The sequence below is a fragment of the Lissotriton vulgaris genome, chromosome 3_1 (assembly GCF_964263255.1).
Source record: "Lissotriton vulgaris chromosome 3_1, aLisVul1.2, whole genome shotgun sequence".
Lineage (NCBI taxonomy): Eukaryota > Metazoa > Chordata > Amphibia > Caudata > Salamandridae > Lissotriton > Lissotriton vulgaris.
Window position 1 is genome coordinate 2134513544 of NC_141689.1, and position 288358 is coordinate 2134801901.

At 45.5% G+C, this 288358-nt stretch overlaps 1 protein-coding gene across 2 annotated transcripts; it reads right to left on the bottom strand.

Moving 5' to 3' along the window:
- Positions 1 to 104034: 104034 nt before the first annotated feature.
- Positions 104035 to 221969, bottom strand: TMEM33 (transmembrane protein 33). 2 transcript variants are annotated; one of them, XM_086962701.1, is made up of 8 exons: positions 221763 to 221969; positions 221460 to 221544; positions 147789 to 147883; positions 146830 to 147017; positions 144856 to 144923; positions 144386 to 144519; positions 124841 to 124924; positions 104035 to 106165 (listed from the first exon to the last, which is right to left on the bottom strand). In XM_086962701.1, the coding sequence occupies exons 2-8, from the start codon at positions 221529 to 221531 to the stop codon at positions 106036 to 106038; spliced, it is 771 nt and encodes a 256-aa protein (XP_086818827.1). In that variant the 5' UTR covers positions 221532 to 221544; positions 221763 to 221969; the 3' UTR covers positions 104035 to 106035. The 2 variants fall into 2 exon arrangements, with proteins under 2 accessions (XP_086818827.1, XP_086818828.1); XM_086962702.1 differs by having other exon boundaries at positions 221728 to 221967.
- Positions 221970 to 288358: the final 66389 nt, after the last annotated feature.

Below are 288358 nucleotides of genomic sequence, written 5' to 3' on the forward strand. Positions count from 1 at the left end.
AGGGGAATCTGCGCTTCCCGTGGAGCTCATCTAGGCTGCGGCCATCTTGCTTTGAACATTTTTAAACGTTGTTTTCCATTTTAGAAACTTGCTGATGCATGTGGATGCTCAGTAACAAAGCAATGTATGCTGTGCTAGAGAGCAATGTATGCAATATTTACCAAGTGTGATATCTAGTCTTCAGTCACAAATAGCTCAGTAGAAAACCATATATATAGTCAAACCAGTAGTTTGATAGTGACAGGAGATAACCTATGATTCAGATTTATTGTCACAACTGTTATGTATCTAACAGTAATAAAGATACTTTCATAGTCAGTCAGTGAGTAGTCATGCAATCAGCCAAACGCTAGTGAGGCAGTCATCAAATCAGTAATTCAATAGCCATGGAGTTATTCAATTACCTAGACACTACACATGTACCCTTGCAATCAGTCAGGCAGAAAGTATGTAGACATTCAATTATGGAGGCACTACTTATACATTTATCTAATCACCCAGACAGTAACCATTTACTTATGCAATTAACAAGACTATGAAGTCAATGTAACACTTGCGCAGAAGCTATGCAGTCATCTAAGCATACACTTAAAACCCATGCAGCCATTAGAATACTGAGGCACACGTATAAACTCATGCAAACACTCAGGTACTACTCATGTACTCTTCTAATTACGTAGAGAGTACTATTGTAGTAAACTTGTTATTCGTCCAGTAGCTATCTACTCATTTAATTACTGAGGGAATACTCTTGCGCTAATACAATCGCCCCAGCAGTATACTTACTTTTATCCAACCTCTCAAGGTTTCCCAGTCAATAGTACCCACTGTGAAACTTTTTTGGCAAACTTTCATGCAGATTGGTCAAACACCACCAAAGTAATAGCCAAGTCAAAAAATACTTTAACTATGGAAGCTAGTTCCTAACTATAACTACCTACTGGTGACCGCCAATAGGTAATATAATATTATATATATATATATATATATATATATGTACTCCAAAAGTGCTGCTCGAGCGATCCTCAGCCAAACAACGCTGATGTCATCGGTAGTAGCAGCCGCTACTCTTAATTTTCCACAGCTTCAGAATCCCGCTGATTAGAAGGACACAGAGATGACACACCAGGAGATCTTTGCACAAATCCTTTATTGTGCACTCGTAGAACAAGGACGACGCGTTTCGGCGTAAGCCTTTTTCAAGTAGCCACCATTTTGAAGTTTACACATATATAAGTCCTTCTTTCATGTCCCAACACATAAACATAAAGAAAATACTTCAATTTCGAGTCAACACATATTGTTACAAAATCAATCTATATATATACACATATCAACAATATAATTGTATTCTATTTGTGCAAGTGTAAACATTGGTGTTTGACTTTCGGGCGGGACACGGAGGGTGATATTGTTGTTGTAAACTGGCAGTACCCCCAGCTACGCGATCGTGAACTACACAATCGCTATGATTGTCGGGAAACAGAGTATAATGGGTGTCGCATGGTTATCTGTAATGTCCCGCGACTCCGGACTACAAAATGATAATGCCTGCCGGGAAGTGAGGTTTTAGCTCATATGCTGAGAACCGGGTTCGGGACCATTGTCAAACTGAACTTCTCCCTTTTGCATTTCACATCCATTATTCTTCACCTCAGTTCGGAGGTAAATTATAATGTAATAACATGGGAGCTCCCATTGTTATTCTGTGTTGTCTTAAATGGGTCGCGGCTCCAAACTACAAAGTCGGATAGCCCATCGGGAAATGAAGTTCAGTTACTGTAATAGGAGCGGGGTTCGAGACTCCTGTCAGATTGATATCTCCCTAAATTCAGCATATTATTATTATTATTATTATTATTGGACATTTATAAAGCGCCTGGTTACGCGCACCGGCGTGTCCCCGCGCTATGATAAGTGGAAGAAGCCTGCCCAACCCACCCTTAAAGACGTCTACCTACTATATAGATGGGTTTTGAGTTTATTTCTGAACGTGGTCTCAGGCGGTTCCAGGCGCAATTCCAAAGGCAGAGCATTCCAACACCTGGGGGCCAGGTATCTGAAAGATCTCCCTCCCATGCGAGCCTTCCTTACTCTCGGAACCTTCAGTAACCCAGTGCGGGAGGAGCGAAGATTGCGCGTGGGCTCATACCAGGTCACCAGATTCTGAAGCGGAACCGGAGCTTTGCCGCTCAAAATGCGATGACATGTGGAAAGAGCTTTAAACTCCACCCTTTTCCCTACAGGGAGCCAATGCAGTGCCTGAAGCGCTGCTTTAGAGGGAGATCTCTTAGGGAGCCTTAGAACTAAACGCGCTGCAGCGTTTTGCAGCACTTGGAGGCGGCCCACGTCCTTGCCCGTGGCCCCCAGATACAACAAATTCCCATAATCTAATCGCGATGTGACCAGGGCGTGCACCAGCGTCCTGCGAGCCGCGATAGGGAGGAGATCTAATACCTTCCTTAATGTTCTCAGAACGCTGAAGCACACCCCTGCCACCCGGCCAATCTGGGGGCCAAAAGCCAGCTCCGCATCCAGCCACACTCCAAGGTTCCTTGCCTCCTGACATGGGACTGGAACTTCTCCCAGGCAGGGGGGCCACCATGCCGACGACCAAGCAGACGGCCCTCCCCCCACCACGAGCACCTCGGTCTTGCTACCGTTCAACTTCAAACAGTTTGCGGACATCCAGGTTGCCAGTTCTTGCATACAATCCCTGAAGATGTCTGCCGCAAGATCGGGTGCACGCGAGAGGGAGATGAACACCTGCGTGTCGTCGGCATAGGACACCAAGCGCAGACCGTGTCTTCCTACAATTGTCGCTAAAGGTGAGACATAGAGATTGAAAAGGGTCGGGCTCAGGGACGAGCCCTGAGGCACGCCCTGGCCCAGCCCAATCTCTTTCGAATAGCAGTCACCCAAGCGAACCTGAAAACACCTGTCTGACAGGAAGGATCGAATCCAGCCAAGCGCTGCTCCAGATACCCCTCCTTCATTCAGACACTGTAGCAAGGTGGGATGTGCTACAGTGTCGAATGCTGCGCTTATGTCTAGTAGTATCAAGGCCATAGTTTGGTCTTCATCCACACCCTGTCGCAAGGTTTCTACCGCCATAAGAAGTGCTGACTCCGTTGAATGACGGGGGCGGAAGCCAAACAGAGTCATGGAGCAGGGAGGCCTCCTCCACAAAGTTACTAAGTTTGCTATTTTTTCCGCAACCGTAGCCATATAAGGCAGGAGAGAAATGGGACGGAGATTTTCTAGTTTTTCAAAGCGGACATTAGCTTTTTTCTGCAGAGGGAGTACAATTGCTTGTTTCCAAGCAATAGGAATAGTCTGAGTCTCAAAAGAGGTATCTAGTAGATGGCGGAAATAGGGTTCCAGTACTTGCAAACTACCCTTCAGCCGTCTGGGAGTAGTAGGGTCCCTCGGGGAGCCAGATTTTATGGACCCACAAATGAGGATGAATTCCTCCGTAGGCGGGGTAGAGAAAATGGTCAACCGCTTTTTCCCTTTTACCTTAGTGGTTTCCAAGAGCTTAGGGCTGTTACCAGCCTCCTGGGAGAAGGTGGTGTATATCTTCTCCACCTTGTTTGCAAAGAACTCTGCTATGCGATCACAGCCCTCCGCCGAGCAAAGCTCCTTGGGCACCACTGCAGGCTTCCCTACCGAGAGTGATTTGTAGATTGAAAATAGTTCTTTTGTAGAATGTTCTGCTTCTTCAATCCTATTGCCAAAGTACACCGTTTTGGCCTTCCTGATCAATCTGTGGTAGATACGCCTGTTGGCTATATACCCTGCTTTAGCATGGGCAGTGAAGGCTATCCTCCATTGCCTCTCTGCACGTTTACATGCTACTTTGGCCGCTCGCACCTCCTCATTATACCATGGTGCCGTTGAACATATTCCATCTTACACCTCTAAAAAGAAGTAAAATGTTACTTGATGATAAGGGAACTCCCTTTGTTATCATAAGTTTCCCTAAATTGGACAATCTGTCAATGGACGTACCCATCTATTCAGCTGGAATAATGCTTGGAGGGTGGTAGGTCTGATGTTCGAGTGCTATCAATTGTGGATGAGTGAGACGTGAGATATTAAAGTTTAGTGAAAATTATAAACCAATATATAATATAACAAAATTATTATCCAACATAATCAGTAACCAACATACTTTTCTCCTCAGTGAATATCGTGGAGCTCTCTCTTGTGACCATCTGGGTTGTGGGGCTACTGGCATCAGCCCGATGCTCCACCATTGTGGTTGTTCTGCCCATTCTGTTCCCTTAGTGATAGCACATTTACGGAGAGTCACACTACTAAAAATTGTGCTAGTGATTACCATATACATATAATACTCATCATACTGCGGGTTAACCTCTGCCCTGTACCATCATAGTGTTAAAAGCCTATATGAGATGATAATTCCTCTCCATAGTTCAGTTCATTTGGGGTCTTACTTTCCATATCTATGATATTTTTGGACTCTCTGACCTTAAGTTGCGCCTCACGATCTCCACCCCTGATGTTCTTAGGTATCTTGTCTATGCCATAGAACCTTAGACTCCCATTATTGCTTTTGTGGCTCTCTTCATAATGGCGAGCCATCGGGTAATTATGGTCTTTGTTAGTGATGGCACGTAGGTGCTGCAAAATCCTAACCTTGAGTGGATGCTTAGTGCTGCCTACGTACTTGAGGCCACAAGGGCATTCGAGCACGTAGACAACGAATTCAGTATTGCAGTTGATTTGGTGTTCGATTATTTTCGTTTGGCCTGTCCCTATCTTATAGTCTTTCCGTGATTTCCCATTGCGATCGCATTTACAATTACAGCAAACGGAAAATCCATTAGGGATAGGGGGCCACTTCATTTTGGATGGTTCATTGAGGTAGCTATGTACTAATCTGTCTCTAAGGGATCGCGCCCTACGGTATGTTACTTGGGGTCTTGTACTCACTAGTTCTCCAATAATGGGATCAGATACCAGTAGGCTCCAATTGGCCCTCATCACTTTTTCTAGGGCCCATGCTCCCCTACTGAAGTTCGTGATCATGCGGGGTGCATTCGGTTGATTCTTATTTGGAATCTCCTTTCTTTTTTTATCACTGGTAGATGTTCTAAACAGGACTTCCTCATGTTTGAGGCCTTGAACTTTGTTGTGGGCAATCTTTAAGGTTTCCTCATCATATCCTCTTTTGGTGAATCGTTCTATCATTGCCTTTTGTTCAGTCTCAAAATCAGTGTCAGTGCTGCAATTGCGGCGAGCCCTCAACAACTCCTCGTAAGGAATACTTCTCTTCAGGGGAATTGGATGATGACTCGCCACATGCAGCACCGCATTGCCTGCCATTGCCTTGCGAAACAGACGTGTGGTTATACCACCCTCTCTCACCTCAACTGCTACATCCAAAAATTCACAATATGTATTACTGATGGTATAGGTAAAGCGGAGATTGAGGTCATTGATTCCAAGATGATTAACGTACTGTTTAGCTAGTGTTTCCGGGCCATTCCAAATTATAAAAAGATCGTCGATGTAGCTGACCCACATCAAGATGTGGTCAGTGTACATCTCCGATTTCTCTGACCAGACGACCTGTTCCTCCCACCAGGCTAGGAAAAGATTCGCTAGGCTGGGGGCAAAACAGGTCCCCATCGCAGTCCCAGATCGTTGTCGGTATACCGCTTTTTCAAAGAGAAAAATATTCTCTTGTAAACAGTACAGCATCATTGTCTTAAGCATTACATTGTGCTCATAACAATCCACATGTCGGCTTCTCAAGTAGTGCATGCATGCTTCTACTCCCTTCACTTGATTAATGCGTGTATAAAGTGAGCATACATCCATGCTAATCATGTAATATCCATCCTCCCATTTAAGATCATGCAATCTTTTCAAAAAATCTGTGCTGTCCCTACAATAGGAATTCAGGTTCAATACATATTCATTCAGAAATAGATCCAAGAATATTGAAGTGTTCTCCAGTAACCCCCCATTTGAGGACACGATAGGAAGCCCTGGTGGTGTAGTGGGGTCCTTATGGATCTTGGGAAGGAAGTATATACATGGGATGCGTGGGTTATCTTTTTTCAGAAATTTATATTCGTCCGTGTCCAATAATCCAGTGTGATACCAGCCTCCAAGCAGTATATGATAGTCCTTTATAGTCTTTTTATATTGCTCCCAGTTGATCAATTCGTAGCAGGAGGTATCGTTTAATTGTTTCATTGCCTCCGTTTTGTAGTCCTTATAGTTCATAACTACAACGTTGCCCCCTTATCGGAGGGCTTGATCACAATTGTGGCATCTTCCTCTAACATTTTTAGGGAGGTTCTTTGATCTTTTGTTAAGTTATCCCATTTGGAGTTTTTGAAGGTTTTTTCTGGTTTTTTTCAATTCCGTTGTCACTGCTTGGCTATAGGCCTCTATGTTATCAAATGGAACATTCGGATTGAATTTGGTCTTTAATTTGAGGCCACTATGCTTTACTCGTCTATTCGTTACGCCACATGCTTGTAGAACCACATGATCGCTTCTTTCATCTTCATCCGCAATCTCCATATTGGTACATATCTCTTAAGAGTTCAATGTCCTGTACCTGTAAGTTTATGTTGGAGGATCCCATTGTGTTGGTCATTTTTGGTTTTGCACTGGATCGAATTGCATATAATTTCAGCAGTTTCAGTTTCCTAACGTATGAGAAAAGGTCCACCCTCGTGTCTATGTAATCCAAAGTGACACTAGGGCAGAAGGATAATTCCAATTGTAGCAATGATATTTCCGTCGGGTTTAATGATCTATTAGAGAGATTCACAACGGTTTTATTTTCCTCACTGGTATCAGCTGTGAATTTACACATTTTGTTGTTTTTGTGTCTCCTTTTTATTCGTCTTCTTCGTCCGCTGTTCCGCTTCCTCTTCCTCTTCTTGCGCTCTTCCCCCTGGATACCTGTCCTCTGGTTTGCACCATGTTCTGTTGACTTTGATCGCTCTTCTGTTTTAGGATTTCGAACTCGTGATGAAAGGTCAGAGGACGTATCCCTAAACAGATCCCTGTAGTGCGGTCTTCTGCAACTGTGCTTATATCGGAGCTTGACCCTGTGGATACAGCTGTCACTTTTTTATTTGTCCAGTTGGCCCTGATATTCTTTTGTGCTTTATCGTACTTTCTGGCATATGTTATCCTCAATCCCCTAGGGACTCTGCCAACCTCCACGTAGTTGGTAAGAGAAGCAACTTCCCACTATTTGTTAATTTCATGCTTGCTCAGTCTTTCCAGGAGCGCTAGCTTTTGTTTTAATGTGGAGTCACCGCTGCTTAGGGCTGCACTAGTCGTTGGGCTAACAAGCGGGGTATCTTGCTCCTCACTAAATAGGGACAGGGCTTCGGCTTGCCTCGCTGTCTCCCATTCACTCATCATTCAACAGCAGATCTCCTCGCGCCACAGTAGTTATACGTGGCAGCCGCGTTTGCCTCCATACATCGACTGATTCAGTGCGCGTAATTCCGGCGCTTGGGCAGAGGCACAATAACGTGTATATCGGGAAGTGCCGGGTCGGCAATCTCTCGTATATATCACGAAGCACGCTCCCCCCGCACTATCCTTCACACATATATTGGCTTACCCGTCTTCCAAAGTCTTTGATGGGAGGCGGTCGGAATCGCTTCAATTCTTATATACTCCAAAAGTGCTGCTCGAGCGATCCTCAGCCAAACAACGCTGATGTCATCGGTAATAGCAGCCGCTACTCCTAATTTTCCACAACTTCCGAATCCTGCTGATTAGAAGGACACAGAGATGACACACCAGGAGATCTTTACACAAATCCTTTATTGTGCACTCGTAGAACAAGGACGACGCGTTTCGGCGTAAGCCTTTTTCAAGTAGCCACCATTTTGAAGTTTACACATATATAAGTCCTTCTTTCATGTCCCAACCCATAAACATAAAGAAAATACTTCAATTTCGAGTCAACACATATTGTTACAAAATCAATCTATATATATACACATATCAACAATATAATTGTATTCTATTTGTGCAAGTGTAAACATTGGTGTTTGACTTTCAATCAATCAATCAATCAAAGACATTTATAGAGCGCACTACATACCCGTAGGGTCTCAAGGCGCTGGGGGTGGGAGGGTGCCGCTACTGCTCGAACAGCCAGGTCTTCAGCTTCTTCCTGAAGGAGAGGTGGTCTTGGGTCAGGCGCAGGTCGGTCGGGAGGGAGTTCCAGGTCTTGGCTGCCAGGTAGGAGAAGGACCTTCCTCCTGTAGTCGCTCTTCGGATGCGGGGGACGGCGGCGAGGGCGTGGTTGGCTGATCGGAGGTGGCGTTTGGGAGCGTAGAAGTTGATTCGGCTGTTGAGGTAGCTCGGGCCTTGGTCGTGTAGGGCTTTGTGTGCGTGGGTGAGGAGGCGGAAGGTGATTCTTTTGTTGACGGGGAGCCAGTGTAGGTCTCTCAGATGTCCGGAGATGTGGCTGGTTCGTGGGATGTCGAGGATGAGTCTGGCTGAGGCGTTCTGGATCCGCTGGAGTCTCTTCTGGAGCTTGGCGGTGGTACCGGGGTAGAGGGCGTTGCCGTAGTCCAGTCGGCTAGTGACGAGGGCCTGGGTGACGGTCTTCCTGGTCTCGGTGGGGATCCACCAGAAGATCTTCCGTAGCATGCGTAGGATGTTGAAGCACGCCGAGGAGACGTTGTTGACTTGCCTGGTCATGGAGAGGGAGGAGTCCAGGATGAAGCCCAGGTTGCGTGCATGGTCTGTCGGTTTGGGTGCGGTGCCCAGGGCGGGAGGCCACCAGGAGTCGTCCCAGGCGGAGGGTGAAGAGCCCATGATGAGGACCTCCGTCTTGTCTGAGTTCAGTTTCAGGCGGCTGGTCGTCATCCACTCGGCTACCTCTTTCATCCCTTCGTGCAGGTTGGCTCTGGCGGCGGCGGGGTCGTTGGTCAGGGAGAGGATCAGCTGGGTGTCGTCGGCGTAGGAGATTATGCTGAGGTTGTGTTGGCGTGCGATGGCCGCGGGGGGGCTCATGTAGACGTTGAAGAGAGTAGGGCTCAGCGAGGATCCTTGAGGGACGCCGCAGATGACTTCGGTGGCCTCTGACTTGTACGGTGGTAGGCGGACTCTCTGTGTTCTTCCGTCGAGGAAGGAGATGATCCATTCCAGCGCCTTGTCCTGGATTCCGATGTTGCTGAGGCGCTGTACTATGGTGCGGTGGCAGACAGTGTCGAATGCCGCGGAGAGGTCTAGGAGGATGAGGGCCGCTGTTTCTCCGTTGTCCATCAGGGCTCGGATGTCATCGGTGGCGGCGATGAGGGCGGTCTCGGTGCTGTGGTTGGCTCGGAAGCCAGACTGTGAGGGGTCGAGGGATCCATTCGTCTCGAGGAAGGCGGCCATCTGCTTGTTGACGGTCTTTTCGATGACTTTGGCTGGAAACGGGAGGAGCGAGATGGGGCGGTAATTCTTGAGTTCGGTGGGGTCCGCTGTGGGTTTCTTGAGTAGAGCGCTGAATTCGGCGTGCTTCCAGCTCTCAGGGAAGGTGGCGGTGTCGAAGTATGTGTTGATGATGTCTCGTAGGTGGGGTGCGATGACAGCGTCGGCTTTGTTGAAGACGTGGTGAGGGCAGGGGTCGGTCGGCGATCCGGAGTGGATGGAGTTCATTGTGCGGATGGTGTCTTCGGTGCTGATCGGGGTCCAGGCGTGGAGGGTGGTGGTGGGGGGTGGTTGTTCGGTCGTGGTGTGCGTTGGTTGGTTGTTGAAGCTGTTGTGTATGTCCGCGATCTTGTTGTGGAAGTATGAGGCGAGGGAGTTGCAGAGGTCTTGCGATGGGGTGATGTCGTTGTTTCCTGCGCTGGGGTTGGATAGCTCTTTCACGATGTTGAAGAGTTCCTTGCAGTTGTGTGCGTTGTTGTCCAGCCGGTCCTTGAATGCGGTTTTCTTGGCGGCGCGGATCAGCTGGTGGTGCTTCCGGGTGGCCAGCTTGAAGGTGGTCCTGTTGTCCGGTGTAGGTTCCCTTCTCCAGACTTTCTCGAGGGCTCTGCAGTTCTTCTTGGAGCTCTTGAGTTCGTCGGTGAACCATGGGGCTTTCTTGCTGCCGGGTCTGCTGGGCGGGGTCCTCAGCGGGGCGAGCTCGTCCGCGCAGTTGCTGATCCACTTCGTGAGGTTGTCGGCGGCCTGGTTGGGGTTCGCTGAGCTGGCAGGAGGGTGCTGGCTCAAGGAGGTGGCGAGCTGGTCTGCTGTGATCTTGGTCCAGCTTCTGCGGGCAGCCTGTTGCTGGTGGTGGTGGGTCGTCGTTCTTTTGAAGGTGAAGTGGACGCAGCTGTGGTCCGTCCATTGAAGCTCTGTGGCGTGGCTGAAGTCGATGTCTGTGCTGGATGAGAAGACTGCGTCGAGTGTGTGTCCGGCGAGGTGGGTGGGGGTGGACACCAGCTGCTTGAGTCCAAGATTGGCGAGGTTGTCGAGCAGGGTGCTGGTGTTGCGGTCGTTGTTGTTCTCCAGGTGGAAGTTGAGGTCCCCCAAGAGGATGTAGTCAGCGGAGGGGAGGGCATGCGGGCTGACGAAGTCGGCGATGTCCTCGCTGAATTGTGTGCGTGGTCCCGGGGGTCGGTAGATCAGGGTGCCTCTGAGGGTGGTGTTCGGGTCGGTGTGGATCTGGAAATGCAGGTGTTCGGCGGTGGTCAGGGTGTTGTCGGTGCTGGTCGTGAGACGGATGGTGTTCCTGTGGACGATGGCGATGCCTCCTCCCATCTGGTTGGCGGTGCGATCCCTCCGGGTGATCTTGTAGCCCTCTGGGATGGCGATGGCGATGTCGGGCGCTGAAGAGGCGTTCATCCAGGTCTCCGTGAGGAAGGCAACGTCAGGGGCTGTGGCGTCTAGGAGGTTCCAGAGTTCGATGGCGTGTCTGTGGACGGAGCGGGTGTTGAGCAGGATGCACTTGAGGTGGGTGCTGCTGGTTTTCGACTTGGCGGGTGCTGGTGCGAGGCAGGTCCGGATGCAGGTGAACTTGCAGGCGTGGCAGCTGAAGGGTCCGTGGGTGCGTCGTGGTGTGGCTTGGTGGCATCCTGGGAGTCGGCCGGTGTTGAGTGTGATGAGGGTGGCGGCGGAGTACGTCAGGCGGGTCGGTTGGGGTCCTCGAGGGCCAGGGGTCCTGGCACTGGGCGCGGTCCAGGCGCGGACGGGCGTAGACGGGCTTACCTTTGGCGCGCCTTTGGCGCGCCTTTGGCGCGCCCGCTGCGCGTGACCGCTGCGCGTTCGCACGGTCGCCATATAAGGCGAAGTGCGCGGGTGGGTGGAGCAGCTGGGAGGCGGGAGCGGGGAGGGTACAGAAGAGAAAAAGAGGCGGGGTAAGCGGCGGTGGCGGGAAGCGGGGAGGGAGAGCGGAGGGCGGCGAGGTAGGCGGGCAAACAGGAAGGAAAACGCTAACACGGGCACAGATGTACAAAAAGAAAAAAAACAGGCACAAATGGATAGAAAAACAAACTAACACCAGTTCAGGCAACCGGCAGCCGGGCACGGACCACGCCGCTCGGAGGAGGGGGCGTGGTCAGCGGCAGCGAGGCAGTCAGCGAGGCAGTAAGGCAGGGCAATGGGGCACACGCAGCAGCTGGTGGCTGTGCGGCGCGGGGGTGTCGGGCGGGACACGGAGGGTGATATTGTTGTTGTAAACTGGCAGTACCCCCAGCTACGCGATTGTGAACTACACAATCGCTATGATTGTCGGGAAACAGAGTATAATGGGTGTTGCATGGTTATCTGTAATGTCCAGCGACTCCGGACTACAAAATGATAATGCCTGCCGGGAAGTGAGCTTTTAGCTCATATGCTGAGAACGGGGTTCGGGACCTTTGTCTAACACTATGATGGTACAGGGCAGAGGTTAACCCGCAGTATGATGAGTATTATATGTATATGGTAATCACTAGCACAATTTTTAGTAGTGTGACTCTCCGTAAATGTGCTATCGCTAAGGGAATAGAATGGGCAGAACAACCACAATGGTGGAGCATCGGGCTGATGCTAGTAGCCCCACAACCCAGATGGTCACAAGAGAGAGCCCCACGATATTCACTGAGGAGAAAAGTATGTTGGTTACCGATTATGTTGGATAATAATTTTGTTATATTATATATTGGTTTATAATTTTCACTAAACTCACTGTTTAATATCTCACGTCTCACTCATCCACAATTGATAGCACTCGAACATCAGACCTGCCACCCTCCAAGCATTATTCCAGCTGAATAGATGGGTACTTCCATTGACAGATTGTCCAATTTAGGGAAACTTATGATAACAAAGGGAGCTCCCTTATCATCAAGTAACATTTTACTTCTTTTTAGAGGTGTAAGATGGAATATACTGAATTTAGGGGAGATATCAATCTGACAGGAGTCTCGAACCCCGCTCCTATTACAGTAACTGAACTTCATTTCCCGATGGGCTATGCAACTTTGTAGTTCGGAGCCGCGACCCATTTAAGACAACACAGAATAACAAAGGGAGCTCCCATGTTATTACATTATAATTTACCTCCGAACTGAGGTGAAGAATAATGGATGTGAAATGCAAAAGGGAGACAATGGTCCCGAACCCCGTTCTCAGCATATGAGCTAAAACCTCACTTCCCGGCAGGCATTATCATTTTGTAGTCCGGAGTCGCGGGACATTACAGATAACCATGCGACACCCATTATAGAGACTGTTTCCCGACAATCATAGCGATTGTGTAGTTCACGATCGCGTAGCTGGGGGTACTGCCAGTTTACAACAACAATGTCACCCTCCGTGTCCCGCCCGAAAGTCAAACACCAATGTTTACACTTGCACAAATAGAATACAATTATATTGCTGATATGTGTATATATATATAGATTGATTTTGTAACAATATGTGTTGACTCGAAATTGAAGTATTTTCTTTATGTTTATGGGTTGGGACATGAAAGAAGGACTTATATATGTGTAAACTTCAAAATGGTGGCTACTTGAAAAAGGCTTACGCCGAAACGCATCGTCCTTGTTCTACGAGTGCACAATAAAGGATTTGTGCAAAGATCTCCTGGTGTGTCATCTCTGTGTCCTTCTAATCAGCGGGATTCGGAAGTTGTGGGAATATATATATATGTATACATATACATTCGCCAAACACTTTTCCACCAGCCGTTGCTCCACGCACCGCGGGCGCATCCTCAGCGCAAGGTGGATTGGGCATATTATGCCTCCTCTGCAACAATTCAATATCAAAATTGCTAAAAAGTCGAGTGCACACTGTCCACTGAGGAGAGAAAAAGGGCTAGTGGTGCCCGAAACACGGCAGGAGGAAAAACAACAGAAAACAAAATACTTGCCTGAAGATTGTGGTTCGTGGTTCCTTTGGTGTTCGAAGTAGCGTGCACGACGCTGGGAAGCAGACTGAGGTTCCATTTGGATTTGCGTATATATATATATATATATATATATATATATATACATATATATATACATATACACATTCTCCAAACACTTTTCCACCAGCCGTCGCTCCACGCACCGCGGGTGCCTCCTCCGTGCAAGGTGGACTTGTGCATATTATGCCTCCTCAGCAACAATTCAATATCAAAATTGCCAAAAAGTCTGGGGCACACTGTCCACTGAGGAAGGCGGTAACGCCGACCCGCGTTTGTGTCTGACACCGAAATGAATCTGTAAAAGGAATTGGCTCCAGTGTGCACTCGACTTTTTGGCAATTTTGATATTAAATTGTTGCAGAGGAGGTATATATATATATATATATATATATATATATATATATATATATATATATATATATATATACACACATACATAAAACAAAGAAAGAGGCTAGTAATAGTCAATCAACCAGTAATAACATATATATTCCACTACAAGGAGAAGCGAGTAATAGTCAGAGTAATACTAAAAGTAAATAAGCTACATAAAAGCTTCCAATAAATCACGAGATTCATAAATAAATGGTAGCCGCTACAGTCTGAAGAGAGGCGAACAGCTGATCGTGGGTCACTAACTGTCAACTGTCAAAGTGATGTACTGTGTCCCCTGTCTGTGGCCAGAATCCTTTTGAGCGTATTTCTCAAGGCCCAAACAAAGATGCCAAAGCGTAACCTTAAGGGCTGTTGCCCAGGGAATTGCTCTAATCTGACCAAAGTGTCACTGACTGAAAGGACGCGTTGGTCGGATGCAGCCTACTACAAGCGCCCTGCAGGAAACAGAGTTGCGACTGCCCTGCAAGGGGAAAAAAGCCGCCCGTAAGGAGAAAAAGCTGTCCCGCTGGGAAAAAGAATCGTGCTGAGTAGATCTCCGGACATGCACGGGCTAACGGATCTTCCTGCAAATAGAGACTGGCTCAGACCGATTTGGAAAGTCGGCCCGCATTTGGAATATGAGAACTGGATAGCCCGCAATCGCGTTTTAGAAACCAGAGCGGAAAAGCTAATTTTCAAGAGGAATGTCTCATAAAGTAATGACGGCTAAGAGCAAACCAAGGTAAAGCGCTAAAGCAATTCTATGTAAATAAAGATAACAAGCTAGGGGGTGGCTTCCATAAATTGCAAGCTGTGCATCTAACTAAACGTTAGAAAACAAAAAAACAAGCATAAACAGACACAAAACAAAAATGGTTAAATATAGCAAGCAATAATTTGGTACTTTTCTGTGAGGAGCAGCATTTAAAAGAGGCAGATTACTTATTGCACAGACTTCTTATATGTATTAAATGTTCTGTTCTGGAAAGTTTCTTTATGATGTTAACTTCTTTCAAGTGCTGCGTGGAGTGGCATTAAATGACAAATGCATAATGGTAGCCGCCGGTCTTGGAATGAGATTGGTAACCAGAAAGTAATCTATCCAGTCATAAGTTTGGTGAGCAGCAGAAAAAAAGGTGTAATCTTTCGTGATAGGGTTCCGGGATCTCCAGGCATCTGTCAGGCCTGCTTTGATGCGCCATTGAAGGCCCTGTGGGCTGTATGTGCCCGTCGGGCCCGCCCGTTGGTTCTTAGGGTCCAGGAGGGTTTTGGGGGCCATATTAAAGTATCCTCCAAATAAAACATTAGCATTTGGAGAAGTGAGGACTTTCCCAATCGCTTGATGGATGAAGGTTTCCTAATGATCATTGGGAGCATATAGGCAGACCACTGTGAGGATATGATTGTGAAGGGAGAGTCTTAACGAGAGCAGTCAACCAGTACTTTCTGAGTGTACTTGAAGAACTTGCCCCTGAAAGTGAGTGGACAAAGGATCGCCCCACCCATTTTCTTTCTGGGGCCAGAGGAGAAGTACTGTCCATCAAACAATATGGATTTCATCCTGCCTCAGCCTCTCTGGAGAAGGTGAGTTTCTTTCAGGAGGTATAAATCACGGTGAGATTCTTTCTGCATGACCAGTAGTGCTAAATGTTTTACTGGTGCGTTGAGACCCAGGACATTAAGGCTCAATACCTTTACCATAGTTGTAAGGTGGGAGATAAGCTGACTGATCCTCGATATTCGTGGCAGTCTCCCAGTTGATGTCTTCAGGGGGACATCATGAAGTGAGCGAGCTGATGGAAAAATCTGTGAACATCGTAGGGATTGAGGACCAAACCAACTGGGGGAACCAACTCCTCCAACCCATGGAGACCATTATAATGTGTAGTTAGGGTCCATGTCGCCAGTGGAAGTCCGTAGTAGAAGGAAGATGACAAACGGGAGCCCGCTGCACCCAGAGGGTAAATTATCACGGGGATGCTCAGTTGCCAGCCGGCGTGGTGAATTTCTGCCGCAGAGAATTTCCGCCGCAAAGACATCCGGACATTCAGTCCAGTGAAGCACACTACCAGCGTTGCATGTGCAGAATCACGGAAATTGTAAACTGCTGCATCAGACCGTGGTGGAATCTGGGGACAGTTCCCTTCGGTTGACCTGTTGTAGCGGCTCTCAGTGGCCAAGGGTATGCCAGTCTTCTTTCATGTCAGGGGTCTAGATCTTCTCATGGTGTGGGTTGGTGGTGATGAAGTTCACTGGCGTTGTGGCAATGTGGAATCGTACATCTCCAGTTCAAGACCCAAAATCGAGGCCACGTTGCGCAAAGTGCAAACAGCATGTGTTTATCCTGCCCACGCAAATATGAGGTGGAACGGGTGTCCCCATTTGTATCTGATCCCCTTCTCTCGGAGCAGGGTGGTAGCCAATTTCAGGGTCTTGCGCTGCTGGAGTGTGATTAATGAGAGGTCTGGGTACATCCATATTTGTGCTCTCTCAACAGTGATGGGTCCATAGTCCCTTATAACAGCCATGAGCAGCTCTTTTTGTTGAAACCTGTGGAAACAGATTACGTTGTCTTGCAGAGTCTCTGGGGTGCTGGAAGGGAAGCCAGCTGTGTGTGTGTTATCCAGGATGAGTTCATTATCCTCCAGTGCCGGTACTATATGGCGGAAAAGGCTGAGTATGTACTCCTTCGGTGTGCCAGAATGCGCCCGCAGAGGGGCCCCTTTAATGTGAATGTTGGATCTTCAAGACCTGTTCTTCAAATTCTCCAGGTGATAGCTGAGATCCGCGTTCTGGTCCGGAAGTTCAAGGGTCTGGCATTGGCATGATTCCAGCTCCCCCTCACTGGCATCGCTACCCTGTTCCAGGGTTCAAACCCATTGACCCAGGTCGCCCAACTTGTGGCGAACCTCTTTAATGTCTAGCTATTTTCTGCTTCAAGGCCGGTATATCATCGCACAATGTGAGAAAGAGGATTTTCATGAATCCTCGGGTGACTGGGACCTCGTCCTCGTATAGCTCAACTGGGAGGCAGCAATGAGGGACCAAGAGGGGGACTCCGAGTCTCTAATGGGATCTGTGTATTTAGATATGGACTTGGACAATAAGTCTTCCATAGTATTGTCCCTCTTGCCGCACTGAGTCACCATAATTCTGAAGCAACGACCCACTCATTCTGTTCACCTTGAATGACTACAAAAGTGAGACCTCTTCAAATTGTCCGCTCCTAGGTTCTCCCCGGAAAAAGTGGCAGTCAAGTGGGGTTCGGTATAGGTACAACAGGGGAAGTTGGGACAATGGCATGTAGTGATGCTTAATTCAGAGACAGAGTGGTAGTTAAATGTGCCAACGATGCCAATGGGCAATAAGGAGGGCACCACCCACCCTGTGGAGGCCAGACCAGGAGGGATAGCAGATGTCTGAAGGCCCTGTACCCCATAAAGTCATGTGTAGGAGTTCCGGGGTGGAAGATGTTGGCCTTCTAGGCACGAAGACAACATTCCCAGGCAAGAAAACCTAGCCACTACGACAATGTATGTGTAGTGTCTGCAAAGGAAAACCAATTGTTTTTTTATGAAGGCCCTCACCCACCAACCTAGTTGGTGGCATGCTTCATCATCAGGCCCCACCCGAGGTACCGAGTGTACCTCAGGTGGGACCCGATGATGAAGGCCTGGTTGAAACTAGTAGACCACACAGGACGTGGGAGACCATAAATCTATCCCTACACGTCCTAAAGCCTTTGTTTTTAACCCTGCCAGGGGCCCACCAATAAAGTCAAGGGTTTGGGACCCCTTGGACAGAATTTTAAAACCTCACTCAACGCACCAGCACTCACACTCACGTAACAAAACCCGCTCCGCTGTAGTCAGGCGTCGCAGCACACCTGAGGTACACTCGGTACCTCAGGTGGGGCCCAATGATGAAGCATGCCACCAACTAGGTTGGTGGGTGAGGGCCTTCATAAAAAAACAATCGGTTTTCCTTTGCAGACACTACACGTACATTGTCGTAGTAGCTAATTTTTCTTGTTTATCTCATATTCCCCAGGGGAAACAAACTAGCTACTCTAGTTCCCCTCTCTCTCTTTGATTGCATAACATTCCCCGGCAGCCAGCATGGCGAGCTTTCCTTCGAATCCTGAAATATCAGTATCCTAGGCCCTAGACACCCCTCACCTTAAACTGTCTGCAGAGGAGTGAACGTAGGCGGAAACCGATTCACAACAGCCTCTCTTTGGATGAGATGACCAAAGGGTTTCAGCCACATGCAGAAGCTGCCAGTCCTTCATCTCTATCCTCCCCCTCAAAAACCGGCACGTGCGCAGCGAGGGGGATTCACCCAGAGCCTGGGTTCTCCTGTTCCATCAATAGGGGCTCATGGCAAGGGAGGCGGGCACCAGCTCGAAGCAGGTAACACCTCTAGCACTGCCCAGCAAGCCACAGCTTCCCACGACGTGGAGGACACTGCCTCATGGAGAGCAGCACCAAGATCCAAACCCAAGGCTGCCACTTCAGAGGGACCCCTGTGTCCAATTCCTCATTCACCATCAGGCCTGCAGCGCATCCACACCCTGCGGCTGTCTGCCTCAAGGACTCACCAGGGAAGGTCGTCACGTGCCACCCACTGCAGCTGTGTCTTTGCAGTTGACCTCTGTTGGATGCGGGCAGGTTAGAATCAGCAATGCACTGGGTCAAGTGTGGCGGCCACCATCTTGCGATCGGGTTTCGTCGGGCGCCCCACCACGTCCTTAAAACTGGATCACACCTGCTCAGATGAGAAGATGGAGTGGTCAGCACGGCCCAACAGTTTTAAGCACACTGTATGGCCGTCTCAGGCTTGCAAAGGTGTCCCTGGACCCCTCGAGGCCCATCAGGTGCAGCAGAGCTCCGTAGATCGGCTCCAATATGGGCGCTATCTTTGACATGCCCTGTCAGCGTTTTTATTAATGTTTTAAAGTCATTTTAATTGATGAAAAGTCTTTTTTTCAATCATGTTTTTTCTTTGTAAACGAAAGCAGCAAGACGTTCCTAGATGGGTTGGTCAACGTTCAGAAGATGGTGCGTCTTTTTGCTGCTTCATGCGATGTAGAGGATATATTAATAGATGTATAGGATGAGAGATAGGGTAGTGCATTGGAAAGAGTAGTAGAAAGAAGTTTGAGATGAGTCAGAAGGTTGGGCTAGAAGATATATTGAGCGAAGTATAGGCTGAGAAATAGGGTAATGCATTGGAAATGCTAAATTAGAAGAAAGTGATAAATATATAGATCCATAAGTATATTGAAAGTATATAGATACATAAAGGAGGTAAGTATATGTAGATTAAAGCTATTGATAGGAGGCACTGGATGAGAAATAGGGTAGTGCATTGGATATGCTTTTTCAGGAGAAAAGTAACAGACACACAGATCCAGGTACATGGAAGGTACATAGATGCACAATGGAAGTATGTACATGTAGACCAAAGATGATTTTTATTTATTTATTATAATTTTATTTTTCTCTCAACAACAGAATTATTTTACATGTTTATACAAAGTAATAGACAAAGATAGGGACATATCTATAGTGAAAACAAATGCTTATATACAGAGGGATATGCTGTAAATTGCTGTTTGCTTATGGTGCTTATGTGGGGAAGAGCCAAATCTGGAGTAGTTTTCTGAAGATAAGGTGGTTGTTGGTGGACCTTATGTTGGGGGGTAAAGAGTTCCATAGTTTTGCTGCTTGAACAGAGAAGGATGTGCCACCCATGGTTTTTTTCTTGTATGGTGTGATTTTGAAGCGAGATGCTCCTTTAGAGCGGAGGTTCCTTTGTTGAATGTGTTTGGTGATTTTATTCCTGATGAAGAGTTGTCCCATTCCATGTATTGCTTTATGGGTGATACAAAGCAGCTTGAACGTGGATCTTCTGGCAACCGGTAACCAATGCAGGGCTTTGAAAGCAGGAGAGATGTGGTCTCGCGGTTTGATAAGCAAGAGTAGTCTGGCAGCCGAGTTCTGAATCAGTTGCAGTCTTTTCATGGTCGTTAAAGGTGATCCGTGGTAGAGGCTATTGGCGTAATCGAGTTTGGACAGAACAAGGGAGATGGTAGCTTGGACCTTGTGTGGAAATCCCAAATGTGGGATAATTTGTTGCTCTGTTTTTATAGTGACAAATCTTGATCTTTCTAGTCTATCCACTTGGGCATTCATTGACAGCTTGGAGTCAATGGTCATTCCGAGGTTTCTTACTTCCTTCGATACTTTAGGCAGTGATCCCAGTTCATTAGGCCGTGCGGCAAGCGGGTTGTAATGTTTCCAATCGCCACACGTGAGTATTTCAGTTTTTGAAGCATTCAATTTGAGATGCCTGCAAGCCATCCCATGATCCACGGCTCTGAGACAGCTGAAAATTGGTGATTTTCCAATGTCTTTGGGGCATTCCAGTTGTAGGAGTATTTGCATGTCATCTGCATATTTATAGCATGTGAGGTGAAATGTATTGATCAGTACAGGTAATGACTTCATGTAGATGTTGAAAAGCATGGGCGAGATGATAGAACCTTGAGGGACCCCTGCTTTTGTGGAGTACGGTTTGGAGGAGAAAGGTGGGGTATGGATGACATTAGTTCTGTTTCGAAGGTAGGATGCGATCCAGTCTAGAGCAGTTCCCTCTATGCCTGCTTCATAGAGTCTTTGTTTCAGAGTGTCATGGTCAACCGTGTCAAAGTAAGCTGAGAGGTCCAAGAGGAGTAGCGCAGCAAACCTGTTGCGGTCAACTGTATTCTCCAGATGGCAAGGAGGGCAGATTCAGTGCCTCTTCCTGAACGGAATCCTGTTTGGGAGTCTGAAAGTATGCCAGTCTCTTCAATGAATTATGACATCTGGGCGAACGCTGCTCTTTCTATCAGTTTGCCAAGGAAAGGTCTATTTGTAAAGGGTCTGTAGTTGTCAGGGTACAGCGGGTACAAGTTTGTTTTCTTCAGTAAAGGGCGTATGTGTGACTTTTTGAGTTCTTCTGGAAATATTCCAGTAGTGAAGAAATCGTTGATGTTTCTTCTTACTGGAGTGGCAGCAGAGGTTGTTAAAATATTTATCTTGAAAGTTTATGGCGGACAGGGGTCAGAAGGGCTGCCCGCAGGCCTGCTTGCTTTGACCAGGTCCATAAATTCATCGTTTGAGATGTGTTTGAAGGAACAGAGAGGCTTGATTAGAGCATTCTTGGATTGTTATTTTGTACAAGGGTTCGTGCTGGTGCTTTGTTTCTGTTTTAAGTACGAGTCCAACGTGTCTGCATTGTCCGTGTAATGATTTGCCAGTTTGTCTGTGAAATCTTGAGTAACAGGATGAGTCCCTTCTAGGCAATTTGGTTTGCGAAATTCATTGAGTATTTTATAGAATTCTTTATTTGCACATTTAGCGTTTTGAATTCGGTCTGAATAGTACTTTTTCTTAGCTTTTTTGATAGCCGACTTGTAGAATCTGTAAATTTTCTGTAGGTGAAGTTTGGCGTTTGTTTTGAGCCAGGTACGTTGCAGCTTTCTAATTTGTTGTTTTATGTCTTTTATTTCTGTTTCTCCAAGGTGCTTTTTTTCTTTTGTTCTGTTGTGTGGTTTTGAGTGGTATCAGGGTTTCAAAAGCTTCCTATAGCCACTCATATAGATTCTGAACAGAATTTATGGTTTCCAGATTCGTACTGGATGTTAGTTGTATATCTAAGTGTTCCAAATTGAGTTTGTTCCACGGCCGATAGGTGGATGGATGTAAGGTAGTTTTAGGTGAGTCGCTTAGTATTGTTTTATGTTGGAAAGCAAGCAAGTGGTGGTCTGACCATGTGACTGGAGTTATAGTTTGTAAGGTAACTAGTTCTGTATTAGCAAAAATTACATCTAGGATATGTCCAGCTGTGTGTGTCAGATTGTGGACACTCTGATGCAGGTTCAATGCGTCTAGGACAGTGATTATTGTTTTTGGATGGGTCATATTGGGTTTATCAAACCAAATGTTAAGGTCACCCAGAACGCATAGGTTGGAGTGTATTGTTATCAGGTGTGAAACTGTGTCTAGAAGTGTGTCTGGGAATGTTGCCTTGGTAGGTGGAGGTCTTTAAAGGAGCAGGAAGTTACAGGAGGAAGACGGTGTAGGATTGTATCTTGTTAGAAGAGCCTCACAATTCTTTATGGAGATGTTGTCAATTTTAGTGATATGTATTGTTTGCCTGAATACACCAGCTAGACCACCTCCTTTTCTGGCTATACGACTTTGGGTGATTGTTTGATAGCCTAGAGGAATGGCTTCATGCAGGACTGGAGCCATATCCTCTCCCAACCATGATTCGGTTATGAATAGTATGTCTGGTTTTGCATCGGGGAGAAGGTCGTAAATGTGATGCTTGTTTTTAGAGAGGGATCGAGTATTTTTTAGTAGACAGTTTAGTGAGTGGCCTTTGGTGATAGTGGGACTTTTTTGTAGAAGAGTGATCAGTATTGTGTTGGTTTGTAGCAGGTAAATGTGTCCTCTACATCCACTCTCTTGTTTGTCCCGCGCCCCATACCACTACTATGATAGCCAAAATAACCCTTTCTAGAATCTCTCCTACTCTACCCCTCCATGCATCATCTGACACCTCTTTTTACTATACTGATCCCCTAAAACAAACCTTTCTAAACTCTTCTCTCTGACTCCTCCCCTCCAAAACTCCTTTTTACTCATCCAAAAGCCTCCTAATACTGCTAAGACAAAACAAAAAAAAATCCTTTCACTCTTTTATCCCTCCACTATCTTTTTCAATCAAGATTAACAGACTAACATTTTCTCTTCTCAAATTCCATATTCAACTATACTAATTCACCACTAATCCTTTATTGGGTTCCAGAGTAGTGTGCTACTCGCCAATAAGAGTCTCAACACCCCATCAGCGTTACAAGTGCTATATAAATGCAAACCTTTTTCCTTTTCTACACCTCCCCAACCCTTCTTAATCCAAATAACTGACTAACATATCCACCACTAAAATTACTCTCATGTTTCACTATACTAATTCAACACTAATCCTGATGGGTTTCAGAGTAGCGTGCTACTTGCGCTTTGAAACCCCATCAGGTACAAACCTCTTTACCTCTTCTATCCTGCCACCTACCCTTCTCTACCCAAATAACTGAATAACATATCCACTTCTCAAATTACTTCATATTTTACTATACTAATTTTCAACACTAATCCTTTATGGGTTCCAGAGTGGCGTGCGACTCGCCAGGAAAGCGCTTCAACACCCATCAGGGGTAACAAGTCCTATATGAATGCAAACCTTTCTAGCCCTTTTATCCGTCCGCTATCCTTCTCACTCCAAATAATCTGACTAAATATCCTCCACTGAAATTACTTCATATTTCACCATATTAATTCACCACTAATCCTTTGTAGGCTTCCTGAATAGCGGGCGCCAACAAGCGCTATATAAATACAAACCTTTGTACTCCTCTATCCTTCTGCTATTATTCCAAATCCAAATAACTGACTAACCTATCCACCACTTAAAATGTACTTGCATGTTTCACTCTACTAATTCAACACTAATCCTCTATGAGTCCCGTAGTAGCGTGCTACTCGCCGAAAAAGCACTTCGACGCCTTGTCAGGGGTAGTAAGCGCTATATAAATGCAATCACAATACAATACACAATATATTTTTATGGTTTCTGTATTGCACTGGTTTTCATTAACTGTGCAAATAAGATACTTACTTATTTACTGTACGGCCAAACTGACAAAAGATACGCTTTGAAAGTTTAAGTCCATTAACGCCAGACATCAGTTCTAATAGTAAGTGCTTTTTTGTTCCACTACATCCGTAAACCTGCTTAGAGTATCAAAATGATTAGATCAGGCCTGTTGCTGTTGACAACGCCAGTATGAGCTTGGATGTGACAATTCGAAAGGGAAAAAAAAGGACAATTTAATTTGCGCCCAAGAAAATATTTGTCATACAAAGCACATACCGCGAAGAGGGTCACGCCAAATTACAAGTGGAGACATTACTATGCTCAATCATTGAAGAAAGCCCTTGATATTTCCAATTTCGCGGCATAAGATTCATCATTCCTGCTGATTTAAGCAGAACAAAAAACAAATATGGATCCCAGGGCTTCCTTCCACAGGTACTGGCATGGATAATTTACTTCAGTGATCCAATTTCAAAATCAGTGGGGACGAGTAAGGCGCTGCATAAAAGAAAGAGCGAATGAGTCCTTTTTTTCTTTAGTGTCAGCAGGCTGTGATTATTATGTTTATTAGATTTTATTGAAAGGGCTTCACATTTTCTCAAATATGCAGGAGAACTATATTTCCCCTCTGAGCCCTGCATTAGCATTCGCGTGCCTCGGTCCTTGAATGTAAGATGGTGATGAATCTTTCAATTTACTTTACTCGTTATGGGGTGCTACTGTGGTATTCCCTGGCCTCTGTCAGAGCCGATATTGCAGATAAAAGTACAGTTTTTGCAGGAAAGCCATTGCTTATCAAAAACATTAAATGCGAGTAAGTTTCAGCCTCATGGATCCCTTCTAGATCATGTATTGAGTATGTGAATAAATAGCTAATGTGTTTGGAAATTAATTCAGTGACCCTGCACATTTCCTTATTTTTTTGCCAACCTAATAAATGAAAAGACGTGGTGCATCAGAGGCGGTTTCTGAGATGAAAAAAGTACAAGTCAGGAAAGAAAATGTTAGCATTTAGACAATGCAGAAGCATTAGGGAATACCTTAAAATAGCACAACTAATACTTTCTTAACATGAAAAAAGCTTGGGATGCATGTTGCATGGAATACAAATGACGTGCTAATGGCAAATAATTAAATGGTTGGGAGCAGATGGCTCAACAAACAAACTGGAGCAGTGTCTGTATATGCTTTTTCATTACTCTTAGTGAGTGAAGTTTATAAAAGACGATCTCTCTGGCCATGTGACAATATTCCAAGCTTGAATTGCTGCAAGAAACCGGGAACGAAATGGGAGAACAGAGGGAGCGAAAACCCGGGGTGTAGCCATCATAGGTGCATCACAAGGCGTGGCGCCATGACTAGGGATCCAAGGGCCAACTGTACACCAATTATGGCTGTGGTTTGCTCCCTAGGCAAGAGGCTAGGGGATCTATTTTTCCTTGATTGCACTAAGGCCTATGGTGTCATCCCTACATCACCTTACCCAGTAGCGGCCAGTCTCAAACCAAAGTAGTGGGGTAGGGGGAGGGGGAGCGGAATGACACACAACACAAAAACAAATAACTTACCTGCCACATCTCCGCTCTTCTGACCCTCTCTGGCCCCAGTGCAGGCACAGGCTCCCAGACTCCCCTGCAGCCAATCCAGACGCTGCTCTCATGATGCTGAGGGCAGCATGAGGATTGGCCCGAGCACCCTCGATTTGCGCTCCCAGAGAGACTGGGAGTCTGTGCCTGCTATCTCCAACCCGCAACGTAGCTAGGGGTAGGAGACAGCTCAGCGCCCATGTCGATTTGGCTGTATTAAGACAGCCAGCCCAACCGACTTGCGCACTGATAGCAGTGCCCATCCATCCACCTCCTTGACAGCAGTTCCGATGGCCTTGGCCCAAGACTTTATTTTTCACATTTTGAGGCTACTGCCAGGGGGGCTACGCTCTGCTGCCATAGTGGAGGAGCCGACTCTGCCCTTACACAGATGGGATTTCAACAGCAGCTTAGTTCAGTTTGTTTATTTGAAGAGTTCATGAATCGACAAGCGAAAGCATGGTATAACAGATGCTGCTTGTATATCAGAAAGCTTGGAAAGCAGATGTTGCCACAGGAAGGTTAAAAGAACGTTAGTACAAACACACGCTACCCCACAAGCAAAACAGTGCACTGAAGCAATATATTAACCAATGATGCCTCCCAACATAACAGCCTTCTCAGGCAATGGACAGCCATGCACTCAAGTCTGTCCTCTGGCACGAATCCGCACACACAATGAACTACACAGATCCCAGATTTGTCACACTTATTGAGATCAACGTTCCACAGACCAGCTTGGTTCATGTCAGCTGGAATCCCAGAACCTTGCAGAGGTCCACTGCTTAAAAAATGCTACGTGGCCATACAAATGTTACACGTGTGCCAAACAAATCCTGGCAACACAAGAAAACAAGACTACAGTAATTAAATCTGCATAGATACGAATGGAAAGGGGCAACCATTCGGTCCCCCCGAACGTATGGTGGAGTACCACGATCCCCCCGGGAAGCCATCTTGGGCGGGAGGCGTGTCTCGGCTGGTATGCCCGAAGCGGCGTAGCCGGGGCGCGCCTTTTTCCCGCCCTAGAATGGGCTGGCCTAGATACCGACGCGGCCGGCCACGCCCTCGGAGGCAGGCGGGGGCGGGTTTACGCCCACCCTGAAGACGGATAAAAGGAGCGGAAGCCAAGAAAGCATCCTCTTGTTCCTGTGCTCTGAAGCTGCACCTCCCCGCTGCACGTGAGCTCGAGACGGAACGAAGAGCCAATTTTGAGCGTTGTAATCTTTCTTTTTGTCTTACAGATATCCCGTCTGAGAATGCCTAGGAAAGTCGGAAAGCGGGTCGGTACCGAGCAGATGCTTCACAGGCTCATGAAGGAGATAGCCGATCTGAAGAAAAAGGTGGAGGCTAAAGACGGGCCGGGAGGAACGAAACGGCCTTTGCAGAGAGCGGTTCCCGGTGAAAAAGCCAAGAGGCCCAGAAGGGGAGCACTTGGGGGAGACACCCCGGTTCCCGATACCCCACGTGAGGAGCCAATCCCGGTGCCGAGAGAAGGGAATCCAATTCCTGTGGTGGTCACCCCCGTGAACAGGGAGGATATGCCCCCCGAGTTAGCGGCACAATTGGCAGCGTGGTTGGGAAAAGATAGCGAGGGCGCCACGGCTGACGACGCCCGGGCAGTAATGAGGCAACTGCGGGAATCGAGGGAGGCTGCGAAGACAACATCTTCTGTTCCCTTACAGGTCCCGGCGGCTGGAAGTACAGCGGGCCCCAGTTCGGCGACAAGCTCGGGGTCCACTTCAGGTAAGCGGCCATTGCCGATTGCGGGGGAGGGGTCTGTGCCTTCGCGAAAGGAAAAGATTGCACAGCATGTCCCGCTAGAAATTAAGGAGTTGATTTGGGCGGATAAGTATATAAACATGTTTTCATTGCTTACCGACCATTACGAGATAGAGCATGTAAAGAGTCAAAAGGAGCTCATGCATCCGAGTGTTTGGCGCGCAAAAATGGCCGCCTTTAAGGTCGACGAGACCATTGGTACTTGGGGCAGAGCGTGGGGCATTTTTACATCCATCATGGGTGAGCGCAGGCCCGAGTTACTGACCGAGTTACCCATTTATCAGTCGCGTATTATGGAGTATTCTGTGGCATATGGGGGCAATCAGTGGTTCTGCTATGACAATCTGTTTAGGAAAGCTAAAGAACACAACCCATTGTTGTCTTGGGATTGTTACGACTCCGTGTCATGGCAAAAAATGGAGAGTACAGGGATGTTGAAAGTACCATTGGTAGGGAGTAATGGGGGGGAATCTTCCCGCCAAAACTCTGCGACACCCTTTCGGACGAGTGCAGGTAACGAGTACCACTCGAAGCCGAGTGGCAACACAGGGAAAAGGGGGATCTGTTGGAACTTTAACAGAGGGAAATGTACGAGGCCTCAGGGGTCATGCAAATTCAGACATGAGTGTGGGGGGTGTGGGCAGTCATCCCATCCTGAGTCCATGTGCAGAGCCAAAACGGGTGATAACGGTGGTAAGGGAGGCGCCAAACAGGTCTAATACAGTCCGAGGGGCGCCTTTACCTACCACGATTGATACCATGGCAATGATTCCTTGGCTCAGCGAATACCCGGATCATGCTTCCGCTGGGGTGTTGCGAAACGGGTTTTCATATGGTTTCCGCATCCCAGTGGGGGATTTTCGGGGTGTACCAAACTGTAAGAACCAACTGTCGGTCTTGCAGCACACGGCGGTGGTGCAGGTAAAGATTGGGAAAGAGGTGACTAGAGGTCGTGTCGCCGGTCCCTTCGAGTTGCCACCAGTTGCTAACTTTGTTTGTTCCCCTCTAGGGGTGGTCCCCAAGAAGGACCCGGGTGAGTTTCGGCTGATACATAACTTATCAGCCCCACGTGGTCTTTCTGTGAATGACGCGATAGACCCGGAAGTGTGTTCGGTGCGGTACGCATCTTTCGATGAGGCCGTTGCCATGTTGAATCGCCTGGGGCCCGGGACGCTGATGGCAAAATCGGACATCGAGTCAGCGTTCCGGTTGCTCCCGGTACACCCAGACGATCAGCGTCTCCTTGGTTTTCAGTTTCAGGGTCGCTATTACATGGATAGATGTATGCCAATGGGATGCTCGATTTCATGTGCCTATTTTGAGAAATTCAGTTGTTTCCTGCAGTGGGTATTCACAAGGAAGACAGGTTTTCAACATGTTATGCACTATCTCGATGACTTTCTGTTTTTGGGGGCAGCCGGGGATCCTGAGTGTGGACAGGCTTTACATGAATTTTGTGTCCTAATGAATCAATTTGGTGTGCCATTGGCGCCAGGTAAGACTGTGGGTCCCTCGACCTTGATCGAGTTTCTGGGGATCGAGCTCGACTCGAGGGAAGGTTGTTTTCGATTACCCAGGGAAAAAGTGTTAAAATCCAGGTTATCCCTGGAGACATGTATTCGTGCAACGAAAGTAAACCTGCATCAATTACAACAGGTGGTGGGTCAGTTGAATTTTGCCCTAAGAGTGATACCAATGGCGCGCCCCTTTTCCCGCTCGATTGCACAATCCATGGTCGGCTTGAAGGAAGGACATCACCGCACGAGACTCTCGGCAGAGGTTCGCCGGGACATGCGCATTTGGATCGCATTTCTGGCGGATTTCAATGGTCGAATTGTCTGGAACAAACCAGCGGTGTCTTCCGAGGAGTTGGGGCTTTGGACAGATTCGGCGGGGAGTATAGGTTTTGGCGCCATATTGGGTACACAATGGTCGGCACAAAAATGGCCGTCATGGTGGCATGAATACGGGTTGACGAGTAACATTGCTTTTCTCGAATTGTTCCCTATTCTGGTGGCTTTGAAAACATGGCCTGAAGGGTTTAGGGATCACTCTGTGGTGTTCTGGTCTGATAACATGACCGTGGTTGAGTGTATCAATAGTCAGGCAGCACGATGCAAATTGATTCTGAGACTGCTCAAGGAAATTGTGTTGTTATGCATGCAACTGAATGTACTGTTTAGGGCGCGACACGTGCCGGGGGTGATGAACCAAGCGGCTGATGCGCTTTCTCGTTTCCGTATGCAGGCTTTCTGGGGTTTTCTGCCCACAGCGGACCCGGTGGCGGCACCCTTTCCCGAAGCTCTCTGGTCTCTCGGTGCCCCGAACTACAAAACCTCGTGGGAGAGAGTTTAGCACCCAGGACGAGGAAGGCATATGAAGGGGCGTTCCGTTCCTATTGGGCCTTTTTGGGTGCTGCCGGGGGGGAGCTTTGGGGTCAGGAAGAGTTTGTGGTGAATTTCCTGCTCTCTTTACATCAGGCAGGTAAATCAGTAGCTACGGCCCAGAGGCATCGGGCCGCCATTTCCTTTATGGCAAAGGCTCATGGGATCCAGGACCCGACAGCGTCTTTCGTTGTACAGAAAGCGCTACGTGGGTGGCAACGCCTTAAGGGTCGCAGAGTAAACGATAGGCACCCGATAGGTCTGGATAGGTTGACCCTGTTGTTGTCCGAACTTCCGGCAACGTGTTCATCCCAGTACGAAGCAGTGTTGTTCCGAGCCGCATTTGCAATAGCATTCCATGGGGCTATGCGGGTGAGCGAATTAGTGGCAAAGAAAAAGCGGGATACGATGGGGGGACTGTGCCGAGAACACATTCAGGTCAGGGGGGAGACCATGACGGTCTCGTTTGTTAGGTCCAAATCCGATCAGGATGCAATCGGGGACTGTGTAATCATTCAGAGGGTCCCCGGGTCTTCCATGTGCCCGGTGGTGTGCGTAGAGGAATATTTAGCACAGAGGGTAGCAGCATGGGGGGGGACCTTGTTGAGACACGCTGACACCACCCCACTGACGAGGTTTCAGTTCCGGAGGGTGCTTGCAATGTCTACTTCTGCCACGGGCTTGAACCCCGGCGAGTTCGGGACCCATTCCTTTCGGATAGGGGCTGCTACTGAGGCTACAGCCAGGGGTCTGAGTGTGGAACAAGTGAAGCGTGTGGGGCGTTGGTCCTCTAACTGTTACAAAAGGTATGTGTGGTTGCACATGTTGTGACACTGTAATGTATACTCACGCTTCTTGTCTCTGTTTGATTTTCAGTTACGCAAGCTTACGAAGCGGGGCGGACTGTGCGGTCGACCCGACTCCTGGGGGACAGCGGTCAGAAATCACCGTCTGCGAATAAGGAGGTGTGGGTCGTGGGCCACTCATACGTGAGGCGTGCCGCAGACGTATTCAAAGCAGGTGATATGAGTCACGTGGCTGGGGAATACGGGTACAGGGTGTCCTTCTACGGAAAGGGCGGGCTCTGTATTGACCAGTTTCAATTCTTTTTTGAGGGTTTGTTAGAGCGGACGAGGTCACCGCCGTCTATAATCATAGTCCATCTTGGGGGTAACGATCTCGTGGCCACTGGTAGACGACTTCTTCTTGAGGCGATGCTTTCCACGGTAAGTTGGTTGGCAAGAAGAGTTCCAGGGTGCACAATTGCATGGTCCCATATGATTCCACGGAAAGTGTGGCGGGGGGCTATTTCAGTTACTGCTTTGAATCATTCAGTAAGGAAGATAAATAACAAAGTGAGTAGATTGTTTCGTTCAAATACACTGCATTCTGTTTCGCATGGTTGTATCAAAGGGGACAGTATGTATTTGGGGGACGGTGTTCATTTGTCCCGGGTGGGGAACGAGTTACTCATAGGAGACTTCTTAGCCTGGTTAAAGGGTTTGCAGCATGACCTTTAGGTAGGAGTGTTTTGTGGGGGGTCCGGATAGCCGGTCAACTATCCGGCCTGTGGCGGTAAGGTCATGATCGGTGAGCAGTAATTCGAAGATCCCTATGAGGGGGCGTCACCCATTACGGATGGGAGCGCGCGGGGGAGGTGGCCAATTGGCCCCTCAACGGGGAGGCGGTCCTGTCTAAGGAGAGGCCGCCGGAAGGAAAGGAAAGGTGGTCAAGGCCCCTTCCTGGATAGGAGGGGCTACGGCCCCTCCAGGGGAATTTCCCGGGGCCAGGACATCTGCGACGGCAGATGGGTAAGTTGTGTGGGGTGCGGGAGGGGGTTTACGCTACCTTTTAGACACCTCACACGAGTCCTCGAACGACCGTTAAATGGCGTCGAGTTTATTGGGGCCCCCGTCAAGTACAAAGGGAAATTGGTAGATGCATTTGAGGTACGCCTCTGTGCGGTCGCTCCTCTCACAAGTGAGGGGGGTATGTCTGGTTTAGGGATCTGACACCGGTTACGACCTTGCCGTTGGCCCTTAACGTTAGGATGTACAATTTCAAGTCAAATGTTTTGTAGGATGTTAGTTCGGCTAGGAGAACCTCTGTATTAGAGATCTGTTAAGGTTAGCCAAACATCGTAATGTGGAAATGAAATTGTACATAATAATATGAAACTTATTTTAATGTTTTATTTTTGTTTCATATTTTAATAAATACGGCCGGGAAGGGTGACTCCCTTCCCGCCTTCCAAAAGTTCAAGAACTGTTTCCGGTTTCCCAATTCTTGGGGATTGTGTTGAGAGGGGGTGGCGGGTATCTCAGCCATATGGAAAGGGGCGACCATTCGGTCCCCCCGAACGTATGGTGGAGTACCACGATCCCCCCGGGAAGCCATCTTGGGCGGGAGGCGTGTCTCGGCTGGTATGCCCGAAGCGGCGTAGCCGGGGCGCGCCTTTTTCCCGCCCTAGAATGGGCTGGCCTAGACACCGACGCGGCCGGCCACGCCCTCGGAGGCAGGCGGGGGCGGGTTTACGCCCACCCTGAAGACGGATAAAAGGAGCGGAAGCCAAGAAAGCATCCTCTTGTTCCTGTGCTCTGAAGCTGCACCTCCCCGCTGCACGTGAGCTCGAGACGGAACGAAGAGCCAATTTTGACCCACCCACCAGCCCCTGAGGACAGCTAGTTGTTTTTGAATAAAGTTTTGATCTGGTAACTCTGTTTCTTGCAGGTTGTGATGATCGTCGTGAAATTTTTGAATATGCAATAAAGAATGGTTATTTTCAGTATGTTTTGCAAGTAATGTTGCACTAATGTTGATCAGTATTCATGCTTGTAATAAGTCATGTTCGTTTTTATTCTTAGTAAGTTAGGTAGAATTGTCGTATTTATTTTGGTCGGGCGGTAAGGTCATGATCGGGTATCTCAGCCATACATCAATGGTGGACCTCCTTCTCTTTACAGGCATCAAAACTATGGAGTTTCCTCATAGCAAACACAAGAAACCTGCAAGGCAACGTGGAAATAAGGAAATTAGTAAAAATTGTCTCTTCCCCAGATGAGAAAATATTCACTATTCACAAGTAGGGCATGAACTCAACAGATTTTGAACTGCAACCAAACCATTAATTATATGTATGTGGTATTTTTAAAGTGCAAATCTAGCATAAAGGCAGAAGAGTATTGTACAGAGGAAAAGTCAAGGATACAGTTAAAAAGTGACTAGAGGAGAGGATGGGTTCACAGAACAGAGATAGACTTACTTCGGATGATGAACATGAACAACAATGCAGATATCGCTCACTCTCCTTCAATCCAATCTACGCTATTGCTTAGCTATATGTTCAGAGTAGCACAACATGAGCAACCTCTGTAAAACACAGACAAGACCAAAACGCTTCCTATTTATGGCACACTGCTTTTAAGAGCCTTTTTTCCCCCTACAAATGTATTCCATATAATACAATAGGTGTTGCACCTCTCCTGCTGCCAACTTCCAACAGCGGGCATAACAGGTGCTCCTGTGACAACCAGAGGTATTGGCAGGCTGCCGCAAGCCCTAAACACACTTACCTCAAGGCGGCCAGCCCGCCGGTGCTCTCTTGGACAGAGGCCCTCTCCTTGGGGACATGTTGGGAAATCAATCAATCAATTAGTAGATTTGTAGAGTGCTACTTGTCACCTGTGAGAATATCCAGGCGCTGGCAGGGTCCAGTTGATTAGCCAAAGAGTCAGGACTTCAGGGACTTTTGGAGCTCTAGAATAGATGGGGAGGTCCATAGATAAAAGTGTTCCATGTCTTCGATGCTCGGTAGGAGAAGGAGCGACCTCTGCATCTGCTACATCGGATGCAGGGGGTGAAAATTAGAGAAATGGATGCTGAGGTGTCTGTGGGCTGATGGAAGTTCAGGCTGTGGTTCAAGTAGCCGGGTCCACAGTTGTGCAGGGCCTTGTATGCATGGGTCAGGAGCTTGAACTTGCATCTTTTCTGTACAGGGAACCATTGGAGTTCTCTGAAGGAGAGTGCCTTGGTGTCTCCATGTTTCTTCTCCCTCTAGCTAGAATTCTCCAGAGAGGATATCTGGGACAGCAAATACCGCCTGTTCCAGGATGGTGTCTTGTCCATTCCTCTGAATAGAAGTATGAGAATATCTCAAGTACCTTTTATTAGAGTATCAAGTGAAACTCATGTTCCACTTTTTCTGTTTTGGGATGTACCGGATGGCAAGAGCGAAATAATCCAGGCATTACTGGACTATGATGCAAGTGGCCTTTCTCTAAATGGGGGCTGGGCCTGAACAAGAATGTTCCTAGAATTGCTAAAGAGTCCTCTGAACAGGCCCAGACCATCAACAGCGCTTCCTAAAGTTCTGGGCCAGTCAAGGAGATAATCATACCAGTAAGGATGACCGTTGGAAGACATCAGGAAACTGCCTCTTTTGACCTAATTTTATCTCCAAATCACACTGTAATTCTGGGTGTTCCTCGGTTGACTCGCCATAATCATATATCAATGGGTAAACCAAAACTATATCCTTATCTTCACATTTGTGTCATTTCAATTGCAATTCATCAGATGACTACTGGACCCCTAAGGAAATGTTTTCATCACAAGACTTCGGAATGATAAACCATCCCAAAGGAGTTCCCACTCAATACCGCTTTTTTTCTGACCTCTATGAGAAACCGAAAGAAATGTCCCTGGCTCCTCATCAAGAGTTTGATTGTGCTATTCCTATTGAACCCGGAGCAACTGTACATTTTGGAAAGGTGTATTCTCTAGCTGAATCCAAAAGAGAAACCTTCAGGCAATTTCTGCAAGAAAACCTGCAAAATAGCAATATAACCCAGTCAACTTCTCATGCTGGGGCATCACTCTTCTTCTTTCCTGATAAATCTAAAGAGTTGACACCATTCCTAGGCTTCAGAGGCTTGAACAAGGTCACCATAACAGACAGATATCCCCTTTTTTCATTCAAGGATATTTTAGAATTAATAAGGAAAGCTAAAACATTCACCAAACTAGATCTTCGATTTGCTTACTATCTTCCCCGCACAAAGGAAGGAGACAAATGGAATTCCGCCTTTCGGACTCCCTTAGGTCACTTTGAAAATCGGGTTATGCCCTTCGGCTTAAGCAATGCGCCATCCATATTTCAGCGTTTTATGAAACACATTCTCAGACATGCTCAATCAATTAGTTGTGGTGTATCTTGACGATATACTTATCTTTTCAAAAGATCCTCAGTTGCATCATCAGACAAAATGTTGTTGAGATGGCGCCAAAATCAACTCTATTGCAAGCTTGAAAAATGTGAATTCGACCAGTCTGAAGTTGGTTACTTAGATTTTCCAATAAATAGTAGTACAATCTCACCATGGAGAATCCTTATGGCTCTGGATATATCTTAGGACGAAACTACTCTTTAGAATCCAATTTGAAAGCAAAATCTAATTATTATGACGATTATCATCATAAGGGAGGGAGTTGAGAGAAATAGTGCAAAAATGTATAAACAACTTGTCAACTGTGTTAGAATTGCATTTTAGAATGCATTTAAATGCTGCAGAAACGTTTATGCTAAGAAATTCGCAGGTAATGCTTACCTTTTGAAACATTAAGATATATATATATATATATATATATATATATGTATATATATATATATATAATGCATTTAAATGCTGCAGAAACGTTTATGCTAAGAAACTCGCAGGTAATGCTTACCTTTTGAAACATTAAGATATATATGGTATTCTCAGTCTGAACTATAAATCAAACCCTTGTGGGTGCTGTCGCTGGCAAATAGTACATTGATAAAATCCCAAGTGGGTCAATGTCAGTACAAAGTACAGTGCCCGCTGCTATATACAAAACACTCGCTATCGAGCGCTAGTCATCCATACAGCGTGCCCGGTCCTCCCAACATCGCAGGTTAGCACACTTGCGGCGGGGCAACCTTGCGACTTGGGCCAAGCCGCCAAAATCCAACAATCCAAAGATGCCCTCTGTGAGAATGACCTCACGGTAATGTTCCCCATACAGCCAGGTCTGCAGTGGGCTCTTGCTCATCATGCACGCATTGTTAATAGGCGGACGCGTTTCGGACATTAATCCTCCATCCACAGCCCTTCACAAATTCACCAACTACAACGTGGTTCAGAACACCTGCTTTTATTCCAACCTTCGAAAAGCATATATTGGCTTTATCAGTAAATATTGTGGGTAGAAGGGATAGTGGAGTAATATAGCCACACCGAGCGGAATATACATTTACTGAATTTCAAGACTGAATGCAGATTAATCATACGCCATGTTATCATCAGCAGACGCGCTTAAAGACCGCGAAGCAGCAGCAGACGCCCTATTTTTGAATATTCCTGAAGTAGAGGCAACACATACTGACCAGACCAACAACTCGAATGTTAATAATGATGTGAAAGCCTTATTGAAACAAGCATTTACAATGCAACGGTCTCGCCTTTGCAAAAGTTAGAGATATTGGCATTGTAAATGACAACAATTTTATTTATGTGTTGGTTTTGAAAACAGATAAATAAATGGCACTGTCATTTACAATACCAATAGCTTAATCTCTTGCAAATGCGTGACCTATTGCATTTGCAATGCAATAGGTTGCGTATTTACGCGAGTTGGAGCCATTGACATTGCAAATAACATGTTTTATTTAGGTTTCAAAAACACACACACACAGAGCCACACACACAGAGCAACACACACACACACACACACACACACCACCAATCCACCACCTTTCTTTCACGGTGACTGTTGCACTCTAATTTTCTAGTGAAGGGCTCTCTCAAACAGTGATCTAGCCACGTTTAACTTTTTTTTCCAGAAATGAGTAAAGTTTAAGCAATTCTGTTTGTAATTAGGTTGCTTTTTAGTTTTGCTTTTATTAGTGTTTGCTAAATGTTTTTGGTGCTCTTCTTTTAGGCTTTTTTCAGTTGTGTCAGGTTGCTTTGGAAGAGGTTTTGCCAACAAATGTCTGCTGAAGTGAGCATGTGCTCCTCAGTGTTCACGGCCCCAGACCACCATGCTGTGGATGTCTGTTGTGTTGTGGGGCTCGCTTATTCTGTGTGATAAGAGGTAGTAGTACATTTGTGCGCTCTACTTCCTCTATTAGGGCAAGCTACGATTGTGCAATGCAACAAGACTTGTCAGGTCCATCTTTTTTAATGTATCCAACACAGATTGTCATCCCTCTCGGTTGGCAGGGTTATTTCAATTTCTTGTGCAAGTCGCTAAAGGTGACCAAGAGAGATATCAGATTTTTTGTTTGAAGTCCACGTCAGCTTCTTGAAATATTTTATTAGGTAATTTTGCTCAAAGTACGTGAATGTAGTTAAGTGGGAAGCCTGAAGTCTGGGCCACTGCGTGAGCGGTGGTCGTGAAATTCCTTGGCTGATAACGGAGATGTCCTATCCATTATAGAAACGCAATATTTAAAGTTTGGGTACACCAGGTCTCAAAAATGCTGCTTTCTTCATCCATCTCATCGTGTTGATGATCCACCCACATCATGAGATGGACGAAAGTCCTCAAACATCCTCTGGAGAACGTAAACAGCTGTTTCCTCCTGGGGTTATTTGGAGGCACAGATATTCTATGCTCCGTGGTAAAATCTCATAACACATCCTTGGAAGGGCCGGGGCATCACCGGTGGGCAGGGGGCGCAGAGATGACCGTGGGGTTGAAATCACATCCCACGCACGGATGCTGCTGAAATGAGCTTTTTAGATGTCCACAAAATATACTATTTTCGGAGGCTTGTTAATGCAATGGGCAGAAGGAGCAGGAGGCAAATCAAATCCGTGAAGATCAAATTAACATATTGTGTTACAGAGTAGTAAATAACTTTCGAGGTTTCCCCACCAACATCTCATCGCAGGCTCACCCACGATGCAATGAGTACAGCAGTCATCTACGTACGACAAATGGGTCTCGTGCTTTTTGGCGGTGATCGCATGATGTCTCTGCGCCCTTTCTATTTAGTGTCAGCGCTGCTCCGACAAAACGAGTATTAAATTCCCAGATTCAACACAAGACAGTACTGTGTGATCTTGTGCAAATCACTTTTCTCTTTGTCCCATAGGCCTTTATCCGCTATAAACTGAAGGCGTTCTTAAGGACCTGACCGTTCTGAAGTGCTATTAAGAACATCGCCACTTGCGAATGAAACTGTATAATACAGCTGGCTCCGGTCAAGCTCTATGCGCGACTCGGGTCTCTGCAGCAGCCGCTGCTCTGCATGCAATGGCCGCTAGCTGGCGGCAGCCGCACACAGCCGCAGCCGGGGTCAAGCACTTAAGCTGCCGGGCAGACACCGCCAGCAGACTCTAGATTCTCGGGGACACGCTTCACGGCTACAAGGTTCACGGAGTGTTGTGGATCAAACTGAGAAAAGTTGCAGTTACCGCTTTAGAGTATTTTATTACGTTCAGTTTTGTGGTGAAATGGGATCTCTTAAAACGCACTGATATTCAACAATGCGCACTAAATAAAACAAGCATAGGCCATGTTAATTTTCGTATAAAAAGTGGAAAAGAAAGTAAACACATGGTGCACAACAACAGAAGCGAAACCAGTCACCATGACTCACTCAGTGGTGGGGTGAGGCCGACCCGTGTGAGTATAGTGGGGCGTGGCAATGCGCAATCTGGAATCTGCGCAAGCTGCCTGCTCTCGCACAGCCCAAATCCCGCAGAAGCATAATCCAGTCCAAATCGTGTTCCGACCCGCCCACCGGGCGCCATCACTGAACTGAGGGGCCGTGGAGAACATTTCATCACAGATCATTGATGCAGTACTGGACGAGCACAGCAGACAGCAATTACTTGCAGACTAGTTCTATAACACAACAGTGGCACACTGCGCTTCACAATAGAAACAGAAATGATACATGAGAAGATTACGAGTAAACAAATTACAAAAGCAGACGTTAAGTTACATGAGGCAAAAGTGACAATTGTGAGCAAACAAAATACACGAGGTAGCAAAAGGTACATTACAGGAGGAATATACAAACTCGAAAGTTTCAAACCGGCATCCCGGCGCGGCCACGTCCTCTGGTTCAAGACGGCGCTGCGGAGCTTGGGAAGTAAGCTAGTGCCCGGGCGCCATCTTCGGAGAAATGACAAAAACAAACCTTGGAAAAAAAAATAATAAACGCCCACCGCTGCATGACTGAGAAAAGGGGCAGAGCTTAAAAAAAACACAGAAACGCCCACGAATCTGCTCCCACAATGATGGACACATCTCTCTTCCAATGGCTAGCCTCCATTTATGGAGCTAGCCAATGGAAGAGAGAGGCGGGTTAAACCCACAGTACTGGAAAAAAAAATGTCGCCTGCGCGACACTGCTGCGCAGTGAACGCCAGGTGAAACCTAAAAACTAGAGAAACTCCACCGAACAGAAATGACTAAGTGGTGGGAAAAGAAGTCTTTAGAAAAGTACAAAGAAGTAGGAAGAGTTCCACGAGGTCTAAGGGTGATGATTGCGCTTTCCTTCGAAAACCTAAAAACAATGATGTTGAAGGAGTGGGCGACTAATAATTAAATAGGCTGAGATAGACCGAGTCGGAATTCTTAAAAAAATAGACGATATTAATGCAATGCTGGAAAATACTGATCAGAAAGTACAAATTAAAAAAAGGTCAGGAAGAGATAACAACAAGGCTGAAAAAAGACGAGGAAACCATAAAAGAAAGGAAAATCTACAAATTTACAAGAGATAAACGTGACTATGAGGCCGGACGTGTTTTTTACATTTTCAAGGAAGTTTAATAACTTAATGCCCCGTGCATTAACTAATGAAGGAAGTAAATGCAACGCAACTACATCGGGCACATAGGAGACAGGTACACATAGCATATCTCCAGGAGACGCACTTAAACGACTCGGAGGGTGCTAAAATGCTATGAAAATGGAAGGGCCAGCTCTACGCCACAAAGTTCTCTGCGTTCTCCCGGGTGGCGGCCATTTGGATTAGAAACACGTTTCCGTTTAAGCTGATTGAATCTAGGGTAGACAAGGAGGGCCGATATGCGCTTGCTAAAGGGCTGTTGAACGGTGTGTGTGTAGTACTTGGATGTTTGTATGCTCCGAATGTGGACCAGTCGCAGTTTTTTGTGGAGCTTGGTAGGGTGTTAGCGGATTGGGTGGAGTATAACTGGATTATAGGTGGGGACTGTAACGCTGTGTTAGACCTCGCGCTGGACAGATCACATCCACCTCTACATGCAACTGAAAGTAGGAAGCAGGCAGAAGCGCTGGCACAGTGGGCAGAGGGGTGGGAACTAGTTGACGCCTGGCGGGCACTTAATGCATCAAATAGGGAATACACATTCTACTCCCCACCGCACAAATTACACACTAGGATAGACCGTATCTTTTGCTCCAAGACACTCACGTTGTCAATCGTGAAGGTACAACACATGGGGAAGACGTTGTCTGATCACAACCCGGTGGAATTATCACTACAATGTGGAAGATTACCCACTCCTATACCGACATGGCGACTGTCCCAGAGTCTTCTAGAAGACTCGGTCTTTAAGTCCACCCTACTAAACGCCGCCATGCATTACTTTAATGAGAATACGGGCACGGCAAGTTCCAGACAGGTCAAATGGGACGCCTTTAAGGCTACCATACGCGGAGCGGCCATGGGTACCAAAGTGGGCGTCAAGCACCTGGTAATGGGAAAGTTGCGGGCAGTGGAGGACAGTCTGGCGGTGCTGGACAACGAGGCCGCAGGCACAGACGGCGCCCTCACGCAACTGCAGGAGGCTAACATACAACATGTGGAACTCTTGGAGGAACTAAGAGTGCTAGACCATAGGGAGTACACAGCACGACAGCACACATATGCGGATAGAGCGGGTGCGCTTTTGGCACGTCTGACAAGGGACGCCCCAGCAGTCACCCCTATTATGGAGGTACAGGATAACTCCGGGGAGCTGATTCAGGATCAGCAGGAGATTAATACGGTACTCTGGCATTATTATGCTACTTTATATGGCCCACACGCTCCACTCTCGGAACTGGCGTTTGAGTAATTTTTCTACGATATCTGTGTTCCTCAGTTGAGTGCAGCGCACAGTGCAGAATTAGCGAAGCCCATTACAACAGCAGAAATTAGAATGGCCATTCGGGCTTTGCCGAGAAACAAGGCACCCGGGACAGACGGGCTCCCGGCGGAATTTTACCTGACATATATAGACTTGCTGGCCCCCCGCCTTCATGCGTTATACGGTGAAGCACTGGAGAGGGGTGAACTGCCTGACACGACACTGCAGGCCCTATTTGTCTCCCTTCTGAAACCAGGGAGGGACGCCCTACAACTAGGCAACTACAGACCACTGTCACTTCTGAACACTGACTCCAAAATCCTCAGTAAGATACTAGCGATGCGCCTATCACAGCACGTCCCGGAAATGGTACAACCCGATCAGTGTGGGTTTGTGCCGGGTAGGAGTACGGCTCTGAACCTACGGAGACTCAGCCAACTAATGTCTCCGGACGCAGAGGGTGGTGACACCGAGGGTTGTGTCTCACTGGACCTCAGACAGGCCTTTGATTCACTCAGGTGGGACTACATGTTTGCGGTCATGACCAGATTTGGGTTCCCTGCTGAATTCATAGCCTGGGTGTTCCTGCTGTACCGGAAACCCACGGCACGGGTTCGAACCAACAAATGCATCTCAGATCGGATTGAGATAGCGAGGGGTACGAGGCAGGGATGCCCGCTCTCGCCCTTGCTGTTCATAATCGCTCTAGAGCCCTTACTACTGAAAGTGCGATCGGTGGTGACCACGGTGGGGATAACTAGGCTTCACACTCATGTCATATCGGCGTATGCCGACAACATACTACTGTTCCTCAAGGATATAAATAGCCCGGTGACACCACTGCCGCGGATCTTTGCGGATTTCCGCGAGTTGTCGGGCCTCGCCATCAACGAGACGAAGTCGTACAGGTTTGGCTTTCGGGGCCAGGTGGCAGGAACACACATCCAGTTCCCACCGCACTGCTTTCAGGTAGCACCTGTGACCTTTAAGTACCTGGGCATCCAGATATACCGACAGTCACAAGATCTGATGGACGGTAACCTGGGAAGAGCCCTGACTAACCAAAACAAACAGGTGCAATTCTGGAATACCCTGCCATTGTCGGTGGCAGGCAGAGTGGCTATCTCAAAGATGGTGGTGCTGCCACGACTGTTGTATTTCTTTGCGAATTTGCCAATCTTAGTCCCTATGCTCTGCTAGTTGAGCTGGTGTGGGGGAAGGGCAGAAGACGCATAAGCATGGCCAAACTACAGCTTCGCACGGATAAGGGCGGCTTGGGAGTGCCTGACTTGTTCGCCTACGGCTGTGCGTGCCAACTACAGTGGCTAGCATATTGGCTAGCAGGCCGCAACTTACAGGAACTGAGCATGACGGAGGCGGATAGAAGCCGGGGAGTGATACATCAATTATTGCTACCAGGGAGCAGGGCGCCAGCTACGACTCCACCCCTACTTAAACTGGCTCTCGTGTACTGGAAGAGAGCGGTCAGGGACACCAATAGACGTTAGAGTTATGCACCCTCGATACCACTGCTGGGCATCCCACTGGGGACAGGCACATTAATGGAGCTGAGACTGCGGGCATGGCAAGATGCGGGAGTGGTGCAAATCGGAGATTTTTTCTCGGAAAACAGGCTATTGCCGTACGCGGAGTTTGCCAGGCTCCATCAAACGCCGAGAGCACTATTTCTGCAACATGCACAACTGACTCATTACATAGGCACTCACTGGCTGGAGGATGGAGCGGAGCCCGTCACCAACACGCTGATTACTATGCAGTACCTTATGGGAACAGGTAGTCATTTGACAAAATGGCTGACTGCTGGAATACGAGAGGGCAGGGCTGACCCCCTACAGCCTCTGAGGTTACGCTGGGAGGTAGATATGGGAAGAGTGTTGAGTGACAAGGAATGGGGGCTGGTACTGAGACTGCCAAGGAAAGTGTCCCAAAACCATAAGTTTAAATTCATACAATTAATGATCGTACATAGGGCATACCTGACTCCACACAAGATACACGTAATGTTCCCGGAAGCAGCTGACAACTGCCCCAGATGCCAACAGGGAGATGCAGGCATAATGCACATGTTCTGGGATTGCCCTAAGCTGGGACACTACTGCGGTACGATACACCACATTTTGAATGACATAGCGCCAGGTAGACCTTACATATCCGCTTCTTATTGTTTGCTGGGGCTAGGCTACAAAGAGAAAAAGAGAAGTGTGGATACCAGATTCGTGGACCTGGTACTGTTATTAGCTAAGAGTAAGGTGGCGATGAGTTGGAAGTCGGCTAGGCCCCCGGAAGTAGAGACCTGGAGTGGGGAGGCGATCAGGTGGGGCAAAGCTGAGGGACAGGAACTACATAGGAACTACGTAATTGTATGTTGTATACATGGGGACCGATATTCCAGTCAGATGCCAACTGAAACATAGAGATTGAAACAAAACCACCATAGAACTGATTTGAGGATTGAGTAAGTGCTGGGGAGGGGAGGGATAGGGGGAGGGTGTATGGGAGTTGAGAGTTATTACTATTAGCAGAAAATGGAAAAAGATAATCCTGGTTTACATTTTGAGTTGTACGTCACAATGCTGAGACACACTAAACGGAAGATTGTACTGTATTAAGTGACCTTTTTTTGACAATAAAGAAATTTTCAAAAATAAAAACTACATCGGGCACACATGCGAATGGTAAACAATGTTCCTCTGCAGAAATAAGTAGTGCGGACAGCAGCATTGAATCTGATGATGGTGTAGGACAAAAGGCACTGTCAAAACCGACTAATTTCGCACCCGGGGAGGAGTTTTTTTTTAGTAGAGGACCACCGGCAAACTCTGAGACCGCACAATCAAGAGCAAAAACACGGACCGGGCGGAACGAACGGAGGAAACAGAGGCCGAAACTCAAACTTTAGAGGAAGAGGCAAGAAGAATTTCAACAGCAAGAAATAAACAAGGTATCAAATGAGACTGTTGATAATACGAGATTAACTTATCAGATATTACTTTGTCATTGGCAGAAGAACAATTGTTGGCTCTGGGGTTGTCATTTTGTCCCACAAATTGTTTTAAGTATACACAAACAATAGTTGATGTTTTTAAATGTATTCGTAAATTGAAATCAAGAAAGCATTTCCAACTAAACAATGCAGTGAATATTGCATCACAAAGTAGATCTAAACTGGGAATGAGTTCTAACCTTCAAGCTGCGGATGTTGATTCTGTTTTAGTAGCACAGTCCTTGGCTAATTTAAATGAAACACCGGGAAACTCAACACAGGAAACTCTGTCTGAAGCTGGCATTAGTTGTAATACACCGGCTGCCAGTCCATTCAGACCTCCATCAACTTTCGTCTCAATGATGCCAAGGGATGCAATCCATGTATTTAGCGAATGTATGGTTGAGGATCTGAAGAAATTGAACTGTGCGGTCATGCAGCAAAAGAGACAGCGCAAACATTCTGAAATCCAATACACAAAGCTCATTCGCAAACTACAAGAGCATACTGAAATAATTATAAATACAGCAGACAAAGGTGGGAACATTGTTTTATGGCCCAGAGCCATGTATATGGAAGAAGCGAGGATTCACCTTAACAATACTGATTGTTATAGGAAAGCTAACTACCAGGAATTAAGGCAAAACAAAGAGTATGTCTTCAGTGAATTGGCACAGTGGAAGCGAGTTGGGTTGCTATCTAAAAATGAACATAGCTTCTTGAAAAATAATCATCTGGCCACTCCCTTTTTGTACTTCATCCCAAAAGTGCACGAAAATATGGTCTCAGTCCCAGGTAGGCCGATCCTTTCGGCACAGAAAGTTTTGGGGAGGCTATTTCAAAATATGTTGACCATTTTTTGCATGAATTTGTAGAGAACTTGCCATCATTTATCAGGGACACTGGACATTTTCTGACTTAACTTAAAACAGTTACATGGGACGAAGACTATATTTTAATAGTGATGGACATTAGCTCGTTACACACCAGTATCCATCATAGAGATGACATTAATGCAATTCGCTATTACTTGGAGAAAAGAAGCATCCATATGTATGAACACAATAAGATGTTGGTTAAAATGATAGAGATTTGTTTGACCTATAATTACTTGTTATTTAACAAAGAAATATACCAACAGCTACGTGGGGTGGCCATGGGGGCATGCTTCTCCCCCAGCTAAGCGTGTTTACACGTGGGCTAGTGGGAGGAGCATGTCCTGCTGAACACTCACAAAGATATTTTTGACCAACATGTTCTCCACTGGTGGAGATGCATTGACGACGTTTGTCTGATCTGGAAGGGTTCCCCTGAAACAGCGAAGAGTTTTGTAGATATGTTGAATGTTAATGCACTGAATCTCAAGTTTACATCAGACATGAGCAAGGATAAGGTACAATTCTTGGATGTGGAAATTTATATAAGAGAAAATAAAATCCATACAAGGTTGCATAGGAAGTCAACGGCTGAAAACTCCGTGCTCCATGCTAAAATTTCACATCCGCAACACCTTATACGAAGTATTCCATATGGGGAATTTCTAAGAATTAAATGTATTTGCAGTCATGATGAAGACCTTGAGAAATGCCAGACTGAAGCTTTTGAAAGGTTTTTAAAGAGCGGTTACCAAGCCAATGATTTGAAAAAAGCATGTGACGAGGCCTATAGTGCTATTGATGAGAGCCAACTGACTATTATATCAGAGCTTACAACATCAACTAGGCAAACTATAGATGATACTGATACCACTGTTGTAGAATCAGTTAACATCATAAGACTAATAACTACTTTCTGTAGGCAGGAGAGACAAGTTCGCAAGATTCTATGTAAAAAGTGGCTGATTATTAGGTCAGATATAACAATGTCACAAATCTTGCCTAAACTTCCCAGCTTAACATTCAGAAGGGCGTCCTCAATGAGGGGCGCACTTGTAAGAAATAGCCCTGAAGTTATTGTGTCTAATACCTGGCTATCAGCAAGATCTGGGTTTTTCAAATGCAGTTCATGCCGTGCATGTAAATTTGGTAAAAATGTTTTCAGAATATGTCACTGCTTTCAGTCCAGAACCTGTTAAAATACAAGGTCAATATACTTGCAGAACGGATTATTTTAGAGTGTACTTGCCACCTACTGTATGTGGGTAGTACCAAACTGCAAGTTTTTAATAGGATTCTGCATCACCTTAGAGCAGTTGTCAACTCTGATCCCAATAACCCTGTGGCACGCGATCTCAAACTGGCACACAAGAATAACCTTAATGATCTGAGATATCATGTAATTAGTTCAGTGCCCGAGTACATCAGAGGGGGCAATAGAGAAGAAAGACTGAGACAGGTAGAATCTGAGTTCATTTTGTTACTCGATACCAAAATGCCGAATGGACTCAATAGTGTGGATTTGCACAATTTTTTATAGGCTACAGTATTTTATGATGGATCTTAGAGTACTTTTAGACTGGTCTTAATTTTGCGCTTTGACTGGGTTTTAGTCTGGTTTTCCATGATTTTAACTAGTCATGGGGGAGGATACCACAGTTTTTTAAGTCCTGGGATTTTATCTTGTATATTTATATCAGTATTATGTATTTTAGATCAATGGCTGTAATATTTATGTTTTTTATATATTTTTGGTATACCCTATGCTAACGGGTGGGTAGATGGTTTTAACCGGTGGAGTTCCGTTTTATACTTAATTTTACCAGAGGTGTCCTTGGTTTTATGGGACTTTTGCCGGTTGTCTCCATTTGCTACACTAAGTTGACATGAGTAAGTAAGTCGGGATATTTCCCCACTTTATGGGCAGTTAAAAACAAACATATGACATACATAAGGTTATTTCTGCTATTTATTAAAGAGGAGGGTGGCCTTGATTTATGAATTGTGTGTATTTTGTCTTTTTTCTCATCAGATACATCTAACAGCTTATATTCAGAGATTGGGACAAAATGACTTGCAACTATGATTAAAACAAAGATGAAATAAGGGACGTTTGCCGATACAGCTGCTTTATATTTGTATATATTTTAAGAATGTAATGATGCACTTTCACGGTAGCACTTTATTGTGCCTTTATATCACTTAGTGATTAAAAAGATTTATTGTGTTTATGTTAGCATATTAAGAGGCCAGGTAGTGGTATCTATATTGTTCATGGAGGAGACAAACCAACTGAAGTCAAATAACAGCACTATGCTATAAGTTTGTCGTATTAGGTTTATGGATTAATGATAATCCGCATGTTAAGAATCCTCTAATGTGACACCTAGAAAATATAAGCACTATGCTATTATCTATGTACTACAAATGTAATCACTTTTGAACTTTAATAAGTGTAAAAATGCCCCAAATCGTCATATCAATGATCGAGCAGAGAGGCCTCTTTTCATGTTTACACTGTGTCTTTAAACTAATTGGATATATGTTATGTGCTTTTCTAACTTTCACTATATATACACTTGGATTGGTTAGGCGTTTCATGTGCCGTTTGGCAGTCGAAACACATCCGGCTGGGAACTTGCTTTTGGAATGACTTCGCACTAGCACTTTAATCTGCATTAAATAAAGAAGATTCTGTTCTCCGCATTTGTGGTCCGTACCAGTTTGAGATCGAGTTCAGGAGTTTGAGATATATATACATCAAATGCAAACTGCAACTCCGGCATCCCAGAAACCGAAAGCAGCACGAATCCCAATATAAAAGCAAGTTGTTATTTTATTTGGTAAATAGCAGCAAACGAAACTGACGCGTTTCGGGCAGTTGGCCTTGTTCACAGTCAAACATTACCCATAATGCCTGTTTTTTTAAAATGCCAGTGCACACCACGTGACTTCAATAAGCATAGAGAAAATACTACCACAGTATTTTTGTGCGTCTCTGAGAGCATGGGTTACAAATACATACTCCTCATTTTTCATTCACATATAAATGTAAACGTTAATATAGCTGAATAAATTCATTGGTTTATCGCAAAAAAGGTCAAAACAGTATAATATCATTAGTGCAAAGTTGATGTGCAAAATAACGCAAAATGTAAACATTTCACTCTGTGCAAAACAGGCAATTCAGGTATAAAAGTATAAATAATTAAAAACTTCTCAATACAAAATTAATTGTTATTTGTAAAAAACTGCCTTATGCGAATGTTTAAAATATGCAAAACTGTAAACTTCTACACACTGTGCAAATCGCGCAATATAGATACTTCTACTGTTAAGACCAAATAAATACTATTTACAACCCTGCAGGGACATCTGTAAATGATGGCAACCCTGTGAATCCAAACCAAGTATTTAGGGACATCTACTAATGATGGCAACCCAGTAATTCTCATTAGTTCACAACCCGTCTGGTAGATCTTCTATGTTTTAACTTAAATGTGCTGATAACACCATAATATATATATATATATCCGCTCCACTCGCACCAGCCTGTCGCACTCAGAGGCGGGTGCCTGCCAGTCGGGGGTGCACCCGACGTCAATGTCTGCTCCAACAATCCCTCCCCGCAATCCTCGGGAAACAGGAGGCAGCACTCCAAAGATAGGTTACACAAAGTTCTTTAATCTCTCACAAAGCGCTTTCGGCACTCGGCCTTCGTCAGTAATGAGACGCTGACAACAAACATCAAGTTGCATTTAAACACCCGCGTTGCACGGGTAGTAAACATAAAGATAGGACTACCATCAAAAATCAAAATTGAAAAAGTGGCGGTCGCCATCTTGGAATGGTTATAGTCGCAATGTGTTAGTCGCTTATGCTACCAATAATACACAAGTGTATATCCAATTATTGAAAACGCACACTAAGGCCATTATCACCACACAATGCGACTGTACAACTAAGGTCATAGAATCACGCCCTGGATGGGCAAATTTCAGACGGCGTCTGCCAATTCAGAGTGGGTGCAATATGCAATTAAATCATACAAATGTAACAGTGTTAAAGTAATATGGAGATCGAAATTGATCCCAACCGCCATATGGCCACAATATTAACACAAAACTCATGGTCCCCCTTTCCTCTTCATGTTATAAGGCCCTGGATGGGCATAAATCAATTGTAATGTCTGCAACGTATCACAACCCTCATGGAAAAAATTCATTAGAAGTTCATTCATCCTTCTAGTTGAAAACAATTAGAGAACATGAAACAATGTTACAGTCAATTCAAATCAAATCATCCCAGGTGTACAGCTAGGTCCTCATGCATGTTCAGTCCAGCTGGCATTTTACTTAACAAGTCGATGATATATCGTGATTCCAATCGCCTTAACTTTAAGAGTCTGTCACCACCCCTAACACTCACAGGGACTGAGTCCAAGCAGAAGAAAGTAAGCAATTCTCTGTTGCGTGCATGCTCCTTATCAAAATGTCTCGCAACAGGATAAGTGACATCTGCATTCTGGATCGCTCTCTGGTGTTCCAATATCCTTAGTTTCACTGGATTGGTTGTACTGCCCACATACCTTCTGCCACAAGGACATGTTAGACAGTACACCACGTAAGGCGTGGTACATGTGAGGAATTTTAGACTTCTCTTAGGCTCCTTAACACCTGGAATGCTGTACTGAGTTACACGTTTGCTTCCCTTGCACGCCTTGCATCGTCCGCAGGGAAAGAAACCTTTCATAGGTTCAATTTTAGGTTTGGGTTTCAGTTCATCATGGTGACTATGGACCAAATAGTCCTTCAGTGCTCTTGCTTTTCTGAATGTGATCAAAGGATAGGAGGGCAGATCTTGCTTTATAACATTATCCGTCATCAGGATATTCCAATGTTTGCGCAAAATGCGTTTGATGTCTCCAGAATTCCTCGAATACGTGGTTATTAATCGGAATTGCCCAACAGTATACCCTATGGTGAGCTTTTAAGGATAAGGAGGAACAATACTAAGGACAATGAGTTCAAAAAAGCAGCCGGCAATTGCATACAAAGGTTCAAAGCAAGGGGATACAATGCCAGAACATTGAAACAAGCACTGAGTAAAGTTGAGAACCTTGAAAGGAGCAAGTTGTTGGAAGATAAAACTCATGACAAGGACAAAAACTCCGAGAATGGGCAATTCCGATGAACTGAAACCCAAACCTAAAATTGAACCTATGAAAGGTTTCTTTCCCTGCGGATGATGCAAGGCGTGCAAGGGAAGCAAACGTGTAACTCAGTACAGCATTCCAGGTGTTAAGGAGCCTAAGAGAATTCTAAAATTCCTCACATGTACCACGCCTTACGTGGTGTACTGTCTAACATGTCCTTGTGGCAGAAGGTATGTGGGCAGTACAACCAATCCAGTGAAACTAAGGATATTGGAACACCAGAGAGCGATCCAGAATGCAGATGTCACTTATCCTGTTGCGAGACATTTTGATAAGGAGCATGCACGCAACAGAGAATTGCTTACTTTCTTCTGCTTGGACTCAGTCCCTGTGAGTGTTAGGGGTGGTGACAGATTCTTAAAGTTAAGGCGATTGGAATCACGATATATCATCGACTTGTTAAGTAAAATGCCAGCTGGACTGAACATGCATGAGGACCTAGCTGTACACCTGGGATGATTTGATTTGAATTGACTAACATTGTTTCATGTTCTCTAATTGTTTTCAACTAGAAGGATGAATGAACTTCTAATGAATTTTTTCCATGAGGGTTGTGATACGTTGCAGACATTACAATTGATTTATGCCCATCCAGGGCCTTATAACATGAAGAGGAAAGGGGGACCATGAGTTTTGTGTTAATATTGTGGCCATATGGCGGTTGGGATCAATTTCGATCTCCATATTACTTTAACACTGTTACATTTGTATGATTTAATTGCATATTGCACCCACTCTGAATTGGCAGACGCCGTCTGAAATTTGCCCATCCAGGGCGTGATTCTATGACCTTAGTTGTACAGTGGCATTGTGTGGTGATAATGGCCTTAGTGTGCGTTTTCAATAATTGGATATACACTTGTGTATTATTGGTAGCATAAGCGACTAACACATTGCGACTATAACCATTCCAAGATGGCGACCGCCACTTTTTCAATTTTGATTTTTGATGGTAGTCCTATCTTTATGTTTACTACCCGTGCAACGCGGGTGTTTAAATGCAACTTGATGTTTGTTGTCAGCGTCTCATTACTGACGAAGGCCGAGTGCCGAAAGCGCTTTGTGAGAGATTAAAGAACTTTGTGTAACCTATCTTTGGAGTGCTGCCTCCTGTTTCCCGAGGATTGCGGGGAGGGATTGTTGGAGCAGACATATATATATATATATATATATATATATATATATATATATATAGCAAAACCAAAGTTTTCCCTGCGCACAAACAGCTCATCACAGCTCGCACAAGGAACACAATGCACGGACCAGATTCTGCGGTGCTCAAAATTTATTTAATCGCATGCCGGCTTCCTCATAACGTTTCGGCACTCAGGTGCCTTGCTCACATGACAGCGAACTATAGTGGGAGTGATTAATTTAAAGTGCAAGTGCTAGGATCTGATTGGGCTCCAACATATAGAGCTAAAGAACAGACTCAGTAAGTGTCATCGTCTAATACAGAGCGATCAGAAATCTTTCAGGTAAAATACACATTAATAATCTGTAAAATACATTAATGATGCTAAAAGATATATCGCATATCACATATGATAAAAGTTTCAAAATTAGCAATTATCATATCAAAAAGTTACTGAATAGATGTCAAATACATTAGTTCTTAAAAACAATTAACCGCAATTAAGTTCATTTTTCTATGTCTGTTCAAACATGTTTATCCAAATATTCCACTAATGTGGAGCCCACATCACATAGTGTTTAAAAGAAAAGTGCTATTTAGTGTTTCAACAAAAAGTGCGTTGTGCCAAAAATTCATGAAGTGAACACATATACCCTCAATCTACCCAAAGCACCCCACCGACTGAGCCCAGTCAGTGAGGTGGACTGGATGACCATCACACATTATTTAATAAATATCACAGAATTAATATGCAAAAAATTCACGGATTTTAAATTGATATAGATCACATAAACTGGAGAAATATCAGCAGTTAAATACAGTTCAATTCTTTGGATATATATCTATATCCAAACAAACACCCCTCCGATACTGAAAGGTAAGAGACCACTCAGGGAATTCAAATTGGAAGCCTTTTATTGGGACTGATAGGCATAATGCATTTCGGCGTTCTCCGCCTTCATCAGATGACTCTGCTTACAAGGCGCTGCTCCACGCACACCTTTGCCTGTGTTGCCAGGCTCCCATTAATTTAGACAGCTGCGCCCCATGGTCACCTGTTAGCACGCCCTCTGTGGTTTATGATATGGACCACACGTCCCAGAGTTCACCTTTTCGGGATAGGCTTTGCTTGGGGAAGTGTATGTGTGTGTGTGTAAATATATATATATATATATATATATATATATATATATATATATATATATATATATATACACATATACATATACATGCACACATATATATATATATATAAAAAACTCAATGTCCCTGAAAAGATAAAAGCAGCATCAGCGGTCGTAAGGCTGTACCTACACATCGTGGCCGAGGTATGGAAATTTCCGTGTTAATGCTTGATAGCACTGGGCTCACGCTGTGATAAGTAGGGCTTTGCCATCATCGACACTGAAATCCAGTTAATATGGATAGAGGACAGAGAAAGAGCACTCTGGGAACTGAAGTCCCTTTACATTTAAAGGACATACCTCGAGACATTAATGCAAAGGAAACACTGAAATCGTATAATTTGTGGGTTACTAATAACAATGAAAACACTTACTGGTACTCATCCTTGCATTTGGAACTGTAATGAAATGTTTGAAACATCTAAGAGTGGCGATTGAACTGTCCCTTTAATCTGGAGTAATTTTGGACTTGGTCCCTCTTCAGTGTTTAAAATGCTACGTTTTTTAAAATCTCTAACGAACCCTCTGATGCTGAAGCAATTGGCATTTGACAAAGAGTCATGGGACTCGAAACGCTTTATGCCTGGAATCTTTTTAAATAAAAGCATCTTGAAGAGAATTGCTGGTGTGGCTTGGTTTGTGTCGCAGAAGCAGCTCGTGAGTATATATATATATATATATATATATATATATATATATATTCAAAGTTTCCCCGAGCCTTAAAGACGCAACTCCATGAGTGAATGTTCACAGAACCTTTATTAAAAGGAAGCGGTTTTGTGGACCCCAATTAACTCAAGTCCTTACGCGTTTCAGTGCACACCTGCGCCTTCATCATGGGGTAAGGCAATTTGGAACACCAGAGATGGACTAATACGTTTTCCCTGTGCGAGCATGTGATCTCCAGTGAACAGCATGCTGGGTATGACAGTCCCGATTTTTCTCCACGGTGGAGTCCGATGTTCAAAATCCATTTTCTCTGTCAATATTACTTAAAATAATAGCTCTCCAGTGGGCTCCAGTCCACACCACCGCTGCCTGAATGTAATTCACTCACGCTGGAACAGGCTGCGCCGCTGAGCAGCCACTCAGACTTTCCTGCGCTCTTTGCCCATGAATTCAGACCACTCGCTTTGTTATAGCAGAAAAGGCCACTTTATTCAGGATATAAATAATCATAAAATTTCCCAACAGATCATCAATCATGTAACTTTGGCATTTGAACGCAAACCATTTATTTATTTATTTATTTATCTCATTTCATTCAAAATTTGGACTTTATACCGAAACCATCAACTAATCATCAATAACTTCCCCAACATTTTCCTTCCATTTTTCCCCTCCATTGTTGTGTCTAATTCCCCCTATCTAACTAATAACTAGAGGAGCCCGCTCTAGGCTTCTCTTCCCTGGGGATTTTATGCCGCAGCCATCTGTTTGGGAAACGCATCCTGAAGTGGCAACTAAGATTAGAAATCTTAACTCATGAATGTACCAGCCTTCCAACAAGTACATCATGCGTTTTTTTTTTTTTTTTTTTAAAAGGGTTGGGTGGGTGGGATTCTGATTTTACTGACAAACGCCCTCTCTATCTACCTGCGCCTGCTCTCCTCACTAAAAAACGCCGTCTAATCTGCCCTAAACGCTCTCCCTGCCTCGCGCTCCTGGACCCTACCATCTGTGCAAAAATCCGCAGGGGGAGACGTCTCGCGCCGCTCCCCCTGCGGAGCCATTGCCCATGAATTCAGACCACTCGCTTTGTTATAGCAGAAAAGGCCACTTTATTCAGGATATAAATAATCATAAAATTTCCCAACAGATCATCAATCATGTAACTTTGGCATTTGAACGCAAACCATTTATTTATTTATTTATCTCATTTCATTCAAAATGTGGACTTTATACCGAAACCATCAACTAATCATCAATAACTTCCCCAACATTTTCCTTCCATTTTTCCCCTCCATTGTTGTGTCTACTTCCCCCTATCTAACTAATAACTAGAGGAGCCCGCTCTAGGCTTCTCTTCCCTGGGGATTTTATGCCACCCAGGAAAACCAACGAGTTTTCCTGTCCCCACCTAAAATAGCACAAACATCTTGTTCATAACTTGGAATGGCACCAAACGTTGACCTGTAGTTCTTGTGCAAGCATGTCTCTTATTTCCCTAAATAGTATGCCATGCCTATCTGGGACAGATGGACCCCGTCATCCCGGAAAAGGTGGCTCTCGCTACCTGAGATGCTCTCATGTCGCAAAACCCCAATCTTCATAACCTTACAAAAAACTTTCATGGCTTTATTTAGTTTCCTCCTGGCCTTTTCGACTGCTCCATGGGACCTGGCCTGCCGCCACGATTGTCTGTAAACGAACTCAGTCCAAAACACACGAGTGGTCGGCCAATTTATCCTTAAAACTGTCAAGTCAAGTTGCATTTGCTTGATGAGTGTGAGTCCTGACATTTTAACCAAGTCATTCTCACCCAGATGTATTACCAGTTGATCCGGGCATCCTCGTACGTGGAACATTTGCGATAGAGTAGGAAACAAATCAACCCACTTCATTCCTCCTTTACCCTTCCATACTACCTCGAGCGTCGCGCTAGGGATACCCAATGACCTTCCGTAAATCTGCTTCTCCGCAAACAGGGCTGCCCACTTTATAAACGAATGTCCCACCATCCAGGTCTGTTTCTTAAACTTCGAATTTGCCCCCCGCACTGTACCTGGAATGAAATGAAAATTAGACCCACACAACCTATCAGTTTTATAAAACAACAGCAAAATCATTTTCTAACATAACGTTTGTAGCTGCTAGATTTCCATCTGCCTATGCGTTTTAGCACATCCACACCTAAACCCAACCTGCCAGCCTCTGTAGCCGCCCCTATCCGAAAAGAGTGTGTGGCAAAAAACTGCGGGTTTTCCCCCATAAAGGTCAGCGCTTTTCTTAACACTGCTAAGAATTGAGAACTTGTAATCTTCCTCCCAGATTCATGTATGAAAATCGGTCCCTTCTGAAACTTGTCCCCAGAAGCAAAATGAACCCACTCTTGCACCGGGCAACAATCTGCTACCCCACTCTTGTTCAGAAAGACCCACGTCCCTCGGCCTAGCTGATCTGTTTTCGACCTCCTCACCCAAATTCCTAATCTGTGTTCTCTTACCGAAATCTCAGCACTGGATAAACCTGTGTCCTCTCCCACCCCCAAAACTTCCGACACCCTGAAAGCCCCAAAGAAAATCCAAATCATAGCTAACCTAAAACGCCCCACCTCCCAAAGATCATAACAAATTAAACCCAACTGATCTAACAACTTCTGCAATAAGTCAAAAGTGATGGGAGCTCGCGGCTGCTGAACAACACTTGACCCCCTCTGTACACCTTTCAACATTCTTCTAACTAATTGATCCTCAACCGGGTCAAAACCCCAGAACAACTGACCGTAAAATGATAAACCTGACAGTTTTCCTGCTATGGTTGTATGTGACAAACCTTTATCTATGAGAGTCAAAACAAAATCACAGATACTACCTTTGACCTTCCCCACTGACTCAGATCTGCCCAAACTCTGTGAGTACTGTACAAACTCTTGCCACGCCTGCACATAGCTTCTTCTAGTCGAAGGGGCAATGGACTGTTCGACTATCTGACGTATCCTCACTCCCCTAGGGCCCATATGTTGTGCAGCACTGTCGTTTTGTGGAAATCTGCCCCAGGCGCCAGCTCGCGGAACTTCTGCCACTGAAATCGGGAAAGAGCATCAGCGATGGAGTTATTAACCCCTGGGACGTGTTTAGCCTTAAACATCATATTGAAACTCAGACTTAAAAGCATAAACATCCTCAGTAGTTGCAACACTCTAACATCCTTAGCCTTTTGGTTATTTATCAAGTTCACCACTGCCATGTTGTCAACATGAAATAACACTGACCTGTTCTGAAATTCTTTGCCCCACACTAGCAATGCTACAATCAGTGGAAAAAGCTCCAAAAAGGCTATGCTCCTGCCTTGACTCTTCCAATGTACTGGCCAACCCTCTGCACACCACCTGCCTTCCCAGAAGATACCGAAACCAATGGATCCCGCTGCATCTGAGTATATTTGAACTTGCCAAATGAAGTTGTCATCCACAAACTGTAAAGGTACACCATTAAAATTGTCCAGGAAGCACAGCCACACTCGCAAATCTTCCTTGATGTGTTTCGTCACTTGCACTCTGTGGTGTGGGAGATACGCTCCCGATAAAGCCATGCCTAGACGTCGACAAAACGTCCTCCCTGCCCTCACCACCCGGCAAGCAAAGTTCAGATAACCCAACAAACGCTGCACCTGCCTCACTTCAATCTTAGTGGTATCCATAATCGTGAGGAGAAAAGCCTTAATTTCACAGATTTTACTCCGTGGGAGGTGCGCATACATCTGTTTGGTATCCAACTCTATGCCCAAAAAGGTTATGACTGTATCCGGTCCCTCGGTCTTGTCTGGTGCTAACGGGACCCCCAAAACTTCAGCCCATCTCTGAAAATGCATCAATGCCTGTTTACATTGCCCAGTGTTTGCTTTTCCTATGAACAGAAAGTCATCTAAGTAGTGACAACTGACACTTTCAGGACACGTCTGGGAAAAAATCCATTGTATGAATGTGCTGAACATTTCAAAAATCGCACAAGAGGCCGCACAGCCCATTGGCAATACCTTGTCGACAAAATAATGTCCTTCAAAGAACATTCCTAATAGTTCAAAGTCAGTAGGGTGAATTGGCATTAAACGAAAAGCAGATTGAACATCACATTTGGCCATTTCAGCTCCCTTGCCCATTTTCGTCACAAGCTCCATTGCCTGATCGACTGTTGTGTAGGATACTGATGTGTCGACTTCTGATATAAAATCATTGACAGATCCCCCCTCTGGCCAGGATAAATACTGTATCATCCTATATTCTCCAGCAGCTTTCTTGGGAATAACTCCAAGAGGGGAGACCATCAGATTCGGCAAAGGGCAATGCCGGAAAGGGCCCGCTATTCTACCAACTTCGATTTCAGTTGCAAGCTTCTTACGGACCACCTCCGGCAGTTCCTTCGCCGAACGTAAATTGTCCGCCCACCTCTGGTGCCTGGGTCCCTGGTATCCTAGTTTAAAACCTTCTTGAAACCCCCAGAACAATCGAGCTGCTGAATCAGTATCAGGATATCTATTCAACCAGGGCACTAAGTTGTTCAATTTAATTGGAGTAGGCGCCTTTTGGGAAAGTATGGAAAGGGGCACCTCTACCTCTTGTTGCCCAGCCCCCCTGCTCTGGGAACCGCTGCTGGTCACCGCCTCTGTACCCACCGAAATTCCCTGCCGGTGCATTACATTGCGTAAGCGGATGCCGTCCCCCACAATGGGAACAGTCGTGTTTGAAACGGCATAATGGCCTGTTGCACATGCCCCTGTTGTAATTCCAGCAGGCTCCTGTACCTGAAGAGAAACCTCTTCCCCCTGTACCCGCTCCAAATTGAGCGGGACGCCATAGAAAGGGCCGGTATGGGACTGGCAAGCCACTCGCTGTATGCGTCGTAGCTGACGGATGAGACGTGGACATCCATTGAAGCCACAACTCTGAATCCACATCACCCCAAGGCTTTTCTACACAGATGCTAATACGAGCTCTAAATTCCTCGTCGTAATTCAGCCAAGAGTATCCACCAAAATGTGAATGTGCCTTCCTGACTATGTCCATATATTTGTACAAGGCCACAGATCTGTCAGGATACCTTTCACAGTAGATGCTCGCATAAATCAAGAAAGCTGAGGTCCAGTTCTCAATCGTGCGAGGCACCCTGGGACGTCGCGCCAACTCCCATTCTTCCTCTTTTGACCCCTCTTTAGCCTGTAGATCTCGGTGAAGCAACTTGAATATATCTACAAACTCGTGATTCCAAATTCGCTGTTTAGTTTTTTCTGATAAGTGGGAACCCAAAGGCATCGCCAGACCCATATAGGGAAGCTTCTGCCTAACATTAACAGTTACTCTTTGATCGGACGCCGCCTCCTGTGTATTCCCTCCCACCACGACCGGTAACTCCTGGGGTAAATCTAACGTGCCTGTTGCTGTACTGGACTGCAGCTTACCTGGAACTGCCACGGCACGTGGTACCACAATCTTTCTGCCCTCACCTCCCCCCACAAACTCCACCACAGGTAGTTGCCTGACATTCACTCTGTCGCTCCTTCCCTCATCCCACACTGCCCACCATTTATGCTTACCGCATGGTAGCTGTCCTGCCCGCCGCTGTAATTCAGTCGGAGCCATCCGCTCTCGATAGTCCCGTGGTGTCACATTTTGAACCGAAGAGTCCGCACTTGACCTCTGGAACAACAAAGAAGAATTCGTTGCCCCCCCCCCAATCCTGACCTCTTTCCCCACATTACCCCCAACACTTTGTTTTGAATTTACACTCTTTTTGCCTTTCTTGAAATTCCCAGCCTGACTCCTGGATGCCTGACTAAACTCACCACTCCCTTGAAAACCAGCACTAGTCCCTGGGCAAGCTCCGTCTCCCACCCCCCCATCAAACTGTGACCAAATCAGACTTGAACTCCGCTCTTGAGGCCTATCTGATCGCACAAAATCCGCTCTGGATTCGCTAGAGTAAACTTGATCAAGCTCCCCAGTATACCTTGACACTATAGGGGCAGCCGCATTAACAAATGGCCCATTCAAAGAATTCACCATTTGCGCTTCAACCATGTCGCGCTGTGCTCTCGAGTTAGCCACCTCTCTGGAAACATGGCGCACATTTTGTTTGTCAGTGAACATTGGGCGCTCCACCCAAAGTAACTGACCGTCTCCGCTCTCGCCCTGCGCGCTCTTTCTGTGTGGAATATCATATGGTGAAGGGCGTGCACATGGAAAAACATATTGAGTGTCCCATTGCCCGGCGTCTTGATCCCTAGGCAAAAGTCCATGTCCTTGGTCCTGCTCGCACTCTACTTCTGAGTCAGTCTCTTCATAATATTCTTCTTCTACCTCAGAATCACTCGCATCCTGAGTCCCCTGACCTGAGCCCTCTCGCTGACCTGTCTGATGCCCCACCGCCGAAACCAATGGGGGCTTCCTCGCTCCAGTCTCCACCACTCTTGTCAGCCTGGCACTATTCTGAGGTATAGGGATAGGAATCAGCTGAATGAGGGGGGCACTGGTGGGTTGCGTGTCAAACTATTTCTTCTTCGCTGTCGCTTGAATATGCCACTAAAGAACCCGACCCCCCTCTCATGATGAAGTTCTGACTGGCAGAACTCTGCATATAGTCCTTGCCCGTCGCATCCCGCACGGGAAGACAGCTAAAGGTGTGGGAAGGTAATGCCAACCCCTGTTCACCTATTCTGTCTTGCGTAAGGGCCACCTTCTTAATCGCTTTTTCTTTCCCTTTTCTCTTCAGGGCTACCTGTGTACCCTTCTTAGCCGCTCCTGAAGGTACCCCCGCCACCTGCACATTTACCTCAGCTCCAAAGTCACTTGCTGCCTTCTGCCGTGTGAGGGAAGACGCTCTACGCTCCTCTGTACCCCTTTCCATCTCCACAGGTCTTAAGGCTGCTTCCGCACCTGCGCTCAAGGAACGAGCTCTCACCTTCTTCTTGACAGAAGCCGGTTGACAGGCTTCAATGGCAATTTGAACCCCTTTTGCCGCTTGTCTCCGTGGTGGGCGCTTCGGGGGGAGCATTTCCTCAAGTGCTGCTTGTGTCAGCATGTCCTCCCTACCTTCCTGCTGTATTACCCTTAAGGCAGCTATTAAATTTTCACTCATATCCATTTCTCCCCTTCAACAAAACCCTCCTTTTCTCTCACTAAATACACTATTTTCTACAGTAATATCAATATAAACACTATCTACGCTCACTATTCTGATTTTACTGACAAACGCCCTCTCTATCTACCTGCGCCTGCTCTCCTCACTAAAAAACGCCGTCTAATCTGCCCTAAACGCTCTCCCTGCCTCGCGCTTCTGGACCCTACCATCTGTGCAAAAATCCGCAGGGGGAGACGTCTCGCGCCGCTCCCCCTGCGGAGCCATTATCAGCGGTGCAATCTTCCACAGCCGGAGCTGCCGTGTTCAAACATATTAAAAGTTTCCCTGAGCTTTAAAGACGCCCTTTCTTTCAACGTTGTTCTAGTGCTCAATCCCCTACTCGATTCTCTATTAATATGAAGAAAGTGAAGCTGTCACCGCAAGTGTTTCGGCTGCTTGTGATTAATCATAATTAACTTCAGCTACCATCCGGGGAAACTGGACACACCCCTACCAGGTGTAAACATAGAAAGAGGACATAAGACAAGTTCGAACAATAGAAGGTAAAACAACATGTCTGCCATTGTACACAAATCCAATAGGAGGATGTTTGAACAGTTTTAAATAAATGCAAACTGGTATGTAATATTATCCTATATTAATAAACACAATACTAAATGCAATAGAATGGATGTTACAAGCATATTTGCTTTTGGTTGTTACCCAGAGCAGCCTACTCCTATTGTAACAAATATCCCACATTAGAGAGGCTGATTACATAAATAATGATCACATAAATACTTCTGGCCTGTATAACATGGTGATTCATACAAGAACTATTAGCATACTCATCACATAACATTGGACACCCCACTGGTACCATTCCTACGTTAGTTACAGTATAATATCCATCGGCTGAACTCACTCATAAACAGCTGTATTTCTAATCTTGCAGAATGTCTAGCGGGTGGATCTGACCTCACAAAATCTAACCATGCTATAATACACCCTGAGCCGCAATGTGCGAAATCATAATTGCCTTGACCAATGACCAGAGATTAAGAGAAGATGCATAAAGAAAAAAGTTAACCTGAGAATAAAATTAATAATCCCCCATGTATGCCTATTTTCTTGAAGTAGAGTGGCTGTGAACTGAAATTAGAATGCCTGATCTTACAGGAAATACAATATTTCAAGCTTATCATTGAGACCCTTAGGCATGAGGATGTCCAGAAAACGAATCCAAAAACTCTCATTGTGTCAAAAATTTGGAGGTATCCCCGTCATTTCTAATCGTAACCACTTCCAGAATTGTAAAACTAAGTTGAGCAATGGTGTGGTGGTTTTCATTCCGGTGGCTTTCAAGAGGTGAACTGATTGTTCTAATCCTACTCTTGTGCTCAGTAATGCGTGCGCGTAGAGACCTCTCAGTCTTGCCCACATAGCATAATCCACATGGACACCTGATTGCATATATCACATTTTGTTTGTTGCAGTTTGCCGTAAAATGAAGATTGATATCTTTCCCAGACCAAGGATGTGAGATGCTGGAACCAGCCAGTATATTGTGGCAATGAGAATAATTATAACCCTTTATGTTCCACTGTCATTTCTGTGTTGGCTTTCATGAGAATCTCTCTGAGATTGCGTGATCTCTTGTATGCAAAAATAGGAGGGTCCCTGTAAATATCACAAAAATCAGGCTGAGATTGCAATAAATCCCAACGATTCTAGATCACCTGTTTAATTGCTGATGGCTGAGTTGAATAGGTTGAAACAAAAACCTCTCTTAGCAGCCGTCTTGACACACTTTTTCAATAAGGCTGCTCTTGGTTACTCATGTGTCCAACGTTCTGCACTCTCCACCACCTCTATGGGATACCAACAGTCAAGAAAGCCCTTCTTGAATTCCTCGAGAGCCTTAGTGTATTCTGTGCTATCCAAAGTGATCCTTTTCACTCTGTGAAACTGGGAGAAAGGAAGATGTTTCTTCAAGGATGTAGGATGAAAACTGCTATATAGCAGCTCGTTATTTCGATCAGTATATTTCCTAAACACTGTGATTTTTACTCTGGTGCCCTCAAGTTCTATTTTGAAGTCCAAATAAGAGATGCTGCATTGGTCCATCGTGTGTGTAAAGTGGATCCTCGGGGTCCTGTTGTTCAGCTGTTTCAATTTATCCTCCAAGTGCTGACATGTGCCATGCCAAATGATACGTATATCATAGATACAGCTTTGGTAAAGAATAAGGTGCTCTGTCCAGGTCTTGTCCGTTAAAATAAAGGCTGATTCAAAGTTCGTCATAATGATGTTAATGTAGCTGGGAGCCCCAGAAAAACCGATGGAGGTACTATTGGTTTGAAGAAAATATTTTTTGCGTCCAATTGAAATAACTGTGAAACAGACAGTACTGTAACAATTCCAATAAAAAAACTTTACTGGCCTGCAACTCCCCCTGTTGGAGGAGTGCCCATTCAACGTATTCATTCTCCTCCGAATGTGGGATAGAGGTGTAGAGGGCTACTATGTCAACCGTACATAACCAGATCACTACCTTTTATGGCACTACAATATCATCCAATAGTTTTAAGAGATGAGTGGTGTCTTGTACATATGATGCTCCTGTATGAACAATGTTCTGAAAAATAGAATCCAAATAATATACTAAAGGCTCATGAATCGATCCACATAGTGAAACGATAGGTCGGAAGGGCAGATTTTTCAAGTCTTTGTGTATTTAGGAAGCATATAGATTAGCGATCTGCATGGAAGTTTTATGTATAAGAACTCTGAGGTCTTTTCAGAAATCCATTCCATGTCTTTAGTGGGTGCCACTATCTCCTTAAGAGTGTCTTGAAACTCACTTGTTGGATCTTGTGTCAAGGGCAGATAGGTGGATTCATCTGACAACATAATTTCTACTTTCCCTTCATAAAACACGAGATCCATCACCACCAATGACCCACCTTTATCTGCTGGAAAGAAAACCAAAGACTTGTTCTTTCTCAATGTCTTAAGTGCCACTTTATCAATTCTTGTCAAGTTTTGGCGTTTCATGGATGGGACTGGTATCTTCGATAAGTCTTTCTTAACTAGAGTCTCAGAAGTGTCAATCACCTTGGGTGTTATCGGAGATATAAAAGTACTCTTGGGTTTAAATTCCTGATATTCCAAAGGCTCACGTTCTGCTTGTGTGCTCCAATGTTGCAAAAAAATATCGGAGCTGTAACTTCCTCATAAATTTCAGTGTCAGAAAGGCTTAGTATGGAAAGTAGGTGTAAACGAAATTCCCTTATCCAACACCGCTACCTGTGATTTAGTCAATTGAGTTGAGGATATGTTGACCACTAATGTTTCTTCTGTCTCCGACCTGCATTGCTGGGTTTTGCCATATCTGTGGCCTCTACAGGTTTTACTACGTTTGTCCGCACCAACATTAGTACTGTTGGTGGATTGTTGGCAGCTGTACATATTCCTAAATAGAAACCTTAGGTGCTGTGGCAGTGTCTGTTAACTCGCTCTCTGTGGTTCCAGATGTAGAGGGAACAGGTGCTCTTGTCAACCGTGTGTCACTAAAAGATACTAAACTCTCCTCTGAAGATATTGTTCCTGGCTTTTTGAAATTACGCTTCTGGACATAAGCCTCCGCCCAGGAGTACACTTCATCCAACTTGTAGTTAATGTTATCTTTCCGAAACTTGCAAACCTTACGTTTGTGTATCTCCTTGGATTATGAGTCTAGTTTGGCATCTCCTCCACAGTAGATTTCCAGTTTTCAGTTTCCATACGTTGGTTAAGGGATTCATGTAATTTTCGTATTTCCTGTTCCAAACCGACCAAGACTGCTGATAATTCTTCTACAATAGGTAGTATCATATCTAAGGAAGACTTGTTGAGTATGGAGTACCACTTATCCATGAATTTCTTATTAGTTTTGAACATCATCGGTTTAATGGCAAGCCTTAAACCCCTTGGTATCCTACTAGCCTTGTGATACTGTATTAAGGTAGTAGCATGCAATCTCTGGTTAATCTCTCTCTGCATCTATTATTCAAGTTGTTTCAATTGTTGGGTTACCAGCCCATGGGCTGTGTCAAATGCCCGACCCTCACGGAGCAGGCCATAATTGTCTTGTGCCTCAGATGCACTGTACACTTTAGTTTTGGCCTAATTGTCTGTCAAATGTAAAATGTCCTCAAATTACACTGTGTGGTGAAACTAGTGGCTATATTGGGCAGAAAGGATCCAAAATTGAGAAAAAAGAAAAACAGCTGTGTTTCACTCAATTGCACAAGAAAGTAAAACACTGTTTCAGCAGAAACAAATATCCAAATTGCAGTGTGCACCCTCCGAGGTGGTTCTACCCAACCACCTGATGAAGAGAAAAACTAAGACCTAAGACTTAGACAGAAGGTGCACTACTATTATACACTCTAAGAGTATGTACCACATAATACATGTATAATAAACTCGTTCAAATCAATAAATGGACATAACAGAATCACAAGCAACAGTCCAAATAATAACAATATTTCAATGAGTTGTTATTGACACAGTTATTTTATTGCTCCTTCTATATTTATTATTCAGACACAGGTGTTTCATGGGAAAACAATTCATCATCTTTTAGTTGTTATTCATATAGTTCCTGCGTGGATTATACAAGTCCCAATGCATTTTGGGTATCAAAAAACCCTTCTTCGGGGAAATCTACAAATTATAGTAACAATGAGCGTACAACATAGGAAGCTAATCGAAACATTCAGTAACAACAAATAGCCCCTTTGTCCTATGAGGTGGACTTTAACCCCTTCACTGCGGCAGCTATTCCGCCGCAGTGCTAAGGGGGCGGGGCGGCCGCGCGGCGGCCGCATGCTGGTGACGGAACCGCTCCGTCACCAGCGTCGGTTGACCTGTGCTTGTGACTGAGCGGTTCCGTCATGACCCGCCCCGCTCAAAAGAACGTCAGCGCAGGCGCGAAATTCGCGGCGCGCAGGTGCGCCGAGCGGGCCATGAAGGAACCGCTCCGTCATCAGCACAGCTCACCCGTAGCTGATGACGGAGCGGTTCCGTCATCAGCACTTAAGGGGTTAACTACAAAATGTGCAGAACTCCTATAATGAAAACCAAATTAACAGCCCTACTTCAACTGATGCAAGAATCATATGAGAAAGTAGAAAAAGTAAAGGAGGAAAACGTGAAGGAAAAATAGGAAGAAGCCAAACGGTGACAAATATGTACTAAAACCCTCATCTAACGTGCTCATCTCTGAGCAGCACAGTCTACCCAACAAGCTTGATGCAGTCACTGGTCCTTGGCAGCTAGGTATAATCACATGCATATACATGAACCGGCATGCAAACCCATGCTTCGATGTAAGCCACTCCTCTATCCTCTATAAATATATCCAGGTCCATGCAGGTCCCCCAGCATATAGGGACGACTCCAACTATAAAACAAAACAAATTGTTTGGTCCCTAAACACATATCCCAAATAACCACAGTGGCTGTGTAAAAAGTCTAGCCAACTCACCGAACTCCTGTGTAAGATGATGGGTACTCCCCAGTCAACTGAGTCTTCAACTGACTCCACAATGATTTGTGAGAGACCCCAACCAGTATTTGCTGGACTCTCCAATGCGTACAAAGATGCAGTCGAAAGTAGAGTACCCCGTGCTCCCGCTGAAAATTAAACCGAATAATCTAATATTTCTCATTCAGGTTTAAAATTACAGACGTGAATCCTAGTGCTAGTGGCCCTAGTGCTAGTGGCCCACTGAAAAAACCCAATCTACTCATCAAACCTTTGTGTCCAGGGACATGCATGCCCTTTCTTTCAACATTGTTCTAGTGCTCAATCCCCTACTCGACTCTCTATTAATATGAAGAAAGTTGGAATATCAAGAGCACACTCAAGCAGAACACTAAACTTTGGAATATCAGGAATTTAAACCCGTGCCAGTTTTTCAAGTTTCTTCGTTTGTGTTGTTGTATCAAAATCCTTTAAAGTGGCATCCAGAGTACTCAGTGTGTCCTTCGCATTTGTAAGGGTACTGTCCCTACTGATCTCCACTCTTAGTAAAGCGATCTCCCTGGTGAGAGTCTGCACCTGTTCTGCCGGAAAGAAAATTACTAGATGGGTTCTGAATTAATTGATTTATATAATCCGCGGTATAAGAGAGTAGTTCATTCTCTACCATGGTTTGTAGTTTGATTTAATCAAACCGAAGAAACCTCGCACCTACCTTTCCCACTCCTGGGGCACTATTACAATTGTAGGATTGCAAATGATATGACATATTTAGTTGAAAAGCACATTGTGATTAAATAACAGTGTGATAATTTTGTTTCTCATACGTATTCTTATCCTTTTTAAATAATGTGTGTCTTATGAAGATATTGATGTGTACAGGGACCCCTCTTTCTCTATGTACTAACTAGCATCCAGGTCCCTGTGACTTAATTGGGTAAACCCCCCACCCTTTTTGTAACATTTTCTGAGCAGGTGCATACCTGCGAGGTTTCTTCGGTTTGATTAAATCAAACTACAAACCATGGGGAGAATGAACTACTCTCTTATACGGAGGATTATATAAATCAACTGATTCAGAAACCATCTAGTAATTTTCTTTCCGCCACAGTGCCTACCATAGACTTTACATTGAATCACAAGATTTCTCGACTGGAACGTCTTGAGAAAAAATTAATGCGCACTCTCCTCCATGGCCATCTTCTGACTGGATATTTACAAGAAAATATCATACCGGTGGGCCTACAAATAAAGATCGAACCGGCTATCTTTATAGATGTCCCAAAGATCAAGGAGGGCTTTAGTTTTGTGACTAATAACTGCTCTCTGCACTGGATGGTGCTGGGAGTGGAGACTGCGGCAAAACAGGTGCAAACTCTCACCAGGGAGATCGCTTTACTAAGAGCGGAGATAAGTGGGAACAGTACCCTTACAAATGCGAAGGACGCACTGAGTATTCTGTGTGCCACTTTAAAGGATTTTGATACAACAACACAAACGAAGAAACTTGAAAAACTGGCACGGGACTTGCGTCTTTGACAAGAAGAGCGTTTACCCTTATCTCCATCCTGACTATTATAAACAAGATAATCAAGGACGCTTTACAAATCGTGGAAGAGGATACAGAGGGAGGCGGAACTTTACCACTTCCTCTGAATCATCATACAGCTCTGGGAGCGAATCGGACCAACCTGGTCCGAGTTTAACCTATAACTACCAATATCAGGATTTTGGATACCAACCACAGCCTGTTTTAGGCCAGGGACAGGGACAATGGAGACCCCCACGGGGGCGCTGCAACAATTGGTCCCGTGGACATCAACGAGGCCAACAACAGTGCCACCAACTGGGATGGAGGAAGATGCAGGACCCAGAAGCAAGTTACTCTCCGACCGGAGAATCATGGAGAAATAGCCACCAGGAGGAAAGTTTACGGGTGGTGCGCAACAATTATTCCCACAGCCAATCAGAACTGTCTGGCAAGAATCAGTGGAACCACAACTGTCCCTACTAACCTGGTGGTCAACATTTCAAAATACAAATTAAAAGACAATTAGATCAAGGTTCTGAGCAGAGGCCTATCCTATGTCCCGACAGCGCCACCAAACAAGTTCGCGTTGAAGACAGAACTATACATTTTCTTTAGAAAAATCACACTGCGATACTATTTTAGGAATTCTACCACACAACAGAGAACATCGGTGACAGGACTGAGGGAACCCTACTCCTTCTTCCCTCCTACATATGCAATGAATTATAAAATCTTAGCCTTTGAAAATGTGGTCACACGAGACGTGGACAAACTCGTGAATCAACCCAAAAACATCAGATTCAATCTCAGTAGAGAAGAAAAGACGGCTCTCACTGCCCTTCAAAACAACAAGGAGGTGGTCATAAAGCCCGCCGACAAAGGGGGCGCAATTGTCGTACAGGACTTGGAGAAGTACAAGCGAGAAATGTATAGACAGCTGACGGACGGGGTAAGTTACCAGAAACTCCAAAGCGATCCATCAAAAGCGCTAGCGCTAGAAATTCTACAAATCACCCAGAGAGGACATGATGAAGGCTTCATCTCTGATCAAGAGTTTAAATTCCTTAATCAAAGTCATCCATGCCTCCCCACGATATACACTCTCCCTAAGGTTCATAAAGATATGACGAGTCCACCTGGACGACCTATTGTATCAGGGTGTGGATCGATGCTCGAACCCCTGTGTAAATACATAGACTTTTTTCTAAAGCCAATTGCTGAAAACACCAGGGCATATCTACGGGATACGACCCAAACAATAAATCTGGTTGATGAAAGACCATTTGATTCCACACAACAACTATTGGTTACATGTGACATTGTGTCATTTTATACGAGCATTCCGCAACTGGATGCACTTGAAGTCATTGAGAGAGTTTTAGACCAGAGAATTGCGCCAGTACCAGTACTGACCAATTTTAGCATAGAACTTCTAAGGATCGCTATGATGAAAAATGTCTATGTTCCACGAGGAATTTTTTCTCCAAACAAAAAGAGTAGCGATGATGGCAACCTTTGCCCCAGATTTGGCGATAATTTGTATGGACGATTTTGAGAACAGTTTCATTTTCAATGATTGTAACCCCTTCAGTGCTAACCTTGATTTATGGGTCTGATACATAGACAATGTGTTTTGCATTTGGAATGGTAACATCACTGATCTCACAGCTTTTCATGTCTACCTCAACCAAAGGAATCCGGACATTCAATTTACCCTTCAATCAAGTAAGGAACAGATTGCTTTTCTGGATATCACGATCTATGCAGATAACACACTGCCGACCACCCTATACAGGAAACTAGCCGAGCGGAACTCCCTTCTACAATATGATAGCCACCATCCAAGGGGATTAAGAGACAATCTACCGGTGGGGCAGTTTTTCGCATTCGCAGGAACTGCTCGAAAAAACAAGATTATCTGACCGAGTCCCAAGATCTAACCAATTGCCTTCTGGAACGTGGGTATCCAGACAGGTTAGTCAAACAAGCCCGTAAAAGAGCCTGGTATAACCAGCGTGAGAGTCTGCTACAACCAGGAGAAAAGAACTGTAAAAACATCGAACGCATGATCTGCGTAACCACCTTCTCTACAAGGAGCAATGACATAAAAAAGATCAATAATAAACATTGGCCCCTAGTAGCAGATGATATCAATCAGAATACCCTTCCATTACACTCATTCAGTAGAGCGAAGAACATCAGAGACATGGTTGTACACTCTTTCCTCGACTCGGTTAAACCACCAATGATTCAATCCATTTGGAACCTTCCCCCCATTCTGGGGCACCATAGGTGTGGGTCCTGCGCCGCATGCTCCACTACCATACAATCAAAGGTACTCATTCATAATGAGCGAACTTTTACTTTGAAATCGTACACAAATTGTAATACGACCAATGTAATCTACTTGATACGTTGTCCTTGTGATCAGGTGTACATTGGACAGACAACAGAAAGTAAAAGCGAGGATTCTGCAACATGGAAGCAGGATCCGTTGTGAGGTACCCGGTGCACCTTTGATAGACCATTGCAAAAGGTTGGGCCACACTCCAGATGTTCTCAAGTGGATCGTTCTTGAAAAGGCTGTACTTGGCCCGAGGGACGGCAATATATCCCAAATTCTCAATACAAGTGAGTCCAAATGGATGTCCATTCTGAACTCGATAAACACTGGCCTCAATGTATTAGACAGCAGTCATGCACAAATGGCGACACTGGGACGCTAATTTAATCGACGGGTTGTATAAACATTTGTAATTAACCTATACTTATGAGCATATCACTATCATTAACTTAGCTGTTAGGATGGTCCTTTGAACTGAGGACTGGTCGCCTTCACCCTCGTGTCTGAGAGGTGCGCAATTCATTGCCTTATACCATCTTTTGAATTTATGAAATAGGTTGTGGAAAAACAAAAAACTCAAAAGTTATTAGATCATGTGTCTCTCTAGAAGTAAAACAGCATACATCTTTTTGTGCCATCTACGAAATTGCCTCAATATTGCGTTTTATGCGTTCCACCAATTCGCTTTTATGATGATTTGGGTATTGTGTTCGGGTACACTATCTCGCATACACCTTCCTGTGTTGAAAGGTGCGCGATGTATGTACTCCATCAACACTTAATTTACTAATTCTTTTGTGCACATATCGATTCTTCCAAATGTGGGAATATGTTCCTTTTTAAAAGTTATTTAACATTAAAAAACTGACAATTTAGCCTTTTTCGGAGAGTAAGTCTTTCCAGCACGCATAGTCTGCCCTCTATGGCTTCACGCATTTTGCGTCAGGACACGCCGAAGCGCCGGTGTTCATCTAAGGCACAGCTTTCCAAACTTTTCATGTTGGTGACACACCTTTTTGTGAAAAAAAATTCAGGGACACAGTAACGTGAGGAAGCGCAGCGAGTGAGCCTGAACCACCTATGGTGGGTTCAGGCCCCACACACACATACTCCACCCCACACAACCCCACACACACCACCCCACAGACACACCACCCCGCACAACCCCCCACACACACAACCCCACCCCCCCCCCACACACAACCCCCCCACACACACCCCACACAACCCCCACCCACCCCCGCGCACCCCCCCCCACATACCACCCCACAGACACCCCCCCCCCCCCCAACACACCAATATCCTTGTTATGGATGGTTAAACATTACTGGCTATTAAAACATACAAGTGAGTTTTATTTGCACAGGTCATCTTAAACTGAATTTGACACATGAAGTTAATTGATTTGACTTATATTCACACAATTTAGTCATGCAGGAAATCTGGGATTTGAACCCAGGCTTTCCAGTAACACTTAGTGCACTAAAGCCATTGAGTAGGTTGTTAATTTCTTATTCTCAGTCCCCTTTAAAACCAGAATACAGTTTTTGTACAGTTCTGTAGGATGAATAGTACACTGTAAAATAAATGCCGATCACAGGTTAATCTAACAATATTTAAAAATAAATAAATGTACATAATGAAGGTGGGGGAAAGCAGGACACTATATACTAATATCACTGGCTTTTTCAGATGTTAGCTAGCTATTCTATTCAGCGATTTAAGTGCTTTACAAATCGTATGGATACTGCAGCAGGGACAGGGCTAGGGAGCGCAGAGGCGGAATTCAAAGGCAAGGCTAAAAAGAACAAATTCTGGAACCATTGTGTTGATTTTTCACAATCAAGTAACTACATATAAAATAACACAGAGCTTAAATGGAAAATTAATGAAAGTTAAAATAATCAGTGGGAAATGCTCTATTTTATCTTATGAAACCGCTATTTGTTAATGCAATCACTACAGATGTCTATGTATACAATCACAGGCCCATAGCATTCAACCCTGGTGCAGCTGGTAAAGTGATGTCTATTTTTAGTGCTACGAAGTCCCTGAAAGCACTGTGAATGTGTAAATCAATACTTTAAAAGCGCGTTACACATAGTATAATATAGACTGTCACAAAATGTGCATATACATTTAGGTTGAAGATAAAAAGTGCATCTAAAGTACAGATTTTACTAATAAGGGGATTATACCTGGTACAACATTTTTATACCTGTCCATTTAAAGCACACACTCCCCAGCTCGGCTTGGAACACTTTTACAATACCTCTAATAAAGAAAATATCTCTGCCATTAGGAAGCTTCAAGTAACCAACAATTAATGCCTATATCGGCTCCTAAGCAACCTTTACATTCGCACATTTAAAACTTGTGCACATTTGCATTTCTTTCAGGAAGCATGCACAAGAAACCTTGTTTTATTATCTGTATGCCTCTCCTTCGGTATTACAGCCCAGGCGACTCCCTCCCTTCCACTCTAGCTGGGGAATTTGAATTGCTGGAATTAACGTTTGTCCATTAGCTGAAACGTTAAAATTACTGCCAAATGAGTGCCCGGAGGGTTGCCTTATACTAGAGATGAGGTGGGCATCAGAGGGCTTCAGCCCTCACTCATCCCGTCGTGTGTGGCGGCCCGGGACCGCTCACAGCCGCACCCGAGCATTTCACAGCTCTTTAAAGACCATGTGCATGTTAATAGGTCCTATTAACATGCACAAGGTCTTTAAAAACCTGTGAAGTGCTCGGCAGAGTCGAGCTGCAGGGGCTCTTAGAAGGGGTCAAACAACAACAAAGCCCTATAATAGGTCTTTGTTGTTGTTTGACCCCTTCTAAGAGCCCCTGCAGCTCGACTCTGTCGATTCCCGGCAGAAGTCATTAATCGCGCAGCACACCTACGGTTAGGGCGCGACTGCCAAGCGCGAGCTGAGCATCGGCGAGCGCGCACTTAGGGCCCGGCCCCCCGGCCCCCGCCCCCCCCCCCTACATAATCCAGATAGGGGCGGCCGGTCTGCCCCAATGGGCGACCGGCCGCGTATCACTTCCTGGGGCTGGAGGACGCACTTCCGGTGCGACAGTGGGCGGAGCATGGCGACCTATTTAGGTGCTTGGGGCAGGGACCCCGGCCTCTCCTTCCTCTGTCGCACCGGATCGTGGCAGTCTCCCCGAGGCGTCCTCCATCATTTAGCCCTTAGTATAAAACATTTTAAACTCCCAAATTCCCGAATTTCCTCGTCGGAGTTGGAGGCGGATGTTCAGCACAGCTGATGGGAGGCAACGAGGAGGAGAAGAGCGCCGGGTGCAGCCGTACATCTCCCCAGGTAAGGGGTCGGGGGTGCCGGGGGGCCTGGGGGCAGCCGTGGATTGCGGGGGTGTACACGGGACCGGCGATAGCATTAAGTCTGCTTCGGTGGTCTGCGGCTGCCGGCAGGGCCCCTGGGCTCACGGGCTCCTTCCTGGATGACGTGGGCGGACTGTAGGGGTCGGGGTGCGGGGAATACACTCCAGCATATCCCCAGGACGGTCTCTTGGCCTTTCCTGGCCAGATGGGCAGCCAGGACAGGAATCCGTCATGCGTGGTAGCACACTCGTCAAAATGAATAGTTATTCTGTAGTGTGGGCTGGCATCAACATACAAATGGTAAATGTTATGGAAACGGGCGTTTCGGAATGTATGCGGTATTTGGGCCTACATACCTCCTTTTAAGGCCTTTTTTCAAATAATTTTAAGGGCGGAAACTACTTCGAGTTTCCTCGTTGATGTTCGTTTTTGTGATATTGCCCCTGGCACTAAGTGTCCGTTGAGGACTACAGGAAATATACGACTGCATTGTCTGGTTTGCGCGGGCTGCCGGTGCCGTGCTGGGATGTCGGAGTGGGCCCTCCCTGCTCGGAGCCGGCTACCGCGTTTCCCGCTGGAAACGAGGCCTTTTTGTTAAGTGCAGGCATTCGGGGGCCTTAGTTACAGCGAAGGGGAGACCAGGGTGCGAGAATCGTGCTGTAAGTGAATATTGGTGTGTGCGGGAGTGGCAGAGATTCGGTGGGGCCTACTCAGCCTTTCATCATTAAGAGTGCTTCAGTGAGCGCGGAGTCGAAAACGTGCGGGTTGTCGAAGGGTCTACTTGCTGTGTCAAAGGGTATATTCGACGGGTTTTTGCAGACGAGAGATCAAAGGGGCGGGCTCTGTTTAAAAGATGTTGAAATATCCGCATAATCCATGTTTGCTATGGGTTGAAGCCTGTCGGTGCTCACACGGTTGTGGTCAGTGTTTATAAGAATGACGATTCAGTGTGTGCGTTGTACTTTATATCTGTACCCGTGGATCGATTCCCCTTATGTTTACACATCGGTGTAAGTTACTTGGGTGCTGGCGGGCTGCTCCCTCTGACCTAAGGGGGGGCTGGTGAGCTCAGCTGGTTAGAGTGTGGGGTTAATATCGCCATGATTGCAGGTTCGATGCCCGTACGGGCCAAAGGGTAATTTTTCAAGGTAAATAAAAAGTAAAGATAATTTAGCCCCGAAATTAATGTGTTCACATCCGAAGGGTTTGTTGGTTTTAATCTTCAGTTCCCATTGCTCCTTGGCTTCTGAAGAGAGAACGTTTATTAGATCTCCATGCACCATTTACTAAGCAGTTCGCGAAATCGTACCCAATTAATTCAGATGATTGCATTTAATACATTGTGATTTAGTTTGAGAATATAGGCATATGTTACGTCACTCGAATAAGAACACGCGGAGACATAGTAGTAAGTTTGGTCGTCACGTGCCAAGCAGCGGGCCGATGCCTCTGCCAATTTCTCTAATTAGCAACCCCCGCATCATAACAGGCCTGTGTTCTCATGAAACATTAATGCCCGCTTGATCTTTCAAAAGACTCCTCCCTGCCTTGAACAAAATCTTCAAAAATTCAATTTGATTGCGTCCGATGACATTTTATTTCCTTTGCTGGTAGCATCAGAAGGTTGCTAGTTGGGCGATTCGGCCCTATCAAACACTCCGAACATAACGTTAGGATACAAATGTTCACACTGACAAAACTTCTTGCTCACATGAACAGGGAAAAGACTTGCCTCGACACCAACATGGCTACTAAGATTGGAATTCGAAAATGAGTTCATTGAATGGTCCTGCCAGGGTAGAGACCGTTGGTCAGTGTAAAGGCCATGTCACTGAATAGGGTGTAGAGGCGGAGGGCATAAGTTGCTCAAACGATGAGGCTGTACACATTCGCCCGGTGTCGGCTGTTTACGCTAGAAGCCACAGTTCATCAGTACATCTGCAAATTCTCCTACCACGTCTCTCATGAAGGGTAAGAAGCTTGCTGTTCCCTGATATAATTTCAACAGCTGACCTTGCACCTTCTTTCTAATTCTATTCTTGATCCTCCTTTAGTAAGGGTTTGGCCCTGTGTGGACATTTTGGCCCAATATTCCAAGTTAGGTCGCTCTCAACAACTGGTCGGGGTAATAAGCAACAATAATTTGGCGGGAGAACTCTCATATAAGTACATCTCCTTTGACAGTCAATCCTGTTAGAATAATTATCAACTTCATAATAATGGCCCTCTTTATACTTAGTCCGTTAGTCGGGCGTCTGTCGTTTCCATGTTTTGTGACCGACAGGTGTTATCAGGGTTATGTACATTAAGACAGCAATAACCTGAATGTGATAGGGACTGACACCTGCCATAGGGGAGTCATGCTTGGGTTACTTTGAGAAGCGATGGCTGCTTTGATGCTGGTGTAATTCCTTGGAGATCCAATGCAATCTACATAAGAGGAACTGCTCGAATTCCTCATGAAATAAAGGGGATATGTATATTAAGACGGCAATAACCTTAATGTGATAGGGACTGACACCTGCCATAGGGGAGTCATGCTTGGGTTACTTTGAGAAGCGATGGCTGCTTTGATGCTGGTGTAATGCCTTGGAGATAATCAACATAATTGAGTCCGTGGACAGGTGTTACTATTACTCAGTTCAGGGTTATTCAACGTGCCTACCTCAGAATGATGGGAGGCGCAGTTCTACTTGCTGGCAGGGGCTTATCACATCAGCGAGGTACATATCAATAGCACGTGAAAATAAACTGCAGAGGTGTTAATACACATCCAATCCAAGATACATAAGAGGAGCTGCTTGAATCCCTCATGAAATAATAGGGGTGGGTATGTTAAGACGGCAATAACCTTAATGGGAAAATTGAGTCCGGGGAGAAAGAGGACTTCTTTATTGCTTTTCAAGCTCCCTACGGTCCTCAGCACACACTCGAAAGCGCATTGAGCAAGCTACAGAGGGGATGACCGTAACTAATTCAGAATAATAGGTCCAGGCTCTCACAGCATAGGGCAGGGGTGCTCCCTTACCTTCAGGTAAAAAGAGGTTTATGGCTAGCACATGAGATAAGTGAGGCTAGCGCATTTGTTTACCTTGCATAGCAGTCTCAGTGGCTTATAGTGCCCTTAGCGAGTACATACAGTCATTGTATGGCTAATGATTGGGGTGGAATCCATGTGATATGCTGCATTATTGAGTCCCCGCAAAGTCCCCATCGTGGCAAGTATCAGCCTGGTAGAAGGCCAGATTTGGTAAATGAAACGTAGCGAGATTTACACCGGTCTTGTCGCCGTGTCTTCAATTGGTGCGTAGTCCCTACACTAGTCCGTTTGGGGTGGATATCTTAGACTAGCTTTTGCAGGCAGACTGTCTCCATGCGCCCCCCCGTATACATTAGACTAGCTGGACCAACGAGCGCGCAGGGTCACTGGAATCTCCGCCTAAGTCCTTAGCATTCCCGGAACAGGGCAGCCCGGATCCCACGAGATCATGAAAAATATACATTACCTTTATCCCAGTCACTCGTCTTAGTAAGGCACAGAATAAAACGGGCGTAGCGTTTCAATCAGAATGTACAGAACAGTTGCCCAGGCGCGCAGCAGGAGTGGGACAGGCCCGGGGGGGGATACATGTAGAGTGTCGACGGTTGGTGGCTGTACCAAGGGAAGCCGTTTGAGTTGGCGTTAGCGGGACTGGGAGTGAGTGCGTTGGGATAACAGGCTCTCCCTGTCAGGATAGGTTTGGCAACTCTACGGCAGGGACGGGCTTATCAGACAGCACAATGGAATGGGTTGGGCGCGGGCGTCCAACGATTACATGAGACCCATGTGGCAAGAATGGTTGTCAGAAATAATAATGATTTGCCAATGACCATACTTGACTTTTCTATTTCTCTCCTGTTCAGTACTGGGCCCACGAAGGTGGTGGTGTCACGAGGCACTCGTCCATGCGACAAGCTGCAAGGCGACCTTAGCTGGGGCGAGTGGTATGGCCAGAAGGCCTGGAAGGAACAGGTTTCCTGTGTTGGGACGGCCGGCCCTGAGAAGAAGTCAAGTGCCTAGAATGTCTCGGTGAGGCAGCTCAAGTAGGAATTGCCCAAGTAGCGCTCAGCGTAGGGCCGCTTGGGTAACATTCCACCCGGATGGTCTCCAGTCTCCGGAGAGGTGAGGTATCACAAGGTTGGATGTGACCGGGTGGGCTCAGTGAAGGGCTGCCGGTGTCACATTCCGCACCGAAAGGATTTACCGGTGAGGTGATGTATCGCATTGATGAAGTGCAGTTATCGGTACCGTAAACTGGGTTAGAGGATTAGGGTCTTTCATGCAGAGCGCAGGTGGGGAAGGTGACGGACCTGTGGGCCCTGGTCACCTTTGTGGCGGTAGAAAGACCTTGGAACAGTACAATTGCCTGACGGAATGGACGGGAGTCCGCCTTGCGTACTCCCTAGGCTAGCACTGAGGGGGGAGACGGTAAGCTCCCCGCTGTGAAATAGGGCCCCGGCTGGGGAGGCTAGGGCGACAGGTTACGAGCCTCCTGGGTCCCTGGTCAGCCTGGTGGTCGGAGGGTGGGTCCCCGGAGAAGGCGGACAAGGATCAGAGGTTGGGAGGCCCACTCCTCTTGGTTCGCAGGTGGGTTGCACCTCGCGTGAATGCACGGCATGGAAGAGGGGAGCCGGAAGCCACCCCCCCCCTTAGTGTTGGAAGATCAGAATCTTAATCTGGCGAAAGAAGATCAGCAAGTCAAGAATAAAATTGTGTTGATAACTGCATTTAATGTAATTTAATGAATTTTGAAATGCCTTGTCATGTTTATGAAATGTCAAATATTAAACATGGCCGTTTTTGACACCCACACAAATCTCTGTCGTTGATTATCATGTGGGTTGTCAGGTTATAGGGAGGGAGCGGGGAGCATGCTGGGGGATCCGGGTCCTATGCCAAGCGTGAGCTGAGCATCGGTGAGCGCGCACTTAGGGCCCGGCCCCCCGGCCCCCGCCCCCCCCCTACATAATCCAGATAGGGGCGGCCGGTCTGCCCCAATGGGCGACCGGCCGCGTATCACTTCCTGGGGCTGGAGGACGCACTTCCAGTGCGACAGTGGACGGAGCATGGCGACCTATTTAGGTGCTTGGGGCAGGGACCCCGGCCTCTCCTTCCTCTGTCGCACCGGATCGTGGCAGTCTCCCCGAGGCGTCCTCCATCATTTAGCCCTTAGTATAAAACATTTTAAACTCCCACCCACCCGTCCCTGTAGCTCAGTAGATTAGAGGGGCGTGTTGCGGTAGAAAGACCTTGGAACAGTACAATTGCCCGACGGAATGGACGGGAGTCCGCCTTGCGTACTCCCTAGGCTAGCACTGAGGGGGGAGACGGTAAGCTCCCCGCTGTGAAATAGGGCCCCGGCTGGGGAGGCTAGGGCGACAGGTTACGAGCCTCCTGGGTCCCTGGTCAGCCTGGTGGTCGGAGGGTGGGTCCCCGGAGAAGGCGGACAAGGATCAGAGGTTGGGGGGCCCACTCCTCTTGGTTCGCAGGTGGGTTGCACCTCGCGTGAATGCACGGCATGGAAGAGGGGAGCCGGAAGCCACCCCCCCCCCCTTAGTGTTGGAAGATCAGAATCTTAATCTGCGAAAGAAGATCAGCAAGTCAAGAATAAAATTGTGTTGATAACTGCATTTAATGTAATTTAATGAATTTTGAAATGCCTTGTCATGTTTATGAAATGTCAAATATTAAACATGGCCGTTTTTGACACCCACACAAATCTCTGTCGTTGATTATCATGTGGGTTGTCAGGTTATAGGGAGGGAGCGGGGAGCATGCTGGGGGATCCGGGTCCTAACAGTAATGTGTCGCGCCACACAGTTTGGAAAGCTGTGATCTAAGGCGTTCCGCAGCCGCGCGCTTTACCGCTCCAGAGGGAGGGATTAATGACCTCCCGTCGTTTTGATTTCAAGGTAGGCCCCTTGTCAATTTTTCCAGCTTGGAATGCGTGGCCACCCTAGGAACCCACGAGGGTTGAAATGTTTACTCTCACCGGTTCTCTTTCAGAATACCGAGACCGCGGACGCGGCTCTTTCCCCTCTGACGTGAGAACACGAAGACTCTTGGAGTTTTTCGGGACTGATCTAGAGGTAGGCTCTAGGCCATCTATGCACATCAGGATGTCTTTTGAGGGTAGACATATGCGCATATTAGGTTATCATTACACATGGTTTTCCCCTAATATTTTTTCAGAATAGAGACTGCGGATGCAGCTCTTTTCTCTGACGTGCAGCGACATTGTAATACGGAGACTCTTTGAAGTCTATCCTGAATTTGCCTAGAGGTAGGCTTTCGGCTATTCTTGTATTAAGTTTTATTGTGTACTAATGCATATTCCATAACGGTGGCCACATGTGCAGATACTAGTTGTCATTTCCCATTATTTCTCAGAATAGAGAGACCGCGGCTGCAGCTTTTTTCTGTGATATGCGGCAACACTGAACGGCCTGAACACGTGAGTTTTGCCATGCTTGTTAACTCCGACAGTTAGTATTTAATCAATCCCTCCCGTATTATTGACACTTCTGGCCCTCTGATTTTTCAAGGACATTGATGACCGTGAAGGCATCAATTCTCAGCCACATCTACACCTGGGAGAATACATTGAGCTCCTTGTGAAGTGAGTGATTTTTTTTTCACATTGAACCACTTATGATTCACTGTATCAGTGTGGTCGGTGAAGTTAACCACAATCTCACCCTGTTGTTGTCCATAGATCTCCCCAATTTGGAGCCTTCTGGCCCAACGCACATGGTAATTAATACTGTTCAGTTTAGCGGCTTCTAGTGCGTTTTTTTAACGTTTGTACATTATCCTATATATTTATTTCACTTCCTCTCTCGTAGAATCACTTGTCCCGCCTCACTCCCTTCGTCGTGACGAAGACCCCGTTTTAAGGTCCGATGTGTACCTAACCTGAAACTTGGGGGTCGAAACGTCGATGGATACCACCTTAAACCAGCTTGCGCTTCCAGCATTGAGTATATTAATATATGTGCTGCCAGCACGGTTGTCTGACATTTTCATGGACCATTGACTGCTTTGATTGTGCAACTGGCTCTTCGCTTTAAGCCAGACTGATTCGTTGTTGTGTATTTTACTATTCATTGATTGTTTTTTGCACAAATTACCAATTTTGCACATCCCTTTTCTCACATAACACTCCCACCTACCCTTCCCACTCCTGGGGCACTATTACAATTGTAGGATTGCAAATTATATGACATATTTAGTTGAAAAGCACATTGTGATTAAGTAACAGAGTGATAATTTTGTTTCTCATGCGTATTCTTATCCTTTTTTAAATAATGTGTGTCTTATGAAGATATTGATGTGTACAGGAACCACTCTTTCTCTATGTACTAGCAAATCCAGGCTCGACCTAAAGTAGCAGCATGGAAAATATTTAAAGCTAGAAAGTTGCAAATTGCAACTACAACTTCAAGAAGTGTGCTGGAGCAGTGCCTTAATTGTTCTCTACATTATATGATTATCGCATCAACTGAATGCATTTTAACAGAACTGAAAGTGCTTCTACTGTAATCCCATTCCTGGCAGCATTATGTTGCATGTGTCACAAGATAAAACAATCTAGAGAGTTTCCATTTGAAGACTCAGTTCACACTCAGAATATTCCACCTTGTTTTGCATCAACAGCAATAGGTGCCGCTCACCAGAATAGCTAGGAGCTCACTTTAGATAAACGAAGAGAGTGTCGGAGTGGGAAAGAAATATAGGGAAGGAAAAAAGTAGAAGAGAAAAACAGAAGATAAGAAGCGAAACATAGAAAACGAAGGACAGAGATGGAGAACAGGAAAGTTGCAAGAGAAAGGAGAAAGTAGAGGGGAGACAGATACAGATGATTAAAGAAGTTAAATGCAAACACAGCTGGAGTGAGGACTGTGTGAACTGTTTGCCTTACAGTCCACACAGGTAAAAGCCTCATGTTCTATTTCATCACAGAAGTGACTGAAGCTAAGAAGAGCAGTCTTCTGCCTCCTTCACAGGCTTAAAACTAAGGTGCCTGTGGCACACGGTCGTATGGTGCTATGGTGGGTGAACCCCTCCTTAATCGGGTTTATTTTTTTATTTTTTATACTTTATGCACCCAACGAGGCATCTTCCGTGAGTCCAATATTTCCTGATGGGCTCTAGGAGGGAAATAGTAGGTGGCTATTGCAGACAGAGCCAGGTATAACTTGGCTTCGATTTCATGTAAAAATTCTCATACTCTACCCCTGTTCAAGTCTGCTAAAATGACAAAAATACAGCCCAAAAGTTATGCTGAAAATTAGTGGAAAACACATGGGTCATGCTCCAAGAAGAAAAAAAAAAGATTGAACCAACACATGGTATTTACCAGCAGGAGGCAAGCTGCAGTGAATGCTGAGAGCTGAATTTACATAAAAATAAACAGTTACATGAAATCATGGAGGGCTACTCAATCAAAGTACTTGTAAAGTGCGCTACTTACCCGGGAGCGTCCCAATGCGCTGAGGGGAGGGGGGTGCTGCTACTGCTCGAAGAGCCAGGTCTTGAGGAGTCTTCTGAAGGCGAGTAGGTCTTGGGTCTGCCGTATGTGGGTAGGGAGGGTGTTCCAGGTCTTGGCGGTGAGGGAGAAGGATCTGCCGCCGGAGGTCGTTCGTTGGATGCGTGGGACAGTGGCGAGGCTGGCGGAGCAGAGCTGGCGGGTGGGGGTGTGGAAGCGGAGTCTGCTGTTCAGGTCGGCTGGTCCAGCGTTGTGGAGTGTTTTGTGTGTGTGGCTGAGGAGCTTGAAGGTGATCCTCTTGTCGATGGGGAGCCAGTGTAGGTGGGGGGTGATGTGGCGGCGGTGGGGGACGTTGACTATCAGTCGGGCGGAGGCGTTTTGGATGCGTTGTAGTAGTCGTAGGTGTTTGGCAGGTATTCCTGAGTAGAGTGCGTTGCCTTAGTCCAGTCTGCTGCTGACGAGGGCCTGTGTCACTGTTCTTCTTGTTTCGGTCAGGATCCACTTGTAGATCCTGCGGAGCATGCGGAGGGTGTTGTAGCAGGAGGAGGAGACAGCGGTGACCTGCTTAGACATTGAGAGGGAGGAGTCGAGGTTGAATCCTAGATTGCGTGCATGGTCGGTAGGTTTTGGTGCTGTTCCCAGTGTGGTCGGCCACCAGGAGTCGTCCCAGGCTGAGGGGGTGGGTCCGAGGATGAGGACCTCCGTCTTGTCCGATTTCAGCTTCAGACGGCTGCTCCTCATCTAATCGGCGACAGCCTTCATTCCCTCATGGAGGTTGGTTTTGGCAGTGTGTGGGCCCTTGGTGAGGGAGAGATGAGCTGGGTGTCGTCAGCGTAGGAGATGATGTTGAGGTCGTGATGGCGGGCCACTTGTGCGAGGGGGGCCATGTAGACGTTCAACAGCGTTGGGCTGAGGGATGAGCCCTGGGGACGCCGCAGATGTCGGTGGCTTCGGATCAGAAGGGTGGGAGGCGAACGCTCTGGGTTCTGCCGGAGAGGAAGGACGTGGTCCAGTCAGGAGCCTTCTCTTGGATTCCAGCTTCTAGGAGGCGTGTCTTTAGAGTGCGATGGCAGACCGTGTCGAAGGCGGCTGACAGGTCCAGGAGGATGAGGGCTGATGTTTCGCTGTTGTCTAGTTGGCACCTGATGTCTGTAGCAGCGATGAGTGCTGTCTCGGTGCTGTGGTTTCGTCTGAATCCGGACTGGGACGGGTCCAAGATGTTGTTGTCTTCGAGGTGGCGGGCCAGTTGCATGTTGACGATTTTCTCAATGACCTTTGCCGGGAACGGGAGCAGGGAGATGGGACGGAAGTTCTTGAGGTCCTTGGGGTCCGCTTTGTGCTTCTTGAGGAGGGAGTTTATTTCGGCGTGCTTTCAGCTTTCCGGGAATGTCGCTGTTTCGAAGGAGATGTTGATGACCTTCAGTAGTTGGGGTGCGATGGCTGCGTCTGCTTTGTTGAATAAGTGGTGTGGGCACGGGTCAGACGGAGATCCTGAGTGAATGGAGTTCATGACCTTGCATGTCTCGTCGTCGTTGGACCAGGAGGTCAGGTGGTTGGCACTGGAGGTGTTCACAGGGGAGGTGGAGTCTGGCTTAGTCGGGGCGGTTGTGGTGTTGAAGCTAGCGTCGATGTCAGCGATCTTGCGGTGGAAGAAGATGGCTAGTGCGTCGCACAGATCTTGTGACGGCGGGATGTCATTGGCGCTGGGGTTGGAGAGTTCCTTTACGATGCTGAAGAGCTCTTTGCTGAAGTGTGCGTTGTTATCCAAGCGGTTTTTGAAGGAGGATCTCTTGGCTAATCTGATGAAGTGGTGGTGGTGTCTGCGGATGGCGTCCTTGTGGGCTGCGTGGTTGTCCGGTGTGCGTTCGTGGAGCCATGTCTTCTCCAGTTTCCGGCATGCGCCTTTAGAGGTCATAAGTTCGCCGGTGAACCAGGTGGCTCTCTTGTTGGTGTGGCTGTTGGAAGGTTTCTTGAGCAGGGCGAGAGTGTTGGCGCAGTCGTTGATCCACTGTCTGAGGTTTCTGGCTGCGGCATCTGGGTTGGTGGGGTCGGTGGGTGGGTTCTTGGCAAGGGAGGTGATCAGCTGGTGTTCGGTGACTTTGTTCCAGCAGCGGCGAGGCAGCTGTTGGGTGCGGTGGTGCGTGGTTGGTTTCATGAAGGTGAAATGGATGCAGCGGTGGTCGGTCCAGTGGAGTTCGGTGGTGTGGTCGAAGGCGACGTGGGAGCCTGTGGAGAAGACGGGATGCAGCGTGTGGCCGGCGGCGTGGGTGGGTGCGGTGACGAGTTGTCTGAGGCCCAGGTTGGCGAGGTTGTCTATCAGGTTGGCGGAGTTGGCGTCGTTGTTGTTCTCGAGGTGGAAGTTCAGGTCCCCGAGGAGGATGTAGTCTGTGGAGGCGAGTGCGTGGGTGCTGGCGAGGGAGTCGCTGAACTGAGCCCGGGGTCCGCGGGGTCTGTAGATGAGTGTTCCTCTGAGGGTGGTGTTGGGGTCGGTGTGGATCCAGAAGTGCAGGTGTTCGGCGGTGTTGAGGTTGTCGTCCGCGTGGGTGGCGACCTTGAGGGTGGACTTGTGGACGATGGCTATTCCTCCTCCGATTCCGTTGGCACGATCCCTGCGGGTGATCTTGTAGCCGTCCGGGATGGCTATGGCGATGTCGGGCGCCGAGGAGTCGTTCCACCAGGTCTCGGTCAGGAAGGCCACGTCCGGGGGCGGAGGTGTTGAGCAGATCCCAGAGCTTGACGGCGTTTTTGCGTGCGGAGTGGGTGTTGAGGAGTATGCAGCGGAGGTGGTTGGGTCCAGTCCTTGGAGGTTTGGTGGTTCTGTCGCAGGTGAAGCTGCAGGTGTGGCAGAAGAAGGGTCCGTAGGTCCTTTCGGGGCAGCCTGGAAGCAGGTGTGGGTTCGGCCGCGTTGTGTGCTGGGGTTGTAGTGGATTCTGGTGTCATGGCGTTCGCGGGGTCCAGGGGTTCTGGCGATGGGCGCGGTCCAGGCACGGATGCTTCACGGCTTACATATGGTGGCTTGGGAGGGATAAGCAGCTGGAAGGCGGGAGCAGGGAGGTGAATGGGTGTGCAGGATGGGCGGGGCCGCAGCAGCGGGAATGGGTCGGATCAGGAGCGGCGGGGGTGCAGGGGGAACTGGCGCACAGTGCAGAGGGGAGGGAAAAACCCAGGAAACAAGGAGGCAGCAAGAAGGCAGGAACCAGGCAGTCAGGTGACGAGCAGAGGCGTGGGGCGACCTGCCTGCAAGCAGGGTCAAAGGTCACAAAAAAGCACAGAAAGGTCACAAAAAAGCGCAGAAAGGTCACAAAAAACGGGGGAAACAAGTGGCACAGAGGCACAAAGGTCACAAGAAATGGCAGAAAGGTCACAAAAAACAGGGGGAAACTAGTGGCACAGAGGCAGAAAGGTCACAAGAAGGGGCAGAAAATGTCACAAAAAACGGGGGAAACGAGTGGCATAGAGGCACAAAGGGGAGTAGAGGCAAGAAAAACGAGCACAATCAGGGGAGCAGAAGGCAAGAAATACGGGTACAATCGGGAGCAGAGGCAAGAAAAACAAGTGCAATCAGGGGAGCAGAAGCCAGGAAAAACGAGTGCAATCAGGGGAGCAGAAGGCACGAAAAACGGGTACAATCAGGGGAGCCGAAGGCAAGAAAAACTAGTGCAATCAGGGGAGCAGAAGGCACGAGAACGGGCACAGATAAGAATGCAGGTACAGGGGGTAGACAGGCAACAGCGGTCACAGACACCAGACGACAGTATGGGCAGTACAGGGAAGACAGACAGACAGTGACAGTGATACAAACCTAAGGCCTACCACTGGCCACCAGGGATTAGGCGTAGGTGGTAGCCTGCGGGTGAAGGAGGGCCTCAACTTCTACTGCAGCGGCAGCTCGGGCAGGGTCAGCACACACAGGCGGAGCTGTGTGGTGGGGGAGCGACCTACCAGCAAGGTCAAGGTTCGCTCCCCCACCTACTGACGGAGACCAGCATTGGTGAGCCAATAGGTTTTCCCAATGCAATTGGGTTGGTCAATGTTTTTACATATTGCACAGCAAGGCGGCAAGCACATTGACCCCGTCATCTTTTTTTTTTTTTTACTTTAAGCCATACAAGTAAAATTGACATAATAAGTTACACTATCACAAAATGTGCTGCATCACGCTACCCAATTTGCTTTTTCTTGCTGCATAATTTATTGAAGCGTGTCATACTTTGGTCTTCTTTCCAGTGGCCCTGGATATGATTTTTAAAAAATCTAGAAAGAAATGGACTCAACTGAAAATCTTAAACGCAACGAAAAATGCCGGCATGTGGCACTGGAAACCAGTTAGACAAAGCAGAGTGACTAAAATAATAAATACTCCACTACAGGGAAAGAGCCCAGTTTTCGGAAATTCGGCACTGCAAAGGTGCACAATTTATAAAATACATATGTCTTGTAAGATTGGACCCTCATTTCAATCTAACCAGCTGCTGAGCCACCACTTCAGTGCCAGAGCGCAATGGCTAAGATGCTACCTGCTCTCACCTAAACTCGAATCAAAACGTGTCACCTTAGAGTTATAACGAGGAAACCAGAGCTAAGACGCAAAACAGGCCGCAGACCAGGGCTGTACGGAGAAGAACCTCTGCACACAAAATGCTTGCACAAAACACAGAAGTGCAGACAAACAAAGAAAAGGTTCCCTACCAACATGAACAATACATGTAAGCAGGGCTTTAAGTGGGATGAAAAAAGGGGGAGTTTCTCCAAGGGGCGTGGACTATGTAACTAAGGGCATGGCTTAAAACACGTAAGCTAAAGATCTGTGCTTAGCGTAGTGTGCCGCCCGACTTGTATTTTGCCGTTTCTGTCATTACATCCAGATATATGATACAAGTAACATCATACCTACAACAAGCCAGGACTATTGGCTTGGTCAGTGGTTGTTAGTTGCACAAGATAAATAAGCAGCAACTATGGCTTGTATAGAATATTGAAAAAGCTTCCACTTGAAGCCCTCATGACACCACAACAATGTTTCAGCTCCTGAGTTTCAAAAAGAAAAGGGAAATCCTGAGAGAAAATGTCTCTTTAAAGGAATTCCCTTCACCTATAACGCTCACCTGGCATGATATCATGCCAGGTAACTTCTCCACTAGTGAGAAGTGAGCAGTGTGAGCATACGCACATCGATGGGTTTGCGGTCACTGCATTCTGGAGAAAAATGGACCGCCTGTGCCAGGGTACAAAACAGAGCCCGACAGAGACCCGTTTCGAGGCCCCTTTCAAAGAACTGCTGGTGCTCAGCACCGGCGAGACCCGGCCCACTTACAGCCCTGCATGTACGAAAACAGTGTTCAAGCAGCATACCTGGTTACAGTTCAAACCCTGGAAATACGAGCAAGACTTCAAACTGTAGACCTTAAAAAATTGCCAAGTACAGACAGATCTTTTGGTGGGTACTTGTGGCTCATCAGTTCTAAATGTCTGCATAGAGGATAAGCTACTTACAGCTCCCACCTTAGATCGACTTTACCGCGAAGGTGGTGGTGTTGGTACAAGAGGGAAGCTGGGGGAAACCCCAACAAAGAGAGTGAGAGGAAGAAACGGGAAGGGCGGGGGGTTAATAACAAGAAAGCAGGAGGGTGGCATGGGTTAAAAAACAAAGGAAAGCGTGAGGGTGGGTGAAGCAGAGCAGGAGGGTGGGTGAAGTAGAGCGGGAGGAGGACGGGGAGTGAGTTTTAAAAGAACGGTGAGCAGGTGGGTTATAAAATTAACTGAGATGGGGTGGTGAAGACGAGGGGTAGAAAGTTACAAAAATAAATAAACATTTTAAAAAGTACATACAAGAGCATAGCTACCAAAAGCCATTCTTGGTCCAGGATCCAAGGTAAAACAGATTCGAAGCCCAGAAGGAAGTCTGAGGCAAAGAAGAGGCTCTGGCGTATATGAAACAAGGAAAATAGTGACGTGGAAGCAAGCCAATGGCAAGTAAAGGTAAGTAATAGTTGGGCTCTAAGCCACTTTCCTTTTCTAAATACAAGAAAGTTCGCAAGCACAGTACAAGGCATGTGCAGGCGAAACCTAAAGAGAGCCAAAGAGAGGGGGATAAGTAGGGTAACAGAGGCAGAGGCCCAAAGAAAATGGATAATCCAGATAGAGTATGACACCACCAAGACTAAACGTGAGGCAAGGAGTGGAAGGAAAAAAGAACAACGAAAAGCAAAGAGAAGTAGCAAGGATGGATGGAGAGGCTAAACAAATGAAAGGCAGAGTGAGGAAACGCATAGTGGGACGGGTGGAAGAAAGTGAAAGTTAAGTGCTGGAAGATCATGGGCAAGACTCAGACAAACGGGGGAAGGTTTTAGAGGGGAAAAACAGACTGTGATGTGGGGAATAAAAAGGAAGTCAAATACACACATTGCAGGAAAGTGCCCTGTCTGCATGGTTGACCCCTAACCTTTTGCCAGACACCTGATGTCAATTGTATCTGTGTAACTGCACAGACTGGGTTATTAGTTTGTTTCACCTCAGACTAGAAAACTAAATACAAAGTAACTGGAAAGATATTTTAAGTAATTACAAGTATTCTAAAGAGCTCAAAAACATGTTATAACTGCAAAGTAACTTGTATGCTTCTACAAAACAAGTACACACGATATCTTGAAAAGTATCATTGTATTTAAAGTATCACTTACCTGTTACTGAGTAAATCTTGGTTCTAGTGATAAAGTAACTTTTTATACAACCAATTAATCTGGATTCAGCCTTTGCGTGTGTAACATGTCTTGCCTTGGTGTGCACAACAAATGGTTAACACTACCCTCTGGTAAGCCGGACTGCTCAACCACACTACCACAAAAGAGAGTAAGGTATTATCTACTTTTCTGCTATATCTCTGGGGATCCACTGGACTCTGTGCACACTATAACTTACTTTGAGATAAATATATATGAAGCTTATTTATTTAAGCATGATCGAAACCGCCACCATATATATATATATAAAAGCTCCAAAGTTCCCACCTGTTGGAGACGCACTCTGACATCCACTGCAGCAACCTTCATCAGATAAAAGCCGGATTGGCGACCGGATCCAGTTTACAGCATGCCTGTTGATTCACGCCAGACGCGTTTCGTGCTCATTGCACTCTTCAGCGGCGCAACAGTCATTTTGGCATAGAAGCCACACCTCCCACTTAAAAATATGAGCCCTCCAATGGCCGACTCGAATGAGTCCGCATTGGTTTGTGGGTCTTGTATTGTGTGCTTCAGTGTTTGGTGTGTACAACAAGTGGGTAACACTACCCTCTGGTAAGCCTGACTGCTAAACCACACTACCACAAAAGAGAGTAAGGTATCTACTTTAGCCTCTGCTATATCTCTGGGGATCCACTGGACTCTGTGCACACTATACCTTACCTTGATATATATATATATATATATATATTTTTGCATTTGTTGAACAACTTGGTCAACACCTGATCACACGACTACAATCAAAAAATTGCCTTCAGTGCAACTCAGTTTTTTGAATTGGCAATTTTTCTGAATGTTAAAAGTCTTGTTAGGTCCTTGGTTAAGTCTCTTTAGCATTTTTAAATACCAACTTCTCACTGTAGTTTGGAAAAAGTGTTAAGAAATGCATGACCTCTTTTAAAAGGATCCCCATCATGACTACAGTAACAGCTGACAGAATAATGCTGAAAGAGCTAGGCACCACCACTTACCTCCAACTGGAGAGAAGGGAACTAAGCTCTCTATGCAAAATAAAAAGAAAATACCCATGAGTCCCGTCCTTCCAAGGACAAGCTCCAGGAGCTTTTTTCAGAATACACACTTCTGAGAGGAAAGACCCCCTCAGAATCAGATAAAACCACTGATAGGGAGGAGAACACCACACCTATAAGAAGGCTAGACAACAAACTGGAGATTCTGCCTGTCCTAACAGAAATGCGCCCAGTCCTCCTCCGGTTAGTACTGGTGTGGCAAATCTCCAGATGAGATCAACAGTGTTCCCAGAGCAAATCAGGGTCCACACAGAAGCTGTTCTAGTTTCTGAAGGGGGAGGGCGGGGGCGGGGAAAGAGTGGGGCACTTTAGCTGTCTGGCACCCTAACTTGAAAAAGTGCTTGCAGTACCCCTTAGTGAATGGGACTAGGATAGAAGCCCTGAGGGATACAGGGGCAAGTGTCACTATGGTGAGAGATACAGTGTTTCCCTAGGAAAATACCTGACCTGAACTGAACCCAGCAGCCCTGCTGCAAATCCTAGAGATAGTGTGTGTGAAAACAAGAGCACAAACTTGAGCACAGGGTGAAAAAGAAATGTTGGAGCCTGAAAGGATGGCCCAACCTTCCAAGAGGAAAGGTAAGAACACTGGGGGGTGGTAGGGGGAGGGGGGAGATCAGCTCCTACACAGCAATAAGCTCAGGGCCTCTCTCCTTGGGTAGAGGACTAGTCAGGGCCAGAAGGAACTGAGCCTATGGCACTTGAATCTTACCAGGTTGAGCTCCTGGGCCCAGGGGGATGCTCAAGGGAACAGCTGTACCTTGGACACCAGGTCTGCCCCACTCTTGAAAGCCTGCGACAGCAAGCTGCTGCAAGGGAAAAGGGAGATGGAGTGGAGTGGGGGGCGGGGGGGGGGGGTAGGGGAGATGGGGGAGGGGGATATCAGCTCCTACACAGCAATAAGCTCAGGCCCTCTCTCCTTGGGGAGAGGACTAGTCAGGACCAGAAGGAACTGAGCCTATGGAACTTGAATCTTACCAGGTTGAGCTCCTGGGCCCAGGGGGATGCTCAAGGGAACAGTTGTACCTTGGACACCAGGTTTGCCCCACTCTTGAAAGCCTGCGACAGCAAGCTGCTGCAAGGGAAAAGGGAGATGTCAGTGGGTCTCACAGGATCTATTGGGAGGAGGGACTCATGTACACTGAGGCCAGGGACACCAAACCCAGTGCCACTAGGAGAGTGGTAGTGCCTCTGCTGTATATAGTTTTGTTTACTCACATTAGCCCATGACACCTCACTGCCTGGGCACCATGGCCACAATAAAACGTGGGAAAGGCGTGTCTGCTATTTCTACTGGCCCCAGAAAGTGAAGGAGTTTGTCAGCTCCTGTGTCACCTGTCAAGCCATAAGCAAAACAGGTGGACACACAAAGACCCCATTAATTCCACTACCAGTGGTTGGGGTTCCCTTTGAAAGGTTTGGTGTGGATATAGTTGGTCTATTCGAGCCACACACAGCCTCAGAATACAAATGTATACTAGAAGTAAAGGATCATGCTACCAGGCATCCTGAAGCAATTCCCCTTAGGACTACGACAGATCCTGCAGAAGCCAAGGCCCTCATATGTGTCTTCACCAGGGTAGGGTGTCCTAAGGAGGTGATGTCAGAAAGAGGTACCAACTTCATATCTGCATACCTGAAGCAGATGTGGGATGAGTGTGGAGTGAACTACAAATTCGAAACACCATACAACCAAAGTACCAATGGTCTTGTTGAGAGATTCAACAAGACTTTGAAGGACATGATCATGGAACTCCCTGAAAAACTCAAAAGAAGATGGGATGTCCTCCTACCATTCCTGCGTTTTGCTTCCAGAGAGGTGCCTCAGAAGGGAGCAGGGTTTCCCCCCTTTGAACTTCGGTTTGGCCATCCTGTGAGGGGGCCATTTGCTCTTGTAAAAGGAGGTTGGGGGGTGACCTGTCCATGAACCTAAACAAGATGTGGTGGACTATGTACTAGGCCTTTGTTCCAGTATGGCAGAGTACAGAGAGAAGGCATCCAAAAGTCTGGAGGCCAGCCAATGCCACCAGAAGCTGTGGTATGACAAAAAAGCTGCACGGATTGAGTTCCAACCAGGGCAACATGCGTGGGCGTAGGAGCCTGTGGCCCCAAGTGCCCTCCAGGACAAATGGATTGGCCTTTACCGTATCCTAGAAAGGAAAAGGAGGCCACCTACTTGGTAGAGGTGGCACTAGCAGGCATCCCAAGAGGGTGATACACGTGAACCGCCTGAAACTTTTTTGTGACAGGGCTGCTGTGTCCATTCTGTTGGTCACTGATCAGGATCAGGAGCCAGAGAGTGAACCTCTCCCTGGCCCCCAGTCTTACAGTCCACGAGATGAGTCAGTTGATGGGGTTATCTATTTAGCAACCCTCACTGCTCAACAGCAGGATGATGATTGTTGGCATGTCCTACAGCAGTATGTTGGATTCCTCTCTTTGACCTCTGGCCAGACACACTGGTGTACCCATGATGTGGACCATGGGACAGCTTGCCTATAAATCCAAGATCTATCGGCATTCTGACCAAGTCAAAGAGCATCAAAGCTGAAGTACGGAAGATGCTAGAATTAGAGGGTATTGAGCCCTCTGAAAGCCCCCAGGCCAGCCCAGTGGCCTTAGTCTCCAAACCTCATTCCTAGGGTGGAAAAATAGACGTGGTTCTGTGTGGACTATAGAGGACTCAATGCAGTCACAGACACATGCTCATCCCATACCCAGGGCTGATGAGCTGATAGATAAGCTAGGGGCAGCGAAATTTCTCAGCATCTTTGACTTAACTGCAGGGTTCTGGCAGATTGGCATTGCCCGGAAGCCAAAGCGAAAACAGTCTTCTCCACACCCGATAGGCATTATCAGTTTACGGTTATGCCCATTTGTTTAAAGACTGCCCCTTCCACAGGTTGGTGGTCAAGTCCTTGCTGGATTGGAGACTTTTAGTGCAGCCTGTCTTGATGATATTGCGGTCTTTAGCTCCAGGATCACCTGGTCCACCTAGGGAAGGTTGCAATCTGCAGGCCTAACTATCAAGGTATCCAAGTGCCAGATATGGCAGGGAACTTAAGTATATTTGGGCCACCTTGTAAGTGGAGGCCAAATGCAACATCCAGACAATTCTGGACTGGGAGGCTCCCAACAACCCAGGTCAAAGTCAGGACATTCCTTGGCTTAGCTGGGTATTACATGAGGTTTGTGAAGGGATATAGGGCCACTGTGACCCCCCTGTATCATTGTATCCACAATTAGCACAACTCAAGCCTGCCTGTAAGCCCCTTATAAGGGGTACCTATGGTACAAAGGTTGTGGTATCCAGGGAAACTCCTGAGGGCTGCACCATGTACTATGCCACCCTCAAGAGTCCTCTCACCACAAACATGTACCACTGCCATTGCAGCCTGCGTGTTGTGGTGCAGCTAAAAGTTAAGAGTCAACATGGCACACATCCCTGTGTGCCATGCCTGCCCAGAAATTCATGAGGCCTGGGTAAGTCAGCCTCAAGGCAGGGTGTCCTATAGCTCATGGGAGGACCTATCTCGATGAGCAGACAAGTCCCTATAATATCGAAGGCTATTCTCAGATATCATAAGTGCCCATTAAAGACTTCCTGAGTTTATGGTTTGGAAACTCGTCATTAAGCATTACCTAGCACCATAATGACTTTACTGAATCCTGGGATGTTTGGTATCAAACATCTCAGAATAATAAACCAGCACTGATTCCAGTGTCAGCTTTATTATTCCCTGCACTCAGGGGCCCTTTCCTCGAGGGGACCCCCTAATGCAAAGCAATGACTGGTGAGTCCCTGACTGGTGAACACCAGCCAGCCACCACAAGACAGGTTTCTGTACCCCTCGTGTGAGAAACTGCGCTCCCTGGGCCCAGAAACAGAGTTTTCTGGGCAGAGGTGTCCACACCTCCCCCAGGTCAGAAAGCCATTTGTGACAGAGGGGCTTTAAATGCCCTGTCACCTTTGCAACATGACCATAGCCTCTCCTGCTATCAGGAACCGCCCCCTCCCCTGTCTGGCCCCCTTTTCCACAGGAAGACAGGTGGGATAAATTAGGACAGCCCTCAAGGTGTGTCCACCTCTGCCAGCCCCCCACCCCTCAGACGGGGGAGGCGAGGTGAAGTACACTCATCAGTGCCCGCCATCTTGCAGATGGCAGGCATTCCCCAAACAGGATCAGTGATTGTGGCCATTCCCCCACGTGGGTGAGCACACTAAGGGTGTAATCACCCTAAGGGCACTACTACCTCGAGACCCCCTAAAACACCTCCTAAATAATGTATTTAGGGGGCAGCCAGAAACCCACAAGATAGTTCTTGACAATGTAAGAAGATTTGATCCATGCAGATATTGCAGCAGCAAAAACTTTAGGCCCAACTGACTTGGTCCAAGCCCCAACTGCCTACCTGCAACTCTAAAGAAAACAGCTCCAAAAAGGATAAGCAACCTCCAGATTTGGGGAGGATGGACTCGAGACTCCAAAGGACAGTGGCCCCGTCCACAAAAGAAATTCCAATTCCTGCAGGACCAAAATCCTGCTCCAGGACTTACCTCTGCACCAGTCGCCCACGATCCATGTCCCTAGGGGCCATCAGTCCTGCAGCGGTCCCCTCAGAGGTTCTGACCTCCAAACCATTGAGTGGGGTCACTTCTAAGGTTCCGTGTCCACATCTGCAGCCTCTTCACAACTACCCCCTCCACCGCAACGGGACGGGTAAGCTAATTCAAGACATCAAAAGGGACCTCTGCAATCTCCGACCCTGCAACCTGGTGAGCCGATTCCAAAGTGTCATGACGTCGAGGGGTATCCCTACTTAAGTACCTGCCCAGGTGTTGGTTCCTCCAGGAAGACTTCCTGTACCGAGCCTGCAGCCGAAATCCAAATACAACAGACCCCGTAGGTTTGCATTGGGCTCCTAACACTGTCTAAGCACCCTGTACCCGGACCCCCCTGTGCCACTGGTGGTGTAGTCATGGTGCTAACTTGAGACCCCTTTTGCCCTCACCTTAATCCTAGGAGCTTGTCTCCAAAAACCAAGTGGTCTGCCAGTGAGCAGCCACCAATCGAGATGCCCCTTAACCACATAGTGCCGCTGGTGGTGCACCTCGAGGGCTGAATTGAACATTAGGGAACCTTGGTTCTAACTCCCAAAACTCACTTGCCAAAACCGTTTACTTAACTGCAAACTTAAAACTTCTCTCCATAGGATTGCATGGGGAGATTTTTCTCCGAAACATTAAGCGTTGACTGTCTTGTATTGCAACAAAGAACAACACCAGCACGTCTGCGCAGCTCAGATGAGCATATATGTAAACAACAAGGACCCCCTGAAATGGATTGTACTCCTGGGTCAGGGTAAATAATGTCTGTAAAGTAACGCACCCAGGCAGACAAACAAAATATTGGCACACATTAATTGGCAAAAACAACCAGAAATAATAAAAGGTTAAACAACTGTTTTAGCATATGAAGTACATTTTAATTTGATAAGAACAAAGCATGTGATAAAATCATTAAATCAATAATAGAACTCTGTAAAAACCATTCTGCATAATTCCATATAAATTCATTGATAAAAAGGAATGCATGCTTCAACTCTGTATATCTTTTCCTTTCTTATTGGTTTCTAATCTTCTTTTTCTAACATGGCCCAAATGGAGACTTTCGGTTTCTCTGATGAGGACTTTGCCACGCTGGTGGGTATTACTGTACCATCTGGCCAAAGCCTTACATTTAAACCCCAAAATGACAGTGATCTAGGTAAGTTATCTAATCTTAGGAAGAAATTAATAAGAATTGAGGCTCATGGAGAGTTTATGCTAAATTATTTAAAAGCAGGCATAATCCCGCTAGGCTTAAGAATCAGGAACATACCCGGTCTATTTGTAGATATAAAAACATTCCTACACAAATGGAGCATGATAGCCAGCAGATGCTCCCGGGACCTTATGATCCTTATCATGGCAACATCTAAAGAGCTAGCCACAGATTTAAAAAAAAGAAATAGAAGAACTAGAGGATAAAATAAAGAAATCCTCAATAATAGAGGAAGCTGAGAAACAACTAGAAGCTCTAAAAAAAGATATTTTATCCTTTTCAGAATATCTTACAAAGAGAAAACAGGAGAAGTTCTCAAAGGATAAAAGGTTCTACACAATAGAGCGTACGTACCCTTATCTTGGGGAAAACTTTTATAAAACAGATTACCAACAAGGAGGTACGAATTATAACCAACAGAAAATTAACACCTTTTCAGATTCCTCTGATCAAGATTCTGATAATGATTCCAACTACCTAGAAGAAGGCCCTTACAATCCACACAATGGACGTAGAAATTTACGTCAGCCTTTTTTGGGGTATCGAGGTGCGAAGCGGGGGAGACAACGGGTACGCTTCCAACCTCAATCGCGAGGCCATTACCAGACACACCAGGAACCTCAGCATTATTTGGAAACTCGCAACAAACAATACCAAAGACAATGGATGTAATACCGATCTTTAACCTTTCCAATCATAATTTGAATACATCTGACATATCTTTACTAACGAAAGGCTTAACTTTTGTCCCTCATTCGAATGTTGATCTATTTGAATTACACCAAGACATACATTCCTTCTTTAGGAAAATAAGATTGCAACAATTCTTTATGAATCAAACAGATATAGATCACGATAATAGGACCAATAATATCGTAGCTTTACCATCAACATTTACTCCATCTTTGGATCAATCAGGCCCGGAAATGGCAATTTTTGAAAAAGTTGTCTTAAATAAATTGGAACAAGCTGTGCGATTTATACCCAAGCCCAGATATAACATCACAAAAGAGGAACATATATCCTTAAATAACCTGAAGGACAATAAATCTGTTGTCATCAAGAGTAGCGACAAAGGAGGTGGAATTGTCCTTATTGATTCCTCCTCCTATGAAACCAATATGCTGAATGACCCTCTATTTTACAAAAAAGTCACTAGTAACCCTACAGATAGAGTAACAAAAAAGATCCAGAAGATTACAACAAAGGCATTAAATGAGAAGATAATCAATAAGAAGGAATATGAATTTCTAAATAAATCTCAGAGAAAAATTGCGTGCATTTACGGGCTTCCGAAAATGCATAAGGACCCACTTAATCCCCCTTATCGACCAATTGTCTCGACCATAGGAACACCAACATAGGCCCTATCGAAATATCTGGATAATGTTCTCAGACCATATATCCAGTTGACACCTTCATATATCAAGGATACTGGGGCAATCATTTCGAAGGTTGAAAATCTACCTTTCAATGGGAATACTGACCTATTGGTCACTCTAGACGTAGAGTCATTATATAGTAATATTCCCCAGAAAGAAGCAATAGAGGCCACTATGTGGTTTATTGATCTGCATAAAATACCATGTAACAAACCATTCATTTTTGAGTTTCTATCAACAGTACTCAAGGAAAATGTTTTCCAGTTTGGGGATAATCTATACCAACAGATGAAAGGCGTCAGTATGGGGGCAGCGATGGCCCCATCGATAGCAAATATATATATTGCCCTGTTTGAGTTTAAGAATATACACAATGAAATGGCCCCATTCTTCGAGTCGGTTTCCCATTGGTACCGGTTTATCGATGATATTTTTTTCATCTGGACCAATGGGGAACAGACTCTGCAGGAATTTTTAGAGTGGCTTAATCTTGCAGATAAAAACCTACGCTTTACTGCTTATGTTGATACAACACAGGTAGAGTTTTTGGATATATAGATCAGAAATAATCTAAATAAATTGGAGGTGGATTTATTTACGAAGCCATCAGCAAGGAATACATTGCTCCATTTCTCAAGTTACCACCCTAGGACCCAGAAAGACGGTATTCCCTTTTCTCAATTTCTTAGAGTGAGGAGAAATTGTACAAATATCAGAGACTATGATTTACAATCTATACAGATGAAACAAAAGTTTCTTGATAGAGGATACCCACATCGCCTCGTACGTGAAGCTTATAAAAGAGCCCGATTTTATGATCGGGATGCTCTCCTTAAATCAGATAAGAGACAACAGGAATCAAAACTAGTTTGTATTACAAGGCATTCAACCCTCAATAATACAGTCAGACAGATTATCAACGCCAACTGGCATTTGCTAAACATAGATCCCACAAAAACTAAGCTAAACAAACCGATGTTTGCGCACCGTCGGAATAAGAATATAAAAGACTTAGTTGTAAGGTTGCGTTTTCCTGGAACGACTGTAAAAAAAACCCTTTGTACAAAAATCTATAGATGGAGCTGCCGCTGTGAAAGGTACATTTAGATGTGGCTCTTGTCAATCTTGTGAAGGTATTATACCAGGAGAAACATTTACCTTTAATGAGTTCAAAATACGAGCACAGGAACTATGGACATGTAATACATGCAACATAGTATATCTTATCTTATGCCCGTGCAATATGGGCTATGTAGGTGAGACCTCCCGATCTATAAAAACTCGCCTTACAGAGCACAGATCTGCCATTAGGACGGGCAAAACGTCAGCTCCTCTTGTAAGCCATTTCTCTGAATTTCAACATTCACCCTCTGATATTAGATGGCGAATTTTGGAGAAGATCCACACACCCAATAGCAATGGGGGTGATAAAATAAGAAAAAAGAAAGAAGTCTACTGGATCTTTTCTTTGGGGACTTTCACCCATGGGTTGAATAACGACCTACCATGGGAAAATGCAATACTGTAGGGGAACTTAAAAATATGAAGAAAATAAAAGGTGGTGGAATTTAGACAGTAAAATGAAGGCAGAAATGTTACTATTTCAGTTTGTCAGGAAATTATATAATGTTATCTCTGTCCACCCACTGAAACGTATAGCTGTCCAAATGGGTTAATGTTCTGTAGATGAACAAGAATAAGTGGTAATAAGGTGGGTCGTTTGTTAAAAAACGAGTGCGCTCCTATAATATCAACCATGCAGCATATTAGGTGCACATTTTAAAGTAGAAAGAAATGCTGGTTGTCCGTTTAGAAAACACTCGGTGCGCTCTCTAAATAATTATAATTTGGTATATGGCTTTAAGAAAAAGCTCTGTTAAATCCAGTGGTATATACCTTTAAGGGTTCAAAGTCTCATTCCATCCAATGACTAACAGGGTTATATATACCCATTGGAAATGATCTAGCAAAGCTTTCTGCTGCAGATCGAAACGCCAGAAGCTGTTTACCGGCACGTCGCTCGTATTTTCTCATTTCGGTAAGGATACTAGTGAGCGCTGTTAGAGCGGTTAGAGTAGCAAGATTTTAAATTTCTTAAACGAAGAACAGCAAGTAATGCGTGTTCCCTTTTTGGTCACAGATAAATGTAAAGTTCATTACCGGGATAACCGAACGCATGAAAGTGTTTCAACTAAGCAAAACACCCATATTTAACAAGTGGCGAGCCATGATTATATTTTATTCAGTGAATTATCTACTGCCGCTTGAATAAAATGCTAGTGCTTAGACAGAATTGTTTATTTACAGAAAACCCGCTTACTTTAAGAAGAAAAAAAACTGCAAAACTACAAACTAGCAGTCAAAGCTTTATCGAGTAGAACGTGCGCGAGGGTTTGAATCAGGTAACTATTGGGATCACTTGTGCTATGCAATCGTGTCCTAAAAAAACGGTCCAAATGCAAAGAACGCACTATGCAGTTTTCTTTTTTAAGGGCACCAATAAGTACTGTTTAAGACAAGGATTTAATAGCTTCGGTCAACAAAGCTCAATGTGTTCTTTTGAAACTGACATATAATTAGCAACTCTGTAACGAAAAACGATCCGCTTGTAAACAGTACACCTCTGTGTTTCTTGCGTGAAGGCTTTTTTCAAACATGGTTTAGGTCAATTCGTGTCTGCACAAAACCCTTAAATTAGAGAATGTTTAGTTCGACTAACGTTGTCCAGAATATAACTTCTTCAGATAATGTGGGCAGAATTTCTGAAAATTCCTACTATATTACAGGACACCAGCACACGAAAAGAAAAGAAGTCGGAGTTTTTCAAGTTTTATATGCTTGTGCCATTATGAAGCTTTTCTTAGATGTTCTGAACAGGTGAGCGATGTAGAAATAGCCACTAAAATTAGTTTTTATTAAAATCCTATTTTCATTAATATTAATTATAGGTTGCCTTTACGTTCTAGGTAGCCGGTAATCTGAGTAGGAACATCCATTCTTTATCACATTAAGCGACATAGAGTAGGTAAGATTCGCAGAGATTCCAAATTTTGCGTCTATTTAATAAGACTAGGGCTATTTATTTACCGTACTTACTCCTGTACTCTGCAGACGGTTACATCTGAATCGAATATAACAGAGATTGTGCAGAGACGTCGCATAAAAGACTATCCTGAAATCTTTTTAAAAAACGTAAACAGAATATATATCAGAACCTTCCCAGTCAGGTAAGCTAGGGAGATAGATATATAAATATTTTGCATTGCTGCAAGTAATCCAATCCTGCCCCTACCCTGGTTTTCTCTAAAGACTCTTTTCCCATCTCCTCTCCTAATCTTTAAAATGGTATAAGAACAAAGATTATATAGATAAATCTAGTGCTTACATTTCTACCCCACCCCCCCTCTTTTCTATATTTCTACTATCTTTGACTGCTCTTTTCAAACTGCTGATAAACATTTATTAATATATTTGAAAAGTTTTATGGAACCTAAAGTGTGAATAAGTGACATGTATATTACCCATGGTACTGGATGTTATTTTTGACTTTGATCACAACTATGCTGTTTAAAAAGGGAAAAATGTATATATGGGATACGTAATATGAAAACTGTAATGTCTTGAAGATATTATTGTCAGGTGGAACTTATATCTACGCGGTATATCAAATGTTTTATGTATTAATATTTGGCCACAAAGCTTTTTGGCAATTTGTACTCATCATTTTCAACAGTTTTAGCTTAGATATATTATTTAGTAAAATTTATCTATATTATTTTACAGCACCATGATGGTAAAGTCCTAATGAAGACACGGTCCTCGTGTCGAAACGCGTTGGCAGGAAACCATCTATGATTTATAGAAAACTTTTGCATTCCTTTTTATCAATGAATTTATATGGAATTATGCAGAATGGTTTTTACAGAGTTCTATTATTGATTTAATGATTTTATCACATGCTTTGTTCTGATCAAATTAAAATGTACTTCATATGCTAAAACAGTTGTTTAACCTTTTATTATTTCTGGTTGTTTTTGCCAATTAATGTGTGCCAATATTTCGTTTGTCTGCCTGGGTGCGTTACTTTACAGACAGCTCAGATGAGCAGTTGCTTCCAACTGATCTCTGCTATTTCTTTTGCTTGTAGGCATCGGGAGAGTTAGTCTCTCGGTGACGGTTTGTCTGGAGTTGCTTGGCTCAATCTCCTTCTGGGAGTGCCATACTAAAAGGGCTAAGCGCCCCGTTTTAATAATTATTCGTTCTTTCCTCACACTTTAATTTGTTTTTATTTATTTCACAGTACTTTCCCCACAGAGGAAGCGGGGTTGCTAGGCCCTGGATTTGACCCCCTTTCTTTTGCCCATATTTTTAGGACTGCGCTCCGGTGCAGGCGTGTAGACACGACCCTCACACTCAGGGCTATTTCGGACCAACACCAGTGTGTCCTTGAAGGCACGCCAAAGGCAAGCCCGTCTGCGCCAATCCGTGTCTTGATCCCGCCGAGCGCCGGAACCCCTGCCGGGTTCACTCCAGAAACCACAGATTTAATCACTTTTTCAGGTAAATTAGTTTTTACTACATTTATTAAAAGCTAAAAGTTATTACTTTAACATGACCTCGTTATGGCTAGGCAAGGGCGAAGGCTGTAAGTGCTGTGTTTTTCATCTCACGGGTCCTTTCGCTCAGCCTAGCTCTCATGACCAGGGCATTAGAACACACTCTAAGAATAATCCTATGGCGTTCATCTGCATTCTTGTGAATGCTCGCTTATCAGTAAAACATGCCAGAGAAATGGCAGAACTAATGGACTTCCATAAACCTGATATTACTTTCATTAGCGAAACCTGGGCTAACAACACATCAATGCCAGAACTCTTAACCACGACTCCTATAGGATATTGGTTACATAGACAAGATCGCCCATTAAAAAGGAGGAGGAGGAATAGGCATTTTATATCCAGTCTATCTCAGAGTCATATCAGAAAGAAGACTGAAACCCTATTGTTTAAGTTTGAGCCGACTAAAAAGCAATCCTTTAGAGGATCACTTATCTAACGACTCCCGGGCCCTAGAAATAGATTTTTAAATTCTATTAGCTCCCTCCTGGAGGATGATATTTGTAACACAGATTTTATTGTCCTAGGAGATTTTTACTTCCATTTGGAATCTCAGGTTGACAAAGATACCACTGCCATTCTTGGAATCATGAATGCTTCGATCTTCCCTAATTAATACGAGAACCTACCCATAGGATTGGCCATACTATGGATGCTTTGTTCTCCAATATTAAAGCCATCTCCATTCTCAAATTCTTCCTCCATCCTGGTTGGATCGTTCAGCAATTTTCTTTGAGCTCAAGGGTGCCGAAGAAACCCTAGCTCTTAACAATAGGCATAAATTATCCCAGGGCTTGGGCCAATATGGATCAAAAACATCTTCAACAAGTGCTGATGAAATCATTTCCGCCACCGGTGAATAACTTTCAATTAGCAGGTCAGGAGTATTCAGAATGGCTAAACACAGCCTTTGCTCGTCTTGGAAGGAATACATTTTCTTCCCTGTGGTTTTCTGAAGCACTTCCACTAGAAAATCAAAGTTGTAGACGTCAAGAGAGGAAATGGAGAGTCCAGTGTGACTCACGAGAAAGGAATTTATAAACTTTGTCTATCTAAATATAAAACTCTAATTAAGGAAAATATGGCATATTACACTTCGCAAATTGAATCCTCAAAAAATTCTGCAAAGACTTTTACCAGGTAATAAACAAACTTATCAGACAGTCTGATTATAAAGGAGACTGGATTAATCAGTCCTTTTGTGATACTATTGCTCAGCACTTTAGATATAAAAATCCATCACATTTTAAAGTTATTTGATCACAGCAGTAACAATAACCTGCCAGCAATCAGAACCAGGCTGGACAGCCATTCTTTTAGCAACCTCCCTCTGGCCGTCTTTGATACCTTCGCCCCAGTCACATTAATGCAAATAGAGGATCTTATATGGACCGCCAAATCCGGTCCACCAGATGATCCATGTCCACCGAATGTGCTTAAGCCCATTTCAAATACCATAGCCTTTAAACTCATTGATATTTTTAATTCTATGTTTACCTCCAGTATCTTTCCCGTTGCTTGGAAAAAGGCATCTATTCTCCCGCTCCTAAAAAAAACCTAATCTAGACCTGGAAGATCTGGCTAATTATCGGCCCATCTCCAGACTCGAAAAGATTATGTACACCCAGCTTAATCACTTCATCAAAGAAAATAACTGCCTTGATCCCACTCAATTTGGTTTCAGATCCGAACACAGCACAGAGAAAGCTCTCATTAAGGCCACTGATGAACTGAAGTTGATCTTGGATGAGGGTGGACCAGCAGCACTGATCTGGTTAGATCTATCAGCGGCCTTTGACATGGTGGACCATTACATCTTGATCCACTGTTTGGAAGTGATCGGAATAAACAAGCTAGCCTAAAGAATTACTTGCATCATTCCTTTCTGACAGGGAAAATGTAGTCACAGTAGACACCTTCTCATCTAAATCCTTTTCCTTGCACTTTGGCGTTCCACGGGGTTCATCCCTCAGTCCTACTCACTTTAATAGTTACGTAGCGGAACTGGCCCCTCTTATCCAATCTTACGGCTTCTCACTTACCTCTTATGCGGACATGCAAATTGTGCCCTCAGCCTCCAATAACTCCAATAACGGATATAGAATTGTAAGAGTCAAATCAATTCTTGGATGAGCAAGCACTGCCATAAGCTTAAATCTGAAAAGACATAGGTGATCCTACTCGGAAACAATACTAACCTCTGGTCAGCACCTGTTGGCCAGCAGAAATTAGACTTCTACCCAATAACAAAGCCAAGAGTCCTGGGGTCATCCTGGATGATAAACTAAATATGGGTAAGCAAATCAATGCAGTTATATCATCCTCATACACCTCCCTTAGAATTCTCAGGAAAATATTATATTTTCTCCCCATCAGTGCCAGGAAGACCGTTATTTCCACCTTAATACTACCAAAAATAGACTACTGTAATGGCATACATAACTGCTTGCAGGACCAATATGTTAAACTTCAAGTTATCCAGAACTCAGCCGCAAGATTACTATTAGGACTGCCCAGGCATCACTCTGTCTTTCTTGTCATAAAATAACTTCACTGGCTAAACGTAAAGAATACAATCCAATTAAAATCTTCATTTTACCTATAAGGCTCTCCATGACTCTGGACCACTCTTTTTGAAAAAAGCTTTTTCGTGGTACACCCGCACCAGAAATCTAAGATCATTAGGATATTTTGAAATAAACACTTAGATATAAAAAATCTAAATAGGGAGGAAGTAGCTTCCTGGAAGGAGCAACCAAACAATGGAATCTCCTCCCTTTGAACATCAGATCAGCCCCCTCCGTTCTATAATTTAGGAAATCCCTAAAAACCTGGCTTTTCTATCAGTAGCTTTGTCTTCTGCACTCGCTCTACACTCTGACTAGCGCCAAGACACCTTTGGGTATATGTTGCGCTTTACAAGTTCTTTTTAATATAACAAAGTACTTTAGTGTCTTCAAAACAGTTAACCTCCTTACTGATGTATTGTGATGCGTAGACTGTTATTAGTTTGTTTCATCCCTAACTAGAAAACGAACTAGAAAGTAATCTAAAGTAATTACAGGTATTCTAAAGAGCTTAAAACCCAATCTTTCCAACTGCAAACTTGCATGCTTCTACAAAACCAGTACACATGATATCTTGAAAAGTATCACTGTATTTAAAGTATCACTTACCTGCTACTGAGTAAATCTTGGTTCTAGCAATAAAAATAACAAACTAACAACTTTTTATACAAACAATTGGTCTGGATTCAGTCTTTGAGTGTGTGAAATAATTTCTTACAAGAGTGTGTACAACAAATGGTTAACACTGCCCTCTGATAAGCCTGACTGCTCAACCACACTATCACAAAAGAGTAAGGTATTATCTACGTTTGTCTCGGATATACCTAAGAGGATCCAATGGAGACTGTGCACACCACACATTACCTTGGCATAGTATATACAGAGCCAGCTTTTACACACAGAAAAAGCACAAAAAGGTGAATGCAACAATGTAAACTGAAATATGGGTTTATTAAAAAACATTAATTGCAAACCAGAGGTTAACAAATTATAGGGCAAGGTGAATAAAGTGTCTTGTTGGATTAATACATTAAGAGTTCTGCTAATCTAGGAAAGAGAAGTCAGTTAGAAGGGAAAAAGAAACCATGAAACAATTTCAGTGTTTACATTGACTTTATTTTAGTAGAAATGTTTTTGTAATAAAAACCTTACGTTGATTGCAGATATACAGATAACAAGGCTAATTGCACCAGTACAACAGTGTACCATGCAGGTCCTAAGTAGCAGGTAGGGATGCCAAAAATCGGCCTCTTCAGTCAGTTTAACTGTATAAAATTAGAGCAACTAGGTAAAAGTATCCTATATCATAATAAAATCTGTACCGTAAGCCACATGTATTAATCATATGTGGAAAGTGCCTGGAAATGTATGAATGACATAACAAGAAACTACCCCATGCACAACACACAACCAAGTCAAATTTCAAAGAAGTAGAATGCCCATGTTCAGCAGCTCCCACTGTTCTCAATTAGGTTGATCCTATATAATTTATCATGCAAACTGCAGCAACAATAAGAAACAAAGATATGCATAGCTATCAAGAAGCAGGGAACAGTATTTACCTCATTCAGTAAGCCATTATGAAATTGTTAACACCATGTGCCCTGCCACCTGGCGAATGTATACTTGATGGAATCAAGAAATGTGAAGCCAATGCAGTTTCTCTAAGAGCCCCATTTCACTTTCCATGCTATTAAGATGCTCTTCACAGTTTGTACTCTCTACTGCTAATACAATGCCTTACTCACTATGTATACCTTCAGACCCAAAACAAAAACATAAAACAGTAAGGACCAGACGTTTTCAAACTGACTAACATTCAAATACCCAAAGGTGTATATAATCGAACCAAAAAAAACTGTAGTTGGGGATACAGGTTTACAAATTCACGTTCATTTTTAATGACTGACATCCTTGGTGTGCTCTGAGAAACAAATATTGGCGGTTGTACAGCATTCTTTTGCCAACTAATCATCTGCTACCACTCTTTTGTAAACCAAAGTCAAAATACTGGGAGTGTTCGGTTAATGAATTACATGAACCAAAGACAGCCTTTCTGTATCTAAACATGCAGAGTTGGCATGGATCCAGCAATCACCAAGGTATAATTTAATTTAAATAAATTAAAAAAAGAAAATCACAAACACACATGAAGTTCCAAGTACAAGTGCCTCATATTAGAAATAATATATATGCATGTTTTACATATTGCTTGTTCTATCCTCACATTGACACACTCGCCACTCACCAGATGCAGATTCAGTCTTTGGTTTGAAGACAATCAGAAAACGTCTTAAAATAATGGTTACTCAAAAAAGAACATATTTTCTGTATGAAAAAAAGCAATACTGAAGCAAAAATGCACACTAAACCACAAAAGTATCACAATTCTCGAGTGCTGATAGAGGTATAGCTCAGTGAGTAAGTTATCTTCTGCATTTGAGAAATCAACACCACTTCTCTCTAAAATCTCACTAATTCAATGTTTTGGGCATCTGCGCCGACTGTGTTCTTTGCTTTAAACCCAACAATACATTATCTTTCTAAAAGCTTCAAGTAAAGCACCAAACAAGAACCTCTGAGAAATCTACCAGGCACAAGTAAATATAGGACTCGCACAATAAAATAGGCAGATGTACACGCCCTCTTTGTTAGTAGACGTTTCAATTTTCACGCTGGTGATAAGTATGCATACACAAGGTAAAAGCATCACCTCAAACGTGCTCCTACAGTATTTTCTTCTATTCATTCTATTATAAAGCCACACATTAATCAAACAAGATTCTTTGTAGTTGCAGATATAGTAGGTATCCTGCAGAATGTAAATGTTTCTACAGCACAAGATGCCGCTTTTCTTTAAATGTGAGCAGATACACCTTCACTGATCAGAAACAGGATGGAATCGGGAAAACTTTCAGAACTTAAGACAACACAAGATTTGTTAACAACGAAATGTACAGCAAATCTATGCCACCTGGACTGAGATCAATGTAAAAAGCCTGACTTTTTTATAACCATTAGCAGAAATACCAGCTTCTGAAAATGCTTATACATGTGTACATATATTACATATACTTAATTTATTTGGAATATAATTATGCCACAGTTGGGGCCAGCCTGCTTACAAAGGCAATGCTACTCAGACACAGTCTTCTCACAAACTCGGGGCACGCAGGTTTCATTATTGCATACTCCAAAATGATCCGCAATTCTGTGAACAAAGTTCTGAAAGAAAAAGAAAAACATACAATTTAATAACCGCGCTTTAGTTTTCTACAATACCATAGTAACAGGCACATTTCAGGGAAGTACAAACTACCAAAACAATGGCGAGTGCCACTTTTAATTCTCAGTTTTGCATGTCATTGTGGTGTCAAATGCAATTTTTTTTAACAACTTGACATTGGGCGACTTATTATTAGAGAGTGCCCTTGAGAGCATCCACTGAACAGGTAAGGTAAACACCGGCAAGTAACACCATTAGATTGCATGGCAGCTCCCACCCACCTCTGGAAGTGATAGTAAGAAAATGCATATTAATGCCACCCTAGCGTCAGTTTACTGGAGAATACGTCTGCGTCCTCATAAGCAGAGCAACTGCCAAATTGGATTGGTGAGAATCTGCAGTTAGAATATCCACCAGAAAGAGCATTATGAAGTAATCAGAAAGAAGCTGGAACTGTAAGTTCTTAAGTTACTTTAGTAGTTATAATGTTAAGTTATAAGTTATAGCGATAACCCCATCAGGAGCAGCTGTCCTGCTGCTCAGCCCTCACTCAACTGATATTCACAGCACAGCAACATTCCAATCATCCAACATTCCACATGACATGCATACCAGCTGAGCAGCAGGGAAACACAAGATATAACATATCTCCCTTCGTTATGGGTACAATTGCATAAAGCAATAAAAATAGTTGTCAATAAAATGCACTCTAGTACACATAGTCAAGGATATTAAAACAGTGCACCAAAGTACAAATGGACAACACAAACAAAATATATTAACACATCCCGCAACAAAATATACTAACACATCCCGCACCGCATTACTTCCTGAAATGAACAACTATCTTCATCCAACATCCTTATGCCACTAATTATACAAGTTGGCCAGACCAGTATAACAAGCGAGACGGATTAGTTACTTACCTGTAATCCTAGTTCTCTTCCAGGGGTATCCTCATCAAAGTCATAAGCATTAGAATATTCCCGCCCATGTGCGGGACCCCGGAAACACTATATTATATGTGCTACACATATATATATATATAAATAATATATATATAAAAAACAAGCAATAGCAGCCAAATCACATTAGAGCTGAAGGGGCGTGGCTTGGCGCCCGGCGAGGACGGCAGCTCTGATGTGAGCGCTCCGGGTCGGCAGGGGATTTCGCTGCTTTCCCTCAATTCCCGACGCCTGCAAACTTCATTTTCCCTAACCGGAACTCAGGGACAACATTGTGTTCTTAAATGTTGCAGCACCCGAGCGGCGGAATGTCCGTTTTCTTCAATTTTCTGGCGGACGCGACTCTCTGACTGCCGCGACCGCCATCTTGTTCTCTCGCAGCGCATACTACGGAGCATCCGCTCACAGACCATGCCTGTTTACCACGAAGTTCCACCTTACTCCAACTGTTCCTGGTGAGCCTCTACCTTCAGCTATGTCACACTACTGCATGTTTTTGAGGAATGCTGCTTTCCGTGAGCTCTATTCTCGTATTGAGCTAGTTTGATATCGGCGGCCATTTTGCGTCACTGAGCTCTCCTCATATACCCTACGTCTTGCGCATTTTTCTTCTCTCAAAACCTTCCTACCTCACATTAGAGCTGAAATATGCTGTGAAGAATTTCCACCATACATGAATAATAAGCATTAGAAACAGGAGAAACAACACCAAAGATTGTTTAGAAATAGTTTTAATGCTCAGAAAGCAGTAGAAATTCTCAGAACTCACTGGAAGCATAGGAAGCTCCCAGGCTGCATTGCAAACACACAGTCTAACAAGACTGAAAAGCTAACCTGTAGCTGAATAGCAAAAAACTGACACTGTGCCTTTAAGGCACTCATGACCCCCTGTATCCCATCATGCCCCAGGAGTGGCAGTTAGGTCAGTTGTTCTTTTCGGAGACTGAAAAACAAACCCAATAACACATAGGTTAACAGTCTGGAGCAATCAGGATCATCTCCATGTTCGTCCTGAGGAGCTTGGAAACCACTCTCGGAATCAGAGCCAGGGGAGGAAACGCTTATGCGAACATCCCTGCCCAATCAAAAGAAGAGCGTTCCCCTGCGTCCCTGGCCTGTGGAACCTGGACGCGAAGGCGTGGCACTTGGTGTTTTCGTCGTCTGCAAACAAGTCTATGGATGGACGTCTCCAGCAACGAAAAAGCTCTTCTACTACTTTGTCGTTTAGCACCCAATCTGGCTGATCTTCGAAGTGCCTGCTTTGACGTTCAACTCGCCCGGAAGATGCACCGCCACAACTGTGAGACCTCGAGCCAGAAGCCACTGCCATATTGCCTGAGCCTCTCGAGACAGTGGACGAGATTTTGTGCATCCTTGCTTGTTCAGATAGAACATGGGTGTCGTATTGTCCGTCTGAACCAGGACTGAGCTGGATGTGATCGCTGGCAGGAAAGCTTTGAGAGCCAGGAATACCGCTCTGAGTTCCAGCATGTTGATGTGGTATGTCTGCTCCTGCGCAGACCACCGGCCTTGAATTTGAAGCGGACCCATGTGTGCTCCCCAGCCGTGCAGGGAGGCATCTGTCACTATAGATTGGGACGGAATGGGCTGATGGAACGGCACTCCCACCATCACATTGTGTCTCCGAGTCCACCATCTGATGGACTCTTTTGTCGCCTGGGAAAGATGGATTCGGTCCTCCCAACGTCCTGTTGCCTGGTCCCACTGATCCTCCATAGCCTGTTGCAGAGGACGCATTTTCAGCCTGGCGTTTGGGATGAGAAAGATGCAGGACGCCATGGAACCCAGTAGAGACGCCACTTGTCGTGCCTTTGGGGGTCGAGACTCTAGCAGAATCCCGCATTTCAGTTTCATGGAAGAAAGTCTCTCCTCCGAAGGAAACGCTTTTCCCACGCTTGTGTCCAGAACGGAGCCTAGGTAGTGGATGGATTGCGTAGGCCGCTGGACTGACTTCTCCAGGTTCACATGGAGGCCGAGCCTGTGAAGCTGTTGCAGGCACAGATGCAGATCTTGCGCTACCCGTACCGGAGATGGACCCTTTAGGAGCCAGTCGTCTAGATATGGGTAAACGAAGAGACCCTTCTTGTGAAGAAAAGCCGCCACCACTGCCATGCATTTGGTGAAGACTCGTGGTGCGGACTTGAGACCGAAGGGTAACACCTTGTACTGGTAGTGTTTGTTTCCCACAACAAACCTCAGGTACTTGCGATGTTGCGCAATCGGGATGTGAAAGTACGCATCTTGTAGATCCACCGAACACATCCAATCTCCGGCTTGTAGATGAGGACATATTTGGTGAAGCGCCAACATGCGGAGCTTTTCCTTGACGATAACCTTGTTTAGGAGTCGTAGGTCGAGTATGGGCCTGAACTTGTCCTCCTGATCTTTTTTGGAGAGAAGGAAATATCTGGAGTAAACTCCTTTTCCTCTCAGAGCGAGAGGAACTTCCTCTATCGCTCTTTTTTGCAGTAGGATTTTTACCTCTCGTCGGAGCAAGCTTAGTTGGTGAGGGCAAGAGCTCTTCGGAGGGACGCTCTTTGGAAGAGCACGGAAACGTATCCTGTATCCATTGCGCAGTATATTCAGCACCCACTGATCTCTTGTGATGCTGACCCACTCTGCCAGGTGTTGTGAAGCACTTCTTCCCACTGGAGTGGGCAACGGCGTCAGAGGAAGCCACTGTTCAGGCCTTTCCTCCTCTCGTGGTGTTGGAGGACTGCTGGTGGCCTCCCCTGCCTCTGCTGGGCTTGCCACGAAACTGGGGTTTCCCTTGAGTTTTGTTCTGGGACCACTGAGGGGTTTGTACCCTCTGTTGGACCCCTCTCCCCCTGTTGGATTTGAAGCGGCGCTTGAATTCCTTCTTCTTCTCCAAGCCCACCGCCTTCACCGTGTCCAGCTCAGTCTTCATTCGGGTCATCTCTTCGTCAGCGTGTTCCCCGAAGAGAGCGGAACCCGAAAAGGGGAGATTTAGAATCCGATGCCGAGCATCCGGTTTTAGACCTGTAAGGCGCGACCAGGCCGATCTTCTGGCACAGACTCCATGGGAATAGGAATGAGCCGAAAGCACCGCCCCATCCGCGGCCGTGCTTATCATCTGGTTTGCCACCAGACATCCCTCCGTAACAGTTTCCTCAAAGTCTTGCTGGTCCTCTTTCGGTAGCTTGGCTTTGAATCTTTCAATCGAGTCCCATAAGGCTCTGTCATACCGACCCAGGAGCGCAGCTGCACTGGCGACCTTAAGAGTGGAAGCAGCAGAGTTGCAAACCTTCCGACCCCAGGAGTCTTGGGTCTTGCTGTCCTTATCTGGCGGGACTGAAGATGAACCAGCAACTGCATGTGTCTTCCTCGCCGCCGCCACAATGACAGCGTCTGCCAGAGGGTCAGACTTCACAAACACCGGGTCAGAAGCCGCTGGTTTATACTTCTTCTGAATGGGTGCCGGTACTGCTCTGATTGCTGCTGGGGTAAGGAAAACCTCCTTGACAGGGTCCATAATGCCCGGAACCAAAGGCAGCAGAGGTCTGGAGATGGCCTTCTTGTGTAAGGTTTCAAAAATGACTGTCGTCGTTACTTGAGGGACAGACATTTCGATGCTCCGTTTAAGCGCACCTCTCTGCAGAACATCCAGATACGTGCCAATATCATCCACTGGGGAGGACCTGGACGTTGGACTGTCCGTCAAAGTCGGTGAGTAGTCCCTCTTGGACGATCTGGTAGACGAAGTGGAGGAGGTAGACGGAGTACGTCTATGTCGATGGTGAGAACTACGTCTTCGCTCCCGCGACCTCCTTGAGCGCTCCTCTCGTCTAGGGGAGCGAGATCTGACCCGATCTCTTGTCCGATGTTCCCTTCTAGGGGATCAGGATGCCCTGGGGGATCTGGCTGGCGACCGCACGGGAGATCTGCCCTGGGGAGATCGAGACCTCTTCCGACCTTCCAGTCTAGGTTCCCTTGTAGGAGATCTAGATCTTCTCCGACCTTCCAGTCTAGGTTTCCTTGTAGGAGAACGGGACCTCCTTGGCGCTTTGGTGGGTAGCGTCACAGGGGATGTGCGCCTGGGAGGGCTACGCTTGTCCATCTCCTCCACCAGGTTTTGGAGAGGAGACCTGTGGTGTGGGCTGGCATACTCCTGCATACGCTTGGTAGGCCCCTCGTCTCTCCAATGGTCCAAGGACCTGTACCATCTAGGTGACAGCCTGATGCGCCCCGCTGAAGGATCTGGACGACGTTCAGGAGCCCTGTGTATAGGGCTTCTGGACCTTGAATGCTCAGTAGAGGAGCCCGAGGACCGATAATATGAATGGTGAGAAGCAGATTCTGTCACCATGACCGTATCCGAGTGTCTCGACGTCGAGCGTTCTTTTCTCGCAGCCGAACGCCTTCGAGGAGTCGGAGGATCAAACAATCTCGACCTCGAATGTCCATGAGAGGGTCTGTAGTCCCTCGACGTCGAGCGGCGATGAGCAGCCGTCGACGGAGTTTTCTGCCTCGACGTCGAACGGCGGTGTCCGGTCGCCAACGGGGACCTCAGCCTCGACGCCGAACGACGATGTCCTGTCGTCGACAGAGGCTTCTCTCTCGACGTCGAATGGCCTCGTCCTGTCGTCGACGGAGCTTTCTGCCTCGAAGTCGAACGGCGATGGCCAGCCGCCGACGGAGATCCATGTCTCGACGTCGAATGCATGTGCGACGACGGCGGAGGGGTTTTGGGCACCCTCGACGCCGAGCGTTGCTGCCGCACCGGAGACCGCGTCGTCGCCGATCGACGAGCCACTGTCGACGGCGGAGGGGTCACACTTCGACGCCGGTCGTCGCCTGGTTGACGACGGCGAGGCGAGTAGCCTTCCTCAACGCCGGTTGACGACGGCGGAGGGGATTTCGACGACGGAGCTGGTGCCTTCGACGTCATCGACGTACCTGGTCTTCTCGACAGCGAGCCCGCCGTCGACGGTAGTTTCGAAGAGGAAAATTCCACCTGTGGATCTTTTCTCAGCGCCGAGCTCGATGCTGAAGTTGAAGGGCGTGAAGAGGAATGAGGCTTCTTGGAGCCCTTCTTCACTGGAGATCTCCCTCTCGAAGCTCTGTGAGCCAGGCCATAAATTCGAATTCTCTCCCTGTCCTTGAGAGTCCTTCCTGACAGGTTCTCACAATGAGGACAGGTGTCTGGATCATGATCTTCAGGCAGGCAAACGATACAGACGTCGCGACTGTCTGATTTGGCCTTCTTGTTGCTACAAGAAGGACATTTATCAAAGAGTGAAGGCATTTTTAGAGGAAAATGCTCTCCAAACTGCTCAAAACAAGCAGTATCTTACTTGACTAGATGTAAGACGTCGAAGTAAGAGCAAAAGTTGCCAAAAAGAAGCAATTTTTCTGTCAAAAACCAGAAAAATAGTGCAGCTGTGTAACCAGGGTCCTTCACTGAAGGAGCCGGAAAGAACAATTGACCTAACTGCCACTCCTGGGGCATGATGGGATACAGGGGGTCATGAGTGCCTTAAAGGCACAGTGTCAGTTTTTTGCTATTCAGCTACAGGTTAGCTTTTCAGTCTTGTTAGACTGTGCGTTTGCAATGCAGCCTGGGAGCTTCCTATGCTTCCAGTGAGTTCTGAGAATTTCTACTGCTTTCTGAGCATTAAAACAATTTCTAAACAATCTTTGGTGTTGTTTCTCCTGTTTCTAATGCTTATTATTCATGTATGGTGGAAATTCTTCACAGCATATTTCAGCTCTAATGTGATTTGGCTGCTATTGCTTTATATATATATATATATATATATATATATATATATATATATATATATATATATATATATATATATATACACACATATATACATATATATACATATATATATATATATATATATTACCTACTGGCGGTCGCCAGTAGGTATATATAGTTAGGATTCTTTCTCTATGGGATTTTTGAAAATTCTATGTCTAATAACTTTAGCGTTTGTGGACAGAATTGGCTGAAATTTTCAGGAAAATGGAACATTTTGTTTCTGAGCAGCCCCTGACAATTTGGGGGGGTTTCATCAAGGGGGGGCCGAGAAAAAAGGGGGGTCCCAAAACGCTTTTTTCCCATGTTAATTTCCATAGGGCGGTTGGCCTCACTTTTAGCTCGAACGGCTGAATGGATTTGCACGAAACTTGGCAAAATTGTAGGGACTGTTAGCCCGATGTGCCTTTGCTAGGTCTCAATATATGTGCTCCAGTGGATTTTGAGTAATTTAGGTTCAAAAAAAGATATATATCTGGGCGGAGCCTAACCACACATCTGATCTGATTGGCTGTCAGCACTTCATCCAAGAAGTGTTGGCAGCCATCTTGGGACCAATATACATGATAGCACCTCATTGAAAAGCATTGTAGTTAATAGAGGGTTTTTGGACTTTAGTTACATTATAAATCATTTGTTGATGGTACCATACTCGTTTTAGGAATTGTGGTGGGTTCTAAGGTGATTTTACCATGTGAAAAAACCTTCTGCTGTGATATCATGAATATTGTTTGAAAGAAAACTAATATCTCATGATTTTCCCACAGTGGTTTGGAAGGGGATCTATAAGCTAAACTGAAAGCATATTTTCTGTAAATTCACATTATCTTTCTCAGTCATGTGAAAATGAAGCCTGACATTCTCAGTAAAACATGTACATCCAACAAGGACAGAGACTGTCAGTTGATTCCTTTGTGTTCTACTGCAGCCTCCTAGAGTGTTCTAAAGAACAACTAGAGCGCTAACAGTCCTACTTATTACAAAGGTATGGCACACCTGAAGCCATCTTGATTGGAATAAAGTGGTAACTCTTAAAACATTTAATTTAAAAAGAAACAACATGAGGGGGTATATTTTGCCATAGAAAGTATGATTAGTGCTGCAGAATGAAAAATTAGGGCACATTTTGAGTGACTTCTCAAATCCTTTTCTATTTCATTAAAACATTCTGACATGCAGTCTCCCAAAATGGCCACCAGAGACAAAAGAGCCCAAATGTAGCCCAAATATCACCCAGATGTACCCCAAGTATAGCCCAATGACAGAATGTCCCAGAGTGTTCTAAAGAACAACTAGAGCGCTAACAGTCTTACTTATGACAAAAGTATGGCACACCAGAAGCCATCTTGATTGGAATGAAGTGGTAAGTCTGAAAACACTCAATTTAAAAAGGAACAACATGAGGGGGTTAATTTTGCCATAGAAAGTATGATTAGTGCTTCAGAAAGAAAAATTAGGGATCATTTTGAGTGACTTCTCAAATCCTCTTCTATTTCATTAAAAAAATTCTGACATGCAGACTGAAACATGCACTTTGAATACCAGCAGCAGTCGTCCCTGGTGAGCAGTAGCTTTACTACAGTGATCTAATGTGCAACTAGAGTGCTAACATTCAGAATTTATGGCAAATGTGTGACACATCTGAATGCCTTCTTGATGGAACCAAAGTAAACAAGCTTTGAAAATGCAATAGATCTCGCCCTCGTTTAAGTTAAAGCCATTCTGTTTGTAATGAGGTGGCTTTTTAGCTTTGCTTTTATTAGTGTTTTTTCAACTTTCATGTAAATAACATGCATCTGTATGCATATGTATATGTATGCATGCATTTATGTTTGTATTTATATAGATATACAGATGATATATGTTTATACATGTATGTATATATCTATATTCACTGAAAAAACCATAGGCTATAGACCATATATAGTTAGGAATTAGCATTTACAAAACCTTGAAAATTCACTGAAAAAACCATAGGTTATAGACCATATATAGTTAGGAATTAGCATTTACAAAACCTTGAAAATTCACTGAAAAAACCATAGGTTATAGACCATATATAGTTAGGAATTCGCATTTACAAAACCTTATTTTACTCACACAAAACCATTGAAATTCCATATATAGTTAGTTGCACTAACTATATATCGCGCACCCGCAATCCACTGCTGATGATGTCACATATTACATCATTCATGACATGGTCAGTGACATCACTGATGACATCACTGATGACATCTCAAATGACATCACTGATGACATCACTGATGACAACATCCATGTTTCTGTAAAGTTAAAATATGTCTTACATATTGAAGAATGAGTGGATGTATAAGTGTCTGGATGAAGGATTTAGTAGGTGCATGACTGACTGTATGAGTGAGTGATTAAATGTGTCTCACTGAGTGCATGGGTTAGTGACTAAACTGTCTTAATTTGTGCATCATTATGTCTGTTGTTCTGTAAACTGTTGCATGTGTTGATAAGTAGCTATATGAGTAACTATATGGGTTATTGATTGGTTGCCCAAGTATTTGTATGGGAGACTGAGTGTGTGTGTGGGTGGCTGGGAGGTGTATGACTCTGTGCATAGATGTGTGAGCAGTTGATTCACTAGATGTATGGTTTCAAAAGTGCATGTGGAAACAGCTGTATGGGCGGTTGACTGTGTGCATGAGTGTATTGGTGAGTGAATGGATATCTCAGTGCTACATGTCAAAGTAAGTACATATGTAAAACACAGTACATGTGAGAGTTGACATATATAAATAACTGTGCATAAGAGCCAGTGAATGTGTGAGTGGCTGTATGGATCATTGTGAACTTGTATCAGGGATTGTATAAGAGAGTAAATATGTGTTAGTATATGTTTGAATAAGTAAAGTTTGTATAACTGTATAGTTGAGGAAATGGAGGTGTGATTGATTCTTTGCATGACTGACTAGGTGTGTGCGTAACTCCATGGATGAGTGACAGTCTGTGAGTGTCTGTTTACACTGATTGTATCTAAGGTTATATTAGAGTCTGAAGAGGTTCATCGTATTGTCACATGAATGATATCATCAGTGATGTGATCAGTAATGTCAAATGAGATGTCATCAGTGATGTCATCAGTGATGTGATTTGAGATGTCATCAGTGATGTCATTTGAGATGTCATCAGTGATGTCATCAGTGATGTCACTGACCATGTCATGAATGATGTAATATGTGACATCATCAGCAGTGGATTGCGGGTGCGCGATATATAGTTAGTGCAACTAACTATATATGGAATTTCAATGGTTTTGTGTGAGTAAAATAAGGTTTTGTAAATGCGAATTCCTAACTATATATGGTCTATAACCTATGGTTTTTTCAGTGAATTTTCAAGGTTTTGTAAATGCTAATTCCTAACTATATATGGTCTATAACCTATGGTTTTTTCAGTGAATATATATATATATATATATATATATATATATATATGTGGGGCACATATAATATAGTGTTTCCGGGGTCCCGCACATGGGCGGGAATATTCTAATGCTTATGACTTTGATGAGGATCCCCTGGAAGAGAGACAAAGGAACAAACTTAACACAATAAATATCAGGAAACAACGCGCACACCATAGACTAAGACAAGTACTCGTATAACTCATCCATACTACGGGAAACCACACACACACACCAAGCACACCTCTGCACTACACGTGCACACAACAAGTACTTACGTAGCCGGGAAACCACGTGCACACAACAAACCGAAACTGGACATATGCGGCAAACAACTTGTGCACAAGCTAATAAGTGGCTCAACAACCTGACGCCAACTCACACGCAACACCAATTGGGAACGAAGCTTGTTGAAATAAACATCAACACCCAAACAACGCAACCAAGGGGTGACCATATACCACATAGCCCCCCAAACATGAGCTAATGAGTCGCCTAACATCTAGACACACTCACACACAACACTAGTTGTGGAACAACTCTTGTTAAATTAGCATCAACACCTAAACAACGCAACCAAGAGGTGACCATATACCACATAGCCCCCACAAACATGAGCTAATGAGTCGCCTAACATCTAGACACACTCACACACAACACTAGTTGTGGAACAACTCTTGTTAAACTAGTACCAACACCCAAACCACACAACCAAGGGGTGACCATATACCACATAGCCCCCACAAACATGAGCTAATGAGTCGCCCAACATCTGGACACACTCACACACAACACTAGTTGTGGATCAACTCTTGTTAAATTAGTACCAACACCCAAACCACACAACCAAGGGGTGACCATACCACATAGCCCCCACAAACATGAGCTAATGAGTGGCCTAACAACCCTGACGCCAACTCACACACACCACCAGTGTAGAACAGCTCTTGGTAAATCAAAACCTACACCCAAACCAACCAAACTCATAAATAAGACTATACAGCAGTCACCCTATACACAACACAAACACATGAAAGGCTTTCTACTCATACATGACACTCTCCGTTTTATAGCCACTTCCGGTGCAATTTCTGGGACACTTTCCTTTTTATAGACACTTCTGGTGCAGTTTCCGGGACACATTCCATTTTATAGTCACTTCTGGGCTCACAGGCCAGCTACTGTACTTCTTCTTCTTCTTCTTAATTGGCACACTGGCTGCTGTTTCTGGGACTCTTGAGCAGTTTCTGTATCTTTAGCCCATTTAACTCCAAAAAACGATTTCATCGTTTAAACCTTGAATTCATTAGCACAGTTGCACAATTACGCTGTTGCTTTCCCTTTCCCTCTTCTCTTTTCTTCCACAATGAATTTCCTAAGTGCCGTCAGTCTCAACATTCCAATTCACAGCGAAGTCTCAAGAAACCATGCAGCGCTTCTAATGAAGGATAAAGGTAAACATTACCATCAAATCCCATGTTGAAGCACAAAGTCCCCCTGGACTGCCACTCCTTCCGAAAACTACTTTGGTGTTTCCTGACGAAATGGGAAAGGATAAAGATGCCTGTCTTCTCCGTGTTCTCCTCACGTCACTTAGCAACCATCATTGTTGTTACGTAGAGACAAATGGCTGCCATCACAGACGTCACCACGTGAGCACGTTACCGAATGAGTCACCCAGAGCTGCAGCTTCAGACCCAAAAAGGATGACGATGGCAGCATTCCTCCAGGCAACAGAGCCTCGTGGTAAGCGTTAATGCCCACTTTCAAACGACGCACTTAACTGACTGAATGTTTAGCTGCACAAAATAGGAAAACAACATTAAAACGCCAGACAGACGTTTACTCACACCACGATGTCGGGATTCCACTGCAGCACATTTCTGTTGGTCTCTTTTGTTTGACATTAAAGACAGGCACGAAGTTATCCAAGAGCAGTCTGTGCTCACTCGATTTTACTTGCTAAACAGAAAACGCTGTAAAAATAATGCACTTAAGTTTTTTTCCAAAAGTGAGCGCCCTTCTCTCTTCACAGAGGCTCGATTTTATGCCCCCAAATAACCTTTAAATTTTACTAGAGTCAGTAAATAAATGTCACTAAAGATTTCCTCCGTTTCTCAAACTTTGCTCTCAAACAGGACAGGGCTAAAAGGTCATGCAGAGTCAACAAACACCTTTCTCAGAGGTACGAATTACTTCCAAGAGTCTGGCAAACCAGGGTTTCAGGGCTACCGATGTCCGGGTCACTGATGGGGTTAGGTTGCCAGACAACACTCCAGACACACTTTAAATAAAAAGTCATTTACCTCGAGTATTCGTTGTTTTCCAATTTACAACACTTTACAGGATTCCTTTTCCAACCAGTTTTGACTTCCTTTTTTATAACAGTCAAGTCTCTGTTTTGACTTTAATATTCCTTGAATTTTCATGCACGGGTTCTTCAACAAATCAAGTTTTGAGTTCTATTCTTCTTTTCTTTGTTCCAGTCCAATACTCCTTTTCCTTATAATTACTACTATTTGTTTGCACGCATAGATTCTTCTTCACAGTGATCACCAAATGTCGCCAAATGAAGTAATCAGAAAGAAGCTGGAACTGTAGGTTCTTAAGTTACTTTATTAGTTATGTTAAGTTATAAGTTATAGCGATAACCCCATCAGTAGCAGCTGTCCTGCTGCTCAGCCCTCACTCAACTAACATTCACAGCACAGCAACATTCCAATCATCCAACATTCCACATGACATGCATACCAGCTGAGCAGCAGGGAAACACAAGATATAACACATTACTGAAGAAAAAACAACTTCTCTTGGTGGATTATTCCAACCACAGATTACTCCTTTTCAAAGGATTCCAAAGCAGCACCCTGTCCAAGGTGGTGGGCTGAAGTGGAGCAGGATTGAGCAGTAAAATGGCTTTTTCTGCAGACCTGAGAATCGTATTGGCCCATGTAACTGCTTGGCAGATGTCCATCACTGAACGATCCCTAGCCAAAGCTTCCATCCTGGAGCAATGAGTACAAAGACCGTCAAGGGGGAGCCGTATCAGGCAGATTGATGACAGCTTAACATGAAGATCAATTTCATTTCTTTGTGATGGAGAACTTAACCAAGTTGATCATTCAATGATGCCTAATAGCCCTGTCCATGTGGAAATTAAGAACATTGTTAGGATCCAACCGGTGAAGTTTTGCGTGCTCCTTAGTGGTATGTGATGGAGACCGACGTGAGGAAAGTGATGGACTGCACCACGAGAAAACGAGATACCACCTTCACTAGAAAGGGTGATTATGTCCAGGGCACCAACCAGTAAGGGAAAAAGGTAGTGCATGCAGCTGGACAACCAACACCAGCAATTTACTGACCTAACATGCAGAAGTTATGACTATGAAAAAACATCTTGAATGACAACAGTGTCAGGGGGCAACACTACATAGCATCAAAAAAGGTCCCACTGCGTCATAATGAAAGGAGCTAAGGAAAAATATACAACAGTACTTTTAAAAAACACATCAATATATTGGGACTTGAATACAGAGGGCAAATCAGGCAAGTGAATTAGGACCAAAATGGCTAAGTAAGCTAAGGATAGCTATGCGAGAGACAAAAACAAACAACATAATATCAGTTTGGCATAAAGATGATCACATACGTGCTCATTGCCAAGCTACCCCCACAACTGATACTGAGCTTTAGAAATACACATAACCTGTTAGTATTTGCACCAAGCGAAGAAATTAGACCAGTGGCCAGAGTGTATGAACTTCATGAGTACATGAGAAGCCATCAAAATTACATTCAAACACCTGCAAATGGAGGAGCAACTTACGGAGGTTCAGGTGCAGTAATCTGCACACCTGCTGAGACAGCAGATCCTCTCAGAGAGGCAGGTGAAGGGGATAGCAGATGCTTAAACCCATGAATTTGGGGTCACAAACCTTCTAAGCCCAATGTAGGGTTATAAACATGAGCTGATCCCAATCCTTCCTGACCTTCACGACCCATAGGAAAAGCAGTAGAGGCCAGAATGTATAATGAAGGCTGGAGTTCCACTGAAGGCGGAACAAGCCTCCTAGAAAGCCACAAAAAGAGAACTAGAGGGCTCGAAAGGCTGGACATTGGGTATCCTCAGAGGTAGTGAACAGATCTACTAAGAGAAAGTGCCACTGTGAAGATGTCCTCAGCCACCTTCAGAACCAGATGGCACTAATGATCAAAATGGTGATCACTGCTAAGAACATCCATCCTGATGTTCAGTGAACCCGCCAGGTGACTAACTATCAGGGATATGCCGAGTGAGCTTAGTATTGAACCTCACTCTGCCCTACTTGTTGCACTACCACAAATGCCTTGAGGACCGGGTGTATGGTGCGCTGCTGTATACGGTTGATTCCCCACATCACAGAGGTAACCTCCCCAACCAGAGAAGAGAAGTATGTCACTACGGTGAGCTCTAGTTCGGAAAGAAAGTATGGTCTGCTGCCTGTCATCCATCATCGACCATTTAAAGTCTTAGGCGGCCACCTCCGATATATGGATTTTGTCTGAGAGGCGTTCCCAGTTTTGAGCCCATTTAAGGCACATTTTCTACTGAGGAAACTACATGGGCCAATGTGAATGAGGCATAAGCAGATTGCACAACGTTAAGAGACCATGAACCCACAGAACCATCCATGCTGAAATTAACCAAGGCATAAGTCCTGTTGCAGGGATTCTGCACAAACACAGAACTATGCACAGGATTATGGGACCTGGATGTATAGGGACTAGGTCTTCCTACCACCTTAGTACCCATGAGCCTAAGATCGACTAGCTATAGTGTCTCACTTGCTCTCCTACTCACTCTGAGAAATAAATAATTAGACACCCCAGAACACACACTGCCTGATCTCTCAGGAATCGAGGTAACAAGACAGACCCTGTTGCTTGCACTCTTGTACTTGTCCACAATAAGACCTGAGAGAGAAAATAAATAGTTTAAAATATTTATTTTAACTAACGTGCCCTAACATACAGTATACGTGGCACAACAAGCAGTAAAATGCATAGTACAAATACAGTTAGCATAGCAGCTAGTCCATAAATCGTAAAGGGAGATGTCATCATAAAAATACAATGGAGCCAAAGCCCCTTGAGTACCCCTGAAATGTTTGGTACTGTTGGTGGGACTGTTGAGTAATCCCATGGGGTGGGCCATAGTCAGGTTATCCTTAAAGCACACCAGGGCCAAATGTGCCTTTGTTTCAAAGAGTCTGGCTTCGTCAAAGGGTATACTAATCAATGACGCCTGTATGTATCTGGAAAAACTACATCCAAGCAAGCCATCAAACATCAATGCCAATGCCCATGGTATGTCTGAAGTCATGAAGGTGATGCCATGTCCCACAGACCGTGTATGTAACAGCCACAGAGGCACACCATATTCAATATACGTAGGGCCACATTGGCAGAAAAATAAATCATTTTCCATACAGCATCAATCTTGTTTGATTTTCTCTCAGTAGGAGCGATGGAGAAATAACTAGGGTTCACAATGATTGCTGAAGTCTAAATGACAAAACTCTCCAGAGTCAGATGCCTCATTAGAAAGGATGGGACCCCAGCCCAGTCTGTAGTGCCAGGCAATTGATTGGCTCACAGGTGGTTCTGGGCATGGTTTGGACAGCATTTACAGAACTTAACCCTCATTCCATTAGATTAACCTGGAGAAGACAAAAGCACTAACAGCACGTGAGGTAAGGAGGGGCACAGCAGCAATCTCCTTGGAAAGTGATTATCCTAGACAACATTATTTAACTGAAAGCTGCATAGAACAGTTAAGGTCTACTTACAGTCGGACTCCTAATTTCATCACCTTTTGGGTAGAAATAAGGCAATACCCCTGCGCAGATGACCAGTAATCAGTTTACAAGCTCTCCCATATGTGGTTGGATATTCAAACTTCAATCTTTGTTGAATTTCATTTCAAGAATTTATGGATACTTTCTTAAAACTAACCGCTAAGCCACTAAGTAAACCTTTCATCTAGAGCAGAGTCTGGACATTCTCAACAGACACATCAAATAGGAAACCAACATTACTAATAATCAGTCATTGGCTTCATGCACATAAAGAACTACCAGAAGCATCTCAGGTTACAGGGCCCTTGTAGGCAAAGCAACGGCTGTGATAAGGAAGCCCATAGGTGCAACAATAAAATGTATAAAGGATCTTTTCCGTGGGTTAAGTACCTTCATACTCCGTAATCGTTTCGAAAGATTGTAAACAAAGTTTCAGTACTTGAACCGCAAACAAAATATCAGTTAAGTTCAGGGGTGAATAATAGGGCTGCCAATGTCTTTGAGACTTATTGATCTAAATGTGGAGTGTTGGCTGAGGGGGTACCCAATATCTGCCAATATGTGGACTTCAGTTTCAAAACCAATTCTCCTCAGCCCCATCAAACTCTTCCTCACTATACTGGCCCCTGTTCACTCTTTTCCTCCATCTGTGAGTATCGTAAAACTCCTATTATTGTTTCTCTAATGAACCAAGTTACTTTCCCAAAATTCCACACTTCTCGCCTCAGCGCCATCCTCTATCTGCTTGGCTTACTTCATCGTCCCTCCATCCCAACCCCCTTTCAATTGAGCCAGTCAGAAACACAGGTATCTCTGTACTGTGTTGATTAGGTACAAGTCCGACTCATCTTAAAATTACAGAAAACTGTAAATGGCACTCGGACCAAAAAACATTTAAATACGGACTAATCAAATCACCAGTAAGTGAGGAAATATTACCCTCAGTTTGGACAGTTAATAGAGGGTCAGGAGCCCCAAATAGCACGACAGAGGAGTTATGGGTGACTGATTCATGTAGAATAGCCACTAGTGGAAAATATAAAAAAAGTAAGATCATTACGTTCCTTTTGATTTGAAACAAATGTAATTTTGGTCAGTTGTCCTGGCATTCAGAAGTCAATTTCAAGTCTGACGTTTGTGCTTAGAACAGACCTACTCCTCATGAGGTCACTATCTAAAGTTCCAGCTGAAGTGCGGCCCTCCAAAATGTAGAGTGAAGACAGAGACTGACAGTGGGCCGCTGCTCAATTAAATGAGAGATCAGGATTATATACTGCATCCGCACCCATCTCCCTCACTTAACTTTAAAATGTCCTACATCTTTGCACTCCCAATACCTTTGAGGATTTAACAGATGAATCAATGACGGCCAAAAAGGATTTCCCACTATGGAATCTGATATAATATTTCTGTTCCAGAAGGAAGTTACAAGAGACAGAAGTAGTGCACAAGGAAAGCTGTGGTTAAAAAGTGTTTCAGTTACTTCAGAATAAGCAAGACATGTTTAATGTCTTCAAAAAGTGTTTACGGACTACTCATATGACTGAATAGAAGTAACAATGATTTAACTTGACATTCACTGACTTACACAAACACAATATTGAATTTTGATATGGAGGACAGAAGAATAAATTAATGAATGTGATCTGGATGGTGTCATTCTAAGTTGTATGTGATTTTGTAGAAAAAGATTTTATGGAATATCATTACCATTTCACCTAACATTTTTAATGGAAATTTGCAAAAAGAATGGCATTTACCATTTCATTGAAACCAATTCTTAAAATGTATTTTCCACCAAATTGGTGTTTGCATGCTTATATTTTTAAGGTATACAGGTGTAAATGCAATGTCTGCAGGTCTTACTTACAAAAATCTTTTTTGTAAGAGGAATTTTATTCGGGACTTCAAGGGACATTATTTCAGATATTTATCTTTTACATTGTCAAACAATTACATTAGATGCTTTTATTTAGCTGATCCTTCACCAACACCATCCAGGTCTGCCTCTTACCCATACCTCAACTATACCCATCCTGGACACCGGAATGCCACACATTCTTAAATCCTAAAAGCCTTTTCTACCCTTAAACTTCACCCATACCTGAACCATAAACTCTATACATTCCTGAACTCTAAAATCCCTTTCTACCATTAAACACCACCCATTCCACAACCCTAAAACCCCCATGACTCCTACACTCCACCCATCCTTTACCCCTAAAGACCCTCATCACCCCTAACCTCCACCCCTTCCTGATTCCTAAATCCCATCATCAACCTTAAACATCACCCATCCCGGAAATCAAAAAACCTTAAGTATCCCTAAACACCACATCATTTATTGGAATTTGGTATTTTTACCCAAAATCAGCTTTCATTTAAAATATTTCCTTAAATTTTCGATTTTTCTGTATTTCCTTAAATTAGTATTTTCATAAACTTGGTTTTCCATAATTTGGTTTTGTCCAAAGTAATTTCTCGGTTTCGTTTTTCCATTAATTCACATATATCAGTAATTACGTTTTTGCTATCACTATGTGGAAAGGCAATAAACAATCTAATCCCGGTTATTTAACTATGTAAAATGTAAGAGCTCAACACTAAATAATACTGATCATGCTTACCGGCAATAGGGATTTCTGCGGGAGGAGTACCGCAATGTGAGGAATCTGTAGTATATGAAAGGCTGCAGCAGACTGCCTTGGCCACTGCAATGATCAAATGAAGAATGCATTATCAGTAAAATTATACAATTTGCACATTAAAACCATGTACAAAAAGAGCTTTGCAGACATAGCGGTCTAAAATTAAGATTTGTTTTATAGTAAATACAGCTTTACATAATGGCTGCCATTTCGATAACTTGTTTTTGTAGAAAAGTTGCAGTTCTTTTTTAATTTAATTATAAGTAGTCCAGAACTTTACTTCATTCAGTGCAGACCAGGCTACCTGGTCGCATTGCATCTGCTTCTACTTCTACAGCATTGTGACAAAGTCAAGACTTGCATGCAACATGCTTAAATAAAAAAAAAGGAAGCACGTTTCTCTTCACATAACTCTTGGATCAGAATCACTGTGATTTAAGTACGAATAGCATTATTTTAATAGTTTATCTCTGGTGGATACTGTATCCTCACAAGGACTACAGGTAGAGACTGGACTGTGCAAGCTTGCAAAAGTCTGAAGTCTGCCATCTGCCTCCTATCACACACTCACATGCTGATGTCTTGCAAAGGAGAAAAGGAACAGCAAATGTGGAAATTTAAACCAAACAACCTAATCTAAGATAACCTGTCCTTGAAGAAAAAATTTATGGAAACGTTCTCACAGCTGTAGCAATGACAGGAGCAGACCCAGAGTAGAATTTAGAAGAATCGCAGTAAACAAAAAACGCTAAAGCACTATACCTAAAATCAACCTCATCGCGTAAATCACATTAGAAGCAGCAACGTTTGAGGGCGTGGCCTAGCCATCAACCATGATGGCTGCGCGGCTGTGATGCTCTGGAGGCAACGCTCCTAATCCTGCAGGTCGCGGCCTCAATCCTCGTTCTTCACGCTGACATCCGGAGGCCCAGTGTTCTAGAAAACCCTAACTGGGCTGGCTGGGGCCTTCCGATGTTCTCCTCAGACCCTTAAATCCACTAAGGGGGGAGCCCACGAAGCACCGGTGTGACAGGGGCAGCGGACGAGTGCTGGGCCTCCGTTCCCACTCTTCAGCGGCCTCTGGTGGTGCAGGGGGGGGTGGGGGGGAACAAGCCCTGGACCGGGCCTACCTCCTTACCCTGCTCTCGCTGGCCAGGTTGCGGCCCCGCGCCCCGTGGAGGATCCTAGCATTGGGGGCAATCCATATGCAGATCGGCTATACTGGAGGTGGTGCAACCGCTGCACTAGTGCCCTGGGCCAGGTGTGGTGTTGTACAGCCTATAGCCTCACTGGATAACCGAGTGAGCTATGCTGCCACTGGAGTGGGCCTGCTGCCTCCGGCCTGCTGCTGCTCTCTCTCTGCTGGCTGCCTTCGGTGAGTGCCCCATAGCCTCCTCGCCTGCAGCCCGAACCCCTTAGTCTACATGGAGGCCCGTAGTCTATTGGGTGCTTGGCCAATAGTGGCTGCTACTCTTGGACTGGGCCCTGCTTTTTCCCGCTCCTGCCTCCCAGCCTGGCCCGCAATGTGAGGACGCGCCTTCTGGACCTTGGCGGCCTCCCTGTGAACTGCCTGCGGACGGCATTAACCTCCACCATACCCAGCTGTACACATGTCCGTAGAGGATATCTTGGGACGGGGCCTGGGACCGTAGGCGTCCCTGTACATTGACGGGGCTCCCAGCAGTTATTACCTGGTGACTGCTTCCTTTGCTTGTGGAGGGAGGTGAAAGAGGGGGGTAACCGGGGAGGTGGGGGGCGGGATGCCAGCTGTGTTGATCTGCTGCGTTTTGGAATCCTCCCTGTGCTACTCCGTTATGGGTCAAAGTGACTGCAAGGAGGGCAAATTGACATTTGACCGGCCCAGGGTGACAAATCGCCAGGACCCTCCATCCGACATGGACGACAACCAGGACGAAGCAGCTCACTCAGACCCTCCCCGGAGAGGGTTGGCCTCTATTCTCGCTGAGCTGAAATGCCGGATTACATGCTATTTATGCGTGCTTCAACTTTCTCACTCCCCGCCTTGACCACATGGGCAAACGTCTTGAGAGAACGCACCTGCACTGATACTGCACAGCAGCGAATTTCCATGGTTGAAGACTCCACTGCCTCCTTAACCAAGCGACTAGAGAAGACTGAGCAGCTCTGGAAAGCAGTCGCTATTAAAAATGAGGACTTCGAGGCGTGCTCTTTGCTCAAAAATATGTGCATTATCGGCCTAGCCGAGACCACCAACATGCGCTGACCCAGCACTTCTCCCCTACATTCATCGTGGAGAGGGCACTCAAGTTCCTGGGACCTCAGACGCTGGCCGGAACGCTGCCGCAGCTGGTGATTACATGCCTCCTGAATTATAGGGACCGGGGCGCATGCTACGGCAGGCCCAGGAGCGCTCCCTTTTACTCTACCAGGGCGCTTTGCTACCCTTTCCAGTTATACAGATTTCACGTGCAGGAAGCACGTAGAAAATTCTGCGATGCTAAGATGCAGCTCCAGAGACACAGGATCAAATATGGCATGCCCGACTCTGGGTATCATGTGATAGCAAACATACCCAGCTGATGTCCTCGCATTCTGCATACAACTTGGATCGGGCTCTCCCTCGAGCTGCGCCGCACTGGATCGCCCATCTTCGGACGTCAATATTCCTGCTAACGCTGACCTCTTCCATCCTGGTTGAGGGACTGTGCGCTGACTGACCTGCAATCCTGATGTTATGTGCTCTGTTTCAGAATGGTCTCTCCTGGTTCTACACAATATCTTCCAGGACCCTTATGGAACTCTCATAAGCACTTCTGTCCAAAATGGGCACCTGGCTCCGATGAGTTGCCTGCTCCCCAGGGTGATTCCCAGTATTATGTTGTTGTGGGTTTTCTTGGGATTCACTAAGACTTCAATTCCTAGTGTGGGGGGGTTAATAAGGGATTGTTCTTTATGACCCTTTGGGCCCCTCTCTTCTTTCTTCCCTTTCCAGTGGCAAGACAGAACTACACACCCCTATCCCTGACCGTACCAGCTGAGCAGACTATCTCGATTCCACTCCTCTCTCAATGGCAGACACTATGCAAACTGTGGATGTGACTCTCCTTCCCTTCTACTTCTGAGGCTTGAATAATCCTTATAAAAGTAATCTGGTCCTATCGTATATCAATCAACATGGCACCAAGATTGCATTCTTACAGGAGACCCATTGCCGCCCCCATCCCACAAAAGACATCCCTGTTCTTTGCATCACTATGCGACCCACATCGATTTTTTGCCAACTATAGCTCCTTCTCTAGGGGTGTTCTGCATCTGCATACTTATTCATAAATCTCTTTCCTTTATACACCAACCCACCACTGCAGACGTGCATGGCCGATATATTAAAGGGACAGGGACCATGTTGGGGAGACGATTGTATTCAGGGTGTAGAGGTTTAAGAAAGCAGACGACACCCCCTTTTATCGGATAGTGGCCGCCCTGCTGGACAGTTTTGATGTTGACATCACCCTGGTGGGTGGGGACTTCAATATCCTCCTGGATCCCACCATAGACTCTCCCAGCTCAATCCTGTGCACCAAACCGGTTTCACTGCGTGCTTGTCAGGCTATGTCAGCTTCCCATGGCTATGGAACATTTGGGTACTACCACAAACACTATCTGACCATGCCCCAATCCAACTGACGCTTGCTCTTCCTTATAGCGGCAACTGAAACCACCGCTGGTCCATCCCATCGACTGCACTGTTGAACCTAGTTTTTCACATGCGGTGGGGGAATATTTTCAACTAAATGTAGGATCAGTTCTGCATTATGCCATACTTTAAGATGCATTTAAAGCCTAAATTAGAGAAGTCTGAATCTCCAAACAGGCTGGGGTGCGCTGCGATATCCGCAATAACTTGTCTGGAGTGGAAACCACACTTATACATATTGATGAGAGAAATACCCCTTCGCCTACGCATTCCATGAGCATTTGGTTCTGCTGGAGGAGTTCCATGACTTGTCAGATCGAGAGGTTAGACTACTGGGTAGACACACTGTGGCGCAGAGATATGATGAGGGTGAGCACCTTGGTCAGAGGCTGCGCCCCCCTTCGGGCCCTGGATACATTGCAGCCTTGGAGCTGGAGGCTGGCGCTCTTCCAACATCCCAGACTTCCATCCTCACCGAAGTTCCCTCTCACTATACGTCACTTTACACTTCTCGTCTCACCTCTGAACAACCCGTCGGAATTATTTGGAGATAGTCATGGTTTGGCTCTCTGATGGCTAAAAACAGGTTCCTGAATGAGCCATTCTTGGCTGAAGACAGCCCAAGAGATTGATTCTCTAGACGTCTCAAAGTCCACTGGGCTGGATGGATTGACGGGAGCCTTTAACAAAGCATATTAAACCACTCTGAACCCCCATTTGCTTGAGGTATATGCTGAGGCACTTTCCATCGGTGTCCTACCCCCTTCCATGCGAGAAGTAGTAGTCTCCCTTTTACTGAAACCTGGGAAAGACCCTAGGCGGGGTGCTTCTTAAAGACCTCTCTTTCCTCAATGTTGACAATACAATTTAGGCCAAAGCCCTGGCTAACCGCTTGTCATTATTATCGGAAACAATACTGTCACCAGTGCAGACAGAAATCATACTACACCGCTCCACCTCCTTACATTTATGAACTGTCTTTTCAGTTTTAAATCAAATACCCCAGCTATAGTCACCCTTCTCGACGCAGAAAAGGCCTTCGACTCCCTGGAGTGGCCTTTCCTCTTAGATACTTTGCGTAAACTTGGAATCCTTGACCGGTTCATGTCCTTTATTTCCTTATTATCCCCTAAACCAACAGTTTGCATGCGTATTAATTGTTGTCTCATGAACCCCTTCAGCATTTCACAGGGAACTAGGCATGGTTGCCCACTCTCGCAATTATTATTGATCAACGCTATGGACCCTCTGGTGAGACACCTCTAGGAGCGTCACATGCATTGTGGACTGCAATTTACCATAGGCCGCTCCTTAGGTCTATGTACGCCTTTGATACCCTTTTCATCGTCCAACATCCTAATTTTAACTTAACTCCCATTGTCCAAGAAGTGACCTGTTTTATTAAACTATCTGGCCTCTGCATTAACTGGGCTATATGGGAGCAGTTTCCTCTTACCGACACCACCTGCTTGTGCATATCCCTTTAAATGGTCCACCAACCCCACTAAGTATCTGGGAGTAATTTTACAGGCGAACAGAGAACACGTTATTCGGCTGAATTATGGCCCAGCGGTAGAAAAACTCACTACCCAAATTGACTACTCCCTTTATCGATGGCTGTCCGCATAGCCATTAAAAAAATGATAATCCTCCCTGGGTTTCGGTATCTCTTCGCCAATAGTCCCATACACTTGGCCAAGGCCTTTTTCTCTACACTTTGAGGCCTTCTTCTGTAACTGGTTTGGTCGACAGCCATGTGTCGCCTGGAGCACCCTAACTCTCTCCTATGACAGAGGGGGCTTAGCAGTCACTGACTTTTTTACTATATTTCCTCATAGCTCAAGCACATTTCGCTCATCACTGGTTCCACCCAGATGCTAGACTGCCCTACACCAATTCAGAACAAGACTTGGTGACTCCTACACCCCTGAATGCACTCTTACCGTTCGGCATTAGACTGGACCCAATGACATCCAGACACCTGCTAGACCTGGCGGAAACTCAGTGGTGCATTGGGCTTCAACCTCATACTCACCTAGTTTCCCCCTGGCCCTGAATCCATGGCTCTCGCTCACCACCGAAAAACTAGTACAGCGTACTCTACAAAAGTATGATCTTTACACTCAGAGATATGTACCCAGATGGCCATGTCTTGCTCCACAATCCCGATACTACACATTCCTCCACTTCCTTTATGGATAGATTAATTTTTTATAGACTCCATGGAGCTCTGCGCTCCCGAATTCCGTCCTATCCGCTCGTCCTTGACGACTTCACACCACTCACCCTTCTGATATCAGACAGACTGTTCCCATCTCATTACTAAGCTCTAGGGTGCATACATGGCTATAAAATGGATCGATATGTGGGGGTGGGGCGGGTGGAGTATGGAAACGATGGGAGAAAGACCTAGGACACTACGACAAAGACTGGACATTCTGTTGTGCTCCAACTAGGCTGATTTCCCCCAACCACAGACAAACTTCTGCATTTTCACTTCCTCCACAGAGCCGATGTTCCCCCTATGTACTGGCCCGCATTGATTCTTCCAGATCCGCTCTCTGCCCCAAGTGCCAGAGCCCGGACGCGAATTTTCCCCATCTAACCTGGACCTGCCCACTGGTAACCTCGTACTGGGTGGAAGTGTTTCATGACCGCCGCTGAGATGATCCCATTATCTATCGACCCATCCCTGTTCTTGGCCCTTCTGGGAAATGTCTCCTCTACCCTCATAGCCTCTCATAAATTTGATGCCACTGCTTTGCTCTTAGCGAAACACAAGGCTGTTCTCCATTGGGGAAGCTGCATGCGTCCCACTGCCAAAGCCTGGCTTTGAAGCATGACATTTTGTGATTTGACAAGTGAAATGTATTCCTCCCTACTACCCATCCCCAAGATATCTGGCAACCTCTCATACAGTACCTCCTCGCACAGACTCCCGACACTCCTTAACGCTCCTCTGACATCTACAGCCAGGACATGGATGCGGAATGTCCCATACCAATCATCTGGCTGCATAGAACTCCACTTTCACAGCATGCTACCATTCTCCTTCACAAATGTTTGCTGGCTAGTTATACCTTACCGTTTTATCTCACAATGTATTTTATATTTGCAGCGAATGCTACAAAATCTTGTAATACAATATGTTATCTACTGCTCGTCACTACTGTCTTCTGTTTCTACAACATGAAACTGAACCCATAAAATAAAGATATGAGGAAAAAAAAGAAGTCTGTTGTTTTGCAGCTTGAAGACCTGTTTGGATTCACTATGCTGTGCATTATTCAGCAGTCTAGTGGTTGGGTCCGGAATCGTAGTATTTTTCGGTTTTTGCTTTTTTCATTGCCCAGGGGGGCATTGACGTCCCACCATTTGGTGTCCTTCCTGTGACGTCGGCACGCTTCCTGCAGAAGCTCCCACATTTGGGCGCCATCTTCGGGTTCTTTTTTTCTTGTTTTTGTGTCATGTTTGTTCATCCTTTTCAAGTTTTTTCCTAATTTAAAAGAACTCCAGATTTGTCTCTTTAAAGAGTCCGATTGTATATTGTCTTTGTATTCTCTCCTCCTGCCTCATCTTTCTGGCGGAGGTGAGTGGGTTTGCTAGTGAATCCAGAAAGATCTTCAAGCTGCAAAACAACACCGACAGGTAAGAAACTATTCGTTTTGCAGCGTGAATCTTTCTGGATTCACTATAGCTGGGTGGAAGATGAGCGTTGGTTGTTGAATATATGTTGAAGAACTTTCTGTCCTACTTGTGCTTCTTTGTTCATTTGTATATCCAATCAGTAGTGCTTAGTAAACGTGTGCATTGAAGCCCATGTTGCCGCCAGGCATAGGTCTTGAATGGGTGTTAACCAGGAAGGCTACTGGTCTTCCCAGGAAACTGCTTGCTAAGGACACAAAGAACTGCTTTGTTTTCCTGTGCTCTTTCGTTCTGTCTATGTAATGCATTACTGCCCTTCTAGAATCCAGAATGTGCAGTGCTCTCTGCGGGCTTGTGGGTGGTTTCTGAAAAAAGCTTGGTATCTGTACTGTTTGGTTCATGTGAAACCTTGACACCACCGTTTGGCATAAAGTGTAGGTTCGTTCTCATTACCACCCTGTCATTGTGTATTTGAATGTAGGGTTCCTGTAGTGTCAGCACTCTAGCTTGCTTACCCTGCGTAGCGAGGTGATTGCTACTAGAAAGGCTGTCTTCATTGTGAGCATTTGTAGTGAGGCCTTATGGATGGGTTCAAAAGAAGCTCTGTTAAGACTAAATTAAGGTTCCATGCCGGTGGCGGCATCCTTTTTGGGGGGGCGATCCTTTTAGCCCCTTCCATGAATCTCTTTACTACTTGCGATGTAAAGAAGCTCTTTCCTGTCTCACCTCTTGTGTAGGCTACTATCGCTGCTAGGTGTACTCTCAGCGAGGTTGAGCTTAGGTTTGTTTTTAGCAAGTGTGTTAAATATTTCCGCACAGTTGATTCCTTGGTCATTTTCTTGTGTAGCCTTTCCCGTATGCACCTTTTCCATTTCGCCACATAGCACCTCCGTCTGGTAGGTCTCCTTGCCTCCCGTAGCACCCGCAGCTCTCTCTGAGAGCTCTCTCTCAGAGTTTTAGGTGTGCAAACTCTACGTCTTCAGGAGCCATGCAGCTAGGCAGAGGCTCTAAGTGAAGTACCTCCCTGTTTTGCATGGAGAGTAAGTCTTTTCTTTTTGCGAACTTGTGAGGTGGTCCCTGTGCCATTTCAAGTCAAGTCAAGTCAAAAAGATTTGTATAGCGCGCTACATACCCAGAGGGTCTCAAGGCGCTTGAAGAAGGGTGGGGAGTTACTTGTCGAATATCCACGTTTTGAGTTGCTTTCTGAATGCTAGGTGGTTCTGAGTAAGGCGAAGGTGAGTGGGAAGTGAGTTCCAAGTTTTAGCTGCTAGGTAGGAGAAGGATCTACCTCCCATGGTGGTTTTGTTGATACGAGGTACAGTGGCAAGGGCTTGGTTGGAGGATCGTAGCTGGCGGGAGGGGGTGTAGAAGGAAAGACGTGTGTTGAGGCATTCGGGTCCGATTTCGTAGAGTGCTTTGTGTGCGTGGGTTAGGAGCCGGAAAGTGATCCTCTTATTGACGGGGAGCCAGTGTAGATTTTTCAGGTGATCAGAGATGTGTTCTTTGCGCGGAATGTCTAATATGAGCCTGGCTGAGGCGTTCTGGATGCGTTGTAGTTATTTCTGGAGTTTTGCGGTGATGCCGGCGTAGAGGGTGTTTCCGTAGTCCAGTCGGCTCGTGACCAGAGCGTGGGTGACTTTTTCTAGTTTCGGTAGGGATCCAGCGAAATGTTTTTTTGAGCATGCGAAGAATGCTGAAGCAAGATGAAGAAACGGCGTTGACTGTCTGTTCATCGAGAGTGAGGAATCCAGGATGACGCCCAGGTTCCGTGCGTGGTCCGTCGGGATGGGTGCTTTTCCAAGGGCCTCTGGCCACCAAGAATCGTCCCAGGTGGAGGGGGAGGTACCTAAGATGAGGACTTCTGTTTTGTCTGAGTTCAGTTTCAGACGGCTGTGCTTCATCCATTCAGCTACTTCTTTCATTCCTTCGTGTAGGTTGGTTTTGGCCGTGTTAGGGTCTCTGGTGAGTGATAGGATCAGTTGAGTGTCGTCGGCGTAGGAGATGATGTTGAGGTTATGTTGGCGTGCGATGGCCGCGAGGGGGCTCATGTAAACGTTGAAGAGGGTGGGACTGAGTGAGGACCCTTGAGGTACGCCGCAGATGACTTCAGTAGCCTCTGACTTGAATGGTGGAAGGCGGACTCTCTGGGTTCTTCCGGAGAGGAACGAGGTGATCCAATCCAGTGCTTTTCCTTGGATTCCGATGTTTTTGAGGCGCTGTAGAAGGGTGCTATGGCAGACTGTGTCGAAGGCTGCGGAGAGGTCGAGGAGGATGAGGGCGACTGTGTCTCCATTGTCCAGTAGAGTTCGAATGTCGTCTGTTGCTGCGATAAGGGCGGTTTCGGTGCTGTGCTTGGCTCGGAAGCCGGACTGTGAGGAGTCGAGTGATTTGTTGGTTTCGAGGAATGCGGCGAGCTGGTTGTTGACAGCTTTCTCAATGACTTTGGCCGGGAATGGAAGGAGTGAGATAGGGCGATAGTTTTTGAGTTCGGTGGGGTCAGCTGTGGGTTTCTTCAGGAGGGCGCTGAGTTCGGCGTGTTTCCAGCTTTACGGGAAGATAGCGGAGTTGAGGGAGCAGTTGATGACGTCTCGGAGGTGCGGTGCAATAATGGAGTCTGCTTTGTTAAAGATGTGGTGAGGGCAAGGGTCTGTGGGGGATCCTGAGTGGATAGAGTTCATCAGACGGATGGTGTCCTCAGTGGAGATTAGCTTCCAATCATTGAGGATGTTCAGGGGGGGTGGGGGTCCTGCAGGGGATTGGGTGGGTTGGTCTCCGGGTTGGTTGTCGAAGCTGTTGTGGATGTCTGCAATTTTGTTGTGGAAGAATGAGGCTAGGGAGTCGCAGAGGGCTTGAGAGGGGGTGATGTCGTTGGAGTTGGCTGAGGGGTTGGTAAATTCCTTGACGATGTTGAATAATTCCTTGCTGTTGTGGGCGTTGTTATCTAGACGGTCCTTGAAGGCTGCTTTCTTGGCATTTCGGATTAGTTGGTGGTGTATGCGGGTGGCCTTTTTGAAGGCGTCCTTGGTGCTGGTGGTTGGGTCTTTTTTCCAGGCCTTCTCGAGGGAGCGACAGAGTTTCTTGGATTTCTTAAGGTCATCGTTGAACCAGGAGGCCTTCTTGCTGCCTAGTTTGATTTGTTGTTTTTTCAGTGGTGCTAGGATATCGGCGCTGTTGGATAACCATTGGGTGAGGTTGGTGGCTGCTTGGTCTGGGTTTGAGGAGTGGGCGGGGGGCTTTTGAAGAAGCGATGAGGAGATCTGGTCGATGGTGATTTTGTTCCAGTTTCTTTGCAGAGTGGGTTGGGGGTGGTTGTTGGATGTGGGCTTGTTGTAGGTGAAGTGAACGCAGCTGTGGTCAGTCCAAAGGAGAGCTGTGGTGTGGCTGAAGGAAACATGCTTGCTGGAGGTGAAGATAGGGTCGAGTGTGTGACCTGCGATGTGAGTGGGGGTAGTGACAAGTTGTTTAAGTCCAAGGTTGGCGAGGTTGTCCAAAAGGGTGGTGGTGTTGTGGTCGTTCTTTTCAAGGTGAAAGTTGAGGTCTCCCAAAAGGATATAGTCCTCGGAGGGGAGCGCGTGTGGAGTGATGAAGTCCGTGATGTCTTCACTAAATTGTGCGCGGGGTCCTGGTGGCCTGTAAAGGAGGGTGCCTCTGAGTGTGGTCTTGGGGTCGATGTGGATCTGGAAGTGAAGGTGTTCAGAGTTGGCGAGATTGACGTCTGAGCTAGTTGAGATGCGGATGGATTTCTTATGGACGATAGCGATGCCTCCTCCTGTGTGACCGGTACGGTCCTTGCGAATGATCTTATAGCCTTCCGGGATGGCAATGGTGATGTCTGGGGCTGAAGAGGCATTCATCCATGTTTCTGTTAGGAAGGCGACGTCCGGAGAGGTGGTGTCGAGTAGATTCCAGAGGTCAATGGCGTGTCTGTGGACCGAGCGGGTGTTGAGCAGGATGCATTGTAGGTGGTTGGGATCGGATATCTGATGTGTGTTCGTAGATGAGGAGTTGTTCTTGTGCCGTCGAACTTGCAGGAGTAGCAGGAAAAGGGACCGTGGGTGTGTCCGGGAGCGGCTTGGATGCAGATGGGGGAGCGGCCAGGGTTAAGGGCTAGGAGGGTGGTGGCATCGTAAGTAATGCGGGAAGGGTGGGCATTACGAGGACCAGGGGCTCTGGCGCTGGGCGCGGTCCAGGCGCGGACGGGCTTACCTTTGGCGCACCTTCGGCGTGGCCGTAGCGCGTGGACGCTGCGCGTGGGGACATTGGCCATAAATGGATGGTGGAGGGGGCGGAGCGTGGGAGGGTCAGCTGGGAGGCGGGATCCTGGAGGTGGGTCAGGGGATATCACAACAACAAAATGGAGGGCAGAAACGAAAGTGAAAACTGCGAGGGCACAGCACAATGCACGCCAGCAAGCAGTCTAAGGCTCCTAGGTACAGCAGACTAATTCTCCACTAAAAGCGCTATTCACCAAGCAAAGCACAAAGCGCGATGTAAATGATGGATATAAAAGTATCCAATGCAGCTACAATACCCGCTGTTGTAATCACAGCGCTACAAGCACAAAGCGCGATAAAATGAATGATACAAAAGTATCCAATGCAGCTACAATACTCGCTGTTGTAATCACAGCGCTACAAGCACAAAGCGCGATAAAATGAATGATACAAAAGTATCCAATGCAGCTACAATACTCGCTGTTGTAATCACAGCGCTACAAGCACAAAGCGCGATAAAATGAATGATACAAAAGAATCCAAAACGCTACACCAGCAATATCTTCAAAGCGCGGTTTATCTGTTTGGCGCTACAATACCAGGCGCAGTCTGTAGGTCGCGGGTGCAAGGGGCTTCAGCTGCGGTGTAGGTGCTGCAAATCAATTGAGCAAGGGAGCGTGGGGGAGCGTTTGTGAGAACCAGGACAGCCTGGTCCACTGTGGTGTCACCAGAATCAGTGTCATGTTGCTGGTTCTGTTGCTTAGTACCCTGTGTATCAGTGGAAAAGCGTAGGCAAAGGTTTTCGACCAGCTTATCCATAGGGCATTCCCCTGGGATTGTTCCCCAGGTTGCCTGGATGCGAAGTATTGGCATTTTGCATTCTGGCGTGTTGCAAATAGGTCTATTCTTGGTGTCCCCCACTTCTTGAATAGCTTTTGCTTTTCCTGTGCATTGAGCTCCCACTCGTGGGATGCTGATGTCTGTCTGCTGAGCCCGTCTGCCTCCACGTTGTCCTTTCCTGGTAGGTGTATTGCCAGGAGATCTATTTTTAGTGGGATGGCCCATCTCCACATCTCCTGCGCTAGGTTGGATAGTGCGACTGATTGTGGTACTCCCTGTTTGCTGATGTAGAACATAGTTGTTGTGTTGTCGGTTTGTATCAACACTCTCTGCTTGTACAGTTGTTTCTAGAAGGCTTTTAGGGCAAGGAACACATTCTTTAGTTCCAGGTAATTGATGTGCCTGATCGCATCTGTTGGAGTCCACAGACCCCTCACCATGAGCTGGTTCATGTGTGCTCCCCATCCCCTCTGGGATGCGTCTGTGGTGATGGTCACTGTTGGGTTTGGTGGTGTTAAAGGCTTCCCCTTTGTTATGTTCCTCTTGTTCCACCACGCTATTTCCTCTTGCACTGCATGCATTACAACCACTAGATCTTCCCACCTCCCTGTAGCTTGTGACTATTGTCATTGGAGCCATTCCTGGAATGGTCTCATGTAGTCGTATATTGGGGACTAGGTGTATACAGGACACCATCATCTTTATGATCTTGCTCACCGTCCTCACTGTCAGAGCTCGCCCCTTCTGGTATTGATGTGTCTCCTTCAGCAGGGCAAGTGTTCTCTTGTCGCTGGGGAATACCTTGCTCTGTATGGTGTTGATCTGTGCGCCTAGGAAGATCTTCACCTGTTCTGGTTGCATTTACGATATCCCCCAGTGTATTGAGAATCCCAGTTCTGTCAGCGTCTGTGTGACCCGCTGTGCATGTAGTTGGCATTGTTTGAAAGAGCTTGCCTTTATTAGCCAGTCGTCGAGGTAGGGGTATACATTAATCCCTTCCCTCAGTAGGTGCGCTGCTACCGCTGCAAGGCATTTGGTGAAGACCCTTGGCGCGGATTTTAGTCCGAAGGCCAGGGCTGTGAACTGGTAGTGCGCTTGGCCTATGGCAAATCTCAGTATATGTTTGTGTTGTCTGCTCATGGGAATGTGTAGGTCGGCATCTTTGAGGTCTGTGGTGGACATAAAGTCTCCGTCCCTTATCTGAGGAATAATCTCTTGTAGGGATATCATCTTGAACTTTTGAGTCTTTATGTATTTGTTTAGGAACCGTAGGTCCAGGATGGGTCTTAACGTGTCGTCCACCTTTGGTACGAGGAAGTAGTTTGAGTGCACTCCCTTGTTTCTTTCTTTGAACTGTACTGTTTCTATCGCCTCCATGTTAACATTACATTTCTCCATGTCCTACTTTTAAATACACTGCACAATGCCTTTTGGTCTACAAGACCTATATAGGATGGCTTAATAGGGTGGTTTTGACCAGTCAAAAAATGTTACTTTGAAAGACAGAATTGCAGGATTTACACTGCTATTGCCAGGGTAGACCTGAAACCATGTTTGCTCTACCACTGAATGGCACTACAGGTTCTGCAGCCCACTGGTGACATCTAACTTTCAGACCCTGGACACGCTTTGTACCATATACTAGGGACTCCTAGGCAAGCAAAATATGCCAAATAGGTGTATGCCAATTAAATTATGTTTTAATGGAGTGCCTGGCACTTTATCCCTGCTAACCAACTGTAGAGTTCTAAAGCCAGCAATAATATAGATTCTAGCAAAAGGCAAAGAACTTTGGGGAGGCCGTGCAGAAAAGGTGCATTTCCTACAGTCATGTCATTGGTGCAATTCTGTAGCACACGTGTTTTTCAAAATCCTGTTCACAAAACACCACTTATTATAACCAAACCGATATAAAGGATATTGTTTAGGTGTGAATAGTTAGCTTACCTATTTTTGAGAAGTCTGTACTTGTAAAACGTCTACAGCATTAACAGCTTGTGAATTTTCTACTACTGTTGCACTGGCTTACACAGGTTTTGCGCCTTTTCCGTAATAGTTATCATTAAGCATCACAGAGAATTGAGCTTTAAGATAATTAGAACATTTTGCTAACATATTATATGTGGCCCAGATTTCAGTACTGTAATTACATTAGCTCTACATTGTATCCAGTAACGCCAAATAAGTATAATATTCGCTTAGTGAGATCAGTGGCTCTTTTTATAATCAGTGTAAAAATATAAAATAGATATAAGCTATTATGAAAATAATAGTGTGGTTAACACTTGGCTGGATGGTCATAGTTTAATTGTGCTTTCTACTGTATCTACGTCAGCTGTATCCAACCAGTTGATCGCGAGCTGCCAGTAGCTTGCAGACACCTTCAGAGTAGCTCACAGTCTTGAGTTCATTTTTAAATAATCACAGGGCCATATTTTCATTTTAAAGTTAAGGGAATGCTGTGTTTATTTACATTATCATCAGACTGCAGATAGTAGGGCCTGATAATGAGCCATGCTCAGTCAGATTTATGACCCAGGCTGGGGCACAGAGGTGAAGAACTGAGGCAGTGAGGTATTCAAAGCTTAAACAAAGCTCCTTATCAGTTCAATATTCGAGCACAAGAGCAAAATTATGTTTCTGAATGCTTATAAATGGGAGAAAATTAAAATGAAGTGGTAACTTAATGATTAAGTTAACTCTTCATTTTAATTTTCTCTCATTTCAAAGTGTGGCATTTACAGTCTACCTCTTGCTCTCAGTTCCATATATACAACTGAAAAAGCAGTCACTTTCAGTAAATAGGAGAAATTTAAAGTTAAGACAAATATTGCTTTATGACGCATGTTTCTTAACTTTAAATTCCTCCCATTTAAACAAATTGCTGCATTGTTTTGTTATAAATATGGCACAGTGTCTAAAGCCACTGGGAGCAAGATGGCTGCTGTTTATAAATGTGACACTTTGAAATTGTAGAAATTAAAGAGTGCAGAAAAATGTTCCATGTAATGAACATTTTTCAGCACTTAAAATTCTTGCCATTTAAAAAAAAATGTATGTATGTTTGTGTTATTTATGTAACGGTGACACATATGGCAAAAGTTATGTCCTGTGGCACAAGTAAACGGCACGGGGTCTCTGCCACCCATACACATAACTACCATTCAAACGCCCACACATGTTCAGAGATCCCGAAAGACCACGCTCTTACGGACACATACAGCAGCCCGGTCATAGTGCCCCTATTAAAAGTATTTTGTTCAAACCATAGTATCTGGCTTTATGGACATTAGGCTTAAAGTCAATAAAGGTGGCAGTGGCAGTGTCTGGTAACAATGTGCGAGCTGCTTGCCCTTTAGTAACTCACATTGATTTTCACTAATCAGAAGTAGCTCTCACTACAAAAAAGGTTGGACACCCCTAATCTAGATTCTTCCTGAACTGACCCTGAAGTTAAACCTTGGACTGCTTGTCCACGTCTATCACAAAACTCAAGGGCGATGAAGAGATAACTTTTAATGCAGTCTTACTGCACTGAAAAGGACCAATCTCACATTTATAGAGTCCAGGGTCACTACAAATTCCCACCTCCAAGAACCAGGCCTGGCAGAGCAGAGAGGGATGCCTACATTGGATTTATAGGCCATTAGATTGAGTTACTCCTTCTTAACACCAGATGGGAATTGCCTAATTAATGTGTGTAGAGTGGTCACCCTGGCTCAAGACCACACAGCGAGAACTGCTCTTGCCTCCCAGGAAGAATCATCAACCTATATTAACATTTATTCAGGTCACTGAAAATGACAAAGAAACACTTGATGGAAGCTAGATTTACTCTCTGGTAGTGTTAGGTCTTGTGAAGTATAACTTCACCAAAATATGTTGTATGTAAATTTACTAGGAAAACCCCATTTTATTTAGCAGTTTTATACAGCACAACAGGATTTGCAAGCTTCACAGAAATACAACTGTGTACTAATGAAGTGATTAACATTCGGTAAACATCTGGAAGGGTGGTACATTTATAAGCTACTAACAGATGGTGTGGCAGGGGGACGTATAGATACGAAACAACCATTTATGATCTGAACAATAAGTCAAGAAAAATGTGAATAACTAGCTAAAATACATCCTGAATAAATTAGTCTTAAAATGACATAACACTTTAAAGAGTGCACATTTTAGAGACCCACTTTTCCCAAGATCCTTTTTGCATCATTTGAGAGGGTATCTGCTGTTACTTCGTGTTAGAAGCTCAAACCAGATATACACTACATTAATCATTAGAACATGGCAAGGTTCCTCCGAATGTTGTTTGGTTCTCCAAATGGATAAATGAACTGAAAAAAAGTTACTTTGGTTAAGTACTGCCATAACCTTGGCAACTCCGCGTGGTTTAATGGTTTACCTTGTTTGTCAACAGTTTGGAATTCACTGCTCAACAGCATTGTGAAAGTGTTTTCTTGCATGCTCAGCTAAAAATGTGCTGACCTCAGCAAAGTGTGTTCTGCAATATCTAGAGCACTCTTGATTTCCAGCACTATGGCATTTTTCCGAACTGTGTTACCGTTAAAGAAAATTAGGATTTTTCATCTTTTGAAACATATTTTACCGCTATAAGATAGCAGGGGGGAACGAACCACTCTGACACTAGATGTCATAAAACAGAATATTTTGCTAAAGACACACAATTTGTACACTTCCTCATCTGCAAGCACACAGGTAAAGTTTGAGGGTATCCTTGCTGCTGCTATAGTTATGACAACAGAGAATCCTCAAGCATACTGGCAGTCCAGATCCAGGATTCTTCACTACAGCGTGGACTAAATAAATAAAATGATACTTTGCGGTCTTCTGAAGATGAAGCTGCTCAGACTCCTAATCATTGCCCCGCTCTTTGATTCTTTCCCCGAGGACTTAAACTCCTCAGTTAATTCTGGAAGTCCTGGTGTGAAGGAAATGCAAGAGGAAACTGAACACCGATCCAGAGTATAGTTGGAGAAACTGGTGTTCAAGGCCTAGACCTGGCAGCAATGAAAACGCTGAACAAGTTTGAGGATTTGTGGGACACGAGGCAGCATGGTGGTAAACAATGGAGACAGAGGTACCTAGGCTGGGAGATATGACAGCATCATCAGGAGAGTTGATTTCGAGTTTTTATTTTGGTGGGGGGGTGTTCTTGAAATGGGTGTATCTGCCTCTTTCCTTGGTGAATGCAAAAAAAATCACTGCAAGCACAAAACCGACTCAGGCTAGTTAAATCATGTGAAGTGGTCTAGGAAGATAGACCGTTGTATGCTAAAATGTGTTAATTCCAAAGAATAATACCCAATTTGCTTGGACATCTGCTTGCTTATTCACTTAAGGCTGGATTATGGTAATAGTATGTTACTCAAGTAAAATGGGAATTCAGAGACACAGCCTTGCGAAAATAATGTACCATTTGCATAGTTCAATGTAAATAACTTTTCTGCCTACTTTATAATCTCTGGTCAGCACTAGTTTTATTCTATTTATGCCCCATTTCCTAGGGAAGATTTTCTTCATGGAGAACATCGTGGCTGGGTGAATAGAAAAGTACTAATCCGAGTCTTCTAAAGCCTTAGTCGTCAAGGTTTTCACCAAAGGGAACATCACTGACATGGTGGTCGCAAAAGAATCAGAAATTCTATTGAACAGTGTGGTTGGATTTTCTCGATTAGTCAAAATCACTCAAAAGGTCATCATTAATGACTAGTTTGTGCCCTACAAGGATGGCTGTGAAAAGAAGAAACCCAGGGAAGACGTTCCAGAAACTGCTGTTGCAAAGGATCAGATCCTGCAAAGTGAATTATCATGATTAAGGTCAATTGGGCCCTTTGAGGCCATAGTCAGTTACATTCTCAGTCTTCTACTTTGAGACATTCTGTTTGAAGAGGAGAACTTTAATACTGGTACTGTGACCCTAGACTGATACAAGAGGGTAATTTAGCCTGTTGTGCCTCCTTACATGAGACACAGCCATCTTCTTATCAAATATGCTTTTAGTCCTTGAGTGAAGGGTCATTGTGAGATAGCCTGATAGAACAGTTTAATTAAAAATCAGACTACCAAATACTTGCAGTGTTTAAACTAAGTTTGTTTCTCTAGGTTTCTTTTCAAACGAAAATGGCAGGGGTCGACAAAAGCAACGAATCCAGCTGGATTCAGTAGAAACACCCTGCTAGAGATTTTCCACCATGTGCAGACTATAGGTTCTTAAAAACATGAATGTTACATAGTCAAAACCAACAAAACGTGTGACCTAAATAGTAGAAGGCCTAGAGCTCTGAGAAAGCCTTAATTCGATGCAAGGTGAATGGATCAAATATGATTGATAGGGACAGGTACAAATGCCCGCCCACTCACGGAACAAAAAATAAAGCAACCATTAATGGGGAGGCGCTACTGATGTAATGGTATTGTAATGTTTTTAATGTCTCCACAAAATGTGAATATCACTCCGATTTCTTCATCATACCTCTAGCCTTAATGTAAGCTTTTCATTGAAGAATGTGGGCAAAGAAAGCTGGTTTCAGAACACATATGACTATCCATCTTTGTTTTCGGAAGAATGTTCATGGCTATGCAATATATAAAATGTAGGATCATTCTAAAGGCATCTTTAAATAGCTGAGCGTGAAGAGCTGCGTTTGGGACTAAATATTCTGAACCTGTGATATGGCCAATTATTAAACAGAAACAGTGCTATCCAGGAACTGCAAGGCTGGTAGTAAGCAGGAAGGTACATGAAAAATACATTCTATATATTGCATATCTTGGTATTTAAAAAAATGATTGCTGCAGAGGTCCATGATGATCCGGAATGCCCAGAGTAAATGTAATTAATGCAAACACAAATAAAGAGCCTTGACAGTTTACCTCAAGTAAAGCGATTTTAGAGCTACAGTTAAAAGTAGTTACATTCATTGGCAACATTAAACAATCTGCAATGATGCGAAGGTGTCATACAAAGGACACCCAAGCATATGGCAGATGAAATACACATGGACAATAATTTAAGTGGAGTCAATGAAATGGTCTCTAGCTGCTTGGCTATTTACTTTATTGTAACATGATTTACACTATAAAATATACTTGTAAACATCCGTCCATATGAGAACATCTTACCTGAAGATCATAAAAACTGTAGCTGGCATCAGGAATATTTCATTGCAGGCAACAAATTTCAGAATATTCATTTGATTAGCATTTAGTTTTTCCAAGATCGATCTGACAAATGGCATGCTGTTGGAACCCTTGGCCTTAAAAAAAGAAACAAACATAAGAAAACAAGCAGGAGCCGATTGTCACCAATTAAGAATGTGTTGCTTGGGGGTTGAAGTCTAATTAGAACAAATGTCTGCTAAATGTAAAAAAAGGTTCATTTGACTAAGGATGTCTGCTTAAGACGCTGCTGTACAATCCCACAAGAGCTACTCTATTACACATGGGCGTTCTCTAGTCCACGGAGCTTCTCTCGTTATTAGTCAGTAGAAGGCAGAGCAATGCATGCATGTGTTCAACCAAAACATTTAAGGCTGTATTCTAAAAGGAAAAAAATGTTGGCAAACAGGCACACTGTCCAGCTGAGTACTTACATCGAGAATCTTCTTGGTGTACGTGGCAGCATGCAGCAAGGAGAAAAGGAGCACTGGAAAAATACTCACTGTGATTATATTAAGGAAAAATAAGCAGCTTGTGTTACAATAATTTCACTGCCATTTGTGGCTTTGCAAGCCTGGCAAAAGGATATACATTTGTGAAGTTCACTGAGAAACCCATAGCATTTGTATAGTCTTGAAACAATTAGTTTCCCCTGCTGATGACGGAACCGCTCAGTCATCAGCCGCGGTGGCGCTGTGCTGATGATGGAGCGGTTCCGTCATGGCCCCGCCTGCTCAATAGAACGCCCAGCGCAGGATCCACACCGCGCAGGCGCGTCGGGTGGGCCCTGACGGAACCGCTCCATCATCAGCACAGCGCCACCGCGGCTGATGACTGAGCGGTGCCGTCATCAGCAGGGGAGGGGTAACAATTTTAGGAATTATCTGTAGGTTACAGTATACATCAAGATCGATTGCAAAGCAAGTTTGGCCATCCCTGCAGTATGTATAGCACTCAAGGTTATACTGTGGTGTCTTTTAGAAGGTCTGACGAGTTATGAAAAAAGTAACAGGACAGGGCAGCTTTAACTGAAAATACACAAGAATGTGCCAATTACACATGTGCAACATCGTGTCGATACAGGAGTTTATGGATATCAATACTTAATGTTAATTTTAGCACCTGTCAGTTTGGGCAGGCATTCTGTTACGTGAGGAATAAGAAAGGACCATCAGGCTGGGATAAATCGGACAGTGCACACAAATATGGAATCCTGAACTTGCCCAGCTTTGTTTGCAATTGTGCTGGGGCATGGTCAGGTCTACTCTAGAAGCGGGTACGTGGTTTCATAAGGGAAGAATATTAAGTAGCTAAACTTTGGAAGGCGTCCACTTTACGAAATTTCAGTATGATTGTTGCATAATTGGGATGCATTTAGCAAAGAAAGCGCACATTTGGCCCAGACCAAAAAAAATGTTTTCAATTGGTTTGAACAGTGTTTATAAAGTGGCGATGGTAAAAAAATGCTGCTGCTAGGTGACCACATAACACAGTGATTAAGAGTACTTGCCCCTCCTTGTAGTTTGTCAATATTGGGTGGGGGGGGGGGGGGGATTCATTGAGATGGGTGAGCTTAAAGAACATCACGTTTTTCTCTGTAGGGTTACTGTTCACAAATGACCACTTTTGATTACATCTTTGTATACAACATTGCAAATATTTTGAGGAGCACCTTTGAGTTAACATCTGGATGTAATAAGTGAGTTAAACTGTACTTGTACAAAGGGTGGCAGATATGTTAACTCTTTAGAGAATCGCAATAGACGGCTTTAACATATTCAAACATTTATCTTCAAGCCTGAATGCAGACATTTTATATAAACAAGATTGTTTGCAACTAGGGAAGAATGCCAGAAATCGGGGCAGCTTTTGGACTGATAAAGTGAGATCTGATGTCAGATTACCATAAATCACCACTGGCTTTAGGTGGCAGCACAAATACATACAAATAGGCTGCCCGACCTTTAAAATGTCTCAATCAATTAATCCCAGTTTGTCACCTAAACACAAGCAGTATGTACCCACCAGAAACCTTTGCAACAAAAATCAAGGTGGGAGGTGGATTACTCGTCGTCTGTCCGAGTCCCCCATTTCCGTAATAGTATCTCAACAAACCCAAGGCATACTCTCTCACTCTACTGTCTTCAGGAAAAAAGATGAAGGTCAGCTTTTTAACCTTCTAAAGACCAGTGCCAGAAGACCCTCAGGGTTAGTGAGCGCTACAGAAGCAGTCAGCCAGGTATGGGTGAAACGCTAAGTCTGGGGGTCTGCAGGGCACTGGCACTAAGCCTCGGGCTTCGTGAAAGAGGCACCATCATACAGTTAAACCTTTATCTAGCTAAGCACTTCCAAGATATTTCTATAAAGAAAAATAACGTTTATCAAAAAAACAGCACTGAAAAGGATACTCGTTACTGGGTAAGAATTGACAAATATTAGCGAGTACAAAAGGTAGTGGCAGCTGTCCTCCAACAAAGCCTGGGCCAGGAAGGCTCTGCTGATCTGGAAATGTGGCAATCGCTGGTGTAGTCGGAGAGCGCTGGTGAGAGCATTGGCAAGCAAGGCACGCTGGTAAAAGCTTGATGCTTCGTGCAACCTGTAAATAAACAAACAAACATAGCCATTTACAGTAGTACCAGCAGTCTCCTGCAGCTACAGGTTTGCATCAGACCAACAACTCAGCATCCAACAACAGAGTACCAAAGACATGCAGTATCCATGCAGGGGCGGCTCCTCTGTTATAGCAGAGGAGCGTCGCCCCACTGCTGGAACAGCAGATGAGTGTAAAATAAAATGACAATAAAGCAGTTTATAAAAGTGCTTTATTATCATTTTATTTTACTCTGGAGCTGAGCAACAGCAGAGTCACGAGGGCTGAGCCAGCAGGAGTGGTTGGTTCAGGGCACTTTGATATCTCCAGGCTGTTGCTTGGAGATATCAGCAGGGTTCAGGAGCACATGCTCCCAGTACCTGCAGGAGCGTGGAACCAGTCCACTTAACCCAATCCCTACGCTTCTCTCATGCTGGCTACTACCAGCATGAGAGTAGCGTCTGGACTGGCATAGGGGACTCTGGGAGCCGGTGTCAACCTCGTCAGAGCAGAAGAGGAGGCGGATGTCAGGCTGCAGGCAAGTTTTATTTTTCTTTATTTTTTCCCTCTTGCTACCCCATCGATTCCCCTGCTAGTGGCCACCACTGCATCTATGCCAAGTTGCACTTCGAATAACGGTGAGAACATTTAAGTCATGTTAACATGCTTTATTAATTCCTTATTTACTCTCTACATGCATGCAGGCTAGCTAAGAAAGAAAATGGGCTTACGTTGATTGCAATAAAGGCTAAACTGAAAATGTTTTGAAATACATACCCTAATAGAGGGAGGATGAATAAAGCGGAGCAGTAAACTGTGAACCACCGGGAAAGCCACATTGCTGTGTCCAATTTATTAGCCAGCATAAATTGCTAAATAAGAGTAAAAAGACATAAGGAATTAAAACATTTCCAAGTTATCATCAAATCATTAGCTAAAGACTGGCAACTAACATTGTTTTCATGATGTGGTACGCAAAAACAATACCCTTACCAATACCAATTGCACAACACATGCCTCAGTGTTGTGTTATACCACAAACAACGGCAACAGGTTTAAGCAGCACTCAATATACCAGGGGTCCCCAACTCGCTCTCAGGCTACAATCAGAGGAACGACTTGCAGAGGACGGGCATGGCCGTCGATCGTTCAACGAAACCTGCAAGGCAGGAAGCACAGGGATGCCAGCCCGCTTCGCTGCAGCTTCCAACCGGGAAGCCATGGATGAGCTGCAGGGAGTGTTTACTAGGAGCTGCTCTCACATGGGAGTCACGGCGCCAAGCAAGTCTTGCGAAATGTGCAGGCAGCAGAGGGTTGGTCTCGCGCGGATTAAAGAGCCTGAGGGGGGGGGGGGGCGCTGCGCACAAGGAATGGCACGCATGAACATTTATGAATGGCGTAAGACACTAAGCACACACTGAGCCGCGAGAACGCTGCAGTCACAGATGGTACACAACTAAGATTTCCCACCTCCCTTAAAAAACAAGCGCTGGCCAGGCAGCCGCTGCACCTGCGCTTTACTTGAAACATTAAAAGTAAAGCATGGGCGCCGCGATTATAGCCAAAGTAGCTCGCCACGAAGTGCTGTTTTCTCTTTTAGAGCCCGACTTACTGCTGGAGTAAAAGGTTTATTATCTTCTTTATGGGACCATCTGTTTCGCCCCATAAAGAAGATAAGAAACCTTTTACCACAGCAGTAAGTCAAGGAAGCCAGTCTGTGAGGGACGGGGCTAAAAGAGAAAAGAGTACGTCATTGGGACCTCTTTTCGAATGGCTGGCCACCGTTTAGCATGAACGGGGACGCCAGCCAATGGAAAAGAGGGGCGGGGCTTAACTTCACTAGTGAAACTTACTCCAAGTCATTAAATCTCACCAGAGAGACTGCGCATGTGTGCAGCCTACGCTAGCTGAGACCTAAAAAAGGCTTTGTCAATCTGAAATACTTCAACATGGGTAATACATAACGGCCAAAGCAGCAATGCCCCTGGCATCAAAGTAATATTAGTAATATGTCTCCCTAACACCACATGATTGATCACTCAATATCAGATTATAATATATTTTTAAAATTCAGCAGTTTTTCTCCAGATATCTGCTTACGAATTCTGAAAACATACAGATTTTTATCTCAAATGCACACTCTCAATTGTGTGATAATATATATATATATATATATATATATATAACCAAGAAAACACTTCTAGGCTTAGTGGGCTGAGCAGCACACAGGAGTGCTACTAACAGGTAACAAGAGAGCTACCATACCAGTAGCGCATGACCTAGTCGTTGGAGAAGTTGCAATATGCAATTTCAGCGGGGTAAAATTGAAGTAATAAACATCTATTTAAGAGAGTCAAGATACCTCTTCAGTTGAACTTGTGGTTATTACAGGGTATATCTACATAAAGTAAACAGCTGGGCACCCCAAATGTAGTCTACTTTCAAAGCTCCATCATGGGACAGGGAGTGACCACGAGACAGCCACTGCATGTAATACTGCGAGACTCTATCCTGCAAATAACTTGCGTACACCCATCGAGATCTGAAAGTGGTGTATGTGCATGACTGCTGGTGGCTGCATTCCTTTCTTTTTCTTTTCCCAAACTTTCTTTATTGATTGCTTCAACTGGTGAGATGCGGCAAAGAGGTTGCCACATGTGGACTGAGGTACAGCTGCAGTGAAAAAGAGAATTGGATGTGGTGTGGAAGTTACATAAGAAGATCTCTGCACGCTTTGATTCAGGCTTTATGATTTCACCTTCTCTGTTCCAGGATATTCTGTGCAGGCTCTGCGTGAGATGCGGCAAGGAGGTTGTCACATGTGGACTGCGGTACAGCTGCAGTGAAAAAGAGAATTGGATGTGGTGTGGAAGTTACATAAGAAGATCTCTGCACGCTTTGATTCAGGCTTTATGATTTCACCTTCTCTGTTCCAGGATATTCTGTGCAGGCTCTGGGTGAGATGCGGCAATGAGGTTGTCACATGTGGACTGCGGTACAGCTGCAGTGAAAAAGAGAATTGGATGTGGTGTGGAAGTTACATAAGAAGATCTCTGCACGCTTTGATTCAGGCTTTATGATTTCACCTTCTCTGTTCCAGGATATTCTGTGCAGGCTCTGGGTGAGATGCGGCAAGGAGGTTGTCACATGTGGACTGCGGTACAGCTGCAGTGAAAAAGAGAATTGGATGTGGTGTGGAAGTTACATAAGAAGATCTTTGCACGCTTTGATTAAGGCTTTATGATTTCACCTTCTCTGTTCCAGGATATTCTGTACAGGCTCTGGGTGTATGCACCCAACTTAATGGAGAGTGTGACCTCTCCACAACTCCATGCTGAGTCCTTCCTCTCTTGAAGCCTTCCAAAGCATTGAACATGGCGGTGTGCAATGATGGAGCGCGGAGATCTTAGGAGTACACCCTGCATGGTTGTTTGTAGTTTACCTTTTCTCACAGACACTTATTGTTTCTTGGTCTAAGGCATTCATTTTTGAGTTAATACCCTGAGTGCCTGTGCTATACGTATTGGATGGTTTTCTTAAGCTACCTGTGTAAAACAATCTTTGGCAAAATAAATAAGTGTAGCATTTGTTGTCAGCCCACAGGCTGTGAATTTTTCTTTTGAGGTGGAGTCTACCAGACAGCACAAGCTGTTTGGTTGTAAAAGATCTATTATGGGCTTACCAAGCCCTTTCAGAACTTACTGCCCGCCCATTGTTTACATTTGGGTGGCTTTATTGTCACTCATTTGCTTACTTTTTAGTTGATGGCTTATCGTGTGTTTTTCCCTCCCCTGAAGCATAGCCTAATATCTCCGAGTAGGTAGTTTTTAATTCTTTCACTGCTCACTTTCAGAAACCTACTTTGTAGGTCGAGCTTGTGCAGCGCATGCGTTGTTCTGCGAGGCATGCTGTATTCAGGTAGGGACTTGAAGCTCCACCCTCTCCCTGCCCATATTTTTCATTGGGTTGTGTCATTCTCCTTTGTAAATATTGGCATCTGATTTGTTGATAGGCTTATTAGTCCCTCCTTAGTACCTCCCTGTCTTCTGTTACCTCCCACGAGGAATGGCCCTTTTACAAGTGTCCTAACTCAGGAGCATTCATTAGCAGTTCCTAGAACTATTTACTTAAATGTACACAAATGCCCTCACCATACAACAGCTTCAGTAAAGGCCTCTGCTTCCTAACAGACTTTGTATTTGCATTTCTTGTTTTATTTGCGGCTACCGGCATGACTTTTTAAATCAATTTCTTTATTTTTAAATTTACAATGGCGGATTTAGTAACTCAGCACGGTGCCCGTTTAAAGGGAGTCATGCTATAACTTTTAAATGTGCTCTGTTCCTCCTCCCTCCCCGGATGCACAATGCACGTGAAGTGGGCGCTGTCTTAAAGAAATATTTATGGAGTCTTCCTCCTTTGTTCCCCCTCCCGCCTCCATTTATGCCCATCGTGTGGCCTGTTTTTGTTTTTTTAATCACGGTGATGGCGTTTTTATTTTTACATATTGGGGCAGAATAAGTCAGATCCCTACTACTCTCGCCGAGCATCGTAAGCTTCACCGGCCCGGCACGCTCCCACTGAGGCCACATAAGTAGCTCACTGCTGTTCGGAGACATGGCTACCCCTGCCCGTGGGCCTTTGCTGGTTGCACACCCTTCACCGATGCCCTCTGCACTGAGGGACGACCTGGGCTCAGACAGCCATTTGCTGCAGACCCTCAATGTCCGCTTCCTATCCAGGGTGCACGAGCTAGAGCGGCATAACTGGACCGTGGAAGGTAAGCTGGAACAGACACTCCTCAAGCCAACGACGCCCACTCGGTCTGACTGCTTCCGCACCTTTACCAGAGACCAGGGTGTGCAGACCAGGCCTCCCCAGTGCTCCCTACCCGGCACTATCTGGAACCACACCCAGGTGCAGGGCACACAAACCATGCAGGGATCAGGAGTAACATGGACACATCCAGATGAAATGACGGTCCAGATCGACATCATAACTCCTGAAATCTGGAACCTATACAATGTGCTGAGCAACGTGAAGAAACAGCGTTACGAGTACCGGCGGAGGAGAGTCTGATGTACCTTCCCAACACCCGCTCATGACCGTTGCAATGCCTTCCGAGCACTAGCTCATTAATGTGCTCCGGTGGCCCCCGAGCAAGTGCTTGTGTGGTACTGAACGCAAAGACCACAATATATTTAGTCAGTTATGGATTTGCACTGGTTATATTAGTAGGACATTGTGTCCTCTGCTGAAATTTGCTTTTGTTAGTAGTCTTTCAATAGCAAATTAGCAGGAGTTGTACACTCATTTCATGTACACTGTACTCTATCAGCGACTTCCACCACTACCTGATCAGATATGCAACCCCTTTCTCATCACTTATGAACACTGCTCCTCATCTCACCATAATCAGCCTTAGCATCTCTTACTGACTAGTTGGTGCACAGCACTTCAGTCATCTTAAGTGGTGTCTAGCAGTTAATTTCTCGCTGGCCGATACCAGATCGGACACCCACCTACAAGGGAACCCCTCAAAGGAGGTAAGCCCCTAAGCGGTAGGGGCAAGAACTGCGACCGAGGAGACTGAAGCACTCCCCAGGCAAATAGACAGTCTCTTTGCACTCACTCATCATAAACAGACCCGTCTGTAAGCCTTTAAATAACAAGTCTTTGATTAACCTTCATAGGAAAGCGAGCTCACAGATCTGCGGCAGATGTGGGATCATTTCATTTAGAGTTATTCACTGCTCTCTTGTGCAACATCGGACTCAATCCAAGAGTCGAGTCCGCTCTGTTGAGTTGATCAGCTAAGTGTCAGCGAGAGGCAAAGTAATGAATGAGCACTTAAGTCTGTGCTGTGCTCCTTCTTGAGCGGAGTTGATGCGTGCTAGCAGGCTGGCAGAAAAACACTGGCTCCAGTAAAGGACTTACCTTTTAGAGTTCTTTGTGATATTGAGTATCATTAACTTGGGTCAGAGGCAAAGCAGCTATTATTTATAGCGCTTAGTAACTGTAATAGTGTTGTATATAATAAGAAATTATCATTAATACTACTCCTGTCAATATTCCCTTCCGTGAACTCAAGCCACTGGTGCAGAGTAAACATTCTCGCACAGGACCAACAAGCTCCTTTTATCTTAGGTATACTAATGCTAAGCTACTGTAGATGTGGCGTTAATTTATGCATAAACAAATCAGTGCAGAGGTCTAAAGCTTTTCTACAGAGCCCACCCCGGGCGCTGCCAAGTACCAATGCAGCCAGTCTTGATTTCACTGCATGTCCTTCTCCCACAACCCTATGCTTATTTTTCCTTTGTCTCATTCTTGATCGGTTTCTGCTTCCTTTCCCTCCTGCTCTCTTCCCGACCCCTCTTGGGCACCAGTGGCACTTTGGGGCCCTGGCGCATATTTTCCACATCCTCATTTTTAGACCCTCAGCAAAAGAGAAAAAAAGCATTTTCAATGCAATAGGTCTCGTGAGAGTTTGAGCTATTGATATTGCAAATGTCAATGCCTTTTATTTAGGTTTAAAAAAAATAATTAAAAAGGCATTTTCATTTGCAATGTCAATAGCTCAAACTCGCATAAATGTGAGACCTATTGCATTGCAAATGGTTGGTTTTTTTTGTTACAAATTAAGCATAAGAAAATAAATTCCTTTAATGAAGGAAAAGGTGTAGTAGCACAGGCTGTTACTAGGAGTCCCTTGGACACCTAGTATCAGCCTGTGGTACTGCGCCCTTTCCTTCATTAAAGCAATTTCTTTTTAGGTCTCGCGACCTATCAATGCGCGCAAGCGCATTGAGTGGAGCAAGAATTCAAGTGCTCAAAATCCTCGTCAAACCAAGGGCTTCTTGCTGCGGTTTTCTTTGAGTTCACGTGAATCACGTGACCAAACAAGCACGCGCATCAGCCTCCCTCCCTCCTATTTGCATTTTTTAACTGCCGCACAGCACATCAAAGGGCTTCGCCCAGCGTGCGCTCTGCGACTTCTCCTCCCCTAAATAATCATGGCTGACCAGCCGGCCGTACTTTCAGTTTCCCAGCCGCTCTTGCGTGCGCACAACTTGCGTCTTTTTTTTTTTTATTCTTTTCGCGTCCTTGTTGCTCATACAGCATAATTGATCCAAGATGGCTGCCAATCTACACAGGCCCTCAAGGCTGTCCTGTTGTGGGCAATGTATGCAATATTACGTATGGCACCTTGAATTGGCCGTTTTAAGGTGAGGAACGTCCCACTTTCTCTTCTACATCCGCGATGCAAGCTTTCACGAAACACATGACGAACGAGCCTGACTAACATGGAGGGCGTCGGGGCTTCTTTTTTAGTCTCATTTCTACGTCAGTGACAGAAACTCCACTTGTGCACTAAAAATCCACGTATACAGGAACCTGTTTAGCGCTTCCGGAAGCCTTCCGCTTTCCGTCTCCCGTCTCATCTGCTGCTAACAGCGCCCGGGGTACCACTGCAAGGGGTGAGACAATACCATATACCACCGTCTTTTACCACATGAACCTGCCCAAACTACTTTAGTTATGCTTGCTTTTAACGCCAAATCATACATTTCTTCTCTCAGTCATCCTGCTGTTTAGTCCTCCTTCTTGTCACTGATTCTCCCCTAAAAGAGCGTCATCGACACCTCCCTTCCCCCACCCCCTACACACCCAATTTTCTTTATTGATACATTTATTGGGTCGGCTGCCTTTGTGCGCCTCTGTTTTCCTGGTCTGTGTCTTATCTTTATTGTAATGTTTTCTGGTTGTCTATTGTAGTGTTTGAATACAACAGCGCGGTTGGAAAAGCAATTTATCTTTAAAATGCACCGTGTGTTGAAGGTTATTATTGATTGTGTGTTGGAGTATACATATTCTTTTGAGACCATTGATGAAAAAAGCCGCTAGATTAAGTTGAGCTCTATTATATGTATACTATTCATATTTTTAACTAATGTCAAGTGACTTTTGATTTAGATACTCTTTACAACAGTTGGCTTTTCCTTTCTCAGCTCTTCATATCAAGGCATTAAACGTGGTAACTATGATGCTGTTGAGGATCGCGCCCATATGGCATCAGCCTCCCTCCCTCCTATTTGCATTTTTTAACTGCCGCACAGCACATCAAAGTGCTTCGCCCAGCGTGCGCTCTGTGGCTTCTCCTCCCCTAAATTTGTTTGCTCTTTTCTTCTTTTTCTGGGTTACGCTGTTGCCTCGGAGATCACGTTTGAGCTGCCTGACAACGCCAAGCAGTGCTTCTATGAAGATATCGCTCAGGGCACCAAGTGCACTCTGGAGTTTCAGGTAATTAGCTATTTTGCCCTAGAACACCAATAGCACCAAGCCCCCTGTAAACCGGAGCTTTTATGCAAGGAGTAGGGTGGTACCCTAAGTAAACCGCTTAGGCGCCTCGTCATCGGTATAACGATGCTATACCCTTTTCGTCCCAATACATTTAGGCTATCTTCTTTTACAATTACTGCATCTATTATGTTAACTGGCCAAATCCAAGGAGTGGGACTTAGGTTGTGATCACTGGTCTTTGTAACGAAACGCAAACAGTTATGCCATGCTAAATAAACATCGCACTAGAAGATCCACACTAGGGGAGGGGTGAGGGGGTAAATCCGTGGCCAAAATTGCTTGTGGTGACTCCTTTACCTTCTCTTGTACGTTTTTAAAGAAAATTGTGGCTAATCTTGCATTTTAATTTGCACAAGTGTTATGCGTTCAAAACGGATGCCACTTCACATTAGCACATTATGGCAGCACCAGTTAAAAAAAAAAAATCACCCACTCACTCACTTGTACCATGCTGTCTGACAGGGCATCCTCGTCCAACCATTATAGTGCTATAGGACCTGTGATCTCAAAGAACAGGAGTTTGGACTGCTCTTAAAGCACCATTAAGATATCTAGCTTGCTTCCAACATACATAAAAAAAGAAAATAAATATACAAAATACTGTAAAGACAGGAATTGTCGGAATTCAAAGTAATGAACCAGCGCCAGGGAAGATATTCGTGGCGTCTTGCATACTTCTGTATATGAGGTCTCAGAACTTATCTGGGCTGTTGCCTGCTGATTTGGCTTTCGGTAGCTATGAGCTTCGGGCTCATTCTATGTGAAATGAGCTGCCTGCAATTGCTGTCAGAAAAGTACCTATATTAAGCAACTAGTTGTATTCTTAGGCTTTATTGGTGAAGCCTGGTGTTGTCAGTGACCCCCTCCCCCAATGCAGCAACACTGGTGTAAACAAAGCGTCCTCCCTAAAGATCGAAGAGCCTACTTCGACGTAACCTTGATGCATGGTACCTATGCTACATTGTTGCTGGAGTTTGATAGGGAGCTGGTGATGCCAGTCAAGGCTTAGTCAAGTGTATACAAAAAGAAATGCTACCTGGCTAAATCTGTATATCTTTCCAACTCCGTTCTTGATCCCGCTAATAAACCCAGATATCAATTTCAGATTATTCCTGAAACCCTCCTAGCCCTCCTCTTCCACGTAGGCCTCAGAAGAGTTTTGCAAGCTTTAGCACTGAATGTTTTTATTTTTTTGCTACCAAAATTTAGAACATCTACTCTTACATCTCACTTCCTCAAATGTTTCCCAGCCAGGGTATTTTGATTTTTATTTTGTTATGTTCTTTGCCAAACTTTATTGCAGGGGAAGCTGCTGGAGTCTCCTCATTCTAAACAAGCACTGGCGTTGCCAATAGGTCTCGCAGTAGGAAAGTTGGAGCTATTGGTTTTGTAAATGACAAAGCCCTTTATGTTTTTAAAATGAAAACAAAAATAAAAGGCATTGTTATTTGCAATTGTAATAGCTCCAACTTTTCTACTGCGAGACCTATTGGCAACGCCAGTGCATGTTTAAGTGCCCACCTTTTAATAGCCTATGGAACTGCATCCTTTCCTTTGTGAAAGGAATTTCTTTGCTTATTATGCTACTGCTAGCTTCATTTTAAAAGAAAAAAAACAATCGCATTTGCAACAGCAATAGCTCACATTTTCACTAATGGGAGACCTATTACATTGCAAATGCTTAAGTACTCTAAGATGTGCATGTGTTTTCCAGCTATCAATGTGCTTTTCCCCTCCAAGGCCAAGTACCAGCCCCTGTGCAGATGTTTGCTGTTTCCCTCTTATTGCAAGCTCTCACTTTAATGTGCTTCTCCCTTGCAAAACTCCCTGCCTCTCCTCCTCTTTGTTGCTTTCTCGCTCGTGCTTCTCTTCCCATCCCTGTGTCTCCCCCCCTATATGCTGCTTTTCTCCTCAAGTACTACCCGTTGCTCCCACAGCGCTAAGTCTTTTTCACATTTTACCGATCCACCTCAGATTGGTGAATAAAAAAAAATATTGCGTTTGGGTCATTTTGTATCTGTGTATGCATAACAAAGCATTCACACACAGTACACAAACCTACAAAACGACGTGGCTGTGTCATGGTGCAAATTTGTTTTTTTTTAAAGAAAAGGCATTGGGAAACCCAATAGGTCCCTAAGGTGAGACCTTCTGCTCGCATTAAAGATTTTTGTAAATCTTTATGACAAAAGCATGGTAAATAAATTTGCCCACCGATGCAGGTACATGCTTGTATATGCAGAACCATACCATACAAATACTTTAGTTCGATTACAAAGATCATCAAAACACATTAAAAATAACAACAAAATACATATGTAGAACAGCCATCTTTGAATGTGTCTGTAATAAAGTTTTATAAAAAACATTCAAAGATTACCGCATCTGCATAACCAATAAATGGCAGCCCCCTTTGAACAGATTGGAAACCCAGTCTCTTTGCCAATGACTATCTATGTAATTTTTCTGTAAATCTTTACCACAAAAAACATTTCATTAAAAATGGCCACATGTGTGCGCACACAGAAGCATTTGCCCTCAAATGTTTTTGTAACAAAGGGTTACAAAAACATTCACAAAGGATTTCCATCTTTTAACAGGTTGGAAGCCCGGTCAAACAAATGGCTGCTGTAAGCAATGGGTGAGCAAGATGACGCACACTGCAAGCGGAGAAAGGGCCCAGTAGCAGTGTCTGAGAAGCTCGCAGGCGTATGCAAAATAAACTATAAATAAAATTAGTCCTCCCCCCCAACACACAATGGTTCACAAATGCCTTGCACTGAGGGGGGCTGCTTTTTCTGTGGTTGATGAGATTGCTATTTGCAGACTCTCAAAGAGAAAGGAACTAATGGCTAAAATGGACTGAGCAATTGCCCTATCATGTGGTGGGTGGAAGCAAAATGTGAATGACACTAAAGTAGCTGTATAAATGAAGAGGGCATTCTGAAAGCCGCTAAAAGTAAACACACACAAACACACACACACACACACACACACAGGTACGCCACACTCAGGAATCCTTTTTCTTAAGTGTTTATTGTTCAAACAGAGCCAGTCTGTCACCAATGCGTTTCGGCCCCAATATATCATTAAAAGGCCTTGGCTAATGCCAAACCTAAAAATTGTGTGTAGACATAAAACACTTCAATAGACTGCTGTAGTCCTGTTACACCGCATACAATGCTGACGAATCATGCTAAAGAGGGGGAAAATATGAGACAGCATCCTCCAACTCGCTGAGTGCTATCAGAGATTCATAAATGGCACATTTAACTAAGATTGAGGCATTTACCATAGAAAACTTGCCCTGTACGGATATCTGCCTGGTTGCTAAAAGACAAAAGTGATGGTAGAAACCATCAATGGCAAAGTCACCTATATGAGCATACTATCCAATTGCAAAAGACCACAAACGTTGTAGAGTAAACGTAGAGAAGAGCCTGACTGAATACTGTGTGTTTTTCGAGTTTGCCTGAGAGAGTGGAGGACCAGTTATTATATTGCTGGAAAAAATGATCACGTAGACCCTCTGCATTGTTTTTGAAGGCACAAAGTGTCGGCTCATCATCTTAGACCAGGGGTCCTCAAAGTGCCATTATTGAGTTCTGAACTTCAGAAAATCATTCTTCAGCAGTTGTGCAGTGAGTTATCAGGACAATATCAGGGCCAGAATATTTAGATTTTTCTGAATTATACTCAACCTTGCTGAAATCAAGACTTCTAGCGAACAACCTAAAACAAATGTTGTGGTTTCGAATGAAACCTAAGAGCTTACACTTCTTCAACTCTTCAGAAACTGTATGGGATTGACTGGGGTATGCAATTACCAGCTTTCAAGAACACTGGAATATGAAATGGAACGCAGTCTACTGAACCGTACGAAGACTTGACAAACTGTTAAAAAAAAACTGAAAACCACCCTGTTCCTTCCAAAGATCAACATCCACTGCATTGCATTCTGTCCTAGCGCTGTGATGTCCCCCGGGATGAGTGTTGCGGTCTATAAATACTATAAAATACAAAATACAAATACACAAAGCACAGCACTTACTCTTCACGTACGGTGCTGGTGAATGGGGACACACTAATGGATACGGACTACTGGTATGTTCTGGGCGACTAGATCAAGTTTTATGCAGTTGTTGGATTTCGAAATGGGGTACAGTATCTTGGTTCAACGGTGTGGAAGTTAATCAAATATACACTAGTCCAAGGGACAAGATGCTTTCGCATATAAAATAAAAATCTAATTGGTGCTATGGAATGAGGGGAGAAATTATACCAGTGTTTTCATTATACCAGAGCTCTCACAGGAGACTCTTCGATTATACAAGGGCTCATATTCGGTTTCGTTGAAGATCCTACTTAGGCTCGGTTTGTGCCACGTTCCTGAATATATGGGTCTATGAATACAGAAAAAGCCCTATTTAAGTCAAATATTCGAATATTCACAGGCCCTGTGTATGCTGAGGCTCGGTTTGTAAATAGACGCAGGTGTGGCTAGTTTCTGAAGGGCTCCAAATATGTCAGTACTGTCAATATGCAGGAGATCTGATTACAGCAGATTCAGGGTATATCCTTGCTTTCATTCTACCATTGCTAAATGATTTCTGAAGAGCAAACCTGGAAACTGCCCTGGCCAATTTAATTTTAAGTATTTACTCAATTTCACAAATTGCTACTGTAAAAATGTTACTAAAAATAAACTCAGATTCTACTTGTGGTTTAGTTAACCAACTGAGTATAGAATGAAAGATTCCACTTCACCACAATGTAAGTTCTTAGGCAGATGACTTCCTCTCACTGTACCACAGTATCCTGCTATACCATAATTGCGAGCCTATACCAACCCATTCAGAGAAGACTGGACATTTAGTTTTGTAACTAGATGAATTCCTGAAAATCTTGTCAGGGGTACCTACAAATGTAATTCTTTTTGGTTCTGAACTCAAAAGAATTGTTTGTTAAAATTGTGAAAGTCGATATCAATTTGAAGAACTACACATTTATGTATAGAAACAAAATTGCATCTATATTACCAAATTCACCCGTTGTGAACTCCATGTCAACCCAGACTCAGAAATACATAGTAAAGAAGGCTCTGAGACCTAGGCCTAAGGTCACTAAGTGACAGGTTACAGGTCGAGGCGGCATGTACCCGGCAGACAAACACACGCACAGGAAGTCCCACATCAATCCCACAGATTGGCACACTGATGCCGTAATGGTACAAGGAGATTGGCCCCAATAGAACACACATGGGCAGAGGGGTATGTGTGCTCCCAAAACACTATAAAGTCAGATGCCACGTAAGTTAGGAACATATAGGCAATCAGGATACAGCACACACAGTGATCAAGCGCTCCCCATGCCAGAGATATGGAGAAGTTATCCATTGGTCGCACTGTGTCCATGCAAGGTCGAGGCCCACCTATATTCCCAATCAAATAAATTAATTTACTACTCCAAAGGCAACAACTCACATTTCTTACCATACAAAGGATCGCCGGAACTGTTTATGGCACTCAATGATTTGTATATAAACACATCTCAGATAGATTGTAAAGTTGAGACAGTCCTGAGACTGCATGCCTGTAACTGTTGTTCTGGCCGCATTGTTTAATTAAAGAAAGTGTTCCTGTTTTGCCAAATGCCTCTTGTATTTTGTTTATTCAAGGTATTTAGTTTTCAAGCAACATTTTGGCGAGCCACCATCGGAGCAGATTACCACCTTGAACCTGACTGCAGCCAAAGGAAGAAGGCCGCCCTGTATCTGAAAGGAGTGAGAGGTGTTGGTAGCTTGGACCCCTGGGTGTTATACAGGGTACGATTAGGACATTTAGGGGAAAAGATTTGGACCTGCGAAACCAGTTGCAACTTGTGTGTGGCCAAGAGGGGCCCAGTGGTTCTCAAGTTATTTATTTTTTCCACAAACTATTGCTATTACCTTTGTCATGGAGACGATATTGGCAGACTATCAGGCTAACATAGTTCTGTGTACCGTGCAGAGCTTCCACTGGTCACAGGATAGCATATGCTAGTAGCAAGCCAAGACATTTTTGAGTCATCATTTATTATTAGGGCTCCAAGTTTTCCGTTTTTACGGATTTTTACATATAAATGCAGACGGAAATCTATATGTCCTTGGTCTGTATTTATATTTAGAAACAGCAAAATACTAGCAAATTTTGCCGCGCTGCCATCGTTCCGAATAAACAATGCTGCTGTCTCGTGTAAAAGGCAGCTCTTTACGTTTTTATGTTTAAGCCTCTGAGCACAGGGGGGGTTCTGTAGACACTGCCCGCAGTCTAGTAAGAAGGGGTAAGGGGGGAAAAACCACAAAGCCTCGTTATCTAGTGAATGGTCTTTTTAAAGACCTGTGAAGTACTCGTGTGCGGCTGGCGGTCAATCACACTTTGAGATGTTTATCAGCATGTGGCTAAATGTCACCATATGGCTATACAAAATTCACATGCACTTTTAAAGACAAATTCATCAATGTATTACGGCACAAATGCCCATTGTTTGAATAGCGTGAGAAGTGCAACCCAACGTGTGACATCCCTCATACAAATCCGCAGCGAGTCCATTTATTACATCCAATGAGTTTGTTTTTTTTCCATTTTTCTGCTGTGCTGAAGCAAATATGCTCAGCTTGTGCAGAAACATTCCTCCCACTAAATAACACGGCTTCCTCTGTGCCACAGACACCCTCACCGATCTGAAAAGTACCCGTGTGTCGTGTCATACACATCCTTCTTGGGGGGGGGGGGGGGGGCATGGGGGGAGGAGAGGCACGCGTGCCGGTGTGGTCATACGCCATCCTTTGGTTATTTAACAGGCGCAAGAAACTGAGCTGGCGCTTGGCATCACAAGACACATGCTTTATTACATAATAGGGCGTTATTGTATCGGCTGCTTAAGGTGGATTCCATCCTGTGAGGAGATGAACCTATGACCGAAGGTTACACTGTAGTCTCGGCAGCAGACACGTAGCATTCTGAGCTACCTCAACACAAACTGAAATGGATACTGGTAGTAAGAACAGTAAGTCCATGTTCACGTCAGTGGTTTGATGAGCTCCTAAGCCGTCCCCGGGACTGTGATGAGTCGCATCTCGGGACCATCAAGGCTCTGATAGGCAGATGCTGGCAGGGCTGGGAAACCGCTTTGCTGTCATGTATGGGGCCCTGGTGTTGTGTTCTTATGTCATCTCGTGCTTGCCTGCTTCGCGCTGGCATTCACGTGCACAGACTCGCGCCTAGCTCGTGAGCGTATTTACCTTCAAATGCATCTCGTGTCATGTATCCTTTCAAATGTGTATTCCTCGTGACATGTATTCTTTCAAATGTGTGTTTGCAAGGTACCATACTGTGTTATTCAGTTATTGTAATTCAGTTACTGCTGTTGCACGGAGCCATCGGATGTATGCCGGGGATTGCCTCCTATCTTGGAATAAACTTACTTTCTACACTATTTGTATTCCTGGATATTGATTTAACAATTTGGCGACGAGGAACGGAGCATTTACGGACCATTTGGAGGCATTTCCTGACATTTCATTCCACTTTAATAATTTTCGATGGATTTTTGAACACGTTCCTGAATATTAATACGTGTTCCATCTCTTCAACTTCAAGAAGACTTGACTACAAAAAAGTCGGACCTTCACCGATTCATTGCGGTTTGATTTTTAAATTAATTAACCTTTCCTACGCACCTTTACTTGTCTGCTATCCAGTTTCCTGCCGCGCTCTGTGTGCGTATACACTCTCCGTGTGGATGATTGTGGGCGGAAGAGGATTATGGGCGAAAAAGGATTAGCGCATTTCCGTGAGACGCTACTCTTCGTCTATTTTGGTTAAAAGTAAAGAGGTGACTTCTCGTTTCTCCGTTTTCTTCAAGTTACTTTAAAAAACGGTAAAAGTCATTTCATAGTCTACGGAGTGAGAGAAAGAAAGAAAAGGAAAGTGAATTCTTTTATTTTACTTTTTCAAATACGGAGTTTGAACAGAAAAACGCCGTTCTTCTGGAAGGAACTGATCTACTCGTTTTTTTCTCCTTCATCAACTTTTCACAAGTACTTTGATTTATCTTTATTGAACTTCACCATCTCGTTTTCATTAACATTTATTTAATTATTTTTTTTATTTTCTTAAATTGAGTGCAAAGTACTTATAATTTTTTACATTGAACATTGATTAAGCCTTTATTTTTTCTCCACTATGTGTGCACAAGGGTATACTCTTTCCCCACCACAAAGTTACTGGTCGGCAGGAAGTTCTCCTTGTATGCCATGGATAGAATGGAAGGCATACTTCTTAAATTACATAGAAACTTTAGATGCAAATGGGAAAATGAAAGCTCCTGAAAAAAAGGGTATTTTTTTGCATTCACTAGGACCAGAGGGTCTAAAAGCATTTAATCAATTGCCCATTTAACAAGCCAGTGGAGATATGAATGTCTTTGATAAGGCTATTTATGATTTTGACAAATATTGCTCTCCTAAAGTGTGTATAGGAATCTCTAGATTCAAATTTTTCCAGAGAAAACAGTTAACTGAGGAATCTGTTGACAATTTTGTATCCTCTTTAAAAACTCTTGCATTAGATTGTAAATTTGGCAACTTACAAGAAGATTTAATTAGAGATCAAGTTGTCATGCACTCAAAAAACGAAACTATACAAGAGAGATTGTGGATCAATGGTGATGAGAACCTAGATTTCATTTTGTCTATTGTTAGAAAAGCAGAACTCTCTTGTAGGAGTGCACAACAAGTCAAAGGGAAGGAAGTCTCTGTTAGTAAAGACATTGTGTCAAAGATTAATCAAAAGTATGATAACAAAAATAGAGATCCTTCTAAAAAGAGACAAACATTTCCTCCAAAAGGAAATTCTGAAGATTCCAAGAATAATTTAAGGTGTTTTAGGTGCAACAGTAAGTCACATTTAGCCAATAACAAAATTTGTCCAGGCCTAAAACAGAAATGTTCAAGCTGTGGCTTAATGGGTCATTTCACTTCTGCATGTAGAAGGGGTAAAGTTAATCAGAAGGTGAAGTGCATTGAATTAAGCGACTATAGTGATGATGAAGACTTCACTAATTATTCTAACAACTGTTCTTTTGTTCTTAATATAAAAGAATCTGTCGTCCTGAATGTAAATGATACCACTATCAAGAAAAAACCTTTATGTGATATGATTATTGGTGGTGTAAAGATCAACATGTATGCAGATTCTGGATCTCCTTATTCTATTGTGTGCGAATCTGTTTGGAATAAGATGTTTGTGCCCAGATTAGGCAGTCATCTAGAGGAAAGTGACATCAACCCAGAAGGATATTCTGGCGGTACGATAGATATCTTAGGGTTCAGGACTCTAGTCTTTAGGTTTAAAAATAGAAAATGTATTGCAAAGTTATATGTTTCAAAGAAAGGTCCTTCAGTGCTTAGTTGGTTTGATTTTGGTAAGCTTGATATCATACTTGATCCCAATAGTCCCAATCCTGTGATGTTAGTTGATGAACAGAATGGGATTTCTTCACTAATGTTAAGTAAATTTCCTAATGTCTTCTCGAAAGGTATTGGGAGATTAACCAACTTTAAACATGAAATTCGATTAAAAGAGAATTCTTGCCCTAAAGTGCACAAAGCAAGAAATATACCTTTTGCTGTCAGAGAAGAAGTAAAAAATGAGTTAGATGGTTTAGTGGAAGGGGGTATAATAGAAAGAATCGAATCATCTGAATGGGTTTCGCCCATAGTGGTTGCCAGACGGGCCAATGGTAAGGTGAGACTCTGCATTGATCTTCGCCACCTCAACAACAACATCATTGTAGATCAGTTTCCCCTTCCCCGTATTTCAGAGATGCTATCTGTGGTTGGTGGTTCTAAGTTTTTCTCAACCATAGATTTATCTGCGGCTTACCACCAGATAGAACTTAGTGAAAAAAGCAAAGATTTAACTGCATTCATTACACCTTTTGGGTGTTTCAGGTTCAATAGGATGCCTTTCGGTTTGGCATCTGCGGCGGCCATTTTTCAAAGAGTAATGCAAGATATTCTGAAAGACTGTAAAAATGCCATCTGTTTTCAGGATGATATTTTGGTGTTTAATGATGACAAAGATAAACATATCTCTGCTTTAGAAGAAGTTTTAGGTGCACTTAATGCACATGGCCTCACTATTAAGCATGAAAAGTGTAAATTTGGTGTTCACTCTGTGAATTATTTGGGACATGAACTCTGTGAAGAAGGTATCAAACCTAAACCTTCTCTTTTAGAAGCCATTAAGTCTGCACCTCATCCTCAATCTAAGGATGATGTGAGATCATTTTTAGGGCTAGTGGAATTTTACGCCAGGTATGTACCTGATTTTTCATGCAGGACATACAGCATTAGGCAGCTAATCAAGAATAGAGTTGCTTTTGAATGGACCAATGAATGTGAGAAGGAGTTTTGTGATGTGAAAGGCGCCATTTGTTCTGCCAATGCTCTTTCCTGTTTTGACCCATCTCTACAAAACATCATCACCACTGATGCTAGTTCGAAGGGGCTGGGGGCTGTGTTTACTCAAAGGACTAAGGAAGGAAAAGAGGTCATTATTGCACATGCTTCTAGGGCTCTTACTCCTGCTGAAGAAAAATACTCCACAATAGAAAGGGAGACTTTAGCGTGCATATGGGCTTTGGAACATTTTAGAGTATTTATTTGGGGTAAAGAGTGTGTACTGAGGAGTGATCATAAACCACTTGTACGTCTTCTTACCACTGAAGGGATGTTAAGAGCCTCTGCTCGTATTGCACGTATGTCCATGCGCTTGCAGGATTTCATTTATGACATACAATATGTACCCGGGAAAGAAAATGTTTCTGCGGATTTCTTGTCAAGGATGCCTTTACCTATCCAAGAAGATTTACATAATGAGTGGGATGATTTTCAAATTGCTTTGATTCATGATGAAGGCCCTATTCCTATTGATCAGACTCTGTGGAGAGAGAAATTTGAAGTTGATGAAACTTTAAAAAGTGTGACAAAATATGTTACAAGTGGCTGGCCTGATAAAAAGTATCTTGATTCTAGTTTGAAGAGCTTCTGGGAAGTGAGATCAGAACTTTCATGTTGTGAAGATATCATTAAGAGAGGTGAACGTATTGTCCCACCTACTGGTGTGAGGAAGGTTATTGTTTTACAAAGTCATGAAGGGCATAGTGGCATGGTCAGAACTAAACAGCTAGTTAAGCGTTTATTTTGGTGGCCTGGGATGGACATGTTTATTGAACGAATAGTCAGGAATTGTGTTGTTTGCGCGAACTCTGACAAGTCATTAGTCACTCTGAAACCAAATATGGGTGTGCACACCATTCCTGACAATCCATGGGAGACCATTGCTATTGACATTATGGGCCCCGTTGGTTATGATTCTAAGTATGTAATTGCAGCGATTGACGTTTTTTCTAAGTGGCCTGTGATCAAAATTGTTCAAGGAATAGATACTGACTCAGTACTTTGTTTTTTAGATAGAGTTTTCATTGAGGAAGGACTGCCAGTAAGGATTATATCTGACAATGGAGTTCAATTCAACTCAAAAAAAGCCAATGACTATTTTGCAAGGCTTGGCATAGCACACTCTACTACCTCCTTATATAATCCCAGTGGCAACGGAGTTATAGAGAGGTTCAATAGAGTTCTTAAGAGTGCCATACAGTCTGTTGGCAAAGATGATAAGAAATGGGAGATTGAAATCTTTAAAAAAATTTGGATGTATAGAACAACCATAAATTCAATGACAGGTTATTCCCCATTTGAAATCATGAGGGGGAGAACTCCTAGGACCAAGGTGAATCCATCATGGTTAGTGAAGTCATCCTCCTCTAGTGTGGATCTGAAGAAAGTCAAAGAGAACCTTATTCGTACTCACTGTTCTAATAAGAAGTACTTTGATGAGAAATGTGGTTCTAAAACAGATCCAAAGGTAGAAATTGGGATGATGGTGAAGGTTAAAAAACCATGGAAGGTCAAGAAAGGGGAAAGTGCATTTATGGGTCCTTTTGAAGTCATTGAGATCTTAAAAAACTCTGTAAGATTATCAGACAATAAAGTTTGGAATCTCAGTAGAATTGCTATTCTCAAGGCTGATAAAGATGTTTATTGTAGAGAATCTACATTGGTAGATTCTGACCTTTCATATTTAGATGAGGATTTGAGTAGAGATGCTGTATTTGATGAACCTTGTTGCTCCACCACTAGCATCACCAATCATGGTGGAGATGTGACACCTTGTTGTTCCAACTCCAGCAATTTCAATCAGAGTATTCCTCAATCTCATGGTGATAATGTTTCCTTACAGAAAAGAGTCACAAAAAAACCAAGGTGGTTGTCAGATTTTGTTGCCTATATGGTGGGAAAATTTTGAGTTTCACATTTTTTTTTAATCATTTTTTTTTTCTTCTTTTCTTTCTTCTTTATTTGTTTCATTTTATAAGGGAGGAAGGTGTGTTGTGTTCTTATGTCATCTCGTGCTTGCCTGCTTCGCGCTGGCATTCACGTGCACAGACTCGCGCCTAGCTCGTGAGCGTATTTACCTTCAAATGCATCTCGTGTCATGTATCCTTTCAAATGTGTATTCCTCGTGACATGTATTCTTTCAAATGTGTGTTTGCAAGGTACCATACTGTGTTATTCAGTTATTGTAATTCAGTTACTGCTGTTGCACGGAGCCATCGGATGTATGCCGGGGATTGCCTCCTATCTTGGAATAAACTTACTTTCTACACTATTTGTATTCCTGGATATTGATTTAACACCTGGCCATCCCTTTCAGAGAATGAGTGCCCTGAGAAGACAGTCTATCCCCGAGGGGGTCTGTCTGCCTCCGATGTCCTGGAGATTTCCTGGAATACCACCCTCTGCCCTTGCACTGACAGCGGGACATCACACTTTTAATAAAGGGCATTCAGGCATAATGGAGCTGCCCAAGATCAGAGGGTGCACTCTATAAGAGGCCCTAGCATCAGTTGACAGAAATACTGCTCGGTCGGAGCAGCAGTCCAATCTGTGTATATATATTTTTTACTTGGTAACACTAGGTATAGTACATCTGAGTCGTCAAGCCAGACCTAACGGTTTATTACACCAACTTAACAGAACAAGCATTTGCAATGGGTCTTGCGTTATTAAAGTTAGATCTATTGGTGTTGCATTATTTAACTGCCAATAGCTCAAACTTTAATAATGCGAGACATATTGCATTGCAATTGCTTGTTCATTTTGGGGGGAAACTCTTGGTAGGCCGCTGCGGAAAGGAGGTATATTTATCGCAGGAAATGTACCTGAATTTTGACCAAATCTATCAGTAAATGTCGCAGGGGTGACTCGTTGCATACCTGAGGCAGTGAGACTGCACATGCGACTGCTCTTAAGGCGGGTGTGGATAGACAAGTACAGCGTACACCGAGTGGCCTCTTGGCACATGGCCATGCGCCGACGTCTGCAGCTCCCACAATGTGTAATCTCAAAGGCTGCCCTGAGGCACTATTCATCTGCGTGCTACGAATTTGCACATAATTGACTGCAGATCAGGTTTAGGTTTTAGCAGGGCTGGCTGTTCCTTTCATCCTTCTGAGGACGGTTTAAATCGGCACCATTGTAAGTAAGTGTGCCTGCTTGATTTTGCTTGTAACAAAGCTGCTCATAGTCATAAAAAGGTCTCATAATTTCACTGAAATTATGGAAATGTCACACGTCAATCTGAAACCTTGTCAGCTATGGGTTAGTCCACTCCACTTCCAGTAAAAACAATTGGGCTCACTTAAAGCCACGTTAGAGCTAACGTTTAGTATGGGGCTCACTCTGTCACAACCAGTATTTATGTCCTACAGCCTCCTTCCTGTGTCAATTTAAATAGATGTGGAAAAATTCTAGCTGCTGCGTCTTCTTTTGCTTGTCGCAAAAATAAATGTGGATAAATACAGATAAAATGCCCAAAAAATAAATATGGATAAATACAGACGGAAACGACAAAAAAATAAATACCATAAAACCGGGAGCCTTATTTATTATTCTGTCAGTTTTTGTTGAGATTGATGTAATGTATTTGTGATATTATGGAGCTGTTATTTCTTGCAAACTATATTTTGCACAAAAGCTGATCAAAGATTGTCCTAAACACTGCATTTTTCACTGTCTCATAAGAGGGTGCTGTTATTTCTTGCAAACTGTATTTGACACCAAAGGTTGATATAGTTCAGATGCGGTTTTCGTTGACAATTCCACTTTTTACTTATGTTGCAACCCTTCACATACATTGTTGTTTGTGTTGATGAAATATCATATTAAATTGTTTGATGCAGCTGTAGATCACGCTGAGCTCGTAGAATGTAATTATTAGAATACACCATATACATTTTCCCCACAATTAGATCAAAACAAAAATTACCCAAAAAGGAGCGAAGCAGTATTGTCCACTAAAACTATCAGACTTCTCTTTCCCCATTAAACACATGCAAACCAGGTTCCCAACACAGGCTAGAAAATGTAAGTTGGGCCAAAAATGGCACACACATTTCCCTGGCCAGAGGAGGGAACTTTTGACACCAACACAATTGAACATATGAGAACACACATATAAACTAGGTCAAAAGAAAGACAGAAGAGCGGTATTATTATAACTATGGGATCATCTTCGAGGAGGCCCAGATCGATAATTCTACACCACAGATAGCAAAGTGTCAGCAATTCCTCCACCATACGAAGGTATGGAGGTGCTCACACCAGTTTCCCCCCGCATTAGAATATTTCAATCCGCCAATAGCAGGAGCCGGCAAGGCCCCCCACCGAACGATGAACAGTTAGGACCAAGCATTAGAAACTAATAAGCCAGCATTCCCAGACAATTCCAGCTCAACCTAGGTCCGCTGAAAAGGCCTTCAGAAGCTCAAGCCCAGTCTGTTGCATCTGACACATAGAACCCCAGCAGCACTGAAGAACACACAGTCCCATGTTTCAGTCGAACAAACACGAGTGTCAGGGAGATTTGTGGCAGCCTTGACAATGACAGCAATTGGGGGTGAGGAAGGGAGCTTCAGTTTCCCGGAAACTGGGACCTGGGTGAGGATAACTGATTAGCTGAGGAGGCTACACAGAGCAAATTGGAGAGTGAAGCCTGACCAACAAGAACAGCACACAGAACAAAGGAGGCAAACTAAACAGGATAAGGAAGAAAGAAGCGTGCATGGGAGAAACAGAAGCACAACGAGAAAAGAGCAACCTGACCCTCTCATAAAGAAAGCGGGGGTAGGTACACGACACAGATCAGGGAAGAATCAGAGGTACAATTAGATGAGGCTTCTAGCAGGGATCCAGGCCTCACCAATCATTCAACCTAGGAGAGGAGATGACCGGTAAATAAGAGACCAAGGCAGCCAGGTTCTGACCCAACCAAGATGCAGGAAAAATAAGATGGCACCTTTGCACGCTCAAGAGGGGAGTACACTGCTCCACCCGAACGCACAGGAAGAAAAAACTGATCCCAAGTGAGATCGTAACAAGAAAGGAAGGAGAGATCTTTGCATGCATATTCGGCCACCTGCCAGCCTGCTGAACCGAGGAAAGAGACCAGTACGATAGACCTTGGCCGAAGGAAGGATCCTTCTAGCTAGAACCCATGGCTTATAGCGGAAGATTGATTCCAACATGTGGGAGAAGTACCCAAGTGGAACTTCCCCTACATGCAGGAATACTTAATAAGATGGGAGCGGCATGTCCGAGAGAAACCCACAGAAGAATGTACCTGTTACTGCAGAAGAGCACTTCTGGGACCATTCATGTGCCAAGGGCTCAGATGGATAATGAGGAGTTAAGGACAAAAGTTACCACCATTGCTGGATAGAGCGGGGAAATGGATCTCATGATTTGAGAATAACACTGCAAGAATAAACCTAGCGATAGGCAATATTAAAAGTCTCCTAAATAGTCTTATCGGAGAACCGGCTAAAGCGATGTGCACCCAAGCTCGCATCCCAATAATTACTCTGACAGACACCAAGCATGACAGGGCTGCATTCAATTCATACAGGTATTCCCTGTCTGCCCAGATGTGGGAGGATTAATGGCGGAGACTATGAAGCCAGTGGAGAGTATAACCGATTTCCTGGATAGAATGAGGGAATGATGGGGACAAGAAATTGGACAGTCGTCAACTGATATGGGCCCACAAGTCGCATTCTTTTTTTCAATATACTGAAAATCGGGCTGCCAACCAAGATAAAATCGGACCGGACAGTGGTGGGTGGGTTAGACACCAAACCCTGGAGTGAGACACAAGCCCATATATTACATTACCACAAAAAGAAGCAAGAGAAGAATAGAGAAAAACAAGAACAAGCACAGAAAGACACTGCTAAATTGATCTAACACAAATTGAAAACGACTGTTCTCAAGGCGGCCGCTTAGGCTGCAAGCGTGAAAATGGCACCAGTCTTAAAGGGAGCTGCATCGCAAAACCTCAGAGGGAATCAACCTAGCCATGGCAGCAGAGGCCAAGGAGGTTGGAGCAACCAGACCATAGGGAATGCTACTACTATGCTGGTAAAGGCATGCTATGAGAAGAGATTGATGGGCCAGGGCGAGCCACCACAAAACCCTATGAATGTTCATCCACAAATCCAAGAACAGGTGAACCCGAATGCACCATAGATTCAGACACAGGGAGTGCCATCAGCCACTGCACCCCAGCAACAGGAATCAGGTCACTGGACAAACACGTGGCAAAAGCAGCAAACACATACTGCGAACTCGGCACAAAAGCGACCAGGCCATAACCTCGGCCGGGAGGGATAACTGTCTGGAGAGGTAATTCCTACACTTAAATACTGCGCAGTAAGATAAATCCCTAGAATAAATACTACCTGTTGGAACTGGGGTCACCAGTCCCCTAGGGTAGCATGGCACGAGCGGGTAGGCATCAGAAAGCTTATGTGTTAAGCAACCATGCAGCACACGCAACCACTGAGTCAGAAACCTGGGCACGCAATTAGTGACACTACTCCAGTGAGTTTGTGTAAAAACTCAAGTTAACTTTATTCAAATAGATAATCAAGTAGATGGAGCAGGATCAGGGTAGAAGAAATTCATTATAACATTAGCTTTTCAATTTACCTCTACAAACACCTATGTTGCATTTCTCTGTAATAAATACTAGATGAATGAATCTTGCATATGCAATAAATATTAAATATTAGATAAATAAATATTTGAAGAGCACAGGCCTGACCTCAGCCTTGCTTTGAGTCAGCACCTGAAAGTAGTACATTAAGGGATTATAACAGGAAGCATGTCAATAAATAACAGTAGGCTTTCTAGTAAATCTAGCACTACGTGGAAGAAAACATTTCAGCAATCAGGAATATGCATTTCATGCAACAAGGATGGCATCCCCTTAAGTAAACACCTCCTTATGTAGACATCCCATTAGTTCTAACTAAACATGGCATTAGGCAGGAATGTAGAACACTTCCTAACAGATCAAGCCACATCACATTAGGTAAATATAAACAGTTCCTCATTTAGGGCTTAACTTGCCATTAGGCCTTATTACCTCAGAACATCCAGCCAAAGTGGAACATTCCATGGTCAATGAGCAAACATCTCACCACCCTCCCTGACCAACAGGCCAGTAACCCTCAAGAGGCAAAACATTCCATTATAAATAAATGACCTCTTGTGTAGGTTAAACATTCTATGAGTTATTCCTAGTAGGAATAAACATTTTCCTAGATTGGGGCAATGCATTTCAGTAGGTAAGGGTAAACCGTTTCTTACTCAGGAATAAACATTTCAGGAGTCAACCCTAGGCAGTTCCTGTCCTTTTAAACTCAGGCTACATTTCAGTAGACATGAAATAACTAGGCAATTAATTAACAGTTGCCCTATGGTGGTATAAACGGTTCCTTAAGTGTAGGTCAAACATTCCCTTGTGTAGAACAGTTAGTTAACCAAGGTAAAACCTCTCCTTAATCAGGAGTAAACACTTCAGGGGAAGGGTAGCAGCCCTTCCCTAATCAGGAATCAACATTACCCTAGAACTCAAACATAGGCCTTTTTTATAGCAAGAACGGGTATCCTTTTAGGTAACCACCTCACTGGGTAAACATCCCATTAGAACTTGGATCCCAATTCACCATGTAGGGCCCACCCATTTCCTTTAGATAACAATAACCAGTTCCTTAACTAGGAATCCATCTCTCATTAGAGGATTACTCCTATTCCAGTACTCAACAGGCAAGGAGACCCATACATTTGTAGAAAATCTGTACTACATTGGATGCATGCACTTGGTCTGAGCACTTCACACATATTCTGGGGCTTCTAACATTGAATGGGGCCACTAGGACAGGTGAGCACTTCAGTTAGGTGGGATAACCCATGCACCCGGCTAGACTGGTCATTTCATTCAGTCAAAAACAAACCATGTATAAGGCTACAGTAACCGGCATTCAATTAGATATGTACAGGTTATTAGAACCCAGGCCCCATCTTAGTATGCCAGAACAGAACCTTCCTTTAGGCTAGCACAAGCATTCCCTAACATATGTAACCAACACCTTCGGTGGCAATGACCAACATTTCACTCTAACTGGTCTTTTGATTAATATCTCCTCCCTTAGTTAGGGGTTCACTTTTATAAATCCGGGCCCCCCAGTGGTCTAAGCTCTGGTAAGGCCTCACCACACTCGAGGCTCTTGGGAGGGGGGCCAACGGGACCCAGACACAGCTTTCCCAGGGGAGGGGGATCTCGGGGCCTCTTCCGGCCTTCCGCCCGCCTCCCCTAGGGAGTTACCTTATTGTTCGGCCCTTCCGGGCCCTTGCGGAGGTTTCTGATGTCAGAGAGGCTTTGGCCCTCAAGCAGGCCTTGTGGCGGCCCAGCGCGATGCCGAAGGGCCTACTGCTGGCACCGGCGCTGGGACCGAGGCTGATCCTCGATGTGGGGCGAACCGGAGGGGGGTTCCAGAACTCCACACCCCCTCCGCGATGAGTGTTGGGCCCGGCAGGGCTTTCCTCAGTTGCTAACAGACGCGCCTCAAAGCAGCCGATCGCTGCTCGGCTCCGGCGGGGGCGCGGCCGATGACGCGGCTCGCGTCCCCCGTCATGTGACTCAGGCTGGGGAAGGCTTCAGGCCTGCGCGGCCTACCCGGACTCCGGCGCCCTGACAGGAAATCTTTTCAGGCCCAGGAACGGGGCCTCCGAGCATGACCCAGCCGGGTCGAAGACGCAGCAGCTTCCCACGGCAGCCGGCGCGGTGACACGAAGCCCCGGGGGGGGGCGGCCCACGCGCACACGTGACAATCTGAAAGCTTCAACAGGCGCCACAGGTAGGCGCTTTACCGGCACAACAGCGCTCGGCAGAGCTAGCGCTAAGCAGCAATTTCACGGCGCTTGGCTGGTCAGACAGCAGAGCGCCCTCAGCTGGGGCAGATACTGTGCTGCTCTCAGGGGTGCCAGTTTACAGGTACACAGCACCTCAGACATCAGATGTCCGCGCCCTTCAACCACTTCACAGCGCTCCGATGGGGGCCCAGCAGGGGAGCTCACAAAGTTCTCTTGCTAGTAGCTCTTCCTGGCTTAACAGATCTTCAATTTGTCAGCACTGGGCAGGGTTAGCATCAGGGTCATATGCAGAGCGCTTCCCCAGGCAGAGGTCATACAGCGCTTCCTCCACCCAGTTCTCAGCGCTGATGAAGGGGCAGGTTATAGCGCTTCTCAAGCCACAGTTTTTCAACTTCTCAGCGCTTCACCTAGGGCAGCCCTGTTGAGCAGTTTCTTCACTAGCGCTTCCCCAGTGGGTTTAAAGTAAAGACAATTCACACAGGACCAGCCATCTAACAGTGGCAAGTTGGCAAAGGAAACACAGGTGTCCTCAAGGAGCGCAGGGGAGGATCTCAGCGCAAATACCTGGTTTAGTCCTTATTAGTCCTGTGAGGAGAAAAGTTTCTTCTTGGCGCTTCAAGTTTCTGGCGCCCTTATAAATAGCGGCTTAGTTTCTTGATGGCGTGATGTTTCTTGCGCCCTTGTAAATAGCTTGGTTTCTTGTTCCTTGTTTTCTTATTCCTTGAAGGGGGTTAAGTTGGTGGCTGGTGTTCCAAGTTCTTCTCAGCCAATCCCTTCAAGGGGTCCCTGGGGGTTCCCTGCCGCGGGGCTAGGTCAGTGGGGGGGGGAACAGGATACCTCAACACTTGCAAAGCAGCACACTAGGCCCTGTCATTCCAGCATCATAAGACCCTGCCCTGACCCCCACTGCCTATCCTCCTGCGTAGGTACTTCCCCAGGTCTTCTCCCCTTCTTCCCCTCAGGAAAGTTCCCTCCCTTTCCTTTTATAGTGCCAGTTGACAGTTGGTAGTGTCAGTTGGTGTCAGTTGGTGTCACCTCACCTCTTCCAGAAGGTTCCAGAGGCTTCCGGAGGTTCCACCATTCTACCTGTGGACAGGCTGGCAGGCTAAGATGGATACATTGCCTGAGGGTTCCAGCCTGCCCCTGGCTACTAGAATGCGCCCTCTAAACCACGCTGCTGCTGCAGAGGTCTGTGGCGGCCATGTTAGGTGTAGAAGGTACCTGCATTTTAACACTAGTTTTAAACTAAACAGGGCATTCTCCACCACCCAAGGCCTATACACTGTTGTTTCAATAGGGGCATCCTAAATTAACAGGGGATAAAAAGCGAAAAATTTCTGGGGAAAGGGCCAAGTCTCACACTACCCCTCCACCAACATCCCCCAAAAATTGAACCAAACCAAAATAAAGACCAATGAGAAAACCTTAGAGATTCAGGGCTGCTGGATGTGCTCTGTCGACCGGGTATCCTCTCACTAAAGTTCGCCATCATGGGCTGCTTATCCTGCAGGGTGAGGTTGGCTGGCCACACCCCAGGGGATGGGCAAGTCTGACAAGAGGGGAGGGTGGCTCCCATAGAAAGTACTTAAAACAGGTTGTATGACAAACCACGCATGAAATTACCAAACATGCCTTTACTACACTGTGAATGTTAACGCAGGCGTCATTACCACACAGGCATTTACTACGAACTTTTTTACCATGCATATATTTTTACCACGAAATTTCTGCTTTTAAGGAGTAGTTGATAAAGGAATATACGTGCTCCAAATTTGGAATGCGTGGTAATTGTACTTCCGGGCATTTTAAACGCAGTTTAATTCTGTGCAGACGTGTCGTTTGGAGAATGAGCACTATTATTTCCTAAGGGAAGTCACATCCCTCACGCGGGCGGAAGAGGCTGTGTTGAAGAAGTCGGTTCTCATTTTTAGGTCGAGCTGGAGAAAGCAATGCGAAGCATTGCGTCCAGCGAAGTATCTAATGTTGCCCGCTTCCTGGGAATCTGAGACAGGGGTCAGGAACGCGAGGCGATTGGCGTCTGTGGACGCGCACATCCAGGCCGGCGCCGTGCACATCTCCTGCCTCACATTCCCTGAAGTGCGCAAACACACACACGCGCAGGCTGGCAGGTAGGCAGGCACACACACACACACACACACGCGCATACCCCCCAACCCCCCCTACAACTAAGCCCCACCTGCCCCACTCACCAGGCTACAGGATCAGTCACGCAGAGCTTGCGATTTAGAAGGCTCTGTCCAGCACTTCGAGCAACCAGTTGCCTTCACGCGAGCCTCTTCAGTTCAGGTCATCACCGCATACCATACCACGAAGTACTTCACTTCTCTTCACCCGGAAGTGCATATACCCGTCAAACGCGCATGCGCAGTGACCAGACGCTCCAGCCAAAGCAGCTTTGCGCCTCCTCACACCTGGCCCATACGAAACTTGGGAGGCTACAATAACCTTTCCCAGTCTCCCCTGGCACCCCCTATATTCATCCGTTGGTTCTGCTGGAACTGTACTACGCTCCTCAGGCCTCGCGAAAGTGCAGCGACTACCTACGCTGTGAGCACACACTGGACCTGCAATGGCCCTGCAGACTGCAGCCCAGCTCAATCCAAGATCCACATTGTAAGCACAAATCCCCTACGCCCTCTTTCCAATTACAGATGAAAAGAAGAGCAGCAGAAACAGGAGCTAGCCATTGGTACATATCAGGCCACTCAGTACAAAGGGACGGAACTCAACCAACAAACCCACGCAAAAGCAAGCGACTGACAATACGCAATCATTATTGTAAAAACAGCAGACAGACAGCGCGAACACCGGAACCTTCCGGGAAAGAAGTATGCCGAAACTAGCTTCCTTACCCCGCTGTGAATTAATAACCCGGTTACCTGATGGCTGGGCAGCCATCACAATACTGTCCCCTCCGTCCAGCGCCCTAGAAACAGCTCTGAACTTGACAAGAGACCCACAGCCAGGGCCGGACTGGCCGTAGGGCGCACCGGGCGTTTCCCTGGAATGTTCCACATCGCACTTTTGTTAATTTTTTTTGTTTCTGCTGCATGGTGGTGGGCACGCCCAAGAGGTTACGTAAAAAAAAAAGACCATGCCCTTCCAGAACCCTCACCATTGGGGCTGTCTTATAAGGAACAGTGACAGGGTTTCACGTTTTATCTTAAATGCCTTCTTAGACAAAAAAACATATCTGTAGTGGACCAGAGACGTGATACACCCACTGCGGAGATCTTTGTGGTCACACCTCCAGCCTCCAAACCTTTAAAACACATGTGTGGGGGACTTTCAGCCACAGGTTCCAACGCAGGTAAAACATCTGAGCCGGTAGCCCCCCCTACAGTGTGTAAGTAGCACGTTACAATGCGAGTCACTGCTCAAACTTTCATCTTTCCTCAGTTGATAAAATAAGCACTACTGCGTTGATTGGTAGAACCGGTGGCTATACACTATTTACGAAGGTTAGGTAGGAAACTGCAAAATCGGCGGCAGTGGCTCGCGCAGAATCAGTTTTTTAGGTGTATCTATATTATTTTGATATATTTTGTGGAGTCAAAAAATCGAAAATAAACACTGCATTTCTCTACATACCAGCAAGCAAGCAGTTGTTTTCCAGTCTCTATCACTGTTCATATGGGGCAGTCATAACCTGATTTTATTTTTGTTTAAATGTAAATCATTCCATATCAAGCCGTGTGCTTCCAGCCTGCAGGCGGCTGCACCGCTCTGCGACCAGACATTTGAAGCCCATGTTTTGGGCCAAGCAGTACCTAGTCACATATAAACACAGCCACGTGTATTGGAAATAGATAAAACAGAATGCGCATTGTGACCCTAGAACTGGATGTACAGACGATTCAAGGGCTTCCAAGGGGTTGATAATCCTGCAGTGCCGGTCTAAATCTAGCTGCTATGAAGTGCAGGTGCGTCATTCATGCTGAAGTAACCAGGGCCTTCCACACATTGGACACTTCACTGCCTCACATACACGCTGCCTCACACTGCGCTTCCACACACACACGCTGCCACACACACACACACACACACACTGCGCTGCGCTGCCACACACACACACACACTGCGCTGCGCTGCCTCACACACACACTGCGCTGCCTCACACACACACACACTGCGCTGCCTCACACACACACACTGCGCTGCCTCACACACACACTGCGCTGCCTCACACACACACTGCGCTGCCACACACACACTGCGCTGCCACACACACACTGCGCTGCCTCACACACACATTGCGCTGCCACACACACACACTGCGCTGCCTCACACACACACTGCGCTGCCTCACACACACACTGCGCTGCCTCACACACACACTGCGCTGCCTCACACACACACTGCGCTGCCTCACACACACACTGCGCTGCCTCACACACACACTGCGCTGCCTCACACACACACTGCGCTGCCTCACACACACACACACTGCGCTGCCTCACACACACACACTGCGCTGCCTCACACACACACACTGCGCTGCCTCACACACACACACTGCGCTGCCTCACACACACACACTGCGCTGCCTCACACACACACACTGCGCTGCCTCACACACACACACTGCGCTGCCTCACACACACACTGCGCTGCCTCACACACACACACTGCGCTGCCTCACACACACACACTGCGCTGCCTCACACACACACACTGCGCTGCCTCACACACACACACTGCGCTGCCTCACACACACACACTGCGCTGCCTCACACACACACACTGCGCTGCCTCACACACACACACTGCGCTGCCTCACACACACACACTGCGCTGCCTCACACACACACTGCGCTGCCTCACACACACACTGCGCTGCCTCACACACACACTGCGCTGCCTCACACACACACTGCGCTGCCTCACACACACACTGCGCTGCCTCACACACACACTGCGCTGCCTCACACACACACTGCGCTGCCTCACACACACACTGCGCTGCCTCACACACACACTGCGCTGCCTCACACACACACTGCGCTGCCTCACACACACACTGCGCTGCCTCACACACACACTGCGCTGCCACACACACACACTGCGCTGCCACACACACACTGCGCTGCCTCACACACACACTGCGCTGCCTCACACACACACTGCGCTGCCTCACACACACACTGCGCTGCCTCACACACACTGCGCTGCCTCACACACACACACACACTGCGCTGCCTCACACACACACACACACTGCGCTGCCTCACACACACACACACACTGCGCTGCCTCACACACACACACACTGCGCTGCCTCACACACACACACACTGCGCTGCCTCACACACACACACTGCGCTGCCTCACACACACACACACTGCGCTGCCTCACACACACACACTGCGCTGCCTCACACACACACACACACTGCGCTGCCTCACACACACACACACACACTGCGCTGCCTCACACACACACACACACTGCGCTGCCTCACACACACACACTGCGCTGCCTCACACACACACTGCGCTGCCTCACACACACACTGCGCTGCCTCACACACACACTGCGCTGCCTCACACACACACTGCGCTGCCTCACACACACTGCGCTGCCTCACACACACTGCGCTGCCTCACACACACTGCGCTGCCTCACACACACTGCGCTGCCTCACACACACTGCGCTGCCTCACACACACACACACACTGCGCTGCCTCACACACACACTGCGCTGCCTCACACACACACACACACTGCGCTGCCTCACACACACACTGCGCTGCCTCACACACACACACACACACTGCGCTGCCTCACACACACACACACACACACTGCGCTGCCTCACACACACACACACACACTGCGCTGCCTCACACACACACACACACTGCGCTGCCTCACACACACACACACTGCGCTGCCTCACACACACACACACTGCGCTGCCTCACACACACACACACTGCGCTGCCTCACACACACACACACTGTGCTGCCTCACACACACTGTGCTGCCTCACACACACTGTGCTGCCTCACACACACTGTGCTGCCTCACACACACTGTGCTGCCTCACACACACTGTGCTGCCTCACACACACTGTGCTGCCTCACACACACTGTGCTGCCTCACACACACTGTGCTGCCTCACACACTGTGCTGCCACAATTACACAAATGCAACATGCACTCCAAATACTACTCAGTGACACATAATTATATGCTACATAATTACACTCAATGCAACATACACTCCAAACAATACAACTCCGTGCCACAAAATTACATGCTACATAATTACACTGCACTCAATGCAACATACACTCCAAATACCACTCAGTGCCACATAATTGCACGCCGCATAATTACACTGCACTCAATGCAACATACACTCCAAACAATACGACTTAGTGCCACAAAATTATACACAACACAATTACACTCTACTGAATACAACATTCACTCCACACAATACCACTCAATGCCACATAATTACATGCCACAATTACACTGCACTCAAAGCAACACACTCCAAATACTACTGAGTGCCACATAATTACTCTACTGAATACAACATACACTCCCCATATTACCACTCAGTGCCACATAATTACACCCCATATAATTACTCTTCTCAATGCAACGTAAATACACTCCACATAATACCACTCAGTGCCATATAATTACACACCTCATACTTACACTACTCAATGCAACATAAATACTCTATCGCACTCACTATCTAGCGCCCTCACTCTATCTATCGCTTCGCCACAGCATCACCCAGCACCACCACAGCATCACAGCATCACTCATGGGAAATCACTAGGCGCTACCACAGCATCAATGAACCTAACACCTTTACTCGTCACCACCACATCGCTCAGCGCCACCACAGCATCAATCTGTGCAACCATTCAACAACTGGTTCAAATATGTTCTCTCAATGATTCAAGCTTTATTACAAATGTCACAAAAAGATGTTAATATTTCACTTCTGTTCTTGGATTTTCGTCCCAATAAAATACAATTAACATAATCTTCACAATTTGTTTTTACAAAAGTTTTAAGCTATTGCTATTATAAATTACAATAACTTTTATTTAAGTATTAATTATTAAAAAATGTAAAAGCCATTGTTATTTGAAAAATCAATATATCTAAGTCACGTAAATACAACACATATTGCATTACAAATGCTATAGGTGTCAAATTTGCAAAAGTTAAAACTATTGGCATTGTAAATGACAAAGCTATTAAGTTTGCTATTTTCAAAACCAACACATAAATAAAAAACGTGTCATTTACAATACCAATAGCTCAAACTTTCCTAATGCGAGACCTATTGCATTGCAAATGCTTGTTAAAACTATCGTCCTCACAGCGGTGCTGCGCTCACAAAGTCCAGTCTGCCAGTCACACGTGGGTGCTCTCGTTTTGATAGGAAGTCTACGGGTAATGAGACACGTCTTCCTTGTCTCTGCAATTGGTGCGCAACATTGGGGAGCGCAGCGTGACTGCACGTACAGCTTTCGAGTTGGACAGACAAAATTACATTTTTTCTTGTTTGGGCTCTCACCGTGCACTGAAAACAGGCAATTTTCTTTTTTTTGTTATTTGGTGTCACTGTAAGGTAACGTTCTTGCATCTTTACTTGTTGCAGCGCACGCTCTGGCAGTACCAGCAGCATCTCTACAGTATCCACAGCAGCAGTACTGCAGCTACCAGCAGCGGCAACAGCAGTACTGGGAGTACAACAAACACTGCAACCAGCAGCACCAATACCAGCAAAAGTAGCCCTGTCCAACACCTGTAGAACACCCCATCAAAACTTTCGAAGCACCTCCAACAAACCAAGCTCAAGTAGCAGCATCAATATCAGCAGCAGCTCGACTGGGAGTAGTAAGAGTACTGTCATCACCAGAAGCAGCAGCACCTCATTACCAGAAGCAGCACATGGTCTTGCACTGGCAGTAGTATTGCAAACAGCAGCACAACCAGTGCTAGCAGCAGTGCTGTTGCTGTGAGGCCCAAAGCAATCAGCACAAGCATCAGCAACCCAACCAGAAGTGGCAGCACCAACACCAGCCCAACCTGCAGCACCATCAACAGCAGTGGCGCCAGCAGGTGAACTGCCTTCATGGGTCAGGAGTGTGTTTACAATCACAGTGTTTGACAAATCCCTATTTTTATCTGGACCTTTACCACGGATATGTCTTTAGCATTCATTCCTTGAATGCATGCTAAAGGCATCAGAGTGCTAAAGGCTTTGTGGCAACGGTCACGCTTGGTTTTAACCATGTTTTAATGGTAGTTTGTTTCTCCTTAAACCCCTGGTCCAAAACGTCAATAAGGATGGATTCCAATCACCAAGTCGAAAGGTCCCCATTCTTGGGCCTACGGCCAGAGACCACAGTTTCCTTTGTGGCGTATGGTCCCAACAGCACCTCCAAAAGCTAGAGGTCTCCAGCCAATGGAGGCCCCCGCCTTTCAGTTCTAAAACGAAGCTGTCCTCCAGTGGCTGGAGTTAGGATTTCTTGGGGGGGGAGGCGGTGTCTGGGAGATGGGGGATACCCAGAATCTACTGTATCTCCCTACGAGAGTAGAATGCCGAATACGCTCATCCCCATATAAGGCCTAGCAACTGACCAATGCACCAAGCCTCACATGCACCATCAAGAAAAAGCAGTGGACCAAGACAGCACAAGAGGGCATAATCAGGTGTACATGGGGGTCATAAAACATATGTTCGACCCTCCGACTCGTGATAAATAAGGTGGCAGATTGTGCGAGACCTAGGGAAACACCCAAAAAAACACAAGAAGCCCAAAGTTAGCCCAAAAGAAGTCACTAGAGATAAGGCGAAGTCAAGACCACTTGCACCACCAGGGAGGGTCACTTTGCACACTGGGAACTGAGAGATACACACACGTGATCTCAGAGCATGTTGCAACCAACACTTAACAGCAACACACCCCCTTGTCCCACAGATGTGTAGGTTGAAAGACGCAGTCCACACTGACGGGCCTCCATGCACACACCAGGAGAGACATTTTCTTGAAAGGCTGGTGCCGCACATAGAACCCTAGCTAAAAACTAAAGCAGGGGTGTGGAATTTAATAAAATATCTACTTGTCCATAGGGCAAGCTGATTCATAAATCTACTTGCCCTGTAACAAAATCCATGTGCACCTATTGTGCCATTTAGTGCATCCACAAATTATGGTAGCAACCTTATTATATAAGTGCTCTGATATATCCTCACGGATGCCAGGGCTCATACCATAGTAGGGTTTGTATACTAGCAATTCCCTTTTTTGCCACATTTCCACAGATCTACATACTGGGCTGGTGGTAGCAGGAAGCAATAGTTCCAGGATTCGGATGCTCTTTTGTCTGTGCAACCCTACTAACTTGCATGTTTTAAGGGTTTTCACAAGCTCTACTCTAATCTTTTCCCATACTGAGAAAGGCTGGAAATGTACTCCAGACAATGGCAGACATAAAAGTTCTTCGAGGTTTGGGGAAAAAGTGGATGGAGGGAAAGTGAACTTGCAAACGCTCAACAGATTTTCGCATGAGCAAAGCTACACATGCAAGTTTGATTGTTCTAAAATGCAGTTCACAAATATTTTCTAGGACTACGATTTCATGACCTATTTCTGTAAATTCTTGAGAATTCATGATGGCCATAAATCTGCACTAATGCAGGAACATATACCATAAGTGCACTTTTGACATTTCTTTAAAAATTGGGCCCTTAAGAAGGTCTGGCGTTAACCAAGACCTTTTGTGTTTATTAAAATTCTATCTCTGTCAATCGGCTGGCTTCACTATGAGTGACAGCATTCTGCTCTTTCACAAGGAGCATAATAAAACAAAGTTTTTTTCAGTGCCAGGTACTAATGTGGCAATATGTGCTTTTTTAGACCAAAATTTATTTTTGCCAATGCTTGTTATAATGGGGAGGACCCGGTAGCTCCCATGTCAATAAGGTTTTACAAAAACCATGCCAAAATAAGACACGCATTGACAAGAGCAAAAGGCTGACCACTTATTTCAGACCTACTGACTTTACCAATGTTGGTTTATTTTTATGTTTAACTTCACTATAACAGTTTTATTTTTATGTTTCCCATAATCTTGTTGAAACTAGAAATATTTTTGGGAAATACTAGCATGCATCAACACATTTTACAAATGATGCTGCAAAGACATTGTACCTACAATGTCACAGTAGTTTTGCCAAATGTTTTTTTTTCTAGTTGCGTCTTTTGGTGAATACAAGTTATGTATTATTGCACTTCCATGTACCCTCTTTATTTTGGGTGCTGCCGCAACTATTTGCTTAAGAACTACTGCAGTAGGTGGGTGCAGACAGACTTTACTTATCCCAAGTGGTAGCCCCCAAAAAGCAAAATGCCTTCACTTATACTTATGGGGAATTGGGGGCAAAATCCAACCCAACAAAGTAGAACCCCACGGTTAGTAGTGAATCTGGCTCGATACAAAATGATCCCAGCAGCTCTATACCTTTTCACTGATCCTAGCGACATCCAAACTGAGCTGGACAGGATGCGCTGAAAGGGCACCATAGGGGAGGACAGTGTTTGTCCCCCGAGACTTCCCAGAGAAGAGATTCTTGGAGGTAATGAAATCTCCAACTCAATTCACAACCACCACTATGGACCATCCAAGAATCCTCTGCATCATACTAGACTCGTCGCTCACAACGAATCGCCAAATCAACGTTGTATCCTCCATCTACTACAACAACCTCTGCATGCTTCAAAAAACTTTCAGATTGATCCCAACCGAATACAGAAAAACATGCAAGCACTCAGTAGCAGACTGAACTATGGCAAAGCTCTCTACGCCAGAATCAAACAGAAACTCCGTCGTAAACTCTAGACTGTACAGAACGCCGCAGCCAGACTGATAATTAGCATCCCCTGTCTCAATCACATCGCCCAACATCTCCGCGATCTCCACTGGCTTCCAGTACAAAGATGAATAACCTTCAAATTCCTCACCCACGCATACAAGCCCCTTCACAACACCGGACCCACATACCTGACCAGCCGCCTCTCCTTCCACACACCCAGAAGACACCTCCGATCAGCCCAGCTCTCTAGCCACTGTCCCACATATCAACAAGACCAGAATGGGAGGAAAGTCCTTCTCTTACCTAGCAGCCAAAGCCTGGAACACCCTCCACCTCAAACTCTGGCAATCTCTCCCAAATTGCCCCAGTTCAGGAAGGAACACAAGACCTGGCTCTTCGGGTGACCCCAGAACTCAACGGAGCCACCCCCTCTGCCCCCCGGTGACTCAAGACCCTCACGGGTGCGTGGTTGTGCTTTACAACCCCTGATTAATTGAGGTGCCCCCGAGCAGGAGTCGTTCTAGAATTGGTTCTCCTGGCTCCCCTGGTGGATCTCCAGTCTGTGTACATTGTTATTTCCAGTTCTCATTCTGTTCTTGTGTTTGTATGGATCCATACAATTGGGGATTTCCTGCTGTAAAAACGCAATTCTCAAACTGGGCAGAATGCAAGTAACTAAGTAAGCAGTAATTGTCAAGACAGAGCTTAAAGAACAGGCCCCCAAAAAGTAACTGTCACGAAAGTACGGGTTAGATAGCGTAGCTGAAAATTCTACTAGAGGGGGGAAGTTAATATTAAGAAAGTCAATGTCAATATGAAGAACGTTACATTTATGTACACAAATGAAATTGCTTCTCTTACCAAATTCACCTGTTGTGAACTCTACGTCAACCCAGATTTAGTAATACGTAGTCATTCAGCTCAGAAGTAAGCCTGAGGTCACTGATTGACAGCTTACAGGTGCAAAGGCAAATAGCCGGCAAACATATGCACAGGAAATGCCAGATCATTCCCACAGATAGGTGCAGTGACACCACAATGGTACAGGGAGATTGGCCCCCAATAAAACACACCTGGCCAGGGGGGTACGAGCGCTTCCAAACCACCATATAGTGAGATAGTCAGTTAGGAACATTTAGCCAATCAGGACAGCACACACAGTACACACAGATCACGCACTTCCCATGCTGGTTATCTTGAAACATTATCTCTTGGACGCATTGTGTCCACGCATGGTCAAGGCCCACCTGGATGGATTCCACGTCTAATAATTTATGACTCCTAAGGCAGTTACCATACAAGTATCGCCGGAACAGTTTATGGCATTCATTGAATTGTATACAAACACATCTCAGATAGACTGTTAGTTGAGACAGTCCTCAGACTCTATGCCTGCAACTGTTGTCCCTGTCGCATTGTTTAATTAATCGGTTCCTGTTTTTGCTAAATGCCTTGGGTCTCTTATTTTTCTAGGCATTACATGTTCAATCAACAAATTTATTAGCATGGCAATTTATGTGTCCACACATCTACTCACAGTGGCTGGGAGTATGCCAGAAGTGGTTGTTCCTGGGCTAGAAAGATCCGTTTTGGGTTTCCGTACGCCCAAGGGTATTCACCAATTCATTTATTACCCCCTTCCCAGCCTCGAAAAAGGTCAGATATTTACTTTTGACAAAAAAAACCAAAACAAGCATTGGCAACGCACACAGGTTACGCTTTTGGTTTTAGCATTAGGTTAATATAAATAAAATGCAGAATTTACTTAAATACTAACTTTGAAATCGTTAACATTTGTCACTCTTAACTTTAGTACAGGTTTGTATTGCAGTTGGAATTTATTAAGTATTGGCAAAGTCTGCTCTAAAAAGGCTGAGCTACTGGGTTTTCCAGTGCTTTAATGATACATGCGAGCTGAGTCGCATTTATGGGTCCGGGTGAATTCTGGTTGTGGGAGATTGTTCATAATGGGCACAACAGAGAACTCTGAAGAGGAGGCTGAAGCAAGTCACAGGCCCGACTCCAAGCAGTCCCTGGTCTTTCTCCAGTGTACACATAGGGATGGATGGTCATACAAATACTATTCGTAACGATCAAATTCACTTATTTACAACAAAATTATTGTAATTGTTAATTTGTATTACTCTGTTAACAAGCACTCACAGCAAACAGGCTTGTCTTGTCCATACGTTTGATGGTGTATGATTTGACTGAATCTAATAGCAGAAAACTCAAAGAGGCACTTAAACGCTGATTAAGGAGAATATTGTGTATTGCATAGGGCAGTAGTTCACTTGTTTTACGCCACTCCAATATTTACTAGGCCAAACCCCTTTTAAAGACACCCACACCCTACATATTTCATCTCACTTAAAGAATTGTGGTCCACAATAGGCTTTTGCCTACAGATCACTAAAACTGGACTTGTAGGCATGTCTTAAAAATTGTGCTGCCCTAAAAGTGAAGTCTTTGGAGTCAAATCCAAAACTTGCGGAGAAGAAAGAAGGCACCTCTGAGAAAGTAACGGTATAGCAGTTGTTACGTGTCAGAGTGGGTAGTCATGTACTTCAGTGAAAGAAAGCGGAGAGCTGGACCTCCCTCACTTTCACACCCCAGGCAATGATTGTCAATTCACTTTAGAAGTGGATCTGCAGTATTTGCTCACCAGAAAAAGTTGATCCAAAAATGGTTAATGTCATTTGCTCTCTGGTGAAGCAAAACAAAACATGCTCAGCTTCTCTGAGAGTCCAGCACAAAGGAAGAAACTCTGACAAGAGACAGAAACATGCAGCACAGGAGGAGAGGGGGCATAGACAATATAGACAGTGGGGTGGAATCACATAACACAGGATTGGGAAAAACAATAGGCATGTGGAGGAAGTAACAGAGGGAGGAGCAGAAGCAACATTGAAGCAGGGGAGGAAGCAACACTAAGAACGTGGCGAAGGAATCAAGCAAGCGGGAAGATAGCAATATAGAGCACAGAGGCGAAAAAGTAAATGGGCAAGAGAGCTAACGCAGCAGGCAGGGAAGAAGCACAAAGGTAAGTGAGAGCAACACGTATCGCGGAGGGGGAAGAGAAGCACGCTAGGGAGACAGCTTAAAAAAACAAGCAGTCTCGTGGAATGCTTAAACTGTAAAAGGTAGCACTTGAAAAATGAATAGTGTAAGGACACAAGGTATGTGTCTAACCTCCAGGGGACAGACAAATGCAAGAAGAGGAAGAAAAGCCCACACAAGCTGAAGGATAAGAAGCAAGAAAATTAGCTTGACAATTAAGCCTACCAATAGTAAGCAACAGACAGTGTTATGTTAACTAGTTATTTATAAAGCGAACAGCTACTCAATAGAGTGTCCCTGCACTAAAAAACCTTGTGACGGAGCTGACAATGTGTTATCAAAACCTAGAATCATGTGCTATTGCTGAAATAACCACGTTTCCAAAGATTTTCGGAAAGTGAGAAGGCCCTGCCTCTGTTTGAGTGCCAGAGGCAGACTGATCCAAAGTTGAGCGGCTTGCACCTGTAACGAAAAATTTGAGAATACGCGCTTGCTGCAATGCTGAGGTCCTCAGGGTTCGGTGCAGGCAGTAGAACTGGACTCTTTTCGGGAGGATTTCAGATGGGAGGACATCTGTGTTCTAGGGGCAAGGATGAGTATTGCCCTAGCTGCCGCATTCTAGACCACCTGCAGACATGTCAAAAGATACTCTGGTGACCCCAGGTACAGGACGTTTACGTAATTCAGCCTAGATACAATTAAAGCCTGGACCACCGTTTTCCTGTGTGCAAATGGAAGAAGGGGCAAGAACTGCTTTAACATTTTAAGCATGCCGAAGCGGGATCCCACTACTGCTTGAATCTGGGCATTCATGAATAGGTTATCCTCCAGCATAACTCCTAAATTTTTGACTGTCTTTACCGAGGTTGTAGGAGGGGACATGTCCAAAGGCCACCAGTTTTGCCACACATTGCTTGGGGGGGGGGGGGGGGGGGGGGGGGGGGGGGCGGGGGGGAGGCCAAAGAAAATAGTCTCTGATTTCTCGGAATTGCATTTGAGTTGGTTCAGTTGAAGCCAGGAGAACAACTCTGATAGGCAGGTGTTGATCATATCTCCTCTAAAATTGGCGTCCTTATCACAGGTAAAGAGCAGCTGAGTATCGTCTGCATACGATACTATGGGCCTCGGCCAGATAAGCAAAGGGGGTCATGTAAATATTAAAAAGTGTTGGGTTCAGAACTGAACCCTGTGGGACCCCCACTTTCAAGGGAGGAATGGGAGCAGCAAAGGGCGGGGACCAAACAGTTTGCTGACGGTCCTTCAAAAAGGAGGAAAATCACTTGAGTACCATGCCCTCAAAAGCGCACTCCTGGAGTCTCAGCAGGAGCTGGTCATGGGGCACGGTATTAAATAGTATCCACACGGCCTTGTCTAAAGTATCCTTGATAACCTCAGAGACTTCCAAGAGCGCTGATTCAATGCTAACGTTTGCCCTGAAGCCGGACTGGCTCTGGTGGAGTACTTGATTGATTTCAACATATGTCGTGGTGATGAGATTTACATATTTTTCCAGAGCTTTGGAAAAACGGGGAGCAAGGCTATTGGCCTGTAATTTAAAGCTATCTCTGGATCAGATAAAGGCTTTTTTAGGGGAGGGCAGGGATTTTTTTTTGCTTTCTTCCACCTATCCAGGACCAGCCCATTCTGCAGTGAGGCATTAAGAATCAGATTCACCACCGGACTGATTATCTCCGCTCTCATTATTTCCAGAGATTTATCCATGGGGATGAGGGGGAACAGAGTACGAAACTGACCCCTTCCCCGAGTGAGTGGTGCATGCGTGGTCTAGAAAGAGACCTAACAAGCATTTACAATGCAATGGTTTCGCCTTTGGAAAAGTTAGAGCTATTGGCATTGCTCATGACATTTTTTTTTTTTTACTTATAAATAAATGGCATTGTTATTTACATTGCCAACCTCAATGAAGGAATGAAGGTCGAAGTCTCACAATGCCTGTCTCACAAGGCACACAGATACACAGCAGTCACCCACTTCACAAAGCATAACATACACTCAACATCCGGCATCACAAGATATAAAATGCACTGCAGTAACTTATGCAAAACGCACAAAGTGTGCAGGAGACCCCACAAAACGATTTTCAACCTATTCTAAATGTACAACACAGCAGCATGCTCCACAACAAGGTAAAGCCAGTACAACATGCAAACGTCCTCCACACAATATAAAATAAAGAAGGATGTGGCACTACAGCCAGAGCTGCTGATCATGGAAATGGGGAGTCAAGTTTGAGTCTTGTTGTCGGCTCAACAGCCTGTGATTCTGGGCAAATCAAGTAATATCGTCCTATAAAATGAATGCGACCTTGTGTAATGTAAATGGCGCTTGTGTGAAGCACTGGGGTCGAGTTTGCGCTATATGAAACTGCAAAAAAAGACCACTGCAAAAAAAGACCACCACAAACACTGCAACCTACCCCTACCATGCAAAAATATTCAAGTGTGCCCTACTAAATACACAACAGCAGGCTTGTATATAGGAAGAGGAGTTCCATGGGACTCAGTACAAGCTGAGTAGGTATGCACACACGTTTACATGCCTATTGGTTGCAACTCCTTCTAAAGCATGCTTCCCTTCCCACATCGCGAGCAATCAATAAAGTGTCCACTCCAGAACCAACATCCCTGCTCCTAAAAACATAAGACATAGAAGATCTACACTTCAATATTTTTGCAAATCCTCTCTGTGCTTCTAAATTTAGGGAACTTCAATTACATTTGCATGTGTGAACAGAATTCTTAATGGGCCTGTTTTATGATTGTTCTGAAAACTAAGGCAAAGGAGAGGGTCGAAGAAAGCACAACAAGTACTCCATTGCAACGGCCACCCAATACCCTGTCCACAAAACCAAATGTCTGCCAACCCAATTTTGAGTTGGTGGACTATAAGCTTTTTGGGGGAAATCCACTGCCATCATCACTAAGACAACACGAATTCTGGCCCAGCTATAGAAACAGTGCTGAAATATCAGTGTACCATATATTCCGCAAGACATTTCTAATCAAGCTTGCAATGTTTGAAGCAGACAGAGGTGCAGCACGGTACAGGCGGTGGCAGGAGCCACGGTGCAGCCAATTTCGGCTTTTAAAGCACAGCTGGAAGCCTTTGTTCAAACAGACATGTCTCAACTATGGCCGAGTCGAGCGATCCTCCTAACCACGGTCATTCATCATGCCCACAGTCGCCTACACCGTCTGAATAGCAACAATTTACTTCAAGAGCTTAAGTCAATAAATCCATCAGAGAACATGAAAGGCCTGTGTTTATTAATATAAAAACCATTGGCAAAGTAAACAGACCTGACACGTAATGCAGCCATACTCCAGGGGAGGGATGGACACACGAAGAGGAAGAAAGCCTACACCGCTGACCAATAACAAGAAAATGGGCGTGACAATAAGCCAAGCATTAATACACAATGGATGGTTTCTAGGCGCACCGAGAAAAAACACAAGGTCTCGGAGAGACAGCAAATGCACTGTCTAGGCAATGCCCAAAAACGTTCAACCCAAGACCTCCATGAACAAAGTAGTCAGGATGGCAAAGTAGTTCAACTGACAGCCGACCAGCATTTCACCACAGCTCAGTTTGGATCTTATCAGTGGAGGTCACTGAACTGCGCCCATAATCTCAAGAGACACGCCCCCGCCAGCCCTGCCTCGAAGGGATCACAGAGGTAAGGGAGGCTCTCTCTCTGGCCGCACCAGGAGCAGCACAGCCGAGGCACTAGTCAAGCCACACACAAGAGGGTGGCAGTCCATGCCACTGCTCACACAGGTGGAGGGTCAGTGTCACCCCACAGATGCAGGCGTGGACTCATCCTAGTGACAAGCATTTGTGGGAGGGCAGCCTCATACAGTGTGTCAGTGAGGGCCCACCCTCTACAGTCTATGGTAAGGTTTGAATGAAGCCTTCATGGGGGGGGGCACCATGTGTTGATCTGTTTATGGGTGGAGGCTCAGGTCCCAGGAGGGTGGAGCAGGTTATGTGTGGATGCATGGAAGGGTTTGAATGAAGCCTTCGTGTGGGGCGTGAGGGCACCATGTGGTGATCTGTTTATGGGTGGAGGCCGAGGTCTCTCTGTAGAATGGGTGGGCGTGAGTGGGGGCCACCTCCAGGTCTCAGGAGGGCGGAGCAGGTTATGAGTGCAGCCCTGCGTAGGGTCAACAGGTGCACAGCCAGCACGTGAGCTCCAGGGACATGCAGGGGAGAGTCCAATGCCAACCAGGGGGTCATGTGCCCCCCACCATGCGTGCCAGGGCCGCAGGCTCTTATGCCCCTCCCCCCGGCCTCTATAGCCTCTCCAGCAGGCAGAGGGGCTCGAGGCACACCTTGCACGCCCCTGCACCTCTCTGCAGGAACAGAGAGGGGACCCCCAACCACCCTAGAAGAAAACATAACCCCCATCAGGGAGAACCTGCTGCAAACATCTCCACTCCCACCCCAGCATGTCAAAGGGTCATGAGGAAGCCCAGCCCCCGCCCCTCCAGGCTCACCCTGTTGCTCCCCCCCTTCTGAAAGAAAGGAGCCCCTGGCCCCCCATCCACTGGCAGACCCCTCCCTTCCCCGCCCGGACCGACCCTTGCCCACCCTGAAGAGTGACCCACGTGAGGTTGGGGGGACTCACCTTGCACCAGCCGCTTCATCTCGTTGTACCGGGCCCACATGAAGTTCTTGCCCTCCCGGGACGGGAAGGGGGCCGGGGCCGCAGAGGAGAAGCTACGGCCGCCGTCGTGGGCTGGCTGCGGGGTGGCGGGCAGGGGGGGGGGGGCTTGGGCGCAGGCCGCGCCCGCCCCGCACGGGGAGCCCTCGCTGCCACTGGCCGTGGCGTAGGAGGCCCAGGCGGCCCTGCGAGGGCCACCACTCCTCACGGCAAACCGCCAGAACGCGAGCGCGCCGCCAGCCATGGCCGCTGCGGATTGGACGGAGGGCGCGAGGCGCTAGCGCGTGAAGGCCCCTGCGTGGATCGCTCGCGCTGCTACCACGCGCACACCGTGCAAATCGCCTCCCACTGCCTCGTGCAACCACTCCGGACGTTCGATGGGACTCTTAACTGTGAGCGCCTCGCGCCGGGCCAGATCCTTCACCCAACCCTCTGGAGCTAACCACGCCCTCTTTCTTTCTAACACCCCGCCCATAGCAGAGCTCGAGCCAACCCCTCCTGTCTAGCCTGCCTTAGTAACATGAGGGGCGCGAGACCGAGGCTCGGAGCCCGGACACCGTCACGCCGTCCCTAAACCAATAGAAAAGTAACAAGCACCTACGAGGACAGGGGGGGGCGGGAGAGGAACGGACGGCGGGAGGGGGCGGGAGAGGACACAGGGGGCGTGAGGGGGGCGGGAGAGAACACGAACGGCGGGAGGGAGGCAGGAAACGTGCACAGGACAGCGAGGGGAGGGGGGACGGCGGGAGGAGGGACACAGAGTAAGGCAGGACAGCAGCAAGCACGGCCCGGCCGGACCAGATTCGGGGGCGTTCCCGGCTTTTGGCTGACGTATCATGACGTAGCCAAAAGCCAAAGAATCTCGGGAACGCCCCCGAGTCTCCTCCGGCCATGACGGACGCCTCTCTGTTCCAATGGCTAGCCTCCATTTATGGAGCTAGCCAATGGGACAGGGGGGCGTATTCCAGAGTCACTACTGCAATCAAGAGATTTCTCTGGAGGCGGAGCCTAAAGGCTCCGTTCCCCAGCGAAACCTAAAAAGTGGAGCTGTAGAGAAAAAAGTGTATTTTACTTATGGAGGAAAAAAAAGAGAAATAGTTTAAACAACCGATTTTGCGCTTGCTCAACATATTTTCACATGAGCAAATACACATGTATATTTGCTTCTGTGAGAATAGAATCACAAATGTTTGTTAGGAGTATGCCGGGAAATTTGACAGGTTCCTAGGCCTACTTCTTTAAACTCGTCTGAAATCTCCAAAAGTTGTAATTCCACATCCAGGCAGGCTCATATAAATGTGCAGGTGCCTTTTGGTGACTTGCTGCAACAAGGAGGCCCCTATTTTTTCTTTCTACATGTTGCGCATAAAGGTTTGTACAGATCCTACTTAATTATTCTTTTTTTTTTTATACTGACCTGCATTAAGCGTTTTAAATGTTGCATTAGGGAAAGGTTACATAATGTTGCGCTTAAAAATGGCACAGTAGTTGACAAATCCGTAAGCCTCGACTTTGTTTTCAAGTTGCAAATATATTTTAGGTACATTTTATTTTGAAAGAAAATAAATTGAAGGGTAGTTTAGCAACACTGTCTATAACCTTCGTCTATGTTTTTTCATATTGTAAATATTTAGTGAGTACATAGTTTGCTTTCAAAATAAATTCGTCAATATAGCTTTATTTTTTTTTATTTCCATATAACTAAAGGGCATTCTGGGAACATTATAAATAGCCGCAAATTATTACGTTTTACAAACGTGTGTACATCTTTATATTGCAACCACGGTCATGCAAATGAAGCTTATTGACTCAGCGTTTTTACTTACCGCGCTCACCTAACAGTATCAAAGCTCTGCATTACTGAACCAGATATCAAATATTGGACATCTTAAACCTACGGCTGCGTGTCTTGCCTTATCAGCAGACAATCTTCTATTCCACAACTTGGTACTGGAAACTGGCAGCCAATATGGACAAAGTAAACAAGGAGTCTTTAATTGTCCTTGACCCCAAAAAATATGCATTTGCCATCGGGTATATGATCTCCATCCCTGGTCTACAAGATGAAGAATGTTGATGTGGAATCCAGAAACATAGGGGGCTCTCGGCTGCTTAGCTGTAACTGTGGGCTGGCTGAACTGCAATTTTGATCACCTTCTCCTCTTGTTGTTAGCAGTGGACCTCAAGACTTCAGCGTTTCTGTAAATGTACTGGTGTCAGTTCGCTTCACCAGGGAAGGATTTTAAATATTTTTAGGGGGGTGGGGTAGTTTTACTCTTTACGGTCGGTGATTCGTTTTGAGAAAATACAGGAGTTGTTTGTGGATGCGGACATGAAATATAAAAACTGAAAATTCTCAAAAAGGCAGAGTACTCTCCTATTTAAAACCTTCATTCCTCCAGGAATTATACCTTACTAGGTCATAGCACAACCATTTGACAATGAGGTGGAAAGGACCGTTGTTTTTCTCCTCTTGCTCGTTTTCTAGAAGGATAGTGTGATATTTTTATCACAAGGGGTACCCTTTTCAAACCTTTGAGGTAATCGCTGACCGAAATGACAGAAGAGTTGGTACATGGTGCTCTTGTAATCAGGATTTCTGCTTTTTGAATGAGTATGTGCCAAATGTTCTTGATGTGACTTTTACAGGCCAACTGAAGTTCGTTATGCCACACAGAGACATCACCGGAAAGTAAATGTGAACTGTGGCATTGACGATTGGATAGCTAAAAGCCCAAGTTGAATACAATAGTGGAAAAGTGGTTATTAAGGATCTACAATTGGTTAATCATTTAGGACCTGCAGAGCGTGGTTATTCAACCGTGAGTATCCAGGCACTGGGATCCAGCTGCTGTCGGTCGTAAAACCATGTTCCGAGTTCATTTTTGAATTCCGTGAGCCAGGATGCTGTTTGGAGGTGCAGGGGAAGGTCATTCCAAGGCGTGCAGTGAGGTAGGAGAAGGAGCAACCCCCGAGGTAGCTTTGAAAGATGCGAGGAGTGTGTGCGACGGCAAGGGTGGCGGAGCGCAGGTGTCTGGAGAGTTGATAGTTCAGTATGCTGGTCCTTGATTGTAGAGGGCCTGGTAGGCGTCTTTCAGCATCTTGAACTGGCAACTTTTCTAGACAGGGTGCCAATGGAGATTCGGGTGCGGGGTGATGTGTGTCCTTTTGGGGCGGTCCAGGACGAGTCTTGCCACTGAGTTCTGGATCGTCTGGATTCTTTCAGAAGTAGGGTGGACATTCCTACATCGAGTGCTTTGCCGTAGACGAGACAGCTGGTGACTGGGGCTTGGGTGACTGTTTTCCTGGTGTCGTCAGGGAGCCATCTGAAGATCTTTCGGAGCATGCAAAGGGTGTGAAAGCAGGCAGAGGCAACTGCATTATTCTGGTATTTCATGGAGAGTTTGCTGTCTAGAATAATGCTGAAGTGGCAGGTGTGACCTGTTGGTGAGGGTGTGGGTCTGAGTTCGGAGGGTCATCAGATGTTGTACCATGGTGACTTGTTTCTGATAATCAGCATTCTGGTCTGGTCTGTGTGGTAGTTTGCCTTAATCCCGATGGAGACGCTCTTCATGCTGTTGTGGATGTTGGTTCTGGTGGTGGAGGGATCTTCTGAGAGTGAGGATGAGCTGGGTGTCATCTGAAAAGGAGATTGTGTAGATGCCACAGGTTCAGACAATGTGTGCCAGCGGCGTCATGTAGGTGTTGAGCAGGGTGGTAGGCGGATGCTTTGGGCCCGTCCTGTGAGGAAGGATGCAATCCATCTGAGGGTGTTTCCCTGGATCCCAATGTAGTGGAGCCTTCTAATGAGGGTATGTTGGGATACTCATGAGACGTCTCCAACGCATCCAGAACGCTTCTGCACGCCTGATCCTAGACATCCCGCAGCCACATCTCACCCCACCTGAGAGACCTGCACTGGCTCCCGGTCAACAAGAGGATAACCTTCAAACTCCTCACCCATGCACACAAGGCACTCCACAACACCGGACCAACGTACCTCAACAGACGACTCAGCTTCTACACCCCCACCCGCCAGCTCCGCTCTGCTGACCTCGCCCTCGCTACAGTCCCCCACTTCTGAAGAGCAACCTCAGGTGGCAGATCGTTCTCCCACCTCGCCGCGAAGACCTGGAACACCCTCCCCATCCACCTACGGCAGACCCAAGACCTGCTGACTTTCAGAGAACTCCTCAAGACCTGGCTTTTCGAGCAGTAGCAGCATTCCCCACCCCAGCCCCTTGAGACCCTCACGGGTGAGTAGTGCGCTTTACAAATGATATGATTGATAGATTGATTGATACGGTGTCAAATGTTGCTGAGAGGTCGAAGAGGATCTGATGTAGTCTGTGGTGGCGATCAGGGTGGTCTGGGTGCTGTGGTTGGCATGGGAACCTGTCTGAGATGTGTCCAGCAATTGTTATTCTCTAGGTGTTCGGTGAGTTGTTGGGTGACGGACTTCCTAAGGACTTTGGCGGGAAAGAGAAAACCGAGATGGGTCAGTAGTTCTGGAGTTCGCTGCTGTTGGTGGCGGGATTCTTCAGGAGGTGTTTGACCTCTACATGTTTCCACTGCTCGGGGAATGTGGCTGTGGTGATGGATGCGTTGAGGATAGAGGGATTTTGACATTGATTTCCTTGCTAACAAGGGTGAAGAAGTGGTGGGGACTGGCGTCCGTGGGTGCTCGTAAGTGGATGGAGTTCATGATGGCCGTGGCGTCCTATGTGGTGAGCTGTTTCCATCTGGTGAGCGGAGAATTGCCGGTGATTTCCGCTTGCATGAGGCGGCTATGAAGGGTGGTGGGTTGGGGTTCGAATTTGTTGTGGATGGTGGATACCTTGTTGTTGAAATAGTCCTCCAGGGTGTTGCAGACTTCCTGGGATGAGTGGATTGCCTTTTCAGTGGCTAACAGACAGGAGAACTCTCCTGATGTTGAAGAGTTCCTGGTTGTGTTTCGAGCTGGCCTCCATGCAGTCTGCCAGGGCGACTTTCAGGAGTCGATGCGATCTGCTGAGGGTTGCTTTGAGAGTAGCCCTGTCCGTGGGATCTTCGCTGGTGCGCCATGGTCTCTCTAGATGCTTGCAGTTGTATTTCGTGGTCCTGAGTTCTGGTGTATACCAGCTGGTTTGTCTGGTGGAACGAATGGTTTTGGCAGGCTTGATTGCGGCGATTCTGTTGGCGCAATTGATGATCTAGGCAGAGAGGTTCTTGAGTGCCTGTTAGAGGTTGGTTGCGGGGTCAAGATGGGTGGTGTTGAGGGCATTCGTCTATTGGGTTTCTGTCAGTGTGGTCCAGTTGCATTGAGATGGTGTTGGAGGTGGCACAAGGTTCTCCTGTGATGAAGTGGATGTTAGCATGGTCTGTCCGGGTGAGTTCTGTGACACAGCTGTACTTGATTCTGTTGTTGGCCGTGAAGATTGGGTACAGTGTGTGGCCTGCTCTGTGTATGGGTTCGGTGACCAGTTGCGGGAGGCTGATGCTGCACATGCTGTCCAGGAGGTTGGCGGTGTTGGTGTCTTGAAGGTCATCAAGGTGAAAGTTGAGGTTGCTGAGGAAGAGGAGGTCCAGGTCAGTTCTGTGACATGGCTGTACTGGATTCTGTCGCTGGCCGTGAAGATTGGGTGCAGTGTGTGGCCTGCTCTAAGTGTGGTGGTCGGTGTTGCTCATGCTGTCCAGAAGGTTGGCGGAGTTGGTGTCTTGGAGCTCGTCGAGGTGCAAGTTAAGGGCGCCGAGGAAGATGAAGTGTTTGGAGTAGATGGCAAGAGGGGCGTTGAATTTGGGAATGGCGTTGTAGAATCCAGGGTGTTGACCTGAGGTTCTATATGCGAGGGTGCCTCTGATAGTTGTTCTGCCGTCGGTTTGGAGTTGGAAGTCGAGGTGCTCCGTGATTGGTGTAGTGTCATCTTTGGCGTTGGTGCAGCAGACGGTGTTTTAGTAGATGATGGTGTCGCTGCCTCTGTTTGTTGGTGTGGTCCCAGTGTATCACCTTGTATCCGTTGGGTACTGCAGTAGGGATGTCGGTGGCAGTGGAGGGGTTGAGCCAGTTCTCTATGATTAAGGCAACGTCAGGGTGAGGGTAGTGATGGTGTCCCAGATCTCCGTGAGGTGTTTGCGGAGGGAGCTAGTGTTGAGCAGAAGACAGTGGAGTGTTTCTGTGGCCGTCACAGTCAGTAAGGTGGTGAAAGTTCCCGCGGGCCGAGAGGTTCTGCACTGCAAGCAAAGAGATAGTGGAGGCAGGTGAAGGGTCCTGTGGTTGGTCTGGGCCACGCAAAGCAGCAGTTGTTGTTGTTGCAGCATCTGGGGTCCAGGGCTCTGAGTTATTTGGAGGTGTATCTGTGGGTGGCCAGAGCCAGGGTTCCTGGTGCTGGGTGCCGATGGGCTAGCTTTTGGCACACTCACTGCACAGCCACGTTGAGACCTCCATTAAGTAGGTCCAGGAAGGAAGGCGGGGCTAGGGCTGGCGAAAGCGGTAAAACGGGCAGTAAGGAGTGATCAACATGGCAAGCAGGCTTCAAAACGGTGCAGTACAGACAGTAGGACTAAACAAAAGTGAACAGGTGGAGCTGAATTAACTTGCTAACTCACTGGGTACAGTACAGCAAACAGGTTAACTCACTGGAAGCAGTAATCAACAACCATTCTCAATGCAATAAGTCTCGCACTTTAAGCTATTGACATTGTAAAGGACAATGCCTTTTATTTATCTGTTTTGCTAACACATAAATAAAAGGCATGGTCATTAACAATGCCAATAGCCAAACTCTTGTAAATGTGAGACCTATTCAAAGAAGCGGCCGCCATTGTCCTAGGTTGCTTGGAAAGTGAAAGTGCACACGGCGCGCTGAATGTTGCAGGAAAGCATGTTAATACGAGAAACTCATTAAATAAAATAGTGATTACAGACAAAAAAAGACATATCCTGTAACAACTGAACTAAAACGGCCAGTCCTCATGGAAGGTTACAAATGAAGACAAGGCGGTACTAAGCAGGGACTAACAAGTCCATTAACGAATTAGAAGCCAGAATTTACGAAGGGCAATGACACAAGCCAATCACAAATATGGGCGGAGAGTGGGCAGGGCATCTATTCCATAATCCAATACAGCATGCCGCAGACTCAACCAAAAAATAGGCTAACTTGCTGGACACAGCAGTTCAATTAACAGGCAGCGTGCATACAGAAAATGTAGAGTTAGGGAGGCGCAGATACTGACTAACTCACCGGTGACGGGGATGGAGAAACAAAAAGCAGGCAGCACAAGCACAAGGCATGTTAGAGGCAGCAGAAGCGCATCGTACAGTCAGGATACCTGCAGTGCAGGGGGCGATCAGATTGTGGTCCAACTTGACCTGGTTGATGTCTGGCATAGTCAGAACCCTCTTAAATCGATGCATCTTTCTTACTCTGCCCCACTTGTCTCATAGCAAGTTGGATAGCTCATTCATTAGCTAATATCAATGTGATAGGTGCTTGGAGATCAACTACCCAAGTAAGATGCTTTCAGGCCATTCTGCACTGAGATTTAAGTACACATGGGGAAAAAAACAGAATAAGTATACTGTTTTGTTGTTTATGTGTTAAGACACTTGTGGTAGGGCTCCGCTTGGATGCATGCAGTGAGGTTCAGAATAATTTTACCACTAACTATGGTTTGGTATAGTCATGGGAAGCTATGAAGATGGTGACGGTGGGGTTCTCTAATGGGCGATACGAGGGGTGAAAATGCAGCAATATTAAAGCATGGATTATGAAATAAAGTGAATGAAGTCGACCATAACCCAAAATGCCTGAGCCTATTGCGGACACAGTGAAACTTAGAGCAATATATGATGCTCTTGACAAGTAAACATATATTTCCTACAGGCAGAGGTTATACAGAGAATGATCAGACTGACAGAATGCTAGCTTGATTGTACTGCAAACCCCTCATCATAACAGAGTTGATATCAGGGAAGAATGAATAGATAGAATGGCATTATTGCTATATTGTTACGGTTCATGCACAGATTGTATACTATGCCAGGCCTGTGGATTATTCAGGAGAGGTGGGCCTCCAGAGGCTCAATAGACTAGAGAGAATAGAGGGCTTATAGCAGAGAAACTCTAGCTTCCCGTAAACATATGCAAGAGGGTAAAACTCAGAGTGGGTGAGTTGTTTCTTGGAGGCAGCTGAGGTGGGTATTCAGTTACTCAACAAGGAAGGAATTTGTTGTTTCTCACAAGCCAGGCAAGGACCACAATAATCGTAACCCTACAGTGCTTTATCTGTGATCAATGTGGTTACAAAGATAGTAAGTAAAACCATACCAGCTTGCTTGCAAATGGTGATTATGTCGGATTGTGTCCCCTATGGAACATAATACAAAATTTTGGGGAAAGGGTGCATGTTCAGCAATATTCTGAACACAGTCAAAAAGATTACACAGTAGCTTCACTCAATACAGAGCAGACATGCGATTCATTGTCCTGTGCATTTCTCTACCAGATACTTAGGTGGCTTGGCTTTGATATTTTGTTCAGAGATAGGCAGTTTTTACCATGCATCTGTGAGGGCATCATTTAAAATAAAGAGTGCTGGAGCAGTTGACCCTAGGAGGTGGGACTGGACAACTGTGACCAATCACCTATATGGTTTGCCTTGTGATGGAACCTCTAGCGGTGATGCTCAAGAAAGACATGAGCATCTGGGAAATGTGGGTGGGAAACACTTGTAGTTCCCTCGCTTCCCCCAATGCAGATATTTTGATATATCCGAGGGCTCCTGAGCATGCTATGACACACCAGTTGTAAGTTGGAAGCGTTTAGTAATCTGTCGCATTTTCAATCAAATTGCAGAAGTCCTGACTTCCCACCAGCTGAATGGCACAGCGTAGGAAGATATACTTCCCTGAGTTTTTAGACTCAAAGAGCCGACCAAAGAGCAGGTCACAAATCTGAGAGGTGTACCGTGAGTGGAAACACTGGCTATGAAAATAAGGCATACGACTGAAGGGCCACGTACAGCTCTCAAATGTTTGTGGTCTCACTTGGTTGATGGGATGGGTGACCTGGCCAAAACATCCCCACTCCGCAATGCTTGCATTTTATCCCTGGCACTATAAACCATATTCCTAGATGTATATTTAGGGAACTGAATGGCCTGCTGTCCTTGCCCAGCTCAGTAATTCAACAGATGGAAACACCCATGAGTAGCTCATCTTAAATATGAGCTGTAGAACTTGGTTTTCCTTTGTACTACCTAGAGAACAGGTTGGACAGTACCCAAGCCCAGAAAAAGCATTACTGGGGAGTCATATGGTAAAATTGACTTGCAGTATTGTTTAATATCTCTGCTGAAAATGCAATCTACTGTGACATTCTTGTTTCCCTTATGTCCTGTTATGGAACTGATACGTGTGTAAGGTGGTAAGGAATATCCATTACAGTCCTAGGGACCCACTCTGGAGCAGGCTACATTTTCCTTTTCTGACGGATAAAACTAAAGTGGCAAGATGGGTGTAGGTAGTCAGTGTAATTATGTGTACCATGGAAGTGAATGTGTTACTTCTGGAGGAGCTTGGTTATATTTTGGGGTACTCAAAAAAAACAGAACCCATATGAACGCTACAACTAATACAAGAAACTGTCCACTATTGTACTGTGTTCGAGTAGACAAGGGTGCAACATTATTACTACAAACATTAACAAAGCCAAAAGGTCTGTCCTTGGCAAGCTGGTGCAATGGTTAATTTTTTTACTTGCAATCATGTCACAAGCTGAAAAAATTTAGACTATGCTGCCACCTAATGAGCAGCCATGTGATGGTCAAAAAAAGATTTTAAAAAAATAACCAATGCTTAGAATTTTAATAGAAAAGGAATGGTGCCTCTCGAAGGGCAAGGGTACTTAGAATACGTATAAAAACATTTTTTTGTTTTAACACTCATCACAGGAAAATAAGATCCATATAGGCGCGAAGAAAATGTAATATTGGCTTTATCTTCCTGTAACCTAAAGACATAGTGTAAACATGATGAAGATAAAAAGGGGACACAGAATCAAGAGAACAAAGCATTGGCAGAGTAAAGCATAGACCCACCACCCCTGGGAATGGTGTGCATTTTTCTTCAGGTTGGTTTTCACATGTGAACAGGCAAAATGCCACCACTAACAGCACAAGTGAATGAAGAGTATTGTCCCATGCTAAACACTGCTGTACAAAGAAGCAGAATGGGAACAACATCAGAACCAATCGATGGGTGATGCAGGGAGACCCCCAAAATCCTTTTTTTTTTTTAAACATACTTTATTGGCATTTAAGTATCAGCGGTACCGATTCAATTCATCTCTTAGTCATAGACATTTCTGGTTAACAGTTCAAAGTGCTATTCCTAGCTGACGAGCTAGTCACTTGTCCTTATCTCTACTGGCTATGTGACTTTCCGCAGTACTATGCAACTCTAGGTGTAAGGGGCTGCCATCCAATATAACAATCTAACCAGTCTACCCCCCCCCAACTGTTCCCCCCACCTCCCCCCACCCCTCGCTGCTGTCGACTAACCTGCAACTAGGTCTCTCGCTGCACGTGCAAACTGAGCCTCACTCTTTATAGGCTAAGCCGGAGGCCGGACTAATGCAAACCTTCAGGTCTGTAGATGTTATGGTGCTATGGTCTGCTTAAAACACCCCCTCTCTCCCCTCCTGTTTCTGGTTATTAGGGGTGCCCCCCCCAAAAATCCTTATATGTTTGAGTATATTTTCTTAGGTCTCGCATTAGCTAAGACTTTTTTATTTTGATTATGCGGACTCACAGGAGCTTTCAGCCAGGCCGCTTTATTCATTGGTGCTTTATGGAGTCATTCACAATTTTCTTCAGCCTCCGGCAGTATGGGCAGTAGTACAACAGCTGTTGGCTATCTTCACTGAGAGTGATGGCATTCTGCCCTCTAACAAGACACACATTCACACACAATGTTGTTCACTTGAGTACCAGGGACTACTATGGCAATGTGTGCTTCCTGAGACCCAACAAACATGAGGGCCCATCAGCTTTTCCAACAATAACTTTAGGGAAAGTGCCCTTTTTGGATGGTCATCCCCAACATTTTGCTCTGGATGTAGTGGGAATAGAACTGAAAGTTCACTGGGACCTGCTAACCAGGCCCCAGGGACAGTGCTCTTTCTCCTAAGGTAATGTGAATCGGTACACCCAATTGGAAATATGCTTTAATCTCCCCTGTAAGTCCCTAGTACATGGTAAGAGTAGTAGCCAGGGCAGGGAGATTAAAGGGGTCACCAGGGCTGCAGCATTATTTGTGGCACCCAGAGTGACCCAAATAAGACCTGCAGGCCTACTGTGCTGCTAGAGTTCAACTCTGCACACACCACGTGTAGCAGAGTCCCCTCACTGTCAGTACTATACATAAGTCACCACTAGGTAGGCTTCCTATAGCCCAGGAGGCATAGTGCGGTATAGTAATGGTGCAGACATATATGCAAGCATCCATGTCTCTACAGTAACCTTGTCATTAAAATTTACTGTAATTGAACAGCAGTCAATATGTTAACATGGACTGGCTACCGAGTGACCCCGAGATAGCCAGCTCCTTTATGGTACCACCTAATTCTGTTGTGTTTGGTATTAAATACCATGCTTTTTCATCCCCGTCATGATCCTCGTGTCGAGGGTGAGCTGGCATGGACCTGGGTGGCATCCTTACAGGTTGACCCCAAGTAGTTGCAGTTTGCCTGCGCTTTGGCGGGCTTTCCAAGCCGTTTGCCGCCAAGACATAAGTCTGCCCTCCTGCGCTGGGAAGTGCTATCACTCCCTGAAGATGGAGACAGGGTCTGGGCAGAAAGGAGTATGGTTTAACAAGGGTGACCCCATAACTTTAGACAACCTGGGGAAGTGTACTATATTTTAGAAAACAGTGGTTCGCTAGGATTTTAATCTCCATAATGAACAACGAAGGCTTCTCGTAGTAGAAAACAGAATACATCTATGTATACAGTATCAAGGAACTGAATCTAGGCAGGATTTTTTCGCAATTCATTTATTTAATTACATTTTTCAATTGACGTTCCGTTTTATAGTTAACAATTTCTGAAGCACATGCATCTTCTAATAAAAGTAATCGCAATTGTGTACAAGAATATGAAAAACAGTAATATGGGCTTTGTTTCTTGTTTATTGTATCAGGGTCTTCCACTCCCTTAAGCCAAAGCGTTCCATCGTTGCGGGGGTATAACCCTACGACTTCCTCAGGGCTCGTAAGCAATTCCAGAACTGTATCTCTAAACAAAAACCGTTAAGTATTCACCAAGTATTCTAGTGCCTACCAAAATTATTTACGTATGTTGCTGATATAAACAACCGACCCGCAGCGATAATGCAGTGAAAGTGTATTAGTAAATAATCCTAGTTTAAAGTCCCCAGTTCCCAATATCCACACCTCCTCGTTTGAGACACTGGAGAAAAAGAACTCTGAAGGAAAATAACAGGTCCCAAAAGTACGGGGAAACCTGTAGATTTAGCAGCCACACCCGAATACAGGCACCTGTATTCGGGTGTGGCTGCTAAAACTACAGGTTTCCCCGTACTTCAGGGACCTGTTATTTTCCGTCAGAGTTCATTTCTCCGGGAGTGGAAGACCCTGATACAATAAAGAAGAAACAAAGCCTATACTACTGTTTTTCATATTCTTGCACACAATTGCGATGACTTTGATTAGAAGATGTGTGTGCTTCAGAAATTGTTAACTGTTTGCTCACCTTTGATTGAATCTTGGGGAATTAGGGTGGACTGTCCCCTTTTGGATGCACCACAGGATATATGTGATTGCTACTTCAATACAAGTTGTTGTGAAAACTATTGGAGTGCCCGATTACCCTCTACACCAAACTGAGTTGTTCCTTTTTATAGAAAAGATCCAGTGCTCCTGCTTGAGGTGAGAAAACCTCAGCTCTGGTAATCTTAATTTCTAATACCCAGCATATTCTACTAAGAAGGATGTATCCATCGTTTTCTGCTCTCTTTATATTGCATGTTAATACCGCTCTCTCTCTCTAGTATCACCACACTAATAATTTATCAAGGAAAATAATAGGTGAATTTTCACGTATTCACCTTAATCAATTAATCCTAAATGGAATTTATTGACTTAGATTATAAATGAGAAAAATCTGACTCCTGTGCTGTAATCAAATTAGGTTTTTCCAAGATATAACAATTAATTAATTGTAATTAACTGCTCAATATGTCAACATATTAAGAATTGTGGTTTTTATTCTAGTCTTAATGGGGAAAAGGTGCACAACGTTCAGAAGCAGTTGTCCATCCCCAAATATTTAGCCTCATCTAAGTGATTTGTTCTGCATGGACTGTTTGACACACAAATTAGGTTTAGTAGTGCTTGAAGAAAATCCTTAATGCAATCCTATATGCCCAACCATTCTAAAACATCTGAGAAGGATGATATTCACAGTTTTAAAATGGTTGTTGTAGTCTTTGCTGACTTCTTTGCCTAGACAACTTGTGGTTTAAATTAGGCCTGGGTGGTAAATTTCGTTCAATTCACGGAAATTGGGTAATTTTGCATTCGGCGGAGAACACTCAATTGCCCAAAATTCTGCATTTCGCGACGTCCCAAAATGTTTGCTTGTTTGCGTTCTTGAATTGCGTGTTTGCGAGATATTTCTCAGAGCACGCAAACAGCGATTGCGAACAGTAAAAAAGCATCGCCAACAAGCAATTCCGCGCGTTTGCAGAATTTTTGCTTGTTCGCTGAGATTTTTCACCATTTTGCGGAGATTTGCTTAACGATTACGCAAATTCCGCCCACCCCTAGTTTAAATGAGGGATTATAGACCATGAAAACTTAAACCGCATGTTTGGATAAGAAAATGGAACAGCTGGTGGTTTTCATATAATCAAAGTAGCAAATATGTTTTACAGAGAAAGTCAACCATTTAGGTATATATTGATTACAAAACGTGCAGGCTTTGATTTAAAAATGTGAAGCCAGAGGACAAATCAAACTTTAAAGATCAATGAGACTAGCTGGAGTAAGATGGTAAATTATGTACTTGCAGGGGATATACAGCCTCCACTTTCACTGGCTGGAATCCCAGCAACACTTGCCAAGGTCTAGATCATTCAGTCTTTTAAAATAAGTACCACTGACTTGGGACAATAAGAACTAATGTTATTTACAATGCTATGAATAGGCAAAAATAATACCATACACTATTACATGTTTTGTAGATGTTATCGAACTGCAATTCTTTCAGCACTCAATAGATTTGTATGACTGATACAAATTTCCAGGTACATGCTACAATTATTTATTTAGGATCAAGCTATCAACCGTTGTCAAAAATAGTCACAAATAAACGGCATCATCTTCAAATACGTTGTAATATAAAACCTTAGTAAATGTACACTCTATAGAACCTACCAATGTTATTATTATCCATACTCTTCTCCTACTGTCCACATGCACATCCTTCAGCTTTCCAGGAACAATGACAATTGACAGTAACTGAGCTGCTCTTACATTTGGCCTGGTATATCCTCCTGACAAAAGTGAACTGCCCCGGGATGAAGTTAAATAAACGTATATTCCTAAATGTACACCAATTTTAATTTAAAAACAAAAGTTTCATCAGTTGAAATATCACCTTACTACTCACATTCTCAACCTTTAGCACAATTTCAATCTTTCAGAACGTATAATCTTTCTTATTAAGCATGGCAGACAACATGTCTTAATTGGCTCTCACATGTTATTTACCAGATTGACCTCTGATGACTTCAACAGTTTAAGTAGTATCTTTACAATGTCCATTGGCAAATGTTTGCTTTGGATCTCAAATGCTTCTATATCATCGTCCGTTACAATGTCAATAGCCAGAAAGTAGGGAAAAAGTCCTCTAACTTGATTTTTCATGCAAAACACTAGTCACTAAGAACAATATCATAACTGGGGGAGGAGCTGAAAATCAAAACAATTCCCATACTACAGAGGTGTGGAATTCTATGTCAGGACTGGAGGCTCAGATTACGATTTGCTCCTTCATTTTATTCCCTCAGCAGCCTTAACAAATAAGTTATTCAAAGACGACAATTCCCTGGAGTCTGTGCAGTAGCACAATACCACAGAGTAAGTCCAATATATTCTCAGTCAATGAAAAGCACTTACTTTTTCTTAGATGCTAAGCAGCCAGATAAGTGTTTTTCCTCAATGTCTTGCTAATAGGACTTATTGTGTGATTTTTTTATTGCCTCAGCGCTGTTCTAACTGCCATATTTGCACTCATTTTGCTCTGGCGCTTACGCCTAAAGGTTATCACCATGTGTACTAAACAGTGCTGATTGTGAGGCGTGTTCCCCACTAGAGCAACTCGCTTGCAGGTGAGCATGTGGTACAGGGCCCTCCTCCAGACGTGGAGGTGCAGCGCCTGAAGAAATTATCTCTGGCACACCTCCCGCATTCCTGGCATTCTGCCTCGGTGTAGCGAGACGCACAGTCTGATGCCAGGCCCAATAGGAGGCACAAGCGTTTTCTAGCATGGAGGATGCGCCCCTGCTTTGCATTTTTTACATTCTTGTTATTCCTGGGTGCACATCTCGGCAACTCGTAGTCTTCCCCCTTCCATATTCGCAGTTAAGCGGAGACATTACTGTGAGCGTGCGAGACGGCACCAGTTTGATTCCCTGTGATTTCTTGATTACTTATTCCCTTTCTAGGTCTCGCCTGAGCCAGCGCATGTGCTGCACTAGAGAGACATTTAGTGTGTGGGCTTTAAAAAGCCGACCACAGCTTTTTGGCTGGCATAGAGCATGCGTTTACGCGTACAATGACGAGCAGAGGAACCATCTGGCTTTCCTCTCTCGTCATGGTGCGCTCACATCGCACACCACTCACCAGCCTGCTTTCACTTTTGCCGTTGTGCGTGCGACTTTACCCGAAGGTGTCAGAGCGCTTTATGGAAGTGCTCCCCCCATTAGTCCCTCCTCCTCGTCGTTGCTTGTTTTCTGAGCTGACTCCCTTATGGACTCCTACCCTCGTCAATGATCGACCCGGCCTCCCTTCGCCCGTTGGCTTGCACCCACTCGTCCTCTCTGGTTTGTTTTTACTTGCCCATTCACCCTTGCGTGCCCCACCCTCCCTGTGCTGCTAGTTGCCTCTCGCACGCACTGTCCCCGTTGCTTCTTCCCCTCCCGCCCTCAGTGTCTCCTTTCTCTACATACCGTCTCCCTCAGCGGCTCCAAGCAGTTTGAAGTAACTCTCACGCCTTTTCTTCTCCGGCTCTCTAGTAGCCTGCTAGCACTGCAATCTGTCACCCACCCTCGTCTCCACAGCACAGGAGTATGGCTTCTGCTGCTTTAGTCCTCCTCGTCTTTGGTGAACAATAATGGGTGTCACAGCACAAAATTGATGCTGTGCGAGGCCTCTGGTGGTAATTTCCACCTGGTCATTTTTAACTGGTAGAGAGAACGCTCAAAGAGTGATTTACGGTACAAAAAGCACTCCTTCTCTCTCATTCTTCGTCTTCTCCGATTTCACTGCAAATTATCCGAAGCAGAAAGTGATCTGGACAAACGTCTTTTTCTTTGTTTACATTTGCTTCACAATGAAAGCTTAAGAAAATGCTTAACACAGCATCCATGAAAACTATTCACAGGTCTACAATTAACACAGAGGTTCAAGCCAAGTGTTTTTTGTCTCTGGCTCTAAGAGCCTGTTGTGAGCCCTGGAAATATAACAAGGAGGCAGCTATATCTTGGTCCCAGGTTATCGCTTGGTAACTACATTTAATATGGGAAAAATACTCATTACACAAGGGCAAAAATGTATTTCTTGCCACAAGTGGTTGACAAAAAACAGTGCAGAGAGCAGCGAGTTTTAATCACACTCTGCAGAACAGCCTCACAAAAGATAGGCAGAGTGATATTGTACAGATCATTGCTACCTGGCCTTCCAGCAGAGAAGAAACACAGGTCTAATTTGGGGTATTCATGATCTCAAGAAACTAAGTTAAAAAGCATTTGGAATGCAATAAGTCTCGCAGTTGTGAGAGTTTGAGCTATTGGCATTGTAAATGGCAATGGCTTTTATTTACGTGTTGGTTTTTAAAACATAAATAAAAGGCATTGTCATTTACAATGCCAATAGCTAAATCTCTCGTAAATGCGAGACCTATTGCATTGCAAATGCTGGTTATATTTTTTACGGAGATTTATATAGCGCAAACTTGACCGGGTATCAGAGCGCTTTACATAGCACCAGTTACGTTACATGAGGACACATTAATGTTTGTTAGGCACGGGGAGATTAAGCGATTTGCCCAGAATCACAGGATGTTCAGCATCATTGCCGAGACTCGAACCCAGTTCCCCAGATTCGAGGTAGACCGCCCTAGTCGTTAGGCCAACTCCTCTTCCCTTAGACTTGCTAAGTGTTCCAGATAAGTGGTTTCATCCTGCGGAGTGATATTCCCTTACAGCCACAGCCTAATTAGAGGGGCATGTCGAGCAGACACATGGCTTTCACACCAAGAGCCAACAAGCATTGACTACTGCTCATTATTGGTGAAGGCAAGAGTGCTTTCCTTACTGTTTGCCTCAGATGTTTCTGCCTAACTACCTAATTCCACCTGAACACCATGGCAGGTGCGTAAAATGAGTATTAGGAGTCCATGGAATAGGAACAGTCACTCCTCCCCTTCATAAAGAATTGGTGGATGCCATTGACGGATTCCTTGAGAGCTGTCTCTTCGGCTTCGGCGTCCCAGTGTCAGAAAATTGTTGAACTGCAGGATGCCATATTTTACCACCGGAGGGGGAAGGTCTGAGGCTTGTGAGGAGAGGGTTGTGAGCATATGTTCCTCCTTTCCAAACACATATATACATATCCGTCAGTAGGTTAATTCCTTTTTTTGAAAGTAGCACAACATAAGTAGGTTGAAGTGAACGTAGTTCTTTTATTTTTCACTTGATTGAGTCCATTTCACTCATCGTTTTTCATAGTGAATATTGTAAGAGAGAGAGAGATGGAGAACAGCCGACACGTGTTTAGCCCCGTGCGGCGAGTAAAGCCAGGGCTTTCTCAAGGCTATTTATATTTTTCCAGTAAGACAAGGTATCAACGTCGATTTCATACATTTTCAAGACTTGTAGCGGGACATTGTTAAAAACATCCAAATTTGTAAAAACGTTTCAATAAGATATCACGTCTAGTGACCGGGTAAATCCGCTGCCTCTCTCTTACCACTAAGGGTTCCCCTAAGAGCAAAGGGAAAGCCAGACCAGTCACCAAAGTTAGGAGGATCTCTACCCCTCAGACACATTTGCAAAGCCTTTTTAAAGAGAAGTCTTGACGTCCTAGAGGCTCAGGACGATTCCCAACATGGATGGACCCCCGATGAGAATTCCTAGTCACCTCAGGGAACAGATGAGAATACCGGGGAGGATTCAGACACCCATGATGGGGACTTGGGGGACATACATGGCCCGAGTACAACGTGGAAACCAGAGGGCGGCGCCAAGAAGTCCCGGTTGGAGGATAAGGACGTAAAAGGCTCTTCAGGGGTTTCGGAGTATGCTGAACCTGGAGGATATTGATCACCCCAGCTCCGCGTACTGGGTTCACGCCTCCAATGTGGTGTAGTACGTAGCCAGCCATATTAGAAAGCTCGTGAACAAGGAGGTACCAGGGTTTTCGGAGTGCTGAGTGCCCTAGACCTTTTTTAGTTGAAACAGCAAAACAAATGGCCAGGTAGATTGTTTATAAGAACCTAATCAAGTACCACTTATCCGATAGATCTAAGCGGACACACTTTTCATTTAGTAATTTTTACTTAGTCCTTCATTTTCAAAAAAAAACATTCATATATGTCCGAGCATTGACACCATTTCAGTAGCGAAATTCACATAGAATGCAATATTCACAACACAAATTTTACGAACACTATAAATGAGACATATTTACAATTACACCATATATACAACAACACAGACCTTTTTTAGCCAGGAAAGTGGCATGTACTCCAGATATCAACCCCAAAATGGTGACGTTAGCACCAAGTTTATAAAAGACCTTAAGAAGGACCTTGACGGATCCATGCAGTTTTGCCAGGATAAGATTCTTGATGTCCTGGGGCTGCTTATCAAAATTCTTGATATGGTAAAGAGTCCAGAAACATGATCAACCCGCCTATTCTGTCAGGGTGAGCTCAGCGGGCCTTTTGTTAAGATACAACCAACATTGGGTGAGTTAGCCACCACAGAAGCAGACCCAGTGGCGAATGGGGTCTCTTTAGGGATGCCTTCATAAAGGAGCTTTAGCGTGTCGTCAATATCTTTTTCTCACTTGGCAAGGCGCAACAATCCATTCGGAAGGTATTCAACCAAGAGATTCTTGGTGGGGCCAGGAGAGGTGCGTAACGCTCCATTGGACACGCATATACCCCCATAAACTCCATACAAGACGCTCCATTAATTGTCAAGACCAAAGCAAATTTGGAGGGTTCTCGCCCTCGAGGTTGAGGCAGAGGTCGGGGAGGGAAAGGAGCCTTCCGAAGAGCTAGCAATAAGCCAGGTGGCACCACCAGTAAGCAATATCCCTTCCTCTCTACACAGGGTGGGGGCAGGTTTCAGTAGTTCATATTGAAACTGAGCATCCACCACAGGGAACATATGGCTGCTTCAAACAGTGAGGGGTTTCTACAAAGTTCTGTAGTACTCCCCAGCAACGTTCCCATCCTAGATCGGAGAGTTTTCTCAAGAGGGAACATAGGTGGTAGACTGAGAGGTGGCAGAGCTTCTAGAGAAAGCAGCATTCTCTCAGTCTGTTCTTCATCCCACGGGGTTCCTGAGCAATATATTCTTTGTAAAAAAGAAAGACAAAGGTTACAGGCAGTCAAACTTGAAAGACTTCAACTGCTGGTTTGTGTTTCGCCATTTCAAAATGGAGGGAATACACCTCCTCAGGGAAATTCTGCTACCAAACGATCGGTTGGGGAGACTCTAGCTCAAGGACATCTACTTCACCATTCTGATTTTTCCACCCCACAGATGTTTTCTACAGTTTCAATGCGCATACAGATGTTCGAACTCACACGCCTTCCATTTGGTCAGTCCTCAGCACCTTTGCGTTTCACCAAGTTGCTACGGCCCATCACGGAATGGCTACATGCATGAAGGGTGTGAGGCTGAGCGCATCAGACTCTACATTTAAGACCTTTTACTTTAAAAATTTCTGGCATGGCGTCATAAATTGTCAAGCAGCTTTAAAGTAGCAGAATCTGAGCCTCCGGTTCCGACATAAAATATCAAATTTCCCAGCTATCGTGAAGGAAAGTGTCAATTCTATTAAGGGCACTGAGGCGAGGATTATCCCTCAAGAGTTGTGGCATACTATCACACTCCCTTTCTCCTATGAAGCTTGTGGCAATCTTGATAAGTATATTTACAAATGTTACTGTGACGCCATGGGTTAATGATTTGTTACAATGTTGTTTTCTTGCAAAGTATTGACAAGTTTAATGAATATCTTGCTTTTCTGACAATGTGTTGATAACAATGATGGATGGTTTGAGTGATGGTTATCGTACTTGGGAATTTATACTCCATATATTGTGGTTTCCATTATGATCAAACCAGAAGCAAGAATTCTGAAAGAAAAGCTTGGATCAGACCTTTTCGCATGAAGAAAGAGTAAGTGCTTTTCCTTGCTGTCAATATTTGGGACTTACTCTATGGTTATCGCATCGAGTTACTGCAAAGCCCCCATGGGATTTATAGGCTTTAAAAAACTGCTATTTGTTAAGGTTGCCGAGTGAATCAAATGAGAGACATAAGCATAATTCTCACCTCCAGGTCATTAATAAAATTGAAACTTATCTTCATGCCATCTAGGAAATGTTATATTCTTTTAATAATCAGTTCAAAGAGCAAAATGATTCAGGAATCTACTTGCCAATTATAGAAATCCCCTTGTCCCGACTTCTACCTAAAGAGGACATGGACCAAAACATACAAGTTTACAGCTTTTTTAAATAACTTAAACAGGTCTCGAGTAGGAACAGCTTGAGGTGACCGTGTGAAATGGCGGAATTTAGTATGTTTCAATTTATTTTTCAAGTTCTCAGATTTTTACCCCGCTACAAACCTCCTACTGGGAGTGCACAGTTTTTTATTTAGAATTGGTACTGGTTATATAAAAAGGTAAAAAAAGATCCATGCATGACGTACCTCAACCCACTTTTATACAGGAGGATGATTGAACCTGAGACCAACAAACTACAAATCTTTGCATTTAGTGCATTAACCCCCAAAGTATTTCACTAGTTTAACTCTGTGACCTTCACAAAAATACGCGAATCCTTCTAATAGGTGCATTTGCACAGTTTTGTGACTGGGATTAAAACTCAGACTATGTCTGAAGTACTGGTACCACTCAACAGCAAATTAAACAGTCACATTCACAAAGCACCTACATCCCATTTTTAACACACAACATACAAGTCAACATTGAAAAATTTTGAACATTCATTCTTTTCCCTTTCCTACTCATCTTTATGAGCTCTGGTTACCCCACTTATACTTAGACTCATTTCCTTCATATTTTTGCTGCTATTTACTATTTACTTTATTTTTCTCTGTTTATTTCTCTTCATTGGTCTCCTCTAGCTTTGTCCGCCCTCATCTTGTTCTCTCCTTCCTCTTGAAGTGACATGTGGAGCAGAAGGACTTCAAGAGCAGCTGCTTCTGAGCTACTGACTCTAAAGATCTCTCTAGAGAGGAAAGGCCCAGAAGAGCATCTGACGGCCCCGTGAACATCTGCTAAGACAGGCACCCGGCAAAGCAATAGGGGCACACACACACACTAGACACCTTTTACAGACACAGACACACACTCACACAGAGCCCTTCAAAGACAAGCTTACCCTTGGTTTGCAGGAGCACACATGAAGCTTCTGCCTATACTATGAGATGCAAAAGGGAGAGGAAAGGAGCATAGGTGGAGAGGAAAGGAGCATAGGTGGAGAGGAAAGGAGAATAGATGCAGAGTAGACTTGACGTTGAAACTGCATGGGAACATGGTGCTGACAAAGGAGGTAGTGCGTAGGCAGCTACCAGGGAACGTGTAGGAAAGCTCATGGGCGATCTGTGCATGCAGGTGTGAGCCCTCTAGCGCTGTAATCACAAGGAACGGTGGGAAGTTATGGAGAGCCATCATGGAGCAGAAAACAAGCTAAAACTTAAAATGAGCTCAGGGACCAGCATACAAGATCAGATGGTGAGAGGAGGGATTGCATTAATGGGATAAGATTGCTATACTGAGAACAGGTCTAGAGACACCTGTGTATGAGTAAGGGTTCCCTTGAGGAACTCGGTAAAGAGGCCTGAGCAGTTTCAGGACAAGTGGAGAAGGGAGACAGCGGACAAAGCCAGGTACTCTCAATCTATAAATCCGCCCTAAAGCACTCCATTCAGAACCATACTTCTCTCTGCAGCTGAACCCCAGCACCCTATCCCAACAGGTGAAGGAGGAACCATCCCTGGACACAGAGCTGAACATGCCAATACTGCAGGTGAAACCCACTCAGGTGTGGAATTTAGTAAAATAACTACTTGTCCATGGGGCTGGTCCTTTCATAAATCTACTTGTCCTGTAACAAATTCCACTTGCCCCTTTGGTGCCATGTAGTGCAGGGACAAATTATGGAAGCATCTCATTATATAAGAGCTAGGATAACGCCTCTCTAATTATGCCATGGCTCATACCATATTAATGTTTGAATACTCTCAATCCCCTTATGTTGCCACGTTTCAACAGATCTACATACTGGGGGTGAAGGTAGTGGTAAGCAATAGTTCCTGGGTTAGAATGCCCTTCTTGTGTCTTATTACTCACTGGGTCTGTTCTCTGTGTTTAGTCTTCACACTCTTCCCACACTGGACACACACCTCTTTTCATATGAGAAAATATTGATGACAAGTATGTGGGAAAGCTGGTGAGAACCTGCCAGTAGCTCCTCCGGCGGTGCGCACGTGAGATACTTCTTCATTTCTCCACACTTTTTCCTTCGTGGTACACATACACTCTAGTTTTGAGTGCTGTTTGTTAAGTGCTCCGACTAATGACTGGTTTCTCCCTTCTTGGTTGTTTTAAATTGTTAATCATTTAGGCACAGGGGATTCGGTCAGAGTTCATAAAAGAGCATCTGAGTTTCGGAAAAGATAAAAATATCGCCCCATACCAACCCTTTATAAGAAGTTGATGAGTGCCCAAAAGTGCCGGGTCTTTGATGTTTGATTTTACAAAAACCATGCCAAAACGAGACACACATTGACAAAACTAAAAAGCTGACCACTAATTTCAGACCTTCTGACTTTGCCAATGCTTGTTTATTTTTGTGTTCCATAATCTTAGGGAAATTGGTTACTCTAATTTTTCCATTATGAATATTTTTGGCAAATACTAGCATGTATCAATACATGTTACCAAATGATGCTGCAAAGAAATGATATATTACATTTTAAAGTAGTTTAGCAAAATATTTTTTTTCTGCTCGCTTTTTTTTATGAACATTTGATTTTGAAAGCAAAGAATCATCAATCTTGCTTTCAGCTTCTGTAAATATTTGCATCAAATCAGAGAGCATTCTGTGGGCATTATACATAGCCTCATATTGCTAAACTTTGAAAACATGTGTACACATTTTTATACTTGAACCACTATCAGTAGTGCAGCCAGGGCTCACAACATTTACTTAGAGCGCTCACCCTAATAATAAAGGCTTTCAATTAAGGAACCATGAATACAAATTTGAACAGCATTACCATATGGGCAAAAATATTATCTTAACTGCAGACATTGCACTTTCCTGATCCATAATGCGGTACTGCAAACTGGCAGCCAAAGGGTTTGTGCTGAAGGGGGTTGGGCCTACTTGTCCCAAGGCCAAAATACACAAGAAAAGTTGTAGTCCTTGATCCCAAACTATGTCCTGGGCGTAAGGCTATAGGAATTCCACATCCATGCTGCTGTAGAGTTGCACAGCCTGGCTGAGGAGACCATTGGCAGGCAGAGGCTTCCGAGGTCCAGGACGAGCAAAAGGCATGGGGGTGTGTCCAGATACAATGTGGAAACAGACGTGGTATCAAAAGGCCTTATAAAAGAGATCCCAGGGACATCATTAAAAGTTCAAGTTTGACTTGGATTGGATCGAGCAAGGAATATGAGAGATGAGAAGGAAAGGGAGCCGAGGACTTCAAACAGCTTATCGCAGGAACCCAAAGGGCAGGGATGATAGACCGGCCAGACCACATTCCCTCCTCAGCCTCATAAATGACAATGCTGGAGCATAATGCAAAGAGCTGTATTGTCTTCTCCTAACTCGCAGTTTTTACGAGGATCTCGAACTCCAGTATGTGTGCACGACCGCATTTGAATAAAAGGAGGATAGAATGCTCAGTGATCCCTGTGAGCACACCCAAAGGCAGTTAAACAATAGGATAGGTTTTATCTGGGTGAGGGCACATCGTTCCTCCAGCCAATCCCCGACTTGAGAACAGTCATCGAACTCAGGACAACCATACGCCTTCAAGTAATTCCCACATGGTTGCCAATTGTTTCTGTTGCACTGACTGGCTGGGATCATCGGGGTTTCACAGCTCTGAGCTTTCTTACAGTAATTCCATTTCTAGTTGCCCATAGACAATCAAGAATTTAAGACTTCATGTCCGTGACTGAAATCCACATTGCTCGTGCTTCGGGTGAAATAAATATCCCACCCCTGCTACTTTGTGACAACTGATTAGGAGAGGCTACACATGTACTAAATTGGTCATCTACAGAGTTACTTTTTGTTGAGGCAGGACCTGACAAACGTTGTGGAAATTCTGTTTCTTCGCAACTGAGGCAATACTAACCTTCAACAGCACTAAATGAACTTTCGGCTTCTCTGGCCAAATTACTGTGCAGTGTGTCCCCAGAGTACTAGCAGTGACTGTACCTTTTCATTAAGATTTGTAAAGAATAATGTATCTTGAACAAGGTAATGTGTAGTAATTATTTAGAGGGTCTGATAACATAAGCAACCCCAAACATGTTCCTCAGACTCCACCTTTTTATCCCAGCTGCCACTCGCTCAAATACCAACTTTCCACATTACAAGTATTTACGTACGCGATATATTTCACCTGAAGGTCTATTGCGCACATTCCATTGCTCAACAAAAGAGCAGTGCCACACACGTTTCCCCTTAACAAATGTCTCAAATGCGATATAATTGAGCTTATTAAAAATGGTATCATATAATGGACAAGCAGAAAGAATAAAACTGTAATAAGTTATCTTAACAAGGGTATACATTTTTCAGTACAATAAGAACATTAACAAAAGCTCCCCTGTACTACACAATCATACAACATGCTTTACCCTTTCACTCCAAGTATGCCAGATTTGTTCATTCTTTGGTACGGGAAAAAAGACCATTGTCATCATGAGGCTAAACACATTCTACTTCAATAGAAAAGCTTATCCCCTCAATGGTTTTCACCTCAGACTCCAACGCACAGAAGAACACATTTTCTCAATTTAACTCAGTCTTATTCCACTGTGCCCCCCCACATTTGCCTTCCCAGTAATCCACATATCTTTATATCTTTCCTTTGTACACATCCACTTCCTGCTGTATTTTCCCATAATCAACCACTGACTCTTTTCAACATTTTTGCAATCACAAAGGAAAAAATCTAAAACCAAGTTTTTGCCTCTTCAAAAATTCAAAATAGATACACCAGACATCACTGGGCGTATTTCTGTAATTTGGAATTTAAACTTTAAGCCCATCCATGCTTATGACGAGCCCAGCTCGTCATGAGGCACACTGCAGCTGTGCTCATGGCGAGCTTTTTTCTACTAAATACCTTCTCTAGTCGACAATTTGACCGGCCCTTGAAAACCCTATTAAACTTTCAACTCAGAATGTAGCAGTGAAACTGAAATTCTAATGGCATATGCCACATTCAGAAAGATACAGTTCCATTTTGGCACCAACAAATTGAGGCTCATCCAGTATAATTTCCTAGTATAATTTCCTCTGGGAGCTCTTCCCTATAGAACACACCACCTAGAAACAATTAAATTCTCACTTAAGTGACAATTTCTCTACTATCCTGATCGGTAATAACTATGCCAACTGCTTGTCTTTCTACAACAAAAAGTGGCCCAATTAGATCAATACCCAACAGCCACTAAGGTCCCTCAGGAAATTCAAATGGATACTTTCAATAATACACGCCTTCACAGATCTGCTACTTCTCAAGCACGAATAGCATTCCTGTGCCTAACTACATCCATCCCAGTCCCCACAATTTGTTACCATGTACATCTTTTTATACCTAGATGACCTTCATAACATTGGCTGAATATCTACTACCCCAACCCAAACTGAGGTAAAATTGTAATACTTCTGATCAAAACCCCATTTCAGCATTCATTTTCTTGTACTTAGAATGTATTTTAAATTTTCTGAATATTTTCCATTCTTCAGGACACCCATCACCAAAATATACCAACTTTTTGAATCTGAACAATCTATTTGTGAAATACTAACTTATATGACCTGCAGGTCTGGTAAAAACGTTTCAATTTTTCGAAGCCTGCTGAGGAGGACCTGTACCACGGGTAATATGTCCACAACTATGCACAGTGAGACCCTTAAATGAATCCACCTGTCAGATGAGTGCCAGTCAGGTCATGCGAGCAATAAAAATCAGTGTCATGTCTCATAAAGAGGCTGTAATACCTTACATGCACAAAGTGTGTGCAATTGACAAGAGTATAAGATGTTAAGGACATAAGGTTCAAACAGACCACTCCCTTCCTATCCCAGCCTAGGCTTGTTCGGGCATCTGTTTCAGTAAATGCTGCAGGTTTCAGTGCACTTTAATGAGACCTACAGGGAATAGTAACACCTGTAGTGTGCCAATAATTTACGGTGTGCAACTGGCACCTGGGAAAAAAGAATTCTAAGCGCCAAATCTATTTCTCGAAATTCAGTGGGAGAGTGAAAGCGTGTCTCAAAGCAAAAAAAAGAGAGAAGGAAGAAAAGCCTAGGCGTGCATGGAAACCTGCCACCATGAGGCCAAACTAGAGATCAAGCTCATTATGAAAATTCACATAAGAACCAACCTCTTCATCTTGACGTTTCTTAATATAATCAATGCGCTCCCTCTTTGAACTAAAAACATATACGATGCGGTTTATAAGGCTGTATTAAGTTTATCAAATAAATGATAGTCTGGCCCTAAACAATGAACATACATACTTTAGAGTTTGAAACACAGTACCAAGCCTGTGAGAAGGGAAGTAGAGGGTGCTATTTAAGCTAGACCCCGACTAGAAACATAATATAAACATTACATACAGGTGCTTTGTAGAACATAAAAAACACAGGCGAGCTCAAAATATATTTGATTTTCATACAGAACTAGTGGTACAATTATGGGCTCAGCATGACAAATGTTCCTCCATTAGGCAATTAATTGACTTAATAGATTAGGAACATAGATGCTAATTTAAGTGAAAAACATGCACGGGATGTGTAGGAGTAGTTGAGACTGATAGGAAAATCAGCTCTAGAGATGGATGAGGGAAAATGAGATCAAAGCAATGATTATGTTAAAGCAATCATTGTTGAAAGAGTCCGGCCCTTAGTAACTTGTAGTATGTGAATATCCTGGGCGATGGTCCGGTTTGAACACTGAAACAGTGACTTTCACAAGCTTTGGGATTTCTTGTAAAATTATAGGGGCAGATTTACAAGCCTTCCTCAAAGATTGCCCTGAAGACGTTTCAGCCGAAATTCAGATGGGCGAAGGTGTAAATACACACACACACACACAGATACAACGGAACAATAAAATATCCTCTAAAATAAATATGCTACCCATGGCCAGTCCTGAATACATAAATTAAATGTGTTCTTCTCAATTTGATTGCATATATATGTTATTATCAGAAATACATTATGTTCCAAATACGCTTTAATTTAACATATCCACATCAGCTCTTACCACAGCCCCGGTCACGGGAGCAGGCGCCTGCTGCTGCTGCGGAGGGGGGGCATCCTGCGCTGGATCCGCCATGACGTTCAGAACCCTTCGGGTTAAAACACAGAGAGAGAGAAAAGAAATATACTTTTACAATAAGTCACATTTAGAAATAGCCACGCGATTGCGACAATTGAGCGTGCACTAGGCTTTGACCGCAAATCCCTACATTGTCAGCGGAAACTCCCTATGGCGCAAGAGCTTGCAGGGCACAGATGTGGCTTTCGGGTACCTGGGGTGAAGAGCTGTGCATCCGTTTACACACACCTGCTTAGAACCGGGTCTAGTAACGGAGCCTCTCAGCTTATGGCACCTTTTCGCTTAAAAGACGGAACAGCCCCCACACACACGTCTCCGACGCGTTCAATAAACTGGGGGGTCCAAGGGGTACTTAGGGCGCAGTGCAATTCCCCAGGAACTCTCAGACCGGGCCTCCTCTAGCTCAGCAGAAGGAGGGGTAGACACAGAAAAAGGACTTGAAAGGGCAAAAGACTGCATCAAAATCATCCACGGCCCGCCCCTAAACCCTGCTTATACAAGCGAATGACGCGGCCATTTTGAAACGGAGAAATAAAGGCATTTCAATTTAGTGGAAAGGACGGTTCGTTCAAAAAGTATTTATATATATATTTATTTACATATAAAGCAATTATTTTATTAAATGGCTTTTACTGTCACTGAATAGATATCATTAGACTCTAAACGTTATAAGTATATCGATAGAGTTTAGATACGTGCAAATATATATATATATGTGTATATGTTAATCAACTTTTATACAAAGAGTGATGTAACGCATAAAAATTGCGTTTTTAATTAAAACAACAAAAAGGAAGCATGCGATTCATCAAATTTACTTTCAGTTAAAGGAAAACACCATTATTTGAAGATGGCCGTTGCTGCTTGCTATGGTCTTTTTTTACATTTCCAGCCCCATTTCTATTTTTAAAGCTACCTGTCGAGAAACGCTATTCATCGTGAACGTAATTTTAACGAGAACCTTGCTAGTTCTCTTCCTGTAGTATTGTTTATTTAGTTATTTAGGTAATGCATTTTTTATATGGCGCGGAATTTACCCGAAGGTGTCAGAGCGCTGTACAATAGAACCAGTTACCTTACATGAGAGAAATGTTACAAAATAGAACCTTACAAAAATAAACAGGAGAATAGAAGAGGTAGGGAAAAACCATAGAAGGCAACAACACAATATCAAACACAGCAAGCAACGGTGAAGAGGAATGTACAAGGAAATATTACAAATTTACAATGATGAATGAACTTCCTAGAGGGGTCTGAGCATGAAGGTATTAGTTCTGAAAGTGTCTTTGGAAGAGAAGAGATTTGAGGGCAGCTTTGAAGATCCAGATAGAGGTGGTGGCACGGAGCAATGGAGAAAACGAGTTCCAGATTCTCACCCCATTACCTGAGAACGATTGAGCCATGAAACTTTCCCTTTTGAAGGAGGGGGGGGCTCAAGCAGAAACTTTTCTGCATTCCAAGAATGTCTTGAGCCTCCAAACATTTTCAGTTTATTCACCTTGTAATGAGGGGAGGAAGTGTGCAAGGCTTTGTGGGTGATGCAGGCATTTTTGTAAATAGATCTTGCCTCGATGGGAAGCCATCAAAGAGAAGACAGGATAGGATAGGTTCACTCAGTTTGGACCCTGAAATAAAGCAAGCTGCTGAATGGAGGACGGATTTGAGGGGGGAGAGGTAAGATTTGGATAGGCCAGTCAGAAGAGAATTGCAGTAATCCAGTCTAGAGGGAACTAGCGATTGGACCAAGGTTATTAGGTCTTTCTCCGGGAAGAAACCAACAAATCCCCCACAGAAGGCGCAACTGGTAACATGCGTTCTTAGCAATGGAGTTGATGTGGGAGATTAGGTTGAGTCTTTTGTCAAGTATGACACCTAGGGATTTAGCGCTGTCGACAATGATGGGTCTATTGTTGAGTAAATTCAGCTGATCCAACCAGGATTGAACAGGAGGATGGGAGAGAGGTAGATGGGAGGAGGAATTCAGTTTTGGAGGGATTGAGAATGAATTGGTGAACTAACATCCAGTCGTGAATAGAGTTTAGAATAGAGTTGAGTAGTGAGAGATCGTGTGCGGAAGACACCTTGAGGTAGATTTGAGTGTCATTCACATAGAGATGGTAGTGGATCCCAGATTTACTAAGGAGGTTCCCTAATGGTTCCCGATAGAGAGGAAACCAAGTGGGTGCAAGGATAGAACCTTGAGGGACGCCTTGACCTATTGCCCTTGGAGATGAAAGACTGTTTGCTATCTTGATCATTTGGGATCTGTCCGAGAGGAAAGAGTCAAACCATTTAAGCACTGTGCCTTCCACGCCCATTCTCTGTTGAAGAGTGTTAAGGAGGGTGTTGTGATTAACAGCAGAAAGGTCAAGAAGAATCAGAAGAGGCGATTCCCCAGAATCGAGTATATGCAGTGCATCATCAATAACTTGCAGCAGGGCTGTTTCAGTGCTGCAATTTTGAATGAAGCCAGACTGGAACACATCAAGGAGATTATTGTTCATAATATGTAGGGAAAGTTGTTTCCCCATCTTTCTGTGATTTTTGAAAGAAAAGGGAGGTTGGTGATGGGGCGGAAGTTGTTGAGATCATTTGCGTCTGTGGAGGTTTTTTTTTGGAAGGGGGTAACCTGTCCTGTTTTGAGGGCAGCAGGGAGGGAGCCTTGACCGAGGAAGAGATTAACTAGCCTAGTCCAGTAAGGGAGAGTATTGGTTTCGAAATCAATGGCGATGACACTAGGGATAGGGTCAGAAAAATGGTTGGAGGGTTTGGTTTCGAGGATGCATTTGAGGAGGTCATCTTCCAAGATGGCGGCAAAGTTCTGCCAAGTGACTAAGGATTTTCGCTCCTCAATGGGGGTGGGGTGGGTAACCTGATCCACCAGTGATTTGACCTTTTCATCACATAATATAGCAAATTCTGCTGCTTTCTTTGAAGAATCCTCAGGCTTGATGGTTTGGGGAGAGCAGTTTGGGTTTTTGATGAGGTCAAAAAGTTTTTTGGGTCTGTTTTTGGCTGGGTCGAGGAGGGATCTGAAATGTGAGGCTTTTTCATGATGCTTTTACTTGATGAACGAGTGCAGAAACAAGTGCTAAACTGATATAGGTAGAATATTGCATTATAAGCATTTCCACTGTGAACAAATTGAAAATTGTGTTAATGGCTTTAGAAGTAAGTTTTTGGAATAACACTAATTTTATATATTTTGAAAGAATATAGAGTCACTGGGCTCTATTATGGTTGATATCCGCACTGCCAAATACCATGCATCAAGGGTTATGTTGCCACATTTTAGTGCTGGTTGTAGATATCGCACCACACAAGAGTTCTAATACAAGAGTGGCCACGAGCGGTCCATGACCTATCTATGTATCTCCTCGGCCGCACCTGTGTGTGCAGTGCGTCACATCTGTGACAGTAGAACAACTTTACTTTATTTATCTCCTCGGGCCACACCCGGCCTAGGAACTGATGTGGTTGGTGTATCGCGGGGTAGGGGCCAGGTGGCTCTCTACATTCCTACCATTCTTTATAAAGTTCACACAACATACAGTTCAAGGGGATGGCTGTGGTGATCACACAAAGTCTCACAACGTTTTGCTGGAGGCAGAGTTCGGCCGAAGACCATACTTCTGACTCTGGGAGATGTTTCTGGGTCCACGTTCTTCCAGGTCCCCAGCACTGGTGTGTATCGACGGGGCTTTCTGTGTGCTTAGGCTGTTTTCAGGAGATTGCTAACTGAAGGTGATCCTGTATGTACTTCCCCTCTCTGGATGAAGGGATCACCAAGATGGTATCTGGTGCTCCGGTTGTGTACTTGGCTTCATTCTTCCTGTAATCTGGGGTATCTGCTACTTCCTTGAACCAGGAAATGTTTCTTGTGAGGGTGTGGTGTCCCCTCATGAGACAACATGGTAACATCCGAGTGGGGGGGGGGGCGCTACAGGGTGCGTTGCGAGATGGCCGCACGATAGTGCAGCTCCGCTGGCCGAAATCATCATCGGCTGCAGAAATGCGCAGACGGCAGACATAGATTTCCAAAAAGCACGAAATATGCTGTCGGAATGTTGAGACTTTTGAAATCTGCAGGCGGACTCAGCTATTACGGTGTCTAACAGCGGTAAAATCCACTTATAAGCAGCGCCCTCCGACTCCGGAGCTTGACTCAAAATGGCGGCTCGATACGAGTATAGGAAAGCGGCGGCATAATTACATCGGACCCACCACCATCTACATAGTGGGCGGAGGAACCATCTGCAGTACGAAAAGCACTGCACAACTCACTTGATTTGGCCGGAAGCAGGAAATCCTATCCGGTTTGAACTTTGGGGAAGTAGGTGAAACGTTGTGCATGTTAATGCGACAGGGGCAACAATGTGTTTGCTGACTTAAAGACAGAGGATCATACCCTGGGGGGGGGGGCGCGTCCCTCCACTGCAAGGGATCGCGCTACAATTACCATCAAGAGGGATCGCTTTGATGACACTGGTGGTAGAACATTGTAAAACAAGTTTGAAATGTTTATGCCGTAATCAGAAACGTATTAGCAATAGGATCTGCTGATGCTACGCTGCACTAAGATAGGTGGCGAACATACATTATACTGCAAGTAGCGTCCAAATGTTATACATCTATGTGTAATGTGTCTACTCTATATACATTTCGTCCGCATCCGTCTCGCGGAAGTTAGTGTGTGCACTTAGCAGCCCCCTAGTGGGTATTCCCCGACAAAGTTATGATATTGTTGATGTTTTTTAGATGGTATGTCTTTGGCATGATTGGGATGCTAAAGAGGGTGGGGGGAAAATAGGGTTGTTTGTTTTCTCAGGTACAGGAAATAGAGATAAAATGCGATGTGAAATAATAACAGCTAACGGTTATTGGAGCACTAGACTTATTCACATACCACATGGAGTATGCATGAACAAGGAACTAATACAATTCATTATATACTGCCTTACACCCCAGAATGGAAACTACTAAGGGAAAGTCATTGATTTGTATGTTAACATGGAATGTCTAGGGTCTAAACAATCCCAGGAAAATAGGACAAATATTTATGTACATAGATAAGCACCAAAATGAAATTGCCTTGCTAGAATAAACCCTCCTGCCGAAGACTGACAAGTATGCTTTGGGCGGAAAATGGGCTGAAACAGTATTCGCATCTTCCTATTCCTCCTATTCCAGGGGTGTTATTATAGGTAAACAGTCTAAATATCGACTTTTGTTTTGACCTACAAGAATATCGACAAGCAGAATATCGACCTAAAAGTAAGAAATATCGTTTATGTTAATATCGAAGTTAGTAGATAGCAAAAATATCGATGTTACTAATATCAATATTAATATTAGTGTTATGTATTTTATTATGTATTTTATATGTATGTTTTTATAATTTGTGTTAATGTACTAGTTTTAAAATATATGTATTACATTTTTAGAAGTTAGTAATAATTTTTTTAAGTAAATTATCCTTTTAAGTACCGTTGCGGTTTGTGGGTTTATAAGGGAACAGGGTGGGAAGTAATTTAATTATAGTTAATTCATTAAATATTTTTTAGGAATTAATAAATATTTTTAAATACATTTTCGGGCACATGCATCATCGCAACATTTTGCGGTTTCTTATTTGCAAATTTTAGGGAATCGCAAATAAGGAATCGCAAAATGAAATACATCAAAATTTTCGCAAATATTGTGCGATTCGGTAAAAATCGCAATTTTTACCGAATCGCATAAAAATGCAAATTCTTATTTGTGACTTCGCATTTTTGCAAATTCGCAAATAGCGAGATCGCACACATGATGCATCTCATTACAATTACTGGCAGGAAGCTAGGGAAGCAATCAAATGCACCTGATTCAGCATTTGAACTGCAGGAGAGACATCTAGCAGTTGGAGCAGTGCCTGTTGGAAGTGGAGGAGCCAGTTTCATTTTTCAAAACAATGGATCAAGAAAATGTGTCAGAAGAGCAGCATGCAAGGAAAAGAAAAGTGAAATTTAGTGACCAGGAGTTGGAGATTCTAATAGAAGAGGTCACAGCAAGACAGGAGCAGTTGTTTGGCAAACAGTCCCTTAAGGTGCCTGAAGGAGTGAAAAGGAAGCTTTGGCTGGCAATACAAGCCAAAGTGAATGCTGTAGGCGTAGCACACAGAGACATCACCAACTTGCAGAAAAGATAGTATGATCTGCGCAGTCGCGCAAAAGAAAAAATTGCGACCCGCATTAAGACTGCCAGAAGGACTGGTGGAGGACCTCCCAAAGACAAGCCAAATACACCCCTTGAGGACCTTGTTGAAAGAACCCTTTGCACAGAAGCGGTGATTGGATTAATTGACATTGGCACATCAGAGCTACCAGGAACTTCTCAAGGTAAAGATCTTTTCTGTGTTTTGATATGTAATGTTTGTCTTAACTGACCATGTCAAACTACATCATAAGTGATGTTGGTTTGTTTCACCATCTGCTTCAATGTTTTACCTATGGATGTGTGCGCAATACCAATTTTCATAGTAGCTGCAATGCATCATGGTACTTGTAGTTTTTTTCTTCACATATGTTGATAACATTTGTCAATTGTGTTTCCTAAAAACATAATGAAATACATATAGTAATAGACAAGGAAATTAGGCTGTAAACATGTAGTGGATATACAAAAGAAGTACTTTATTTAATGCAACATAAAGTACTTTTCGCACATAGTAATCATTTTTTGCATTCTTTTAACCATAGATGCAGACCTGGACACACATTTCATAGACTTTGCTGAGTCTTTCACTGAGGATTTGCTTAATTCAGTAGAAAATCGGTCAGAACCATCCTCACCAACAGTCCAGAGAAGTAATCGACGTCAAAGAGTTCGTCAACTTCCGGAGTCAGACAGCGATGTACCACAAAATGATGTTGCTGAAGTCCAAAATACTCCCCAAAACACTGCTCCTTCAGAAAGACAGGTTGCTAGACGTCAGAGCTTGCAGCAATTTTTCAGGCGCAGGACACGTCATGGTCTGCGCTGATCAAATAATGATGATGACACCAGTGCCAGTGTGGTTGAATTGCAGCTTTTAAAAATTCAGCGTCTGCAAGGAAAAGACATTAGGGTCATTAAAAGAAAAATAAATAACATCAGTGTTGATTTCAATGACATTAGTACAAGTTTATCAAAAATGTCTGCCCTCATGGAAAATGCACATATGGTGTCCTCAGAAAAACTTGACAGAATAGCAGCTTCCATGGATTCCATGTCTTCAACAATGCAGGCACAATATTTATTACAGTCAAAAAGGTCACATCGGTCTTTCTTCTCTATGCAATCATGTACTAGGGCAATGAATAGAATGTGCATGGCCACAACGCAGCTTATCAAGAATGCAGTTACCATGCAGAAGGGCTTGACAAAGTGCTGTGATGATGTTTCCAGAGGAATATCCTCAATCATGACTTTAACAAATAACATGCAAGTTGTGAGAAATAGTGAAATGCCTGTTGAACAGGCGGTCAGTCATGGTGGGGCAGATGGAGCAGAGCAAGGGAGTAGTAGCCAAGGTGTTGAACGCCGCAGCAATAGGAAAAGTGGCAAAGGAACCAGCACGAGCAAGGGCACTGACAATGTCACAAGTAAAGCCTTAGGGGTGAGAGGTAGAAGGAAATAGCATGTTTCCAAAAGTGACATGATACATTTGTCATCATAAGAATTATGCTTTTGAAAAGTTTACAATAAGTCAATATGTGTAAGTTTACTTTATCCAAGAGCCATTATGATGTCTACATGTTTTATTTTCAATGCATTTCAAATTAACCTAAATAAACAGAACATGTCACAAATAAATCCGCATTGTAAGTGTCATACCTGTGTTAAAAGTAATGTTGTGTGATCTCTTCCCTCCTTCTCCTTCCCTCTGCAGCGTCTGGTCCATGTATTCTTGCTTGGGGTTGTTGGGGTTGGTTGTCATTGTTTTGCAAGACATCCTCAAAATCCAATTCAAGTCCTCTCTTAGTTGCTACGTTGTGCAGCATGGCACATGTTGCTACAATCTTACAGCACACTTCAGGGCAATATTGTAAGGCACCTCCTGTTTTATGAAGTATGCGAAATCTAGATTTCATTACTCCAAAAGTTCTTTCAATGACATTGCGTGTAGAAATATGGGCGTAGTAGGAGTCAGATAGGGTGTATGTATATATGGTCTGACACCATAAGCACTATCAACTACAGTACAAGAAAAGGTGGAATACAAGCTATTAGTGTTAATGCTAAGTATTATTTCATTACTTAAAAATGTATACCATGGAAATCACTTACCAAGCAAATACCCATCCCCAAATTCCCCAGCAAGCAGTCTACCATGTATAGACTGTGTCTAAAAATGTAGGAATCATGGGCACTCCCAGGGAAGCTAGCAACTAGCAACTAGATCTGTGATAATAGTTTCGGAGTTACATATAGCTTGAATATTGAGGGAATAGTAACATTTCCTATTGCGGAAAATGTATTCATTGTCCGAAGGAGGACAAATAGGAATATGTGTGCCATCAATACAGCATATGACATGTGGGAAATGTGCCAAGTTGTAAAAATCTAACTTGGTTTGAAGCAATTCCTGCGCAGTTGTAGGGAAACTAATGTAATGCCTTATCCTAAGCAACATTGCATCTAGAAAATTATTAAAAAACCTAGACAATGAACTCTGGGAGACCCCACCATCAATGGCAATGACACCCTGGAAAGACCCAGAGGCAAGAAGGTGGAGCGAAAAAAGTACCTGAACATGAGTAGGAATGGCTTGGGTCCTACGTGTCTGCCTCTGCAAAATTGGGTCCAAATCTACAATCAACTCTAAAATAGAATCACCATTAAGCCTGTATTTATCATATATCTCTGGCTCTGTCTGCCCTAATAAAGTAATGCGCAATCTAAAAATTCTTTCACTAATCATCCTTCTCCTCCTAGCAGCTCTCAACCTCATCCTAACTGCAAATGCAATGACTGCAGCCATAGTGAAGGGATGTCAGATGCATTGGTGTTCCCCTTATATGCCTTTCTGATCACTTTCACCTGATGCACTGTTAGTAAAAAAAAATACCACCAGCTCAGACCTCTTCTAAAAATAAGAAATGCAATTTGTGATTTCTACAAAAATCGCAAATTGCGAATTTTCATGCGTGCACTTTTTTGTACTAAAATTGCGATTCCTTATTTTTGTGAGAAAATGTAGAAATCGCAAACACTATTGCGTATCCAAAATTTGCGAATTTGAGTTTAACATTGATGCATCCCAAAATTCATTTTTGCATTCGCAAACGTCCGATTTCTGCGAATCGCACCGTTTGCGAATGCGAAAACGAATGATGCATGTGCCTGTTTGCGCTTTAGTTCGGTAGCGGGATGTGTGTTTTTTTCGGGGAATAGGGTAGGAAGTAATTTAATTGTGACTAGGTAATTATTTAATTTTTATTTATTGGCATTGATGATTATTTTTATGTTAAATAATTATTAATTGGTAATTAATTTTCATTAATTGTAATTAATTTTTATTAATTGATTAATTGGTCATTATATTAAGTGTATTAATTTATTATTGAAGTGTGTTTTGAGGTTATAGGCTAATAGGGTTGGAAGTAATTTATTTGTAATTAAGTAATTATTTATTTTAGTGTTGAGCATTGATAATTAAATTATTGTTGATAAATTATTCATTGGTAATACATTTTTAATAATGTATATATTTTTTTAAATTAATGTATTGTTCATTAATTATTAATTGGTAATTACATTTGATTATTTATAATTTATTGGTATTTATCAATAATTTATTGTTAATTATTACTTGCTAAATGTTTTTTTCTAAATAATTATTGTTTTATGGTATTGAAAATTAATTATTTTAATTGTATTATTTGGTAATACATTTTTTATAAATATTATTTAATTGTATTTTAATTGTTAATTAATTATTAATTGGTAATTATTTCTAAATAATTATTTATTGGTATTGTTAATTAATTTGTTGTAATTTAATAATTAAAAAATTATTTTTTACAAAAAAATTATTTTGATTATTAGTAAGTTATTTTTACCCCTAAGTTATCCAACTCTTTCCCTACTGTTGCACTCTCTGGAGTTGGAATAGTAATTTTAACCCCTATGCTATCCAACACTTTCCCTACTATTGCACCCTCTGGAGTTGGAATAGTAATTTTAAACCCTACACTATCCAACACTTTCCCTACTGTTGCACCCTCTGGAGTTGGAATAGTAATTTTAATCCCTACGCTATCCAACACTTTCCCTTCTGTTTCACCCTCTGGAGTTGGAATAGTAATTGTAACCCCTACGCTATCAAACATTTACTGTGTTAGTTAATGTAGTCTAATTTATTTAAAATTATGTTTTATAATTTGTTATATATAGTTTTGGTATTTTTATTTATATTATTGTTGTACATGTATGTATGTATTTATAATTTATAACATGTTTTTAACAATTTATAAGTTATTAGAGTAATTAATCGTAAATATTATTAAGTAAGTATATATAGTATATTTTATATGTATATGTTTAATTTTTTTTACTTTATATGAATTACTTATAATGTTAAACATATTTTTAACTATGTCTGTTTTAATTTAAATGTATTATTTATTTAATTTTATATAATTTTTAAACATTAAAAAAACGATATTTTTTACAACAATATTTTTTGCGATATTTTGCCCCCGATATTTTTGTTCTTACCTTAATATAGATAGGACTTCAATATTCTTGACGTCGATATTCCGCCTCCGATATTTTTGACATCGATATTTTTGAAATCGATATTATGTCAGACATTCGTTATTATACTTATAAAAAAGGTACACAATTTATTGTAGATCAAACTATCACAGACGATCAAGGCAGATTTATTATAGTCACAGGGCACCTACGAGGCACACATATGAGATTTGTTAACACCTATGGTCATGAACATCTGGAAGAAGTTAAGAGACTTGCCAGAAATGGAAATATTTTGGAGCAGCGATCATAATTTTTCTCTTAATGATACACAAGACAGATCAGATACCACAAAAGAACCACATAATCAAGCGGTTAAAGTAGTAAAGGATGGTATGTCTGAGGTTAGGATGGTGGATATGTGGCAATTGCGAAATTCGCATAAATTGCAAGGTACACATACATCCACAGCTCATAATTAATGGTCACGCATAGATTATTAGCTTGCAACGGAAATGGCTAGCACTTGGATACGAGATATACAGCACCTCCCAAAAACACTCTCTGACCAAAAACTAATATTATTATCACTGGATCTTCCAGACTTCACACCTCCACACTTTATATGGCGCTTCAACGCCAGAGCACTTTTAGAACCACTCTATACCTCCACAATTCGAGCTGCAATAGAAGAATATTTTCTATTGAACAAAAGCTCAGTAGAAGACGCTGGATTACTATAGGAGGCTTTTAAAACCACCATACGTGGCATCTGCATAAGTACTAATGCCAGAATTCTGCGAGATATACATACTCAACTAACTAAATGTGAACATAAACTCAAGCAGTTAGAAACAGAATTCGAACGCACACGTAATATGGCCACATTGAGTGACATAAAAGATGTGCTTTCTGAATATCAGGAGCATACTGATAACTAGATCAAATACATATCACAACGTCAACAAGGTCAAACATATGGGGAGGAGGGCAAATCAGGTCATATCTTAGCCCAAAAATTATGCAATCAACATAAAACACACATTGTAACCAACATCAAAGGAATACAGCACTATGCTACCCCAGATATATTTCCGGCCTTCATGGCCACCTACGGGGATCTGTATGCTGCACCTGACACAGCCACAGCTCAGGAAGTTTTAGAATACATAGAAGATATATCCATAGCGTGGCTTTCTGATGGTCAGAGAGAATATCTATTACAACCAATTACAGTTGAAGAGGTTACGGAAGCCATCAAAACGCACCTAATGGAAAAGCGCCTGGACCTGACGGGTTTACTGGGGAATTTTATAAAGAATATGTAGAATTACTCAGTCCATACTTGGTGGAAATGTATGGATATGCTCAAGACAAACAACAACTCCGGCCCACCCTACGGCAAGCCGTAATTGTAGCCTTGTTGAAACCGGCAAGGACCCCAAAAATTGCGACTCATACGGCCCCCTTTCTTTAATAAATACAGGTGCTGAAATATAAGCGAAAATTATCGCCACAAGGCTTCAACCATTAATGCAAAATATAATACTGCCGGATCATTCCGCATTCATACCAAACAGATCTACTGCACACAACATCTGTACCCTCTTTGCACTCTCCCATCAACTAAATCCAGAGTAAAAGGCGGCGGCAGTGCTGTTGGACGCGGCTAAGGCTTTTGACTCGATGGAGTGGATTTATCTTTTCACAGGTAATCAAAAAATGGGTCTATCTCCTAACCTATTGACATGGATCAAAGTCCTATATACCAAACCTGTGGGGCGTATCAAAGTAATAAATATGTCTCAGTCCCAATACCCATACAGCGTGGAACAAGACAGGGGTGTCCATCATCACCACTATTGTTCGCCATAGCATTAGAGCTATCGGCGGGCAAGCTTATACAACAACATGCAGACACGGCTCTGAAATTTCTCCAAAGACCAATAGGTATATCATTATATGTGGATTATATGGTTCGCGAGCTCAGTGTCAACTTGGCCCCTCTATTACGAGAATATCTCAAATTTGGCAGACAATCTGGCCTCCATATAAACTGGAGTAAATCCGTGATACTACCACTAACGGATATTATGAAACCATAACCAGTAGACTTCCCACTAGAATAGCAAACAGAGCTGGTTAAATACCTCGAAATATGGTATAATAAAGACCCAGAGATGGTGATTAGGGAGAAACTATGGAATAGCAATGTCTAAGATAGAAGAACAAATCGACCATTGGATCCCCCTACCACTATCCCTAGCAGATAGAATAGCCATTGTTAAAATGGTGATACTCCCTAAATTTCTATATTTATTTAATAACATTCCTATACCTCCACCAGCGTCAATGTTCAAAAGATTAACCACAAACGTAACCAGACTCATATGGGCGGGGAAACAACCACGCATTGAACTGCGATAGTTTATGTTACCATACATAAAAGGCGGGGTTGCAGTACCAGATTTCCTACTCTATTATCTAAGTGCTTAAGCACAATACGCACACTACTGGTACCATCCGATACGCTATATGCCACATATAGCTGTGGAAGATGGAGACACACACCCGATACCACTACAATACATATTACCACACCAGCGCACACACATAGCCAAGAACGAAATTAACACCATAAGAACCACAAATCTGGCATGGCAACGCATGGGAAAGTTGGCACGCAGACTGACCCTAAATAAACTAGCACCTACAAAAACCATCTCAAAACATCGGAGTACCCCATCGGCACCCTTGTATTTAGAAAAGCTAAGACTGCAGAGACAATTATGTCGTAACAAAGAAAGACATTGGAGAAAAACCTACTCCACTCAAGATAAGGAAAACTATAAGAGAGAAATGTCTCTATACAAATCCCTCATCTATCATGCTAAAAGTTCCTACTATTCATCCCAAATTGAGCAAGCCAAGAACTCAAATAAAGAACTTTACAGAGTGGTAACTAGACTATCACACCTGCCTCCCCAATCCACCCCTAAACCGACTCAAGCATTTTACAATAAGTTAGCCAAATTTTTCTACGATAAGGTAAACAATATCTATGCCAAATTTTCACTCGAAACCCATCCGGACCCTTGCCCTAACGCTGCCCCCACCAATCACCCCACCTTCTCACAATTTCATAAAATCAATCCTACTCAAGTCGCCGAAGTCATTGTTGGACAGGCCACGGGTAAGGCTTGCTCCCCCCCCGCACGACCAGGCCCGAGCCCGGCTCTTCAGGTGTTACACGCAGCAACCACCCGTTTCCCGTTTCATATGGGACCACTGCCCCTGAACATCTCCACACCATGGGCCCGATTCCCTACCGGCCCTCTCGCCCGGCCTGGGCGCCATCTTGGACACAGCACCACGAGGCCGCGTGGCCTCCGATCGACCGTAACCCTGGGCCTGGCCAGGCCCCGACATCCCGGCACCACCATCCACCCAGGAGGTGAGTGGACTACTTGGCAGGTCAATGGGAGAAAGAGGTGTCGATGGCTCTCCCCCGCCAGGTGCCGATCGCCCCCAGCTCCCCCAGGCGCTGGCTCCACCCCCCTGCTGGGTGTCTGGACTCCCTCATCCCGGACCTCCCGACCTCCAAGTGCGAGGGTCCGGACATCAAAGGACGCCAGACCTATAACTGGGGCAGCTCCAGAACAGGAAGGCAGTTGTATCCTGGAGTCGAGAGACGCAGTGAAGAACTCATCCTTGACGGACTACTGGCGCTGCCGTAGCCCTGCCTTGCGAACTATCGACCTGCCTGCTGGCGCTGCCGCAACCTTCTGAAACCTTCATCGTCGTCGGGACCTGCTGGCGTGGCCCCGGACCGTTTGTAACCACCACCTTCATCGGGACCTGCTGGCTCCGCCGCGGACCGTCGCTACCTTCAACCATCCCGGGACCTGCTGGCTCTGCCGCGGCCCGATCATCTAGAACGCCGAGCTCGAGGATTGTGAGCTATTTCATCTACCACCATATCCACCAGATTGGTAACGAGACTGTCCCGCTACCCCCTTACCCAACCAAGAGACTAGAATAGAGGGGACCCCTGAGTCCAGACCTCCTTGTACCATTTCACCGTACTTAAAGAATTGCTTATAAAGTAACGTTAAACCTTATCCTTGTGTGGTGTACATCTGTGGGGGGGAAGTTACTTGTCTGTACGATCGCTGGAGACGGCTCTCCCCGGAGACCTCTCCCCTTGTCCTCGGCCGACCCTCCCGGTCCGTCTAACATTGGTGGCCAGCGGCGCGATCCGAATCAACGCGTAATCGTACAGAGAGTAGCTCACCCCACGACAAAACCACAATGTCAACCAAAGAAAGCGGATCCACCGAAAAATTCCAGATGGAGAAATTGGAATAATACAGCCATCGTGAGTTGAAACAATTCTGCATTGAACTAGGTATCGCTACCACCGGTCTGAGTACTAAAGACGATTTCAAGCACGCCATTGAGTCATGGGCAGAAACCGGGGCCGTCAGACCCCCGGACCAAAATGTCGCAGCAGCAGAGAAAGACACCACGGCTCCCGAGGAGCGAAGAACGGGTCTCTCGCAAGATGAGATCCAAGAACGAGAAAGAAACCGACTACATGAACTAGAAATGGCCCGGCTCAAAATGGATGGCGAACTCAAATTAGCCGAACAAAAACTGAACCTGGAACATCTGCGGCTCCGAGAAGAACGGGAAGAGAAACAGAGACAAAGGGAACTCGAAGAGAAGAGGCTGGCGTATGAACACGAGCGCAAACTAGCTGAGATAGACTTACGCAAGCAGAACAAAGAATTAGGGGTGCCCGAGCAACCGCGCACCCCGGGGGCAACAGAAAAGAAGGTACACATCCCCAAGGATGTCGTTCGAGAATATTTCCGAGATGACGACATACAGCAATGGTTCAAGGCCTACGAGATCGCTATGACCTCCCACCGGATCGATCGAAGCGACTGGGGAGCCGGTCTATGGGGGAGGTTCGTCAATGAGGGCCGCGATGCCCTGCTACAGCTCCCAGACCATCTGATGACCTCCTATGACCACATGAAAGCTACCCTCCTCACCCGCTATGGGCTCACACCCGAAATGTACCGCCAGAGGTTCCGAGACTGCACCCGGATCCCGGGTACCACTTGGGTGGAATACGTGAACTATTTCAGCCGAGCCTTCGAGGGTTGGATCAAGGGAAGCAACGTAACGACCTACGAGCAACTCTTCAATCTCATGGTATGGGAGCATCTATCAAACAACTGCTTCGTCGAGCTCAGGCAGCACCTCCTCGACAGTAAATTGACTGATCCACGGCAGCTCGCCGCCGAGGCTGACCGGTGGGAAATTACCCGAGTAGGCCGAAATGGGTCACATGAACAGAACCGGAACAACCACGGTCAGCACCGTCCCCGAGGAGGAGAAGGGGGCCAGGGACGAGGAAGAGACAACGCCCCGGCCGCTCCCGCTACCAGCACCCCACCCCCGGCCAACCGGGGCAACACCCCGGCGCGGCCGGGATACAGAGCCAATGTCACGTGTCACCGATGCCAGCGAGTCGGCCACTACGCAAACGACCCGAATTGTCCACAGAGTCAGACTCCGAGACCCCGCCAGATGGCTGCCGCCGCCCTGGGGGAAGAACAAATCTCCGAAGAACAAGAGGAGTGCGAGCAAGAACACCAAGAGTGGGAACCAGCCGTCATGGTTCTAGCGTGCCTAGGGGGAAAAGACATGGTCCCGCGGGTCCCCCTGCCCGCCAACACCCGGAAGTACAGTCAGTGGGTGAACATTAATGGACGCCGGGCCGAAGCCCTACGTGACACCGGGGCCAGTCTAACGGCCGTCCGCTGTCACCTGGTGACCCCAGAACAGATCCTGCCGAACGTTCTCTGCCCTGTCCGTTCAGCCGACAATTCGGAGAGTCTATGTCGGATGGCCTGCGTCCCCTTCGAGTGGGGAGGAGTCTCTGGCATGTTGAAAGTGACGGTCCGAGATGATGCCCCCGTAGACTGTCTCCTGGGAAATGATCTTGAGAGTTCCCCGTGGGCCGCCGTAGAGAGAAGAGAGCACCTGGGGATGTTGGGCATCCCGGACTGGGCGTGCGTAACCACCCGGTCCATGGCTGCCCGTGCCATCCCCGACCCGAAGAACCTTAATGGCCAGCACCTCCTCCCCCGGTCGCCCCAGTAGAAGACACCGACCGGGCCGTCCCCCCAGAGCAAACTCCCGAGGGGCTCGTTCAACCTCAGGACCTTCCCGACCTGGCTCAGTGGCGTCAGGAGGGGGGGCCCACCCAGGAACAGTTTCGCCACGAGCAGAAGACCTGTCCCTCCCTCGAGGGACTCCGCCACCAAGCCCTCGCCCAGAGTGCCGGGGATACCTCCGGAACCCATTGGGTCTATTGGGACAATGACCTGTTGTACAGCGAACAGAGAATCGCAGAGCTAGGGGCCAGTCGAGTGCTAGTGGTACCCCTCCGCTATAGAGACTTCTTGCTAAACCTGGCCCACGATGTCCCCCTGGCTGGCCACCTGGGTCAGGACAAAACCTACAGTCGCCTGGTGACCCACTTTTTCTGGCCCAAGATGAGGAACGACGTACTCCAGCACTGCCGATCTTGCCCCACGTGCCAGGCCAGCGGGAAGAGCGGCCGCAAGCTCAAAGCACCTCTGCAACCTTTTCCCGTGGTCACCACCCCGTTCGAGAGGGTGGGGATAGACATTGTGGGGCCCCTGGACCCCCGTACAGCACAAGGACATCGGTTCATCCTGGTCCTGGTGGACCACGCCACCCGCTACCCCGAGGCTGTTCCCCTGCGAACTGTGACAGCCCCGGTAGTCGGCCGGGCCTTGATGGGGATCTTCTCCCGGGTGGGCTTCCCCCGAGAAGTCGTCAGCGACCGGGGCACAAACTTTATTTCAAAATACACGAAGTCCCTCTGGCAACAGTGTGGGGTCACCTACCGATTCACGACCCCCTAAAAACCCTCAAGGAAACGGACTAGTTGAGCGGTTCAACCGCACGCTCAAAGGGATGATTGGGGGGTTGGAAGAGCCCCTCCATCGCCAGTGGGATGTGTTACTGCCGTGCCTCCTCTTTGCCTACCGAGAAGTCCCCCAGAAGTCCCTCGGCTTCAGCCCGTTCGAACTCTTGTATGGACACCCTGTGCGAGGGCCGCTCAGCCTAGTCAAAGAAGGCTGGGAAATGCCCCCTCTAAAGAACCCTCCAGATGTTTTCAAATACCTCCTAACCCTCCGCAACCAGACAAGATGGTTCAGAGAGATGGCAAAAGCAAACTTGGAGGCCAGTCAGGAAGACATGAAAAGGTGGTACGATCAAAATGCCTCCTCCATCGAATTTGAACCCGGCCAACAAGTGTGGGTAATGTCTCCCACCGAACCGTGTGCCCTGCAAGACAAGTGGACGGGGCCCTTCAAAGTAGTCGAGCGCAAGAGCCCTGTCACCTACCTCATCGATATGGAATCCTCACGAAACCCTCTCCGGGTCCTCCACGCCAATAGACTGAAACCCCACTTTGTGCGCTCAGAGCTCAGCCTCCTGATGGCAACAGACAATGGAGCCGAGGAGGACTCCGAACCCCTCCCGGACCTCCTACGGACTCGGGAGAAGGACGGCTCCGTGGACGGGGTCCGACTCTCGGAGGCCCTCACCCTGGAACAACGCCAAGGCTGCCGAGACCTCCTGCTGCAGTTCGCCACCCTGTTCTCCCTCACCCCAGGGGTCACCCCCTGGTGTTTACACGACGTGGACACTGGAGACAGTCCCCCTATCCGCCATCGGGCCTACCGCGTACCAGATCAGGTACGGGCCTGCATCCAAGAGGAGGTGTCCAAGATGCTCACGCTCGGGGTCATCGAGCCCTCAGACAGCCCCTGGGCCAGCCCAGTGGTACTGGTCCCCAAAGCGGCCGCCCCCGGCACCACGCCTGAGCTCCGGTTCTGCGTCGACTACCGGGGCTTGAATGCGGTCACCAGAACAGACGCACACCCCATTCCCCGAGCAGATGAACTAATCGACCGCATGGGAGCTGCCCGCTACCTCAGCATCTTCGACCTGACAGCGGGCTACTGGCAGATCGGTCTCACACCCCGGGCCCAAGAACGATCTGCCTTCTCCACCCCTGATGGCCACTATCACTTCAAGGTCATGCCATTCGGCATGAAGAATGCCCCAGCAACATTTCAGCGGCTAGTAAACCAGGTCCTGGCGGGACTCGAAGAATTCAGCGCCGCCTACCTGGACGATATCGCTGTGTACAGCCGCCACTGGTCCGACCACCTCCACCACCTCCGAGAGGTGCTACAGGCCCTCCAACGAGCTGGCCTCACGATCAAGGCCAGCAAATGCCAAATTGGCCAAGGGTCCGTGACCTATCTCGGGCACCAGGTGGGAAGCGGTCTGGTGGCCCCTCTGCAACTCAAGATCGCTGCCATCCAGTCTTGGCAGCCCCCCATCACCCAGACCGAGGTCCGCGCCTTCTTGGGACTCACAGGCTACTACAGGCGGTTCGTGAGGGACTATGGCAGCATTGTGGGGCCCCTCACGGAACTCACATCCAAAAACCAACCAAAGAAGGTCAACTGGACCCCAGACTGTCAAGCGGCCTTCGAGAAACTGAAGGCCGCCATGTGCTCCGCCCCTGTGCTCCAGGCCCCCGACTACAGTCGGGAATTTATCGTCCAAACGGATGCCTCCGACCATGGCATTGGGGCAGTCCTTTCCCAGCTGAACCCCGAAGGACTTGACCAGCCAGTGGCTTTCATCAGCAGACGGCTCCTGGCCCGAGAACAACGCTGGAGCACCATCGAGAGGGAGGCCTTCGCTGTGGTGTGGGCCCTCAAAAAGCTCCGGCCTTATCTCTTCGGCACCCACTTCCGGGTACAGATCGGCCCTTGCAGTGGCTAATGCAGATGCGGGGGGAAAACCCGAAACTACTGCGTTGGTCCATCTCCCTGCAGGGGATGGACTTCACTGTGGAACATCGACCCGGGCAAGACCACGCCAACGCAGATGGCCTGTCACGCTTTTTCCGCCTCGACGAAGAGAGTCCCCAAGAGGATGGGTGACTCTCCCCGCCTTCAGCTGGGGGGGACGCATGTTGGACAGGCCACGGGTAAGGCTTGCTCCCCCCCCGCACGACCAGGCCCGAGCCCGGCTCTTCAGGTGTTACACGCAACAACCACCCGTTTCCCGTTTCATATGGGACCACTGCCCCTGAACATCTCCACACCATGGGCCCGATTCCCTACCGGCCCTCTCGCCCGGCCTGGGCGCCATCTTGGACACAGCACCACGAGGCCGCGTGGCCTCCGATCGACCCTAACCCTGGGCCTGGCCAGGCCCGACATCCCGGCACCACCATCCACCCAGGAGGTGAGCGGACTACTTGGCAGGTCAATGGGAGAAAGAGGTGTCGATGGCTCTCCCCCGCCAGGTGCCGATCGCCCCCAGCTCCCCCAGGCGCCGGCTCCACCCCCCTGCTGGGTGTCTGGACTCCCTCATCCCGGACCTCCCGACCTCCAAGTGCGAGGGTCCGGACATCAAAGGACGCCAGACCTATAACTGGGGCAGCTCCAGAGCAGGAAGGCAGTTGTATCCTGGAGTCGAGAGACGCAGTGAAGAACTCATCCTTGATGGACTACTGGCGCTGCCGTAGCCCTGCCTTGCGAACTATCGACCTGCCTGCTGGCGCTGCCGCAACCTTCTGAAACCTTCATCGTCGTCGGGACCTGCTGGCGTGGCCGCGGACCGTTTGTAACCACCACCTTCATCGGGACCTGCTGGCTCCGCCGCGGACCGTCGCTACCTTCAACCATCCCGGGACCTGCTGGCTCCGCCGCGGCCCGATCATCTAGAACGCCGAGCTCGAGGATTGTGAGCTATTTCATCTACCACCATATCCACCAGATTGGTAACGAGACTGTCCCGCTACCCCCTTACCCAACCAAGAGACTAGAATAGAGGGGACCCCTGAGTCCAGACCTCCTTGTACCATTTCACCGTACTTAAAGAATTGCTTATAAAGTAACGTTAAACCTTATCCTTGTGTGGTGTACATCTGTGGGGGGGAAGTTACTTGTCTGTACGATCGCTGGAGACGGCTCTCCCCAAGGACCTCTCCCCTTGTCCTCGGCCGACCCTCCCGGTCCGTCTAACAGTCATGAAAACCATCCAATCAGGATCAGCGAAGGATCCATGCCCAGTCTCTATTCTCCCTCCCATTTCAGATCTCATTGCACTCCAACTCGCTAACATTTTTAACACCATGTTTAGCACTGGAGTCTACCCTGCAATCTGGAAGGATACTATCCTTAAACCCCTTCTCAAAAAACCTCACCTTGATGCGGATGACTCCAACAACTATCGTCCAATAGCTAGTCTGCCATTTCCAGCAAAAGCAGTCGAAAAACTGATGAACTCTCAAATATCACAATATATAGAAGAACACCCTCTATTGGATGATAGTCAATTCGGCTTCCGCAAACTTCATAGTACTGAGACCGCACTCATCAAATCCACCGATGAGATTAGGAAAGCACTTGATCAAGGAGGAGTGGCAGTCCTCATCCTGCTCGATCTCACTGCGGCCTTTGACACGGTCGATCACAACATCTTGATCGACCGTGTCAATGCCATCAGCATCCAAGCGAAAGCTAAAGACCTTGTAATATCTTTCCTAACCGGCCGTACCCAGACAGTTCAGCTAGACACCTTCTCATCAGAACAACTGCCTTACCTTGTGGTGTTCCCCAAGGCTCATCCCTCAGTCCAACCCTATTTAATATCTATGTCACCGATCTGGCAAGGGTAATTAATGACTGGGGGAGAGCCTACCATCCTATGCGGACGACACCCAGCTGGTTCTCACCATCAAAGAGAACGGAGAAAAAATAGCTGCCAATTTCCAACAAGGCATGCTAGCCATCAGTCACTGGATGTCAGCTAACTGTCTTAAATTAAACTCTAATAAAACAGAGGTCATGACCTTCGGCAAACTTACTCCTTCCTGGTCAGATGCATGGTGGCCCACTAATCTAGCCCCCCCCTCCCAGCCACCAAGGTTAAAAACCTAGGAATAACCATAGACAATAAACTCTCCTATTCAGCCCATGTCAACACCACTGTCTCATCTTCTTTCTTTAAACTGAAAGCCATAAAAAAGATTCTCCCACTTCTTCCCCCCAACTCTGGCAAAACCCTGGTCACATGAGCAGAGAGGGTGGGTGCGGCGCACAACTTGAATGTAGACTGTCAAGTTCAAGGAAAGTGAGCTGGAGGTTGTGTGTTTAAAGGTGCTCCTACAGGTGACGCAACTGTTCGGATGCGTCCTAGAAGTCAAAGCAGTTGAGTGCGCTACTGGGGTGTAGGCACATCCCTGTGGTGGGCACACTTATGCAGGTTCTATGTGTCGGGTAACACATTAGATTCCAATAAAGTTCAGTGAAAAGTTCCAAGTTATAAAGTTATCGGATTTATTTGAAGATTTTCATTTCACAATTTTCATTTGTTACTTCAAATTAGACATCAAATGATCGATTTAGTCTTCATCATTAGATTAACGTGGCTCCGATGCATTTCGGACTAACCAAGTCCTTTCTCTAGGAGCACTACAACAGAGAATACAAAAAAAATGACCCAAATCAGTGATACAGCTAAAATAGCGAAACTAATGTACATGAGTGAATGGGTGGGTCAACCACATGCTACCCTCGGTGAATGATGAAACAAAGTGAAAGGTAAAAAGGTGATGAAACTCCAATGTATTCAAGGGGTGATAGACGGGAAAGTGAAAGAAAAAGTGAAAAACAAAGAAAAGCTGGTAGTGAAAGATCAGGAATACCAAGGTCATGCTACTGGCGGTGAAAGCTGTTTAAAGAGTGCAAACGGGTGCAAGCCGTGGGTGTCAGGGGAGGCTGGGGAAGTTATGGCAAGATAACGAATATCCTCGAGAAGCGAGGCTTACGTGGTTATCTTCGCATGGATTGCGGAGGCTGTAAGGAAAAAAATAGTCGCAAAGATGCGTTAAACCCCGAGCGGGTTGAAGGATACGGGTAAACTAAACCGGTGAAACCGGAGGGTGACTTACTGGAACTGGAGTCAATGCTTGCATGCGGAGAGCCGGTTCAGGAAGCTGAAACTACGCGGAGTGAACGCGGAGTTTTAGAGTGAGGGGAGAATAAGATGGAAAGTGAAAAAGGACTGTAGAAAAACTGAAAAAATGGTTCGGCCATCTTGGAGAAGGAAAGGAAAGAATAGAACCATAGGAGGGTTGAGGAGGGTAACTTTCATCATGTAATAGCAACAATCAGTAGAGTAAAGGTACATTGCATCAATACAGTGCCAACACGGCATCATAAATAACAACTAAACTCAGTCCGGTCATTAAGACCAAATGGTTTCTGTGCTTGAAGTCTGTAGATCCAGGCTGTTTCTCTTTGCAAGAGAACCTTGTTGTTGTCTCTTCCTTCAATCCTGGGGATAATTTCGAGCACCAAATATTTTAATTGAGCCACGTTATGGTTTGCTTCATTAAAGTGGGTGGCTACATTTGATTTGGTGTTCTTGGTGCGGATATTTGACTTGTGTTCGTTCACACGGGTCTTTATTTTCCTGCTGGTTTTCCCCACATAAATTTTGCCACAGGGGCACTTTAGGAGGTAGATTAGATTAGAGGAGTCGCATGTGGCATCCACGTTTAGCTTGATGTTGAAGCCTCTCATGGGGTGATTGATGTTGATTCCCTTAATGATGTTGTTACATTTATTACAGTGGTGACAAGGATGTGTCCCAGTGTGTTGATCCGAGCTGGTGTTGGGAGTAGTTTTTGATAGAATTTCTTTGATATTCATGGGTCGTGTGTATGCGAAAATGGGGGGTTTCTTAAAGAGATTTCCAAAGTCTGGTTTAGAAGCCAGAATACGCCAGTGTTTCAGTATGATGTTCTTGTAACATTTGCTGGTGGTAGAGTATCTAGATACGAGGACCGTCCTCTGTGAGTCATTTTTTGAGACGCTCCGGAGGGCATCAGTGCGGGGAGTGGCAGTAGTTCTCTCGATGGCTTCCTTCAGTATTTCGTCAGGGTAACCTCTGTTAAGGAATCTTGACGCCATGGATTGGATTTGGTTCAATCTGATGTCTGGATCAGATACTATACGGGTTACTCTCAACATCTGGCTGTAAGGTAAATGTCTTTTAAGGGAGTTCTGGTGGAAGCTACTATACAGTAGAGTGTTGTTACGATCCGTCGGTTTTCGAAATAAATATATCCGTCTGAATTCCCTGAGGAGTGATTTTGATTAGGACGTCCAAGAATGCGATCTCTTGGTGGTTAATGTTCCACGTGAACTCTATCCGGTCATCCTTGGTGTTGAGGTTTGTTAAAGCGAGTTCAAGGTTTTCCTGTGTGTTCTTCCAAATGAAGAACAGGTCGTCTATGTAGCGTACATAGAGTTTAAGATTGTCAGTCCAGGTTTTTTCTCCATAGATATGGTTGGATTCAAAGTTGCCCATATACAGGTTCGCGTAAGTAGGAGCCGCACAATTGCCCATGGCCATCCCGGACATTTGCAGGTACCATTTCTGTTCGTGTACAAAGTAGCTATGATACAAGGTGTATATCATAAGCTCGAGAATGAAGGATTTTAGAGGATCGTTAATGTCTGATTGGAGTAAGGCTTGTTCCACTGCAACAATTCCACCTTTGTGGGGAATCGAAGTGTATAAGCTTTTGACGTCTGCTGTGCACAGGATTAATTTCTCATTTTCATTGATTTGTATGGAAGAAAGTCTGTTTATGAACTCCATGGTGTCTTTAATGTAGCTTTGTAGGCCGGAGACCATGGGTTGTAGATATCGATCTATAAATTTTCCCGTTGGTTCATGTATCGACCCTCTTGTCGAGACGATTGGACGGAATGGGGGATCCGTGAGGTTTTTGTGTATCTTCGGTAGCATAGTGATAGTGGGGCTCCTGGGATATTCCACTAACAGGTATCATTTGTCATGTCCTCAGTGGACTATTGTAATGGACTTTTAGTGAATGCTCAAAACAAGGTCATCAAAAGGCTACAATCTATACAAAACGCTGCGGCTAGATTACTTTCCGGCACCCCCAAATTCAAACCCATTGCCGACACTATAAAAAACTATCACTGGCTCACAGTCAAAAATAGGATAAAGTTCAAAGCACTCTGCATAGCATATAAATCTGCGTACAAACAAGGCCCGTGCTTTCTCATTGACCCTTTCACGTTTCACGTCCCCAGTCGATCACTCCGCTCTATGAACAATTTCAACATGACAGTTCCACGCACTAGAACTGTTGCATGGGGTGATCGCAGTTTCCACATTTCAACGGCAAAACTCTGGAACTCCCTTGATTTAGATGCTAGGTCCGCCCCTACTCTGACCATCTTCAGAAGAAAAATAAAAACATGGCTTTAATCAATAAATCATTCCCTCCTTGCACTTTCTGCCTCATCCGTAGCGCCGAGACGCCCTCGGGCAATTGTTCGCGCTCAACAAATCACATAAATAAATAAATAAATAAATACCACTTTATGCACCAGCGCTACCTCCGAGGCAACATCTGGCAATATCTGTGACGCAAACCGGGGATGGCATGGATATGCTGCAACAAGTCGGCATAGTTAATGTGGGTGACTTATTTATTGAAGGTAAATTTATTGAAAAAAGTGACCTCAGTTACATAAGTAATCAAACGCTATTATTCCAATTTGCATATCACAGACTAAGGGGGGCAATAAGAAACCTATACCCCACATTTCCAACTGAACCACCGACATTGGCAGCGTTACAAATGATCATCACTAATACCAGTAATGCCCACATGATCACCAAACTCTACAAGCTCCTACAAGACGATATAGCAAGCGATACTAGTAGGGCTCGAGAGCGATGAAGTGCTAAATTGGAGGTGCCACTAGGCAAGGAAGATTTGCAAAGCTGTTGTGCATTAACAGCAATGCTTACCCCCAATGGCAACTTGCGCATAATTCATTATAAATATATACACCAAACATACCATACTCCACTTAAATTGCAGAAATGTGGCCCACGGGCTGATTCCAACTGTCGACGCTGTGGGGCAGAGGATACTGACTTTATACACTTAGCATGGAAGTGTGTAAAATAAGAGCTATTGGGAGAAAAAAACTATGACATTAAGTCAGATATTAGAAATACGAATAGAAGATACAGTACAGAACTGCCTGTTGGGCGTGGTGAAGCAACTGCACTCTGTAAAACGTAAGTGATGTGCCATAGCTTTTTTGTTAGCAAAGAGAAGGGTGTCCCTACACTGGGATAGCAAACACTCACCTAGCAAACAACAGCAGTTGCTAGTCATGGTACACTGTAGAGACATTTTGAAAACCTATGAGGAAGAACTCCCAACAGCCTCAAGGCCTAAATAATTCTGGGCACCCCTAACAGTGTGAGATCTGATCCAGACTTGTTAGCTACTGCATTAATGTATGTGCTTTAAATGTAAGATAAAGTAACATACTATATTGGGGGAACAGCCATTACAACGCAACTTTTACAAAAACGTCATACATCCACTATATTGTACTATGGATCATAATGATGTATAATTATTGCGCTGCTGTGCAGTGCACTATTGAAACCTGAGATGTTTAGTTTTGTATGCTTTTATGTATAAAATAAAAACCTTTAAAAAAAAACATGGTACCATCCATCCTGACCCTTGTCCAGATATCGGGTTCATACGGGGTCCTGAACTTCCAACCCAGGTATCTGTCCTTGATGATGGTTGTGGATCCCTCTGACAGATACTGGCCTTTCAATTGGTGATCACTCGCTTGGCCTGAGGTGCCTCAATGTCAATGTTGGCCGGCCTGCTCCGGAGGAAATCAAATAGGTGATCGGCGGTAGAGACCACAACTTCAAAGTTGGTGATGTAAAGGCTCCCCCCCATCCTCCCACGAGCAGATACGATAGCCTACAAACTGATTAATGTATCAGCTTATGAAAGGACCCACATTACGGTCAGTCCTTCAATTTTTTGCATATACAGTGTTCCTTAGTGTGAACACTACAATGCCTCACACATGTTGATTTTTTACCACTCACATTCACTTTATATCACGTTATTTGAGGGGTCCTGACGAAAGCCCTTCATATTTTTATAGTGGGCTGAAACATGATGACCATCATTGGATAAATATACGGCTACACATAGTATCCTTTATCCACTCTCCAGTTTTTAAATATACCCAGGATCATCAAGAATAAACTCAACAGGTAGTATCCGGAGGTATTTTTAATATTCACTTCCAGTTCATCACATTCACTAATACCTCAAACCTGCTCCACTGTATACAGGTGTCGTAGCACAGCTGGGTAGCATTCGGCTACTCAGCTGGGACCCGATGATGAAGCATTATACCATCCAGGTTGGTGTGTTAGGGTTTTATTAAAAAACCATTGAGATGCCAGACATTTCCGTGTCAGACAGGCTTCTAAAAGTGCCCTTCTTAGTTGGTTTATTATTGATTCTTGGGACAAGGATGGCTGTCCACACGTCCTAGCTCTCTCTTTTGTTTCTGAAATGTTTGCCGGCCACCACTCTGGATCAGCCAGGATGCCGTCTCATGTAGGTTTCCGAAATAACAGGTGGGCTGGAGCACAGTTAGTTGTGCTGTCTGGAGTCTGGCTACAGCCATTTAAGAATTGGTGTAGACATGTCTCTGCATCGTGTCCTTGGTCTACCCCAAACCGGAGGGCCTGGTTCAGAGTCCTCATGAATCTCTCCACCTCCCCGTTGGCTTGCGGCCATTGTTGGGTGATCTTTCTGTGTTTTATGGCGAGCGAGGTGAGATATTCTTGAAATCCATGTCCCTGGAATGGTGGCCCATTGCCTGACTTCACCTCATCTGTTAGCCCGAATCCTGCAAATGTCCTGTCCATCACTGTTTTGACATATGCAAATGCTGTGATTGGCATGACTTCCACTACCGGAAACATATTGTAGGAGTCTAGCATGACTACGGTGATCCTGTCATCGGGGAATCTCCCAAAGTCGAAATTGATTTTGGACCATGGTTCCCGGCATGGATAGTCTGTAATCACTGGTGTGGGCAGCTGGTCTTCACTGGGGATGGCACAGGAGTGACAAGCTTGCACCGTCTCATCGATGAGGGCATCCATTCTGAGGAACCACACCCTACTGTGCATGCAAGCTTTCGTCTTCGCAGTTCCTTGATGTCTCTGATGGGCCAGGTCGATTACTCAGTTCCAGAGATCCTTTAGCACTACAGTCAGCTGGCCCCTCAACAGGAGGCCATCTTGGCTTTTGCCAAGCTCATTTCTGACATGACACAGTTTTTGTCATGTTGCTTCATGTTCTGACATCAGTGACCAGGGATCCGTCTAGGAAACACCGCCACTGCGTTTGAGCAAGGGCTTCCTTGGCTCACATCAGATTCTCGTCCTGTTTGGTTGCTTCTCTTATCTCGTCAGTGGTCAGTGCTCAGAGACACACATTCTGTATGACCAAGCGAATGAATTCTTCTGTCTTTTCCTCCTTCACACTGCTTAGCGCATGCTCAAAAGTGATCAGGTGGCGTGACAGGTAGACGTCCGGGTTGTTGGTGCCTGGCAGATCAGTTCAAATGTATATACTTGTAACTGTACTGCCAACCTCTCTATCCTGGTGGGGGACAGACGGGTTGCACCGGTGAAGAGTGGAATGAGGAGTTTGTGGTCTGTATTTACATTGAACTCCGGGCCACAGAGGTACAGGTTGAAATGCTGGCAGGCCCATCTAATGACCAGGGATTCCCTCTCTATCTGTGCATAGCATGTCTGCATCCAATAGCACTCGGCTGGTGTACGCTACAGATTCCCACTCCTGGTCAATGCATTCCTGCATGAGCACAGCCCCCAGTCCCATCTGGCTGGCATCAATGACCAGCTCGACCTTTCTTGTAGGGTGGAAATATACCATGGTGGCCTTGTCTAGGAGGGGTTTCTGGATTGCTTTGAATGTTTTGTTAGAACTGGGGTCTCTAGTTGGCAATGGTATTCACCTTTGACCAAATAGGGACCCAAGGTTCTAAGTCAGGGAAAGGGGGTTGCACTACTGGATAACCCCTGCTCACCCCCTTGGTAGTTTGGCACGAGCAGACAGGCTTATATCAGAGACAGTGTGTTAAGCATTTGTGAACACATATAGTAATACGGCGATAACACTACAGATGGACATAACACAGGATTTATAAAAAATGAAGTATTCTTTATATAAACTTATCACAAGACCATAAACGACAAAAATCCACAATACTGTACTCAATAATAATTCTTCAAGATGGTAGAAATGGTTCAAAAATAGGTTATTAACTTAAAAGCAGTCTTTCGCAACAGATAACCCCAACTGAAGTTATGACGACGTTTGTCAAGGTCAAAGAAATCCCAAAGTACGGCACCGACCGTGAGGTGCGCGGCGTCGGGCCCGGAGTCAAACCAGACCCACAAAAAACAGTACCTTTGAAAAGCGAAAACAAAGACAGCTCATGGCGTCGGGGAGATGCAGTGTCGTTGGCGCGTTGCGGCACCGGTTCCTTGCTTCGGGGGATATGATGTGTCGGGACCTGAATGCTTGCACAGGCAGGTGAGGCATTGGTTCCTTATCGGAGAGGAGGTGACGTCACGATGGCGCCGAAACCACGGTTCCGTATGATGTCACGATGTCGATGGATTCTTGACCACCCACATTGACGATGCGCTCTGCAATGATGTCTACGTCGCAGTCTATTATAGAAGAAAACAAGGACCCCCTGAGTGGGATAAGATTCCTGGGTCAGGGTAAAGCAATTTGAAGCAAAGGTAACAACCCAGGCAAAATACAATGAAATATCTGGCAAAGTGAGATACAATAAGAGAAAAACACAACGTACTATGATAGCATGAGAAATTTAATTATACTTATAAAAATTGATATGAACATATTCATTGATACATTTTTTTCTAAAATTGTTTAAAAAGAAAAAAGTTTTTCAGTCAAGTTGGTATAACAAATTCAGGGAAATGTTAAAGCATTGGTTGTGCCCAGAATTAGTAGAAGAAGCTGATGTCTGTCCCAGTCTATGCAGCACAGCAGCATGCATCGGGCCTACGTCGCAAGTCGGAGCAGCGCTCACGCCTATGGCAGGCTTACAATGTCGTTCGCTGGCTTCGATGTGGCATGGCGCCCAGCGTCGGGTCTACATTGCAAGTTGGAGCAGCGCTCACAGCTTCGATGCAGATGACGGCATCGCTCGGTGGCGGTGGCGTTGCAGAATTCCTTCTGTAGCAGCTAGAACAGCAAGTTCCAGATGCAGGCAAACAGAAGGGGTGAAGTCTGGTATCCCTGAAACTTCGGTCAGGAGGCAAGCTCAAATGAAGCCCTTGGAGTAATATTCTGCAAGATGGTGAAAGTTCTTTGAAAGTTCCTTCTCCTCTCCTTTGCCCTGAAGACACCACTGTAGGCCAACCCAGCAACACAGCACACTGGCAAGGGGGCAGTCTAATTCCTGCAGATTCCTTGGTTCTTCTCCTTGTCAGAGGTTTGTCTTGTTGTTCCAGAAGTGATCTAAAGTCTTGAGGTTTGGGTCCCCAATTTATACTAGCAAATCCTTTGTCCTCTGAAGGCATATACCTATTCCAAAGAAAAACCAAAGGTGATGATGGACGGAGCGTTGACAATACAAACACTCACCCCCAGTCAACTGATCTGGGTTTAATCCATCACCGTTCTTTAGCTCACTCCGCCACCCCAGTTCAGACATGGCCATATGCAAATCTGTCTGACCCTGTGCCTCATGGGAACAGTCCAGCCCGAACTGCCAAGCCATGTTTTCCCTGGACCGGAATCAAGCTTCCCAGGACCGGTTTCTGGCATTACAGCCGTCTTCAGCCGGGCTTGCTTGACTCCAGTGGCAAAGTGAACAAGGGACTCATGTCTGAGCATACCCTGCCAACTTAGGGAAAACAAAGAAAAACCAAAGGTGATGATGGACGGAGCGTTGACAATACAAACACTCACCCCCAGTCAACTGATCTGGGTTTAATCCATCACCGTTCTTTAGCTCACTCTGCCACCCCAGTTCAGACATGGCCATATGCAAATCAGTCTGACCCTGTGCCTCATGGGAACAGTCCAGCCCGAACTGCCAAGCCATGTCTTCCCTGGGCCGGAATCAAGCTTCCCAGGAACGGTTTCTGATGCAGGCAAACAGAAGGGGTGAAGTCTGGTAGACCTGAGACTTCGGTCAGGAGGCAAGCTCAAATCAAGCCCTTGGAGTAATATTCTGCAAGATGATGAAAGTTCTTTGAAAGTTCCTTCTCCTCTCCTTTGCCCTGAAGACACCACTGTAGGCCAACCCAGCAACATAGCATACTGGCAGGGGGGCAGTCTAACTCCTGCAGATTCCTTGGTTCTTCTCATTGGCAGAGGTTCGTCTTGTTGTTCCAGAAGTGATCTAAAGTCTTGAACGTTTGGGTCCCCAATTTATAATAGCAAATCCTTTGTCCTCTGAAGGCATATACCTATTCCAAACCAGTTCTGTGCAGTCCGGGAGCACTTTGTTGGCAAAACTCCTTCTTTCCTTTGACAGTGTGGGCCAGGGACATCAGACACAGCACAGGAGGTGGAGCCAGCATTGTGGAAGTCAGGCACAGCCCTATTCAGACCCAGGTGCTACTCCTCCCACCTGTCCGCATGCAGATAGGTTTATTCAGCCTTGTGCTGAGTCACCCTGTCTCCTGGAATCCGCCAGCCCCTGTCACTCACAAAACCAGACACACAATATACAAGCTAGCAAAGGCAGGCTGGATGGTTGGGTAAGAAAATACCTACTTTCTAAAAGTGGTATTTTCAAACACAGAATGTTAAAACCAACTTTACTAAAAGATGTATTTTAACATTTTATTTATTTTTTATTTTATTTTAGACGTTTTCTAAAGCGCTGTCAAGACCCAAAGGTATCAGAGCGCTTTACAGTTGGAGCCTCGTGTATAATCAACAGAAACATGACAAGTGAGCGATCTACAATAAAAGAATGACATAGTATAGAGCAACATAATTGTCATGTAGAGCTTCTTTAGTTTCAAGGTTCTTAGGGATCATATAGCTCTATGCTTGCTGTCTGTCCCGTAGTGTCCACATCCAAGGGAACGGGTAATGAATAAGGATTTGAGTTGACTTTTGAATTCCAAAAAGGAGGGTATGGTTCTGATGTGCGGAGGGATGGAATTCGAAAAATTTTGGGGCGTTTCCAGTGAACAAGCAATCCGCTGTTCTTTTCTTTCTAGTTTTAGGTGGGATGAGTAAGAGGGAGTTAGAGCTTCTCAGATTTCTGGCTTGACCTGCCTTTTTGAGTTTTTTTGCCAGGTATTCGGGTTTACCTGTATGTAGGGCTTTGTGGGTTAGGCAGGCCATACTGAAGTAACTTCCCATTTCTACTGGAAGCCATTTGAGTTCTTTAAGTGCGGGCGAGATGTGATCCGATTTTTTGATGCCGGTGATCATTCTGGCTGCCGCATGTAATGTTGTTTTGATCGGTGCCAGATGCGCTTTAGGAATTCCTGTAAGGACTGCGTTCCCATAGTCCTATCTTGACAGTACCAGAGATTGTGTGGCCAGTTTGAGATCCTTTGTTGGAATATAGGGTTTGATTTTGTTCAGAAGTCTCAGGTTATGGAATGCACTTTTGGCCGAGTTCTTAACGTGTTTCATCATGTTCAGTTTGGGGTCTAGGGTGATGCCTAGAGATTTGACAGAGTCTGCTAGAGTAAGATTCCCTTTGAGCGCATCGATAGCCTTTAACCATTCAGCGATTTGTGGGTTTTCCTCCTTGTTCGAGATGAGGAGTGTCTTGGTCTTGTCTGGATTTAGTTTCAAGTGATTGATTGTCAGGCATTCTTGCACCTCTTTCAAGACATCGTTTAATCTTTGGATGTCATTGAGAGAGGTAATTTCCAGATAGATCTGCGTATCATCCGCGAAGAGGTGGAAGCGGATGTTGGCTTTTCTGAGTAATTTAGATAGCGGTTCCATGTAGATGTTAAAGAGTTGTGGAGAGAGCACCGAACCTTGGGGGACGCCATTGTTGACTTGCTGCATTTCGGAGGTGAAGTTCTTGATTTTGATTTTTTGTGTGCGATTGTGTATAAAGGAGGAGAACCACTTGAGTACTACCTCGCCGAGACCCGATCTGTCTTGAAGAGCCCTGATGAGGAGTTTATGGTCCACTGTATCGAATCCTGCCGAGAGGTCAAGGAGAATGAGGAGGCAGTATTTGTCAGAGTCTAGTGATCCATGGATATCGTCCATGATGTTCAGAATCGCAGTTTCTGTGCTGCAACCTTTTCTAAAACCAGACTGGTGGGGGTCCAATAGGTTGATGTTATCCAGGTGCTGTGTTAGTTGGTGAAGTCCGCAACGTTCCAGTGTTTTTGTGAGCAGGGGGAGGTTTGATACAGGTCTGAAATTGTTCAGATCAGTCGCATCTAGACCGGGTTTTTTCAGCAGTGGGGTGACTTGCCCCATTTTAAGACATTCGGGGACCACTCCATTTTTTAAGGACCTGTTTATGATTTCATTCCCCAAAACGGTGCAAAAGCGTGTTTCATTTTTTTGATTAGCAGGGGAGGAATGGGATCTGAGATATGCGTTGATGGTTTGGAGGTCGAGATCAAGGAGATTATCTCAGTTTTTTGAACGGGGCGAAAGATCAGCCAAGGGGTGGGCGAAGAGCCAGGAGAGAGATCATGAGGTACAGCCGTGATATTCTTTATTGGGTGTGCATGGTTGAAGGCTAATGATAGTTTGATTTTTGCGATCTTGTTGTTGAAGAAGTGGGCGAAGTTGTCGCAGAGTTCTTTGGACGCCTGTACGGATGAGGCCACTGGCTTGGAGGTTTGTTTTCTGGTGATGCTATAGAGCTCCTTTGGTCTATTTTTGGCACTGTCCAGTTCCTCTTGAAAGAAGCTGGATTTCTTGTTTTTTGATGTGGTTGTTGTACTTCCTACGGGCTGATTTCAGTTGATCGCGGAGGATGGGGGTGGGGTTGTTTCTCCATTTTCTTTCTTTGGTCCTTAAATTTCTCCTTTCTGAGTTGAGGTCAGAGTTGAACCATGTTCTGGATGGCATGGTTCTGCTCCTCTTGAGCTTAAGTGGAGCTATTTTGTCAAGTGAGGCCACTAGCTCGAAATTGTACCGGCCAGTGAGGTCATTGGTGGATAGGTGGTCTTTGTTGTCCGGGAGGAGTGAGCTTATCTGATCTTCCAAGAAAGAAAGATTTCTCCTCCATTTGGGAGGATCTTGTGCGGGTTGGTGAGAGAGAGTGGGGTGATTGATATGAAATAGTATCATTTGGTGATCAGGCCAGTCGACGGGGAATATGTGGTTAATCGTGATTGAGTTCTTTTGTGCAATGATGGCATCCAGTGTGGCTCCTTTGTAGTGTGTCCCCTCTGTACAGTATTGTGTAAGATTGTTATCACATAGGAGACTGGATAGCTGTTGGATTAGAGGATTGTTTGTTTCATTCCACCTTATATTCAGATCACAGAGAATGAGATTATTGAAATCACTGAGAGCCCCTTGCGCTATCAGGTCAGACAGTTGTTCTCCAAATGTGGCGTTTTTACCTGGGGGGTGATAGAGCAGGTGACACCGTAGGGAGCCATTATCTTTGATCTTGATGATAGAGGAGAGACATTCGAAAGAATGGTAATCGAAAGATGTGGTTTCCGAAATGACCAGACTATCTTTGTGGATAATCGCAACCCCTCCTCCTCGCTGATCTATCCTGTCTTTGTTAATCAGGGAGAAGCCAGGTGGTACCAACATGTCTAGGCAAGGGGGAGATATCTTCTTCAGCCATGTCTCCGTGAGGAACGCAATGTCAATGTCGTGTGAGAGGATAGCCTCGGCTAGATCCGTTGCTTGAAGTGAGGCCGATCTGCAGTTGATCAGTAAGCAGTTTGTGAAAAGCTCTTGATTGCTGGCGGTTACTTTGGTCGCCCTAGGTATGACGGTGAGGTCAGTCCGTCTCAGGGGTTTTGTGCAGGGAGGATCTTCCCGGAGGCCTGTGATCACTTGGATTTTGGATTTAGGAGAGTCCGAGGAGGGAGAATCATATGAGGAGGCTAGCATGGCTGCTTGGTTGTCTGACATGGGAGCTTCTGTTCTAATGGGCCTTGGGGTCATGTGAATTGCATTAGCCAATGGACTGATCTTGGTCCTAGGGGATGGGACTCCGGTTTTTGAGGCTTCTTGTGAGCCTGGTTTCGAAGACCTGGTGGGGGGATGTTGCTGCTGGATAACAGGGGTTTCTGAGGGCCCGGGAAGGCTGATTGCGATGGAGGTGTGGGGAGTCCCGGGTGGGGATTTCAGGGGTCTGCGGGCTTTATCAAGGTTAGAGAGGATTTCGGTTAGGCCCAGGGAGATTGCGTCAATCTGACTTTCTAGGGCCGTAAGACGCTGCGCCAAGGAGTCATGGGAAGAGTTGGGGGTATCTGGGGCATAATCTTGTGTGGTGTTGATCGGGTTAGGGGTTGAGGTCTTATATTGGTGGAGCATGTTGGGTTGTCTTTTTTCGAGATCAAGGGTGAGGTCAGAGGGAGGGGATGGATAGGGACAGGAGAGGGTTTTGAGTGTCTGAGAGCTGGGAAGCAGCTGGTGGGGGGATTGGTCTCTATCGGCGAATTACATCTGTGTGTTTGCTGCGGAGGGATCTGCTTGGTAGGGGAGGTGTGATGGATGGGTTGGGGCAGAGGAGATGTGACTGGAGTTTCTTGTTGTGGCTGGATGGCTGTAGGTGTGAGTTGGGAAGTGGCGAGGCCTGGCGTGTGAAGGGGATTGTGGGGGGCCGGAGCGGTACTGGGTGGGTGGATGATGGAGACATAGGTTTCGGCATTAGCTGTGATTGTAGGCGGGCTAGGGATTGGGACGGGGTGCGGTAGGGGTGGGAGGGCAGATCTTAGTGCTGGAAATAGGGAGTCAAAGACTTCAAGGTTTTCGTTGTTTGCCTGAATCAGTACCGTGCCATTCGTGTAGATGGTCACAGATGTGGTCCCTCTTCTGGCCGTATGGTTAGGGAGTATGGAGGTAAGTTTGCAGCTGTGGGAAGTGGATGTGGTTTTGGTGATACAAAGTTGTGTTCCAATCGTGGCGATCCAATCTTTTGGCCTCTCAGTGTGGAATATAAGGTCCATCTTAGTCGGACCTTTGAAGGCTGAGTGGTAGATGTCTGTGAATAGGGTGTCTATGTGTTGCCGGATAAGTTTCTGTTTGAAAATGCGTCTCATTTTTGTGGAGAGGAGGGGGGGGTAGATGATGGTAAGTGAGTTCTGGCTGTGTAGTTTTAGGTGGGCAGGTAGGGCTTGCATGGGAGAGGATGGCGTCATCATGAAAGTAAGGCGAGAGAAGGGTGCCTGAGCGGGGGGGAACGGGGTGAGTCGGTCGAGATGGGTGTGGGGATGGAGACTGTGAAATGAGGCCTGGTGATAGGTGTAGCTAGGACTCGGACTGGATCCGGGCCTATGGGTCGTAGTTCCTAGTAGGCTTAGTGATCTACTTCCCAGGATTCTACAAGGCACGGTGTGGGGTCTATTCGAAAGGTAGTCTGCAGACAACCAGAATTTCCGCTACTCTCAATGCCAGGCTTATTGACGGGTCGTGGTTCGGCCAGCGTGTTCTGTGCGACCACGCTAGACTTGAGGTTGGGTGAGTGACCACTGCTGGTCAGGAGAACGCGCTGATAGGAGGGGGGTCCTTATCTTAGGAGAGAGAGACTCGTAAGGCGGTCATTGTAGGGTTAGCTTTATCTACGCCGGCCAGAGCGATTTGATTTTTCCCGGATCCCCACTGTGCTCCCCAGGGTGTCTGTACTCCGTTTGACAGATTGGGGGAAGTAGGGGTCGGAGAGTTTCATTCGTGGTCAGGGGGGGTCGCACGTGATGACCATTTTGGAGTCGTGGATACTCTTCAAGTGACTGGATTTGCTTACAGGATTCTTCCGCAGATAATTGATTTTTGCAAGGATCCCCTTTTTGATCTCTGGAGTGGCTGCTTTCTGGTACAGGGATAGGGGGCACCAGATCTTCAAGTTGCCAGGCTTGTTCGTGGTCCGTAAGTCCGATTGGGGGCGTTTGAAGTTGATACACTTCATTTGGTGAGGAGGAGGTCGCGTGTGGTGGCCATTTTGAAGTCAGGCTGGCCTATCCAGTGCTCAGGCTTGCTTGCAGGCCGCTAGTAGGGGCAATAGGTTTTTTCTAGGAATCCCCTTTGAGTTTGAGGGGTGCCCATGCTCCACTGGTCGACTTAGGGGCCTTTGAGGTCAGCCCGGTTCGATTGGAGTAGAGGAGGTCATGTATGACGGCCATTTTGGGGTCAGGCTGGCTCATCCTGTGATCAAGCGTGACATCGGTCCGCTGATGAGAGCGATTAATTATTCTCTAGGTTCCCCTTTTAGCTTCTAGGGGGGGTCAGAGCTTTGAAGGTCCAATTGGGGGCAGTAGGAGTTTGCAGGCATCAAATTGGTGTTGTGGAGGTTGGGTGCGGCAGCCATGTTAGGGTCAGGCTTCCTACCTCCAGTGCTGTTCCTGAACAGAGACCGACGTGAAACCCTCCGGAAATCAAATCTGCAGTCCGGGCTCGTGGTGAGGGCTCCGTCGGACTGATGTCTCATTTGGTGGCTTCTCGTGGGGCAGCTGTTGCGGATCTCAGGAGCGCTGCAGATGATCCAAGTCGGACCGAATCATCGAAGGAGCGGTGCAGGACGTGTCTGCTCGATTTTCATCTGGTATCCTCCTCTTCTTGGAGGATATTCACGGCGGAAAGCAAAGCGTGGTGAGTAGCTGCAGTTGCTGGGCATAGTGCGCTGGTTGCGGTTGTCTGAGGGTGGGCGAAAACTGATCGAATCAGCCCGATCCCTGGAGCCCGGGAGCATTGCCGCCGCGGAAAGGCATTGGAAAATGTCCATGGTGATATGGCTGGCGGTGTCTGATAGACACCGCCACCATATAAACCCTTTTTTGCCTCGGTCGCAAGGCGACCGGGGCGGAAAAGCCACGGACGGTCTTTCCGTCTGCAGCGGACCCCCCAGCCATGCTAATATGGCGGGGGTCATTCCGGCAAGGATGGCGGGCGGATCGCCTCGCCAGGCCGGCGGTGGCTACCGCCGGCCTGGCGGGGGCGATCCGCCCGCCATCCTAATGGGCCCCTAATTCGAATTTCTACCATGTTCCCTGGGTCAGTTAGGATTACAAGATGTTATAATCAAACTGCCCATTCTGGCCTATGTGGAACAGGTAGTCTTGCAATAGTGAAAAACAAAAATGGCTTTAATTTACTATTAGGACATGCCACCCACACCAGTGCAGGTCCTACCTTATACTTATAATGCACCCTGCCGTTGGGCCTACCTTAGATGTGTCTGATATGAAGAAAAGGGAAGGTTTAGGGAGTGGCAAGTGGGTGCACTTACCAAGTCGACATGGCGGTACTAGGCTGCACACAGGCTCTGCAGTGGCAGGCCTGAGACACACTTTACAAGCTGCTTCTGTTGGTGGAACAACCAGTGCTACAAGCCCACCAGCAGCATTTGATTTACAAGCCCTGGGCACACATGGAGCACTGTACTAGGGTCTGGCAAGTAAATCAAATAACCCAATCAAGGAGCCACTAATCAATACATCAATTTAACATAGTTAGCACTTGCATCGTGGCACTGAATGGCAGTGGTACAGTGTCCAAAGCGTCTAACCAGCAAAACATATCAAAAACAGAGGAGGCAATCTGTAAAAAATGGAAGGGAGACTCACGCCAATGGTACCAGGTCTAACACTTTGTCTTCCTTTTTGTTCCAGTCCCAGGCTACTCTTGATCTGGTGAGGATGCGTAGAGGCTCAGATAAGGTGGCTAGGTTAGGAATGAACCTCCCACAGTATGTGGCCATTCTCAGGAAACTGCAAAACTCCATTGAGTTTTGTGGGATCCAGGCATTTTTGATGGCCGCGGCTTTCTGTGGGTCAACTTGTTGGCCCTCTCAAAAGAAAATATAGCCAAAGAATTCTATCAAGTCTCGACAGAATGAGCATTTGCTTCTGTGGAGTGTCAGACCACTGTCCTAAGCGTTGCAGAGAGTTCCGCAAGTGAACGTAATGTTCTTCTAAGCTGTTAGAATATATCAATATATCATTGCTCAAATTGATGACTCTTAGCAGCTCTGAGAGTGTTTCTCTTATCGAGTTTTGAATACTTCTGCAGGGGAGGAAATACTGAAGCTTAACCTCTTGTATCGACAGAGACCGATATGAGTGGAAAACGTTGTTATGTATCGGTTCTCAGGGGCCAGCTGCAGCTGGTGGTACCCAGCATTGAGGTACAACTTTGAGAACCACTTGGCTCCATTGAAGTCAGCTGTGATGTCGTTCATCGTCTGGGTTATGTGGCGCTCACGGCAAATGGTGTAATTGGGAAGTCTCATATCCACACAAAGCCATATAGCACCTGACTGCGTCAGTGCAATCATCAATGGCAACACCCACTTTGAAGGACCAGTTACTTTTTCGATAACACCTAGATCTTCCAGCGCCTGCAATTCACGCTCAACTTGGGGCCTCATATTTAATGGGACCCTTCGATGCCTCAGCACGGTGGGTTTGACTGAGAGGTCTCTGAGTAGCTTTACATGCTTGACCTTTAGCTTTCTGAGACCCTTGAATAGTTGTGGAAACTGGTCCAACATAGAGTCAGCATGGGAATCATACACTTGGTTGCCAAAGAACATCAGTTCCAAGTCTTCCGCGGTATGACAGCTTAGCAATGTGCCTTTTTTCCTTCTGTCACGTGGAACTCTGTACTCGTGGTATGCTCCCCATGAGGTACATTTACTTTGATGACTCCTCGGAGGGATAGTGGCTCGGTTCTTCTGTAAGTGTAGATTTACGCCTTGGTGGAGAAAGGCTGTGGCCTTGGCGATAGGTTCTCATATTGATCGGAGTCCATGACATTTACGGACACCCCTGTATCAATCAGCAACCTCCCTGTGGTGTTGGCAGTCTGCACTGTGCACATTGGAGGCGGTCTTCTCTTGCGATCAGCTCTTCTTGTGAACAACACTACGAAAACCTCATCATCCTACTCCTCTGCGTTGACCTCATGTTCACAGCAGCGAGGTCCTTCTTCTGCGGTGGTGCCTTCTAAGGACAGCTGCCGGAGTGTTGCTGCTGTATTCCTTGGTCTACTGGCATTACCATGTGGCCTTCCACTGTGGCACACTATCGCATAGTGGTTTGCCTTCCCACAATTTGAACAGGCCCTCCTTTCCCTGGGGCATATACCCGGGGTTTTGTGCCCAAGGCCACAGTTGCCACCGGTCTTGCTTTGTCTTGCAGGAGTCAACTGGCGTGAAGGGCCTGGCCTTCGCTGTATTGCCTCAACTCTTTTTATTTTGACACTGGGGAGCCTTTGAAGGGGCTGGCGTTGCGGGTGGTAGTGCAGCTACCATTTCTTCTGCCCTTATACTCAATAGTGTGTGGGAACAAGCTAACACCAAGATGTCGTCCAGAGGGATTCCGTTCTGCCATAGTATCAGTTGTCTAAGTACTGTAGACCAACACCCCTGAATGATTTGCTCTCTGATCTGCTCCCTCTGACCATGGAACATGTGCATGCTCACTAGCTTTCTCAGTCGTGCATAAAATATGTCTACTGGCCCACATGGGAGGAGAGAAGATTGTGGCTGGCTAAAGAGCCTGGTCGCGAGCTCCGAGCCCTTCAGAAAAAAACACAGGAAAATGCACAGATAGATAAGCAAAAACTGAGGACTACAAGTGTGAAACTGGACGGAGCACTTTGGGAGATGCAAGGGAGATGCTGAGGTAGAAAAAGGAGGGGGAAAAAAGAAAGTTACTACCTTTGTGCCGAGCGGAAAGAAGTGGAATCCCGTTGCGAAGCACCTTCGCATCAGTGAACGGAGGCTTGGTGCAAAGGACGCAGCAACACAGGAGACGCGGAAGGGCGAAAGTGGAGCCTGAGGAGGTGACGCTCTGCAGCGCAATCTCGTCTGTCGGAGTGTGGGTGGAAGCGGTCACGGCGTACCGCAACAACAGGAGGGCCGCTGCGAGGGTGCTGTGCAGGGGGAAAAAATCGGTCTTGCCAGGAAAGGATCCCTCTTCCCATCCCGACGTCGAAGAAGGTGTGCCTGCAGTGGGTGCAGCTGGAGTCAGTGGAAGAAAATGAGAGCCCCGAAATCCGCACAAGCGGGTAAGTGAGAGGGGGAGAGGGTACTACAATAGGATGAGGGGAGGCCGGGGTGTTAAAGACGTTAAGGATTCTGAAGGTCCAAAACTCTCAGTACATGCTAAAGCGTTGACTGAGACAACAAGTGTTGTAGAGGGTAGGAGCCCTAAAACCACAGAGGGTCCCCTCCCCTCCATACCAACAACATTAGGTATAGGGCAGATAAGTGAGGAGGAAGGAGACTACTTTCTTAGGAGTAAACATCTGCTGGTCAGAGAGGCACAAGCTCCTCCTAAGGAGAGACCAAGCATAACCACTATAACCCCAAAAAGTAAAAAGAAAAAGAAGAAGCCTACTGCAGCAGGGAATTGACAACCCCCACTGTCCAGAGCAAGTAAAGCCAAATTAAAAACACCTGGCTTAAGCAACAAACAAAAGATAGCACCTTCACTAAGGTCATTTTTCAAAGTTAAAAAAAACCCAAAAGATTGACAGCGCAGATCAGAGAAAGGGCCAGGCAGAGAATATTGGAGAAGAGGAAGCTAATATAATGACAATGGAAGTCAGCGGGTATAGGGTACAAATGATGGCGGACCATCAAGAACCAGCCACGGAATTGGCCGAGGAAAAGCTGGTAGATACTGAGGCCAGAGCGCAGCCCCAAGTTCAATCCGATAATCAGCAGAGTCATTTACAACCAACCAGTAAGGAGATAATGATGGAAACAATGATGAAGGAGATGATATTGAACTTTGCAGTCTCTGAGAAAAAACAGGCAAAAATACAGGAAGCATGCAAGGCACTGAATCAAAAGATAAACATGCTCACAGACAGAGTTGCATCGGTGGAACTGGAAGTAGAGGTACTAAACGAAAAAGTTGAGATAAACAAAAAAGAGATTAATTTACTGAAGACTAAAGAGAACGAGATCAGAGTCAAAATGGAGTCTTTGGAAAATCAAGCCAGGGGGAATAACTTCAGAATTCTTAACATATCAGAAGGCCTTGAAGGGGAGGATATTACAAATTTCACGATCAAATTAGTGGAAGACACAATCCCCTGGACAAAGACGGTAGATCTCTCAGATGTCATCCAAAGAGTTCATCAAGACCCATTTGGGAAAGGGAAAACAAGGAAAAACCCAAGGAAAATCCTCATGAACTTTAAAATGTACACGCTCAAAGAGAGGATTCTAAGTGAGGGTTTCAAAGTGGGATCCTTCTAAAAAAATGGCTGGTCTTGCAGAATTAGATCCGACATTTCCAGAACAACACAAGATAGGCAATGGGAACTGGGTACCAGTTCAAGCAACAACTAAAAACGCTAGGGGAGTTTTCCTGCCTCATTAAGAATAATGTGGGTGAATAGGATGCATAATATAAGGGACCCCAAGGAGGTTGGGTGCTTCAAAGAATGTATCAAAGTACCACAAAAGGAACACTCTTAAATGAAATTAATTGCAAGAGTATAGAACATCAAGAGGGTAAGGAGCTCATAAGGGGCAGAGAAATGCTCAAAAGAATGAAAGAGGAGGCTTCTCAAGGGAGGGAGGGGAAGGAAAGAAGTTCACTTAGAAAAAGTTCAAAAGACTAAAAAATTGCACTAGGTGGAGAGCATAATGGGGAAAAGAAAGAAAAGTCCAGAACAAGCAATATAAGGGAGGAAGGGGCTCAGGAAAGTCCCATAAGAGACATAAAGCATATACTAAATTCCAACCATAGAAATTAAAGAAAACAACTAAATGGAAGTAAACATCTTGTCATGGAACGTGAATGGCCTCAGGATAAGAAAACGAAGGGCAAAAATCCTGGAATATCTGAAAATAGTAGACTGCAAAATAATGATACTACAAGAGACACATCTGTTGAAAGAAGAATGACCGAGAATCCTCAAAAATCAGAAATGGGTGGACGCATATGTCTGCGCAAACCAGGAGTGCTGTGTAAAAGGTGTGGCGATCCTGTTTAAAAAAATCACTGAAAGCAAGGATTGAATCTGCAGATGTAGACAGGAAAGGAAGATGGGTAATAGTGAAAGTTAAGAAACACAACTATCCCTACACAATAGTGGGGTATTATGGCCCCAATATGGATGACCCAGAGCCTCTTCAAATAGTATTCTCCAAACTCCTGTCTTCACAATCACTTATAATAATGGGGGGCGACTTTAACATAATACTAGACCCTAAAGAGCAGGGGTCTCCAAACCGGTCCTGGAGGGTCGGATCCATGGCAGATTTGTTGGATATCCCCTTTGAGATACATGTAGTTATTTTAAAAATCTGGCATGGATCCGGCCCTCCAGGACCGGTTTGGAGACCCCTGCTAAAGAGGATAGATTTCTGGCTAAAAGCTGCTCCAATTTACCACAAATGAGAGAGTGGGTAGGCCTGTGCATCAAAGACCTAGAGATGATGGATATATGGAGAGAGAAAGGGGACAAGACCCATACATTTATGCTACAAAACAAAAGACTGGGACACTCGTTGATTATTTTCTAATAGACAGAAGCCTATTAAATTGCACTCAAAGGGTAGAGCATATACCAGCTCAGAAAACACCTTCCTCAGATTCCTTCTAGCAACACCGAGACGCACCTCAATCTACGCATCCCACTTGGAATTTGGAATCCCCTATTTAGAGGATTTGTTAAAGATCCAACCATTATTGCTTTGGCGGCGCATCTGGACTTCTGACAAAAATGCGCTGACACAGGCAATCGTGGTAGACTCAATGGCTCTTGATCAATCCTTAAAAATAACATGGCTTCGCTATATGAGAAACTTCCTCAAGGATCTTGGCATTGAGAAGTATTATCTTCAACCCGAAGGTATTATTGATCTACCAAAGAGAGCGTTGAAACAACTGGCTCTGAGACACCTAGAGTCCTTGAGGTTGACCTCTGAGTCGACAAAACCCTCGGTCCTCCATGCCAACATGATCCAGGTCACATACTCTATCCAGCCTTATTTAACATTACAGATTAGTACGTATGATAGAATGTTACTGACAAGATTCAGACTAGACTTTTTCCATAGATTAGTAGCTTTTCCCGAGAGAAATAGGTGGGACCCAATTCTCCCTGCTTGTCCCTGTGATGAGGAATCAATACAGACTAATTTACACACAATATTGTTTTGTAAATTCCATCATCCACAACGGAAAATCTGGCTACTACCATTATTAAGGCGATGGGGACTTAGACAATGTCATCCTGCAATGCTACGTCTCCAACTGCTAGAATCTGGACCTGTTTGCTATCATGTCCTTAATTTTCTAAAATGCGTTATGAAGCATAGGAAAAACCTGTAAAATTCATGCTGGATTTAGTCCTAGACGACGCAATGAAATAACTTGATTCTTTGTTTTAAACATATTAATTTGTCTTTGTCTGAATTTTATCCTGTAACATGATCTCTCTTTTAATATGAAATTGTATTATCAAATGTTGCTTTTATGGTTTTCCAATGTGTAAAGCCGAATAAAGAAATTATTATTATTATTATTATACCAGCTCATCCATCGGACCATTCAGCAGTATTTTTATACCTCACTCTAAAACCACCTCGCCCTGCCCAAGATGGACAGTAGACAGAGTTATCTTTCTAGATACAACTCTTATAGGATCACTAACAAAAACATAGAGGAGTGTTTCCAGTTAAAAAAAGAGGGGACCATAAAGCAAATTGCTTGGGAAGCATGCAAGGCCTTTATCAGGGGAAGAATAATCAGTCTAGCGGTGCATAAGAACAAAAGTAAAAGGAAGTGTATGAGGAAGCTGGAAGACAGGAGAAAATTGAAAAAGGAGGGCTCGGCTGATATTCTCGAAACAATTGTCAGGGATAGATGGAAGGCTAGTAAGCTCTCGCATCATGAATATGGTGAATATGGTGAAAGTTGCGGTAAATTATTAGCATGGAAGTTAAAAACAGACAACACGAAACAGGGTTGAAACAGGGTTGTTAAAATACAAAAAGAAGATCAACAATATAGCACAGAAGACATCGAGATTAGAAAAGAGTTTGAAAAATTCTTTGACAACCTCTATACCCAAGGAACTGTAGCTCCTACAGAGCAGATAAACTTAGTACTGGCTGAGATAAAAAATACCCTCTACATCCCAAGAACAAAGAATAGAGCTTAACCAAGAAGTCCTTAGGGAGGAAGTTTTGGAAGCCATGAAAAGACTAAAAAAAGGTAAGGCTGCTGGCCCTGATGCACTGCCAAATGAGCTGTACATAAATCTATGGGAAGTTCTGGCTGCTCTGTAATAACACTACCATAGATTGGGGGTCAAATAGGAACGTTTAAAGACCAGTGGGTGTGTGTTCCCTCATTAGCAACTATATATACCAAAAGTCATACCTACAGTCTCAATCATGTGTTAGAAAGCTACACATTCTGTAAGGCCCTTGCTCTCTCAAAAAAACTCCCGTGTTATTTAGTCATTAAGGGGAAGACATCCCTTAAGGATTAGAACCCTCACTCACCCGAGGGTGACATGCTTCATCATATGGGTCCTCCTTACCAGTGGGGAAAACCTAGTCGCCACTGGGAGCTGCTACTTCGATGTTTAAGGAAGGAGCTCAGAGATGTTTTGTTTTGTAAGGATGGATACTAATCCCATATGTGAGAATGATGAGTGTAGTGAGGTTTGCAGCTCTGTGTGAAAAAATTGGAGGAGTGAATTAAAACTGTCTAGATAGAAATCACTAACATGCGTTTTATTGATGTGTTCTACCTGACAGGATTAAAATGAAACCAATCCAATCCAAATCCAATCAGAAATTTTTATAGCACGCTACTAACCCAGAGGGTCTCAAGGCCCTTAAGGGAGAGGGGTTTGTTACTGATCGAACAGCCAGGTCTTGAGTTGCTTTCTGAAGGAAAGGTGGTCCTGGGTAAGACGGAGGTGGTTGGGGAGGGAGTTCCAGGACTTGGCCGCCATGTAGGAGAAGGATCTTCCTCCCATGGTGGCTCTTCGGAAGCGTGGAATCGCGGCTAGGGCTTGGTTGGACGATCGTAGTTGGCGGGTGGGGGTGTAAAAAGTCAGGCGATTGTTGAGGTATCTGGGTCCTAGGTCGTGGAGGGCCTTGTGTGCGTGAGTGAGGAGACGGAAAGTCATTCTCTTGTTGACGGGGAGCCAGTGCAGGTCTCTCAGGTGTTCGGATATGTGGTTGTGTCGAGGTGGAGAAGTGTGGCTCCCTGGTTAGAGGAGGCAGACCCTGATGCAGAGGTCAGACCGGGACCAGGGTTCAATTCCCGACGCGGCAGGGTCTTGAGCTAAAAATGTCCACGGACTCGATAATTCTCGCCTCGGTGCCTACTCGAATCATGGGTTCACACTCTGCAACTCTGGGCAATAGCTTGCTTAATCTCCACTACGGCCCCCTGCGATGGGATGCCTGGTCTTCACCAAGTTGCGGGCATGGGCCGTTGGTTTGGGTGTGCTGCCTAGGGCCGGGGGCCACCATGAGTCGTCCCAAGCAGAGGGGGATGATCCTAGGATGAGGACTTCCGTCTTGTCTGAGTTCAGTTTTAAGCGGCTGTTCTTCATCCACTCTGCTACGTCTTTCATTCCTTCGTGTAGGTTGGTTTTGGCAGTGGTTGGGTCTTTGGTGAGGGAGAGGATCAGCTGAGTAACATCAGCGTAGGAGATGATTTTAGTTTTTGTTGGCGTGCGATGGATGCGAGGGGGCTCATGTAGACGTTGAAGAGGGTGGGGCTGAGCGATGATCCTTGTGGTACGCCGCAGATGACTTCGGTGGCCTCTGATCTGAAAGGGGGGAGGCGGACTCTCTGGGTTCTACTGGCGAGGAACGAGATGATCCAATCCAGTGCCTTATCTTGTATCTCGACTTTCCTGAGGCGATGTACAAAGGTGCAGTGGCAGACCGTGTTGAACGCTGCGGAGAGGTCCAGGAGCATGAGGGCCGCTGTTTCCCCGTAGTTGAGCAGTGTCCGGATGTCGTCTGTGGCTGCGATGAGGGCGGTTTCGGTGCTGTGGTTGGCTCAGAAGCCAGATTGTGAGGGGTCGAGGGAACCGTTAGACTCAAGGAAGGCGGCGAGTTGACTGTCTTCTGTATGACTTTGGCGGGGAATGGGAGGAGTGAGATGGGGCGGTAGTTCTTAAGTTCGGTGGGGTCTGCTGTAGGTTTCTTCTGGAGGGCGCTGAGTTCGGCATGCTTCCAGATTTCCGGGAAGGTAGCGTGTTGAAGGAGCAGTTGATGATATCCCGGAGTTGGGGTGCGATGACAGAGTCGGCCTTGTTGAAGATGTGATGGGGGCAAGGGTCGGTTGGCGATCCGGAGTGGATGAAGTTCATCATGCGGATGGTGTCTTCGGTGGCTGATCGGGGTCCAGGCGCGAAGGGTGGTGGTGGGGGGCTTCGGTTCAGTGGTGGGGGGAGTGGACTGGTCGCCGAAGCTGTTATGTATGTCTGCGATTTTGCTGTGGAAGAATGAGGCTAGAGAGTCGCACGGGTCTTGAGAGGGAGTGATGTCGTTGTTGCCGGCGCTGGGATTGGTGAGCTCTTTGACGATGCTGAAGAGTTCCTTGCTGTTGTGGGCGTTGTTGTCTAATCGATCCTTGAATGCTGATTTCTTGGTGGTGCACATCAGCTGGTGGTGTTTGCGGGTGGCGTTCTTGAGGGCGGTCATGTTGTCTGTGGTTGGGTTTCTTCGCCAGGTTTTCTCGAGGTTGCGGCAGTTCTTTTTGGAGTTTTTGAGGTCGTCGTTGAACCAGGAGGCTTTTTTGCTTCCTGGCTTGTTGGGATGGTTTTTCATCAGCGCAGTGGGTGATCCACTGTGCGAGATTGATGGCTGCTTGATTTGGGTCCGTTGATCTGGCGGGAGGGTTTTGGTTCAGTGATGTGATTTGGTGGTCGGTGGTAATTTTGTTCCAGTTTCTGCGGGGAACCTGTTGCCGGTGGTGGTGGGTCGTGGTCTTACTGAAGCTGGTGTGGACGCAGCTGTGGTCCGTCCAGTGGAGTCCCGTGGTGTGATTGAAGGAGATGTGCTTGCTGGAGGAGAAGATTGGGTTGAGCGTGTGTCCGGCGTAGTGGGTGGGGGTGTTCACCAGTTGTTTGAGTCCGAGATTGGCGAGGTTGTCCGGCAGGGTGGTGGTGTTGTTGTCGTTGTTATTCTCCAGGTGGAAGTTAAGGTCCCCTAAGAGAATGTAGTCATCGGAGGGGAGGGCATGTGGGCTAAAAAAGTCAGCGATGTATTCGCTGAATTGTGTGCGAGGTCCTGGGGGTCTGTAAATGAGGGTGCCTCTGAGTGTGGTCTTGGGGTCGGTGTGTATCTGGAAGTGAAGGTGTTCGGCGGCTGTGAGGGTGTTGTCGGAGCTGGTCGAGATGCGGATGGTGTTCTTGTGGACGATCGCGATGCCACCTCCTGTTTGGTTGATACGGTCCTTTCGGATGATCTTGTAGCCGTCCGGGATGGCTATGGCGATGTCGGGTGCTGATGAGGCGTTCATCCAGGTTTCCGCGAGGAAGGCGACGTCCAGAGTTGTGGTGTCGAGTAGGTTCCATAGTTCAATGGCGTGTCTGTGGTCCGAGCGGGTATTGAGCAGGATGCACTTCAGGTGGTTGTTGTTGGAGCTCTGTTTGGCGTTTGTGGTTGTAGTGTAGGTACTGGTGCAGCAGAACTTGCAGGATTGGCAGGTGAAGGGTCCATGGGTGCGACCTGGGGCGGCTCGGTGGCAGTCGGGGAGTCGGCCGGTGTTTAGTGCAGTGAGGGTGGCGGCGTCGTACGTTCGGCGGGTGGGATGGCCTCTGCGGGGGCCAGGGGTCTGGTGCTGGGCGCGGTCCAGGCGCGGACGGGCGTAGACGGGCTTACCTTTCGCGCGCCTTCGGCGCGCATAGGGCGCGCCCGCTGCAAGTGAACGCTGCCCGTTTGCCACTCTGCCATAAGTGGAGAGTGGAGGGGGGCGGAGCGAGGGAGGGGCAGCTGGGAGGCGGGAGCGGGGTGGCAAGTGGGGAGGGGATCGGGCTAGAAGGCACAACAAAATGGCACCACAGCGAAAACAAAACAATGCAGGACGAGATCGGGGGCACAATCTGGCACAGATATTAATTAAAGCAATGGCACAGAGATCGGGCGCAGATATTAATTAAAGCAATGACTAAATAACACTGGAGTTTTTTTGAAAGAGGAAAGGCCTTACAGAATGTGTAGCTTTGTAACACATGATTGAGACTGTAGGTCTGACTTTTGGTATATAAAGTTCTGGCTACTCCCCTGACAGAACTCCTAAATTAGGTTTATATAAGGAAAGGAGATCTCCCACCCTCCTGGAACTATGCAATTATTAGTGTCTTACTAAACCAGGGAAGGACCCTGCTAAACGTGAGTCCTATAGCCCAATCTCACTTTTAAACCCGGAATATAAGGTCTATACGCAAATATTAGCAAAAAGACTAGGAAAAGTAGCAGGTTCTGTAGTATACCCAAACCAAAAAGTTTCAATAAAAGGAAGGCATGGGTGATTGGACCCAGAGAAGAGTCCGGCCCAGTCATGATTTTCCTTGGAGCAGTGATGGGATGCAGCATTGGGGCCCTGTGAGCGGAGGCAGCAGTTGCCCTTTATGTGGCTTGAATGGTGCTAGCTAGACTGTTGCTGGTCTCCGTGCATTGCACCAAAGACCTGGCCGGCGAGACGCTGCGGGCGTCCTTCAAGGATTGGGTGAAGGGAGTGTGACCCCCTGAGAGCCTGTCTGCTAGATGATTGCCGATTTTGACCCCCCGCACCGCTGACTGTTGGAGAAGTGGCGCAGGTGTTCTCCTGCGGTCGGGGTTGGGAGCCTTTGTGGTGACGGGGCGGTGGCCGCCCTGTTGAGAGACCTACGCTGCCACTGGAATCTTTGGAGTGAATGGTGGTGTCCCTGCCTACTCCCTGAGGTGCGAAGGCCTCCACTGACATCAGGCACCTGTTTTGCGGAGGAACTATCGCCCGTCACGGGACAGCCGGGTTCACAAGATGGGCTCTAGAATTCCAGACCCTCGTGGGGTTCTAGTAAATTGAGAGCTGAGACGGAGAGTGACTGGCGCCCTAATGGCGACTGAGCCCAACGCGGACATGGCCTTGTCCTCTAGGGGGCCAAAAAATATTTAGTCCAACAAACTAGATCGTTACACTATGCCTAAAGGCTCCCCTATGGATTTGAGTCAGACCCAATTGGCGGGGGGAATTTTCTTGGGTTCTCCTGCGGAACCCACACTCACAGATGTCATGGCAGCCATAAATGGTGTCCAATCATCTTTAGGTTAAAAAATGGAAGCATTGGACAATAAACTTGACACCGTCATGATCGAGGTCAACTTGATACGAGCCGATCTTACAAAAGCAAGTGAAAAAGTTAAATCGCTCGATCTTAAGACTGCTAGCTTAATCGACGATGTGGCTTTGTTGCAACAGGATGTGCGTGATCTTAAGACTTCCCGTGACCTGACAGACCAGAAACTCGACGAATACAAGGGAAGGGCCAGGCGCAACAATATGCGCATCCTTGGGGTGCCCGAGAGATCAGAGGGCCCGGCGCCAGACCTGTTCGTGGAAGATATCATCCTCAATTATCTCAAGCCTAAGGGGCTGAACAACATTTTCACAATAGAGCGGGCCCATAGAGTACCGGGGGGAAGGCCCAGGCCTGGGGCTCCCCCACGCCCGATGATTGCAAGAGTACTGAATTTTCAAGATAGAGACGCGATCCTGCAGGCAGCTCGTGGGGGGGGGCTGCGATACGAGAATGCCACACATTCCCTTTTCCCAGACTTCACCCAGATGGTGCAGAAACAACGGCATGGTGCAGAAACAATGGCAAAGTTTTCTTCAGGTGAAGAAGAAATGTAGAGACAAGGGACTTAAATAAGCTATGATGTACCCGGCTCGTCTACGTGTGGAAATCGAAGGGAAGGCCTGGTATTTCAATAACCCTGAGGTGCCATCGGACTGGGTCGACAGCAGACACTCGAATTAGCGGGAGGGGCAAGACCGAGGTGGAGGAGAGGAGCAGCTGCAGCAGGAGTGATGGAGGCCATTGGAACATTCTATCTCTTTTGGATTGTCAGGTGGTGTGGTGGATCTGCAGCCAGTTCTTTAGCTTTTGCTGACTGTGGGATGGCTGTGGATTGCCCCGGGTTTGGGGATTATGGTTTAGGGATTGAAGGAGGGGGGGCGGGGGGGGCGGGCGTTGGCTCGCTTCCCCGTTACTACTTTTAGTTAGTTTGTGGGTTAGTTATTGGGCGACAGGCACACTGCTATTTGGGGATGGGCTTCAGCCGTATGCATGGGTGCAAGGAGGGGGGTGGGAGTCGGAATCAACAGGGTTTCCTAGTCTTGGGGTTTTATCGTATACAGAATTGTTTGCACAATATATTTTCTTTTTCACTTCTTTTTTCACGTCAGGTGACAATGTTATGACAATATGTATTCCATACCAGTATAATGTCGAATGTTAGACGGGGATCAGGGATAAAGTGTTTAGCTGTAATATGAATGGCCTCGGGGATAAAATTAAGAGGGGAATGGTTAGCCAATTGATTAGACGTAATTCCCCAGATGTAGTGCTGCTACAGGAGACTCATCATATCAGAAATCGATGCATGGGCCTCCACAAAAGGGGTTATAAATTGGCTGCACTCACGGGGTTTACCACGGGTCTAGGGGGGTTGGTGTATTAGTGAAAAAATCTTTTCCCCTGCATATTCATGTTACTTGGTCTGACCAGCGAGGTCGGTACATTGGGGTGTCGGGGCAGTGGGAAGGGAAGACAGTTACTTTTGTTTCTGTATATGTCCCGTCCGGCCTCCAATCCGACACCTTTAGGGACCTGGGCGCAATCTTCCTGACCTTGCTGTTGGGCCTCCTAGTAATAGGGGGAGACTTTACTGCGGTGGTGGACGGAGAGGTGGACAGATACCCGGCCCGGGTCCTGTGGCCGGCGCAGAGGTGGCTTCCTGAATTTCTGGAAACCACAGATTTGGTGGATGGGTGGAGGGCACGTAATCTGTATGGGGTGCACTACACACACGCATCTGCAGCTCATCACAGCCTCTCTAGAATAGATTATGTACTGGTACCAGCGGCACAGGCCACTACGGTTTGGGAGGTGCGACACCTGGGAAGAGGAATCTCTGACCACTCTCCATAGATAGATGCAGGCAGGGTAGCCTCTATCAGCGCATGGCACTTGAAAGACCCTGCCACCAAGAAAGAGATTGTTAAAGTTTCGGAGAGATCTCTGTGTGAAAATAGAGCCACGGTTGATTCGGCGCAGACTTTGTGGGAGGCATATAAAACCGTCATCCCGGGGGAGGTTTTATCCCTGGTTGCCGGGAAAAAAAGGCAAGGACAGGCAGACATAGAAAGGGCAGAGGCAGAAGTGACGAGGTTGGAGGAGGTGGTGTCCAGAGCAACAACCCCTGAGGGTGTACATCGGTTAAAATTGAGACAGGATGAATATAGAGGCCTAGCAAGGGACAAGGCTAGGGCGCGGAATGAGGAGACTCAAAGCAGGGTGTACGAGCACGGGATAAAGCCAGCAAACTGATAGCGTGGCTTGAAAAGGGAGAATGGGCCTCGAGGCTCATGCCAGAATTGAAGGCTGAAAACTCCAGCACCATCATAAACCCACAAGTATCGAATTTTGCGAATCTCGCGTTCGCGAATTTTGCGGATTTGCGAACTCGCAATCCGCAAAATCCGCGAATTCTTGCGAATTTGCGGATTTTTTTTTTTTTGTGTTCGCAAGGATTTCTGCCAGTTCGCGAGGGTTTCGTACCAGTTCGCAATTGCGAACTTACATTTCGTCGCGCAACGGTCGCGAATTATGTTGTTTCTACGTCTGGTTCATCATCACAGGTTCCCAGCACCCTCTGTTTCACCACTGCAACCCTCTGTTACATCAATGCCACCCTCTGGTTCATCATTACTGTAGATTATGGGGGGGAAAAGCAAGCACACCAGCCCTGCTTCAACTGAGATGAATTAATTTGGGGTTAGTTTATTAATGTGTCACTGTTTTAAAATTCCAGTCTGGCACCTGCTTCCTTATCTGTAATTTTGCTTTCTGTTGCAGTGCATTTTTTTTCCCCAGGACCTTCTTTGTGGCCTACTTGTAGCTATTGTATGAGCCTGCTGTGAGGGTCAGAGCAGGGTCATACAATTGTTGCAACTAGCAACTGAATTCTGGAGGGGCCCCAGTCAGGAAGCACTACCGGGAATTGTTACTAATGATGAGTTTGAACTCTTGCCCCTGCCGAGTGCTTTCAGTTTTGAAAAACTCGTTTTTCTGCAATTTCGCGGGGTTCGCGGGGTGCGAACACGCGCGAGATCGGATTCGGAAGCCGCAAATTCGTGCGAATATGCAATTTGTTTTTTTTGCGGCGTGTTAGTTGGCAAGGTTTTGTGCGTTTTTGCGAGCCGCTCGTAGCGCAAGACGCGAAGTTACCCTCGCGGTCGTTCAAGGGCGCAGCCATCTTGTTTGCCTGATGTATTTCCGTTTCTGGGCGCGAAGTGTAATCTCGCAAAGTCCGCGGCTTGCCAGTACAGTCTCGCGCGTGTTCGCAAGGAAAATCTCGCGCGAACTTACCCGCGCGGTCGTGAACGGGCGCGGCCATCTTGTTTCTCATTCATTGCTATGGTTCTGGGCATGGTCTTTGTATCCTCTGTCAATCTCTGCCATCCTTTGCTTGTTTGAAGTTTTTTTTGATCTATTTTACTTATTATCTATCCCTCTATTTTTCTAGCCCTATATTTTTGTGTTTACTGCTACTTTTGGTTAATTTTAAACTACTTTTGTAAACTCTTTTCTTTTCTTCTCTTCCCTATTCTATTTTCTTTATTCCTTTCCGCCCAGACCATGGTGAAGGGAGCCGGGAAGCATCCCGAGAAGGGGAAGGGTCCCGCACCCCGTGTCCGGCTCCCGTGCGGGCGTTTGAGGGGGGAGCTAGTGATGCCACGGGAGATCTTTACCCCGGAGGAGGTGGCCCAACTCATTTTTTATGTTCAGCGCCGCCTCCCCAGGACCATCATGGGAGGCGGCAAGATCAGTGCCGGGTACGGGGCCCGGGAGCGCCGGAAGCGGTGGGAGAAGGTGTGCCAGGCCATTTACCACCACTCTCGGGTCTGGCGCACCTACAACCAGGCCACCCACCTCTGGACGGATGTCCTGACCCGTGAGCGAGATCTGCTCGACCTCCTTGGCCTTGAGATCCCCGGGCTTGGTGAGTAGTAGTAGCTATGTCTTTACTACTATGTTTTCTCCTGCTGTGTTATTATATTGCAAATTTTTGTTTTTTACCAAGAGCAATAATGCTGCTCATTACATTGTAGGTAAATTTTATTTCAAAATCTTCTGTGCATTTCAGGTACACTGCTCTCCTTCTCAGTAGTGTTGCTACTATGCTTATTTGTTTTAGATTTTGTGTTCATTTCATTGGCCTGTGAAATTATGTATGAGTGTAGTTGAAAGAACTGCGTAATGCTACACACTAAGGTTCAGATTTTTAATTACCGGCGCATCCCTGCAAAGTTGCAGGGATGCGCCAGTAATTGTGCGTCACGCCACCATCACCCATGGTGCGCCGTATTTACAATGCGGCGCGCCATGGGCCCAAAACGTCACCAAAGCGTTACGCATCTGTGCCGTAAAGGCGGCGCATTGCTGGAGTTGCGTCGCAACGATGGTGCAGCTCCATCAATGCTCTGGGGTGCCCTATCTCCCCAATGCTGCGTCAAGCCGTACGTCTGCTTCAAGCAGGCGCAGGGTTTGAGTCACGCATCATTGTCCTCAAAGTGACTGATTGAAATCTTGTAGATTTCCCTCAGCCACTTTTAGGATGCGTTCCTGCGCAGGAACGCCCTCCCTTGCGCCGGAACACCCCTATTGGCGCAGGGCTTTACAACGTGATGCATCTCCCAGATGCGTCACGTTGTTAATATACGCCGCACCATTGCGCCTCTTTTGTGCTGTCGCTGCGTCACAAAAGTCACGCAACAATGGAGCAAAAGAGCCGCAAGGGCCTTCTAAATCAGCCCCTACAGACTCAAGTCCAGTCCTTCCTTTGTACACATGGCGATAAGAAGAAATAGTGGTGGTGGATTAATAGTTTGAGTATTTTAATGACTGGTGAATGTAGTAGGAAACTTTAGTGTTGTCGCTGATCTTCAATCACGATGGACTTTGGCTGTCACTTTGCGTGCTGCGGACTGCTGCCTGCCAATCCTAGGCAAACCTTTTTAGTACTTTGTTTAGTGAGTTACATAGGGTAGTTTCCAATTCGACGGTCCGCAAATCAAGCAATACTAAAGTAATGACGTAGTCGACCACATGAGATTGGTCAATAATATATCCCGTGGAGTCGTTCCCTATTTGCTATTTCGCAAAAATATTTTGTTACTTTGTTAGTTCTTTTTTAAATGTTTGATTTGGTTGAGAAATATCATCCATGTTTTCTGTTTTTCTTTCTTTCATGTTGTACATCAGCTTCCCCCAGGGGCAAGAGGAGGACACAGGAGGAGGAGGAGGAGGGTGCTGTTGTCGATGCAGGCCAGGACCGGGCAGTCGAGGGCTCCTTTGCTGGCCCCAGTAAGTTTTAATTTTAATATAGAGTACTTATTTTTTCCTAGCGTTCCTCATTCGATTTTTTCTAAATCGTCTTTGATCTTCTTGTAGACAGGATCTAAATTCTTATCCTGCCTCGACTATGACTCCGTGTGGTATTACTAGATTATTCTTATTAGTCTGTCTGTGTAGCTAACTAAGATTGCACATTTGGCATTTCCATTGGACTCCCATTCTAGTCAGCAATAGCTCTATGCACTGAGTGTAGTCCTCTGGGATTGTCCATAATGTCTTTTCAAGTATTCTAAATGTTTATGCTTTGACCATTGCCAACAATAAAAAGGTGAATGACCACCACCAAGAAAGAATAAGATACTACTTTACTTTTGGTTTGGATAGGAGGACAATCCATTCTACTACTGTTGCAGGGACAAATCTGCACAAACAGAACTATGGACACTAAATAATGCATCGCTTAGCTTATCAATTATAATAGGTGCTGTAACTGTTAGACTTTCCACATACCTCAGTGATAACAGACTTTGTAGTTGAACCCCCAATCTCCTTACTGACTAGATAGTGTGGCAGAGTCATTTAGTTCCCAAAGTCACCGATGGCAGAGGCACGGACTCATGCTTGCAAAAATTCGAAAACCTTTAGCTCATCCACTCTAGTCTAGAGGACCAAAAACCACAGAGTCTATTTAAGTTTAAAAGCTTTATTAAAAGTAAACACATTTATTAAATTCAAGTTTGTCATAAAAGTGAACGTGTAACTGAAAATGGAAAAGTGCTTAGTGCTGACGATTAATTGGACACATTTCTTGTGGTCGAGCCGAGCTCTCACCTGGTTTGAACTTGATCCTGCTCGTGTTCTTAGAAGTCAAGGTTCTGTCTGTTAGGAGAAAAAGTGGTGCGTGTTAAAAAGTAAAAAGCAAACATTCATCAGTTGTGCCAAAAAGTGCAGCAAGACAACAGCCTTCCCTGGAAAAAGGGACATTTTTACTCTAGAGTACACAGTCAAAAATTATTAAACTGTACACTTTTTTTCACATTTCTTTCTTCCTCCTAGACCAAATATTATATAGTAGTGAGTGGTGTATTCTAACATTATTAAATGTACTTTGTAGGTGGAACATCTGGAGACGGGGCCAGCGCGGAGGTGGTGGTGGCATTGGACGAGGAGGACAACTCTGGGGAGGAGGCGGTGCAAGTGCCGGACAAGGACATGCCTGTGAGGGTTCACACGGTGGTGGCGGGCAGAGGTAAGCTATACATTCCTTAGTCATTGAGATTGAAGACTGCAGAGTGTGCTTTCTGCACGGGTGTATTATAAAAAAAGCAGGTAGTAGCCTCCTCTAAATGTACTTCGACTTAGCTGTGAAGTTTTTGGCGAGAAGAATCCCAATCAGATCTGAGGTGAACTTGATGGATGGGATGAACGAAAAGCGAAAGAAGGGTGTAAGTAAGTGTGGAAGCACGAGAAATGTAATGATGACCGGCAAAGAAGAATGATATGTGTTTGCTTGGTCCCCGAGGTGGCTGGGAAGGTAAGAAAATGGTATGGTGCATGGCTGGGTGAATGATGAAGCAAGGATGGGTGGAAGGAGAACAGCCTGGGTGGGTGAGACAGAAACTGTATGTGTGCAATATACTTTGAATGGATGGATGCCTGGATCATTCATGGTACTATCTGACTCTTAGATAGCATATGTGAATCTAGAGAGAGTAGACGGTCACTGGATGAACTAAGTGTTACTTTGAAGAGCATGTAACACCGCACCCGCACGTCCGTTCCAGTGTAGGTAAGGCAAGGAAAAGAAGTTGTAACGTTGTCCAAAGACTACCATGAATAGTAGCAGTAGTTTGTATTGCAACTGCAAGCACAGCATATATCCAGTTATTACGGTGGACACTCCCTACCTCCCTTAATAACTTTAGTTTAGTAGTAGTACGTCATTCATGTGTGGGGGTATCACTGTTCACTCAATAATAAGCAAAGCACCTAAAGTCATCCCATATGTCATCAAATACATCCCATGTGAAGTGATAGATAATCAGATAATTTAGCTTCTTCATTTTCCTTTTCTAATACTCATTTGCACTGTAGGGTGAAAGCTAAATTAATTAAGCAGTAGCCCTTTTAACAGAGTATTCTCAGTGCCACCCGTAATAGAAAAGTAAGAGCTTCACCACCTGCATGTACTGGACCGGTACAGTAACGCAAGTCTGTCTCACTCACCATGGTGTGCGTCGGTTTTTCTCGGGTGCAAGTTCACTGCGCTGGCATTATGCCGGCTTGCATAAGATAACGTACCAAATTTCCTAAACAAGAGAGAAGAAGAAGAATAAGAGTGGTGTACTGTCATAGTCGACTGTAATAGAAGTCCATAGTGCTCGTAGAATTTGTTCCTTAAACTCCCACTAATGTTAGAGCAAGGATGAAGAAGTCGGAGGTTACATAGATACTGTCCTCAATAGTTATGCACTGTGCTTTCAATTTGCTACTTGTACTGTGACAACTTTCTGCTCAATCATTTTGTGTTAATCTTAAGGAGCATTGGTTACAGACTATGTCTTTCTTTTTTCATGTAGTTGCTCCTTCCAAATCCAAGACACCATCAAGGAGGAAGAAGCTGGCTCGAATGGCCCGGCAACGGAGGCTGGATGCCACTGTTGCTGAATATCGGCGGCTGGTGGCCCTGGAGGAGGAGGAGACGCAGTCTGGTACAACAACAACGTCCACTGGGACAGCTGCATCCTCCTCCGTGCGGGCTGCCAGCCAGCGCAGTGCTCCAGCGGTACGGAGCCGGGCTACCAAAGCCAAACGCCACCGCCCAGCAGCAAAGAAAGCAGCTGCCCCTCACAGGATTTGCAAGGCACACCGGCGCCGCTTATCCCTCAGACTGTCCTACCTGGAGCAGGAGGTCCATAATTATAAGAACGTGGTGGAGGGCCTCCGCTTCGAACTTGCCACCCTCCGCAAGGAGCATGATGCCCTGGCTGCTAATTCCAACAGCACCCTGCCATAGTGTCCCTTGCCCCTTTTTTAGAGACTTTTGGGGGGTGGGAATTGGGAGTTGTGATTTTTGGGGACTTTTGAAGGACAATCGTTGGGGTTAGGGAGGGTCTTGCGGGAGATTCTTTTGTTAGGGCTATAAAAATATACTTTTTGAAACTTTATCTGACCATACCTGTTTTTTACTGCTTTTGAGTCTGGTGGGTGGGGGTTTAACATAACAGTAAGTTTGTTTTCCTGAATAGTCCTAGGACTTTAGTAGTACTACCGTCAATCAAATCTCTCGTCTCTCCTAATACTCCATTATACTACCTCCAACCAAACGCCTATCTTACCTGTAATTTCTGTTTGCAAGTAGGGCTAGGCCCAGGGCTGGCTCCATGGGAAACAGCAAATAAGGTTGGCAATCCTGGGCGGATAAAATTTCCTCATAGCGGTGGTACTAGTGGTGTGACACAGTGGCAGTTGCTTGCCTATGAAAAAAAAGAAAATGAAATCTGGTTTGTCCTCCTGAGCAATACAAAGGTACAATACAGAATATAGCAGGTGACAGAAGTACACTAGAACAGTGCCACATTGTAGCCTAACAAATGTTAAAGTATAACTAATTCGGTTGAAGTTCTTTGACATTAGCCATGGGTCTTTGTCGAGCAGAGTAAGAATATATCCTCGGATTTCTTCACCAGCCTGTTGCTATCACCTTATCCTCCCCAGCAAGTGTGTGGATTTATTGCTGTAATTTAGTCACACATCAATCAAAACCACACAGCCCGGGGGAAGAGGGTTAGGGTTTGAAAAATGGATGGGTACGGGGGTTTTTGGGAAAGGTTTTGGGAGACAAGAAAAAGTAGCACAGCATGGACAAACAATTGTGAACATAAACAAATCTTTGGGTACAAACCTATCCATCAATCTTTGAAAGTGCATACACTACTGCATGCATGTCAGTTAAAAGTAAGTAGTACTTTCGACAACTGTGGAAGAAAGAATGCGACAGTACAGGGCGTGGGTGGAAATATTGATAACTATATTCAACATAAGGTCTCTGTAGCCAGATACCTGAGAGCCTTGCTGGTCACTATAAATCCATTCACAACAACACTCAATGGGGTTGGTCTGGAAGGTATAGTAGATAGAAAAGGAGAAATTGCTTTTTTTCTAGGTGTCCCCTCACTCACCAGGGTTGCCCCTTGGTGACATGCTTCATCATTGGGGCCATCCCAGTCCTCTACGGGCTGGGGCGTGCTGCGACTTGCGAATTACGTAGGAGCACTTACAAATGACTATGTGTGGTGCAGATGTGATAGTGGAGTGGACTAAGTGATGTGTTAAGGGATCAATTTAGAAGCAGAGAGAGATCCAAGAAATGCAGTCACAGTCAGAGAAAAAGGCAAGGGATACTGTATCTATGTGGTTGTAGTGGTCCTGTTGGAAGTGGTAAGTAAGTTGCCTGCAGAAAAAAAATCCTCCTTTTAGCGGCACTCCTCCATTGCAGCCGACGCTTCGTCCATCGATGTTGGTCACTAGAAGACACCCTGTAAAAAAAAGCACAGCATAGACAAACAATGGAACATAAACAATTCTTTGGGTACAAACCTATCCATCAATCTTTGAAAGTGCATGCACTACTGCATGCATGTCAGTGAAAAGTAAGTAGTACATTCGACAACTGTGGAAGAAAGAATGCGACAGTACAGGGCCTGTGTGGAATTATTGATAACGATATTCAACATAAGGTCTCTGTACTTAGCCAGATACCCGAGAGCCTTGCTGGTCACTATAAATCCATTCACAACAACACTCAGTGGGGTTGGTCTGGAAGGTATAGTAGATAGAAAAGGAGAAATTGCTTGTTTTCTAGGTGTCCCCTCACTCACCAGGGTTGCCCCTTGGTGACATGCTTCATCATTGGGGCCATCCCAGTCCTCTACGGCCTGGGGCGTGCTGCGACTTGCGAATTACGTAGGAGCACTTACAAATGACTATGTGTGGTGCAGATGTGATAGTGGAGTGGACTAAGTGATGTGTTAAGGGATCAATTTAGAAGCAGAGAGAGATCCAAGAAATGCAGTCACAGTCAGAGAAAAAGGCAAGGGATACTGTATCTATGTGGTTGTAGTGGTCCTGTTGGAAGTGGTAAGTAAGTTGCCTGCAGAAAAAAAATCCTCCTTTTAGCAGCACTCCTCCATTGCAGCCGACGCTTCGTCCATCGATGTTGGTCACCAGAAGACACCCTGTAAAAAAAAGCACAGCATAGACAAACAATGGAACATAAACAATTCTTTGGGTACAAACCTATCCATCAATCTTTGAAAGTGCATGCACTACTGCATGCATGTCAGTGAAAAGTAAGTAGTACATTCGACAACTGTGGAAGAAAGAATGCGACAGTACAGGGCCTGTGTGGAATTATTGATAACGATATTCAACATAAGGTCTCTGTACTTAGCCAGATACCCGAGAGCCTTGCTGGTCACTATAAATCCATTCACAACAACACTCAGTGGGGTTGGTCTGGAAGGTATAGTAGATAGAAAAGGAGAAATTGCTTGTTTTCTAGGTGTCCCCTCACTCACCAGGGTTGCCCCTTGGTGACATGCTTCATCATTGGGGCCATCCCAGTCCTCTACGGCCTGGGGCGTGCTGCGACTTGCGAATTACGTAGGAGCACTTACAAATGACTATGTGTGGTGCAGATGTGATAGTGGAGTGGACTAAGTGATGTGTTAAGGGATCAATTTAGAAGCAGAGAGAGATCCAAGAAATGCAGTCACAGTCAGAGAAAAAGGCAAGGGATACTGTATCCTTGTGGTTGTAGTGGTCCTGTTGGAAGTGGTAAGTAAGTTGCCTGCAGAAAAAAAATCCTCCTATTAGCGGCACTCCTCCATTGCAGCCGACGCTTCGTCCATCGATGTTGGTCACCAGAAGACACCCTGTCCACTGCCTGCCTGATGCTGAATTGTGGCTCGCTACTGTGAAGCCTGACTCCATCCTTTTTTCCCCATTGCAGAGACTGAAACCCGGCCTGTAATTATTCAACGAAAAACAGGAAGTGATATAATATTACAACACCACTGATAAATAAATATAAGGTATGTAGGCTGTGGAGTGCAAAAAGTCACAATTTGATTTTCCTAGTAGACAGTACAATATTTTTGAAAGTGCGTACTCTGAGTCACCTTTTGAAGGATAAATAAGTATGGGCAAATTAATGTAGCGGATCTTGCCCCTCAAGCTAGGTGTACTGTAAACTGTGTTTTAGAACAAAATTAGATCTTCCTAGCAGTGCTCCCACCCAGACCCTTACTAAAGCCAGTCGCAAAAATGTAGAAGACCCCCAATCAAATCTCAAAAAACGAGGCCTAGCAGAAAACTGGTGACAAAACTTACTTTGGAAGTAAAAGTAGGCCGAAGTACCCCCTTCCTAATTACCCCTTACCCAGCGTGGATTGCATTCAAACCACTTGCAAGCAACCAAGCAAAAGTAGCCATAGCCAGCATCGCTCCAAGACTCGAAATCCCCCCCACTCAAACACATGCAATAGAAATACTGCTAACCCTAACGAACCCTAAGTTAAGAATAGTGGCAAAGGCTTTCTTTAACTATGCCAAATCCCCCCTTTCCCACCATTGATTTTCTTCAAATGACTTGCAACCAAAATTACACATTCTCACGAGTGCTCTAAGACCCCAGAACTCAGTTGCAAAAATCTAGAACACCCCGAAACACATGCAATCCTGCTGCTAGGGCTAACCCTAACGAACCCTAAGTTACAAAAAGTGCCAAAAGGCTTTTCCGCGAGGATTTTGTCCCAACCACTTCTACCCGGTATTAGACCTTCCCAGGAATGCCCCAAGACACGCCAACCCACCCGCCAAGAAGCATAACACCCCCAAACAGGCCAAAAGCATAATCTCATACTTGCAATATTTCTCGGCCTTCGGTCCAAACGCGTTGCGTAGCTAGGCCATAAGTCGGGGGTTGCCACGACGGATTTCCTGAAAAGCAAATGCAATCAAGATTAGAGTGTCCCAGCAGTGCTCCCAGACCACGAAAGTCACCCACAAACACCAGGAAGCCCCCCAAACAGGCCCCCGAAAACGCTACATTGAGCCAAATGTCAGAAATAGCCAAAAAAAAAATCGGCCTGGATTTTGTCCCAACCACTTCCACGGATTTCCTGAAAAGCAAATGCAATCAAGATTAGAGTGTCCCAGCAGTGCTCCCAGACCACGAAACTCACCCACAAACAGACGGAACCCCCCCTAAGAGCACCTCAAAGGCAAGCAAGTCATCAAAAACACAAAAAAATTTCCGCCTGGGATTTGGTCCAAAACACTTTTATCCGGTATTAGAGCTTCCCAGCAATGGCCCCAGAGCCGTCAACCCAGGAGAAAACGAATAGAAGACCCCAAACAGCCAAAGAGCAAAAGTACAAAAATGGGGACTTAGTAAATTTTTCACACATTTCACAAATCACTCCGCGCGCGCTCTGCAGCTAGGCCCTAACTCCCCTCTGCCACCATGGATTTGCTTCAAACCTCTTGCAAAGTAAAGTATATATAGCCAGCAGTGCGCCCAGACCCCAAAACCCACCCACAAACACCAGGAAGCCCCCCAAACAGGCCCCCGAAAACGCTACATTGAGCAAAATGTCAGAAATAGCCCAAAAAAAATCGGCCTGGATTTTGTCCCAACCACTTCTACCCGGTATTAGACCTTCCCAGGAATGCCCCAAGACACGCCAACCCACCCGCCAAGAAGCATAACACCCCCAAACAGGCCAAAAGCAAAATCTCATACTTGCAATATTTCTCGGCCTTCGGTCCAAACGCACTGCGTAGCTAGGCCATAAGTCGGGGTTGCCACGACGGATTTCCTGAAAAGCAAATGCAATCAAGATTAGAGTGTCCCAGCAGTGCTCCCAGACCACGAAAGTCACCCACAAACACCAGGAAGCCCCCCAAACAGGCCCCCGAAAACGCTACATTGAGCAAAATGTCAGAAATAGCCAAAAAAAAATCGGCCTGGATTTTGTCCCAACCACTTCCACCCGGTATTAGACCTTCCCAGGAATGCCCCAAGACACGCCAACCCACCCGCCAAGAAGCATAACACCCCCAAACAGGCCAAAAGCAAAATCTCATACTTGCAATATTTCTCAGCCTTCGGTCCAAACGCACTGCGTAGCTAGGCCATAAGTCGGGGTTGCCACGACGGATTTCCTGAAAAGCAAATGCAATCAAGATTAGAGTGTCCCAGCAGTGCTCCCAGACCACGAAACTCACCCACAAACAGACGGAACCCCCCCTAAGAGCACCTCAAAGGCAAGCAAGTCATCAAAAACACAAAAAATGTTCCGCCTGGGATTTGGTCCAAAACACTTTTATCCGGTATTAGAGCTTCCCAGCAATGGCCCCAGAGCCGTCAACCCAGGAGAAAACGAGTAGAAGACCCCCAAACAGCCAAAGAGCAAAAGTACAAAAATGGGGACTTAGTAAATTTTTCACAAATTTCACAAATCACTCCGCGCGCGCTCTGCAGCTAGGCCCTAACTCCCCTCTGCCACCATGGATTCGCTTCAAACCTCTTGCAAAGTAAAGTATATATAGCCAGCAGTGCGCCCAGACCCCGAAACCCACCCACAAACACCAGGAAGCCCCCCAAACAGGCCCCCGAAAACGCTACATTGAGCAAAATGTCAGAAATAGCCAAAATAAAATCGGCCTGGATTTTGTCCCAACCACTTCTACCCGGTATTAGACCTTCCCAGGAATGCCCCAAGACACGCCAACCCACCCGCCAAGAAGCATAACACCCCCAAACAGGCCAATAGCAAAATCTCATACTTGCAATATTTCTCGGCCTTCGGTCCAAACGCACTGCGTAGCTAGGCCATAAGTCGGGGTTGCCACGACGGATTTCCTGAAAAGCAAATGCAATCAAGATTAGAGTGTCCCAGCAGTGCTCCCAGACCACGAAACTCACCCACAAACAGACGGAACCCCCCCTAAGAGCACCTCAAAGGCAAGCAAGTCATCAAAAACACAAAGAAATTTCCGCCTGGGATTTGGTCCAAAACACTTTTATCCGGTATTAGAGCTTCCCAGCAATGGCCCCAGAGCCGTCAACCCAGGAGAAAACGAGTAGAAGACCCCCAAACAGCCAAAGAGCAAAAGTACAAAAATGGGGACTTAGTAAATTTTTCACAAATTTCACAAATCACTCCGCGCGCGCTCTGCAGCTAGGCCCTAACTCCCCTCTGCCACCATGGATTTGCTTCAAACCTCTTGCAAAGTAAAGTATATATAGCCAGCAGTGCGCCCAGACCCCGAAACCCACCCACAAACACCAGGAAGCCCCCCAAACAGGCCCCCGAAAACGCTTCATTGAGCAAAATGTCAGAAATAGCCAAAAAAAAAATCGGCCTGGATTTTGTCCCAACCACTTCTACCCGGTATTAGACCTTCCCAGGAATGCCCCAAGACCCGCCAACCCACCCGCCAAGAAGCATAACACCCCCAAACAGGCCAAAAGCAAAATCTCATACTTGCAATATTTCTCGGCCTTCGGTCCAAACGCGCTGCGTAGCTAGGCCATAAGTCGGGGTTGCCACGACGGATTTCCTGAAAAGCAAATGCAATCAAGATTAGAGTGTCCTAGCAGTGCTCCCAGACCACGAAAGTCACCCACAAACACCAGGAAGCCCCCCAAACAGGCCCCCAAAAACGCTACATTGAGCAAAATGTCAGAAATAGCCAAAAAAAAATCGGCCTGGATTTTGTCCCAACCACTTCTACCCGGTATTAGACCTTCCCAGGAATGCCCCAAGACACGCCAACCCACCCGCCAAGAAGCATAACACCCCCAAACAGGCCAAAAGCAAAATCTCATACTTGCAATATTTCTCGGCCTTCGGTCCAAACGCACTGCGTAGCTAGGCCATAAGTCGGGGTTGCCACGACGGATTTCCTGAAAAGCAAATGCAATCAAGATTAGAGTGTCCCAGCAGTGCTCCCAGACCACGAAACTCACCCACAAACAGACGGAACCCCCCCTAAGAGCACCTCAAAGGCAAGCAAGTCATCAAAAACACAAAAAAATTTCCGCCTGGGATTTGGTCCAAAACACTTTTATCCGGTATTAGAGCTTCCCAACAATGGTCCCAGAGCCGTCAACTCACCTGCAAAGAGGAACAACAACACCCCCACAAGTGCTGAGTCTTTCTTCATTGGGCGTAAACCAGCCCTCTGGTTTGATGGAAATAGGAGTCTGGAGGAGGAGGATAGAGGAGCATGTTCTTCTGAACTTGTGAACCTGAGGAATGCAGACTGGGGCAACTTCAAATCAATTAGCAAACCAGGGAAGACAGTTCTGCTGATGGGCTTGATTTTGTGATTATCTGATTAAAGTTTGAAATATATTAACTGTGCACAACAAAGAAAGACAGACACACAGGAATAAAAGTGAATAGGGACGAAAAAGAAAGTTATTGATTCGTTGTCTCATTTTCAGGGCTCGGTATCACGGTCCAGGAATGAGAATAAGGCTTCGTCATCATACTCTGCGAATTCAGGCAGGGTGAGCTCAGTGTCACCTGACAGAGTAGAAATTCCCTCATCTATGTTGCAGGCCACCTCCTCTTCATCCGGCACGCTCTCTCGTACTCTGAAATCTGGTGGTATGAGGTGCTGATTCATCTTGATCATTGTTAACCTCTCCACGTTTTTGGGTGAGAGGCGGCTCCGTTTGGGAGTTACAATGCCACCAGCAGCACTGAAAACCCGTTCAGAAGACACGCTTGCGAGTGGGCAAGACAAGTAGTTTAAAGCCAGGTTGGTGAGCTGTGGCCACAATTCTTTTTTCCCATGCCAATACGCCAATGGGTCAGAATTAACATAGACCTCTGTTGAGTCATTCAGATAGTCCTTCACCATCGACTCAAGGTCCTCATCCAAGGTTCCTCCACTTTGCTTAGCTCTTGCTGTGCCTCTGACCTTTTGAGAACCAAACCCACGCAGAGCTAGCCAATCCTCTTCAGCCTCCAATGTTTCTGTTGTGTTTCGTGCAGATGATCCGGTTGCCGGTGTCTTTAACGGCTGAAAGGTCACTTGTGCCACAGCCACAGGTGCAGAAGTGGATTGTTTTGACTGGGGATGGCCTGCTGATGTACTGCCATTTCCTTCAATTTCCAGCCGTTCTGTTTCAAACCTCTTGGCTGACAAGGCTAGCCAA

Excerpts from the sequence above, each read along its gene's own strand:
- TMEM33 (XM_086962701.1), bottom strand. The coding sequence starts at position 221,531 with ATGGCGGATCCAGCGCAGGATGCCCCCCCTCCGCAGCAGCAGCAGGCG. Across the intron at positions 144,520-144,855 it reads ACACCAAGAAGATTCTCGAT|GCCAAGGGTTCCAACAGCAT; the intron begins GTAAGTACTCAG and ends TCTTTTTTTAAG. Across the intron at positions 106,166-124,840 it reads CGCAGAAATCCCTATTGCCG|AACTTTGTTCACAGAATTGC; the intron begins GTAAGCATGATC and ends TTTTTCTTTCAG.